This window comes from Eschrichtius robustus, chromosome 14 (assembly GCF_028021215.1).
Source record: "Eschrichtius robustus isolate mEscRob2 chromosome 14, mEscRob2.pri, whole genome shotgun sequence".
Lineage (NCBI taxonomy): Eukaryota > Metazoa > Chordata > Mammalia > Artiodactyla > Eschrichtiidae > Eschrichtius > Eschrichtius robustus.
This window is the reverse complement of record NC_090837.1, coordinates 17,682,225-17,951,896: the sequence shown is the minus strand read 5'-3', so window position 1 is coordinate 17,951,896 and position 269,672 is coordinate 17,682,225. Positions and strand designations below refer to the sequence as shown.

The 269,672-nt window shown below is 43.8% G+C and overlaps 1 protein-coding gene and 1 pseudogene across 1 annotated transcript; both read left to right on the top strand.

The window, feature by feature from the left end:
- Window positions 1-49,221: 49,221 nt before the first annotated feature.
- Window positions 49,222-174,095, top strand: LOC137776429 (G protein-coupled receptor kinase 3). Its single transcript, XM_068562906.1, has 21 exons — window positions 49,222-49,334; window positions 72,329-72,405; window positions 105,418-105,491; window positions 115,312-115,413; window positions 117,093-117,167; window positions 122,411-122,472; window positions 127,325-127,376; window positions 129,209-129,300; window positions 131,454-131,553; window positions 138,029-138,107; window positions 139,818-139,948; window positions 142,562-142,656; window positions 147,068-147,175; window positions 160,876-160,942; window positions 161,385-161,485; window positions 162,174-162,240; window positions 162,993-163,088; window positions 166,036-166,198; window positions 169,693-169,829; window positions 172,205-172,318; window positions 173,270-174,095. Exons 1-21 carry the CDS (start codon window positions 49,222-49,224, stop codon window positions 173,429-173,431), a joined length of 2,067 nt encoding a protein of 688 aa, XP_068419007.1. The 3' UTR covers window positions 173,432-174,095.
- Window positions 166,937-167,345, top strand: LOC137776762 (phosphatidylinositol N-acetylglucosaminyltransferase subunit P pseudogene; annotated as a pseudogene).
- Window positions 174,096-269,672: the final 95,577 nt, after the last annotated feature.

Below are 269,672 nucleotides of genomic sequence, written 5' to 3'. Positions count from 1 at the left end.
GATAGTTTCAGCAGGGGGCCTGGCCAGGCTGGAAGGGCCAACCACATGATTAGAGGGTTGAGGCTTTGAGCCAGGTGAGATCAGACTGATGATTCAATCAATCATGCCTACATAACAAAACCCCAGTGAAAACTCGGGGGGGGGGGGCAGAGGCCGGGGTGAGCTTCCTGGTTGGTGAACCCATCAGTGTGCCCTCAGGCCTCATTTTACCGTAACCAACTCTCCCTAAAGGTCCTGTCTCCAAACACGGTCACATTCTGAGGTTCTGGGGGTTAGGGCTTCAATATATGAATTTGCGGGGGGCACAGTTGGCCCATAACATTGTATATGTGTCTTCATTTCACTGGTCCAGATTTGTATCCTTTATGATAAGACTGTAATCATAAGTATAGCACTTTCCTGAGTTCTAGTGAGTTGTTCTAGTGAATTATTGCATTTGAGGGAGGTAGGGGGGACCCCCACCCTTGTAGTCAGTTGGTCAGAAATGCAGTGGCCTGGGAACCCCTAACTTTGCAGCTGCCATCTGAAGTCAGGATAGTATTGTTGGGGCTGTGACTTTAGTCCGTGGAGTCTGCACTAACTCTGGGCACTGCAATATATATCATCCATTCATCCATCCATCCATCCATCCATCCATCTATCTCATCCACCCATTCATTCATCCATCCCCCCATCCTTCCATCTATCCATCCCATCCACCCATCCATTCCATCATCCTACATCCTTTCCATCATCCTACAAACATTTATTGAACACTTTCTCTATGCTATATCCTAAGCCAGAATAAAAAAAAGTGCTTGCAGTGCTCTCCGCCAAACTAGAGAAGCTGGTCTCCTCACTGTCTTCACCTCCAGACCTCTCTTTACTTCGCTCAGTACCTGGACCATCCTACCCATCCCCTCTGCTTACCTCCTGGCTCCATCCTCTAGAGAGGTTCAGCTTCGGTCTGTTGAGTGAACCTCGCCTGAAGAAAGTCTCACTGTCTTGGTGAAGGCGAGCCTGTGGGAGGATGAACAGACCTGGTCCAAGTGCATCACATGAGTAACACAGGGAGGTGAGTGTAACAAGAGCCAGATGCCTAAGGAAGAGTGGAGCACGCAGGGCTAGGAAGGGTCAGAGAAGGGTTTGCAGAGGAAACCACATGAGGGCTGGGGCTTGGGGGGGTGAATAGACATTCTCCGAATTGATAGGTGAGGGTGGTCTCTCCAGGCAAAAGGAACAGCATGTGCAAAGGCATAAAGCATCATCTTCTGGGTCAGTGTACATGCCCACAGAATCGCAAAATTTTAAAGGGGCAGTTAAGAGACCATTCAGCCCAATGCTTCTATTTTATAGATGCTAAGGCTCAGAGAATGGAAGTTATTTATCTAAGGATGCATAGAAAATTTTCTCAGAGGGATGCCCTGCTCTCCTATTCCCTTGCCGAATCACCTGGGGAGCTTATTATACGTCCCTAAGATCCAAGGCTTAAGCCCAGTGGTGCTGATTGTATTAACTCATCGGGACAGCCACCAAGGTAAGAACTATTATCATGTTTATTTCACATAAGAGGAGACTGAAGCATAGAGACGTTAAGTAACTTGTCCTAGGCTGCACAGCAAGTGAGTGGTATAGCTGGGATTCAAACCCATCCAGAAGCTTCAAAGCCCATGTTCTTAACCACTGCACTGTGCTGCCCAGCTCACCAGCTCATTTAACTGTCAAGGCATATTGTCCTCACTCTGCAACAAGGTTCCAGAAGCACAGAGAGCTTAAGTAATGCCCTATTCTGCACAGCAAATAAGTGGTGTATATCTGGGATCCAAACCCAGGCTATCTGATGGTACTGACAAAGAAAAGATGCACCCAAACCCAAAAGGACAGACAGTACAGCCATTGCTGGGAGGGGGCACTGAGGAGGAGGAGAAGCCCTTCCAATTCCTTCCACACTACCCAAGAAGACCCTTCTCCAATCCCTGTGTAGCCCTGGGTTACGTGGGTTACGGATGCAACTACATCTGCCCTTTCTCACTCCCCTCCCTATCAATTCACAAATCACCATTTGAATTCTGCTCTCCTTGAAAGGAGCAGGTCATCCTGGCAATCAGAAATCCTGCCAGCTGGACTCCGTTCAAGTCCAGTTGCGTCTCCCTGATGGGGCAGAACCCATCCATCTGTGTTGAAATACTCAGCCAATAACAGCCAAGGGGATGCCGCCAGCACGGGAAAATGGATTGTTCCCAGATTGGCTTGTTTGGCCTCCAACTCAGGATAAAATATGAGCAGTGACGTCAAACAAATGAAGTCTCAGCGGGTCATTTCACATCCTCCTCGGGGGCCTTGCCGCCTACCAAGGGTCTTTGGAGCTGTTAGTTCACCACCTCTGGGCCAAAAACAACATAAATTGTGTATTCACAAATTCCTAAAAATATTACCTAATGGTCTTGAAAAAAAATTAATGTTCTGTGACACGTGAATATCATTTTCCTGATTGAGGTGTTGAATATAGATTCTGTGTATTTATTTATATAGACACCAACCCAGCCTGAGGCATACCATTTTTAATTTTTCACATCTGGCCAAAACATCAACTGAGTTGTTTATATCTATTTCACAGAGGTAGAGAAAAATTTCTTTCCACTGGGGTGATAAATGGGTAATTTATAAGCCCCAGTGGAAAGAAATTTTTCCACTGTATGCTATGGGAGTTCCAAGCCCCCTTCTTGGAACTCCCATAGCATACTCAATCTGGACCCCTTAAAGTTTAAGGCTTAAATAAACATTTGCATTCTAAGAGACAGGGAGGGACAGGGGATACTCATTCAGCTGAAGTCCCAGAACCTGAGGTTCCATTGAGAATGGGGAGGATTTTCGAGTACATCTGAGTGTCTCATTATTTTTGGGGTCCCTGGTCTCTTGAGAATTAGCTGAAAGGTATATATACCCTCTCTCAAAAGTGGACACACAGTATAAAGATGGACACACTATTTAGGGTATATAATTTTAGGTGTTTTAGTCAGCTATTGCTGCAGTGTTGCTATGTAACAAATCATCCCTACACTCAATGGCTGACAACAAGCACTTATTTTTCTTGCTCATGTGGTTGGCATGTATACGGGCCGGCTTGGGTGTTTTGGTTTCAGAGTATGGGTTGCCTGTGCTTGGCTCTAGGCCTTGGGAAAGTTCAGCTCTGCTCCGTGTGTCTGATTCTGGAGCTCAGGCTGAAGGGGCAGCTGCTTTGTGAAGCAAGTTCTTTCTTCTTAATTGAAGTATAGTTGATTTATAATGTTGTGTTAGTTTCAGGTGTACAGCAAAGTGATTCAGTTATGTGTACAGCAAAGTGATTCAGTTATATATAGTTTTTCATATTATTTTCCATTAAGGTTTATTACAGGATATTGAATATAGTTCTCTGTGCTATGCAATAGGACATTGTTGATTATCCATCTATATATAATAGTTTGCATCTGCTAATCCCAAACTCCCAGTACTTCCCTCCTGCCCCCCCACCCCCGGCAACCACAAGTCTGTTCTCTATGTCTGTGAAACATGTTCTTTTCATGGTGACGGTATAGAAGCCTGAGAGACAAGCCACACTACACAAACATGGTTCAAGGTTCTATCACCCCATCTGCTCACATTCCATTGGCCAGAATCAAATGGTCTAACTCATAGAGGCAGAAAAGTATACACTGCCCCAAAGGGGAGAGGAAGGGGAGTGAACACATGTTGATCAATACTTCAGTTTATAATATTATCGGCAGGTCATAGACCCTTGGAGAGCTGCTCATGGATCACAGTTTAAGAACTGGATTGCAACTTCAGTCTTGTTTGGTGATTCTCAAGCCTCAGCAAATGTAGAAACCATCTGGTTCAAAATGCAAAAATGTAGAAATCTGGTTCAAAATACAGATCTGAGGCTATCCTCCCCTAAAGATTTTGATTCAGTGAATCCAGGTGGGGCCCAGGAATCTGCATTTTAAATAGTCACTCCTGGGGTGATGTTGATGGTCTAGGGTCCATACTTAGAGAATCACTGGCTAAGTGGGCTCAGGGCTCAGAGAGATGGGTGCCAATCCCAGCTCCACCCTAGCTTTGAGCTTGGGTGAGTGGCTTTGCTTTTTGGGGTCTCTGTTTTCTCCACTGAGAAATGGAGCTAACCTCTCATAGGGTTGTTGGGAGGATTCAGAGATGAGGCTGGTAATAGAACTAGACCAGGCCTGGAACATATTAAACCAAGAAGTGTTAGTTTGCTGCTTCATCATCATCATCATCATCATCATCATCATCATCATCATCATCATCATCATCATCATCATCATCATCATCTGGTTTCTCCCAGCTCTGATAGTCTGTGATTCTACCCCACCTTACACTGTTCTTTGGCTATAAGTCTTATCTCCTCTGACTATTACACTCCTTTAATTCTTTTCCTGAATACCCATGGTGGGAACATTTTTGCTTCTGGGCCAGTTGTATGTCCAAGTTTAATTTTACCCACCCCATCAGGCAAGGTGTTCTGGACTTCCAGTGGCAAGTCAGAGATGATTTCCTCCCCACTCCCCACCCCCATTTAGAACCATGTAGACCATAGCCTCTGAATGCTTAAGATCTGTGAACAATGGCTGGCCAACATGGCAAAGGGAAACAGTGAAAGATCATTATTTACCCTGATGCTCACAGCTCAAACCTTGGTGTATCCTTTTCATTTTCTGACTTGATCTCTTTTTTTTTTTTTTTTAATCAATTTATTTATTTATTCATGGCTGTGTTGGGTCTTCGTTTCTGTGCAAGGGCTTTCTCCAGTTGCAGCGAGCGGGGGCCACTCTTCATCGCGGTGCACGGGCCTCTCACTGTCGCGGCTTCTCTTGTTGCGGAGCACAGGCTCCAGACGCGCAGGCTCAGTAGTTGTGGCTCACAGGCCTAGCCGCTCCGCGGCATGTCGGATCTTCCCGGACCAGGGCACGAACCCGTGTCCCCTGCATTGGCAGGCGGATTCCTAACCACTGCGCCACCAGGGAAGCCCTGACTTGATCTCTTATTTCTAGATGTCTGTTATGTCTCCCTTGCTGCTGGTTTTTCCTTTGCCTCTGCTTGTGTTTCTCTCTCTCTTTCTCATTGCCTTTTCTCTCTTCTATGTGCCCTGCTCTCCTTAACATTCCCTGCCCCCACTTCTTCCCCCATCAGTGGTATGTCTGATGCCTGATCCACAGTGAATGTTTGATAAATGTCCGAAGGAAGGGATGAGTGAATGAAAGAAAAGCCTTCCCCCATCTGAAATCCAGTTTCCCTCCCTTGAACGGCAGCCTGTTCCGCTGCTGGGCTCCTTCGCCCGGTGAATGAAGCATTGATTAGCTGAGTAAGCAGCAACCGCATCCCCTTCAAAATCAGCCCAGGATCTGATCCAATCCCTTGCCTTTTACAAATGCCATCTACTGCCAGAATAACTGTTCCCCAGCTTGCTTTTCCTCCACAGCTGAAGTTTTCTTGCCTGAGCTGAGTCTTTATCCAAAATTTGAACCCCTTTTCCTTTTATCTACCCACCTATCAAAAATGTCACTTGCGGGATTTCCCTGGCGGCCCAGTGGTTGAGACTCTGCGCTTCCACTGCAGGAGGCGCGGGTTTGATCCCCGTCAGGGAACTAAGATCCCACGTGTGGCATGGCCAAACAAACAAAAAAACCCACAAAAATGCCACTCGCCAACCACCCCTGCCCTCCAGTCCGGCTAAAGCCTTCACATGCCCCGCTGTCTCCATTACTTTCCACTGGTTCTTCCTGCTCTCCTGCCCCTTGGCATTTCCTGTCCAGGGGTCAGCAAACCTTTTCCGTAAAGGTTTAAAGATAGTAAAAAGTTCAGGCTTTGCGGGCTTTGGGTCTCTAACTACTCAGTTCTGCTGCTGTGGCAGGAAAATGGCCATAGACGTAAACGATGCCCATGGCTCTGTTCCCATAAAAACTTATTTGCAAAAACAGGAGGTGAGGGCCCAACTTGGCCCATGGGCCATAGCTTGCCAAGCCTGGGTTGGTTGAGTCTATAGCCTATTTAGGCTTGGAGTTAAACTCTAGCTCTTCCACTTTCTAGCTCTGTGACCTTGGTCCAGTCAATCATCTACTGAACCTCAGTTAATCCACTGTGAAACGGGGTTGGGCAGATTCGTGGATGAATACTTGTAGGTGCTTAACATGGAGTCTGGTAAATAATGACTCAGTAAATGCTACTTGTTACCTACAGTTTGACTCCTAGATATTGATCTGACCAATCTGATCAACTACTATATGCAGACGCTGCTTTCCATAGAGATTTAGATGGTTAGGACTGAGAGGATCGTAGAGATCACCTAGTCCAGAGGATGAAAACTGACCATGAGGATTCTTTTTCACTTATCAGCTGTGTGACTCTGGGCAAGTTACTGAACATCTCTGTGCCTCAGTTTCCACATTTGCAAAATGGGGATGGGACTTATAGGAGTGTGATGAGAAATGCATGAGTTAATACATGTAAAGTGTTTAGGATAGTGCCTGGAATAAGAGTTCAATCGTAATAATAATAATAATTATTATTATTTACATTATCATCGATATTGTTTCCAGTTTTCTTTTAGGTGGGGCATGCAGCTGGTTTCCCTGAGTTCTTTTTTTTTTCTTTTAATTTCCAGCCATTATCTTTTTATTTTTTTAATTTCTGGCTGTGTTGGGTCTTCGTTTCTGTGCGAGGGCTTTCTCTAGTTGCGGCGAGCGGGGGCCACTCTTCATCGCAGTGCGCGGGCCTCTCACTGTCGCAGCCTCTCTTGTTGCGGAGGACAGGCTCCAGATGCGCAGGCTCAGTAGTTGTGGCTCACGGGCCTAGTTGCTCCGTGGCATGTGGGATCTTCCCAGACCAGGGCTCGAACCCGTGTCCCTTGCATTGGCAGGCAGATTCTCAACCACTGCGCCACCAGGGAAGCCCCTCCCTGAGTTCTTAGTTCAGCTCTCTGAACTCATTTACTTTACCTGCCTTGCCTCTGAAGTTACTAGATTTTTCCACCCCTGGTTATGCCTGTCCCCCATATTTCATAGGCAGGAAGTCTGAGGTCTAGACTAGAATGGAAGTGACTTGGCTACATCCCCACAGCAAATCCAGGACCAAACTCATGTATACTCCTGATATTTAATCTCTCACTGTAGGCTGCACACAGCTCTTCTCAGGCTCTAGCTACACACCTTTCAAGCTGAAATCCTCCTCTTTGAATATTTCCATGCTGGTTACCAAGGAGCTAGAGACCGCTTCTCTCTGACCCAAAGGCTGAAAGCTGCCAGTGAGGCCTCAAGCCACATTAACTGGGAGAGAATCTAGGTGATGTGGATTTCTACCCACAGGTACTTAATTAGTGCTCACTGAGCTTAATGGCTTATAATTTAAGGGGTGGGAAATCCAGCTAAAGAAAAATTCATGTTGCTCAATTGCATTTCCTGTGAGGGTCCAGAGAGACCCTTCTAGAGAGAGCCTGATTTATTACTGAACTCTTTCCACCAGAAAGTCATTGAATGTCGGCCGTAGATGAAAAGTCAATCAGGTGTGGAGTGAGAAGGGCATCCTTGTGGTTACAGGAAAACCAATAAGCTTGATTCAATCTTGAGCAAGTGGCAGAGGCATGAGTTACCTTAACATTACAGGAACCATTTTTTAAAAATCACTGTTCTGCAAAAAAACCCCAAAGTTAGCAGAAGGAAAGAAATCATAAAGATCAGATCAGAAATAAATGAAAAAGAAATGAAGGAAACGATAGCAAAGATCAATAAAACTAAAGGCTGTTTCTTTGAGAAGATAAACAGAATTGATAAACCATAAGCCAGACTCATCAAGAAAAAAAGGGAGAAGACTCAAATCAATAGAATTAGAAATGAAAAAGAAGTAACAACTGACACTGCAGAAATACAAAGGATCATGAGAGATTACTACAAGCAACTCTATGCCAATAAAATGGACAACCTGGAAGAAATGGACAAATTCTTAGAAATGCACAACCTTCCAAGACTGAACCAGGAAGAAATAGAAAATATGAACAGACCAATCACAAGCACTGAAATTGAGACTGTGATTTAAAATCTTCCACCAAACAAAAGCCCAGGACCAGATGGCTTCACAGGCAAATTCTATCAAACATTTAGAGAAGAGCTGACACCTATCCTTCTCGAACTCTTCCAAAATATAGCAGAGGGAGGAACACTCCCAAACTCATTCTACGAGGCCACCATCACCCTGATACCAAAACCAGACAAAGATGTCACAAAGAAAGAAAACTACAGGCCAATATCACTGATGAACATAGATGCAAAAATCCTCAACAAAATACTAGCAAACAGAATCCAACAGCACATTAAAAGGATCATACACCATGATCAAGTGGGGTTTATCCCAGGAATGCAAGGATTCTTCAATATACTCAATCAATGTGATACACCATATTAACAAATTGAAGGAGAAAAACCATATGATCATCTCAATAGATGCAGAGAAAGCTTTCAACAAAATTCAACACCCATTTATGATAAAAACCCTCCAGAAAGTAGGCATAGAGGGAACTTTCCTCAACATAATAAAGGCCATATATGACAAAGCCACAGCCAACATCGTCCTCGATGGTGAAAAACTGAAACCATTTCCACTAAGATCAGGAAAAAGACAAGGTTGCCCACTCTCACCACTGTTATTCAACATAATTTTGGAAGTTTTAGCCACAGCAATCAGAGAAGAAAAAGAAATAAAAGGAATCCAAATCGGAAAAGAAGAAGTAAAGCTGTCACTGTTTGCAGATGACATGATACTATACATAGAGAATCCTAAAGATGCTACCAGAAAACTACTAGAGCTAATCAGTGAATTTGGTAAAGTGGCAGGATGCAAAATTAATGCACAGAAATCTCTTGCATTCCTATACACTAATGATGAAAAATCTGAAAGTGAAATTAAGAAAACACTCCCATTTACCACTGCAACAAAAAGAATAAAATATCTAGGAATAAACCTACCCAAGGAGACAGAAGACCTGTATGCAGAAAATTATAAGACATTGATAAAAGAAATTAAAGATGATACAAACAGATGGAGAGATGTACCATGTTCTTGGATTGGAAGAATCAACATTGTGAAAATGACTTTACTACCCAAAGCAATCTACAGATTCAGTGCAATCCCTATCAAACTACCGATGGCATTTTTCACAGAACTAGAACAAAAAATTTCACAATTTGTATAGAAACACAAAAGACCCCAAATAGCCAAAGCAATCTTGAAAAAGAAAAACGGAACAGGAGGAATCAGGCTCCCTGACTTCAGACTATACTACAAAGCTACAGTAATCAAGACAGTATGGTACTGGCACAAAAACAGAAACATAGATCAATGGAACAGGATAGAAAGCCCAGAGATAAACCCACACACATATGGTCACCTTATCTTTGATAAAGGAGGCAAGAATATACAGTGGAGAAAAGACAGCCTGTTCAATAAGTGGTGCTGGGAAAACTGGACAGGTACATGTAAAAGAATTAAATTAGAACACTCCCTAACACCATACAGAAAAATAAACTCAAAATGGATTAAAGACCTAAATGTAAGGCCAGACACTATCAAACTCTTAGAGGAAAACATAGGCAGAACACTGTATGACATAAATCACAGCCAGATCCTTTTTGACCCACCTCCTAGAGAAATGGAAATAAAAACAAAAATAAGCAAATGGGACCTAATGAAACTTAAAAGCTTTTGCACAGCCAAGGAAACCATAAACAAGACCAAAAGACAACCCTCAGAATGGGAGAAAATATTTGCAAATGAAGCAGCTGACAAAGGATTAATCTCCAAAACATACAAGCAACTCATGCAGCTCAATATCAAGAAAACAAACAACCCAATCCAAAAATGGGCAGAAGACCTAAATAGACATTTCTCCGAAGAAGATATACAGATTGCCAACAAACACATGAAAGAATGCTCAACATCATTAATCATTAGAGAAATGCAAATCAAAACTACATTGAGATATCACCTCACACCAGTCAGAATGGCCATCATCAAAAAATCTACAAACGATAAATGCTGGAGAGGGTGTGGAGAAAAGGGAACCCTCTTGCACTGTTGGTGGGAATGTAAATTGGTACAGCCACTATGGAGAACAGTATGGAGGTTCCTGAAAAAACTAAAAATAGAACTACCATACAACCTAGCAATCCCGCTACTGGGCATATACCCTGAGAAAACCATAATCAAAAAGATTCATGTACCAAAATGTTCATTGCAGCTCTATTTACAATAGCCAGGACATGGAAGCAACCTAAGTGTCTATCAACAGATGAATGGATAAAGAAGATGTGGCACATATATACAATGGAATATTACTCAGCCATAAAAAGAAACGAAATTGAGTTATTTGTAGTGGGGTGGATGGACCTAGAGTCTGTCATACAGAGTGAAGTAAGTCAGAAAGAGAAAAACAAATACCATATGCTAACACATATATATGGAATCTAAAAAAAAACCCAAAAAAATGGTCATGAAGAACCTAGTGGCAAGACGGGAATAAAGACACAGACCTACTAGAGAATGGACTTGAGGCTATGGGGAGGGGGAAGGGTAAGCTGTGACAAAGTGAGAGAGTGGCATGGACATATATACACTACCAAGCGTAAAATAGATAGCTAGTGGGAAGCAGCCGCATAGCACAGGGAGATCAGCTTGGTGCTTTGTGACCACCTAGAGGGGTGGGATGGGGAGGGTGGGAGGGAGGGAGATGCAAGAGGGAAGAGATATGGGGATATATGTATATGTATAACTGATTCACTTTGTTATAAAGCAGAAAGTAACACACCATTGTAAAGCAATTATACTCCGATAAAGATGTTAAAAAAAAAAATCACTGTTCTGGGCACTCAATTTATCTCAATAAGCGGATGTTGCTTTTATATGAAACATCTTGGATAATGGACCTCATCATTTGTTTCTGCTGGGTTGCTTTCACAGACCCAGTTGAAAGTTATTCCCTCTTGGGGAAGGAGAAAGAAGGAAAGTCTTTGGAGAGATACAGTATTAATGAACGGAGGAGGTGGTGTGTTTGCAGGAAATTGCATATATGCCCCCTGAATTAGCTTATGTAGAACCTTCATCATAGCAATGCCCATGATGGAAAGACAGGGTTACCTTTGGTCAAATAGCATGGAAATGTCCTCCAGTTGGCTCATGACATGTCCATTCCAACACCTTAGCCCAATAGTAAATTTATGATGTTATTGGTCTTCAACACCCAAAGCAAGCCCCTTAAATTGACATTTGGTAAAGGTTCCAAATAATTTGGCTCTAAGTTCACGTAATGCAAAGCCGCCAGGAGAGAGGAATGGAAAAAATGGGGTCCAGGCCAAATCTATATTGACAGTATGAGCTGAAAAACCTTAAGGGGAATTGAGAACATCATAGGATTTTTGTTGGACAGAGGAAGAGCTAGCATCTCTACTAGCCTGAATCCCTCCATCTCCAAAGTACCTTTCAGAGCTGTGACCAGCTATACTTATGGTTTCTTACCATGTTTGGCTTTCCAAACTCAGAGAGGCAAGTGTGGTGACAGGAGTTTGGATTTAGTCAGTCCTGGGTTGGAAAATAAGCTTCATCTCTTAATTGCTGGGTGACATTGAGCAAGTTACTAAATCTCTTTGAGCCTCAGAGTTTGTCACATGGTTGTAAGGACCAGAAAAGATAGTCTACATGAAGTGCCTGGCATACGCTAAGTGCTCAGTAAATGTTGGCCCCCTTCCAGTGGTGTGCTGGTAAGTGTTTAGCAACAAAATTCTGATTTAGCATTTGCCAATTTCCATGGTGTAAATACTTACATCATGGCCCATTCCAGGCTATTGCCATGATGTCAGAGAATTTGGAATTGGGAAGAGGTGAGCACAGATGGTTCCCGGAAGTTGGTACAAGCCGATTCCAGTACACCACTGACTCCTTCTTTCTTCTCTACTGTCTCTCTTTTCCCCTCTTCCATGGAATCCTAGATTCAAATTCAGTGAGGAACTCATTTGTGTTAAACACTCTTATTAAATAGATGGGGAAACGGAGTCCCTGGGTTCAGGGTCACACAGACGATGGGTGGCAAAGCTGGGACTAAGATGGAAGCCTGCCAACTCCCAGTTCTGGGCACTTTCCACACCATACTGCTCTTGGGATTTACCGTGGGGCTGCCATTCCAAGCAAAATGACCTCATAATGAGATTTTTGGGTGATTGCTAAAATCAGATTCTTTGAACCAGGATCTGATAGGGTCAGCCTTTCTTTTTTGTTTGTTTTGTTTTAATTGAAGTATAGTTGATTTACAATGTTGTGTTAATTTCTGCTGTACAGCAAAGTGATTCAGTTATACATATATAGACATTCTTTTTCATATTCTTTTCCATATGGTTTGTTATAGGATATTGAATATAGTTCCCTGTGCTATACAGTAGGTCCTTGTTGCTTATCCATCCTCTATATAATAGTTTGCATCTGCTAACCCTGAAGTCCCAATTCTTCCCTACCCCACCCCCCTACCCCTTGGCAACCACAAGTCTGTTCTCTATGCCTGTGAGTCTGTTTCTGTTTTGTAGATAAGTCCTTTTGTGTTATATTTTAGATTTCACATATAAGTGATATCATATGGTCCACAAATATTAATTGAGCACCTACTGCATGCCAGTCTCTGGGCTGGGCCCCAGAACTGAACTGATACCTTAGGCTTGGGGGGATGCTAATGGTTTCATCTTCTGTCTCATTCAGCATGTGGCTGTGTGGTCCTTAAAAAATGGCCCCAAGTCCTGGCTGGAGCCTTGGTCCTCGTTCCAGCCTTGGTGATGAGTGTTAACTACCTGGCTGGGCCTCCATTTCTTCTTCGGTCATTTGGAGAGACTCATACTTGCTCTGATTACATCAAAGATCAGTCTTGAGGCTCAAATGATTCCCAGAACATAAAATCAGGCTATGGCTGGAATGGACTTTAGTGTCTATCCAACCCAACCTTCATTTGTCAGTCGAGGCCCAGAGAGGGTAAGTGATGAGCACAAGATCACACAGCTAGGACTGGAAGTCAGGCCTGGTGATGCTTTCCAGCATAAGAGGTTGAAGGTTTCTAGAAAGTTAAAAAGGTTGTGTAAGTAGATGCCAGGATAAATTCCTGTTCCTACAATGAGTGGAGTCCCCAAATTGCTAGGTGCAGAAAATTCGGGCTTGTATCTTTAGCAAATTCAGGTAGAATTTGGCTGAGTGAAATTTGGAGATAAAGGTGATAAAGCAGAGGTAGGTGTTCTCAGTCTGTCTCTCTCTCTATATCTGTTTGTTTATTTATTTATTCATTTATATTTAACTTGGTTTTATTTTTGATGCTACTCTATATGATTTGGCCAAATTAATAATCTCTTTATTTCCCCATATTTGAGCAGGTGCAGAGAGAGAAAAAAAGTGCTGCCAGTGGTCCGTCCCCCTCCCCCTCTCCCCAACCCCCCAGTTCTGGGAACCCTGATAGTCTTCACTAGTGGGGCCGCAGGAAAGGAGAGGAGATGAGACAGATATGGCCAGAGGGCTGGCAACGCCTGGCTCAGGGATCTCCAAGGAGGACCTTGTGACCAGCCAGTGGGCAGCTTAGGGTGGTAGTGATGTCCAGAGGGATGAGATTCAGACCCAGAAGTTCAAATTCTAGTACTTCTGTAAAGTGGGGAGCATCCTGTGTTGGCCTCATGGGGGTGTTGAGAGAATTAAATGAGATCATACATGAAACATGCTTAGCACTGGCGGAGCCATATTGTGAGGATTTAAAATGACTGGTTCAGGTCCTTAAGCTAATCCAACCCACTTGGTTTACATGCCCGGAAGCTGCATGGAGAGACAGCAAGACCTCTGGGGGTTGGTGAGCCTGTACCTGTAGAGTCCCTGAATATTCACGGATAATGAAGGGGCTTGAAGAAGGCACTGTGGTCGTTTCATCAGGGCAAGAGGTCCTGCTCTGTGGTCCTCGCGTCCAGCCCCTTACCATCCATCCATCCTTACTAGTTCTGCAACCCCTTTCCCACTACACCAGGGGAATGAGTAAAGGCCCTTAACTGTGAGAGAGGCAGCTTGGAGGAGGCGGCGGCTGGGAATCAGAGGCATAGGGCTTTGGCCGTCACACAGTGAGTGGTATAAAAAAGATGGCAGGCTCCACTTCTGGGTATCTGCCCCAAAGAATTGAATGCAGGGTCTCAAAGAGATATTTGCACATCCATGTTCATAACAGCATTATTCACAACAGCCAAAGTGTGAAAGCATCCCAAGTGTCCATCAACAGATCAATGGATGAGTTAAGTGAGGTATATAACACCATGGAATATTATTCAGCCTTAAAAAGGAAGGAAATTCTGCTGCATGTCACAACACGGATGAACCTCGAGGACATTACATTAAGTGTAATAAGCCAGTCACAAAAAGACAAATACTGCATGATTCCACTTACATGAGGTACCTAGAATATGTAGTCAGATTCATAGAGACAGAAAGTAGAAAGGTGTTGCCAGGGGCTGGGGTGGGGGATGGGGAGTTATTGTTTAGTGGGGACAGAATTTCAGATTTGCAGGATGAGAGTTCTGGAGATTGGTTGCACACCAATGTGAATTCATTTAACACTACTGAAATGATTAAGATGGTAAATTTTATGTTGTATTTTACCACAATTCAAAAAGATGCTCTAGAATGAGAAGGTGACAGATGACTAAGGACACCAGTGCAGAACTGGGGTTTTTTTTTTTTTTTTTTTTAAACATCTTTATTGAAGTATAATTGCCTTACAATGGTGTGTTAGCTTCTGCTTTATAACAAAGTGAATCAGTTATACATATACAATATGTTCCCATATCTCTTCCCTCTTGCATCTCCCTCCCTCCCACCCTCCCCATCCCACCCCTCTAGGTGGTCACAAAGCACCGAGCTGATCTCCCTGTGCTATGTGGCTGCTTCCCACTAGCTATCTATTTTACATTTGGTAGTGTATATATGTCCATGACACTCTCTTACCCTGTCACATCTCACCCCACCCCCTCCCCATATCCTCAAGTCCATTCTCTAGTAGGTCTGTGTCTTTATTCCCGTCTTGCCACTAGGTTCTTCATGGCCTTTTTTTTTTTTTTCCTTAGATTCCGTATATATGTGTTAGCATACTGTATTTGTTTTTCTCTTTCTGACTTACTTCACTCTGTATGACAGACTCTAACTCCATCCACCTCATTACAAATACCTCCATTTCATTTCTTTTTATGGCTGAGTAATATTCCATTGTATATATGTGCCACATCTTCTTTATCCATTCATCTGTCGATGGACATTTAGGTTGCTTCCATGTCCTGGCTATTGTAAATAGAGCTGCAATGAACATTTTGGTACATGACTCTTTTTGACCTATGGTTTTCTCAGGGTATATGCCCAGTAGTGGGATTGCTGGGTCGTATGGTAGAACTGGGGTTTTGAGTGTGGGTCAGACCACCTGGGTTCCTATCCCAGCTCCATCGCCTTCTTGCTGAGTGACCTTGGGCAAGTTGCTTGACCTCTCTGGGCCTGTTTCCTCCTCTGTAAATTACCTAGATAACAATGGCACCTACCTTACAGGGTGGTTGTGAGAATGATATGACATAATCCACGAAACATGCTTAGCACAGAGCCTGAAATATTTATTCTTCATTCAGCAGATATTCACTGAGCTCTTACTATGTGCCAGTGCTGTTTGTTCCAAGTGCTAGGGATCCAACAGGGAACAAAACCACTCAAAAGTCCTTGCCTTTGTAGAGTTTATGCATCCATATGCATTGGCCTGGGTGACCCAGAAAGCTGAGTCCGAGGCAAAACTGTATGTGCTGCTGCTTTATAAGAGGGTGCAATCCCAGAGAAAAGATGAACGAGGCAGGGAAGAAAGGAGAGACAGCACAGGGTGGGTACTTAACTGGGCACCTCTCCGTATCAAGCACTACTGGCTGCTCCATCTCATGGAACCATCTTGGTTGTTTTAGAACCATCCAACTGAGCAGAGGAACGGGGAGAAATTGGTGCATCAACTCGCCACCCAGACTGGTCAAAGTTTCCCAGCAAAGGGCAATAATTAAAAATCCAAATTGGTCATGAACGGCTGCTGAGTGAGTCCACTGCTCTCAAGTCTAAGGTCCAGCAAAGAGGAGAGCCAGGGCTTTGGGGCCATCGCTGTGTGAAGGTGGTCAGAGCCCAGGCACAGCTCGTCACTCCATGGGGGCTAGAATGGAACCAGCAGTCCAGGGTCCCCAAAACAGCAGAGACCAAAGATCTGTGGTGGTGCCTGAGAGGTGTCAGGTGCAAATTATGGAATGCAGGTGCCTAGATCTGTACATGTCTAAGTATATATTATAATTAAAAATCAGGGAATTCCTTGGTGGTCCAGTGGTTAGGACTCCGCCCTTTCACTGCTAAGGGCCTGGGTTCAATCCCTGGTTGGGGAACTAAGAACCCGCAAGCTGCAGGGTGTGGCCAAAAAAAAAAAAAAAAAAGAATCAGATGTCTCCAACATCTTTCAGACAAACAGGCTTCTGTTGATACTTCTACCTAGAAGGATTTTCATATAGAAAATTAAGACCTTTATTAGCGGCATCGGAGCCTGAATATGTTGATCGAAGGAAGCTTTCCTCTATAAAATGCAAAGTATGCCAGCAATTCCAACACAGTAACCTATTCATGGGTTTGAAATTCATGAGTTTTAGAGAGGAGAACATATTTTACTTAACACCAGCAAATGATGATCTCTGACAGTATCAGATGTCCTCAACCTTGATCTTTGCTGGACGATGATCTGAGTCTGTGGCAGGTTTTGTCTGGCTTTGGTTCTTTTTGGATCAGACACCCATGCTCACACACTGGCTTAGTCCACTTGGGGTGCCATAAAAAAAAATACCATAGACAGAGTTTAAGCAATGGGAACTTATTTCTCACAGTTACTGGAGGTTGGGAAGTCCAAGATCAAGGTGCTGGCTGATTTAGTTCCCTGAGGAGGGCTCTCTTCCTGGCTTGAAGGTGACCACCTTCTCTCTGTGTCCTCACATGATGGAGACAGAACTCTGGTCTCTCCTCCCCCTCCTATAAGGCCACTAACCCCATTACAGGGGTCCCACCCTCATGACCTCACCTAAACCAAATAATCACCACCTCCAAATACCACCACATTGGGGTTAGGGCTTCAACAAATGAATTTTGAGAGGATACAAACCTTCAGTCTGTAACACACACCCTGTAGTATATGCCCATGAAATAAATATATTGGGTGTCTGTTGTGTGTGTCTTCAAATATAGGGGTCCAGTCCTCTGAGCATCCAGACCAGTTCTTTGCATGATCCAAGCCATTCCTGCTTCAGAGTTTTTCAAGAAGGCAATGCAAAATGCAGATTCTCAGGCCACACTCCAGGGTTAGGGTCTCTGGGATTGGGCCTAGGAATCTGCATTTTAACCAGTTCTTCCCTCCTCTACCTGCCTGCCCAGAGGATTCCAGTAGCTTTCAAATCTTGAGAATAGCTTCTCTAAGCTTCTGCATCCTCTGGAGATTTTTGGAGCCTGATTTAAAGCTGATGTTTCCATAATGATCATGAAAACTAGAGCTGTGTGATAGGACAAAAGCTGAGTGGGATGTGCTTGCTTTCTTCCTTTTTTTTTAAAACCTGTATTGAATTATAATTGACAAACAAAATTGTAAGATATTTACAGCATACATCATGATTTGATAGGTGTATATACGCATTGTGAACAATTCCTCCCATCTAGTTAATTAACATATCCATCACCTCCCATATTTTTATTTTATTTTATTTTATTTTTTATTTTAGTGAGAACACTGAAGTTCTACTCTCTTAGCAAATTTCAATTACACAATGTAGTATTACCAACTGTAGTCACCATGTTTTACATTAGATCTTCAGACCTTATTCATTTTATAGCTGAAAATTTGTACCCTTTTACCAACCTCTCCCTATTCCACGTCCCCACACCCCAGGCCCTGGCAAACACTTTTCTACTCTCTGTTTCTATGAATTTGACATTTTTTTAGATAAGTGATACCATGCAGTATTTGTCTTTCTCTGTCTGACTTATTTTATAATACTTAGCATAATGCTGTCAAAGTCCATCCATGTTGTCACAAATGGCAGGATTTCCTTCTTTCTCATGGGTGAATAATATTCCATTGTGTATCTATTCCACTGTGTATCTCGTTTCTTTATCCATTCATCCATTGATGGACACTTAGGTTGGTTCCATAGCTTGGCTATTGTGGATAATGCTGCAATTATCATGGGAGAACAGATATCTCTTCAAGATGCTGTTTTCATTTCTGGAATGTGCCTTCTGACAGCAGCAGTAGTTGGAGCACGGATTTAATGAGCTACCATTTCAGGGAGTGGAGGAAGAGTGGGAAACGGGGAAGATAATCCAGGTGGACCAGGATTTTTTGAAAATTGGATTTCTGTTTGAAAAGGGGAGGGAGAGAGACATCGCTTCCCTGAAAACTCAAGTCCGTTTAATCAAATACACGACTCCCAGTGTCCTCATATCTGGCAACAGCTTACTGTCCCTTCTTGTAGATGCTGCTGGCCATTTGTGATATAGGGTTGATCCAACTCTTCTGGACGGAACTGTTTAATAGTTTAATATCACTATTATTCATTATTGTTATTAATAATTTGGTATGAATATTTTAATACCTCAAGTGCCACAACCACTTGTTGAACCCTTTGGCTCCAGGTTCCCTTTGAAAAATTAATTTTTATAATAGTGCTAGGCAGATGCCAACTTCAGATTTGAGTGTCTCTTGGACTTAAATGTCTGTGGTTCTATAAATTCTTGTCAAAGAGTGGATGTGTAGGACACGTGACCCTTAGATTTTCTTATGTGAACTATGGAAAATGGCACATTTTGTGGGATCGGACTCCATTTAGCTGGGAAGGACAGAGCAGGAGTCAAGGCCAATTACTTATCATCATCATCATCATCACTATTGCGTTTATGGGGCATTTACTACGTGCCAGGCACTGAACCAAGCCTTGCCCATCACCGTAGCATTTGGTCCTCACAGCCATTCCGTGGCGTGTGTGTTCATATTACCCCCATCTTGCAGATGAGGAAACCAAGACCCAGGAAGGTCAAGTAAATTACCCAAGGTCTTCAGCTGGTGTGTGGCAGAGCCAGTGTACAGAATCAGGCGGTCCACCCCCAGAGCCCAAATCCCTAACCACTGGGCTTCCTGTCTGAAAAAAGAAGCAGAAGTTACAAGGCGGCTAGATGTATGTTGTTAAGCGTGTGCCCAACACCAAGGCTGTTTGTTTCTAAATCATGTTCAAATCCCCAAACAGCTTTTTGACAGTGTTTGGAGTCTCTGATTAAAAATATTGAGCAAAGTTGTGAATACAACCATGCTCGCGGGAGAAGTAGCAAAGTAGTTTACTATTGCATTGGAGGATGCAAGGCCAAAGCAAAAGGCAATTTTTCTTGTTATTTTTAAAATTATCATTATTATTATTTTTGCGAAGGTGCATGGAGGGACAAGAGCGCTGCTAGGTGTATCCCCGCCACCACCTAGAAAGGCACTTTTTCAATCCCAAAGAAAATCTCCGCTCAGAGAGACGTCTCTTAGCATCCATGCCTCTCCTTCCTGAAGGCACGGGGTGATGTGATTTCAAGGATATTGACTCTACCCCCAGTGCATGGTAGTCATGTCATTCAGGGGACAGTGGCTCCACTCCTAGTTCCAGAGGTAAGCCCCCCACCGCACCCCACCCCAACCAGCCTAAGACAATCAGATAATCCCACTGTCTAGAATGGTGGTTGCTGGGAAGGTGGGGTGTGGGAGATGGGGAGATGTTGGTCCTAGGATACAGACACTCAGTTATAAGGTTAACAAGTTCCAGAGATCTAGGGTCCAGCATGGTGACTATAGCTAACAATAATGTACTTTATACTTGAAAGATGCTCTGAGAGTCCAGCTTTAATGTTCTCACCATGACAAAAACAAAATGGTAATTATACAAGGTGAAGGGTGTGTTAACTAACCTTATTGTGGTAAAACATTTCACAGTATCTATGTATTTCAAATCATCACATTGTATACCTTAAACTTACATGATGTTACATGTCAATTATATCTCCACAAACCTATAAAAAAATTTTAAATATTTAAAAAGAAAATTCTCTTGCACACGCTTGTTCAGAGATGGTCACACAAACCCAGCCTAAGCCAGTGAGAACATAGTAGTTCCGTTGGCCATGGCGATTGGTTCAGAGGTGGGCATGCAACCCAAATGGGTTCAATTAGAGTGAAGCCCAGAATTTTGTTTGGTGCTTGTGATGTAGAAACCCTCTCTACTTCAGGAAGATATGAGGTATGGAACTGTTCGGTTTTGTCACTGTGATAAAAGTGAGTCTGAAAACTAAACCATCAAGTGGAAGAAGGCAGAATCAAGACAATTGCAGAGAAATGGAGTCAGCACCCTGACCAAGCTCTTCCTGAAACCAGTCTTGACCATTTTCATTTATATGAATCAACAACTCTCTTTTGTTCACCACGTCATTTTAAGCTAGGATTCTGTTGCTTGCAACTAAAAGCATGCTAGCTGGTACATCGAGCATCGTGCCTGTGGTTTAAATATAAGCAGGTCCTAATGGGGAGCCCTGCTTTCATTGTGAGCCCATATTTAAGCCAACTCAGCACTTAGGTTCAATATTAAAAAACCAACCAGCCAAGGTCTAACTGCAGACTATGTTAATGAGAAATGAATATTTCATTCAAATTGTTATGGGACTTCTGGGGAAGGAATTTATGTGACGCGTGAAAAAGCAAAACCTGAAGATTCTTCATCATTCATCCCCATAGGACCTCAGTGCTGCAGACCCTTATTTCATCTTTCCTCTTCCTCCTCTCCCTACAGCTCCTCCCGTCTCCTTAGTAATTCCACTCTCATCCTACATGGATGTTCTGCACTCTGAAAAGAAAACAAATAAAACAACAGTAATAAAAAACAGCCATCATCTGCCCCTCCATTCTGTTCCCAACCCCAGCCCAAGGAACTCATTGAAGTATCTGCCTGACAAAACCAAGGCTCTTCCTAGAGGGTAATTCAGCTGTTGAGAAACTGTACTTCTGTATTTTTAGCTACTGTGTTCTAGAAACACACAAGGAATGCTCTTCTGCTGTCCTCTCATCTTTGCAGCCATTCCCACGAGAAAGAGGACAAATTATTACCTCCTTAAGTAAAACCTGAGCTTTGCCAAGCTCCAATTCCCTCCCTTAGGGAGTTTGGAGGAGAGAAATCACAGTGGTGTCTGAACGTGATGGACTTACCTTCTGGGGTGGGGGGGGATGTAAGAATAAGGATCGAGCAGTGATGCTTTTCTATACAACCTCAGCCAGTGAAAAATGAGTCTTTTGCATTCCAGCACCTGATATCAGTGTTTCAAAAATGTCATTTGGGCATAAATCTGTGGACAAGACTATTGCTGTATTTCTGAAGAAATCCTGATATATTTATGGAATCCTGTCAAGGAAGCTCCACTGCACTTCTTTTCTCTAGTTGCTGGATAGAAGATGAAAACATTCTTGACAAAACTGGAAATCACAGTACGTATTGGGGATAAATAATACAGCAGGGTGAGATGCAGAACCCGTGTTGTTTTACACCCAAGGATCATTCTAACTTTCTGTGAAAGAAGCACAAAGGACCAACTTTCTTGCTTGGAAAATAATGGCATGCATTTCATGGTTAAATTGTAATGATGAGGATCGTTGGGAATTCTCGGTAATTAATATAGGAGTTTTACAGCCAGAGTGATGGGCTAAGAAACCATCTTCTTCCTCCCTCCAAGCTTCTCCTCTCTGTCCCCCAAAAGATCTTCCCTGATGGATTTTTATAACCATTTAAAACTATCTCAGGGTTCAGACTCTTTCAAATTGGACAACAGTCTCCGGTACAAACACATTCATGTTTACCCTTTAAGTGATTCATGAATAAAGAAGGTTCTAGTGCTTCTCACCGGGTACCAGGCATAGTGCTAGATGCTGTGGGCATCAAGGTGAGTGAGATGTAGGCGCTCACATCCTATTATAAGAAGTGGATATACAGGTTTCTTTTCTTGTGATGTCTTTGTCTAGCTTTGGTATCTGGGTAACACTGGCCTCATAGAATGAATTAGGAAGCATTCCCTCCTCTTCTGTTTGTTAGAAGAGTTTGAGAAGGTATTAATTCTTCTTTAAATGTTTGCTAGAATTCACCAGTGAAATCATCTGGTCCCTGGCTTTTCTTTGTTGAGAGGTTTTTTGTTTTTTAACTTTTATTGGAGTATAGTTGATTTACACTGTTGTGTGAGTTTCTGCCGTACAGCAAAGTGAATCAGTTATACATATACATATATCTACTCTTTTTTAGATTCTTTTCCCAAATAGGTCATTACAGAGTATTGAGTAGAGTTCCCTGTGCTATACAGTAGGTCCTTATTAGTTATCTATTTTATATACAGTAGTGTGTACATGTCAATCCCAATCTAGAAATTTATCCCTCCCACCCCTTTCCCCCTGGTAACCATAAGTTTGTTTTCTACATCTGTGTGTTGAGAGGGTTTTGATGACTGATTTACTCTCTTACCTTGTTATGGGTCTATTCAAATATTCTGTTTCTTCTTGAGTTAGTTTTGGTAGTTTGTGTGTTTCTAGGAATTTGTCCATTTCATATAGGTTATCTAATTTGTTGGTTTACAGTTGTTCACAGTAAGAGATAAGTATATGACCCCTTCCTCAATATGGAGGATAAATGCTAAAATAAAGCTTGACAACAGTGTAACAGAAGCATGGAGGAGGGATGGATTAGTTTGGATTTGGAGATGGGGAGATGAGAAATATTCACGAGAGAGGTGACTCAGACTAACTGGGTGCTGTAGGATGAATAGGAGTTGGTTAGGTGGAGATGTGGGGAAGGACATTCCAGGTAGGGAAACAGTATGAGCAAAGGTAGAGAGGAGTAAAAATCCATGGGGTAGGAAGAGCATAGAGTGGCTTCCGTGGACCAGCAAAAAATGAGTTTGGGACAAGTTCATGAAAGGTCTTTATACCATGCTAAGGATTTTTGGATTTTGTCCCTTGATTGGTGGGAAGCCATTAACAAATTTTAAGCAGAAGTTTAAGACTATGGGCTTTGTGATTTTTCTGCAAAGATGGTTTTGGTGGCTGTATTGAGGGTGGTTGGAGAGGAGGGGCTGGGGGCCGAGGGACTGGTTTGCTGCTGCCATCTATCCATCATGAAAGCTGCTGGCAGAGGAATGAGGCGAGTTAGGAAGGAGAAGGAGGCTAGATCCCTGAGACCTTGAGCTGTGGAATCAGTAAGACAGAGAGGCAACTAGCGATGGGAGAAGAGAGAGGGATGTGGTCAATGTCAATGATGCGGTAAAGTCTTCCAGCCGGCTTGTGCCAGTCCTACAGGACAACGAGCGTCACTCTTGCGTGCTTCGTACGTTCTGTTTGTGTGTCTATGAAAGGAAGTTACAGACACGGCTGGGTTTGTGTTGTCACATTAATTATAAAAGCTTTAAGGGAAAAAAATCCCAAAGGGAATAAAGGTTTTCTGGAAAGCATTCTTGTCTAAAGGAAGCTGCATGCAAATGGAAAAACCTTGACGTTTAATTGATTTCAGTAATCGTGATGACATGGTGTTTTCATTCAGGCTGTGCAATCGGGCTTTAAAACCGTGGAAAATTGACACACAGGGCCTTGTTAGGGGAAACAAAAATGCTTCCAACTTGCAGGGTTGAATATTTTTCTTTTCATAGGAAAAAAAAATACCCCATCATTTCCAACAGTCTGAATGACACTTAGAATTATTTCTTTCTTTTAGTAGATATAATCTAAGATTTTCCAGATAATAGAAAGCAGTTGGAGAAGAGTGGATGACACATTTAAAATTACTAGTATCACTCAGCCATAAAAAAAGAATGAAATAATGCCATTTCAGCATGGATGACCTAGAGATTATCACACTAAGTGAAGTAAGCCAGAAAGAGAAAGACAGATAACATATCACTTATATGTAGACTCTAAAATATGATACAAATGAACTTATTTACAAAGCAGAAGTAGACTCACAAACATAGAAAACAAACTTATGGTTACCAAAGGGGAAAGGGGGTGGGGGAGGGATAAATTGGGAGTTTGGGATTAGTAGATACAAACTACTCTTACATAAAATAGATAAACAACAAGGTCCTACTGTATATCACAGGGTACTATATTCAATATTCTGTAATAAACCATAGTGGAAAAGAAAAAAAAAGATGTGTACTCAAGGGTTGAGATTTAATGAAGTAATTTTACTGCTTTAAAAAAATAAATAAATAAATAAATAAATAAATAAAATAAAATTACTAGTATCTTGGGCTTCCCTGCTGGTGCAGTGGTTAAGAATCTGCCTGCCAATGCAGGGGACACGGGTTCAAGCCCTAGTCCAGGAAGATTCTACATGCCACCGAGCAACTAAGCCCGTGCGCCACAACCAGTGCGCTAGAGCCCGCAAGCCACAACTACTGTGCCCACGCACCACAACTACTGAAGCCCGTGCGCCTAGAGCCCGTGCTCCGCAACAAGAGAAGCCACCGCAATGAGAAGCCCGCGCACCACAACGGAGAGTAGCCCCTGCTCGCCACAACTAGAGAAAGTCTGTGAGCAGCAACGAAGACCCAGTGCAGCCAAAAATAAATTAAAAAAAAAAAAAGTAGGATTTTCCTGATTTATTTTTCTTACTTGAAGAGGAATAATGATGACCTTAGACATAGTGGATTGTTTGCTGCATCCCCACAGCTTAGGCATGTGACCTTCTTTACATCTTTCCCCCCTCCTGTGGTGATCACATTTGATGAGGATGTTGAAATGCTAGGAAGTTAAATGACTTTCCCAGGGTCACCCAACTATAGTAAATGTGAGGCAAAGTGACTAAGATCTATGCTTATGCTTCCTCCTTTATCCTCCAGGGATGCCCGTGGTTTATTATTTTTTAAATATATTTTTAATTTGAGGATACAATTAGATTTACAAACTGTGAAGACAGTGCACAGAATTCTAATATACCCCTCAGTTTCCCCTATTATTAACATTAATGATATCTTCCGTTAGAATGGTAAATTTGCCCTAAGTAATGAGCCAATACTGATACATTATTATTAACTGAAGTTCATACGTTATTCAGAATCCCTTAATTTTTACCAAATGTCCTTTTCTTCTTCTAGGATCCCATCCAGGATGAATCCTGCATTCTGTTTACTCGTGTCTCCTCAGGCTCTTCTTGGCTGTGCGTTTTTCAGACTTTCTTTGTTTCTGATGACCTCAATGTCGAAGAGTCCTGGTCAGGTGTTTTGTAGAATGCTCCTCAGTTGGGATTTGTCTGTTGTTTTTCTCGCGATGAGCTGGGGTAATTGGTTTTTAGGAGAGAGACCATGGAGATAAAATGTCATTCCCATCACATCCTACCAAGGATACCTACAACATGCCTTAACTTTGGTCACCTGGCTGAGATGGTGTTGGGTAGATTCTCCACGACCAAGTTACTCTCTCCCCCGACCCTGCCCCTTCCTTGGAGGGAAGGCACTCTGCCCAGCCCTCACTTAGGGCGGGTGGGTTATGGTCCGTCTCCTTGAGGGTAGGGTAGCTATATACACTTTGGGGAATTCTTCTGTGGACACATGGATATTTTATACTTTGGATTATAATCCAATATTCCTTTATTTATTTTGTAGCTCAGATTGTTCCAGCGATGGCCTCTGGGAGCTCTTGCAGTTGGCTCCTGTGTTCCTTTGATACGCCCCCATCGTCTAGTGTGTGTTGTTTATGCTTGAGCACTTTCTCACTTTCTGGCACTGTCCGAGCCTCCAGACTTGTCTTATAGATTTCCTACCCCAGTCCGAGAACAGCCATTTCTCCAGAGATCCCTGGTTCCTCTATTGGAGAATGGCATTAGATATTAAGAGCTGAGGGCCAGATGCTGGTTCTGGTATTCTGGTGATAGGTGTCCCCTTTTTACCTGAAAATCAGACCTTTTCTCCAATTATTTTCTTTTGTTCAGAATGGGAGACTTTTGTCGGTAGCTCCTCTCAGCTCTTGGTGTCTGAACGCCTTCCAGCTCCATTTTTACCTTTCTTGGCTCCTCTGTAAGCAAAACGGCTTGGCGACTTCTAGGCATGAATGCTGCATGGTTCTGGGCAGGGGGGAGGCTGCTTTCCGTCTCAAATGCCAGCACCTTCTGGCCAGTGCATGGCTCTGGATTCAGGCCACGAGAGGTGAAGTTAACCATGGCTCCGGAATTCCATCCCCTGGTCATGTGTGATCACTCAGAGCATGTTATCTTCAGCAGAGTCTGGAGCATTTCTCCCGACATGTGCCTGACACCTCTGTGCCTGCTCACAGAATTCTCTTACCATCTTCCTACCTCACGTTGTCTTCAAGGGACCATAACCTAGGAAGCTGCGGTGTCCGCTGCAAGCTAGAGAAACCCTGCCGTATTGGCTTATTGCTGCATGACAAACAAGCACAACAGTTCGGTGGCATGCAAAAAGAAGCACTTCTTTATTTTTATTGAAGTATAGTTAATTTACAATGTTGTGTTAGTTTCAAGTGTACAACAAAGTGATTCATATATATATATATATACACATATATTTTCTTTTTCAGATTCTTTCTCATTATAGGTTATTATAAGATATTGAGTATAGTTCCCTGTGCTATATAGTAGGTCCTTGTTGTTTATTTATTTTATATATAGTAGTGTGTATATGTTAATCCCAAACTCCTAATTTATCTCCCCTAACCCTCTTCCCACTATCCCCTTTGGCAGCCATAAGTTTGTTTTCTATGTCTGTGAGTCTATTTCCACTTTGTAAATAAGTCATTTGTATCACTTGTTTTTAGACAAATAGCTGTTTTTATTGAATACAGAAGCTCCTCGAAAACCCTGTGGACTCCGGGGCTCTCCTGCAAGTCCTTTCATTCCCAACGTGCTGGAGGCAAGCACACGTCCCCCGTAACTCCCTCCCATTTCTTCTTGGGGATTTGGGTAGGAGAGGAGGGAGGAGAGGAGTGGGCATGTGTATCATTTTTTCAGATTCCACATATAAGTGATACCATATAATATTTGCTTTTCTCTGACTTCTCTTAGTATGATAATCTCTAAGTCCATCCACGTTGCTGCAAATGGCATTGTTTCATTCTTTTTTATGGCTGAATAGTATTCCATTGTGTGTGTGTGTGTGTGTGTGTGTGTGTGTGTGTGTGTGTGTATCTCACATCGACTTTATCCATTCATCTGTCAATGGACATTTATGTTGCTTGTATGTCTTGGCTATTATAAATAGTGCTGCTATGAACATTGGGGTGTGTGTATCTTTTCAAATTAGAGTTTTGTCCAGGTATATGCCCAGGAGTGGGATTGCTGGATCATGTGGTAACTCTATTTTTAGTTTTTTAGGGAACCTCTCTACTGTTCTCCATAGTGGCTGCACCAATTTACATTCCCACCAACATTGTAGGAGGGTTTCTTTTTCTCCATACTCTCTCCAGCATTTATTATTTGTAGACTTTTAATGATGGCCATTCTGATTGGTGTGAGGTAGTACCTAGTGGTAGTTTTGATTTGCATTTCTCTAATAACTAGTGATATTGAACATCTTTTCATGTGCCTGTTGGCCATCTGTATGTCTTCTTTGGAGAAATGTCTATTTAGGTCTTCTGCCCATTTTTTGATTGGGTTGTTTGTAAAAAGAAGCACTTCTGTAGCTCATGGGTTTCCAGGTTGGTTGGGGTTGGTTGATGGAGGTGGGCTTGGCTGGTTGGCTCTGCTGATCTCAGCTGGACTTACACTTGGTGGCTGGGCTGGCCATCAAGACTGGGCAATCTAAGGGAGGATCAGCTGGGGTGGTTCTGTTCCATGTATCTCTCATTCTTTCTCTGGTACCAATGCCCTAGCCCACCATGTTCTTCCAGTGGCAATAGCAGAAACACAAAAGGACAGCAAAAACTGAGCGGTCCTTTGAGGTCTAGACTCAGAACCAGCACTCAGTCACCTCTGCCTCATTCTATTGGCCAAAGCAAGTCACTTGGCCTCATTTGATGTCAAAAAGTGGGGAAAAAGTGTCAAAGTCTCCATCCTTTTAGCGGACAGGGGATAGGGAGTGAATATTTCTGAATAGTAATCTACCACATTTCACTATGCACTTCCTCTCATGGATTAGTTATAAAAATATCAAATGAAGGTTATTTCTGAGGTCTCTAAATTTTTTTTACAATGAGCACGTGGAAGAAATGGCAAAGATTCCAGAAGCTGTGATCAATGACATACTGTTGGAAAGGTGCTGTGGTCACTGATATCCATGTTCCCCTCCTCTACCTGAGAACCCAGTAGACTACATTTCCCAGCAATCCTGTATCCAGATAGCACCATGTGACTAGTTCTAGCCAGTGGCATGAGACCAAAACTGTCATGTGTTACTTCTGAGACCAAAACTGTCATGTGTTACTTCTAGGTTAGGTGTGCCTAGCCTTCTCTAGGCTAGAAGACTAAAGACCTTCTCTGTGTGCTCTTTCTTTCCTCATCTGCTCACTGGATATAGGAAATCCAATGAAGGTCTCCAAGGCCCTCAGGCATGGGGGAGCTATCAGATGCAGGAAGCCTGGGTCCCTGAATGACTGTGTGGAGCAGAGTGCCCTCCAGCCCACACTATTTTGGACCATTTTGACACAGTGTCATTATGTTAAGTCACTGAGATTTGGATATGTTTGTTATAGCTGTTAGCATATCATGACTAATAAAATCCCCCTTCCTGATGGCCACTAGAAGTACTTGCTGAAGATGACTCCTTTGAGTTAACTCAGTAAACTATAACTTCTACAATATCAGTATTTATGTGTGTGAGTGTTCATCTTTGATAAGTGATCTGAAGGTCTATCTCAGCCATCCACCACCCAACTTTGGCAACATGACCCTTATTTTTGCCTTAGGGGAATATTCCTTCTCTAATCTTAGCTGGTGTGCTTCTGGAAAAGGTGACTTCAGCCCTTGGGTTCTTCCTGGGTGGAGCACATGACCTGGGCTAAGCCAATGAGGTCTTTGCATTCCCTTAGCTACAGTGATTTGTGCAGGGGTGGGTGCATGACCTAAGCTGGTCTAAATTTAATCTCAGGATCTTAGCAGGGCAAGTGGAAATAAAGACTGCCTCTCTTTCAGCAGGCATTAACAAAAAAGATTATAACCATAGGAGATTCAGGTGGTCATCCTGTGATTAAAAGAGAGCCAACCTTAGCTGAAAGCATACACTATGGATAGTAGAATAGAGCAATAAAAAGGGCAGGTCCTTGGCACCATTGTCAAGCAGCTGGATCCAGCCTTGCTTGTAGCTGACATACTGTTGAACTTTTCAGTCAAACAAAGGTCAATAAGTAGCTTTTATGGGCTTCCCTGGTGGCGCAGTGGTTAAGAATCCGCCTGCCAATGCAGGGGACACGGGTTCGAGCCCTGGTCCGGGAAGATCCCATATGCCGCGGAGCAACTAAGCCCGTGTGCCACAACTGCTGAGCCTGCGCTCTAGGGCCCGTGAACCACAACTACTGAGCCCGCATGCCACAACTACTGAAGCCCGTGTGCCACAACTACTGAAGCCCCCGCACCACAACTACTGAAGCCCCCGCACCTAGAGCCCGTGCTTCGCAACAAGAGAAGCCACTGCAATGAGAAGCCCGCGCACCACAACAAAGAGTAGCCCCCGCTCGTTGCAACCAGAGAAAGCCTGTGCGCAGCAACGAAGACCCAACACAGCCAAAAATAAATAAATTAAATAAATTAAATAAATAAATAAATAAATAGCTTTTATGGTTTAAGCCAGTTGGTTGATTTTCATTCGTCATACCCAACTATTCTCAATGGATTCAGCATTTATCACGTTTATAATCAAATGAAAAATTTTAATTAGAAAATGTAAAATATTAAATGACATTAAAATAGATGATCTCTAGAGACTACTTCTAGTTCTAAAATTCAGAGCTTATGAATCCAAGTATGAATTCCTAGCACTTAAAGTATTTATAGTAATCTATACATAGAAATATCTTGATAACCAAAGGCAGTCTAATTATTTGAAGACTTCAGGCAAAAGGATGATGAACATTCCAAAAAAGAAATAGGGACCTTCTTACACGTGGGCAAAATCCCTCCATGGCTCTCCATCAGTTGAACAGATTCTATAAAACTCTGTATAACCTGGCCCCTGCCTACCTCTCTGATCTTATCAGCTGTGCTCCCACCCATTCCCCTTAGCTCACTGAACTTTAAATTCTCAGAGCTCACTCCTGCCCTAGGACCTTTGCACTTGCTATTCCCTTTGCCTAGAGTGCCCTTCTGGCTTCTCCTTTTTCTGGCATCTACGCAGGTCTCAATTCCTCTTCAGAAAAACCTTTCCTGACCACCCAGCTAAAGGGAGTCTCCCTCTCTGGTGCTCTTTTTCTTTTTTAAATTAATTAATTAATTAATTAATTTTAATTTTTGGCTGTGTTGGGTCTTCATTGCTGCACGCGGGTTTTCTCTAGTTGTGGCAAGCGGGGGCTACTCTTCGTTGTGGTGCACGGGGTACTCATTGCAGTGGCTTCTCTTGCTGTGGAGCACGGGCTCTAGGTGCGTGGGTTTCAGTAGTTATGGCTCGCAGGCTCTAGAGTGAAGGCTCAGTAGTTGTGGTGCATGGGCTTCGTTGCTCCACGGCATGTGGGATCTTCCTGGGCCAGGGCTCGAACCTGTGTCCCCTGCATTGGCAGGCGGATTCTTAACCACTGCGCCACCAGGGAAGTCCCTCCCTCTCTGGCACTCTTTACAAATCACCATCTAGTTCTTTCACATCACTTTTTACAATCTAACAGTACCTGGTTCATCTATTCACCTGTTATCTCTGTCTCCTGATAGAATAAGAATTCTCCAAGGGCAGGGCCCTTGCCTCTTCTGGTGCCCCAGTGACTCCAGCACCTGGCACCATACCTGGCACTGAGTAACAAGTAGTCAGAAGCTTAGGAGCCAAACGGAGGCAACAGTGTCCTTTGGAGCAGGATAGGGAATGGAAGGGACCTGTGATATTGTCGTGGATTTGGGGGTTGAGACGTCACAGGAGGGAGGGCCCTGTGAAAGGAGCAGCGGGAAGGCTGCTGCTTGGTGATGGTTATTCAAGTTTATTCATAGAGTATTTCTAAAAGGAATGGTGTGAGTGTGAACGTGTGTGCGAGAGAGAGAGAGAGAGAGAGACAGAAGAATAGAAGCCTCCTTGTCCAGAATATAATGGAACTGACATTAGAATCATCATTGCATGTATCACTTAATTTCTTTTTTTATTTATTTTTTAACATCTTTATTGGAGTATAATTTCTTTACAATGGTGTGTTAGTTTCTGCTTTATAACAAAGTGAATCAGTTATGCATATACATATGTTCCCATATCTCTTCCCTCTTGCATCTCCCTCCCTCCCACCCTCCCCATCCCACCCCTCTAGGTGGTCACAAAGCACCGAGCTGATCTCCCTGTGCTATGCGGCTGCTTCCCACTAGCTATCTATTGTACGTTTGGTAGTGTATATATGTCCATGCCACTCTCTCACTTTGTCACAGCTTACCCTTCCCCCTCCCCATATCCTCAAGTCCATTCTCTGGTAGGTCTGTGTCTTTATTCCCGTCTTACCCCTAGGTTCTTCATTACCTTTTTTTTTTTCTTAGATTCCGTATATATGTGTTAGCATACGGTATTTGTTTTTCTCTTTCTGACTTACTTCACTGTGTATGACAGACTGTAGGTCCATCCACCTCACTACAAATATCTCAACTTCGTTTCTTTTTATGGCTGAGTAATATTCCATTGTATATATGTGCCACATCTTCTTTATCCATTCATCCGATGACGGACACGTAGGTTGCTTCCATGTCCTGGCTATTGTAAATAGAGCTGCAATGAACATTTTGGTACATGACTCTTTTTGAACTATGGTTTTCTCAGGGTATATGCCCAGTAGTGGGATTGCTGGGTCGTATGGTAGTTCTATTTGTAGTTTTTTAAGGAACCTCCATACTGTTCTCCATAGTGGCTGTATCAATTTACATTCCCACCAACAGTGCAAGAGGGTTCCCTTTCCTCCACACCCTCTCCAGCATTTATCGTTTGTAGATTTTCTGATGATGGCCATTCTGACTGGTGTGAGATGATATCTCATTGTAGTTTTGATTTGCATTTCTCTAATGATTAATGATGTTGAGCATTCTTTCATGTGTTTGTTGGCAATCTGTATATCTTCTTCGGAGAAATGTCTATTTAGGTCTTCTGCCCATTTTTGGATCGGGTTGTTTGTTTTTGTTATTGAGCTGCTCATGCAGCTTGTAAATCTTGGAGATTAATCCTTTGTCAGCTGCTTCATTTGCAAATATTTTCTCCCATTCTGAGGGTAGTCTTTTGGTCTTGTTTATGGTTTCCTTGGCTGTGCAAAAGCTTTTAAGTTTCATTAGGTCCCATTTGTTTATTTTTGTTTTTATTTCCATTTCTCTAGGAGGTGGGCCAAAAAGGATCTTGCTGTGATTTATGTCGTAGAGTGTTCTGCCTATGTTTTCCTCTAAGAGTTTGATAGTGTCTGGCCTTACGTTTAGGTCTTTAATCCATTTTGAGTTTATTTTTGTGTATGGTGTTAGGGAGTGTTCTGATTTCATACTTTTACATGTACCTGTCCAGTTTTCCCAGCACCACTTATTGAAGAGGCTGTCTTTTCTCCCCTGTATATTCTTGCCTCCTTTATCAAAGATAAGGTGACCATATGTATCACTTAATTTCTGCCTGGTGTTTTGGGGTCTTGCTCTCTCCAAGCCCTTATCACCCACAAGAACCTCTCCTCCAAGCTGCAATCTGGGAGGATCCACTTGGGGGAACAAAAGGACACCCCAGGCCATTGCAGTTCAACATTATCATTTCTTTCCACTTCCTTATTATGAGATGGGAATGAAGATAGTTCCCTTAATTTCAGAAGAAATGAAAATGGTTTTCTCTGGGCTGTTGGGTAACTTCCCCCACCTCCTCTCTCTGCTGCCAGCTCAGATTCACACGCCTCTACAGGTTCTCGGGGGGCCCTTCTCCATCAAATATTGTTACCGAATGTAAACCTCAAAGCAGAAATTCCAAAGAATGATGCTCAAGGCAGCTGTATCTTTTTTAAAAAAAAACTGGAAACAGAATATACAGGCGGAACCCACCTTTCTCTTCCTCGTGCCTCATTTTTTTCTCTTTTCCTAGTGGGTAAGGAAAGATGCAGGTGCTTCTTTTGAGGCTTAATTCTCAGAAAGATAATGCCGTATTGAGCTGTAGCCTCAGAAAACTGCTTGGAAAATTGGTGTGCACACAGTCTGCTCTCGAGGAACTGAAAAGAAATATGACTGTTGGAACAGAGCTGAAATGGCAGTGGTTGGATGACAAAGGAGACGAGAATTTTCTTTCTCCTTCATTTTTTTCCCAATGTTCAGCTTTGGAGCATTTTCTTATTGTTGCTGATGACCAGCCTCTGCAAACATGGTCCCTGATGCTGTGACATGGCCAGTGTTTAAACTGTCCCCTCTTGTCTGTCATCTCAGTGTTACTCATCCATCTTTTCTGGTTCGTTTGTTGATCTGATCCATGTTGTCACTATTTCAGGGAGTTCTTATGTTCTAGATCCCCGATGGAAAAAGAGGTGACCGTCCACCTATCACTGAGGCGCCGTAGCCCAGAAATAGTAAATATTTGCTTGGCAAGTGATTGATTCCCTTTCATGCCATGATTAAAGTTTAACTTTCATTGAACAGCTTCTCCATCTATATAGATACAAATAGAAGCTTGGGAACATGTGTGACGGCCCTTTCACTGGTCTCCTGACAGTCTCTCTGGCTCCCCACTAATCCATTCTCCTCAGGGCACTTTGTTTCAAAAACAAAAATATGGTCATGCCACACACCTGTGTATCACATTCTATGGCTCCCTAGTGCCCTCAAGATTCAGTCCACACTCCTTATCCAAACATTAAGATCCTGCTGAGTTTGGCTTTTCATTGAGATTTCCAGCCCCATTTTTATACCTGCTGTCTTTGAGGCTGGGGGGCCAGACCCTGGTGTGTCTTTGAGGCGCCAGTCAGGAAGCAGAACCACAGGGTGCTTTGGACTACAGTCTACATTACAGGAATCAGAACATACAAGGATGTGGAAGAAGCTGGGGGAGAAAAGGTTCATAAATGGGAGCTGAGGATGAAGAGAATTCTGGAAGCTTGGTGTGGGCCAAGCTGATACAGGGGCCCTGTGAAAGGGGCTGATGTAGAAGTCCATGGAAGTCTACAGAAGTCTGTGGCTGTCGCCTGTGTGAATTCAGTTAAGTGTCTAGAGATGGGCTTGACATCACTGTTGGTCAGCAGGGTCGGGAAGAGCTGGATGCAGAGCAGGGAAGAGAAAGGACAAACTGGATGCTGCAGGCACCTCTGCATCTGTCTGCCTTTCCCCTCCCCTAACCAAAGACAACCTTCAGAGCTCGATGGCTGCTGCTTCACTTGGGTCTCCCTGGTCCTGCACAACTTCAGTTTTCAGCAACTCTAACCCAGAACCATATACAGAAGAGGAGGCTGGGAATCGTGGTTCCCAGTGTAACCAAGTTGCTAACAGAATAATCCAGAGGAGTGGGATGGGGGAGAGAATAAAAGAGGCACAGTCTCTTTTGAGTCTCTGTACTCAAGGAGCAGAGAGACAGAGCAGCTAGGCCCCAAGATGGTATCTGGGCAGTTTGGCTGTGTGATGTGTGATGTAATTCCCTCCTCCCCATCTCCACCAAATCTTCAGTAAAATCCACACTCCTTGACCATATGTTCAAGTTGACTTTGCTTTCTCTTCCTTTTCCTTCCTCCTTCCCCCGCTTCCTGCTCTTCTTCCTTATAGGTGACCTGAGTCTGGTCTGAAATGGACATGGGAAAGGACAACATCTGCAGAGTTGGCCCAAGCACATATACTTTCCATTTTATTAAAAGGAAATGTGAGTTTCCAATGTTGAGAAATCACAATCTAGCCCAACTCTCTCCTTTTATGTTAACTTTAAATCTTGTATTTTAAAGTTACAAAAGTAACACCTCCTTATTGGAAATCAAGCAACACAGAAGCATAAAAAGAAAAAAGTAACTTCTGTCTCCCTTGCCCCCTTTCAGCCCCACTTACTCCTTATTTCATCATCAAAAAAGCAGAAGCCCAAAGAGGTTAAGTGCCTTTGCTCTAAGTTGCACAACACTCACTTTGGTCTGTAATGGAGCCTCTTATGAGTGACCCATCTCTCAAAAGGCCAGACTCTGAAAGCCTGTCCTTTTAAGTGTTGATCATCCACCCAAAAGGTCTGAGAGTGTCTTCACCTAAAACAATTTGCATTGATCTCTGTGGTTGCAGTTTCCATTCTACGTTAAAGTGGGCAGAATGAGGGTAATTATCAGAGCCTCCTGTGGGGTGGTTGTATCTTGGTGGGAGCAACCACAAATTGTGTCAGGGACTAGCCCCTGGTTTAGGGACTCAATTCTACAAGTCAGTTGAGTGAGGTCAACTTATTAAATTAATTTATCTTTGCAGTGACCAGGATGCTTGTGGATACATTATCTGGCTCAGGGACTTTCAAAGGCTTTGATCATGGCTCACAGTAAGAAGTACATTTTACAAAGCAGCCCAGTACACACACATCACACACACACATCACACACACACACACACACACACACGCTCACATGCACCTCTAAAAGAAACGTTTCACAAAACAATGCTTAAGACCATGCCACTCACTTTCTGCTGATCTTTATTTCATTCTATTTGACTGCAATATTTGAAAATGCTGTTTGCATCTGTCTAAATGCATTTCATGACCTACGAATTGGGCTTGAGTCGCCTAGATTAAAAAACACTGATCTAGGGCTTCTCGAAATCAAGGAGTCTTGGAAGGAAGCGAAGTTCATCAGAAAGTTGCTTGCTGTCCCTCGAATCGGAGTCGAGGGTGTCAAAGCACCTTGAGGGTGAATTCAGCAAGGCTGCCATAGCTCTGCCTGGGTTATTTCTGCTCCAGTGTGGGGCTCACTTCTCTACTGACTGCAATGCTTGTATTTGCCAAGGAGTGATAATCGCTCCCATTTACTGAGTGCTTACAGCGCGCCAAGTATTGAAGGGTAAAAGAAAATTTTAAAAGAGGTCTAATAATATGGTAGAAATGAGTAGATAGATGTTCAGTGGGGGAAAGCAGCCCTCTGCCAAAGGTCCTGCCCCAAGACGAGTATAATGAAACCAAGTTGTTTTAACACCTGCTGCCGTCAGTGAGACATGGAAGGGGAAACATCTGCCATTAACATCGTTGTGGTCACACAGCATGATACAATTTGCACACCTTTGGAAGAAAACCAGCAATAGGGTTTTTACTAGGAAGGGCTGCTCAGATTCTAAGTATGGAGGCTCAGGACCCCAAATCTCCCCAGTGTTACCGTCACAAGATAATGAGAAAGAAGCAGCTGCGGAGACCTGAGAGGGTCCCAGGTTGGATGCCGTGGGCAAGATCCTCTGTGATGGGAAGAGAGAGAGCAGAGGAAGGAGAGATTTTTGTTTGTTTTGCATTTGAGGACTCTAAGCAGGATGCAGGCTGCACATCGCCATCTGCCTCTGATTGAATCCATGTAGGTAGTAAATAACATAGTCGCACACCCAGGTTGCGTCAGTGGTCAATATCAGCATCTGAAGAGCCCTTGGGCTGGGGAAAGGCGGATGCCCTCTCTCCTGATGCCCAGGGTGGGGCAATCAGGGCAGCCTGCTGCCTAGAAGAGTTAGGAGATCAACACCAAACACTTTATTTTTATTTACTTCGGTCAAATAAATAACAACTAGATTAAGATATAAAACACTTCCAGCCTCCAGAAGGCTCTTTCCTTCCTCTACTAATCAATCCCCACCAAAGGGAACCTTATTCTGATCCCTATCAACATTGATTAGTTTTGTCTATTTTTCAATTTTTTTTTTTTCAATTTTTGGCCACACCCCACAGCATGTGGGATCTTAGTTCCCTGACCAGGGATTGAACCCATACCCCCTGCATTGGAAGGCGAAGTCTTAACCACTGGACCACCGGGGAAGTCCCTCAATTTCTTATAAATGGTCTTATACCATGTGTATCCTTGTGTGTCTGGCTTCTATAACTTGACAGTATGTTTATATGATTTATCCATGTTGCACAGGCAATCATGGTTTGTGCTTTTTTCTTCCTGGCTGTGTAGTATTCCATTGTATGAACATGCTACAGTGTATCGTTTTGATAGTTGATAGATGTCTGAGTGGTTTCCGTTTTGGCTGTGAATAAAGCTGCTGTGAACATTTGTGTACAGGTTTTTTAGGTATACAGAAGCACTCCTTTCTGCAGGATATGTATATCTTGGAGTAAAATTCCTCAGACATGGTAAACATGTATTTAGTTTTAGCAGAAACCACCAAACAATTTTCCAAAATGGTCAATCCAGTTTACACTCATACCAACAGTACGTAAGAGCTCCATATGCTCCACATCCTTGTCGACATTTGGTTTTGTTTGTATTTTTTATTTGAGTCATTCCAACTTAAAACTCTGTTACATACATCATTACATGTTATATTATATGGATTTCCCCAAATCTTTATGACAAGTGTTGTATTGTTCTCACTTTCTGAATAAAGAACCAGAGGCCTTGGGAGGTAGAACACTTGTCTTAGGGCACTTGGCTAGTGTATTATAAAGGTGAGATTCAAACTGTGCACCTAACACCCTGGTCTTGGTTCCTGCTGGTTATCCCATGGTCAACCAATCAAGTTAGTGTTTAGGTTGGGGTACTTTGGGGCACAGTCCCCATGGTGTGATTGTATTATTTCATTACGTATCATCTCTGAGTTTGGGCCTGCACCCTCATTCAATCTTATATTCCCCTGTAGACTATGGTGATATAACTAATTCTTTTTCATCATTCAAAGAATAAAGTTAATTATTTAGTTTAAAAACCACATAATTTTTAAAAAACAAATAGCAGGTTACTTGAACCAGTGACCAAGGATTTTGTGCTCTTCAATGGAGGAAAGATTCCCAAAGTTATAGTAGGCAGACTCTAGGGTGACCCCCTGTGATCCCACCTCCCACACCCTTGTATAGCCCCCTCTCCTGGAGCGTGGGTGAGACATGCAACTGTTGTTTTTGTTTTTGTTTTTTTGTTTTTAAAGTATTTATTTATTTATTTGTGGCTGTGTTGGGTCTTCGTTTCTGTGCAAGGGCTTTCTCCAGTTGCAGCAAGCGGGGGCCACTCTTCATCGCGGTGCGCGGGCCTCTCACTATCGCGGCCTCTCTTGTTGCGGAGCACAGGCTCCAGACGCGCAGGCTCAGTAATTGTGGCTCACGGGCCTAGTTGCTCCGCGGCATGTGGGTTCTTCCCAGACCAGGGCACGAACCCGTGTCCCCTGCATTGGCAGGCAGACTCTCAACCACTGCGCCACCAGGGAAGCCCATGCAGCTGGTTTTTAACCAGCATAATATGAAAAGGGGATGGGAAGTGTAAGGTTATAATGCTCATTTTGAGATGCTTTGATGAAGTATGTGGTCGTGTTGGGGAGACCTGTGTAGCAAGCCTCTGAGTGCAGCTTCCAGGAGCCAAGGGCAGCCTCTGGTCAACAGTCAGCAAGAATCCAAGGTCCTAAATCCAACAGGCCATTAGGAACGAAATATTGGCATCACCCACGTAAACGTGAAGCAGATCCTTCCCCAGTCGAGCCTCAGATGAAATTGCAGCCCTGGCTGACACTTGATTGCATCCCTGTAAGATCCTGAACAGAGGACCCCATTAAGTCATAACCAGAGTCCTGACCTGCCGGGTCTTTGAGATGCTAAACGTGTATATTGCTACACAGTGATAACTAGTACAAAAGCCTTGTCTCTGCATGGAGATACAGAATGCAATAAAGAAATCTAACTTGATCAGCCAACAGATCTTATCCAATGTAAGTGCTGGTAATAGACAACCACATCATTCCTGGATGGGAAAGAAACCTCCTATGGAGATGCTTAAGTCCTATAACTCATGACCAGCTGATGAAGGCTTTTGGAATCAAACATCCCATGATGTCTGGACTGTAATCCCACAGTCTTGGGAAGTCACTTTCTCTCTTGCACATTTGTTGGGTTCTAAGTGTGATCAGGATAGTCGTAATGACTCCCAAGTGGGCTGTCAGTTGTGGCAACATTTCTTGAGCAAGGGCTCCACTGGAGAAGTTTCTTAATCATGTGCTGGGTGTCCACACGCATGGCAACTGAACTGAAGGGGCAACAAAGGTGGGTGAGCATAGGGGAGAGGACAACCTCTGTCAGGTACAGCCCTAGCACCCAGATCCTGCAGTGACCCTGCAGAACTTTGGCCCTAGCTGATTAGCCCCACAAGTTACCATTTACATGTGGCATCTATTTGCATAATGCACACTAGTCCCTGGCACTTCGGAGGAGGAGGCAAAACAGACATTTCTTTGCCCGTCATTCTTATTTGTTTAGAAATATTAAGGCTTGGATGGATGGAGTTATCACTTGTTTGCTTCCTCTCATGCCTATTTAAAGCAGTTTATAAGGAAAGTCCTCCAGAAAAACCCAGCCTCCCCCCCACCCCGACCCCTACACATGACTTTTTGGGGACTATGGTAAAGGAAGGGGAAGGTCATTAACCAGAGAGCTGCCAGAGCTCTCGTTCACATGGTCAACTGGATCATGTCACATCCCTGTTTGACTCTGTGCATGGCTCCCCCTTGCTCCCGGGACGAAGTATGTGCTCCATGGCCCTGCAGGGTCTGACTTCTGCCCTGTCTCAGGGCTCACCTCACAGCCCTTGTTCTCCGTCCATGTTCTTTCTGCTCATGTCCTTTCCCCAGCCTGCATCCTCCACCTGGTAGCCATGCCCTCCCCCTTTCTGCTCATCCTTCAGTTCTCAGGTTACATGTCACCTCCTCAGAGAAGCCCTCCTGGATCCATACCTGATTGGAAGGTCCCTGTTGTAGGCACTCTCATACCCCTGTATCCTTCTGGCACATAACATGATTTCAATGAAACAATCAATGAACTGCCAGTGAAGTCCCCCTGCTAGAAAGTTATTCTGTGAAGGTAGGAGGTACTACCTGCTCCCACTATCATCCCAGGGCCCACAATAAAAATTTGCTAACTAAGTGATTGATGGAGTGAAGAAATCTATGAACAAATGAATGAATGGAGATCAATGTAATTTTTTAAATGTAACTTTTTATTCTGAGACTTTGATTGGCTTCCCAGAGACTAGGAGAGGAGCTTTCCTCATCTTCTGATAATTATCACTTTAGCTCTGGTGTTTATGGTGGCTGGATTATGATTCCCTCTAGGGGACTGATGTCTGCTCTCAGAGGGGTCAGGTTTGGTGATGCTGGCCAAGAAGGTCGTAAGGTTGGCATGTCAGGGGGTGACATTGGCTGGTCACAGTAACAGGAAAGAGAGCTTTGGGGCTGGAGTGGTTCAGATTTTGATTAAGGAGGAGCATGGAGAAGTAGAGAGGGGTATTTGTGCCTGAAGGTCTAAAGGGTCAGGGGGAGACGGGAGGAAGAGGAGAGGAAGAGAGAAAGGGGAAAGAAAGGAGAAAAGGGCTTGGGGAATGGAGGGAGCCCCAGTAAAGACTCCTTGACAGCTTTGCTTATTGCTCAGAAGTGACTAAGCGGAGTCTCTCTCAGAGAGATGCCAGGGTTGGCATTTGAGCAGAGAATTGAGTAATGGGGGGCCCAGAAAAGACCTCAAAGGAGAGGGTTCCAGGCAAAGGGACAAGGAGTAAAAGCCTCCAAAGCTAGACTCGGTTTGGCCAGAGTGATCCGGGCTCAGTGAGTAGCAGGAAGTGAGTTGGAAAGCACATTTTAATGGGATTTTTATAGCTTATTGCACACTTGAACATGTACTACGTTATTTTGTTTGACCCAGCAGCCCCATGACTTAGAGTATAAGTACATTTAGAAGACAGGAATCAGGGGACCAACCTCTGGGCTCAGACTAAGATGGCAGCTAGACTTACCATGTGACCATTTCTTAATGTATATAAATATCCAATCACTATGATGTACACCTGAAACTAATATGACATTGTATATCAATTATACTTCAATTAAAAAAATAAGACATCCTCTCCAGACTTAAATAAGCTATGAACATTTCAAAGCATGTAATTTTTCTTTCACCTTGACTCACAGTACATTCTTTAGTTAATGTAGCAAAACAAAAACAAAACCAAAAAACAAAACAAAACCAAAAAACAAACTCTAGGCTCAGACTGCCTGGGTTCAAATCCTATTAATTTAGTTATTGTACTTATTTTGCAAGTGACTTCAAATTTTTCTTATGTTTAAAATGAGACCAACCATCTGCATCGTGAACATTTGGGGAAGATTTAATGAGATAGTCACACAAAGTGTTCAGTGTGATAGTTGGCACACAGTAAGCTCTTAATAAGTGTTACCCATTATTACTATTTCTATTTTATATAGCCAAAGTGGCTTATTTGGAAGAGCATTTCCAAATGTGTGGCTATAAACCTCCTGGGAGTGATTCTGTGTCTCAGCAGATGCGTGATTTCTTTTTACTGCCTGCCACATTGAAGGTACTCAGTAAATATTTGTTGGATGAATGAAAGCATGAACAAATGTGGCACGGATCAGGCAGAAATAGAAGGCAGAGAGGAGTTTGAAGATAATTTGGTAGGCAGTGGGGAGCTATCAAAGCTTCTTGAGCAGACGCAGGGATGTGTCAGATGGATCGAAGGAGGGAGGGTTTGGAAGCAGGATGAATAGTTGGCAAGCTGTGGGCATCTTCTGGATGAGGAATGAAAGACTTGTTCTAGAGTTTCCAGGGAGGAGGGAAGGAGGACTTTCCTTTTGTTCTTACTACTGCCTCGGGGGCCTGCAAATCACCCTGGATGACTCCCCACCATGTTGTAACACACCTGGTGCACCTCTACATGTGATGTGCTGGTCTGCCTACTGCAGCCACCTTCATCCAGGTCTCCTGGATTGCTACCCTAGATCACTCCAGGGTCCCCTCTCATTCACCTGTCCTGTATCTCCAGCCAGCAGACTCTTATAAAAAGGCACCTCTGATGTTGACACTCTTCTCTTTGAAACCTTCCACTGGCTTCCCACTGCCCCTAAGATAGCTTCAATTTCCCGCTGTGGCTCCCAGGCCATGTATAATCTTGTCCTGCTGACCTCTCCTCTCTAACTTGTTTCTCCTTCTTCTCCTCCTTTCTCTCAGGGCTGTCCATTTGGGCTCAGCTGATCTGACCTTTCTCTACCTAACAGAATGCTCCTGTGTGACGCCTGCTTGAACTATTTCAGGGCCTGAACAAAAGCTTCCAGTGTGATCTAGAGCATGGCTTTTCATCCTTCAATGTGCCCTGGAATCACCTGGGTATCTTGTTATGGGGCTGATCCTGCTTTAGTAGGTTTGGTGTGGGACCCAAGATTCCAACATTTCAGCGGCTTTGACCCCACCCAGGAGCTTGTGGGAAATGCAGAGTCTCAGGCCCTGCCCCGGACCTCTGAATCTGAATTTGTACTTTGGCAATTTCAGTACATAAGTGTCTGAGAGTGCTGGTCTAGAGCACCTCTTAAGAGCAGGAGACCCCCTTTCTGGTGGCTCCCTTGTGGGTCAGGGTTATGCCAGGCCTGGCCCAGGCACCTAGGATTTTGTTACTGAGTCTGGCCTGTTGGAATCTACACCCATGATCTCTGACAGAATGAGACCAGTTCGGGAGCTATTACCTTCAACCAGGAGAGAAGAAACAGAACTGGCTGAGATGGGAGGTTGAGATGGTCACTGAGATGATGGGAGATAAATTCAGTGAAGCCCTGCAGTGGCCTGGCCTCCATGCTCTCCCCCTGGCCCACCTGGCTAGCCCCCAAATGACTTGTAAGGCATGGCATGGGAGAGCTATAGGACTTTTCTTAGCAGAATGGGGTTTGTGGTGGCCTTTCTTTTTTTAAAAAAAATTTATTTTGGGACTTCCCTGGTGGCGCAGTGGTTAAGTATCCGCCTGCCAATGCAGGGGACTTGGGTTCAATCCCTGGTATGGGAAGATCCCACATGCTGCGGAGCAACTAAGCCCGTGCGCCACAACTACTGAGCCTGTGCCCTAGAGCCTGCATGCTGCAACTACTGAAGCCCGCGCACCTAGAGCCCATGCTCCACAACAAGAGAAGCCACCACGGTAAGTCCACACACCGCAACGAAGAATAGCCCCCTCTCACTGCAACTAGAGAAAGCCCGTGCACAGCAACAAAGACCCAATGCAGTCAAAAATAAATACATAAATTTATTTTATTGAAGTATAGTTAATTTACAACGTTGTGTTAATTTCTGCTGTACAGCAAAGTGACTCAGTTATACATATATATATTCTCTTCCATTATGGTTTATCACAGGATATTGAATATAGTTCCCTGTGCTATACAGTAGGACCTTGTTTATCCATTCTGTAAATACTAGTTTGCATCTGCTAATCCCAAACTCCCAATCCTTCCCTGCCCCACCCCGCCTTCCCCTTGAGTGGTAGCCTTTCTTGGATCGATATATAATTTCCCAGCTGAACGGAACATGCCCTGAAAGACAGAATCTTAAAGGGAAGGCCACCAGGTTAAGGGCCAGAAGGGACTTGGCAATGCAGAAAAGTTCTGGCCTCTTGTGATTTACATATCCAGAGGTCATCTTCTCCCAACCTGAGAGGGAGACAAGATGGCCTTTCCAGACCCATGGAAAAGCCAAGGCCTGCCCTGGGTGTCTGAGGAGTCTGGGGAGCCCGGTTTCCCAGCGTCATTGCTGGACCTGATTTCCTGCCTCTGCTGAGTTCTTGTTCTGTTGGCCTTACCACTGTTCCTTTATCTCTGGCATTGATCCCGGTGTGGGCCCTGGCTCCCAACCTCACCTGCAACCCGCCATCAAAGCACCCATAGATACAAGCCATGAAGTTGCAAGGATCACTGGAAAGGCATGACATTGCTGTGCGGAACAGCAAACTTAAAACAGCACAGAAAACAGAACAGACCTCCTATTCCTGAAGTTCTCTGCCCCGCCCCCTACCTCGGGGGGTTTTTCTCTGCCTCCTCACACCATGGAGTGCCTGGCCTTGGGTCATCTCATTGCTTTCTCTCTCTTAGTCCTCTTTCAAGTTCTCCTCCAAGTCCTTCTGTTAGGCAAAGGGATTTAGTTCTCTCCATCCGAGGCCTAAAGTTCTCAGACCCACCTTTGCAAAGTCCAGGGGCACCAAGGCTCTTAGAGGCTGGAGAGGCCTTCTTGGCCATTAGCAGCAGGAAGAACCAGCAGGGACCTGGTGGTTACCTTTACCAGGAAGCACCCTCTTTATTAGGTACTTGTGGTTTTCAACAGCATTTCCCCCCTTCCTTTAGATTATCTCTGATAGAAGTTTCTTTGAGGCAAACAACCTGTAACATTTTATGCCATTCATTAATTCATTCACTTATTCATTCAACACATATTTATTAAGCAAGGTCAGTGTGCTGAGTGCAGATACCGGAGGAAAATACAGATGTGCTTGTTTCTAGAAACCTGCTGATGGATTGATTGCTCACCTCACCCGTGCATTGTAGCACCGGTGATTACTAATGCTCTTGGTGTATCCTGATACAGTCAAACAGAAACTCACAAGATGTTTTTGAGAGGTGTGAGTATTCTTCACCATGCAAAGGGATTCACTGTAGGATTAAATAAATCCAGAGAATTTTACAATTTGAAGGGACCTCAGGGACCAGCTCATTCAATCCCTTCATTAGGCAGCAGTGGAAGGTGAGATTTAAAAAGCTGAAGAGACTCACAGTAATTGAGCAGTGCTAAAGCCAGAGGGTCACATCCAGCGCTGCTTTTACGTTCCTGGGACTGGTCACTTTCCATCATGCTGTGCCCAATGTAGAGATACTCTGATGATGAGGAGGATGATAACGATAACATTTTTTGAGCAGCAGACACTGTTTTAAGTGTTTTTCATGTTACAAAATTGTTCTCACAGCAATCTCATTAATACCACTGAGAGTGCCGAGGCCCAGAGAGGTTAAGCATTTTGTCCAAGGTCACACAACTCAGAAGTACTGGCGTGAGGGTTCTAATCCAGGCCATCTGGCTCCTGAGCCCAGGCTCTGAACTGTATCACTCCAAGGCTTCTCTACAGAGAGGGACTAACCAGAAGCCCCTGAAGAGAAATGCGTTTCCACCCACTTATCTAAAGGAAGGACTTCTGTATTGAATGTAATTTCAGTGCTATGTAAACCAAAGTTTGGTATTAGACCTTCTTGCAGATCTTTTAAGGTATGAAGTGCTAGGTACAGAACCTCCATTAAAATTTGTAAAGCTTTGCTGTTAAAATAGCATGAGAAGCAGTTCCTATGATGCATGTGACAATGAGCGGAATTGTGATCTAAGTAACAGGTGAACCGGGACAGTGGCCCCGGTGTGGCTGCAAACACCTGCAGACTTTACAGAATGAGATGTTTGGAGATAAACCCATTCAAACGCCAAGTGTGTGCATTTTTCTTGCAAAGCGATAATATTTAGGGGACTGCTTACCAAAGAACCAAGTCTCTCTCAGCAGGGATTGAATGAAATACTGTGATATTAATGAATTAAGCGCAGGCACGTTCTGCTGGTCCCCAAAATGTTTTTTTCATTTAATTTTTTATATTACAGTTGATTTACAATGTTGTGTTAGTTTCATGTGTACAGCAAAATGATTCAGTTATACAGATACATACATCCATTCTTTTTGGGATTCTTTTCCCATATAGGTTATTATAGATTATTGAGTAGAGTTCCCTGTGCTATACAGTAGGTCCTTGTTGATTATCTATTTTATATATAGTAGTGTGTGTATGTTAATCCCAAACTCCTGATTTATCCCTCCCCCTCAAAAATCTTCTAATTGGAGTCTTAGAGTTGACTTTTTTTCCCATGTGCTTTATTAAGTAGGAAGCCCCAGTAAAGCCCAGAATCTAAAACAAATATGAGTTAGTTCTGTAGTTAGCTTTCTTCCCTTGGAGCTGGTATCAAAATTAACCCCAGGGAGTATAAACTTTAATGCATCCATCTCAGCAACACCTCCCCTGATCTTGGGAAGCCATAGAAAAGAGGAAAAGAGAACATTATGAACCTTGGGACTCTGAAGTTTTATCAATTATCACAAGCAGCGTGAGCCCAGAGTCATTGAAATCATCTTGGGGAGGGGAGGGTGAGAAACGTACTTACTTGCAACGGAGCATTATTGGCTGAGGACAAATGAGTTGCTATTTGTTTTCTCTGCTCATCCGTAATGATTACAGGCTGGCGTTGGTGTTTAGCGACAGGATCCAGCAGGTCAGTTATGACAACTTCATCACTGTCATTAGCGCCTTTTGTTTGCAGTGAACACGAAAAGCTGTTCAGCATTAAGGGAAAGAAGGGGTGGTGGGGAATGCGTGGAGAAAGTGAGAGGGTAAAGGAGAGAGTCAAGCATCCCAAATTCACACAGTAGGAAGACCAAGGAAGGACACCCTGGGTGCTCTGGTCACACTGACTTCACTGGGGGAGGGGCCTCAGTTAGGGGACCCAATTTTGGACTCTACGTTCTTTTTACTAGAAGAGTCATTTCTTGTGTCTGTAAAGGCTAGTCTTTTTTTTGCAAATTTGGGTTCCTAGAAATGCACTAAGGAGATAACCTTTTGGTAAGGGATCTTTCTGCTTCAAGGGTGGTGTCTGTGAATCAGTATCTTCTCCAGCAGGCGAGGGTAAAATGAAGCAAAATACATAGAGGAAATGCAGTGACCTTTGTTGGAGACCTACTGGGTATCAGGCAAGGTGCATTCTTATGAGTATTATCTCCTTTGTCTTCTCAACAACACTGGGGTCCAGTGGCTTCATTCCCACAGTACTGATGAGAACAATAAAGCACGGAGAGGTAATATGTTACCTCTAAGATCACCCAGCTAGTCAGAGCAGAGCAGGGATTTGAATTCAGGTGTGTCTCTTGTTGCAAACTTAGTACCCCATGCTGCAACCCACCCCCTTCCTCCCGCAAAAAAGAAAGAAAAAAAAACCCACTACCAAACAAATTTCTTAACTGAGTTCAAAGAGGCAAGGTTAAAAATCTCAGTATTCGGAAGACCGTGAAAATATAGGCAGAAGAAGCATGTACTTATTTGACGATCTGATCATGTGAAAGCTCGGATGATAAAAAGACATACTGAAAGAAATTGTACTAATTAAATCATAAAAATGCATTATGCTTTTTTGGGAACTCACCCCTCCTCTTGGGGTGACCCTTGACAAGACTTTCTGTGTTCCTGTATTTGTGGCAAAAAAAAAAGTGAGTGGAAGATGAAAGTTTGATATTTGGCTCATGCAAATCTTTGTCTCATTGGTGAATTTTGTGCCCCCTTGTCATTTTGGCTTTCTGCTGCCTGACCAAGGTCCTTTGACTCACGTGCCTACTTCTTACACCCCTCTTGTTCTTTTCTGGACAACTTCACTGAATATTGTGCCTTAGGTCTTGAGAAGCATCTGGTAAAACTGGCCAATTGTGATGGGAGGCATACAGGGAAAAAGATCGAGGTGGGGCGGGGGTGGCTCTGTGGGAGAGGGAGAGAACAAAAGAGGGCAGGGTTCTTGTGATGACCAAATCAGGCTGCTTCTGCTGTGACATTACATTTAATGTCCAAAATTTGACCTTAACCATTTCTGATGAACTCTGTTGACCATGTAAGCTATTGACAGAACATTCACTCAAATCCTAGTAAAGTTGAGGTTCCTGGTACAATGTGACCCATGTGGATGAATTTAAAGGATTTTTAACCGATTAATTCTCAGCTCAAGTCTTTTTAAGACTTCCTGGATGCCCTTAACATCACTCCGGCTGGAGTGATGCATTCTGAACGTGCACTTGTGTGTACCGCTGTGAAAAAATAAGAAGTAAATGAAAACCCCAGGCCCACGTGGGGAGTGGTGACACCGGACACCGAGACTGAGGATCAGGAAGCTGGAAATTCCCTTCTGCCTTGGTGTTTGGCCTCTGGCTTTTCCACTTCCCTATATCACCCTTGTGGTGGGTCTGTGCTCACAGTAGGGCTCCCGTAATTTGATGGTAAAAACCACAAGAGCCAGAATACTAGTTCTCGTTCTCAGCGACCATTTAAACATCCAAACCCAAACCTTTGCGTGCAAGGGCGCGGTGACCACCTTGGGCAGACAGCTCCTCTACCAGTGGGCTCCTAAGGGCAGGTCCGCTCCCACGAGGGAGCTCTCACCCCCACTTTGCCCTCATCAGCTTGAGACTAGCAACCTTCTCCGGCTGTTAGGTTTCTCTTTGCTGAGTTTACAGGGGGGTGGAGGGGGTGTTCCGGGTCAGGACTGAAGCTTAGGAGCTGGGCCGCGGGGCGCTGTTCACGGGTGACCCGGACCACAGGCTTCAGCATCACCTGGGCAGACAGGTGGGGCACGCGCATTTCTGGGGCCACCCCAGACCTCCTGGAGCATGCTGATGGCCACTGTCCAGTTTGAGACACTGGCACAGAGACCTCCCCGCTGTCCCTTGGGTGGTGGGCGTTGGGTCCAGGGCGTCCCCTGCTCGCAGGGGTCCCGGAGGAGAGGGGGTCGTGAGAGCGCAGGGAGTAGCGGGCGGGAAGTCGGGAGGAGCAGGAGGAGGAGGAGGCGAAGGAGGCGAAGGAGGAGAGGAAGTCCCCCGTGGCCACCCCGAGGGGAGGGCGGGACGGTGCCCGCAGGGGCCGGGTGGGCCGGGCCTGGCCGCTCCGCTCGGGCGCGAAGGGGAACTGGCCGCAGGGCGCGCGCTCCCCGTCGACCCTCGCGGAAGGGGCGGGGGCGGCGGCGCGTGCGCGGGGCCGCGGGCGGCGCGCGGGAGGCGGGGCGGGCGCGAGGCTGAGGCGCGCGGGGCGGTGAGCGGGGCGCGCGGGGTGGGTGCGCGGCGGGCGGGGGCGGGGGCGCGCGGGGGGGGGCTGCCCCGGGGCGGCCCCCCCACGTCGGGGCGCGGCGGGCGGCGGCGGCGGGAGCGCGTCCCGTCCGGGTCCTGAGGAGCCGCCGCCGCCGCCGCCGCCGCCGCTCGTCAACATGGCGGACCTGGAGGCCGTGCTGGCCGATGTCAGCTACCTGATGGCGATGGAGAAGAGCAAGGCGACCCCGGCCGCTCGCGCCAGCAAGAAGATCGTCCTGCCCGAGCCCAGGTACCGGCTCCCCGGGCCCGCGCCGCCCCCCGCGCCGCCGCCCCCCGTGGCCGCCAGCGACACCCTGCGTCCGGGAGGGTCGGGCGCTCAGCCGCCGCTGCCCCCTCGGCCGGCGACCTCGGGGAGCGGGCGCTGCAGGGCCGCCCTCGCCGTTCCCGTCTCTGAAATGGGGCATCGGAGGGCTGTTGGGGGGACTCCGGGAGAGAGCGCCCCGAAGTGCCAAGCGCGGCGCGTGGCGCGTGGCGCGCAGCGAGCGCCCCAGCGAGGTGTGGTGAGGACGTGGTTGTGACTTCGCTGGACCAGCTCCATCCCTGTCGCCCCTTCCTGCCCCATCTCTGCCTCTCGGTCCAGCTCCATCCCTGTTGTCCTCCCTGTTTCATTGCTGTGGCTCCCTCCTGCCCCATCCCTGTCCTTCCAGCCCCATCCCTATCCCTGGCCCCACCTCTGTCGTCCCTGTCCTCTCCTCCGGCCCCAACATACGGTCCCCCGCCTGCCCCATCCCTGGCCCTCCTTCTGCCCCATGCTTGTCTTTCCCTCGTGCTCCATCCCGGTGGTTCCTTCCCTAGTTTTTGCTCCTGTCCCCCATTCCAGCAACGTCCTTTCCTCAGCTCCCTCTGGGCGCCTTAGCTGGGGAGTGCAGGCGAGTTGCCTTTTGCCCCAGGCACTTAAATTGGTGTTTTCAGTTCTTGCTCCCCTTGAGGTCCACCAGTCCAGTCAGCTTCCCGCACCCCTTTTCTCTTTGGTGCCTCCAGGCAGTAAGGAGTGGATTCTGACCCACCCGATTTTCTTTTTGCTACTAAGTGTGTCACCTGGTGACAGATCCACTGGTGGCACTTTATTAAAAGGTTGAAATGGGACTCACTTAAAAACGCATGTTGAATGGGTGATTCCAAGCAGGAATTTGTTGTTTAAATTACCAGCAAAGGGGCCGATTGAATTGACGAGGGTCTTGGTGAGGTCCATACCAAGTTGTAATTTTTGTCTCAAAAATGATTTATTATTGATGAAGTAGTAAACAACTTGATTAGTTCATATCATTGGCACCACCCCAGAAAATATCATGCATCAGATTAATAGTGAGTTTCAAATAGTGTATCAAAGGATTAGGGTTGGATTTTTTTCCCCTTAGCTTTCCTAATTAACAGCATCATGAGTGGTACAGCAGATGTGTCTCCTTGACACTAAATAGCTCTTGGTCGATTGATGATAAAAAGAGGCATCTTCTTTATGGTGAATTTAAGACCATGCATTTTTGTAATGTATTGGAATCTAAAACCAAAGCTATTCTCCATTTGAAAACGTCAGTTCTTCAAGCGTCATATACATCTAAGATTGCTTAAATGTTACCTTGACATAAGAAAAAAAAAAATCTTTCTTGTGATGCTGAGGGATCATCAGATTATTTTTACAAATCCCTGAGTCTGAGCCCCACGATATAGAAAATATCTTTCCCTTTGCGTTATTCGTTGTGAAAAGTCAAATTGTGTAAATGAAGACATACTTCCTGGATGTTTTTGTCTCGCTTGCCCTTCATAGCCCCTGCCTCTTGTACATCTTGTAGGGAAAAACCTACTTTGATGAGCGAAGACAAGCAGGGAAAGTAAGGGAAGAGTGGAGGCCTTTTGGAGTGTTGTGAAAGCAACACGCCTGTTCCAGACTTTAACATATCCGAAGCTCACTGACGATCAGTGCTGTTTAAAATTTCTGGCAAGTGGGAAACTGTAAAACAGTAACCCCCAAATGAAACCTGAATTTCATTAAAAAAAAAAAACCCTCTACATTTCTATAAATGTCATATATAATGCTTAATTTCTTTTCCTCTTTTTCTTCCTTAAGGGCAGGGAGTCCCAAATATATAAAGTGTCTGTATGTAAAATCAACAAATCTTAACTCATGGACAGTGTTTTTGGGGGAGAGTGATATATAATATTACTAAAATTAGGAACTCCTGTTCATTTTTTTTTCTTGGTGTTTTGAACTTAATGTGACTTCTGCTTTTTTTAATGTCCCTCTTAAGAACATACTTATGTGCTTAGGGTATTCACTTACTTGTGTGAAGGCCTTTGTTTTCGGTGGCATTCTTTGGTAGTGCTTTCTTTTACGGCAGAATTAGTGACCTGGGAGCAGATTTCTCATGACATTTTAGAATTGAGACATATCAACAGGAGAGTAATTTTAGGAAGCAGCTCTTTAGTAATTGTTATTCTGTTGCTGTTTTGTTTTTAAATAGACTCTTGAATTAGGCCATTGGAACCTCCTCCAGAGATTCTAATTTGTTTTGAGTTTATCTCAACTGGGTTTAGTTTTGTGCTGTGACCATTTACATAGTAACTGCCACTCCTTGTGCTGTGTTAGGATTCTGGTACATAGAGATTATGAGCTAAAACATCTTGCACATTTTCCTCCACCACTGGATGGCAGTTAGTGGCCTACCTGCTCGATTTTGGGATGGGGGTGAGAGGTTGGGGGATTTCTAGCTCTGGTAAACAAGTTAATTTCATGTTGAACCGCCTCAGCATCGTGACTCAAAAGACTAGTGTGATTTCACTCTTTGGTAAAGGATACACGTAACATGTTTTCTGATAAGAGTTTCTATTTCAGCTTCATGTTGGGGTAAGCCCTGTGATCACCAGCCTTTGGCATTCTTGAAAAAGAGGTTTAGCTTTGTATTTTCAGTATCTAAATGGGAAGCATAAAACTTGCCATTGGTCTATCCCGAGTGACTTTTCTTTCCAGCTAATTATTTGAAGCCACTGAGTATTCTGTGTGCTTCCTTATTTCACTTACTTTGCCTTTCCCCCAGTTTTGCACAGAAAGGCAACAGAATGAAGCAATATCTAGCTAATTTCAATGAAGTGCGGGGTGTGCAGTCCCCTGCCTATTATGGGAGAATCTCAGAAAATGGAACGTTCCGCCCCGGAGAGATTTTGCTTCTCAGAGATGGCAAGAGGCAACCATTTTGTTAGGCTGACACATTATTCAGTTAACGAATCAATGAGTGCAAATTCTGTAAAAGTTGCCTATTTGTTCAAATTATATAGCTGCTGTAGTTTACTGAAACATTTGTCGAGCTAATGTAGCTGATAATGGGATCTATTGGTAATAGTAAACTTGTGACCCATGGACGCACTGCGCAGGCCCAGTTCATTCAGATGTGCATGCCAGTTGTTTTATGCCATGTTAGAGAAGAAACACTTTTATTTAATAGGGTCTAATTCAGAAGCCAAGGCCTACAAAGGGTCAGCATCTTAAGCCCTGGAGGGTTCAAGGCAGCTTTTCCCCTGGGCTCATCGCTCTTGTAGCTTTTTCCGCACAGAGTGAAATTCAGTTGACTTGAGGTCACACACACTTGCAAGAGGTTGAGTCGCATAAAATCCATCTTTCCTCTGGCGTTTCGTTTCTTTTCAGTGGACATTGAAAATGTGGGATCATCCATCACAAAGCTTGTCCTTTCCAAGTTTATTCACACGCTATGATAGGAAGGTCTGAAAACATTTTAAAGAGCCTTTATAAGTTTCCGGGAGCATTTTAGACAGTCCTGAAAAAGGTGTGTGATACTGCTTATTCCATTAATTCAGCACCTGGTTGTAGAGGTGTTTTCCTGAGCCAAGCAGAGGGATACTGTGACCACCCTGGCCACAGCCTCTTCCTTCAAGGGGCTTGCAGTCTAGTGGCAAATACACTGGGAGTTGAGAAAGATGTTTACTTTCATGTGCAATTGCTTGAAGATTCTATTTAACTGTGGACAAATAGCACGGAGTGGCTTTTACTATTCTGTATTCACGGAACACATTATATCTGCTCAGTGTCTTACAGTAATTTGTTAATGATCTCCTTTGAAGAGCTATTTAGCTGTAATATATATAGTAATATGGTAGTGTGCATCTTCCTATTTTTAAAACTATCATAGGTAATTGGTCTTGAAAAATAGCTCTGTTTTCTTCTGATGTGGAAATGGGGTTTATTCTGTAATTTCCCCAACTCCAGTCAGCGAGTAAGTGGTGGGTGACTTGAAAGATTCCCCTCCGTTTGGGTTGGAGGGTATTCTATGCCTGCAAGCCCAACTCTGTACTGAAAAGTCAAGGATGAAAGAAGGAACAGCCTTCAGGAAGAAAGCACTCTTTATCGTCGATAGGAGCATTTCTATGCATAAAACAGTGGTGGTGTTCTTGCTTCTTTTTTTCTATGCGACACTTTCCAAATGTAATTTGTTCTGACCTTTCAGTTATTACTTCATTCTCGGTCAAAGTTAATTTGTGCCAGCGACTTGAAGATGTAAGTGTGGTGTGCCATCGGCAATTCTTAGAAATAGACGTTCCAGTGCAGTCAGTTTGGGACCCAGAATATGCCCAAGTCAAGCGTTGTGAAAGGCTTTGCATCGAGAGCCCAGTAGATGTCTTTGAGCTACAGGCAGTCCCAGATTTTAGAAGCGATGTGTTCTCAGAGACAGCCTCTTAAAAACACCTCCTCAGTACACTGAATCAGGCTTTGCCAAACATCTGTGTGGACGGGGACGGACACTGTTGGATCAGATGTCACAGCTCAAAGAAGGGACGCTTCCGTCTTTATCATGGCAAGCAGAGTAAGAGATGCCACGGAGTAGAGAGGGCACCCGGGGTCCCTGCAACCCCGACAAGCGAGAGAGAAGTTTAAATTCCATGAGGTAGTGATATGATAACTACCATTTGCCGAGAGCTCGCCCTCTGCCAGGCAGTTTGCATTGTGAGTGCATCTGTTCCCCACAACGGTCCTATCAGGTCGTTAGCATCAGCTCCGTTTTCCCAACGGAGCAGGTGCTCAGGGAGGTTTAGGAACTCAGTCCAGGTGACAGCTGAATGTGGCCGAGGCAGGTGCAGGATTCAAGCCCAAGTTTCCCAGAATCTGGGTCCTTTCTACCTTGCTATGTCGTCTCACCAGAAGGAATAGCGAACACCCTCACGTCTCATTTTGCAGGGAATGGCTGAAATAGCGAAAGTTTTTTTTTTTTGGTTGGGGAAAAATCATTCTGCGTGCCGATTCAATCAGCTGCCAGGGCGGCATTGGGAAAGTCAGGACTGACCTCAGAGACTGATCGAGAACAGCTATTCCTCTGGGACCTGCGAAAACGGTAATTATGACTAAGTGAATAAGCAGTTTCTGCCTTTTTCCCAGGAGGAGCTCGGGGGTTAAATGCCTGTTCTGTTTAACACGAGAAGTGCAATCTCACTGCTGTTAATGAGAAATTGTATAATAATAGACCGCCTCACCCCCTGGCCACCCAACAGGATTTCTCTCTCTTACCATTTAGAAAAAAAGGGCAGCTCAGGCTGCTTACCTCCCACCCGCCCCCCCACCCCCAATTTTCCATATCTGAGAAAAGGGTAAAAGGGACAAAACAATATTTTTGGCTTTATTTGCAATAAAAATCACTTTCTCATTCAAATAATCTTCCTCTGTTAATAAAACTGTGTATTTGAAGATGGCTGTAGGTGAAAATGCATTCTGTGTGCCTGATGGTCTGTCCTTATTCTCTGGACTTGAGCGGTGGGGAAATGGAAATGATGTACTTGGCAACTTTTGCTTTCTGGTTGTTGAATCATTTGTCAGCTAAGTCATTTGCATGCTAATGAGGTGGTTCTGGACTGCCTCTGCTTCTCCTCTTTTTCACTTCTTTAGCCTTCTCTGTTTTTATCACTGATTAGAAGTTAGGCCCCCTGGGCCTTTTTGGATTGCTGTATGGGTCTGAAACGCAGCAGGCTCCCCATATCCTGGAAATATTTCTCCTAATTGTGGAAGTCTTCTTTTGGGTCACCTGTGCTTTGGCTTCAGTGTGAAGCAAAAGCACATTGTAATACTTTATAGGACCATAAAGAAAAAGCCTCTTAGAGAATACAGTGAAAATATTTTTGCAGCTCATATATTTTGTGACTGATTGTTTGTAAGGGTCAGCTTTGACCCAGCCTTGGACTTGTACTCTTGTTTGCTCTCATTTCCTTCTTCCAGGGTTTCAGGAGCAGGAAAAAGTGATTATATGAAAGTAGCCCATATGAAAGTAGCCCGGCCAGACCTTCATCCGTAGTGAACTTGAAGGCCAGTTGTCATCCCTGGCCCCTCATATTCCTGTGCCCTCCCTCCTATCTGGCATACTGTACTAAAAGAGAAAGTTCTAGAGTAGGAAGTATGGCCCTGATTCCACTGGCAATTTGCCATGGGCCGTTGGTAAGTCACTTAAATTCAGTTCAGTGTTAAATTCAGTGTATTCAGTTTCCCCAGCTGTACAATATGATGTCTATTCCTTTTTGATCACAAAATGTCCAAATAAAAGTCTGTCTCTTGAGAGCATTTTCTATCCATACAGTACATTTGTGAGCAGGAGAGAACATTCATTTCAAACACAGAAAACTCAAAAGAGAAAAAAGATTGGAAGCAGTGTGAAAAGATAATTTTACTTTAATTTACACCATAGGTGGTGGTGGTTGTGATTTATATGCAGTATGAGACATAACACCTTAAAAAATGTACAAAACAGTAGGAGATAAAAGCAGTATTGCACGGAGACCCTCGTGCCACGTGCTCAGAGGGGGCGGGCTCAGGAGGCAGGACTTCTGAAAAGTTAGAATGTTGACCCCTAGACCCATAAGTAGGTGAATTTCCCAGATTTCTCCTCAGTGTTCTTCCTCTAGCTGTTTGTTGTAGTACTGTTTGTCTAGAACCTTCTGCATGTGGTGCTTTGCGTGGTTCTTTTCCTTTCTTTCCTCCCTTTTTTCTTCCCTTCTTCTTTCCCTCCCTTTTTCCCTCCCTTTACTTCCTTCCATCCATCCATCCATCATCCAGTAGGCTCTGGGCTATATTGGCTTCAGTACCTAAGAGTTCACAAGCGTGCCACTTTTAAATATAGATAACTAAGCAATTAAGAGAGTTGACATCTTCAAAAGGTCTTTGCTTCAGTAAAATGCACCAAAAATCATAATCTAAAAGCAGCTGGCTTCAGCGTATTGAGCATAAGGTGATGCATTCTAGTCTTCCTCAGACATTCAAAGATCGCATCTTAATAACATAGCATTGTCACATCTCATGTTTGAAAAGATCTTGGAGGGCATCCAGTCTAGTCCTGCATTGGGTGGGTGACCTCCCTCTCCGGCATCCAGCCAGGGTCATCTTTGGGGAGCATCTCTGGAAGCTCCGTGGTGTTGGAAAGCTCTCTTGTAATTCATTCTGCGCACAGGTCCCTTGCTCTCCTTTAGTGGTCTTGCAAAACGAGTTTAATCCCGCCCCAAAGTAATGGATCTACAGACATTTGAAGGCAGCTACCACAGCCCAGAGTGGCTGCCATGGGAAGCTGTCCCCTGTTCCTTTAGTTGTTCCTCATATCATGCTGAAGTCTGCACACTGCTCTGTAATCCACGCTCATCAGTATGAACATTACCTAGCTGAGTAAGAATATTAAAATTTATGAAGACTAAAAAGGTATCTGCGGAGTTACTGTAATGAATTTAGTGATGGCAAAACTGTTAAATCCAAAGTCAAGTGTATGGTCAAGTCCCTCTAAAAGTTCCATTATAGGGAGAACCTTTTTGGTTCCTTGAATGATTTTAAAATTCATTATACCGGTTTGATTAGGGGATTGTTTCCATTAGTAAAAGTTTGGAAGCTAGGCATGGGTTACATGTGTTTTGTGACAGTGACTGCCCTTTGCCAAGTGCTAAGTGAGTGCTAGGCACTGTGTATTTCTTAGATAATCATGGGCTAAACTATTTCAGGAAGAAAGCGAACTTCAATTAAGTTGAAAAGATCATCTTCTGAGGGTTAGAGAGCGTATGTTTCATATATTCCAAAACTTACAACTCTGGTAGCTGTGGAAAGCAGCAAGTTTCTTCATTTTCAGCAAGAAAACTTTCTTGAATAACACCTCCTTGGTATTTGTATTTTGTGTCATTAAGTCAGTCCGTTGCTCTTTATTATCTAGAAAGGTAACTGGTTATATTTTCAGGTCATTTCTTCTAAATTTTCTATATCTGTATTGCTTTCAATAAGGATTTAAGTTAAAAATGAACTGAGATGGGAAGGCATTTACACAGCTGTTAAATACTGCAGGCTTTCATTTTGCATCATGAAAATGTCTAAGGCTTTGATGACATTTTCGATGTATCTTCTTTGAAAAGTACAAGGCTTTTGCTGTTGGGTGTAAGGGTGGGGGGCATCTATACGCCATGTAGAAATGGAACTAACCCTAATAGAAAAGGTCAAGGGACTTTCATATTCATCTTTTTTTTTTTAACATCTTTATTGGAGTGTAATTGCTTTACAGTGGTGTGTTAGTTTCTGCTGTACAACAAAGTGAATCAGCTATACATATACATATATCCCCACATCTCCTCCCTCTTGCGTCTCCCTCCCACCCTCCCTATCCCACCCCTCTAGGTGGTCACAAAGCACCGAGCTGATCTCCCTGTGCCATGCAGCTGCTTCCCACTAGCTATCTGTTTTACATTTGGTAGTATATCATATTCATCTTTAAAAGGCCCTGCTTTTTTCACCTACATGTACTGTTTCTTTTCTCATAATGACACCCTAACTGGGAAAGGGATTACGCAATGAATCTAATCATCACAACATTAAGTGTAGAGTAGAGTGTAAAGTTTTCCTGCTCTCTTTTTGTGTTCCATTTTGGAACCGCTTCCTTCTGTTTTGTTTCCAGTGGCCGTGGAGGAAAACTTATTATTTTATGCAAAACATCCCAAGTAGAATTGGGCTAGGAGGGGAAGGTGTTCTCAGCACAGTAGTAGTTTGTAAGTAAGGGATGAGAGGATGCTTATGTTAATAACATCCCCCCCCCCCCCCCCCCCCCGCCCCTCCAAAGAGAAAACTGTAAGAGTTTTGTGTTCAGGGATTTCTTAGGGTTTAATCATTTGGTTGTTTTTTTTTTTTTTTAATTCCACGTGGAAAATCAGCCAGCATCTTTATGTTTCAGTCCTTTAAATAAAGTGCCCTGCTTGAGAGGGGATTGGTATTTCAAAATTTTTTTTTTTTTTAATTCAGGTTACTCTGTAAGAGAAGCTTATTTTCTCTGGCCATGTCATGCTGGAACAGTTTGATGAACTAGAGGCTGGACGCTCCTTCCTGTAAGATCAGAATTTGAAGTTAAACATTATGGCCTGTGGGTGTCTCACAAGTCTCTGGTATAGGATAGATGGTGGCAGAACAGTAGAAAAAGCCAGACTCCAGTTTTGAAGGGCCTCCTCAGTGGTGTTCTAACCTGATAAAATTCTTTCCCTGCTCTTAAGAAACATTCTCCAGACCTGGGGTGTGAATTGGATCAGTATTAAAATGATCATGATGGGAGATCTACTTGCTGAGCTTAACACTTAGGTCTGACAATGTTAACTTATTAAACCCAATGACATCTGATGGTCATCTGTTTCATATTTATGCAAGAGATTTGAATTCAGAGTACAAAAAACCCCACTAATACTTGTATACAGTGCCTTGTAGTTTTACACATATTGACTCTTTCTTGTTAGTTTTTATGGTTATTCTCTGTAGTTGGTAGACATTTGAAAAAGAAAAAAGAAAATTACTCCAGACATGTCCACGTGGAGACATCGAGAGGGGTATTTTGTCTACTTGGGGGAAAGCTGGTACTCTCCTCGGACACCAGTGTCTTTCCTGTGGTCCTGGGGGCTTCCCCCTGCCCTTCAGACTCAGAAACTGGATTCTGTCATGGCACTGGGTCTCTCTCTGCCTCTTACTGTGAAGTTCACATCAATCAGCTGAGTCGGCCCGACTAGCGCCTTCTCTTCTCTTATCTTCTTCGAGCCCGGTGGTTCTTATTTAAAGACCCCTTTGAGAATCCGATGAGGTAGAGGCTCCCACCCCTCAAAGTGCACTAACTCACATGGTCGATTTACCTGAAAAGCCAGACTGTAGGTGGAGTGTCAGATTTGCTGCTTTACACTCAGCACTCATTCTCAGGAGCCTTGATGCCTGAAGTCCCCATGACCTGAGAGTTCTCCCCTGCAGGCGGCCCTCGTGGAAGTGACGCTGTCCTCAGAAGGTGACACAGGTGGCACAGGCCTGTGGCTGGAGGGGTTAGAAGGCCTAGCCCCCTGGCTCGGCAGCTGCAGTAGCTGGGACCAGGTCATTTCTCCACGGGGTGGCTTTACCCTGGGTGTGGAATCCTGGAATTCCCTGACAGTGAGAGGCCCGTGTCCACATTTTCATGTTTCCTGCTCTAACTGGTGCCAGGCGCCCCCTGGATTCGATAACACGGTCACTGAAGCCACAGCTTGTTAGCCGAGGAGCCTTTGGCATTTCTCTGCCCTTTGCGTTATGCGTTGATTTAAAATTTTCATTCTCCGAGGGCAAGCTTTTTCCCTTATTTTCAGATTCTTGGAAACGGCTCCACAATACTCATCATCCCCATTTTAGGAGGAAGTTCAGGTTCAGAGAGAAGCTAATTGCTCAAGATCACCTTGATAGCAAACGGCACAGTTGAGCCTCAGTTCAAATTCTGTGCATTTTAATAGACAACCTCAGACTACCTTCTGCCACATGAATCTTCTAAACAAAGAAGTTTCTTGGATTTGGGTAGAGGAACATTGTCAATTTCGGATGTTAGTGACACAGTTTGAAAATGCATTGTCTTCATTCAGTTGGGTGATCTACTACAGGGATCTGATGAGGTGATCCAGTAGCTTACATATATTGATACTTTCATTATTTTCCTACCTCAGACACACTTGTAATTTCAGATGCACCCTTATTTCAAAAGCAAAATTAAAATTCACGTCTCTCCCTGTCTGTAGGTAAATGGGGATCTTTGGCTTGAACATACTTGTCAGTTACTCTAGATGCATTAAGGATTTTTTTATGTTACATTTATTAATCTTGTTAGTAGTACCTTCTAAATTGTGGTAGAAAATTAATGAAGCAGTTTGCCTATTAAACCTTCATACAGAAAGGTCGTTGAGCTCGTATTGGGATGGAGTTCTGTTTGTCAGAGACACTTCAGTGACTCCATCCACAACTCAACTTCTTCACCTGCTATCCCCGAAAAAGAGATTCCCCAAGTAAAACGCCTTATTGATCACTACTGGCAGTGAAAATAGAGCACCAACTCTGTCTCTGGAAAGCGGCAATGAAAAAGGTAAAGAATTAAGCATTTATCTTACCTTTCAGTACGAACTACATTTTAAGGTAACCGTAACTCCCTAGTTGGTCATGGGAGATTAATCTTTACAGAAGAAGAGCAGCAAAATCAGGAGGAAATTGCAGCAAATCAGAAGGAATGATGGAATTTGAAAAAAAAAATCATCATTTTGCAACTTTTACTGAAAGTATTGATGTAGGCAGAGATCATCAGTGTATGAAACCACTAAATGAAAGGTAGATGGGGGAATTTTAAATGGAGAGGTCAAACTTTCACCATCTGAATTTTCACATCACTGACGTTGGGGCTCAGGACAGGCCGACCCCAAAATAGGCTAAAGTGGCGTACTGATTATTTTGAATTAAGGTTACTTAAGAAACAACCAATGGAAGAACACTTTGACCCTCCTTTGTCTCCAGAAAGCAGGAAATAAATCTCCCATGTGAAAGGTACCCTCCCGGCCCCAGGAGGTAGAGAGACATCCTTATCACCAGAGATGGCGAATTCAGGGCCGAAAAGGCTGTGTAAACAAACCTTGTTATTACTTCTTCACTAATTTAGGACCCCAAGCCCAAATGTCTTTGTCTTGTCAGTTCTTCACAGATTTATTGTTTCTTTGTCTAAGAAGTATAAAAGCCACCTGCTTTGGTCATTTCTTTAGGTCCTATTTCTGTGAGACTTCTGTACGTATGAATTAAATTTGTTCTTTTCTCCTGTTACTCTGTCTTGTGTCCATTTAATTATTAGACCGGCCAAAGGAACTCAAGAAGGGGAGGGGGGAACTTCCCCCTCCCCAACACTGAGGAGAAATAAATGCATCTACTTGTATGAGGCAATATGAAGACTATGTAGTGAGTATTCCTGCCCCCAAAGGTGGACTTGAACGTACTCAAGTTCAGAGCTGACTTTTAGCTTACAGGACACACGGAGGTAGAAGAACAGATTGAGTGACCTTATGAGGAAGCAAACAGGCAAATCCAGAATGGGGGCCATCCTCCAGGACTGCTGTCCTGTTTTCCTCAGTAAGTCACTGGCACGAAGATAAAAAGTGGGTGGTGGGGTTGGAGGGGTGCTCGAGAGTAAAACAGATTTCAGAGATATAATAATCAAATGAATGTGTGGATCTTGATTTGATCTTGATTCAAACCCAACTATATGAAAGACACCTCTGAGAGAATCCTGGAAATTTGATTTAGGAAATGGGTATTAGATCTTCAGGATTTATTGTTATTTCCAGGGTGGGGTTGGGAAGTGATAACGGATCATGTTTATTGGAAGGAAAATGTCCATAGTTTTTAGAAATGCAGATAGAAGTAGTAAAGGTAAAACAATACGTAGTCTGAGATTTGCTTTAAAATGCTTTTAAAAAAACGGAGGAAAAGTGAGGGGGAGGATGAAAGTAGCAGACTAAAATCTTGATAACTTCCTGAGGTGTTGATTGACGGGTTATGTGTGTTCACTCTACCATTCTGTACTTTTTGCATGTTTGAAAAATTTTACAAGAATTTTTAAAACCAGTAGAGAAGATTGCTTTGTGTGTGGATCAAGACTATCTTCGGGTAGGGCTGACGATAACCTCGTTGTTGTCCCAGTGTCACGTGTAACCAGCACTGGTGACTTCGGATATAAATTCCTGTGACACATCGTATGGAGATACAGAACGTCCAGCATCTCAAATAACTGAGACTGAAGGAAGGCTGATGTGCTTTTTGGAAACTGCATTAGATGACTGAAAAAGAGCCTCGTGACACTGATGGCAAAGATATGGATAGAGTTGTAATAAATGCATTTGCAACCAGAGTTCTGACTCATCCAAGTCGTGTGGACAGATTTACAACCTTTTGACTGGAAGACTTCTCATCGAAGGATGAGAAAAAAAAAAAAAGATGGAAAAAGATTATCCAAGAGAGGAAGCATATTAAGACGTGAAACTTTAGAAAACTGTATCCATTTACTCACTGAGTATGGAAGACTTCACTGAACCTCATTCAGTCATGAATATCTATTAAATCATAGCTCTGATGTTTACATTTAGCAGGAAAAAAATAATAACCCATGCTATTTAAGATGATCTATCCTGTAAGCATACTTTCCATGCCTAAGGAGACTCTGCAAAGTAATTCTCTCTCACTGAGGTTACTTTGACAACTTTCTATTTTTAAGTTATGTGACTATTAACTTGTCAAAACATTTCAAAATAATTTCTTTAAAAGAAGTGTTTTCTAATGTGTTGCTCTAAACCAGACCTCACCAACTAATTACCAATATGACTGGTATGAAGAAAAACAAAACTTTAAGAGAAGTCAAAACAAATCTGGATAAATGGGAGAGTTACAAGATATTTCTAGACAGGAAGACTCAGTATTGAAAAGATGTCAGTTCTCTTCAAATTAACCTATCCCAATCAAAATCCACATGAGAATTTTAAAGAATGTGATAAGCTGATCCTCATTCATCTAGAAGAGAAAAATGGGCAAAAATAACCAATAAAATTTTGAAAAAGTTAAACAGCAGGGGTCTGCTCTACCGAATATAAAACATTGCTATAGGAATGAAAACAGTGTGGTCTTGTTTCAGGCACAGACACATAAGTCTTGTTTCAGGCACATAAGACACACAAGTGACAGAGCATGCAAAATCTCCTGTATATGCATATTTATATTCATCTATATAGTAAAATTTGAATTTGGCTTATGAGCAAAGGTAGCATTTTGAGTCTGTTGGGGAAGGGATTGTGCATGATAGCTGGCCATCAGGTAAAGTCATAACCCCTCCACACTGTAAAAAAATAAATTCCCGAATGTTTAATGAGGTAATCATCAAAATATTAAAAATAGAAAAACATGAGAGTATATATTTTTATTACTCTGGGATATCAAGGGCTGTCCCAGGTGAACCCCAAACCTGGAAACCATAAAGGAGAAAATGAATGAATACATGACACAGATGAAGAGTTCTCGTGTGATAAGTAGTATCATGTACCAAATTAAAAGATGAGTAGTTGAAAAATTCCACTGGATGATCTTATATGGAGCATATTTTACTTTGTAAATCTGTTTGCCTAGAGAGTGCTTGTTCTCTGAGGTTCTGGCCTGGTTCACATTGTCTTAGGGAAGAACTGTGGGAGGCGGACAAGGAAGCTCAGCAATTGTATCCAAGTCAGCATTTTTGCCAGTTGTAGAAACAAAATGTCATCTGTCAGTCCTTGGAAAGGAAGTGTTTGCTTTATGTATTTGTTTTTTGGCCGTGCTGCAAGGCACGCGGGATCTTAGTTCCCCGACCAGGGATCGAACCCAAGCCCCCTGCAGTAAAAGCGCAGAGTCTTAACCACTGGACCGCCAGGGAAGTCCTGAAGTGTTTGCTTTAAAAAAAAAAAAGCCATGGGGGCTTCCCTGGTGGTGCAGTGGTTGAGAATCTGCCTGCCAATGCAGGGGACACGGGTTCGAGCCCTGGTCTGGGAGGATCCCACGTGCCGCGGAGCAACTGGGCCCGTGAGCCACAGCTGCTGAGCCTGCGCGTCTGGAGCCTGTGCTCCACAACGAGAGAGGCCGCGATAGTGAGAGCCCCGCGCACCGCGATGAAGAGTGGCCCCCGCTTGCCGCAACTAGAGAAAGCCCTAGCACAGAAACGAAGACCCAACATAGCAATCAATCAATCAATCAATCAAGAAAAAAAAAAAAGCCATGAAAAGCTGGACATTAATCTCAAGGGTGGTAATTTAGGTATTCTCGCATAGTTAGAAAAATAAGTGAGTCCAAAAGTGGAGGCTGTATGTTGTCTGGCAATTTTCTCTGTGTTTTTTTCTTTTAACCTGCTGCTATCCTTTGTCCGTTTACTTCAATTATTCGGTGCAGGCTGGCATGGCTTATCAGATGCTGCACGAGTGGTCCCGTTGCTTTCTCTGTCAGGGGCCCCTTGGGATCTGGAGTTCAGCCGTGTTGCACTAGACTCTGTAGGCCCCTGTGATTGCCCCTGTTGACGCGTACCTGTGACACTGCGTTGGGACTCCCTGCTTACCCCACTGTCACCCCTCTAGACGTGGCCCCCTTCAGGGCAGAGACCGGGTGGGACCCACTGTGTATTCTGAGTGTCATGCACAGTGCCTGGCTCGTGGAAAGGAGACACTTCCTATCTTGAATGAATGAGTGATTAAGTGAACAGGGGATGGGTACGGAGGTGTGTATGTTTACAATACATTGTGGGAAATGATACAATGGTGCCACCTGACATGCAGTGGAAACCGAAGTAAGAGGGCTTGCCTCTGCAGGGGTTGGCGAAGGCCAGTGACCCTGACCTGGATCCTGGAGGCTGAGCAGGAGGTTTTCACATGAGGAGAGGCATTAGCGGGAATGGCATTTACAGAATTACAGAGCAGTGAAGAAATCCTGCGTGGCTACTGTGTGAGGACAGAGGGAAGATATGGTTGATGAGGTAGCCTGGGGCGTCTTTGAAAATGCTCCCCATAACGTGCCAGGGAGCTTGGATATTGGGCAAAATGTGAGGCCCTTGGGATCTTTTTTTTAAAATTTATTTTATTGAAGTATAGTTGATTTACAATGTTGTGTTAATTTCTGCTGTACAGAAAAGTGATTCAGTTATACATATATATGCATTCTTTTTCATATTCTTTTCCATTATGGTTTATCGCAGTATATTGAGTCTAGTTCCCTGTGCTATACGGTAGGACCTTGTTGTTTATCCATTCTCTATATAATAGCTTGCATCTGCTAACCCCAAACTTCCAATCCATCCCTCCCCCTCTCCCCTTCCCCTTCCCCCTTGGCAACCGCAAGTCTGTTCTCTGTGTCTGTGAGTCTGTTTCTGTTTTGTAGATAAGTTCATTTGTGTCATATTTTAGATTCCACATATAAGTGATATCATATGGTATTTGCCTTTCTCTGTCTGACTTACTTCTCTTAGTATGATAATCTCTAGGTCCATCCATGTTTCTGCAAATGGCATTATTTCATTCTTTTTTATGGCTGAGTGATATTCCATTATATATGTATATATACCACATCTTCTTTACCCATTCATCTTTTGATGGAAATTTAGGTTGTTTCCGTGTCTTGGCTATTGTAAATAGTGCTGCTATGCCTTGGGATTTTTTAAATGACATAATTCCATGAAAAATGGCTCTTAGGAACAAGGAGGATGCTCCCGGCCCTCCTACAGACTCTCCTTGGCTCCAGTTTTCCCCTCCTCTGATGCTTATTCCACACAGACAGCAAGGTAGCCATCAAATGAAGCTGCTTCTATATTGTTGCTGATGCAAACGTATTTTGAGAGAAAGATAAACGGGTTCAAAAATGATTATTGTAACCAATTTGAAGGGACGGTTTAGATCACAAAGTTTTAGTAACTGATTAGGTAAATTTGATGAACCCATAACTTTGTTCATCTTTCATATTGTATCTGTTCAGGGGTAACTTTTGTATTGATGGTGTGGTTTTTTTTGTTTGCTTTTTGTTTTTTGCTTTTGCCAGTGAAATTCAATTATGTTTAGTGTCACTTTAATATCAGGTAATATATTGCAAAAGAAAAGGCATTTAAAAACAGGATGTGGATTGTCAAAATGTTGGAGGAAAAAACACAAAGGAATTCACATTTAGCTTAATTGGGTTGTGGTCACCTGAATATAGATCATCTCATGCGCTGTTGTTTAATGCTATGCAAATTACATACAAGACTTTTCTGCCAAAGATCTGGTGAACCGAGGAACCTTGGGAAGAGCTGACAGTATGAAAGAAAGCAGTTTCCTTTTGGGAGAGTTGAATCTTGGTATGATTGCTTAGTTATCCTATCTTAAAAAAAGCCTGCCTTTTGGGTTTCTTGATGGTCATAATGATAACAGCTCTTATTTGGGCAGTGCTTCTAACAAAGCCATCTTGCTTGATCTTCACAACTACCTTATGCATGACTAGTTTTTTTTTTAGGTGATGTGTCACATATGATTTGAAATATTTGTTTAGATGCATTTTACTTTGGACATCAGAATAGAACAGAATTAAACTTCACATAGAATATAGAAACTTTTAATAATGGGAGGTATCCATAGTCATCCTTTGGCCAGTAGAGAGCAGATATCTGCTCTTTAAACTACTTTAGTAGTAGAAAAATTCTTTAAGTTATGATACAATATTTATTATACTTACCTTGCATTTATGTAGCAGAACCCCAGTAGGTCATGACAGGTAGGGTTGGTATATCACCAACCAGTTGGTATTAAATTTAAAAAAACCATTATGCCTCCAATCGGTATAGTATTACACATAGTAAGTATATATGCTTATTTTGTTGAAGAGGTGTGTAAAGTAATGGTCCAGAAATCTGGAGGCCATATTTTGATTGTTTTAAACTTTCTGTAATGAAAATTTCAAACATGTACAGGAGAGAATCATACAATAAATTTGTCGCCACCACTCAGCTTTATCAATAATCAACACATAACCAATCTTGTTTCATCCATACATTGTTTCCTTTAGGTTATTTTGAAGCATACCTAGACATGATATATATCATTTCATCTGTAAATATTTCTGTATTTCTAAAAGATAAGAGCTCCAAAAATACCCAACATAAGCATAACACATTGCTACTGCTAAAAAAGTGATACTTGCTTAATATCATAAAATATTCAGTCTGTATTCACATATCTTCAGATTTTTTACAAGAAATTTGTTTTACTTGAATTGAGTTTTAAATAAGGTTCATATGTTACACCTGATTGTTATTTCTTTTAAGTCTTTTTTGAACTATAGGTTCCCTATCATTTTTCCTCTTGAAATTTTTTGTTGAAGAAACTGGGTCATCTGTTGTGTAGAGTTTCCCACACCCAAAATTTTGCTGATTGCATCCTTGTGGTATGATGATGATAATAATAAAATCTCTAGCTTTATTGATGTAATTCATGTAAAATAAAGTACACATATTTCAAGACTGCCCCCAGATGCCAGCTGCAATATGTGTCTAAGGTCTACCTGCATTTCTACCTAACTGACTACATGTTTTGGGGTTCCCACGACCTTCTTCGTAGGTTTGAGATTTCACTAGAACAACTCACAGAACTCAAGAAAGTCCTACGCCTATGATTGGTTTTACTGTAAAGGGTTCAACTCAGGAACTGCAAAGTGGTTGTTACGTAGGGCAGGGTCTCATGGGAAGGAGTGGAGTACAGAGCTTCCACACCCTCTCCAGGAGTGCCACCCTCCCAGCACATTGACGGGTTCATCAGCCTGGAAGCTCTCCAGACCTCATCGTTCTAGAGTTCTTATTCAAGTTTCATTACACAGCCCCCATTGATTAAATCATTGGCTATTAGTAATTGAACTCAGTTCTAGCCTCCTGGAAATCAAGTGGTAGGGCTGAAAGTTCCAATCCTCTAATCACATGGTTGGTTCCTCTGGCAACCAGTCCTATCCTGAAGTTATCTAGGGGTTTTCCAAGTCACCTCATTAGCATAAACTCAGGTATGGGTGAAAAGGGCTCCTTATGAATAAGACATTCCTATCACTCAGGAAATTCCACCGGTTTTAGGAGCTCTGTGCCAAGAAGCAGGACAGAGACCAAATATCAATACATACATTTTTAATTTTACTGTATATATCATTTCCAAAAGTTTGCTCCTGCCTCTTTGTTATCAAACAATATGTACTCTTTTTTTTTTTTGTAATCTGGCTCCTTTTACTCAGAATAATTTTTTTGAGATCCACCCATGTTATATCAATAATTTATTCCTTTTCATTGTTGAATATTATTACCTTACATGGATATCCACTCGTATTTATCCATTTGTTCACCTATTGGGGGCACTTGGGTTGTTTCCAGTTTTTGATCATCACGAATAAAGCTGCTGAGAACATTCATGTACAAGTCTTTGTATGGGTGTATGCTTTCATTTCCCTGGGGTAAATACCTAGAAGTGGAATTGATGGGATTTTATAGTGGTTTGTGTTTAACTTATTACGAAACTGCCCAATTGTTTTCCAAAGTGTTTGTTTCGTTTTACGTTCCCACTTGCAGTGTATGAGAATTCTGGTTATTCCACGTCTTTGCCAATGTGTGATACAGTCAGTCTTTTCAAAATTTAGCTGCTCTAATAGGTGTGTAGTAATATCTCATTGTGATTTTAATTTGCCTTTTCCTAATGACTAATGTTGAGAATCTCTTCATAATGCTTCTTTGCCATCCACATATCTTCTTTGGTGAAGTGTCTGTATGCATCATTTGCCCATTTTTTTAAGAGGGTTTTTTGTTTTGTTATTCTTGAGCTTTGAAAATCCTTTATATGTGCTGGATACAATTCCTCAATCAGATATATGATCTGCCAGCATTTCCTCTCAGCCTGTGGTTTGCCTTTTAATTCTCTCCATTGTTTTTTGAAGAGCAGAATTAAACCAAAATTCAATAACAGAAGGATATCTGGAAATCTCCAAATATCTGGAAATGAATCACCTCAGTAATAAATAACTTACAGTTCAAGGAAAAAAATATCAAGAGAAATTAGACAATAATTTGAATTGAATGAACATGAAAACAGACTATTAATATCTGTGAGGTACAGTTAAGTCAGTGCCCAGAGGAAATTTTATAACTTTAAATGATTATATTAGAAATGTTTAAATTCAGTGGTGAGACCTTTTAAGAAATTAGAAAAGTAGCAAATTAATCCCACAGTAAATTGTAAGCATTTAAATAACAAAGAGTGGAAATCAGTGAAATATAAAAAATATAAATAATAGAAGAAAATGAATGAAACAAAAACTAAACATCAGTACAGTTGATAAACGTCTGCCTAGATTGATCAAGGAAAATCAAAAGGAAAATACAGTTTAACAGTATAAAGAATGAATGAAGAACTGTCACTAAATCTTACGGACATTAAAAGGGCAATAAAGAAATATCAAATTTCAGTAATTCGACAAATTGGATGAATTGGACAAATTCCTTAAAAGATACAAGTTACCAGTATAAGAAGGAATAGAAAATATGAATAGCCCTATATCTATGAAAGAAATGGAATTTGTAATTTAAAACCTTCCCACAAAGAAAATTCCAGGCTCAGATGGCTTCACTGATGAGTTCTATCAAACATTTGAAGAATTAATACTGTCTTATACCAACTCTTTCAGAAAAATTAAATAAAGGAATAATTCTCCTCTCATTTTATGAGTCATATTATCTTGATACCAAAACCAGAGAAAGCTATTATAAGAAAAGAACAAGACTTCTACACTGAAAGCTATGAAATAGTAATAAGAGAAATTATAGAAGCTTAGATAAATGGAGAAATATGTCATATTTATGCATAGTACACTTAGTATTATTGAGGTTAATTTCCCCCATATTGATCTGTAGATTCAACAAAATCCCCATCAAAGCCTCAGCAGGCTTTTTCTGGGAGGAAATTTCCATGTTGATTTAAAAAACTTATATACAGTGAACCTAGGATAGCCAAAAAACAAACAAAAAACAAAACCAAAAGCAATAAAACAAAGTTGGAATGCTTAGGTTACTAAACCTCCTGATTTCAAGACTTACTAAGCCTAAAGCAATCAAGATAATACAGTATTTTTGTAAGGGTAGACATATAGATCAATGCAACAGGATAGTCCAAAGACAGACATACACATATTTAGTGTTGAATCAACAAAGATGCCAAGAAAATTCAATGGAGAAGGGATAGTTTTTTCAACAAATGATACCAGAACGATTAGGTATTATAAAGAAAAAAAGAACCTTGGTTCTTACCTTGCATCGTACACAAAAATAACAAATGGATCTTAGACCTAAACATAAAATCTAAACTTTAAAATTTCTAAGGGAAAGTATAGGTTAAAATCTTCATGACCTTGGGATGTGAGAGATTTCTTAGCACAGACTGTCTACCAAAGAAGTAGTCAGCACATTGGAACTCATTAACTAAACACTTGTTCTTTTAGAAGGACTTCATGAAGGAAATGAAGAGGCAAGGTGCAGAGTGGGAGAAAATATTATTCATCAGGGAAATGCAAATTATAGTACAAATCAAAATGAAATACTATTACACACCCAACAGAGTGGCTAGAAGTAAAAATATTGACAACCGAAGTATTGTCAACTGGAACTATCATATATTGTTGGTGGGAATGTAAAATCCTACACCCAGTTTGGAATATGGTTCAGCAGTTTCTCATAGTGTTCAATATAACTCACCATATGACCAGCAGTTTCACCTCTAGATATTTACCCATGAAAAATGAAAACACATGCCCATAAAAAGACGTATACACAGATGTTTAAAGCAGCTTTATTTGTAATAACCCCAAACTGGAAACAACCCAAATGTCTATCAACAGATGAACAAATAAACAAATGGTAGAATATTCATACAATGACATACTACTTGGCAATAAGAAGGAACTGGATACTTATGCACACAACAATATGGATGAAGCTTGTTTATGCCGAGGGAAAGAAGCCAGACACAAAAGACAACATATTGTATTATTTATATAAAATTCTAGAACTACAGCAAGTCATCTTTATTAACAGTAAGGAGATCAGTAGTTGCTCAGATCCTAGAAATTGGGAGCTTGATTGCAAAGGAGCATCTTTTGGGGTGATAGAAATATTTGATATCTTGATTAGAAGAGTATGATATGTGAAAAACTCATTTAACAGTACACTTAAATGTGCATTTAATTACATGTAAATTATACCTCAATTAGTTTCAAAAAGGAAGGGATAATGCCAAATTGTTGCCCATCAGTGGATGATAGAGATTTAATTTCTACTTTTTCCATTTGGATAATCGCTTTGGGGGTTCACTTATTGAATAGTCCCTCCTTTCCCCATTTTTCTGCCTTGCCACTTCTATTATGTATCAAGGTTCCATGTATGTGTGGATCAGTTTATATGCTTTCTGTTCCATTTCATTGGTCAATTTGTTTATCCTGTCTTAATTATTTTAGCTTCATAATAAGCCCTTTTATCATCATTCTTTTTCTTCAGAAATGTCTTGGCTATTCTTGAGCCTGTGTTGTTTTGCATACACTTTATAAAGAGCTTATCTGTTTCCGTGTTCTATGAAAAATCCTGTTGGAATATTGACGGGAATTGTATTGAGTTTATAGATGAATCTGGGTAGACTTTGGGTTTCTGCAGTATTAAATCTTTCCATTCCTAACTGTGGTCTATCTTTCCACGTATTAAGATCTTTACTGTCTCTCAGTACAATTTGTAATTTTTCCCTGTAACATTCCTGCACATATTTTAAAAGATTTATTTCAAGGCATTTGATGTTTCTTATTCTGGCGTAAGTGAAATCTTCCTTCTAATTATGTTTTATCGTGGTTTATCATTGATGTATAGAAGTGTGATTTTTTGAATATTAATATATCCAGGGAACATTTGCTTTTGCTTTAGAAAGAAACTCATTCATCGATTAGCAGAATTTGTCATGTGTGTGTACGCTTTTAATATTTTTGTAAAGTGGTGGTGTTGAGGGAAAGCCTCCCCAAAGTCCTTAAGTTATTGTTCATAGTCAAGTCTCTACATGTAAGGTTGGCCCTGAGTCATGGGAAGAGGGTACTAGCTGGAGCTGTGGTGTTTCCAGCTTTAAATTTAGTCAGCTGTTTATGCAATCATGGGTGTCAATAAGAGGCATCTCTCGTCAAGCCAGTATCCTTTTTTTGGGCATATTTTTTATTGAGGTATAACTGACAAATGAAATTATTTATATTTAATGTGATATACACATACATTGTGAAATGAATACCAAAATCAAGTTCATCAAGCCAATATCCTTGAATGAAGACATCCATGTATCTTCCATTCTAGGGATGGAGGCTGTCATTGTTAAAAACATGTCACTCTTCTCTTTTAGTATCCGGAGCGTGATGCAGAAGTATCTCGAGGAGAGACATGAAATCACTTTCAACAAGATTTTTAATCAGAAAATTGGTAAGCCTGCTTGTTTGTTTGGCAAACTGTAATTCCAGTCGTGGTATCGGGTGGTGCCACAATAATGTATAAATGCAGCCCCTAATGCTGTTACATGCTTTATAGCTCAAGCTGGGGATGAAAGAAATTGCATGTAATTAATAACATACTAAATGATTACTTATGTTCCTAGTAATATCTCTTGTAAGTAAGCTATTGGAAAACAGACTAGTTTGGCTGTAGGTTTTAAGACAGTTTAGGAGGTTCCCCAAATCAAAGGATTGGGTACTTGGAAACCAGAAAGAAGCTCTCTCTGGACCCGCGTCTGAGGTCCTCAGCTTCTCTCACTGATCTTGTACGTTCCGTGATCACAGGGGGTTGGCATGTGTCTTCGTAAACCTCACCCTGCTCTTGTGTCTGCTTCCAAAGTGTGGGACTGGCTTACTTGATCAGTTCTCATGGGTTTATGGGTTTTGTTTGCTGCTCACTATTGTCAGTTCCACATCAATTTCCCTTATTCCTGTGGCTCCATTTGGAATCTCTACTTAGCCGGTGACCAGGACTCCCCCTGTTGTGTACACAGATCTCATGGACCCATGCCCACCTCTGGCCAGCGCTGGTCTCAGCCTATGCAGATGTGTGGTTGTGTAGGAGTGCTCTGTGGTGACCGCAGTTAGTGCCCTAGAGAAATTAGGACTGGACAGGAATTGCTGTAGTGGGAATTTCAAGACCCACAAAGAAATGAGACACTGTATTCTCACCTGCCTTCTGAAAGACTGGCAGTTTGTTTAAAGGTGACTGTCGGCCAGGTTAGATGAGAGCTGTTGTCCACCTGTTTGTTTTTTTTCCCATTCCCCAAAATCAGTTCCCACTGTCCAGAAATTTCCTAAACAATCTTTTGTTCTCGAGGCTAGGATTCATCATTTGGCCTGTCATCTGGCTCTACTGTTAACTTGCCCACAGTGATGTAATAAGCAGATCATGCTAGAGTTTTTCCATGAAATCAGCATAGCTGAATACAAGAGACCAGGAAGCTCTTTTCGTCTCTTTGCATCTTGTTTGCCTCCCACAACTGCTCAGAGAAGGTTTGCGGAGGAACTGTGTCTGAGTTTTTTAATTAACTTAATACTAGAGGATTACTCTGTTAAAATTTCAAGAAATTAAAGTCTTCCTAAAGTTTCCTGGAACTCTGCTTCTGCATGTAGTTCTGTTTCCATGATTCATAGACACAGGCTGGGACTTTCCTGGTGGTCCAGTTGTTAAGACTCTGCGCTTCCACTGCAAGGGGCATGGGTTTGCTCCCTGGTTGGGGAACTAAGATTCCCGCATGCTACACAGCACAGCAAAAAAAGAAAAAAAAAATTTCCATAGATACAGGCTGACTGATCCCTTTGAGACTGAATATTCTTAGAGATAATTCTGGGTCACCCTTCCATGTACAGGTAAGGAGGTGTAGACCCAGGTTGATGAAGTGACTTGTTCTGATCTGACGTTCTCCTTCTCTGATAATTCTTTAAAGGCTCTTGGAAAGAAAACCATGACTGTAACATACTGTAGAAAGTCACCCAGTAAAAACTGGAGAGATTTTTTGTTTTTTTAGAAAGAATTACAGTGATCTCCTTTGTTCAAGGAAAGCAGAAACCAGTGCGGAAAGTCTTTGGAAGTTTGTGAACCACTTTTTGTCACAAAGTAGCTGTCTATGAAGGCAGTCTTCTGTAGATGTGGCTTCTGTGATAACCCACAAAATACAGTGGTCAAAAGGCGGCTGGCGTGCTCTGGAGAAGCAGATGAAGAGTAGCCCGTCCGTTCTGAGGACGACCTGGGGAGAGCCCTTAGCCACATGGAAACGTTTCATCCTGAGCATCAGGATTTGGTGGGGGAACAGATTTGGCTTTCATCTCATCCTTTATTGCTGCTTCTCGCTGCTTCCATGGTGTTTGGTTACCTGCCATCTATATAGATGCTCTCCTTTGCTTCTGATTTTGTACTGAAAAGCAGAAAATAAAACTAGCCTGATAACAAGATTGAGAAACTCCGTATCTTTGAGAGGGAAGGCAGAAAAGGAATTCTTTATTGGTTACTCAGATTTTTAAAAATGTTTTACAGCTTTGTTGAGATATATTTGAGATCGCATAAAATTCACCCATTTCGAATATACAGTTCAGTGGGTTCTCGTGCATTCAGAGTTGTGTGACCGTCAACAACTCTTGTCACAGAACGTTTTCAACACCCCAGAAAGAAACTCCACGCCCATCAGCAGTCCCTTTCCATTCTCCCTCTCCCCCCAACCCCTAAGTACCACTAATCTAATTTCTGCCTCTGTGGATTTGCCTGTGTTGGACACGCCACATAAACGGCATCGTAAGAAGAGCTAACACCTATCCTTCTCAAACTCTTCCAAAATATAGCAGAGGGACTCATTCTACAAGACCACCATCACCCTGATACCAAAACCAGACAAAGATGTCACAAAGAAAGAAAACTACAGGCCAATATCACTGATGAACATAGATGCAAAAATCCTCAACAAAATACTAGCAAACAGAATCCAACAGCACATTAAAAGGATCATACACCATGATCAAGTGGGGTATATCCCAGGAATGCAAGGATTCTTCAACATACGCAAATCAATCAATGTGATACACCATATTAACAAATTGAAGGAGAAAAACCATACGATCATCTCAATAGATGCAGAGAAAGCTTTCGACAAAATTCAACACCCATTTATGATAAAAACCCTCCAGAAAGTAGGCATAGAGGGAACTTTCCTCAACATAATAAAGGCCATATATGACAAACCCACAGCCAACATCGTCCTCAATGGCGAAAAACTGAAACCATTTCCTCTAAGATCAGGAACAAGATAAGGTTGCCCACTCTCACCACTATTATTCAACATAGTTTTGGAAGTTTTAGCCACAGCAATCAGAGAAGAAAAAGAAATAAAAGGAATCCAAATCGGAAAAGAAGAAGTAAAGCTGTCACTGTTTGCAGATGACATGATACTATACATAGAGAGTCCTGAAGATGCTACCAGAAAACTACTAGAGCTAATCAATGAATTTGGTAAAGTAGCAGGATACAAAATTAATGCACAGAAATCTCTTGCATTCCTATACACTAATGATGAAAAATCTGAAAGTGAAATTAAGAAAACACTCCCATTTACCACTGCAACAGAAAGAATAAAATATCTAGGAATAAACCTACCTAAGGAGACAGAAGACCTGTATGCAGAAAATTATAAGACACTGATGAAAGAAATTAAAGATGATACAAACAGATGGAGAGATGTACCATGTTCTTGGATTGGAAGAATCAACATTGTGAAAATGACTCTACTACCCAAAGCAATCTACAGATTCAGTGCAATCCCTATCAAACTACCACTGGCATTTGTCACAGAACTAGAACAAAAAATTTCACAATTTATATGGAAACACAAAAGACCCTGAATAGCCAAAGCAATCTTGAGAAAGAAAAACGGAGCTGGAGGAATCAGGCTCTCTGACTTCAGACTATACTACAAAGCTACAGTAATCAAGACAGTATGGTACTGGCACAAAAACAGAAATATAGATCAATGGAACAGGATAGAAAGCCCACAGATAAACCCACACACATATGGTCACCTTATCTTTGATAAAGGAGACAAGAATATACAATGGAGAAAAGACAGCCTCTTCAATAAGTGGTGCTGGGAAAACTGGACAGCTACATGTAAAAGAATGAAATTAGAACGCTCCCTAACACCATACACAAAAATAAACTCAAAATGGATTAAAGACCTAAATGTAAGGCCAGACACCATCAAACTCTTAGAGGAAAACATAGGCAGAACACTGTATGACATAAATCACAGCAAGATCCTTTTTGACCCACCTCCTAGAGAAATGGAAATAAAAACAAAAATAAACAAATGGGACCTAATGAAACTTAAAAGCTTTTGCACAGCCAAGGAAACCATAAACAAGACGAAAAGACAACCCTCAGAATGGGAGAATATATTTGCAAATGAAGCGACTGACAAAGGATTAATCTCCAAAACATACAAGCAACTCATGAAGCTCAATATCAAAAAAACAAACACCCCAATCCAAAAATGGGCAGAAGACCTAAATAGACATTTCTCCGAAGAAGATATACAGATTGCCAACAAACACATGAAAGAATGCTCAGCATCATTAATCATTAGAGAAATGCAAATCAAAACTACAATGAGATATCATCTCACACCGGTCAGAATGGCCATCATCAAAAAATCTACAAACAATAAATGCTGGAGAGGGTGTGTAGAAAAGGGAACCCTCTTGCACTCTTGGTGGGAATGTAAATTGGTACAGCCACTGTGGAGAACAGTATGGAGGTTCCTTAAAAAACTAAAAATAGAACTACCATACGACCCAGCAATCCCACTACTGGGCATGTACCCTGAGAAAACCGTAATTCAAAAAGAGTCATGTACCAAAATGTTCATTGCAGCTCTATTTACAATAGCCAGGACATGGAAGCAACCTAAGTGTCCATCAACAGATGAATGGATAAAGAAGATATGGCACATATATACAATGGAATATTACTCAGGCATAAAAAGGAACAAAAGTGAGTTATTTGTAGTGAGGTGGATGGACCTAGAGACTGTCATACAGAGTGAAGTAGGTCAGAAAGAGAAAAACAAATACCATATGCTAACACATATATATGGAATCTAAAAAAAAAAAAAGAAAAAGGACAGAAGAGCCTAGGGGCAAGACAGGAATAAAGATGCAGACCTACTAGAGAATGGACTTGAGGATACGGGGAGGGGGAAGGGTAAGCTGGGACAAAGTGAGAGAGTGGCATGGACATATATACACTACGAAACGTAAAATAGATAGCTAGTGGGAAGCAGCCGCATAGCGCAGGGAGATCAGCTCGGTGCTTTGTGACCACCTAGAGGGGTGGGATAGGGAGGGTGGGAGGGAGGGAGACGCAAGAGGGAAGAGATATGGGGACATATGTATATGTATAACTGATTCACTTTGTTATAAAGCAGAAACTAACACACCATTGTAAAGCAATTATACTCCAATAAAGATGTTAAAAAAAAAAACGACATCATATAACACGTGGCCTTTTGCATCTGGCTTCTCTCAACATAATGTTTTCAGGGTTCATCTACGTTGTAGCGTGTGTATCAGTACTGCCTGCCTTTCTGTATCTGATAATATTCCCACGTATGGCTATGCCACGTTTCGTTTATCCATTCATCCGCCGACTGTTCCCAGTTTTTGGCTCTCATGAATAACGCCACTAGGAGAAGAAGGTGTTTTTTAACGTGTAATTTGAGCAAGTGGTTCCGTGTTATTAACATGCCCTAGGGGGGTGTGTGTGACAGGCCTGCCCTCCCCTGCAGCTCTAGTTCCAGTCTCTGAAATGCATTGAGGATTCTGTTTGAGGATTCTGTCTTCCTTTGTGTTTTCTGCTCCCCACTCTCCCTCCTGTAACCCCTTTCTGCCATCCCCACTCCTCCCACCCCCCCAGTCACACGTTGCAAGCCCCAGAGCTGTTTTTTCCGTTGTGATTAAACCGTCACCTGAAGCCGCCTCCAGGAGCCTCTGATCTGAGCCCCCTAGTGGCATTAACGTGGCCCTCGTGCTATTAACTTCAGCCTCACAGATTTTCCCCCACTGAGAACAGCTTTGCTGGGCACTGAGGGTCTGTGACTTTTATCTCAATTAGGCCGTTAAAAAACTGAAACATGGTTTAGATAAATAAATAACTCCTCCTTCCCTTCCTCCTGACTCTGAGCTTGGAGCTGGTGAGCTGGCTGGGGAGAAGGTCACAGGATGGGGGCTGGGGGATGGGGAGAGAGGACAGGGTAATCGTGCCTGACACGGATCTGTAACTACACGTGGACAGAGCTCTATACTGAACGTGTGTGGTCCCTCCTTTGCTCCTAGGGGTTCCCGTTTTCTGGCTGGTGTGAGGGGTGGGGCAGAGTGGAAGGTGGACCAAGGTTGCAGTAGCTTTGTCTGACTCTCTAGGTCTGTGACATCCCCCTTCAAGCACATCCCTCTTCCCCACTGTCTCCCCATCTCTTCCCTCTGCCCCTTTCCGTGACTGTCTCCCTGTGTTTCCACCTTGTTGCTTTTCTGTGGTCCCTCTGTTTCTCTTTCACCCTCTACCTGTCTCCTCCTTTTGTCTCCTTCCGAACCTTCCGGCATCCCCTGTGCTGCGGTTGGCGCGTGGTTTGGGGGATCGCCCTCCAACGCGGGCTGCAGCCGACTTGTCAAACTGCTTTGTGAAACAAAAAATGTAGAAATCTTTCATTTACTTGGCCTCTGAGGCTTCGCTGGGGTGGCAGGCAATTGGCAGGCCTGTCGGCTACACCCCACACTGGTCGTTGTTTCATATTCTTAGCTATAAAAGTGGGGATACAAATGGTACCTGCTTCGTGAGGCCGTAGTGAGGATCCAGCAGGAAATGGATGCGAAGCCCTGAACGCAGTGATTGATTCTCAGCAGATGCTCAATGAATGAAATCTCTTAAATGAAATCGTTTATTATAAAAATTTTTAGTCCTGGGTGAAAATGGACCAGAACAATGAGCCCCCATGCATATACATCACCCAGATTCGATATGTTTCAACATTTTGTGTACCTGCTTTGTCCATCCCCTCTCTTTGTGGTTGCCGGAATATTTTAAAGCAATTAGCAAACCCCTCGTAGCATTTCAGCCCTATGTGCATCTCTAAAAAATCTGAATGTTTTCTCATACAACCTTAAGACCTTTATGCCAACCAATGAAAATGATGATTCTTAACTTTAATACTGAGTCCATATTCAGTTTTTTCTGATTAACTTTAAAATGTCCTTTTACTCTTGTGTTTTTTGAATCAGGATCCAAATATTGTTCTTGTATTGTAATTGGTAATAACATCCCATTAATCCAGAACAGTCCCCCACCCCACCCCCACCCCCAGGTAAATGACGTATTGAAGAAACTGGGCCGGCTGTAGAGTGTTCCACATTCTGGATTTCTCTGTTTGCTTTTTCGTGGTGTCATTTAAATTGCACTTCTGCTTCCTAAATTTCCTGTGAACTGAAAGCCAGCTCCAACAGCTGGATTAGCGTGTTAGGTTCGGACTTTGTAGCAAGAGGCACGTGACACGTAGGTGCCGCTCTGCCGTCACTTCTGTAAAGTGGGCTCAGGTGCGGTCAGCTCTCCGGCTCCTCATTCAGCTGTCATCTGCCATTCGTTTCATTTTCACTGACGATCTCTGCATAAATCGATTATTTTATTAGGAAGTTAGGAAGCGGTGAGTTTGCTAATCATGCCATTCCTTCCACGTTGACTGCTTTTACTCATCCACTTGAGCTATATATTTGCCTGTAAAGACAGTCAGGTGCGGTTGGGAGAAATTCTCCCGTGACTTTTAAAAGCCTCCAGGTGTTACTCCCAGGGGTAACCCGCTGAAAGAGATTTTGCAGATATAATTAAGGTTGTGTTCTGGGTGGGTTGAATTTGCTCACACCAGCCCTTTAAAAGCAGAGAATGTCCTCAGGCCAGCAGCAGAAGTCAGAGAGATTGAAGCAGGAGAAAGGTGGGATGCACCCTTGCCGACTTTGCAGGTGGAGGGGGCCCCATGAGAAGGATTATGAGTGTTGTCGAGGAGCTGAGGGTGACCCCTCCTCCTTGGCAGGCAGCAAGGGAACAGGGACCTCAGTCCTACAGCCCTCGGAACTGCATTCTGCCAACAGCATGAATGAGTTTGGGAGCAGATTCCTCCCTGGAGCCTCTAGATAAGAACCCAGGTTGCCAGCACCTTGATTCTGGCTTTGTGAGCCCCTAAGCAGAAAACCCAGCAGAGCCAGCCAGGACTTCTGACCTCCAGAACTAGGAGGTATTTATTAGTGGTGTTTTTAAGTCACTGAGTTTGTGGATATTTGTTACACAGCAATAGAAGACTAATAGAGCAGGATCAATGCTTAACTTCTTTGTTTTTAATTGCCGGTTTCCAGAATAAAAAAGGTTAAGTAACTGACAGCTGCCTTTATCTTCCTCATCCTTACATAGAAATCATACGTCTTAACGGACATCAATGAAGTTGATTCCTAATTTGCTGTCAGTAAAACTTACTCATTTAGATATTGACAAATGTCCTGGGTTTGGCTCATTGAAAGAATGGTTTTAAAGGGATACTGGTTATCAAATAGACAGTAAAATCAATTTGTCAGTTAAAATCAATTTGTATGGTTAAGATGTTTTGCTACCATTTTCTTCTGTGATATACTGAAATAATTTCATCATATGCAAGTGGGGCACATAACATTTGATAAATTCCATCTGTCTGTTGACAATCTACTCACTTCTCTGACTGCATACCCTCTCCTGTTAGAGAAGGATGTTTCCGATTATAAGGAGACTCCAAAATAGATGCTTAATTCATAAAGTATGCAAATGTTCCTCTCATATATAAAGAATATCATGGTTAAAGTACTATGACGTCACATCATTATTGCCACGGAAGACATTTCATTTTCTCACACTGACTTCAGAGCTTAATCCAGAGTCTGAATATTAATCTTTTTGAATTCGTGTGAGAATTGGTGTCTTTGAAACATGGTTTTGGTCAAAAGAAAATTTTGCAACTTTTACTCTTTTAAAAACAGCTTTATCGAGGCATGATATTACATGTTATAAAATTCACTCATTGTGAGTGTATAATTTGATGAGTTTTAGTAAACTCTGAGTTGTGCAGCCAGCACCACAGTCTAATTTTAAAACATTTCCATGTCTCAAAGAGACACCCTTGTAGACACCCTTGTGCCCACTTGTAGTCACTTCCTGCTCCCATCCCCAGGCAACCAATAATCTGCTTTCTGTCTCTATAGTAATTTTCCTTTTCTGAACATTTCATATGAGTGGAATCTTACAGGCTGTAGACTGTTAGTCTTTTGCATATGGCTTCTTTCATTTAACACCAGGTTTTGGAGGTTGATCCACGTTGTGTGTTCCGGTCTCTCGTTCCCTTTTGTTGCTGAATAATATTCCATTACATGGATAGACCACATTTTGTTTATCCCTTCGCCAGTTGATGGGCATTTGAATTATTCCCACTTTTGCTCTATTACAAACGATGCTGCTGTGTTCACATTCACGTACAAGTGTGGATGTATGTTTTCATTTCTCCTGGGTGTGTAACTAGGAGTGAAATTGCTGGGCTGTATGGTGAATTCGTGTTTAACTTTCTAAGGAATCACTAATTGCTTTCTAAATTATACTATATTTCATAGAAATATTGCTAAGCGATACTATATACATTCTCACCATCATTTTATGAGAGCTCCAGCTTTGCCATAGCCTCATCAACACTTGCTGTTGTCTTTGATTCTGGCCTTCCTAGTGGGTGTGAAGTGGTGCTTCATTGGGGTCTTGATTTGCATTTCCCTAACAGTTAGTGATATTGGACATGTTTGTGGTGATTAGCCATTCTTATATCTTCTTTGGTGAAATGTCTATTTAAATCTTATGCCCATTTAAAAAATTGATTATCTTTATTTATGTTATTTATCATATGTATAATTCACAAATACTTCCTCCCAGTCAGTGGCTTCTTTTTCATTTTCTTCATAGTGACTTTTGAAGTACAGAAGGTTTTAATTTTGAAGTCCAGTTTACAGATTTTTAGAATGAATTTTGGTGTCTTATCTAAGAACTTTTTGGCTAACTGAATTCCCCAAAGATTTTTTTCTCTTTTTCTTCTAGAAGTGTTTTAGCATTTTAGCTCTTAGGTCTTTGTTTGATTTTTGACTTGTCATGTATAATGTGAGGTAAGGGTCTAAATTCATCTTTTTTTGCATGTGGCTATCTATTTGTCTGAAAAAAGTTTGTTTTCTTGTTTGAAGAAAAAAACGTTTTCTTCCCCCATTGGATTGTCTTGGCACCTTTGTTGAAAATTAATTGACCATAAATTTAAGGACTTATTTCTGGACTCTTAGTTTTGTTCTGTTGATGTATATGTCTGTCCTTATGCTGGTTCCACACTGTCTTGATTACTGTAGCTTTATAGTAAGTTTTGAAATAAGGAAATAAAAATCTTCTCACTTTATTCTTTTTTTTTTTTTTTTTTTTCAAAATTGTTTTTGGCTCTTCTGGATCCTTTGCATTTCCATGTGAATTTTAGCATCAGTTTTTCAATTTCTGCCAAAAAAAAAAAAAAAAAAACCTACTCAGATTTTGGTAGGGATTTTGTTGAATGTATAGATTCGGACACAACTGTCATTTTAACAACATTAAGTCTTCCAATCCATGAATGAAATGTCTCTACAGTTGTTTACGTCGTCCCTAATTTCTCTCAGCAGTGCTTTGTAGTTTTCAGTCTTACGTATCTTCTTAAATTTATTCACAATTATTTTAATGTTTTTGATGCTATTATGGATGAGATTGTTTCTTTAATTTCATTTTTGGTTGTTCATTGCTAGTATATGGAAATAGAATTGGTTTTTGTATGGTGATCTTGTATCCTCCAATCTTGCTGAACTAATTTATTAGTTCTAGTAGATTTGTGTATGTGTGTATGTGTGTGAGTTCTTTAGGATTTTCTACATGTAAGATCCTGTCTCTGAATAAAAACAAATTTACTCCTTTCTTTCCAGTCTGGTGCCTTTTCTTTTCAATTTTTACTTTTCACTTTGATTTCTTAAATATTTATTAACGTTGGTCTCAGATATATTTAGCATAATTTCAAAGAACATTCGGGTTGAAAGAATGCATAAATTATATTTGGCATTTGGGGGCTAAGGCATAAGAAATATACTTGCCATGGACTTTGAAAAAAAAAGTATGTTTCATTATAAAAAGGATACATTGGAAAGACAAATTGCTAGCTTACAAAGTTCTTTTTTTTAAAAAAATTATTATTTATTTATTTATTTTTGGCTGTGTTGGGTCTTCGTTTCTGTGCAAGGGCTTCCTCTAGCTGCGGCAAGTGGGGGCCACTCTTCATCGCGGTGCGCAGGCCTCACTATCGTGGCCTCTTGTTGCGGAGCACAGGCTCCAGATGCGCAGGCTCAGTAGTTGTGGCTCACGGGCCTAGTTGCTCTGCAGCATGTGGGATCTTCCCAGACCAGGGCTCGAACCCATGTCCCCTGCATTAGCAGGCACATTCTCAACCACTGCGCCACCAGGGAAGCCCCAAAGTTCTTTTTAAAAGGATTTTCTGAGCAGGCCTGTAGAAAGAAAGATGGACACAGACATGACATAGAGACCTCTTTTTTTAATTTGGTAATTAATTTTTTTAATTTGGTAATTTGGTAATTATGTGCAAAATACAGGACCACAGAAGTAGTGAAAAAAAAATAAGCGACCCAGAAGAAAACATTTTAGGATTACTTTTCTGTCAGTTTCAAGGAACAAAGTTACCAGCCTATTTTATGATTATAAAATTATTGCTCGAAGTGCTTTGTGCTTCAAAACATGGTAGATGGCTAAAATCTGCAAATACTTACCTCTGTGCAACTTCTGACTTGAAGACCAGAGTTAAAAGGGAACCCCCCTTCAGGCTTTGTTTTCTCTTTTGTTTCCACCTTTGTTTGGAAGAGTTTGTTTGTGTCCCTGTGCAGGGCCTTCCCCAGACAAACAGCCTCCCTGATTGACAGTCGCAGACGGCCGCCGTCCCACCCTGTCTGATGTGTAAAACTTCCTCCAGCTGAGAGCCACCAGCCCCAAAAGAGAAGAAAACCTGAGGCCCCATTCGACCCCGCATCAATTATCCATGCCTTTGTGGAGACATCTAGTGAGGGAAAGAGTTAAAGATCTATTTAAACTTTCAAACAGCAGAGGTAAACACTTGACTAAGCACAGCTAATTGGATTTTCAATTGGAGAGGCCAGGCAGCCACAGGCAACGGGTGGTGAGGAACCCACAGAAATGATGGACACAGATTCTGCACTTTCAACTTGCATCTCTAGACAGAAATGCCGCCTAGAGAGGAAAGACCCTGAAGAAGAGGGAAAGGCTGTTAGTCCAAACCCCACTGGTAGGCAGTCCTTTGGGCTGACTCCTTATCTGTGTTGGCTCCCACAAGCCTGGGTATTGGCGCCCCGGGTTGGAGACGCCACCTGCCCTGCCACGCAGCCTCTGCGGCTCTGAAAACTGGGGACATCTGAGAAAATTGTGGCAGCTTTCAAAGAGAGTAAAAAGGCTTAAACCAGTCCTATGAGAAATTTAGTTGTCTTTTTTGTTTGTTTGTTTATTTTAAACCAGTTTATTTGGGCTGGTTTTCCTTTTACAAGACATCATTCAGGTTCTAAGATCAGCCATGATTATCTCTTCCCAGAAAAATTCAGAAGAGCTACACTTTTACTGGAATGGCACAGTCCTTTAACATCTGCTAATCACTAGAACTATAGGAACCCTGGCATGTGACCACCAGACCCCTGATCTGCAGGCTGGCAACTCTCTCTCTGATCTTTTAGGTGGTTGCTATTTAATTTTCCCTGAGCTCTTCTGAGCCCGTGGTTGATGGGAATTACTGTTGGTTTAAGACAGTGATGGCCACCTGTGTACTAAACACAGCACTAGTGTTTTCTATGCTAGTTAAAATAATGTGACCAAGTTTGCCCATCCCCCCAAAAGCAGAGCCTGAATAGGAGGTAGGCACTTCACAACTGCTATTTTCTGTCTGTCACCAGGAAAAGTTAGTGGGGAAATGAGCACGCATCGGGTTGGTTTTTTTTTAATTTTTTTTTTAAAATTTATTTATTTATATGTATTTTTGGCATGTGTTGGGTCTTTGTTTCTATGCGAGGGCTTTTCTCTAGTTGCGGCAAGCAGGGGCCACTCTTCATCGCGGTGCGCGGGCCTCTCACCGTCGCGGCCTCTCTTGTTGCGGAGCACAGGCTCCAGACGCGCAGGCTCAGTAGTTGTGGCTCACGGGCCTAGTTGCTCTGCGGCATGTGGGATCTTCCCAGACCAGGGCTCGAACCCGTGTCCCCTGCATTGACAGGCAGATTCTCAACCACTGCGCCACCAGGGAAGCCCTGGGTTTTTTTTTAATGGAAGTATAGTTGATAGAATGTTGTGTTAGTTTCAGGTGTACAGCAAAGTGATTCAGTTATATGTATATATATTCTTTTTCAGATTCTTTTCCATTATAGGTTATTACAAGATATTGAATGTAGTTCCCTGTGCCATACAGTAGGTCCTTGTGTTTATCTATTTTATATATAATGGTGTGTATCTGTTAATCCCAAACTCCTAATTTATCCCTCCCCACCTTTCTCCTTCGGTAGCCATAAGTTTGTTTTCTATGTCTGTGAGTCTATTTCTGTTTTGTAAATCAGTTCATTTGTATCATTTTTTTAGATTCCACGTATAAGTGATACCATGTAATATTTGTCTTTCTCTGTCTGACTCACTTCACTTAGTATGATAATCTCTAGGTCCGTCCATGTTGCTGCAAATGGCATTATTTCATTCTTTTTTATGGCTGCATAATATACCATTGTGTATATATTGATATGTACCGCATCATCTTTATCCATTCATCTGTGGACGGACATTTAGGCTGCTTCCATGTCTTGGCTATTGTAAATAGTGCTGGAGTTTGTTTTTAAAAAAACATATAAACTATACAATTCCTAGTTAATATATCATGATACTAAAATCCAGAATTTGGGGGCAGTACACAGGTCTCTGCTTATGTGCTTTGTTGAATGAGACATTGAGAATCTAATATATTTTAAGTGCTCCATTGGAAATGTCTTATTAAGCAAAAAGGCACATAGGGGAGACTAGAACAGCGTCAGGCCACAGAGGACTTTGCACCTGCCACCAGCTCACTCTGCAAAAGGATGGATGTGAAACCCACAGACCTCTGGCATGCCAGTATCAGACAGCTGTAAGGAGTGTTTACTACTGCCCAGAAGTCTCCGAAGTTCTTGGAAGGGGCTACTGGTGATGTTTCAGAGCCATGAGTTTAGATCCCACGGCAAGTGTGGGGAAACCACTCTTAGCCAAAAGGAAAGTCTAGCCAATCAGCCAACATCTGCAACTGACTCAACTTTGTAGCTGTCTCGTTGCCTGAGTCCACATAATTAAGGGAAAATACTACATGCTGTAGCAATATTAGCAAAGCTGGGGTCTTAATATATATTCCTGGAGAGTTCTAAGGACCTAGGAAACATCACCTGTACTGGAAAAGTTGACCGTCAGCTTTTTGAACTGACAGTAGAGGGGTGATTGGGCGGTTTTAGGACTTCAGGAGCCCCAAACGCCTGAAATTCCAGGTGGCAGTGCACTGTCATAATATCCCCTGGTTTTAGCTCTTTTGGAAATACCTTTTCTGAGGGTTTTATACATTATCTTTGGTTTATTTTAGTATTCCTACTTCTAGTCAAAGTCAAGACCAGGAAATGTAGAGATATGCTATGAGGTGGTTCTCGGGCTTTGTTTGAAATCTACTAAAAATTCAGTCACTCATTCAGTAAATTTCACTGTGTACCATGCATCCGTGAATAGTACTGCTATGGGTGCCACTATGGAGCTAACATTCTTTGTTTAATATATTTATTTAATTATTTATTTGGCTGCGCTGGGTCTTAGTTGTGGCACGCGGGATCTTTTAGTTGCAGCATGCGAACTCTTAGTTGTGGCCTGTGGAATCTAGTTCCCTGACCAGGGATCGAACCCGGGCCCCCCTGCACTTAGCCACTGGACCACCAGGGAAGTCCCTGGATCTAACATTCTACCGGGGGGTGGGGGTGGGGCGGGAGACAGACCAACGAATACACACTGTCCGCACAGTAGTAAATGTTGCGGAGAACTGTAGAGGCCAGAGGGGGGCAGGGCTTGCCGGTGTGGGCGGCAGTTTCAAATAGGGTGTTTGGAGAAGGCACCACTTATAAAGGGACGGTTGAACAGCGTCCTGGGGAGGTGTGAGGGCTGAGCCCCTGTGTACTGGGGGGAAGTGGGTCCAGGCAGAGGGCTCAGCAGGGCAGAGACCCTAAGACTGGAACCACGTGGTGGAGGAACAGCAAGGAGGCTGCAGCCAAGGGGCTGAGTGCGAGGGACCGCGAGACAGGTGGGGGGTGGTTGGCGAGGCTTTTTAGGCAATCACGAGGATCTCCACTTTTACTGGTCCTGGGATGGGACACAGGAAAGTTTGAGCACTGGGGCGGCACACCCTGACTCAAGTGCTCACGCAGCATCGTCTAGGTGCTGTAGAAGCCAGAAGCAGGAGATGCTGCAGCGCCCAGCAAGAGATGATCCCGACTTTGGGACCAGCGGCCAGCAGTGGAGGTGGTGAGAAGTCATCTGAAGATGGGAGGATAGATTTGCAGTGAATTGTGTTGTGGTACAAAAGCGGATGGAAAAAAAAAAAAGCGGATGGGAGGCACAGGGGCTTGCAGGGTACCATGTGCTGGGGTTCAGTTGGGGCCAGAAGGTGAAAGAAAGGCTCAGGCAAGAGCCTGAGGGTGTAGGGCGATGACTGTGTTCATGCATCTCGGAACTAAGGTGACTTGCTTGCTTTGCACAGTGGGCCGTCTGCTGAAGAGTATTGTCACACCCGCTCTGTGTTCTGCATGATGCTTTTAGGTTAGCCTTAGAGTTCAGAGCTTTGTCCCAGCTCTGCTCGCTGATGAACAGAGAAGATTCTTGTGATTTGGTTTCCAAGAGAAATCCCAGCAAAGTGTGGATGGAGTTGGGGGCAGAGAGAATTGCTTTAGTCCCTCAAAGAGACTGTTCATAACAGTAGAACACAATGAGAGCAACTATGACAGCTTCTTCAAGAAGCACATATTCTTTCTTCCCTTGTAAGATGCACTTACTCTCCAAAGAAATCTTTTTTTCTTTTTTCTTACTGGAAATATTTCACTGCTTTGATTTTTTTTTTTAACTCATTGTCTTCAAAGTTTGCTCTTTCAGAATTCATTTGCTTACCATATAATCTATGACTATTTCAGCAGATTGAAATTAGGTTTGTTTTGTGGCTTCTACTTTTAAACCAAGAAGTGGGTTCAGAATTGGTGATGGAAAAGAACTTGAAATAGGATAGCTTATTGGGATCATTGATTTGGGCCCTTTTCTTCTATTGTTACTTTTTAGCTTATCTCTTTCAGAATATGCCTGATTTCCTTCTCGTGAGATACCACATATCTAAGGATCCAGTTGTTACTTAATTTTTCTTTGTTTACTGATAAATATGCTGTATGCTTTTGTTCTTTTAAAAAGCAATTTTATTGAGGTATAAAACACTCACAATAAAATACATCCAATTTAAGTATAGAGTTTGAGTTTTGACAAAAGTGTGCACCCGTGTACCTGTTACCACAATCCATATATGGACCATTTCCATCACTTTAAAAAGTACACTCTTGCCCGTTTCTAAATAGCTCATCCCAGCCCCAGGCAACCACTGATCTGCTTCTGCGTCCAGTCACAATAGATTATATTTGCCTTTTCTAGAACATCCTATCAATAGAATCAAATCCTATGCACTCTTTTGGGTCTGGCCCCTTTGCTTCAGCACCATGTTCTTCCTTGAGGTTCATTATCATGTTGCTTGTGTCGGGATTTTTGTTTCTTTTATTGCTGAATAGTATTCCAGTGTATGGACTTATTAACACACTTCACTTTTCATGGACATCGGGTTGTGTCCAGTTCAGGGAAATTATGAGTAAAGGTGCTATGGATATTTTTCATCAGGTCTTGTTGTGAACAAATGCTGTCATTTCTCTTTGGTAAGCGCCTAGGAGAGGCATTGTTGCATCTCCTGTGATAGGTACACACAGTTTTTTTTTGTTTTTTGGTCGTACCATGCAGCTTGCGGGATCTTAGTCCCCCGGCCAGAGATCGAACCTGTGCCCCCTGCAGTGGAAGCATGGACCCCTAACCACTTACCGCCAGGGAATTCCCAGTACACACACATTATGATTGTTATGTCATCTTGATGAATCTACCACTTTTATCATGATGAGAAGTCTGTCCTGGTAATAATATATTTGTTCTGATGTCTACTTTGTCTAATATTGTTATAATCACTCGAGCTTTCTTGATATTAGTGTTTGCATGGTATGTCTATTCTCTGATCTCTGCCTTGTAATTAGACTATTTAGACCGTTTACACTTAAATAATTACCAATTTAGTTGGATTTAAATCTCGCATGTATTATTTGTTTCCTTGTTGCTTTTTTCTTTTCCAGTCTTCTTCTGGATTGAGTATATCCTAGTAAGTTGTCATCGCCACTGGCTTATAATAGCTATATAGCTCTTCATTTCATTTATTTTTCTGGTGTTTCCAGGCACCTCGTCTTCCGTGAACTCCTGGTGCCTTTGCCTCGGCAGGACCACCATGGTCTGCTTGGGTCCCCCTCCCAGCACCACATTTCAGAAAGTGCCTCCAGGCCAAGAGCTGACCCAGCCTGGGGTCCTCCTAGTTTGCTTCCCTTCTTTCAGGGACTATAGCCCCTTCTGTGTCTGAAAACAGTTACTTCATATATTTTGTCCAGTTTTCTGGTTGTTATTGTGGGAGCTTAGGTCCGGCTCTGGTTACCATATTACGTTCTGAAGTGTAATTTTATTTTTGAAATAAAGTATTTGGTTCTTGGCAGGAGAATGTGTTAAATATGTGAAATTGGGACTACTTGTAAAACCCTAGATGCATAACACCATTGTTATAACTTCACAAAGTGATGTAAAGATGGTGATGATCAGTTTCTGGCTTACACGTAGCAGCACGTGTAAACCTCAGAAGCAGAAGCTTTGAAAAGTTCTGTATCAGTACTGTTTGAATGATAACAGCCCATAATCAAGCCCTTAGGTGCTCAGTGTTCTACATACAGATCTTTTTTTAAAAAAATCATCTTACGTGTGTGTTTTTAAATTTATTTATTTATTTATTTATTTTTGGCTGCGTTGAGTCTTCGTTGCTGTGCACGGGTTTTCTCTAGTTGCGGCGAGCGGGGGCTGCTCTTTGTTGTGGTGTGAGGGCTTCTCGCTGTGGTAGCTTCTTTTGTTGCAGAGCACGGGCTGTAGGCACGCGGGCTTCAGTAGTTGTGGTGCGTGGGCTTCAGTAGTTGTGGCTCGCGGGCTCTAGAGCACAGGCTCAGTAGTTGTGGCGCATGGGCTTAGTTGTTCTGCTGCATGTGGGATCTTCCCGGACCAGGGCTCGAACCCGTGTCCCCTGCATTGGCAGGCGGATTCTTAAGCACTCCACCACCAGGGAAGTCCCCTACAGACCTTATTTAGTCTTCAAAATGACCCCATGCCGAGATTGGCATCAGCCCCATTTTACAGGTGAGAGGACCTGCCCTCAGAAGTGAAGCTGCTTCTCACCTGCCTGGCATCTTGTAAACAGTGATGGCTGAACTGAAATTGACCTTACAGAGTTGGGGTCTGCCACTCTCCAGAGCTCAGGCCCTCGGTCACTATCTGAGCTGATGATGTAAACAGATGAAACACCTTAGGAGACAGCAGTAGAGTTCAGGTTAACTAGTGCTGAAACCTCCATTTATGAAGTGGTTATTTTCTTCCTGAAATAGCTACTTCTTGCCAGGACAAAGCAGCACGATTTATTTCCCCCAAGAAGTGGTTTCCAAAAAGCCCTCGCCCTCTCTCCACCTTCTCTTTCTCCTTTGTTGCCTCCCACCTTTCTTCCTTTACTCTTTTTTTCTTTTCTTTATGTGTTTTCCCCCGTCTCCCTCTGTCAAAATAGCAATAAGGGCAACAGCAAAAAAGAATGAAATAAAACCAACCCCAGTTTAATTCATGAAACCACAGAGTGCTAGGCTTAAATGAAACATTAGATTTGTATCTATCCCAGTCCTTTTGTTTTGTCAATCAGGAAACCAAGGAACATTAGCACAAAGAGTTGGTGAAAACCACCCAGCTTGTTGGCTACCATAGGAGCCAGAGTCTAGGGCGTACTGACCATGGGTGGGGTGTGGGGACCATCTGACTCCGGGGTGTCATGAATATGAATCGGGTCTAAGCATCTTATCAGGGATAAGTGGGTAATGAAAGCAGGTGACAGGAAAGAGACTGACTGGGTTATTGCTTAAATTAGTTATTTAGGGAATGTTTCTTTGAGGAAGTGATTTGAAGAAGTGATTGGTTTTGAGAAAGAAAGAGCCCCCGTGAGGATCAGGTGGAAGAGCGTTCTCAGCCGAGAAGGAACAGCATTCTTGGCAGAGGGAACAGCATGGTAATCAGCAGGGGCGGGAAAGAACACAGCAGGTTCCAGAATCAGCCAGAGGCCAAGGTAGGCAGAGAGAGAGGTGGGTAGGAATCAGCATTTTATTTTATATGTAATGGGAAGCTCTGGTAGGTTTTGACCACGTCCGATTTGTTTTAAGATCATTCCAGCCTCTTTATGGCGAATGAATTACCCAAGTCAAAAGTGGGAGAGTGGAAGCAGGGAGATGAATTTGGAGGCTGCCGCCGTCCAGGCGGTGCTGGCTTACATCAGACGAGGACAGTGGAGATGCAAGAACGGGGGGGGGGGGGGTGGGGGTGGATTGAGATTTATTCTGAAGATAAAACCTAACAGGTCAGCTAGTGAACGTGGGGAGTGAGGGAAAAGAAGACTCAAGGAGAACTCAAAGGCCATTTAGGGGATAGTATAATTAGTTTCTATAATGTAGGACAGCGGTCCCCAACCTTTTTGGTACCAGGGACCGGTTTCATGGAGGACAGTTTTCCCATGGACTGGGGCAGTGTGGGAGGGGGATGGTTTTGGGATGATTCAAGCGCATTACATTTATTGTGCACTTTATTTCTATTATTATTACAGTGTAATATATAATGAAATAATTATACAACTCACTATAATGCAGAATCAGTGGGAGCCCTGAGCTTGTTTTCGCTTGTCGCTCACTGATAGGGTTTTGATATGAGTCTGAAAGCAGTTGATTTATTATGGTCCCTGTGCAGTCAAACCTCTCTGCTAATGATAATCTGTATTTGCGGCCACTCCCCACTGCTAGCATCACCGCCTCAGCTCCACCTCAGGTCATCAGGCATTAGATTCTCATTAGGAGAGCGCAACCTAGAATCCCTCACGTGCGCAGTTCACAGTAGGGTTCACGCTCCTATGAGAATCTGATGCCACCACTGATCTGACAGGAGGCGGAGCTCAGGTGGTAATGCAGGTGATGGGGAGCGACTGTAAACACAGATGAAGCCTCGCTCGCTCGCCCGCCACTGCTCACCTCCTGCTGTGTGGCCCAGTTCCTAACTGGCCATGGACCGGTACTGGTCCGTGGCCTGGGGGTTGGGACCCCTGACTTAGGGGAATGAATACATTCTATAAAGTATATTTCCTTAAATTATTCAAAACTATGAAAGGAAAGGAACTAGTTAATGCACAGAAAGATGAAGTGACGGGGGTAATTGAAACCATCATGTCATCACGTCACCTTCATGCTCTAAACCTGTCCTAAACCCCCACTGCAGGACAAAGTCCCTCTTGTTACTGTCATTCAAGTCACCCAAACTGGCCTCAGTCTTTTTTTTCTTTGTCTTTTTCTTCTAGCGTCTACTCCACCGATGAGTCTTACGCTCTGTCTCCCTCTGTGGGACGCCGCCTTCTGGCCTGTGCTTTTCTCAAAGATCCAGCCATTTGGGAATTCCCTGGTGGTCTAGTGGTTAAGACACTGTGCTTCCATTGCCGGGGAGAGGTGCGAGTTTGACACCTGGTTGGGGAACTAAGATCCCACATGCCGTGCGTCACGGCCAAAAAAACCCGAAAAAACAACAACAACAAAAGATCCAGCCATTCAGGGATTAGCTGAACCATGAACAGTCCATTTTCTGATGTTCCTTATGTGCCATTTACTTGGCACTTTCTGTGGCAAATGTAGGATTTCCAGGTGCCTCTTCCGTGCGGTTTCTCTAACTGGAATCCAGATTCCTTGAGACTAAAGATAACCTCTGATGCTGTTTTCCTCTTTGTGACTAGAAAGCATCTAGTTCAGTATTTTATACAGCAGAGGAATTGACTCTTTTTTTTTTTTGTCTTTTTGCTTTAGCGTGAAATCCTTTCAACTGCCGTTACTGTAAAACTCTTATTTGTAGCATTTTGTGTAAACAGTAGGAGTATAGCTATATGCTCTGTGATTATTTTCTCAGCGTGAGGAGAGCATTCCAGGGGTGAAGTCATGGCCCACCAGTGATACACCCAGTGTCCCGTCCATCACCTTCGTCGTGGCCCTCGTGGGCATCTGTGCGCGGCTGGGACGAGTGTTAGCATGAGCACCCACAGAAATAGAGGGCTCAGGTGGGCAGCCGTGTTGAGTAGACGGTTCGCGGGAGAGCAGCGGGGTACTGATCCCCACCACGCACAAAGGGGGGAAGGGACTTCCCACCGCCACATCCCCACTCCTGGCAGAAGGTATAAGGCCCCGAGCGTACAAAATTACAACACGTAAATGCACCATCTAACTTTTAAACATACCTATGTCATTTAATTAACAAATTACTAGAGTCAGCTGGCTACAAGTTAAAATGGATTTGGACTAAATAATCAGAAACCATCTCATTGCTCTAGTAAGAAATCATTTCATAGTCATGAGATTTCACGTCAAGATATGGCAAGCAACTCCAGCCACCAGTCACTGGAGGTGCCGCAACAGCGGCCTGTGGGCCTTCTTGCCCCAGAGGGTTGGCCGTGGCACTGTCATCACCTGGTGTTCCGCTATCAAGGTTCTACTTTTTTGAGCCTTGAAGGCTTTTGCCGACATCTTCACATTCTGGTAGAAATATTCAGAGCCAGGTGGTAGGCAGGCACCGTTAACACATAGGGGTCAACACTTTGTACCTGTTATGGGTCGGCTTCAGGGATGGGATGAGGATGAAAGGGTCATCTGGGCACAGATGCGGTGGCAGATGAGCATCCTAAGGAAGAGGAAGGAAGGATTCAGCTTTGCCGTGTTGAGAAGAGGCCCGGCTCTAAAAACTTCCGCCCTGGATTTGAGAGCTGAGTTTAATTTTTCATGAAACAATTGCCCACTTATATTAAAAACGATTCCCCAGCAGGCTCTTTGGCATTCCGAAGCTCTCAGCACACGCGAAGCATTGTGTAACTGAGAAATACCTAGCACTGGGATTCTTCTAGACGGATCCCCTCAGCCTGCCGGATGAAGCCCATCTCCCCCCGCCCCTTCAAGCCTCGGTGGTGGGATAAAGCATTCCTTCCACCTTTTCCCCATAGGAACGTGCTCTGTCCAGATTCTTCAATTTCTTTCTTCTCACTCCTTCCTTATCTCCATGGAGATTTCCTGTCTCTGACCACTTGTTCTTTCTCTCGACTCTGTAGCCCATTAATCTCTCCACACCTGGCCTGTACTTCACTTCTTCCCGGAACCATCTGTGGCTACAGCGCGAGCCATACTGATCTTCCCTTAGTAAATTTATCAAATGTTTATTGAGACGATTAAGTCCTGGCCATTGTGCTGAGGATTAGAGAGAAAACCACACAAGAGCAGGCCATTTCCCTCCCAGAGCCCCTGACTAAACAACTCCTTGGTGACATCGTTAGAGGTGCATCCTTTCTTAACACTATGCCGCTGTGTATTCCCAAGGCCGGCGTCACGTTTAATGGGGAGATACTAGAAGTATTGCCATTGAACGCCAGGAACAGACAAGGAACAAGAAATGGACACATTGATCATGCCGACAGGACCAGTACCCAAGAGGTGGAGGGCCCGAAGGATTCCTTGAGCAGCGGTGCTGAGTAGCAAACCTCAATACAGAGAGCCCTGGACATGCTCGTGAGCAAAGACCTGTAACCCAGGGTAAAAATGGAACCTAAACATGTGAAAAGATTTTCGACTTGATTAAAAATTGGCAAAGCGCAAATTACTCTGAACTATTATTATTTTTCTTAATCTTTCAAATTGTCACAAGATCCAGAAGTTTAATAACACACTTTTGGTATGGCCGTGGGTTTAAAAACAGGAGCTGATGCATTGCCGGTGGGTGTACGAACAGGTACTGCTCGGATGGGGCTAATTTGGCTGGGTCTATTAAAATAACAGAATGTCTATATAACCTTTGGCTCAGGAGTTTCGCTCGGAGGAATGTGTCCTACAAATAGGCTTGAACACATGAGAAATGATGTACGGAGAGGGTTATTTATTGCAGCAATTTTGTAAAAGCAAAATATTTCCTGCAACCCAAATGTTCACCATTAGGAAACAAGTTATGTAACTTCTGACATTCCATCTGCTGGAATAACGCAGCTGTAAGGAGCGGCCAGGTAGCTCTTCGTGACTAGTATAGAAAGATCTCCAAGGTCTCGAGTTATGAAAAAAAGGCTGACGGAGACAGTATGGTAGGAAATAAGAGTTCGTCTTTGCGCCTGCCTTTGTGCTGTGTTAGGAGGTGACACAGCGCCTATAACAGAGACCCACACATGGGAGTGTCTCTCTCATCCGTAGCAGTGCAGTGTTAGCAGGAGGCCCCCCTCCACGTGCCGAGCTCTTGCCATGTTGTGGCGCTGGTGTCCCTAGGACTGCAGAGTTTCCTGCATCGAGCTGGGTGAAGGAGTCACATGGATTTCTTAGCACCTGGCCAAGAAGTAACACACATCACTTCCCTGAAAAGATACAAGGAACCAGTAATAGCCATTACCTTGGAGGTGATGGTGGTGGGTGCGCTACTGGGAAGATGAAGGACATGGACCAGAAGGAAACTTTTCATTTTATACCTTTTTAATTTATTTTTACAACTTTGAGCCATTTTGTCCATTCATAAGATAAAAAGAGATAGTTGCGAGTTAGTGGCCTTGAAAGCACTAAGGACCCAGGGCCGTGGGAGCACAGAAGAGGGATAGCTCCTCCACCTGGCTGGGCTGGGGAGTCCTTCGAAGTTTACTGCATTACGTGATGCTCAGTTGAGGTCCTGAAGGTAAAGTGGCTGTTAACCAGGTCAAGTCTGGAGGGAATGAGAAGGGTGGGGGTGGGGAAGCGGGTGGAGAGATGGTTGGCAGGAAGGGAGCGGGCGCTGAGAAGGGGAGTCTGTTTCAGGTGGAGTGAGGAGCGTCTGTGAAGGCACAGAGGCGTGTTGAGCGACCCGCGCTTGCATCCGGCCATGCTATGCGGGTGGGCGCTGTAGCTCTGGGGAGGTGTGGGGCAGAGCGGGGCGTGCATTGCAGTGCAGATGTTAGAGGCTGGGTCTTATCTAGCGTTCTGTGCAATGATGAGTTCAAAAGCAAGGGAACGGCATGGTCAGATCTAGGCAGCAGCACGCAGGACGAATGGGAAAGGAGACTGGACGAATGTTGAGGTGGCCGTGCCATGATCTAGGAAGCAATGCATCTCTCCCTGCAAAGCGAGTATGGCACTTAACTAATGCAACGCAGTTAGGTATTATCTTTTATGTATGTCTATCAGTACCTCCAATCAGATTGCAATTGCTCTGAGAACCCCTTTATTTACACTTATAGCACCATGACATAAATGCTTATTGGTTGGGCTTCCCTGATGGCGCAGTGGTTAAGAATCCGTCTACCGATGCAGGGGACACGGGTTCGATCCCTGGTCTGGGAAGACCCCACATGCCAAGAAGCAGCTAAGCCCGTGCACCACAAGTACTGAGCCTGCACTCTAGAGCCCTCGAGCCACAACTACTGAAGCCCGTGTGCCTCGAGCCTGTGCTCCACAACAAAAGAAGCCACCGCAATGAGAAGCCCGTGCACCGCAACGAGGAGTAGCCCCCGCTCACTGCAACTAGAGAAAGCCCACGCGCAGCAACGAAGACCCAATGCAGCCAAAAAAAAACCAAAACCAAACAAACAAAAAACTTATTGGTTGATTTTTTTTTGCTTTAAATAAACCTTTAATGGAATATATGTATAGAAAAGTGCTCAAGTCCAAGTGCACAGCCTCATGAATTATCACCAAGTGAACACACATGCATTAATTGGTTGATTATTATTCTGTTTGTTCCTTGTTAAAATTATGGTTAGACCCAGTGTGTGTGTGTGTGTTTTTTTTTAATATCTTTATTGGAGTATAATTGCTTTACAATGGTGTGTTAGTTTCTGCTTTATAACAAAGTGAATCAGTTATACATATACATATGTCCCCATGTCTCTTCCCTCTTGCGTCTCCCTCCCTCCCACCCTCCCTATCCCACCCCTCTAGGTGGTCACAAAGCACCGAGCTGATCTCCCTGTGCTATGCGGCTGCTTCCCACTAGCTATCTGTTTTACGTTTGGTAGTGTATATATGTCCATGCCACTCTCTCACTTTGTCACATCTTACCCTTCCCCCTCCCCGTATCCTCAGGTCCATTCTCTAGTAGGTCTGTGTCTTTATTCCCATCTTGCCCCTAGGTTCTTCATGACCTTTTTTTTTTTTTTTTTTTCTTAGATTCCATATATATGTGTTAGCCTACGGTATTTGTTTTTCTCTTTGTGACTTACTTCACTCTGTATGACAGTCTCTAGGTCCATCCACCTCACTACAAATAACTCAATTTCGTTTCTTTTTATGGCTGAGTAATATTCCATTGTATATATGTGCCACATCTTCTTTATCCATTCATCTGTTGATGGGCACTTAGGTTGCTTCCATGTCCTGGCTATTGTAAATAGAGCTGCAGTGAACATTTTGGTACATGACTCTTTGAATTCTGGTTTTCTCAGGGTATATGCCCAGTAGTGGGATTGCTGAGACCCAGTGTGTTTTACACACCCTCCCCACTTTGTCCTGGCCATGTTTAATCTGTGATGTACACACATACCCTAATTTCCATACTGCCAGCTTTAATCATTGTTCTTTGAGACGTCTTTGGGAAATATAAATCAGGTGGATTGTTGGAATAATATTTCTATTTTAAGTTATTTTAAATCTCACTTTATTTTGTCAGTTTGTTTGTTTACTATTAGATGTGCATTAAATGGTTATAAGTGAAAAAAATTGACCCCAGTCTGGAAAGAGTATTGGCATGGTGCATAGCCAGAAATTTTTTTCTTTTCCATCATTTCATAATGTTGGTAAAGGCTGAAAGTAATCCCAACTATTGCAAGGGTTTAGATATACTTTTCTTGCCACTGAATTTTCACATTTTCCTCCCAGTCCCAATTTCCTTTGTTCCCTTTTGAAGTAAGAGCCAATTGCTCGGAACATTCTTTGAATTTTTCTTTGGCCACATTCATTACCATTTGTGCTTTTGTCTACTAGACTGTTAATACTCAGGGCCCCAAATCTCTCCATTATCTAAATGAGTGATCTCATTAATTAATCTAAGACTATTTTGTTGAGCACGTATGTGCTGAATTTAAATTGGAGGTGGGGTAGATAATTTGGATATTTAGAAGACCTATTTACAATTTTGTTACTAATTTTCTTCTGTAAAGTTTTAAGTCAGGAAGTGAAAGTTCTAGTTTGATAAGCAGAGTCAAATAAAAAAATATATTTAAGGTTTGCATGAAGTAGATAAAAATAATTAACTAAATATTCATTTTGATTTATATTTATTTATTCCTCTTGGGACTTGGAAGAAATGAAAGGGAGAATTATTCATTGGGAATTTAAGTTAGTATTATTCATCTAGGAGGGGCATGGTGCCCTGTGGGAGTTTTCCGTTTTTACATGTGTATGCTTTTTTTCTGTATTTTTGAGTTTGCTTTTCTAGTTATCATTTAAGATTTCCTTTCTTTTCACTTGTAAAGACTATTGTGTATCCTGAATGTGTCAGAGTAGTTGTTTCCAGCCTCTGCATTACCCAGAACCTTTGTAATTACTTATTTTAGTCCCATGCCTCTGTGTGTGAGTGAGTTTATCTTCCATACAAACTTGTGCTTTATGAAAAACATCCTGTAGAGATTGACAACGATGTAAGTGATCATGCATTAGCTTCTGGAAATTTTAGATCCCAATTTGTGATTGACTTAAAGCCAGTATTCAGGAACATTTTTTGAGCCTTATGCCTGGCTTAGCTGTATGTACCCAATCTTATTTTTCTTTCTTCTTTAGCACCAGTTTTTTGTTTGTTTGTTTGTTTGTTTTTGGTGGGGTGGCAGGAAGAGTCAGGTTTATTGAGGTATAATTTAAGTAAAACTCACCATCTACAATGTACAATTCTATGAGTTTTGACAAATGCATAAAGTTGTATAACGACTACCAAAGTCAAGACACAGAGTAATTCATCACCTCCGCAAATGTTCTAGTGCCCTTTATGGTTGACCGCCACACCCCACCCCAACCCCGGGCAACCACTGATCTCGTTGTTCCTATGGTTCCTCCTTTTCCAGAATGACACATAAGTGGACTCATTCAGCATGTAGCCTTTGGGTCTGGTTTCTTTCACTTAGCACAGTGCATTGGAGATTCACTTATAGTGGATGTATCAGTAGTTCATGCCTTTGTCTTGTTGAGTAGTGTTCCATTGTGTGGATACATCACAGTTTATCCAGCCATCAGTTGAAGAACATTTGGGTTATACCCAGTTTTTTGATATTATATATGAAGCTACTACAAGTATCTGTGTTCAGATTTTTGTGTGAACATAAATTTTCATTCCTATTGGGTAAAATACCTAGGAGTGTGATTATTTGGGTTGAATGGTAAATGGATATTTTAACTTTAAAGAAATGTTTTTGAATGAGGCTGCATTCCTACTAGCAGTCTATGAGAGTTCCAGTTACTCCACATCCTCTCCTCGTCAGCAATGGCATTGTCTCTCTCTCTCTCTTTTTTTTTTGTGCTATTCTAAGAAGTATATAATGATATCTCACTGTGTTTTTAATTTGCATTTTCCTAATGACTAACAATGTTGGACATCTTTTCACGTGCTTATTTTACATTTATATATCATCTTTGGTGAAAGTATTCAAATCTTCTGCTCAATTTTTAAAAATACTGGATTGTTTATATTCTCATCATTGGGTTTGAGAATTCTTTGTATACTTTGGATACAGGTTCTCTATCAGATATGTATATTGCAAATATTTTCTCCAAATCTGTGGCCTGTCTTTACTTTCCCTTTGTAAATAATAAGTAATTTATGGGAAATTACTCTTGAGACTGTGTAAATATTTTGTTCCTTATCAAACTTTTGCCCCCTGGTTTTGGCACCTATTGATTTTCTAACTCCATCATTCCTTCTATAGTTTTTGGTTGGTATTTGATGCTAAGGAAGAGCTTCCCCTTCTTTCCTTTATTCTTCTCCTCCTTTCTTCCTTCTTTCCCCTTCCCTCCATTGTGGAGTCACAGCCCATCAATCATCCCAGCCAGCACAGTAATTCCCCTCTTTGCCTGTTGATTCAGAGGCACGAGGAGTCCAAAACATTATATATGCTTCTCAGCGAACAAAGCTTCTGGTTGCCAAAATTTGATATTATCAGTCTTCTTAACTCTGCCCTTCTAGTGGTTATGAAGTGGTATCTCAAAGTGATTTAATTTATATTTGCATGATGACCAACGGTATTGAGCCCTTTTAATGTGCTTATTGGCTAGTCATATTGCTTCCTTTGTGAAGTGTTCACATTTTTTGCCCATTCTTTTTTTTTTTTTTTAATTATTTATTTTTATTTATTTATTTATATATGGCTGTGCTGGGTCTTCGTTTCTGTGCGAGGGCTTTCTCTAGTTGTGGCGAGCGGGGGCCACTCCTCATCACGGTGCGCGGGCCTCTCACTGTCGCGGCCTCTCGTTGCGGAGCACAGGCTCCAGACGCGCAGGCTCAGTAATTGTGGCTCATGGGCCTAGCTGCTCCGCGGCATGTGGGATCCTCCCAGACCAGGGCTCGAACCCGTGTCCCCTGCACTGGCAGGCAGACTCCCAACCACTGCGCCACCAGGGAAGCCCTGCCCATTCTTTTATTGGGTTGTTTCCTTTTAAAAATTGATTTGTAAGAGGTTTTTTGTTTTTTTTAATGTATACATAAACGAGATATAGGCCTTTTTCAAATTTGTTTCTTTTTTTCTTTTCCCATTTGGATATAAGTTTTTTCTAGCATTTGTTGAAAAGACTTCCTTTTCCTAATAAATTGCTTTGCTATCTTTGTAGAAAATAAGTTGAACACATATAAATGTATTTGTGGATCCTCTATTCTGTTTCATGGATTTAGTCTTATGCCAGTACCACACTGTGTTGATTACCATGGCTGTATAATGAGTCTTGAAATTAAGCAGTGTAAGTCCTTGAACTTTTTTGCTTCTTTCTCAAGATGTTTTGGGTATTCCAGTTTTTTCGCATTTCCATATACATTTTAGAATCAGCTTGTCAGTTTCTTTAAAAAGCCGATGGGGATTATTATTAGGATTGCATTGACTCCATAGATCAATTTGGGGAGAATTAACCTCTGCAATACTGAGTCTTCCAATCCATGAACTGACTGTATCTTTCCATTTATTTAGATCTTCTTTAATATCTTTCAGTCATATTATATAGTTTTCCACTTAGTGGCCTTGTATATCTCTTATTTATTTATTCTTAAGTACTGGTTCTTTTTTGACGTTATTCCAAATGGACTCGTTTCAGAATTCCACCTTAAAACTGTGTGATGTGAGTGTATCTAATGTCATTGATTCTTTTAGCTAAATGACCTTGTATTTTATGGTCATTCATGGATCTTCCTGAATTCACTTATATATTCTAGTAGTTACTTTGTAGATAGGATTTGTTATATAGTTAATCACGTTGTCTAGGAAGAAAATTAATTGTAACTCTTCCTTTTCAATTTTAGTAAGTTTTATTTCCTTTTCTTATTGCACTGGCTAAGACCTCACAATATTGAATAGAAGGTGTGAGATTAGGCATCCTGGCCTTTTCTAATCTGAAATGCTTTGTACTTTGTTTATCCCACAGCTCAGAGAGGTCTTATTGACATTCTGTTTTATCATTGATCTCAGCATCATATTTAATTCCTTTATATCATTTACAATAAATTACAGTTATCTCATTTGTTTACTACTTTGTTGTCTGCCCCTTACACAAACCCACAAGTCTCTTATGGAAAAACTCTGTCTTCACCAACATATAGCACGGTGACTCTTAGTAGACACTCAGTAAATGCTTTGTCAAATGAGTAAATTTTGGTAGGAACTTTTTGCAGGTATGCAGTCTATCCTCCTTCCCAGTGTTTGAATCTCCTTGGTAAAACCTAGGACAGGTATTATTTCTTACAAGATTTTTTTCATATTTTTCTTTCCCTCTTTTTAATTTTTTAGGTGGTTATATTTCAATTTCCTATAGAAACCACGCATATTTAATGCTTTCAAAAGTTCTTAATTGATCTTTTATAAAAGATAATACAGGGCTTCCCTGGTGGCGCGGTGGTTGGGAACCTGCCTGCCAATTCAGGGGACATGGGTTCGAGCCCTGGTCTGGGAGGATCCCACATGCCACAGAGCAACTGGGCCCTTGAGCCGCAACTGCTGAGCCTGTGCGTCTGGAGCCTGTGCTCCGCAACAAGAGAGGCCGCGATAGTGAGAGGCCCGCGCACCGCAATGAAGAGTGGCCCCCGCTTGCCACAACTGGAGACAGCCCTCGCGCAGAAATGAAGACCCAACACAGCCAGAAATAAATAATAAATAAATAATAAATTAATTTAAAAAAAAAAGATAATACAATTCTTTCTACTAATTTTTGCAAAATATTTTAGTGGCAAATTGGGATAGTTTGCCTTTCCTGGATATTACATACACTCGGAAGTTAATCAGTATTCAGGCAGTTTGCAGTGGTTCAAATATAGAAACAAGGGTAAACACATTCCACAGTTACCTAGTAAGCAGGTGTTGGGTCACTACTTTTTATTCTTTGAAATCTGGAGAAATCGCACGAATGAAGTGAACCAGTTAGGCAAATTATTTCCTTATTTTTGCCCTTTAGCTTTTGTTCTAATCTGAGTAATGCTTCATTTTTTTTTTTTTAATGTAATTTAAGTCTAATGAAGGTAAATTGCATTCAGCCTGGAACACAATGATCTAGGATGTATCCAAAAGGCAAAATATCTTTCTTCTGGCTGCTCCATTTTAACAGCTGCTGTGATAGAAAGTAATGCTTCAGTTTATGTACAGACAGGAGGAAAATACTGTTTTTTTCCCCCTATACGATGTTCCAAATAATTCTTTGGCTTATCTTACACATTGATGATGGAAATTGCATTAAAGAAGTAGGTAACAACATATTAAGTTGGATGTGTATTCATTCAACTCCCTTTCTTCATCCTCCTCCTTCTTTCTTTCCCCTCCCTTCCAATTTACAGGTGGAGATTTCAACAGTCCTCCACCGATAATGGAGAGAATAAATAGACATTCAGTAAGATTTAGAGGATCAGGACAACCCTATCAACCAACTTGGCCTAATTGCCTTTTTACTTTATTTAATGAAACACTCCACCCTATATACTGTTTTTCTTTTTTTTTTCAAGTACCCTTGGAACATTCACCTAGAGGGACCAAGTTTGGGACCAAAACCAAGTTTCAATAAATTTAAAAGCATTGGAAGTCCTACTGAATGTGTTCTCTGACCACAACAGAATTAAACAGAAATCAATATCCCAAAAATACGTGAAAAAAAACCTCCCAAATATCTGGAAATTAAACTACACATTCCTGAATGACTCATGAGCCAAAGAAGAAATGACAAGGGAAATCGGAAATTACTCTGAAATGAATGAGAACAAAAAGTCAACCTTTCTCTTATTTAAAATAAAAATATTAACATGCAAATCGGTAGAGATTCACATCTTCAGTTCTTCCTACTCATCTGCTTCTTGAATTCCCTACTCCCTCCATATGTTGGCCTCGCTGCAGTTCCTTGACAATATGAGCACGGCCGTGCTCCTGCTGGAGCTGTGCACCCAGCCCCTGTTAGTCTGGTCTTGCCTATTTAACCAAGTAGTCCAAATACCTTTCTTCTAGTTCCACTGAACAAACATTTACCGTTTTCAAAGGTCATGTTCCTGGAAGCATGGAGGGGAATTTATGGGGCAACAACAGACAAGCTCAAGTTATATAACTCTTACGTTAACTTGAATGAAAATCTTGTCAAAGCTGCTTCCTTCCTGTCCTACCTGGGGAGTTCTGATCTACCTTTGCCCAACATTTTAGACTTTTTGTGAGTCTTTCTTCACTTTTTTTTTCTGTGACTTCTGTCTCTCCTAACAATCCTTTAATTGTTTGGACCTTCTCATTGCTTTTGACTTTTCGTAGTCTTCCAGTATCTCTGCCCTCAGTCTGGTGTCAGCTTGTCCTCTCCAGCTTCATTCATTCACTGAGGCTTGACTAGGTGCGTGGCATTGAGCTGGCCACTGGGTTTGGTACTGGGGTGGGAGACTTGTAAATCAGATAATTAACCAGGGTGAGCACTTTGGCAGAGGCATGTTGGAAGGGCCATGCAAACAAACATTCTTTCAACACATATTTATTGGCCTCCCACTGTGTAACAGGCACTGTGCAATGGGGGTGGTATCCCGGGCAGAAGGTACTGATTGCTTGAAGATGAGGCGTGGAGTTGTGAAGGAGAAAAGCACCATCTGGGAATGGGTGATCTGCTCTGGCACGAGGTATTTGGTAGGGACTTGGAGGGACTTGAGCTAATAAGTGGTGAGAGAAAAGGCTAGAAAGGTTAGGAAAGTACTTCTTTTTTTTTTTCTTAAGGGAGTTTTAGTTCTGTTTCTGTGGGCGTAGCATTTATTAGCTCCATGGTGACTCTTACCAACTTCTGTATTACCTGTATCTCTGATTTCTTTGGTTAATCTTCCACTTGTTCTGGTGACCAGTAGCACTAAGTGGTGGTAACCACTAGCACTGTTAATTGTGCATTTTTTAAAAGTGGGAGGGGGGTTGCCAAGAGAGAAGGAACCTCAAAGCAAGGAACTAGGTGTGTGATCCTCTTACTTTACCTGGATTATTTCCTTTTAGGCATACCTGGATTATTTCCTTTTAGGCATTAAGTAGCCTCTTGAAACCCCCTTTTGTATTTTAAGGGGAGGGGAGGAAGAGGTTGAAACAAATGAATTTGAAAACACCCTGTGGGATAAAATTTACATTCATCGCCCACCCTGAAATTTTTTATTCTTTTTCTTTAGGTTTCTTGCTATTTAAAGATTTTTGTTTGAATGAAATTAATGAAGCTGTACCTCAGGTGAAGTTTTATGAAGAGGTAAGAAGTGACTGTTTTATCAATGCTTTTATTTCAAAAGCATATTTAAACTGTACTTTGGGAAATATTAAGACTACTAGATATCTTAGAAATTCGTCAAAAGTAATTAGTACTACAAGATATAGTTTATTAGAGATGCTGACAACAACTATAAAAATCATATTTTTAAAGCTCTGTAGTGTTCTGGAATCAGTGAGGAAGAGTTGGACTAAAATTCCAGAGGAGGAAGAATCATTCAGAGGTGCACTCAGCATTACCAGCCATTTTATCTTCTGCAGAAGCTTGCTGATTCTGGACACAGAAGCCGAGGCAGGGAGCTGCTACTGGGTGAAAGAGAAACTAGCAAAGTTTTATGGTCACACATTACTAGAGTGACAAATTGGAGACTTGGTGGGAAAGGGTGGCCTCAAACCCACAGCTGGTTCTCCCAGCAAGACATTGGGCGGGGATCTGAAGAGGCAGGCCAAGAGCTTCTGGAAGACACATTGAAACCTCCCACAGCCTTGCGGTATTAAACGGTATTGAAATGTACACCTGTTGTGGCAGGAATCCAAAAACAGAACAGGCAAGAGATGAAAACCCCACTGAAGAGCCATAACCACTTATCACCTGGGGCGGCGGCTGGTCCAGGTGTGGTGGGCAGATGAGAATCCAGCTTTGGCCCCTGGCAGGAGGCTGCTTCTGGGAGACAGAAAAACCAGAAGAGGTTTCTGGATCTGGAGTAAACCGATGAAGCTGGGAATTCCCTGGCGGTCCAGTGGTTAGGACTGCGTGCTCTCACTGCCAAGGGCCTGGGTTCAGTCCCTGGTCAGGGAACTAGGGTCCCATAGCCGTGCGGTGCAGACAAACCCTCACCCTCCCATCCCCCAAAAACCCCCAAAACCAATAAAATTATAACATCAAACATATTAAAAAAAAAAAACAAACGATGAAGCTGGAGGAACCCCCAAAACATGATGAGTCCCCTGCTCAAGACACACGCCAAGTTTTGAAGCTCGAGTGGGCCGGGGGCCAAAGAGCTATCCTGAAGACTTCTTAAGGGCAGAACTGAATCCAGTGCTGAGGAGACAGAGATCTCATTGAACTCCATGGAGAGCCAGGCCTTGGGAACAGGGACCAACCAGAGGCAGACTGAGTCCTACACAAATGGCAGACCAGACCAGCCCAGCTCAACCCCCTGTTGGGTGATGAACTCCCACTCTACCTGTGCAGCAGAGAATAAGGGGAGCCCTCTGTCTCTTTTGCAGGTAGAAAATAACAGTATATAGAGACTCTCCAATCTTCACCATACAGTAAAAAATGATTTTCCATCTAAGAAGCAAGATCACGTGACTTATAAACAAGGCAATAGAAGCAGACCTGCAGATGAATCAGATATTGGAGTTAGCTGACAAGTACCTGAAAATAACTGTAAATAATATGTTCCAGACAATAGAGGAAAAGATGGACAAAATAATTAGATGGAGGAATAGAGAGTTTCAGCATAATTTGAATGTATTGTGGAAAACCAAACAGATATTCTAGAACATAAAGTATTTGAAATTAGAACCTAGTGGTTAGAACCAGTAGCAGATTGTCACAATGTGAGACATGATTAATGAATAGGGAAGCAGGTCAGAAGGTCATCTCAAACCGAAATACAGAGAAAAAAGAATATAAAAAAGAAATACGGGCGTTAGAGACACGTGAGGCATGCCTAAAAGGTCTAACGCATGTAAAGTTGGACTCCCAGAAAGGAAGAGAGAGAATGGGAAAGAAGCAGTATTTGAGGATATAATACTAAGAATATTACAAAATGATGAAATTCAGCAGCTTACAGATTCAAACAACTTAGCAGGATGTGTACAGAGGAAACGTATCTTTGCACATCAGTATAAGACTGTGGACACCTGTGACAGAGAGAAAATTTTAAAAGCAACCAGAGGTTAGAAAAAGGCACCACATTTTTAAAGGGGCAGTAATATGAACGAAACGACTGTGACATATTAAAATAAATGATTAAGAAAAAAGAAAGACAGACAATGAAATGTCCATCTTTAAAGTAATGAGAGAAAAAAGCTGCCAACCTAGAATTCTTTCCTCAGCCAAAACTTCCTTCAAAAATGAAGGTGATGGAGAAATGCAAATCAAAACTACAATGAGATATCATCTCACACCGGTCAGAATGGCCATCATCAAAAAATCTACAAACAATAAATGCTGGAGAGGGTGTGGAGGAAAGGGAACACTCTTGCACTGTTGGTGGGAATGTAAATTGATACAGCCACTATGGAGAACAGTATGGAGGTTCCTTAAAAAACTACAAATAGAACTACCATACGACCCAGCAATCCCACTACTGGGCATATACCCTGAGAAAACCATAGTTCAAAAAGAGTCATGTACCAAAATGTTCATTGCAGCTCTATTTACAATAGCCAGGACATGGAAGCAACCTAAGTGTCCATCATCGGATGAATGGATAAAGAAGATGTGGCACATATATACAATGGAATATTACTCAGCCATAAAAAGAAATGAAATGGAGGTATTTGTAATGAGGTGGATGGAGTTAGAGTCTGTCATACAGAGTGAAATAAGTCAGAAAGAGAAAAACAAATACAGTATGCTAACACATATATATGGAATCTAAGGGAAAAAAAAAAAAAGCCATGAAGAACCTAGTGGCAAGACGGGAATAAAGACACAGACCTACTAGAGAATGGACTTGAGGATATGGGGAGGGGGAGGGGTGAGATGTGACAGGGTGAGAGAGTGTCATGGACATATATACACTACCAAATGTAAAATAGATAGCTAGTGGGAAGCAGCCGCATAGCACGGGGAGATCAGCTCGGTGCTCTGTGACCACCTGGAGGGGTGGGATGGGGAGGGTGGGAGGGAGGGAGATGCAGGAGGGAGGAGATATGGGGACATATGTATATGTATAACTGATTCACTTTGTTATAAAGCAGAAACTAACACACCATTGTAAAGCAATTATACTTCAATAAAGATGTTTAAAAAAATAAAAAATAAAAAAAATTTAAAAAATAAAATTTAAAAAAATGAAGGTGAAATAAAGATATTTTCAGACGAAAACTGAGAGAATTTGTCAGTAGTGGAACTGCATTACCATAAATACTAAAGGGAGCTACTGTAAGCAGAAGGGAAATTACCCCAGATGGAAATGCAGGAAGGAATGAAAGACATCATAAAGGGTAAATGTGTATGTGAAATACACGAATGTTGACCATAAAAAACTATAATATGTTTTTAGAGTTTAAAGTGTGTGTAAAACTAAAATGTATGAGAGTAGCACAAAAGGAAGGAGAGGGGTTAATAAAGTTAAAATATTTTAAGATTCTAGGATTATTGGGGATAGTAAAAATAATAATTTGCATTGACTTGTAAAGGATGCATATTGTAATCTCTAAGGTAACTTTTAAAAGAATAAAATGTGTATGTTAAAAGAGAGGAGATATGGAATAAAACAACATTGTATTAATCCAAAAAAAAAAAAAAAGAATAAAAGGTGGACATAAAGTAGGAGGTCAAATTGAAAATAAAGAGTAAGGTGGTAGCTATAAATTCATCTATATAAATATTGATGATTACATTTAATATAAATGGACTAAATACTCCCAGTAAAAGACCAAGTTTGTCAGACTGGATAAATAACCAAAACCATGTTATATACTGCTTACAAGTGAGATGCTTTATTTATGTATTTTAAGATAATTTTATTTTTTGATTAACCTATAGTTGCTGTACAATATTATATAAGTTACAGGTGTACAGTATAGTGATTCAATTTTTTTTTTAATTTTTAAAGAAGTGATATACTTTAAACAGAAGTATGGAAAAGAATATAGAATATACACACTAAATGAAGCAAAGCTGGTATAGCTATACTAATATCAGACACAGTACATGGCAATGCTACTTTGAGATAAAGAGAGATTATTTCATAATGATTGAGGAGTCAGCATCTGTATCTTACAAATAACAGAACTTTAAAATATTTAAAGCAAAAATTAGCAGGAAGATCCAAAACAAAATAATTCTACAACCCTAGTGGGATACCCACATACTTCAAGAGCTTGTAGAACAAACAGGCAAAAAATTAGTAAGGATATAGAAGATCTTAATAAAGTGATGAATAAACTTGACCTAACTGACCCAGCAAAAACAGAGTTTTGCATTATTTAAACTACATATGAAACATTTACCAAAATAGATCATATGCTGGACCCTAAAGAAAACTTTCTACAAATTTCAAGATTGAAATTGTTCAGAGTATGTTCTCTGACCACAGTGGACTTAAGCTCAAATTTAATAACAGTGTTAAGTAAGAAACCCTTAGCTGCCTGGAAACAAATAACTTCTAAATAATGTATGGGTCAAAGAGGAAATTAAAATTGAAATTAGAGAATATATTAATTGAAATATATTTAAGAAATGACATATGCTAATATTATTAGCATGATCTGTCTTTACCCTAAAACATTTGAAATGGTCCAAAGAAAGCATGGCATAATTAGGGCTGATATTAGTAATCTTTGTATCTTTGAAAATTGGAAGAATATTCCCTTTTTTCCTGGTTTATTGATATACATGAAAATGACATTTTTCTACATTTTTAAAATTATATGAATGTATTTCCAGGAAGAATGATCAAATGATGATGCGCATTTAGCATCATGTGAAAAAAAAGTAAGCTAAATCCAAAAGGATTCCACTGAGTATGAAGTGACTTTATTATTTCAGTCTGAATCAGGCGTTTTATCTGGATGAGACTCACAGCTTGATGTGTCAAAAATTTTTTTTCTTTCCTGTGTTCTTAAAAGCTTCACCTCTCCAATTTCAGCATGTACTCAGCTGCTTTGTCAAATGGAAAGCAATCTCCTTTAGTAGATGAAACAGATGGGCAACCTACATAGTTATTTCTTAAGCACTTCTGGCCAGTATGGTGGTGACTACTGCTGATGTGTTTCCATTTGAACTTTAGGCATCGGAGTTTCTCTTCATTGGCTTGTTCTGCAGCTCTCCTCTCCTCTCTCCTGGCCTGGTGTGATGGATCTGGCCTATCAGGTTATCCCCTTGGAGGAAAATGCTTCAGGGCTCCTCAGCAACTTGCTTTGTGTTCTTTAATTGACAATAACCATCCACCTTGGAGTTTCAAATACAGTTGTGTAAGTCAGTACAGCCTCCAAGATTGAAGTTATCAGTAATTCTGACTCCTTGGTTTCACCAGCCTAGTGGATTCTTTAATTTCTAGTTTTATGATCCTGATCCCTAGAAAACTCTGTTGTCAGATATCTGGCAATGTGTATGTTGTCCGTTGTATTTCCATTTTTCTGTGTCCGCAGACTTTTAGTGGTTACCCATTTTCCTGTGGTCTGAAGTCCTAATTGCTTCTTCCAACACTCACATATCTCTGCGTTACTTATCGCTTACCTTTCCCTCTTTATCTTTCACTACCTTCTCACGTAGACCTTCCAGTAACCAATATTACCTGAACCCACCGAGCCCAATTCTTCTTTTTATTACTTTCCTTATGTCCTTCCCCCAGCCTAGGATGCAGTTTCCCCTTCTCGGCTTGTGGAAAGCCTTGCTTCGTTTAAGGCCAAGGTCAGTTTCTGTATTCTCCAGTGAAGCCTGTCTGTACAGTCATCCCAGTCTTCCGTGACTGCTTTGCTTCTCTGATTCTTAACACTGTCTGTCGCCTGTAATGCCCATGGAATACTTAATATATGCTTGCTGCTGGGGTTTGTGTGTGTCATCAGTATTTTCACTTGACCATTGTTTGACTCCTAGACAGCAGGCCCAGCTAGGATCTAGGTGCAGCTGTGCCCCTCTCACTTGCTGTGGGATATGGTGCTGGTCATTGAGCAAACCCTGAAGCATCTACCTTGTGTCAGACCCAGAGCTTACAAATGTGAACCAAGACACTGTCCTGTACTTGAGCTCATAGAATGGGGACTTAATATTTGAGCATCTCTTACTTTATCTATGAAATGAGGTTAGTAATCATCTCCTGCTATTTCACAGGCTAATTGAGAGTCTCAAATGGGATGCCAGATGGACAGTTGCTTTCTAAACTGTAATATCTATAATATGCTGATTAGGTATATGCTGTAACATGGTGGTAAAGAGTTCCAGCTCTAAACTGAGAACGTCTGGATTTGGATTTGGACACTGGTAGTGACTAGCTGCCTGAAGCTGGGCAAGGAGTCTTGCTTCACTCTATCTGGGTTTCCTCAGCTAAAAATTAGGGTGATAGCAGTGTCTGTCCTTAGGGTTGTCATGTGTGTATGCAACACACCAGAACAGCACCTGACACGTAGCTAATGCTCGGTGTGTTGGTTTATACACTTCCTTGTTCCAGTTAGATTTAGAGGCAGCTTATAAAAATATTTATATTACACCTAGATTTAATAATAAATCACGGAAAACAGAAAATATAAGATCAGAGGTAAAGTTACTACGCAGACTTTTCTTCACTCATGCAACCAGTATTTATCAAACACTAATGCTGGGAAGCATTGTTTGGATGAACAAGATGGACAAAGTCTGTGCTCTCTTTGAGCTCCTATTTTTGTTGAAACAGACAATAAACCAGTAATAAATGAATAGGAAATATATCAGGAAATGATAACTGCTATGCAGTGATTCAAAACAGACTCACAACTCAATGTGATGTATTGTGATTTGGTGGCCACCTTAAATTGCTGGGTCAAAGACTGACTTCTGAGGAGGTGCATTTTAGTGGAGTAATTTCAGATATTGTGTTTATCCTTTGTGGCTTTCACTTAGTTTCTTGACTCTGTCAATTTATATGTTTCACCAAATCTGCTAAAATTTGAGCCATTATAAAACATTATTTCTACCCCAGTCTCTTTTTTTTCCTCTCTCTAGAATTCCAATCATAAGTATGTTTGATCTTTCGATATTATCCTAGATATCACTGATTCCCTGTTCCATTTCCCCCCCCCCAATTTTTTTTCTTTCTTTTCTTCAGATTAGATAATTTTTATGGAGCTGTCTTCAAATTCATTGATTCTTTTGCCAACTCTAGCCTGTGATTATGTCCATCCATTGAATTTTTTTTCAGATAAGATTTCCATGTGGTTATTTTCTTAGTTACTATTTTTCTGCTGCTATTTCCTATCTTCTTATTCATTACATGCATATTTTCTGTACATCTTTTAGTATAGTTTTAACGACTCCTTTAAAATCCTTGTCTGATAATTCCATCAGAATCATCTTGGATTGGTCTTCACTGATGGTCTGTTCTCTTACGTGTGAGCTACATTTCTCTGTTTCTTCATAGATAGAGTAATTTTAGATTGTATCTTGTCCATTGATATTGTAGATACTCTAAACTCTGCTTCTCCAAAGGGTATTGATTTTTTTTGTCTCAGCAGTTAATTTGGCTTACTCAGACTTGATGCTCTGTCTTCTCATACAGTGGGTAGCAACTGAATCTTGTTCAGTTCTTTTAATCTTGTTCAGTTCTTGTCCAGTTCTTAGCTGGACTGCTTTGGGTCTGTCATGCTCACCTGTCATTATGGGGTCCAGCAGAGATTTTGAGAGTTTGTACGTAAAATTTTGGAGCTCTGCTCTGGCTCTTCATTTTCAGGAGTATCCTCTCTTACTTTCCAGCTTCTGTTTGATGCCCCTTTTCCATTATCTGTGTACTTCTGGTCACTCTCCAGTGGTCCAGTGTAGTTGGGTTTTATATATGTCCAGAATTGTTGTTAGAGTTTAGTTCACTGTTACCTGAAGGAGGGCCCTGGTTTGTGATATATTTTGAATATAAAGCCAACATGACTGGCTGATGAATTGGATGTAGGGGGTGGTGGGGACAGGGGTGTGAGCAAAAGAGCAGAATCAATGATGATTATTGCATTTTTTTGGCTACATGTTCAGCTGTGAGCTTTGTAACCACCAAAGCAGAAAGGGAGGACTACACGGTTAGTGAATGTTCATCGTTGATGGCGAAGCTTCTGTTCTGCTGTAGTAGAGACTTTTCACCTTGAACTCGGGCCTCTGCCTGCTCAGGTTCCCTGGACAACCTGACTGCCAGAATTAGGGGTGGCATTTGCTCTGCACATCAGGACATCCTGTCTAGAGCCAATTGATACTTGACTGCATGTTCTTTAACTAGTGGTCTTACTGATAATAGAAAGTGAATTACAGCCAGGGATGCTTTAGGCTGTTTCTTTGCTTACTAAGAATTAACCTTTTCTGTTGTTCAAGTTGGAGTTTATGAGATACGAGGCACTTACTAAAGCCAGAATTGTGGTTCAGATCATCATTTGTGCAAGAAACTAGAATTTTCTGTATTGTCAGATTATTACAGTTCATAGAAAACTCCCATAGAATCAGCATTTGCTTAACCAGGTGTCAGCTTGCTTTATAGGTCCCCAGAACATAGACTTAGGTTTCATTACACTTGTTTTCAAGGATAATGCTTCCATGAAGGTTTAGTTTTCCTAGAGTTTGTATGTTTAGGCAGAAACGTTTGCCTTTGGTTCACTAACAGTCCACCTGTTCTATCCTAGCATTCTGGCATTAATTTCTGGAACTTACTAAAACAAAACATCAAAAGAAATCTACCAAACTAGAGTCCTTTGTTTGTTTTCTGACTCTGCCTCAGATTTCTGTGTCTGGCTTCTGTTTCCTTGCAGCTACCATACTTGCATCTGGCATGGTATTTGAACCTTTAGACATGTTCTCCTGAATTAACCTTGGATGATTAAGCCGAGGTCCTTTGGTTATGCCAACATTGCTGAATTGCTCCTTCATTAAAAAAGTGTTTTCCTTCTGGAGAAAAATATAATTTGAAAAGATACATGCACCCCAGTATTCATAGCAGCACTATTTACAGTAGCCAAGACATGGAAGCAACCTAAATGTCCATCGAAAGATGAATGGATTAAGAAGATGTGGTGTGTGTGTGTGTGTGTGTACACACACACACACACACACACACACACACACAATGGAATATTACTCAGCCATACAAAAGAATGAAATAATGCCATTTGCAGCAACATGGGTGGACCTAGAGATTATCATAGTAAGTGAAGTAAACCAGACAGAGAAAGACAAATATATGATATTGCTTATATGTGGAATCTAAAAAAATGATACAAACGAACTTATTTACAAAACAGAAATAGACTCATAGACAGAAAACAAACTTATGGTTACCAAAAGATGGGGGGGGAGGGATCAATTAGCAGTTTGGGGTTAAAATATACATACTACTCTATATAAAACAGGTAACCAACAAGGACCTCCTGTATAGCACAGGGAACTATACTCAATACCTTATAATAACTTATAGTGGAAGAGAATGTAAAAAAAGAATATATGTGTGTGTGTGTGTGTATGTGTGTGTATATATATACACAGTGAGGGGTGAGGGGAGTGAGAACGAGCCCCATCATAACTCTTAGAACTGGATTACAGACAAATTTAAATTATTTGTGCTTTGGAAAGGAGAATTGGCAAGGATGAATGGTCCATGGCTGGTGCATCGTAAGTTAATTGTAACCATGGCAGTATTTGTTTCCTAATATTGTGTTTCTAAATTTAAGCGACAAGGTTCATCATAGGAAAAAATCCATTCATATGTTCCAAGTTGAATTTAAATTATTCCAACTTCATTATTACAACATTAGAAGTAGTTGTTTCCTGTGGAATGGCCGATTCAAGTAATTTGCTTGGTCTCATGTGGAAGTGGTTTCTGCCAAGACTAGTAATATCCTTCAATAAAGGAAGTTTCTAGGAAGACAATACCTAACAACGGTAACTTTTAACCATCCAGATAAAAGAATATGAAAAGCTTGAGAATGAGGAAGATCGCCTTTGTAGAAGTCGACAAATTTATGATACTTACATCATGAAGGAGCTGCTGTCTTGTTCACATGTAAGTATCTCTTTTTGTTTTATTACTTTAGTATGGGTAAATATGAGACAGCCTTCAAACATTTCCAGAATGAAAGTTAAAGTAGGAGGAAGAGGTTTAAAAATTAAATGATATTCATCCAGGATGGAACCCATTTCTTCGGTTTTTGTCATTTGTTTCCTGATAATACTGATCCGGTATCTGTTGCTCCATATACTCTTGGTATGTTTCCAAAAGTGGATACTTTCACTGCAAACATGGATAAAATGGCTAATGCAGATCAATGGAAGAAAAAGCCAACCTCAATGCTAGACTTCCTAAAGGAAATTAAGCTTTATTGTTTTTCATTTAGCTCTCCTTTAACAGTTAGGCTAGTCATATATTGATCAGTAAAAATCTTAAATGCTTTCCTTGAATTAATAAGGAGGATTGTAATTATTATGTTAATGTAATTCATTAATAGTTGAAGGATGGTTGAAACCATTTTTTTTCCTTGTATTGATAAATCAGAGAAACAATCTAATTCAGTCATTAGGATAAACTAGGTTCCTAGGAAATTATTCCATCAGGAGTGAGTGGAATAATTAATAATGAAAATTTACCATGTAATCTCTCTACATGAAGACTGTTTTCCAAAGGATTATCCTCAGAGCCCTGGGCTGCTGTGTCCAGTGCAGTAGCCACTAGCCACATGTGGGTATTTAAATTGTTTAAGTTAATTAAAACGAAATGGAATTAAAAGTTTAATTCCTCATGAGCCACATTTCAAGGGCTCAGTACCCACGTGTGGCTGGTAACTCCCGCGTCAGCCCAGGTTCACCGCACTTCCAGCATCGCAGAGAGCCTGACTGGACAGCACTGCTCACGACAGTGATATATGTTCGTGCCTTTGTGTTTACTGTGTTGTCTACAGTGCTTACCGAACTTCTGAGCTAGAGTTAATCGTAATGCTCTGTGCCTTGCTACCGTGCTGGGGAAAGGTTGAACCTTGGTAAATGCCAGGTGTTCACTGTGAAAGCCTCTGTAAACATAGTTTTCGTATAGGTCAACAATTTAGAGGGTTTTTAGCAGTGTGATATGCTTTTTAAGCTCTTCTTCTTGTGCATTGCTGCAGACGTAATTTGAAGTTTTGGGGGAGGACAGTGCATAATTTTTGTCAGTGTGAGTTTCATTCTTTTAGAACCAATTCCTCTCCCCTGTGGTTACAGCAAGACTTTCCTTACCCTAGAGTCTTTTCAACACTGTGATATAGCTTTGCAGTCCTGACGTTTAATTCTTAGGTATATTTTCATGCATTCACTTTCTCTCATATAATAGAAATTTTACATTTTTAGGACCCCAGTATCAGCCAGTTGAGGGATGATGCCTTTAGTAAGGTGATAATACGATTCCTTACACCTTTTTTTAATCGAAGTCATCTTGATCTCCTGTGGGATTAGATATGTCAGTTGGATGCCGCCGTGCTCAGCATCTTTCTCGACATGGTGTCTAAGAACTCTGGAAGCTCAGAGGAGCAGTCGTCTGTTTGGCTTGCCCGCAGAATCCAACAGATTTTTTAAAGAATGCATGTTGATGGAATCCCTATAGGTTACTGCTTAGTAATTTTTGTGTTAAATTATATGTTTGACATTGTAAAACATACAGAGGTTTGCTCTGTTTTATATTTGTGGAAAAAACATTGTTTTTTTGATTTTTAAAAGCCATTCTCAAAGCAAGCTGTAGAACACGTGCAAAGTCATCTATCCAAGAAACAAGTGACATCAACTCTTTTTCAGGTAAGATAAAATGCTTTCCCAATAAATGTTTCTAATTTGCTTAACAATTGGATTTGGGGACATACTTTGCATGTGTGAAAGTGCTGGGGGAATTGACATATGAGGCTGTATTTCTTACGTGGAGGTTTATCTGGAAGAACTGAAGTTTAATATTGTCTGTCTTCTCATTGAAATGTGCTGTTCTGCTGACATCCTTCGTGAAGGCTTTCCTGAAAAAGGCCACTGGAGCGTTCTTGTAATGTTGTTTTCTATAAATCAATCAAGACAAGACATTGGAGGAAAAAGCCTTTTCCTATTTGACATCCCAGGCACCTGTGATGAGCAGGGACTTGACAAGATTTACTTTCTAGTGGTACAGGTGTTGACCCCCACGGTGATTATCCCCCAGATGAAATAGATCCATTTTCAAGAGTCAAGAGGGAATGTTTGAACGGCCTTGGGGTCGTGACTGAGGAACTGGACTTTGCCTTGGCTCCTCGTATCTTGAACACAACACAGTCATGCAGATTTAAATGACAGGCCTCAGAAAACTTGGTCCACAACTGATGGGCTGATGTATTTGCTGATCTTCAGATGTCATGGTTTCTCCTCCCCAAAGCCTTTTCTCTCATCCTGTGGGTTTTCTACAGAGGTGGCAGCTTGCAAGGACATGGTCAAATTTTCAAGTGGATCATGTACTTTTCATGTTTCTATGAGTCACAAGAAATAGGAAAGAATGCCATTCATTAATGTAGTGATTTTCATAAATGAAAAAAATTAATTTATCCATTTCCTGGATTATTCAGTAATTTACAGAGAAGTAAGTTGATTTTTACCTAGGTGCCTTATGATAGGTTTTATTTACATACAAAATGAATCTGATGATTTTATAGAGAAAATATTGATTTGGCTCCGAGAACATTTGGGTACAGTAACAAACTGCGTGCTGCCTTTCTGCCAAAATAATTAGATGGACTTTTCTTAAAATGTAGTACCTTTTATAGTCTAGTTGGTTATAAGCCTGGGCTCTGAAATTAAGTGCCCTGGATTTCGAGACCCTGGGCAAGCTACCATACCTCTCCTCCCTTCAGTTTTCCCATCTGTGAAGTGGAAGTGACAGCGGGCTCTCCCGCAAACGGGGGTCTTGAGGATTCAGTGCATGTGAGTTGCTTTGCACTAGGCCTGTCTGTTGCCATACTCCACAAATGTCAGCTCTTATCAAACATTGTACATTCAAAAAGTGCAACGTGAATGTCTGCTGTTTGTTGCCTTCGTGATATTTTCATGTCAGAACTTCAGTTGTCTGACTTTGATGCTGTTCAGAGACAGTCTTGTAGTCAATTACATCTAACGTTGCTAAATTATACCTCACAGTACGTGGATTTTACAACTCTGATGCTAGCTTTTCCTGCAGCATAAATAACATTTAAAAAGATAGTTCCAGATGAGATACAAAGACCACCAAAATTCTCTCTGTGCCTTCAAGGAACAGTCATTTAGGAGCTTCTCCAATATCTTTCAAAACCACTTTACTGATTTGTTCACAAGAAAATAATTAAATAATGTTCTGGTAAAATAGATATAGAATGGCTGGTGTTCTTATTTCAAAGGTGAAGGAAATAGTCCCTATTAAGTTGATTTAAATAAGAAGGTGTATTAGTGCAATTCAGTGTGACATGTACCATCAGAACATAGTGATCAAAGTATAAATAGAAGTTATATGTTTGGATGTCCTGTTTATAGAGGGTCATTAACCATAGAGTTAGTTGATATTCTTTGAGTTGGAATTTCTTTCTTTCCCCTGACTTTCTGAGTTATAATTGACAAATAAAAATTGTATATAATTGTAGGTGTACAGTGTGATGTATTGATATACGTATTCGTTGTGAAGTGATGGTCATAATCAAACTAATTAACATATCCATCACCTCACCTAGTTACATTTGTGTGTGTGTATGTGTGTGTTTGTGTGTATGTGTGGGGGTGAGAACACTTACGATCAACTCTGTTAGCAAATTTCAAGTGTACAATACAGTATTATTAACCGTAGTCCCCATGCTGTACCTTAGCTCTCCAGAACTTATTTATCCTGCATAACTGAAACTTTGTACCCTTTGACCACCATCTCCCCATTTCCCCCACTTCCCAGCCCTTGGCAACCACCATTCTACTCTGCTTTTATGAGTTAGACTTTTTTTAGATTCCACGTATGGACGAGATCATACCATATTTGTCTTTCTGTGTCTGGCTTATCTCACTTACCATAATGTTCTCCAGATTCACCCATGGTGTCACAAATAGCAGGATTTCCTTCTTTTTAAAGACTGAATATTATACCATTGTGTGTTTTTATATATATATATATATATATATATGTATCCATACCACATTTTCTTTATCCATTCATCCATTGATAGACACTTAGTTTGTTTCCGTATCTTTACTGTTGTGAATAATGCTGCAGTGAACATGGGCATGCAGATATCTCTTCAAGATACTGATTTCATTTCCTTTGGATATATACTAGAAGGGGGATCGCTGGATAATATGGTAGTTCTGTTTTTAATTTTTTGAGGAATCCTTATACTGTTTTCCATAATGGCTGCACCAATTTACATTCCCACCAACAGTGCACAAGGGTTCCCTTTACATCCTTACCAACAACTTACCTCTTGACTTCCTGATAATAGCCATCCTAACAGATGTGAGGTGATATCTCATTGTGGCTTTGATTTGCATTTCCTTGATGATTAGTGTTGTTGAGCACCTTTTCATATGCCTGTTGGTCATTTGTATGTCTTTCAAAAAATGTCTGTTCAGGTCCTCAGTCCCCTTTTGAATCGGGTTATTTGGTTTTTGGCTATTGAGTCGAGTTCCTCGCATATTTTGAATATTAACCCCTTATCAGATATATGGTTTGCAAATATCTTCTTTCATTCTACAGGTTGCCTTTTCACTCTGGTAATTGTTTCCTTTGCTCTGCAGAAGCTGTTTAGTTTGATGCAATCCCACTTGTCTGTTTTTGCTTTTGTTGCCTGAATTTTTGATGTCACATCCAAAAAATCATCACCCAGGCAAATGTGAAGACGTTTTTTCCCCTGTGTATTCTTCTAGTGGTTGTACACTTTCAGGTCTTATATTTAAGTCCTTAATTCATCTTGAGTTGATTTTTGTATATGTGTGAGATAAGGGTCCAGTCTCATTCTCCATTTATTGGAGAGACTATCCTTTCCGCATTGTGTGCTTGACGCCCTTGTCAAAGATTAGTTGACCATAGGTGTGTGGATTTATTTCTGGACTCTCTATTCTGTTCCATTGGTCCATAATGTCTGTTTTTATGTCAGTACGATACTATTTTGATTACTATAGGTTTATCATATATTTAGACATCAGGAAGTGTGATGCCTGAGTTGAAATTTCTTATCAAGGAGAAGAAGGTAGTAAAAAAAAAATGCTCTGAAAGTAAATACAAAATGCTTTTTATTCTTTTTGTTTGCAAAATTGACTTTAGAAATAAATAATTGCACAGGTACATTTGGTGGCAAGAGTCGGGAGGGGTCCTGGCTTACATTTAGGTTCTTAGAACATGCCAGGCCCTGTGCTTGGCTCTCAACATTCTTAATCTTATTAAATTCTCACAATGGCCTTGAAAATTAGATGTGACTCTCCCATTTTACAGACTAAGGAGACTGAGAATCAGGTGAGGTTGTTTGCTCATGACCCCACTATTGAACTCTCGCTTTTGCACTGCTTACCCGACACATTTTGTAGTTCTTTGTGTTGAAAGTGGCAGTGTAGTATATCATATCCAGTCTTAAGAATTTCTGGTGAACTTTTATTTTATTAGCAGAAGTACAGGCTGTTTTATAAAATGTGAAAAAATATTAACGTAACAGTTTTTGTAAATACAAAATCTGTGATATACAAATTTAGGCTTTTCATATATCTTTCAACACTTGATCTCTTTTGTCTTTTGATGTCTTTTGAACCTCTTGAGACTTGTGGCCCTTGGTCTCTGGCATCTAGAAGAGTTAGTGAAGATTGCTATTATATGTCATCACAGAAACACAGGACTTCAGAGCTGGAAAGGGCTTCAGAGAGAGAGTTCAGCTTCCCCTGTTACTAAGGAGGGAACAAAGTCCATTTGGTTTTAGTGACCAGTTCCAGTGCCCCGCCCAGGACAGCAGTAGCCCTGCCAGGGGGTGGAGGTGGCTTAGCCCCGTGGCAGGAAGTGAGGCTCCCAGGCGAGCTGCAGTGGTCTCACTGCCTGTGTTGGTGACTGTGGCTTCTGCAGACTTCCTAGTTTGATCACTTGCCTTGGACGGTTCCTGATCTGGTCCTTCTTTTTTACACATTTTCTGGATGATCTACAAAGACACAGAAAACATTAAATTTGCATCATTCAGTGAGTGTAGGGTATGAAGATATTTTCCAAGACTATCTAAGTGGCTCCAGACTGAGCTGTGAAATGTTGGCATTTGATATTTTTATAGTTCTTGATTTGAAGTCCATCCCATGGAAAATAAGTTTATGCAGTTTATTTGGTAATGTGTAAAGTGGCATGATATTGAAGTAGATTGTTCTCCACAGGGAAAGGGCACTGCACATGTGAGCAAGGAGCCCTTGCCTTAATCCCCGCTTAGCCATGAACTTGCTCAAAGACCTTGGGAATAGCTGATTTAAAAAAAATTTACTCCATGGGTCCCTTGGCTTTTAGTCTTTAAAAGTCAATATTAATGCTGATCATTTATGATAATCATAATTAATAGCAATTATATAATTAATAGTAATTTATAGGATGCACTACATAACTTACAAGGCTCAGTACGCAATGAAAACCTGGGGGCCCTTGTTCAGAAATTATTAAGAATTTCAAGATGAGAACAGCAGGGCACCAGACCGAGCCCTGGGCTCTTCTGTGGGACTGCATGGGTCACATGCCCATGAAGCTAATTCCAGCCATTTAAGATGTGTCTGTGACTTGCCAGGAGCCGTGCTAGGCAGGAGGGATGCAGTGGCACACAGGACAGACCTGTCCTTGCCTTCATGGAACATCCCGTTGAGTGGTGTAGATTACTACAAGTAAATAAGCGTGACCATGAGTCCATTGGTGAAAATTGGACAAGGCTGAGAAGGGCGAGTACAAGGTGCTGTGGGAGCACGTGATTTGGAGCCTCACCTCGTCTGAGTCTCATCCTTTACTGCTTTTCACTTTATTATGTTCTTATTGATGCACTGTGGAATTTCTTTTCCATCCTTTCCAGCCATACATAGAAGAAATTTGTGAAAGTCTTCGAGGCAGCATTTTTCAAAAATTCATGGAAAGGTATGAAACTTTATGTATAAAATCTTTTTTTTAATAGAGATATATTTGACATGTAACATTTTCTTAGTTATATATCAGTGTCTTTATACTGATAAGATCTTGTACTGTGTAGGTGTACCTCATTTTACCCAATAAGTGCTGTCCTTAAAATGTGTTAATTTATTCATTCAACAAGCATTTATTGACCATGTGCTATGTGCCAGGCTTTGCATTAGATTGTTTCCTCTGTACTTTATAATTTAGGATTTGTATATCTTAACATCCCATTGACCTTTAGTTCTTTAGCTTCCAAATGGTCCAAAATTTAAATAGGCTAAGGAAGCTCACAATTAAAAGTATCTTATTGGGACACCTTTGCTAATGCAAGCACGAGTCTATATCTAATTCATTTGTTTATATGTTGAAATCATATCCTTCAAAGTGAGACAAGCCTTCTCTTGATTCTTTACGTAGTAGAATTTAAGTATCGGCAAATGTCTGTAGTCATATACATCATTAATGTACCCGATAAATATGTTCCCCTGGGTTACTCAAGCTATAGGGTATGTCTGTCGTATAAAATTCTGAAAATTTTCGGTAATGCCTATAAAAGTGTTCACATGCTTCTCAGGCACCCAAGAGTCAATCCTTCAGTATTTTGAGTGTTCCTCTATGATAATGCACCTTTGGAATTGGACTTTCTAACACTGAATCTGCATTCACACTGACTGTACTCTTCTCCATAAACTCGGCTAATTTCTAGACAGTTGTCGTAATGACCGTGCCGCATCGATGGAGCAGCCCGCAGCTGTTCAGTAGTTGCCCTTTAAGAGCAAATACTTCAGTGCAGTTTTTTTTTTTCTCCACATGTTCATAGAACTAAAATAATTAAAATAAAATTTAAAAAGTGCGTCATGATTCTACCAGAGTTCAAGAGATAATTTTATCTTGGAGTAGAGTCAATACTTCAGGAAGTGAATCTGCATACAAATGATTACATTTTTCTGAGCAGGAGCAGAGGCTTTGCCAAAAAGCCGTGGAATCAAACTGAGAGGATAGGATGCCAGCTCAGGGGTGAGACTCAACCAAGTCCTGGGCTGTCTCCACTGCTGTTGATTCTAAATCTGACTTTTCCCAAACTCCTGGGTCAACCTTGCTGTTATATGATCCTTGGTGGAGAGGGGAGAAATGGGGATGGTAATTAAAATTGGGGAAGAGGTCTTGTTAACTCCATCGTGTATCCACCAGGTAAACCTGCACAGTCATTTTCTCCCACTGAGTTAACCATTCACTGTGGTTTTTTTTTTTTTTTAGTTTTATTGAAGTATAGTTGATTTACAATGTTAATTTCTGCTGTACAGCAAAGTGATTCAATTATATATATATATATATACACACACACACACACACACACACACACACACATTCTTTTTCATATTCTTTTCCATTATGGTTTATACCAGGATGTTGAATATAGTTCCCTGTGCTATATAGTAGGACCTTGTTATTTATCAATTCTCTATGTAATAGTTTACATCTGTTAAACCCAGACTCCTAATCCATCCCTCTCCCAACCTCCTCCCCCTAACCATTCACTCTTATCACCACAGGAAATACAAGTGAAGCTGTTTGCATTTTAGGCAGGCATGCACATTGGATTTTCTGAAACTGTTACCATTTTATATAAATGAATTATTTTTAAAGTCAGTTCATTTATATATATATTTTTTGGTTCTTTTTATGTTAATACATTATCAAATTAACAGTAAAAAAATCCATTGTCAGGCCAAGAGTTCAGAGTTTGGGTTTTTTTGTTGTTAATTAATTAATTTATTATTTATTTTTGCCTGCGTTGGGTTTTCATTGCTGCGCGTGGGCTTTCTCTAGTTGCGGTGAGCGGGGGCTACTCTTCATTGCGGTGCACGGGCTTCTCATTGCGGTGGCTTCCCTTTGTTGCGGAGCTTGGGCTCTAGGTGTGCGGGCTTCAGTAGTTGTGGCTCGCGGGCTAGAGCGCAGGCTCAGTAGTTGTGGTGCACGGGTTTAGTTGCTCCGCGGCATGTGGGATCGTCCCGGACCAGGGCTCGAACCCGTGTCCCCTGCATTGGCAGGTGGATTCTTAACCACTGCGCCACCAGGGAAGTCCAGAGTTTGGGTTTTGAAAAGCACAGGCGCTCCATAAATAGAACCTTGTAGATTTCAGCATCGTCAGGACTAGCCGTGCTCTCTGAGGGCCTCACGGTTCAGGCGACTTTTCTCGGTGGCCACGCTGCAGTTTGATAGTAGAGAAGTAAAGAGGAAGTCTTCATGTAGAGAACAAACTTATGGTTGCCAAGGGGGAGGCGGGGTGGGGCAGGGGTTGGGCTGGGAGTTTGGGGTTAGCAGATGCAAACTATTATATAGAGAATGGATAAACAACAAGGTCCTACTGTATAGCAGGGAACTAGATAAACCATAATGAATAATGAACTAGATAAACCATAATGAATATATAATGAATGTATATCGCATATATCCTGTGATAAACCATAATGAAAAAGAATATATATGTGTATAACTGAATCACTTTGCTGTTCAGAAATTAACACATTGTAAATCAATTATACTTCAATTAAATTAAAAAAAAAAAAAGAGGACGTCTTCAGCAGTGCTGAGCCTGCCTCTCCACCTTCTCCTGAGGCCCAGCAGGGACACGGGGTTAAGTTCCCTGTGGGGCTGAATCCCGGAGGGAGGCTTTCCCTCTTCTGGATGAGGCTGGTGAGCCTCGCTTCAGCAGTGAACGTCAGATTGCTCAGTGATCTAAAGCCCACGTCAGGGGTTAGAGTTAAAAACACTTGTTCTTCTCACCCTCGCTGCGCCCCAGTCGTCTTTGTATCTTTCACCCCTGCTCTTCCCTCCGAGGCAGCGGTTAAGTCACCTGCAAGGGCTCTCGCTCTGAAGCCCTGTGCTGCCCAGGCTCTGCCCTATTCTCAGCCCCGGTTCCTCCTCCCCATCCAGAAGTGCCCATTCTAGTGACTAGATATTGCCTAGGAATGGAGCTCAAGGAACCCCGTGGGCACACGACAGCCAGGACACCCAGGAGCCGTCTGTACTTGCTAAAGAAGAACTTGTTATCGTACTTAACGGGCAAAATGTCTGTTCTTATTTTTTGATGGAGTGTGTGTTCTTTTGGCGCAGGGTATGGGTTGGGAGTTGATTCTCCTCGACTCTTCTCTTGGCCAGCAGGGCACTTCTCTCTCCCTGGTTGTTTACCCTCCCCAGCTAGTTTGCAAGTTCATAAAATGTGCCAGATCACACCCCCCCCACACCCCCACCTCCATTGCCATCTCTGAACTCCAGAATCCGTGAGAAGGCAGGGTGTGAGCTAGCCTCACACGCCAAGCGATTTCAAAGTCATGGATTTATTCACCCCAGTGTGGTTTCACCTTTTGCACTCACCATGCTTTAAAAAAAACTCTTTGAAATAACTCTCAGAAACTCAAAATTCATTTTACCAACCTCATAGAGATGTTAGGAGGATCAGTGAAACACTCTTTAAAAGTCATTTCAGAGTCATTGAAAAAAGATGCTATGTAATTACAAGAGTGCTTCTGCTTTTAATTCTTAATTTGATTATTAGCCTCAGAAATATTTTTAAAAGATCCTTAGAAGGCATATTAGATGAAACCCCCAGGGACCTGGGATATTTGGATGCCTTAAGGCATCGTATTATAGTGCTGATAATACCTGTAACTTGCACTTCATAGAACTCCCTCTCTTCCCGCCTTTCTCTCTCCCTCCCTTTCTTCCTTTTTTAATTCATTCATTCCTTCGTAGAACCCTGAATACCATTCCTGTGTAGGGAATCAGCCAGGGGCTAGATGAAGTCCAACAATCACCAAAAATGTTCTTTGCTTTTAAGGAGTATTCAATCCAGAATGCATTTCTTCTGAAAAAAAATTTAAAAGCAGACATTTTATAGATATGTTGCTCGTTAATAAAAAATAATCCCAATAATGCCTTTATTAATGGGGTAGATATGTTTCTTACTTCATGGATGAAAAAAACACTTCTCCAGCAGTTGAGTAAACTGGGAGCTTATCAGTGCAGTATGACTTACTCCATCTTCCGATTCTCGTCTGAGGGTTCCTCTCCTGCACTGTTTGCATCTTTGTGAGGCAGACATTGGTTTGGGTTCCAATCCGGCTCCACCCCTTCTCTCTCCGTGTGGCCTTGGGCAAGCTCAGGCCTTCTTGGCTGTAAGCTGGGCATCATCACGGTACCTGATCATGGAGTTGTTGAAGGAGTAGATGAACAGGGCCTGGAGCATGATAAGCACTATTTAGGTATTATATTTGCTACCCCTCTAATTATTTGTAAACAGCAGTTTTTTTGTCATTGAGAGCTGCACTGTCCAGTATGGTAGCCACTAACCACGTGTAGCTGTGGAACTCTTGAAATATGATTAGTCTGAATTAAGATGGGCAAATACCCACCAGATTTCAAAGACTTAATACAAAAGCAAGAATGTAGACTATCTCATTAAAATTGTATATTGATTTGATTTAATTTTATGTTGAAATGATAATTTTTTGATATATTGGTTTAAATAAAATATATTATTAAAATTAAATTACATACGCAGCTTCTGTTACCCGTCTCTTGGACAGTGCTGACTCAGATAAAGATGTTACCACAGCATAATGACAATTAAAGGAGAAACACAAAGTCTTCAATTTGAATCATAAAATAAAGCCTTAAATACCAGGTGAATCCTTTGTGAAAAAATGTTTATGAAAACTTACTCCATTTGAGAAGCAACACCAGCAGTACAATTCTAGTTTCTCAGTTAACTTGATATTTAACTTTTCAGTAATTCCTTAACATTCTTTTTCAGTGACAAGTTCACTAGATTTTGTCAGTGGAAAAACGTGGAATTAAATATCCATGTGAGTATCATCTTTGCCTTTCTTTTTTTAAATAAAAACTTCCTCTGGCTCAACTTCGTGAGAAAATATTTTATTCGGCAGCATACTCCCAAGGGTGACACACTGCCCAAACAGATGTCGTGCTTATGGCTTTATGCATGAAAACTCCATCCTCCTATACCCAATTGTAAACACTTTGAATTTTAATTCTCTTTTCTCATATTCATGTAAGAATGTGTTTATTTGTTTAAGAATGGTTATTTTAAGCGGTAATTGACCTTTTAACAGAAGTAGTTGTAAAAATACAAGTCTTCCACATAATGTAATTCCCGTATGCCCGTGCCTTATGCCATCTTGGTAAAGTTCCTTTTTTTCTTATTCTTAGGTGCAATGATGTAATAAACATGATGACATCTTTTACTAGACCACGGTTTCATCTTTTTTATTATTTTGAGAATGATAAAAGCAGTCCTCAAAGACAGGCTACTTTCTGACATTAACCCCTTAGCATTGTATTTTCTTTTAGCTCTTCACTGTCAGTAATTCTAGGGCATGTTCTTTACTTCGCTTTTAGAGTGTACGTTTCTCTTCCCCTTTCCTTCATGCTCTCCCTTCACACAGGTTTGCAATTGAGAAAAAGAAATAACTGGATTTTTTTTTTTTTTCAGTTTTTTACTTGAGCAGTGCTATTGGAAGAAGTGGGGTTTTTTTCTTCTTCTTCTTCTTCTTTTTAACCTCCTCTCTCCACCCCATTTCCTGGCAGGATTGAGAAGCAAGAGGAAGTGACACATTTTTAAAAATAATCCCTTATTGGGACTTCCCTGGCGGTCCAGTGGTTAGGACTCCATGCTTCCACTGCAGGGAGCACGGGTCCGATCCCTGCTCTGTTGCTGTGGCATGCCGCAGCATGGCCAAAAAAAAAAATCCCTCATATCTGCTGTGGAGCTTCCTTGTGCTTGTGTTGCTTTAGCAGACATGGTATCCTCATGTCTTCACGTCCTCATGTCCTCTGTGCACCAAACATGAAGCTAGTGGGCCAGATGCCCCTCCCTGGCTGCAGACATGATATTTGAAGGGTTGTCTGGGGAAACCCTTCAAGCATCTGACCCTTCATTTGCCGGGATACATAAACTAGTAGGCATTTGCTGTTATCTGATGGCCTCTTACCACGAACATAAGACTATCTATCTGCCTTTGTACCGTCTAATGCCATGAAAACTGCTTAGGAAGCAGGGCATTGCTGGGATGATATTGACAAGGTGCTTATGAATAAAGCCTCTTCATAGAGTTACTCACACTTGGTCTGGTTTCATGCTCACATGCCCAGCATGAGTCCTCTCTACTCACTGACGTTATTGATAAAACATCCACACGACCAGCATCTGTTGGGCTTTCTGATCATATGGCCCACAGTTAGGAAAACATAGATGCCCTTGATGTGGACCTATTTTTCTACCATGACGTTCCTGGCCTTGCTGAACTGTTCCCAAACTTTAGGCTTCAGAGTAGCTGATGTTGCTTTGTGTTTTGAGTGGAAATTTCACATTCACTTGTCTTCAAAGCGTACATCTTCCAGTATAAGATTTATGAGATCAGAAAACCAATCTAACTCGGCTACCACTGTGTCATCTTTCCATTTGCCTCCGTGGTGTGCATTCTGTGCAGTTTGCATAGAAGGTGGTTCTAGAATGTGCTGCCATCTTGTGCTTCTCACCTCTCAGTTTGAGGGACCAGTCACGGAAAGAGCAGGTGTATCTGAATCGCTATTTTAATAACTGTATATGTTTTACATGAAAACAACAGCATAATTTTTATGCAGTTTTACATTTCCATGTCGCATTTTGAATTCACAGTTGACCATGAATGATTTCAGCGTACATAGGATTATCGGACGAGGAGGATTCGGTGAAGTATATGGTTGCAGGAAAGCAGACACTGGAAAAATGTAAGCTTTCTAGGCTCATATATTTTGCTGGGAATTCTAAGAGAATTTTATGCTCGCATCAAAAGTAAACCCCTATGTAGATTTATGGAAGCCCGTGATCTCACTCCTGCAGTAATTTACCTCAGAAGGAAATAGGCTGTATTTTGTAAAGCATAGCAAACGAGATGATCTGGAACTTCTACCTCTTAGGGCTAAATGGGAAGGTAACCAGAAACTGTGTATCGGGAGCCTGCAGTGGTTCAGGCCGTGGGTGAAGAGCCAGGAATCCAGAGGTGGCCAAGAAGGGGTGTTATGTACGGCCTCCCAGTCCGATCAGACTGCAGAGAATTCTCTGCTTTGCAAGGGAGAGACATTCTCTTCTGATCCCCCTGTGATTTAGCATGTGCAGTTTGGGGTGATAGAAAACATACCTTCCAGTTCTGTGCTGCGCGGTGGGCTTTTTGATCCTAATATGCACTTTACTTGTCGTTCGTTACCTTTCACTAAATTTTAGTTTTACTTCATCATAACTGCTTGTCGAGGTGTTGAGGATGCCCAGTCTGACACGTGTTGTTGTTAGAAGTAAATAATATCAATTTGTCTCTTCATACACATTTACGATTTCACCCGACTCTTGGAAACCGCCAGGGCGTGGTAAATAGTCTTCTATTTTATAGGTTAAGGGTAGACGCTTCTCAGGAGTCACACAGCTAGGAAGTGGCCAAGCTCAGCTCCCATGAATCCTCGAGCACGTCGTTTGCAGCCTCCAGGCTGCCAGTGACAGTGACCTGCCACCTGCCCTTGGGGGGGGTGCCCTCAGCTTGCTTACTCTGAGGGGCTCAAGACCTGTGGGTGCCACCTTCTCTGTGGTCTGCAATCCAAAGGTCTTATTAAACATTGTCACAGCAGGGTGGTGATAGAAGTAGTATGAGGCATTTTGAAAATTCTTTATCATAAAAAATAAATATTTCAAGAACGCGTCACTTCATGTGTTCTCAATATTTGATCCCATAATTAAGCCAATCAGTGTCTCGCAAATGGATTTGTCATATAGAACTCCTGGAAGAGTGGATAAAAATATCAAATTTGAACATCTGTCTCTGTCTTGCTGTAACTCATAACATTATAAGTTATAAGTAAGTTAGGAATAAGTGGATTTTGTGTGGCCTACCACAGCCAGACAACTGGTATACCTGGGTATCGTGAAGTAGTATATCAGTGGGAATTTACAATCATGCATGCAGAACTCTCAAGCCCCCAAAACCCTTGTAAAAATTTCCTTTCAGCTTTCCCTTGTCCTGCTGAAAAAGCATCTGCTTTCTTTAACCTGTGATTACAGAGTGTGCTGAGTAACATGTCTGTATTTCCTTAATGTGAGTTTGTTCCAAATCTTCAAAAATCTTAAGCTGTAAAAGGTTTCTTCTCAACTAACTTTAATATAACTTGAATATAAAAATCTTACTGATTCTTTTTATTATTTGAAATATGATAACTTAAGTATAGATTTAAAACAAATCAATAAAGTGCCATTTTAGAACACGGGGTTTTGGACACATGCTTTCCCTTCCCATTTGGTCAGTCATCAACATTTTAGAGTCTTGCACTGTACGCGCTTATTAAATCTTGACCAGTGCTGAATTCACAATTCCTAAATGCTAAATATGACATGTACAGCACCTCCACAAAACACACACACACACACACACACACACACACACACACACACAGTGGTACTAGGCAGTGGCAATACATACAAAATTTATTTCCCTGAATTTTATATCCATCTACTTTATGCTCTTATTTAACTGAAACATCAATTCATATAATAATAGAAATATCTTGATTATTGCTTGATTTTTTAAAATAGCCTTTTTATTTTACAGTTATTTTAGGTTTACAGAAAAAGTGCAGAAATAGTACAGGGAGTTCCCATGTACCCCATACCCAGTACCCTTATCTTACTTAGTGTGGGACACTCGTCACAATGAACCAACAAATATGTTATTATTGACTGAAGTCTCCACTTGATTCAGATTTCCTTAGTTTCTTAGAAGTATTTGCTTCTTTAAAACACTTCCCACATCTTTAGAAACTTCCCCCAGTATGATGCGTATCGTTTAATCCGTTTAGATGTATTCTCAGTGCAGATTTTTCAATAATATTTATGTTTCTAGGTATGCGATGAAATGCTTGGATAAGAAGAGGATCAAGATGAAACAAGGAGAAACCTTAGCCTTAAATGAAAGGATCATGTTGTCCCTGGTGAGCACAGGAGTAAGTATTCAATTTTGAACACTGTTAGGGTTTTTTGTTTTGTTTTGTTTTTTTGTTTTGTTTTTTTTTCGGTTTTTGTATCAGGACAATTTATTTAAAATACAGGCATTTTTTTTTCTTTCTGGTGAATTATGCGGCTAGCCAGTTCTTGGGGGGATTAGAATTTATAGCAGGGAGCAGCAGCACTAAGTTAGTGTAAATAATAATTCAGATATTACCTCTGTCTAATTTGGGAATTAGGAACGTACTAGCCACCATCGCTGTGCACACTGACAACTTGTCCCTTTAGTGAGTATTTATGACTTCCTTCTTTGTGGAATATAGTTGCAGAGATGGCAGAAAATAATCATATCAACGACAAAAAAAAATCACTTGAATATAGTTAAGAATTGGCTGTGTGACTGAGAAGGACTAACCCAGAGAAGAAAAAGTAAGAGAAACGTAGCTCCTGTCCCTCACAAACTGATAGAGAGGAAGTGACTTGGCTTAGTCAAACCCCAGTTGTCCCTTCGGGGTGCTCCCCAGTCCGTGTTTCATTTGGAGGGAACCTTATCTTTTCAGCGCTTGCTACTTTTACCTGCTGTGGACGCTGGCCTTTTCCATTTCCAGCACTACGTTTCTGCCTGTTGGATGTTTTATTTGTATGTCAGGCTGTCATTTTTAGCTCGGCACGTGTAAAAGCAAGCTTTTACACTGTGTCATCTTGACTTGCAAAGCAGTGTCCCGTTCTGATTTCTTTTCCTTTAATAGTATCACCCAGGATCAAAACCTCGGCTTTTATTTACCTGTCCAGATGTATATAAAGACACCCAGAAAAACCCACCATCCCAGGAACCTGGGCAGTGCCCATGTGTCCTGGCAAGTGAGACATGGGGCCCTGGGGGAGGCGGGATGGTGCTTCCAACTATCATAGCTGTGTTCTAAATAAGGTCATCTTCATACAAAGGTTTTGAAAAACTCAGATCTTAATGGTGACTCAAAGAATTCCTTTCAGCTAGTAAGCAAGAAACCTGAGACCCAGAGACATCATTTCTTTGCCCAAAGTCCCCAGACTCCCTGGACAGGCCCAGTGTTCTTTTCTCATCCCTTTGTAGGCTCCATGTTTTATTGTTTGTCACCTGTATTCATTGTGTTGGGGTTTATATTATTCTAGCATTAGTTTTAAGTGGTTCTGGAAAGTCTATTTGCTATCGAAACCAATGAATATCATAATTTAGCTCAACTGTAACAGATGAAAATGCCATTGCTATAAATAATAATGTCTAATTATGTGCCTCTACCTGCCAACGTATGGACATTAAGCATTTCAAATAAGAGTTACCCTGTGTGCATGACCAAGATTTTAACTGATTGGAATGGAATCTGAGTAGCCTGCACACTGTATTGGAATCAATGTGAATAGCATTGGCTTCTAGTATCTATTGAAATGTCTGTGTCTTCATTTCAGACATGGATGTGTGTTTACTGCAGACTTTAAGTGCTTTATTAAAATATTAATTTTCAATGAGTTATCTCAAAGCCTTGGATATTTATTCACAGGAAAGCCTATGGAAAAAAATTTTGGGTGTTGGAAAAATATACGTACAATTTTAATTTTCATGTAGCATTTCTGTTTTATTCAGGTGAGGGAGAGTGGTTAAGTAGTTGTAGAGTTCCTCACTGGTCTACTCATAAGGGAATAAATAAAAAATTGGGGTTATATTGGGCTACTGGTTTGAGCTAATGTAAAAGACTTGTTTATATTTTTTATTCAAATATCAAAACTGTTTAGCATTTTAAACATGTATAAGTACATAATTTAAAGAATTATAGTAAAGAATTGAAAGAATTGTAATAAAGTTATTTGGAATTGCTTTTGCTAATGAAAGGCCACGGTTTATAGGATTTAAGTAATCTTTAGTTTAAAATTGCCTCCTTAGGTGATGCTTTAGATCGGCCTGTATCAATATGATTTCCTAAGATGTTGGCATGAAAATGAGCCAGAGTCACCCATCAGAGTTTTCTATTTACTAGAAGGTTGTTTTTCTCTTTCAGTCTCAAATTGAGGATTCCTACTTCTCATCCCCCAAAGAGATAGTAGAAAGTACTGTTTGCAGTTTTATTCTGTAACTTTTGGATAGTAAAAAGGGAATCAAGGACATGTATGTCCATGACTGGGGGGAGCCGTCAGCATCTTCATTAATTAAGTCAGTTGTTGTTCGTGAGAAGCATTGCTCATTCATTCCTTGATCCATACTTGAGGCCTAGATTGTGCCGGGCCCTCCACTGCGAGACGGGGGTCCTGAAACCCTAGTTTGGTCCTTGTTCTTATAGAGCTGCATAGAGTGAGAGCAGCTGGTGTTTATTGAGTCTCACAAATGCGTTGATCATTGGAACACGTGGCAAGAGGTAGGAAAGACAGGTCCACGGTGCTCGGAAGGCATTTAGCAGGGCGGAAGTATTGTCCACAAACGCTCCTCTGAAGTCAGAGGAGATGCCGGGGTACATGTGGGTCCTGAGCACAGAAGTTCTGGGGACTCACAGAAGGTCGGCAGAGGTGGGGTCAGAAATGATAGGGTAGGACCACAAGATGAAGTTGTAGGGGAGAGAGGCAAACAGAGGCCAGACCAGACCAGAAAGAGCTTTCTGGGCCAGTACTGAGGATTTTTAAAAATCTTAAGAGCCGTTGGAAACAAAGTGTTTGAAGTAGGAAGATAACATGATAAGCCTTGCAAGTCTGAAAAGGTTCCTCTGACTGCAGTGTAGAGAAATGTTCTGAAGGATTACTTTACGGTCTATTTTATCACAGTTTTAAGTTCCTGCAAAATGCAGGCTATTTTGCTCACTAGGTAGGAAATCAGAGAAGACAGTTCCTTGCTGAAGAGCTTTTATTTAAGTATCCACCTGTAAAAACTCCCTAGTTCTTATTTACCTTGAATTTGTAATCAAGGCAGAACATCTTAACCATAGTTATCTTTGAAACCGCACCGACACCATCATTAAACCGCTGCCTGTTTGTCCACTTGGGTCAGTATTCAGTTCTTTGTGTCTCGGACCCCACCTGAGACTCAAGATGGCATCTGCTCAGGGCCTGAGAGATGAGGGACCGTGGTCAGCAAATTCTGTAGAGGTAACCAAGTCAAATCCCTTCAGTGGAGCTTTTATTTCACGTTGCTATGGAAACTTTGCCTTCGTAAGTAGGGTAACATAGGACAGCTCTGCCAAGAGTCCAGGGTCAGAGAGCTGGGGATTGAATCTTGGCTGGCTACCAAATTTCTTTGTGACCTCAGGCAAGACATTTCCCTTTTAGGGGGTGGGGAGTTTAGTTTCCTTGTCTTTAAAATAAAGAAATCGGACCACGTGATTATTATTTTTTTTTCTTTCTTAAGAGCCCTTTCTACTCCGGTGCCCTGTGATTCTGAATTTCCAATTCATGTCCCATCTTAATAACGTAGTATCTTAACTATACTTTGACCTTTTGCAGTTTTCTCAGGGCCGTCATTAGAATGATCATACACCATCATGTTCAGAAATACCCCCCTTTCCAGGCTCTATTTGTCCTCTGGGTGAAGTGAGTGGAGTTGCTCTCTCAGGCTGGGAAAGACCCAGGCTTTACTAAGTTCCTGGTCCACCCGCTTCTCTGCTCTAGAGATGAATTGTTCATCAGATCAGGAACCAAGAGTATGTGGGGAACCCCGTTAAGGAAGAAGCATGATATTTGGAGCAGAATGAGCCATCGCCAGCAGACTGTGGAAAGGTCTGGTGAAACACTGGTGGGATTGCAAGTAGGAGGGTACCCGCCCACCGAGAACCACGTGGCTTTTAACAGATAAAGGGTAACACCCTTATTTTACCTATTTAATGCAAAATAAATCTTAACATTAGTAAACACTAACACCTCTCAACAGACCTCTAAGGAAAACTAGGTAACCACAAAATGAATTTTATAATTCATTCTGGAGTAACTTCCTCCAGAAGCTTTGTGGACATTGAGTTCAAGTTCATGAATCTTGAGCACATAGGAATGTGTTAACACAAATTTATCTGTATGCCCTTAATCGACAGGTGTGAACAATGTGACTTCTGTTTCAGATTATTCTGTTGAAATTTGAATATTTTCTGTGGAATTTAATAATTCTTTGCTTCTGTTAAGAAAGTGGATATAGATATTTCATGCCATTTTTTATTTGAATCAGTTGAGTGGCAGGTGTACACTGTATGTTTATCTCAGTGGACCTAGTTCTAGATCTAGTGGGGCACTGATGGATTTTCACCAGGGAACACATGTGTGTATCCAGCACCCACGTCAAGAGATAAAAAGTTACCGGTGTTCCAGAAGTCTCCCTGTGTCCCTTCCAGCCACTGACCCCACGCCCAAGCTAACTACTACCCAGATGTCTAAAACCGTAATTTAGCTTTGCCCGTGTTGAAACTTTATATAAATGTACTCTTTTTGTGTCTGGCTTCTCTCACTCAGTGTTGCTTGCGAGATGCATCTAAGTCGTTGCTCTTAGCAACAGCGCCTTCTGTAGCTAAATAGCAGGGGTCACCAGGCTATGTGTGTGGCCCAGGGACCAAATCTGGCTTGTGTTCACAGCCCGTGAACTAAGAATGGTGTTTCCCTTTTTAAAGCATTGTAAAGAAAAGAAACAAAGAAGAATATGTGATAGAGACTGGATGAGGCCTGCAAAGCTTAAAATATTTACTGTCTAGCCCTTTGCAGAAAAAGTTTGGTGGCCCCTGTTCTATAGTATTCCGTCATATAAATGTGCCACAATTCGTGTATCCATCCTCCTGTTGGTAGACATTGGGGTTATTTCCTGGTTTGGGCTAGTTTGAATAGTGCCATGAGGACCATTCTCATGTCCTTGGTGCACATGAGTACAGATTCTCGTGCACATGAGTACAGATTGCTGTTAGGTAAATACCCCGGGGTAGAAATGCCGGCTCATAGGCTTTGCAGGTGGTGATCAGCTTTAGCAGATCCCACTGAACATCTTGTGAAAGTGGTAGTACCATTCCGCCCTCCCAGCGCCATATTGGAAGTTCCATTAAACTCCATACCTTTGCAACACTTGGCATGGTCAGTCTTTTTAATGTTAGCCATTCTCATCAGTTTTAGTGATGAGGCATTGTGATTTTCAATTTGCATTTCTTTAGGGAAAACTGAGGCCTAGCATCTGTTTATAGGCTTGCGGGCCGTTTGATACTCCCTTGTGTGAAGTGCCTACATTATTATTATTGTTGTTGTTGTTGTTGCTCTTTTGCCATTTTTCTACTGGGTTGTTTGCTTTTTCTTTATTGATTGTTGAGAGTTCTTTATATATTCAAGATATATATGGATTGCAAATATCTTCTGCCATTCTGTGACTCACCTTTTTACTCTCTTAATGGTGTCTTCTGAAGAACAGAAGTTCTTACTTTTATTTTAGTCCAGCTTATCAATATTTTTATTGTTAGTGCTTTTTGTGGCCTGTTTAAGAAGTCTTTACTTCACCCTAAGATCCTGAAGTTGTTCTCTTTGGTTTTCTTCTAGAAGCTTTATTGTTTTACCTTGAGGTCTATATCCACCTGGGGTTGACGTTAGTGTGTGGTGTGAGGTAGGGGTGAACGTCCACAGCTGATTGTACAGATAGCCTGTTGCTCCGGCACCACTGACTGAAAAGGCCATGCTTTACCCCCACCCTGCTGGGTCACTTTATTACAAATCAAATGAGCATTTACATGTGGGTCTACTTCAGGATTCTGTTCTGTTCTACTGGTCGATTTGTCTGTCCTTGGGCTAGTTCCATACCGAATTACTGTTGCTTTACCATAAGTCTTGATATCTAGCACAATGAGTTTTCCAGCTTTATTTTTCTTCAAGTGTATCTGAACTTTTCTTGGCCATTTCCATTTCCATATAGATTTTGGGATCAGTTTGTCAATTTTCATTTTAATTAAGAGTGCATGGAATCTAGAGATTAATCTGGGGGAAAATTGACATCTTTACAATTGAGTTTTTCTGTCCTCGGCTCTGGTACATTTTTCCACTTTCAAAAGCTAATTTAATTCCATTTTTATTCTCAGTGTTTCAGAACAGTAATACAGATAACATTTCCCCCCATGGTATGGTTCTTCCAACCTCAGAATCAGAGATTGAAATGGATACTTGACTAGCCAGAACCGAAACGTAGACCAACAGAAAAACTAGCAAGGCAGTAATATTTTTCTGTAGAATCTGAGTCTTTTGAAGATGTAGATAGAGGAGTCATGATTGAATCAGAGTGACAGAGCACCTTTGAATTCATCTCTGATTAGCAGTGTTGTGTCTCTGTGCATTTTTCCACAGAACCAGACCCACTTTCCTGGGTCTGTTAAAGTTACCAGGTAGGTGTCTGTGTTTCATGCACGGGGCAGTGGCATGGATAAAAAAAAATGTGTAGATACTGTTTGGCAGCAGATGCGCTTTCCAGGGCAGCTTTTGCTTTTCTTATATATATATTTTTCACTCTAGGATTGTCCTTTCATTGTCTGTATGACCTACGCCTTCCATACGCCAGATAAACTCTGCTTCATCTTGGATCTGATGAACGGTAAGCAAGACTTGGGAAGTCTGAATACACTGCAAGACTTTGCCATGATGTTGTTTGTTTGTGTTTTCATGATGTTTTATCTTAGCTTGCATTGCTTCAGACAGACTGGCCATTTGGGTCTTTCAGGGAACTAAATTCCTCCTGAAGTTTAAGGAAACCTTTTATTCTTCAATTTTCAGTTAAACTTCATTTAAAAATGTTGACTGCCATTTCCCTCTGGCTCTCCCAGTCTCTCCCCAGGAAGTTGCATTTTCTAGAAAAGATTTTCATAAAATAGTTAAAATACAGTAAAACTTGATTTTCTGGAATGCAACTGGCCTGGATGTTTAGTTTGCTTGTTCCTGGCCCTCAACTTTTAGGAATGAAATGCCTCCTAAAGATACATAGGCTGAAGATAGAAATGTATTTAAAAACCAACTTTGAAGGAGTGACTTTGGGCCAGGACAGATTTTAGCCCAGTCTTCTATGCCTTTAGCCCAGTTCCACTGTACATTGATCTTTTAAACTGTGACTGATGACCCAGAGAATGATGAAAGAGTTTTAGCTAGAAAAGTAGTTTTTTAATACTAGAAAGTGACATGATATATACTCAAAGCATTTTTAGTAACGAGAGCTGAAATTAAAAGGTGTACAGTTCAACAAATCAAATACCTTTTTTGAAATTCACTTGAAGTTTTATTACATTTTGAGTGTTTGATTTAAAATCGGACCTACCCAACAGCATGAAGGAATTTCACACACATTATAATGAGGAGACACAGCCAGACACAGCGGCATGTACCCTGTGTGAGTCTATTTATGTGACAGTTAGAACTGGCAAAACTAATCTGTGGGGGGAGAGGTTACAATAGAGTCCGATTGGCTTTAATTAGGGGCTATGAGCTGATATACTGCCTGGGGTGGGCATGGGAAGCCTTCAACAATGTTGGAAATCTTCTACACCTTGATCTGGTAGTGGTTATACAGGAATATGTGTGTGTGAACAGGAAGATGCTTATAAAATCAAGGGCAATAAAGTTGGACACACATGAACTTTCGTAGATCAATTGAGGCTCTTCTTTTATAGTTTATAAGAACATTCCCTTACCCTGTTTGTGGCCTTCTGTGTCTCTGTAACTTGAGGCCATGTGACGATTTACCTTTTCCAACATTTTATTGTGAAAACTTCAAACATATGGCAAAATTGAAAGAATTTTACTGGGGACACCCGAATACACACCACCTGGGTTTTACCAGTTAAAATTTTACTGTATTTGCTTTCTCATACATCTATCAATATGATCAATGTGTTTGTTTTGTCTCCTTACTATTTATTGTCCACAGAATGAGTTGCTAAGCCACCTACTGGATCATTACATGGGTTGATTCAGTTATTAGACAGAACTCAAGTAATCAAAGCAGATTAGCTAACCCTCCCTCCCCCTTGATGGTACATCTGGGAACTGTGATACCTGTCAGAGAATGGTGGCTTTGTTTCATATCGTCCTGGCTATTGTCACATCTAAGTCTTCTCAATGTTTTAGTTTTCTCTAGAATTTTTAAAGCATTTGGTCAAATTACAGAAATCAATGACACATACGTATATATATATAGACAAAGCAGAAGCATAGTTTACCTTTTTCGACTGTATCGTAACTATGCAGGATGACAGTGATTTTTGTTCCCTTTAAATTGATGCACTGAATTTAAATTCCGCGTCTCTGATTCCAGGGGGCGATTTGCACTATCACCTTTCACAGCACGGGGTGTTTTCTGAGAAGGAGATGCAGTTTTACGCCACAGAAGTCATCCTGGGGCTGGAACACATGCACAATCGGTTTGTCGTTTACAGAGATTTGAAGGTAAGGCCATTGGACAGACTCCTTCCGTTTATCGGACCTGTGCAGTAGGTGTTGTATTGCAGTTGTGGTCTTCCAGGTGTTGCCACCTCTTTCATGGTATCCTGTCATTTTCCTCGTCTCAGCCCCGATAAAGGCATCACCTTTGTGATGTCGGTCTCCTCCAGACTCTGAACTCTGTTCTAAGGACTCCATCCTACTTGTCCCTATTACCTCCGTGTCTGGTGCAGCACATATGCCAACTCAAAAACTTTAATTGGTTAATTAGTGAAAAGCAGGGTAGGGGTGTTTTGTCGTCACCCATTTTACAATTGATTGTAATTCCATTAATGTTCACTAAGCAACTGATTTGGCCCTGGCTTGGTGTGAGACCAGGAGGTGTACAAAGGTGAACTAGCAGAGAACATATATGTCTTACGGGAAGTATCTACTTGTGAACTAACACGTAGAAGGGCTGAGTCATAACTCATTTGAGGCAAGCCTGATCCGATCAGGGCAGAGTGGCTGACAGCCTGGAGAATTTCCCCCGAAGGGCACTCTCTGAGGCTCAGATTGTTTTGAATTTGCCTTAAAAAATCACTAACGGATTTTCAGGGCTTCCCTGGTGGCGCAGTGGTTGAGAATCTGCCTGCCAATGCAGGGGACATGGGTTCGAGCCCTGGTCTGGGAGGATCTCACATGCCGCGGAGCAACTGGGCCCTTGAACCACAACTACTGAGCCTGCGCGTCTGGAGCCTGTGCTCCGCAACAAGAGAGGCCGCGAGAATGAGAGGCCCGCACACCGCGATGAAGAGTGGCCCCCACTTGCCGCAACTAGAGAAAGCCCTCGCACAGAAACGAAGACACAACACAGCCATAAATAAATAAATAAATAAATAAACCCAAAGTTTAAAAAAAGAAAAAGAAATAGTAGAGTTGAACTATACGAAATGGCTGTTTTTGTAAGGAAATGATTAAACATCAGCAATTTCAAATTGTTCAACCTATTATTGTTAAAAAAAAAAAATCACTAACGGATTTTCAGATCTCTGAACTACATAGCCCCAGTCTTCCATGCTTGGGCTTCTTCACTGTGGTTCTCTTTAAAATCTTACTAGACTTGAAAAAAAGGAAATAAGTGCGTTCTGAGTTTTTCCATTCCAGACCATGATGCTTGGTCCCAGGTTCTGCATTAAGGAGGGAGTTGGGAGTTTGCTTGGTACATCCGCGGCGATATTCATCTAGCCAGCCACATGAAGATGGGGGAGGAGATAAACGGGACCTTGACAAACTATAGAAATGATCACGCAGATATATAAAGGTGTAAATAATGGTGAGAAGAAAAATGATAGCCGTGGCAACTTCCCAAGGAGGTTGGGAGGAGAGTGGGTTTGCCTCCTCTCTGCTTCCTTTTTAACCTGAACCCAGGTTAACCAGCTAAAATGTACAGATGATGTTCCTTTGCTCATGTGTTGTGATTAGCTTTTAAAGGTTACCTTCTAAGAATCTAAAGTGGTGTATTTTAGTGTTGAGCATATTATGTTTTTCACAAGGGACTTTGTAACTTTTAAAGCCTCCTGCAAGGTTAAAGAATTACTCCCTTAGCCTTCATACGAACATAAAGAAGAAAAAAAGTATTTTCGCCACATTAGAAATAATTAGACACTGGTTGGCACATGACATTTTATTTCCTCATGGTGAGTTTTGCAGAAGAATAAAATACACGCCGAAGGCCCATGAAGCGCCATTGTAATACATTTTAATTTAAATCTATAACTGGTTTCTAATCATCTTGATGCAGTATTTTTGTCTTCTAAGCTATTTAGTAGACAATGGTATTATCTAATTTCTATTCAGACTTAATTCTAGTCATTCATGATTATTCATGCTTCAGGTTTATAATGGCATGCCATTATTTTTATTTCAAGCAAAACAATAGCTGATCTCCAGCAGAAAAATATCAAGATGACTGTAATTGAATGTATATTAGGGAGAGGAGCTTTGTTTTCCATGATTATGCTGACTAAATCTAATCTTAATGGATACATTTCATCAGAGTTGTGGTCAAAATCATATTTGGTCATTTGGTAGGGCCCTCTGTTGATTCTGTACTAATAAACAGAAATGACATTTATCGGGATTAATGTGGCACCGTGGAATATTTTGATTTCTTTGGTCACTATTTGTATATTTTTACAAGGTTCCTTTCTGTGCTGTGCTTCGTGGCTTCATTCTCCGAAGTCCTAGTAGTTACAGAGGCCAAGGAGCCTGTGGACTCACTCCCTTTGTGGAGAGACTCACCGTTCTGGCTGGATTGCACTTCTTGCTGTGAAAAAGAAATACTTTACCTCCGATGGACTGTGGTTGTAACCCTCCCGTGTTACCTGCCCTGTGTTCCATCATCAAATGAGTAGAATCCTTCCCATCTGTCATTACCACTTTCCTGCTGAAAGTAACATGAAACATGTCATTGTCGGTATCATGGTCCACTTGGATGTGATGATATGATTAATGCTAGGATTCATGTGTAGGAATGAACTGTAATAAAATAATGAGATATCAAGTGCCAATAGTTTTAGAAGTTAGCCCCTGGGACATCTTGGGGACTCCTGAAGATCACCTTCTCTTTCATTTTAGCCCGCAAATATCCTCTTGGATGAACACGGACACATTAGGATATCAGACCTTGGTCTTGCCTGCGATTTTTCCAAGAAGAAGCCGCACGCGAGTGTGTGAGTAGTATAGCACCTCTGTCACTGTCGTTTCCTAACTCAACTCGCCTATTCACTCAGACCCCGACGTGGTCATTTGTTCCCCCATTTTTTTCTTGCCAATAGCGATTTTCAGCATGTGGCAGTGCCGGGTCAGGGGAAGGTCCCGTATCCCAGGCTGTGGGAGAGGAGATAAGGGTGGTGGTGTGCTCGCTCTCACCATTTGGGGGAACACGCAGGGACCCACAGTGTAGCTGCCCGGGGGCAGGGTGGTCTAAGGGAAAGATAGGGGCCTCAGCAGCAGACCCAAATCCGTGCTGGCTGTGTGACCCTGAGGCAGTCAGCTCACCTGCTTGACCCTCAGTCTCTTTATCTATAGGGTAGAGGTAGTAGTAGACCCCTGAAAGCTTATATGCCAAAGAAGGTGCACAGGCAATTGCATAGAACTTTCCAAGGAAGGCCAGAGGTCAGGTTTCTCTCTCCATCTACTTTTTCCTTCTTTTTCAAAACAGTTTGGTTTTTTTTTGCTAAAAAGAAATTAGAGTTCTTTTTTTAATTTAAAAAATCATCTCCTTGCAGTTCAAGCTTTTAATGCAGGTCATATTGTTAGATCTGAATATTACATCCGTCCTCTAAACAACCATGCAGAGGAAGCTCCCTGACGCCCTGGCCGTTGGCCAGCACCTGTCCCCTCTCAGGGGACCCTAAGCTGCTTCCAGCAGTGGCCGTGCTTGTTCTGCAAGTGTTGACACTGGCCCAAGGACTTCCCTGAACCTGAGATTGTTAAAATGACAACAGAAGTATGAGGTAGCTGCCCCGGGGCTCAGCAGAAGCAGAACGGAGTACGTACTGGGTTTTATTCCTATTTCTTTAGTATCAGTTTATCTGGGTGGAAGATGTGGACATATGTACAGTTTGTGGAAAAACAGGTGACTTTTGCTTGATTTTCCTTTTTCAATATATCAGTCTTAGCAATGGAGCTCTTAAAATTCCATTTTATTGTGCATCATTGCTGTGTTGAATGGTCTTGAAGTAACTCCCAGGAGTCTTATTTCATGCATCCGTGCAGAAAATAAACTATAAATCCTTTTTTTTTTTTTTTTTGTGGGACTAGAAATAAAGTAGTTCTAAAACTGCAGTACTTTATGAGGGGCTGCGTTAAATCAGAATTGCCATTTAAAGCTCTGATCAGATGTTAATAGCGATTAGCACCGTTTCTGTAAACATGTTTCTCTCTTCCTACAGAATCTGGGATATGGTGATAAAAGCCTTAGCATTTTGCCAGCACTTGACAATTATGAGGCCAGAACCTGGGGTTGTATAAGCCTCTCCCAGGGAGTTCATCAGACATTTTTAAGAGAGTCATTTGAATTTTTAATGCCACGGCTATTTGGTATGCTAGTTTCTTCAATTTAGTATAGTCACAACTGAATATGAATCCGAGAGCTCAGAAGAGTTAATCTCCCAAAGGAATTAACTTTCAGATGCAGAGTTACTTATTCCCTTATAGGGCCTCCCCCTCTTCTTAGTGTAATTCACATGTCAGCTCTGAAAGACGGACTCTTGTCCATAGCTGAACAGCAGCTGTAAAGGGATGGGATGGGGAAGGTTGATTTCCATGTTTAAACGATGATAGTGAGGCCACTACTTAAAAAGGATAAACGCACAACAAAATTCTGTATTTTTAAGTAGAGGAGGCATGTCATGGCTGAGAACAAAGGCTTTCGAGTCAGCAGATGTGGGTTTGAATCCTCCTTCCACGTGGCACCAGCCTCATTTTTCTCCTCTATAAAGAGGTAGTAACAATGCTGCTTACTTCACGTGACAGTTGTGAGGGTGAAGTCAACTCCTTCACATAATAAGTATTTACTTCACATTGGCTGTGTGCCAGGTGCTAGCGATGCAGCGGGGACCGAGGCAGAAGAGCTCCCTGACCTCCTGGAATCAGCAGCCCTGGGGCTGTCCAGGAAGTGACCGGTGTGGGGGACAGCACTCATGCCATGAGTTGAACATCAGCTGTCCCAGGCCTGGGTGGCTGGCTGCTCTGAATATGTTGTTATCTTCACAGAAGACCCACAGGGCATGGGTATAATCATGTACTTTTACGGGATGGAAACTGAGGTTCAGAGAAACTAAGGAACTTGAACAAAGTCACATGCCTGGCACATCGTGGGGCTAGAATTAAGATCCAGTTCTGTCCGACTCCAAAGCTTGTGTTCCTTACACTCTGTCTGAACTCCCTGAGGCTTTGAGAGGATCGACTTGGTACGAGATTAAGATTTGTGGCCAGAATTTCACCCTAGACTGGGCTTCTCTGGTCTTTTCAAAGCCGTAGGTATGATGCCAGGACTTTGTCAGACACTGGCCCATCTGCACAGCAGCGTTGTGGTTGGTTCTCCATCTAGGTTTAGACTCAGTCCATCTAACGATGGAATCCAATTCTGACAAACTGGGGCTTCCCTGGTGGCACAGTGTTTGAGAATCTGCCTGCCAATGCAGGGGACACGGGTTCGAGCCCTGGTCTGGGAAGATCCCACATGCCGCGGAGCAGCTGGGCCCGTGAGCCACAATTACCGAGCCTGCGCGTCTGGAACCTGTGCTCCGCAACGAGAGAGGCCGCGATAGTGAGAGGCCCGCACACCGCGATGAAGAGTGGCCCCCGCTTGCCACAACTAGAGAAAGCCCTCGCACAGAAACGAAGACCCAACACAGCCATAGACAAATAAATAAATAAATAAAAATTAAAAAAAAAAAATTCTGACAAACTGAAAGTGAACCATGGAGCAGGCACCAAATGACACAGAAAAACTTTGTTTTTGGAATCAAACAGATCATCAGTGACTCATTGAGTCCCAGCTTATTTTATCCAGGAACACAAAGCTCAGTCCCCTGTCACCATGTCTTCAAATGCTCAAGTGTTCTTTCAACATGAACAGCACAGATCGTCAGTGGGAAGCGGCAGGAAGCGCTAGGTGCTGCCGTGTGGGCAGAAGCTGAAAACCATGGAGGTGGGCTCTGTGTCCAGTGTCCACTCAGAGATGTGATCTGCGTTAACCCCATGCATTTATCCTTGTTGAGATCTTCCCGTCCCAGAACTGGGTTTTGATCCCGAGAATCGCAGGTTAAAAAGGTCACCACAAAGGTTTTCCCAGCAACACCAAAGTTAAACCTCCCTAGAAAACGGCTTGGATGCCCCTTGAGGAAATCTCTGACTCTCTCCCAGTGTGCCTTGCTGACCTCACGCTGTCAGACTTTGGATTCTGGATGGTGGAGCTTTTCTGAGGGATGGACCAGTGCCCGTTTTCACTGTTTAAGAAAGTCTTTCAAGGTAGAACTCTGAGGCAGAGAGGGTATCGGGCCCAGTGCTGATCCAGGATCACTTGTCGGAGCAGATTCTCACTGTTTCTGAGCATAAGTTAAAAAGGATTATAATAACATAAGGATAGAGAATAAAATCCCTAACATAGGTTGGGTTCTTTTTAAGAGCCAGCACTATCCTAACTAGGCCCATTACATACGTGTGATCCTCACGGCACCCCTGTGGGATGAAGGCGTCATTTTATCACCCATTCTATCAGTGAAGAAAATCAATGAAGGATGGGAACAGAGCTACAGTCAAAGGCTTTTTCGGGGCCCTTTCAGGCCACGTCTTTGAAAGTTCCCCACGAGCCCTCTCTTGCGCGCTTGGAACAGTGAGTGCTCAGATCTTTAAGGAGGGGTGGGGAGTCGCAGAATGGGAAAGGATTTTGAGGTGCAGATAACACATATTATATATAAATGGTTGTCCTCCCAAGTGATTTTTCTCAGCTTCCTGCAAGTCGCCTGCACATTTGTTTGGCTGAGTCCTTTGAGCTGTCAGCAGCTCTTTAAACCGGATACGTGATTTCTCCGTCTCCGTGCCTGTCGGCTTGTCCCCCGACGCCCGCCCTGCCTTGGAGACCATCGTGACCGTGGAAGGGTGGGAGATACGACGGGCATATGTGTGAGCCCCGGTCCTCAGCACGGGAGGGTGGCGCCACACAGGGACGCCCGTGCCCATCCCTTCCAGGTCACTGTTCATCACCCCCTCCCCCCGCTCCCTCCCCCAGCCCCACACATCTCCTCAGGGGCCTGCCCTTGACTCCTCCTGGCTGGAGTGAGGAAGGACTCCCGAGACTCACATTTCACGTCCGAGACCGTGGAGTGCGCGCATCGTTCATATTTATTTCATATGGTAATTTATTTATATTCAGTCCTATCCTAATGAAGACAGGAAAGGTCGTTTTCCCACTGGGTGTTTGCTGAATCATATTTGGTGGAAGCACTGTCGTCCCCGCCGCCTTGTTCATGGTTGCCGACGTGGATGCATGATGCTCAGACCTCTTGGTGAGCTGGGAATGTTTTATAAGGTCTGCAAGCACTGGTAACCGCACATACCCTTTCTTCTCCCCAGGGGCACCCACGGGTACATGGCTCCCGAGGTCCTGCAGAAAGGGACTGCGTACGACAGCAGTGCCGACTGGTTCTCCCTGGGTTGTATGCTTTTCAAACTTCTGAGAGGGTGAGTGAAATGCGTCCTTTTAGTACCATCACCATGGCATGCACTTGGATCAAAATCAAAAATATTTACATGTTATTAGGTGCTAATATCGTTTTAGATCACACAGTGATCTTTAAGACACACACTGATCCAGGCGATGCCCACAGCTCTTTCTGCCCGTAAAAGTGAGAGTTTCTTTCCCATAAGCTTTTGGTATTTTTGTTCCATGCCAGGAAGGTATGCCAACACATTTAGACCTAAAACAAGACTTTGTTGGAATATTTCCATTGATAAGCCTTATTTTGGGAATAAGTGTTATTTTTAAAGGTAGATAATCGAAGAGGGTAGGAGAATTTCTTTTCCCTAGGAATTAATGACTCATGATCGTCTTGTGAGGTTAAAGCATTTTTTACACAAAAGGATGAACACCCAAAGAGAATCTGTTTTTTTTTTGTTTGTTTGTTTTTTTCACACACACACACACTGTATTTTATTTTTACAAGAGATAAATAGACTGACACCAAGCATTGTACATGGATGACCACAACAAAAGCAACAATGATTGCAATTACGAAACATGAAACACACTCATACTGTGTCATAATATTGACATTCAGTCCAGGAATCCTCCACTGTAACAGCTCCTTTACTTTGCAGTGAAAATTGATTTGTATATTCTTTGCCTCTGAGTCCTTGTGGGATTTTTTTTTTTTTTTAATTCAGACAGAAAGTCACAAAAATTATACTCATCCTCATCAGTTCACTCAGTCCCATGTAATTAATTTTTTTTTTTCATCTTGATCTTTTGTTAGCACTTTTATGAGTTCATCAGTTTTTCATTAGAGTTCTGAAAATGCTTATTCATTCAGTTCAGCAGTACAGTCAGTTACCAGAAACCTGTACTTGTCAGAGTCTTTTCCATGAATTTCTTGAAGATGAAAGCCTTTTATAGGAACGTATTTGCAAAAGCATCAGAGTACACCCAGAACTGTCTGTAAATGACAAAAGACTTAAAAATGACCACTGTTAAAGATTTGATGAAAGTTCATAATAATGCAGTTGACAAGAAAATTAGTTATTTCTGAGATATACATTTTAAAGTAATAACTAGGATTATTACTTATAACATTATACCAGAACATATAAGATTTTTAGAAATTTCATGTAATGTCTGAAACATTTATATTAACATATTTCCATACATATTTCCATACAAATACAAATATAAGATTTTTAGAAATTTCATATGTCTGAAACATTTATATTAACATATTTCCATACATATTTCCATACAAATACAAATATAAGATTTTTAGAAATTTCATGTAATGTCTGAAACATTTATATTAACATATTTCCATACAAATAACCCAATGAAAGTTTAGTATTAGTTGTTTTGTTTGTTTGTTGTTTTATACTGCAGGTTCTTATTAGGCATCAATTTTATACACATCAGTGTATACATGTCAATCCCAATCGCCCAATTCAGCACACCACCATCCCCACCCCACCGCAGTTTTCCCCCCTTGGTGTCCATATGTCCATTCTCTACATCTGTGTCTCAACTTCTGCCCTGCAAACCGGCTCATCTGTACCATTTTTCTAGGTTCCACATACATGCATTAATATACGATATTTGTTTTTCTCTTTCTGACTTACTTCACTCTGTATGACAGTCTCTAGATCCATCCACTTCTCAACAAATGACTCAATTTCGTTCCTTTTTATGGCTGAGTAATATTCCATTGTATATATGTACCACAACTTCCTCATCCATTCGTCTGTCGATGGGCATTTAGGTTGCTTCCATGACCTGGCTATTGTAAATAGTGCTACAGTGAACATTGGGGTGCATGTGTCTTTTTGAATTACGGTTTTCTCTGGGTATATGCCCAGTAGTGGGATTGCAGGGTCGTATGGTAATTCTATTTTTAGTTTTTTAAGGAACCTTCATATTGTTCTCCATAGTGGCTTTATCAATTTACATTCCCACCAACAGTGCAAGAGGGTTCCCTTTTCTCCACACCCTCTCCAGCATTTGTTGTTTGTAGATTTTCTGATGATGCCCATTCTAAGTGGTGTGAGGTGATACCTCATTGTAGTTTTGATTTGCATTTCTCTAATAATTAGTGATGTTGAGCATCTTTTCATGTGCTTCGTGGCCGTCTGTGTGTCTTCTTTGGAGAAATGTCTATTTAGGTCTTCTGCCCATTTTTGGATTGGGGTGTTTGTTTCTTTAATATTGAGCTGAATGAGCTGTTTATATATTTTGGAGATTAATCCTTTGTCCGTTGATTCGTTTGCAAATATTTTCTCCCATTCTGAGGGTTGTCTTTTCGTCTTGTTTATGGTTTCCTTTGCTGTGCAAAAGCTTTGAAGTTTCATTAGGTCCCACTTGTTTATTTTTGTTTTTATTTCCATTACTCTAGGAGGTGGATCAAAAAAGATCTTGCTGTGATTTATGTCAAAGAGTGTTCTTCCTATGTTTTCCTCTAAGAGTTTTATAGTGTCCAGTCTTATATTTAGGTCTCTAATCCATTTTGAGTTTACTTTTGTGTATGGTGTTAGGGAGTATTCTAATTTCATTCTTTTACATGTAGCTGTCCAGTTTTCCCAGCACCGCTTATTGAAGAGACTGTCTTTTCTCCATTGTATATCTTTGCCTCCTTTGTCATAGATTAGTTGACCATAGGTGCGTGGGTTAATCTCTGGGCTTTCTATCTTGTTCCATTGATCTATGTTTCTGTTTTTGTGCCAGTACCATATTGTCTTGATTACTGTAGCTTTGTAGTATAGTCTAAAGTCAGGGAGTCTGATTCCTCCAGCTCCATTTTTTTGCCTCAAGACTGCTTTGGCTATTCGGGGTCTTTTGTGTCTCCATACAAATTTTAAGATGATTTGTTCTAGCTCCGTAAAAAATGCCATTGGTAATTTGATAGGGATTGCATTGAATCTGTAGATTGCTTTGGGTAGTATATTCATTTTCACAATGTTGATTCTTCCAATCCAAGAACATGATATATCTCTCCATCTGTTGGTATCATCTTTAATTTCTTTCATCAGTGTCTTATAGTTTTCTGCAAACAGGTCTTTTGTCTCCCTAGGTAGGTTTATTCCTAGGTATTTTATTCTTTTTGTTGCAATGGTAAATGGGAGTGTTTCCATAATTTCTCTTTCAGATTTTTCATCATTAGTGTATAGGAATGCAAGAGATTTCTGTGCATTAATTTTGTATCCTGCAACTTTACCATATTCATTAATTAGCTTTAGCAGTTTTCTGGTGGCAGTTTTAGGATTCTCTTTGTATAGTATCATGTCATCCGCAAACAGTGACAGTTTTACTTCTTCTTTTCCAATTTGTATTCCTTTTATTTCTTTTTCTTCTCTGATTGCCGTGGCTAGGACTTCCAGAACTATGTTGAATAATAGTGGTGAGAGTGGACATCCTTGTCTCGTTCCTGATCTTAGAGGAAATGCTTTCAGTTTTTCACCATTGAGAATGATGTTTGCTGTGGGTTTGTCATATATGGCCTTTATTATGTTGAGTTAGGTTCCCTCTATGCCCACTTCTGGAGAGTTTTTATCATAAATGGGTGTTGAATTTTGTCAAAAGCTTTTTCTGCATCTATTGAGATGATCATATGGTTTTTCTTCTTCAGTTTGTTAATATGGTGTATCACATTGATTGATTTGCGTATATTGAAGAATCCTTGCATCCCTGGGATAAATCCCACTTGATCGTGGTGTATGATCCTTTTAATGTGTTGTTGGATTCTGTTTGCTAGTATTTTGTTGAGGATTTTTGCATCTATATTCATCAGTGATATTGGTCTGTAATTTTCTTTTTTTGTAGTGTCTTTGTCTGGTTTTGGTATCAGGGTGATGGTGGCCTCATAGAATGAGTTTGGGAGTGTTCCTTCCTCTGCAATTTTTTGGAAGAGTTTGAGAAGGATAGGTGTTAGCTCTTCTCTAAATGTTTGATAGAATTCACCTGTGAAGCCATCTGGTCCTGGACTTTTGTTTGTTGGAAGATTTTTAATCACAGTTTCAATTTCATTGCTTGTGATTGGTCTGTTCATATTTTCTGTTTCTTCCTGGTTCAGTCTTGGAAGGTTATACTTTTCTAAAAATTTGTCCATTTCTTCCAGGTTGTCCATTTTATTGGCATAAAGTTGCTTGTAGTAGTCTCTTAGGATGCTTTGTATTTCTGCAGTGTCTGTTGTAACTTCTCCTTTTTCATTTCTGATTTTATTGATTTGAGTCCTCTCCCTCTTTTTCTTGATGAGTCTGGCTAATGGCTTATCAATTTTGTTTATCTTCTCAAAGAACCAACTTTTAGTTTTATTGATCTTTGTTATTGTTTTCTTTGTTTCTATTTCATTTATTTCTGCTCTGATCTTTATGATTTCTTTCCTTCTGCTAACTTTGGGTTTTGTTTGTTCTTCTTTCTCTAGTTTCTTTAGGTGTAAGGTTAGATTGTTTACTTGAGATTTTTCTTGTTTCTTTAGGTAGGCTTGTATAGCTATAAACTTCCCTCTTAGAACCGCTTTCGCTGCATCCCATAGGTTTTGGGTCGTCGTGTTTTCATTGTCATTTGTCTCTAGGTATTTTTTGATTTCCTCTTTGATTTCTTCAGTGATCTCTTGGTTATTTAGTAACGTATTGTTTAGCCTCCATGTGTTTTGTCTTTTTTACGTTTTTTTCCCTGTAATTCATTTCTAATCTCATAGCGTTGTGGTCAGAAAAGATGCTTGATATGATTTCAATTTTCTTAAATTTACTGAGGCTTGATTTGTGACCCAAGATGTGATCTATCCTGGAGAATGTTCCGTGCGCACTTGAGAAGAACGTGTAATCTGCTGTTTTTGGATGGAATGTCCTATATATATCAATTAAATCTATCTGGTCTATTGTGTCATTTAAAGCTTCTGTTTCCTTATTTATTTTCATTTTGGATGATCTGTCCATTGGTGTAAGTGAGGTGTTAAAGTCCCCCACTATGATTGTGTTACTGTCAATTTCCTCTTTTATAGCTGTTAGCAGTTGCCTTATGTATTGAGGTGCTCCTATGTTGGGTGCGTATATATTTATAATTGTTATATCTTCTTCTTGCATTGATCCCTTGATCATTATGTAGTGTCCTTCCTTGTTTCTTGTAACATTCTTTATTTTAAAGTCTATTTTATCTGATATGAGTATAGCTACTCCAGCTTTCTTTTGATTTCCATTTGCATGGAATATCTTTTTCCATCCCCTCACTTTCAGTCTGTATGTGTCCCTAGGTCTAAAGTGGGTCTCTTGTAGACAGCATATATATGGGTCTTGTTTTTGTAGCCATTCAGCCAGTCTGTGTCTTTTGGTTGGGGCATTTAATCCATTCACGTTTAAGGTAATTATCGATATGTATGTTCCTATGACCATTTTCTTAATTGTTTTGGGTTTGTTTTTGTAGGTCCTTTTCTTCTCTTGTGTTTCCCACTTAGAGAAGTTCCTTTAGCATTTGTTGTAGAGCTGGTTTGGTGGTGCTGAATTCTCTTAGCTTTTGCTTGTCTGTAAAGCTTTTGATTTCTCCATCAAATCTGAATGAGATCCTTGCCGGGTAGAGTAATCTTGGTTGTAGGTTCTTCCCTTTCATCACTTTAAGTATATCATGCCACTCCCTTCTGGCTTGTAGAGTTTCTGCTGAGAAATCAGCTGTTAACCTTATGGGAGTTCCCTTGTATGTTATTTGTCGTTTTTCCCTTGCTGCTTTCAATAATTTTTCTTTGTCTTTAATTTTTGCCACTTTGATTACTGTGTGTCTCGGCGTGTTTCTCCTTGGGTTTATCCTGTATGGGACTCTCTGCGCTTCCTGGACTTGGGTGGCTATTTCCTTTCCCATGTTAGGGAAGTTTTCGACTATAATCTCTTCAAATATTTTCTCTGGTCCTTTCTCTCTCTCTTCACCTTCTGGGACCCCTATAATGCGAATGTTGTTGCGTTTAATGTTGTCCCAGAGGTCTCTTAGGCTGCCTTCATTTCTTTTCATTCTTTTTTCTTTATTCTGTTCCACAGCAGTGAATTCCAGCATTCTGTCTTCCAGGTCACTTATCCGTTCTTCTGCCTCAGTTATTCTGTTATTGATTCCTTCTAGTGTATTTTTCATTTCAGTTATTGTGTTGTTCATCTGTTTGTTGGTTCTTTAATTCTTCTAGATCTTTGTTAAACATTTCTTGCATCTTCTCAATCTTTGCCTCCATTCTTATTCCGAGGTCCTGGATCATCTTCACTATCATTATTCTGAATTCTTTTTCTGGAAGGTTGCCTATCTCCACTTCATTTAGTTGTTTTTCTGGGGTTTTTTCTTGTTCCTTCATCTGGTACATAGCCCTCTGCCTTTTCATCTTGTCTATCTTTCTGTAACTGTGGTTTTTGGTTCACAGGCTGCAGGATTGTAGTTTTTCTTGCTTCTGCTGTCTGCCCTCTGGTGGTTGAGGCTATCTAAGAGGCTTGATGGGAGGCTCTGGTCGAGAATCTGTTTTAAAAGTGTGCATCTGTTTGTGAACATGCTGAAATTTGTAGGTTTTAAAAACACACAAATGAAATTGTGTAATTCTGTGTTTTTCATTTGGTATACTTGACCCTTAGTTCTAATCTACCAGAGATGATGAAATACAAGCGGAAAGAGGATGGAATGAAAGCGCTCTCCAAATATGTTCTCATATTGAATGTTTACAAATTATGTTAATATTTCCATTAATTTTAAGAGTCTTTAGCCAATTTTAACAGAGAGCTGAATTGTTTAAGATATGTTTTTGATTATTCTCCATTCACAGAGATACAAAAAGCAGTTTACATTAAAATTTCCTAGTCAGGATTCTCCCTGTAACGTTGCTTCTAGGAACACACAGGACTGGTAGTTTGCTAAACTTTCCATGTTTCCCTCGGAAAGCCTTATTGAGCATCGCTGCATCCTCTTATTACATTTAGCACAATCTGAAAAGAGGCTGGATTCCCTGTCTTCCCCCCAAACTAGGTTCCAAGCACCCCGGCTGCTTCCCCAGGACCTGGATAATCTAGTTGTTCTCTGCTCACCGCATTCACTTGGGAACTAAAATTGTATTATTGCTCAGAGAGTCAGGTCCTGTTGGTCCTTAATTGAATTATCATGTTTGTGGAGCCTGGATGGCCTTAATTCATGTCATCAGACCAGCTGACCTAATTAGAGTTTCTGCAAAGCAAACCAGAGAAAACCACTTCCCGCCCGAGATGCTTCTCCAGCCGGCGGGAGTCCCTGCATGCATGGTAAGTGCATCCAGACACACCATCTTCACTGAGGTCTCCGCTGGAGAAGGGGTTGGAGATTAGAATCCACACTTACAGAGTCACGAGATGATTTAAGAAAAACTCTGCACAACAGCAAAAGCTGAATGCATTAACTCAAGATTCAGAAGTCAGTTGTAAAATGTGGCAGGGAAACTTGCAAAGTCTTACATTTAGGGCTTTGTTTGTTTATTGATTTTTGTTTAATATTGTTATTCTGTCTGTTTATAATAATGTCCATCTGTGTAGTCTAGGGATGATCTGGCATATACCACTATTTTTAAAAGATCTGAAAATTGGTTTGATCGGTATCTCTATGCCAGCAGTGTGATTTGTAGCTGATAAAGCCAGTTCCGTCTTACTTGGTCATGGTTCAGGTTTGGAGGATTGCATTGGAAGGTGGTAATTCCTTTATGACATCCTTGATCAGGCTTGACTGAAGCATTATGTTTGATGTGACCCCTATTGAGAGGAATCTTGGCCAACAGGAAGACATCCAGAGGATGGTCATGAGGATGGGATGGGGTGGATGGATAAGAAGAGATGAGAATGGTGACAGCTAGAAATCGTGGCTCCTATGGACAGGTTCAGAGAGCTGGGTACAGTGCTTCAGATGGCCATCCTGTTGGCTCCAGCTGTCGGAAGGCCCATCTCATTGAAGGAGGCATACTCATCTGTACAGCTCTAGACAGTGAGCATTTTCAGGAGAGAAAAGACTTCAATTTGACACGAGAATGTCCATTCAGCATTTGAGCTGCCCTGTGAAGGCATGTCCTGCCTCACAGATAGCCAGCTCCCCGTCACTGCCTGGTGACCATCCACTGAGCCTGAAATGGCAAGAATCCTTCCAATGCCTAACAAAGAGAATAGACGAATCTTCCCTACAAAGATGTATGATCGTCTGCCATTCTTTCTAATACTTGTTCAAAAGGCAATCCCAGGAATGGAGAGAGCACTGAAACCAAAGAGCAGGGAAACATTTTTTGACTTAAGTGATTTAAATACAATTCGGTGAGCATTTATTGAGTACCTGCAGTATGCAAGAGCCTGTGCTTGATGCTGTGGGGGAGGGAAGGAGGGAGGGAGGGAGCCACACACAGTCCTGGAGGAACTCAGAGGAGAGTAGATAGGTACACACACATACAAAATTGTGAGCTGGATGGGCTGTGCTGGGAGAGCAGAAATGGGATCACCAGGTCTAACCTGGAAGCATAGGGCTGACTTGACAACTTCACGTAGGAGGTGGTATGGGAAGTGTTCTCTCACAGACAGGATGGCAGGATGAAGACCTGGAGCGTAAGTAGACGACGGGGAGGGCACAATACGGAGCAGGTGCAGGTGGTCTTTCCCCATCAACGACCTGTGAGTGGGGGTGGTCAGCTGTTGGTCACGGGGAAGGTGTGCTGAGAGAGAAGATGGAGAAAATTGGGGCAGGGCCGGGGGCCACCTAGAATTCCATGCTGTGCAGGTGGGGCTTTGTTCTTAAGGCCCCAGAGACTGAGGGCTTTTAAGCAAACGAGGGACAGAGAAAGGAAGCATCTTTTAAGCAAAGGTTGGGTTGCTCTCCAGTAAGAGGATGCTGGTGGGAGGCATGTCGAAGAACCCAGGCAAAGGCTTGAGTAGCGCTGTGGTACTGGGATCAGAAAGGCCACAAATGACTTAACAGTATCGTTCTTACAGTCCATAGCGGTTTTTGTTTTTTCAGTGGATGCTTGGCTATGGACAGATAGGAGTTTAGATTCAAGGTGATTGGGAGGATGGTCGTATCACTACCAATGTCAATGGGTATAAAGTATCAGTGGTTCATATTAAGCTGATGTTTACTGAGGGCCCTTCAGGAGCAAAGCATCACGGTGAGATCTGGAGGCGATGGAGCCTTCGTCCCCTCAGCTTAAACAAGGGGAAAGAAGGTTCCATCCGGGCGTACAGAAGCATCCTATTCAGTTCTTACACACTGTACAGAGGGAGCCCGAGTAGCTGTCTTTTCTCAGACACAAGGGGCCTAAGGAACTGAAACAGGTAACTCAGGAGGGGGTGGGAGGAGAGCGCGGCCAATGTGGCGCGGGCTTCACAGGCAGTCTGTCCCCCGGTATCCTGGTGCTCTTACAGGGCGGCCGCGGCATCAGTCCTCATGGGGTGAACCAGACTCCATGCCAGCCACTCCCCAGCGCTCGTCCTCAACCCCAGGCATGCTTGGCAACGCCCAGGGACATTTTTGGTTGTCACAACTTGGCATCTAGCGGGTCGAGGCCAGGGTTGCTGCTAAGCATCGTACAGTGCACAGGGCGGCCCCCGCTGCTCCAACAAAGGATCGCACAGCTGAGGATGAGAAACTCTGCTCCAGAGCAAGTCTCTTCCCCTCCTCCCCACATCTGCGCAGTGAGGGTGACCAGTGGTCACCAAGGGTCTTTTTCTCGCTTCTGTTTTCTCTGATCAGATACTTCTCGCACTGACCAGTGTGCCCCATTGCTTCTGCTGAAACACTTGTCTGAACCCCTAGTTCTGTTGTGACACCCTAGAAGGATCCCACAGGGTGCAAGGCACAGGAACCTGGATGTAAGGAAGCTGTCGAGGCCCGAGAACGTGTTTGCATCCCTGGGCTCAGTGATGGACCCGTCCGCTCAGGGCCGTATGTTGGGTGGGGGTCACTGCTTCCACTTCAGCTGACTGTCAGACACTGAAGAGCGCCTGTGTATAAAGAGGTGTCCACGTTGCAAATGTGCGGAATCGCCGTCATGGTCCTCAGTCTAGAGTTCAGCTCTCTGTGAAGGGAAAGAATTGACGTGACAGTAGCCTTGATCTTAAACTTGTCACCATTGATTGTCAGACACGAGGAGAGAGCCCAGGTGGTGGTCTGGGGAGAACTGAGCTCTGCCTGAGTTTGCCGAGTTGGTTCCCATAGGGAAAAAAAGGAATGTTTATAAGTACTTTGGTAGCTATTGGCTTAGGTTCAAAACTCACATTTGATGTAGCATGCAATCTTTTTGGTATTCTAAAATTAATTTTTGACCTAAGGATTTGTAGTCACTTGTATTTATAAATGGATTGTTTTTGAGCTCATCTTTTCACTGTGAATGATGTATCGTGCGTGTGTGTGTGTGTGTGTGTGTGTTTCCCCATCATTTAGCATGCCTTGAACATTTTCCCAACTCGTTTGGGGGAAATTTGCGACTCTCCCACTCTCTCTGTTATTCAAAAGCCACATCAGACCACTGTACATGTGAATTCTATTCCCATAACGTCCCCTGACGCAGCCGGAGTGTTGCATGTGCTGTTGGAAGAGCTTGGCCCACGTCATAAGCTGTTGACAGGCCCGTGTTACTGTCTCCTATTTAAAGCGGCTGCGTCGGGGAGCAGCTGTGATCACACAGGATCTGCGAGCACCACGTGCCTCCCTCAGAATGGAGATCATTACTATAGGAGGTTTTCTTTACCATTTTCCAAAATAGAAACAGAATCTTGGGTTTTGTTCACAAAGAATAATCAAGAAGACATTGGAAACAGATGCGCCTCAGGACTTGAACTTGAAAGACCAGACTTTCTCAGCACAACAGCCCAGAACCGAAGAACCGAAGAACCGAAAAGCATTTCCGATTGTTTCTTATTGAGTCAGACGTGGCAGAGCTATGTTTATCAAATGGGATTTGTAGCGATCGGGCCTGTGTGCCGGGAATGTTTTAATGTTGAACTTTAACTCCCGTCCCCTCGCAAAGCCCTCCCTCTGGTCACACGAAAGAGTTTTTAAATTTAGCACAGAGCATCTCTGCCAGAACACAGTCGTCCTTCTCTCCAAGTGTCCGGGCACAGCCCTCTGCTTCCAGCGTCAGATGCAGGCAGGCACATGAGGGTCGAGAGCAGGAAGGGGTCCTCCGGCTTTGCACACAGGAGCCAAAGCAGATGGATTTGCCAAAACACAGGAGACCTTCACACAATCCCCTTTTATACGTTAAGGATCTCTGTGGGGTAGGAGCAGTTGTGTCATGAAGAGAGACTGAAGTTGTAGTAAGATTTAATAAACCTATATTCCTTTTCTCTTGAACCATGAACATGTTAATATCTCTGTGTATTTTGCATACAAGAATGATACAAGTCAAGTTTTTAAAAATTATAGTATCTCATAAACAACAGATATCATTTGTTATTCTATCCCATTTGCTTTTTAAATGCAGTAATTTTACATTTTTCTCCTTGGAAACAATTAGGATGCAAAGAATATTTCCAATCAAAATCTGTTTTAAAGATTGGCGTATGTTTGCTTGGTACTAATTTACCTTGTTTAGATTTTTTTTTTTCCATATTAATGCTTTCAAGAGATGGAAATTACTGTGTTTTTCACTGCATACGAAAGAAAGCAAGCGTTAGAGTGCCCTCTCTTGTACAAAGTGAAAATTGAAATATTTAAATAATAAATACTCTGAAGTGGAATCATCATCATAGTTTAACTTATTCAGTAGCAAGAGTAGGTGGACGTTTTAGTTCTTTTTTCTAAATCACATTGATCTATGTGCTCAACATCCGTATCCATTTTATAGAGTTAACTATATAATATCTTGCCTCAGATTATGTTATATATGCCTTATAAATAAGTCTACAGGGTTGATCATTTTACAGGCATGTCTTACTATCAGAAATCTCAATCATTTCCCTTCTTTAATTTTCAAGTGAATAAATAAGGCCAGGGTTTTCTAGTTTGCATGTTTACTAGTCTCTTTTAATGCTAAGAGTATCTTTGGTTTTTTAAATTTATTTTATTGAAATATAGTTGATTTACAATGTTGTGTTAGTTTTTAGTGTACAGCCAAGTGATTCAGTTATATAGATATATATATATATATATACACACACACATTCTCCTTCACACTCTATTCCATTATGGTTTATCATAGGATATTGACTATAGTTCCCTGTGCTGTACACTAGGAACTTGTTGTTTATCCATCCTGTATATAATAGTTTGCATCTGCAAATCCCAAACTCCCAATCCATTCCTCCCCCCTGCCCCCACCACCATTGACAACCACTAATCTGTTCTCTATGTCTGTAAGTCTGTTTTTGTTTTGTAGATAAGTTCATTTGTGTCATATTTTAGATTCCATATATAAGTGATATCTAAGGTTAACTTTAAAAGCCAGTTTATTCAGCATTTTAAAAATGTAATCAAGAGTAAGAATAGGGCTTCCCTGGTGGCGCAGTGGTTGAGAGTCTGCCTGCCAATGCAGGGGATACGGGTTCGAGCCCTGGTCTGGGAAGATCCCACATGCCGCAGAGCAGCTAGGCCCATGAGCCACAGTTACTGAGCCTGTGCATCTGGAGCCTGTGCTCCGCAACAGGAGAGGCCGTGATAGTGAGAGGCCCGCGCATCGCGATGAAGAGTGGCCCCCGCTTGCCGCAACTAGAGAAAGCCCTCGCACAGAAACGAAGACCCAACACAGCCATAAATAAATAAATAAATAAAAGTAAAAAATTAAAAAAGACATCAAAATTGATGAATTTTTAAAAAAAAAAAAAGAGTAAGAATAATTTCTTTACACAGTTGATCAAGCAGACATTCATTTTGTAAAGTTAGACTCATCCTTATTAATTTCACAGATGTGTATCAGATGCCCACTGTATACTGCCATTGTCTCGGCTACTAGCATGTACATTATTTTATTCGTTCCCGTCACCGTTTTGGTGACGGATATTGCGTTATGCCGTTTACAGATGAAGAGACTGAGACTGGAGGTTTCCATGACTGGCTCACAGCCGGCAAACAGCCAAGTCACAGCGTGAACCCAGGGTTTCTGACTCTTAAGTCTGGGGCTGTTTGTAAGTAGGACATGAGGGAGCAGTTCTCAGAACTCTGGAGGGTCTGGGAGCACAGGGTTAGTTTATATCTCTTATCCTCAAAGGAATGTAGTGCTTAAAATTACTGGATTCTAGGGGGGGAAGTGTGTTCATCTTGGACGTGTTTTGATTTGACTGCAGTTCTTTGTATTGTTCGAGGAACTAATACCCATTTTTCTAAAAAAAAAAAAAAAAATTTGAAAGTTACCATTATCTCAAACACTAATGTGACAAACGCCATGTGTATGACTTTCATTTCCATAAATACCTGTTTGCTAATGTTTTTTCCAAGTGATGGTTTAAATTATCACTTGGAATATATTTGCTAAAGTATATTTTGGTACCATGACTTCGTTGACGTGAAGATCAGGAGTTCAAGTAAACATAAGCCTTGCTCCTTCAGGACCTAATATATCTGATCGTCAATCTGATCATCAGTTTTTCTCTAGAAATGCTTATATGTTTATGGCTTTTGTATTTCTGCAGTTTCATATGAGCAGTGACAGAACGTAATACCTTGCCCAAATATTAGTCAACAATGTTTGCTGTTACCTGAAACCATCTAGTGATGGAATTTTCTTTTATTTCTACAGTCACAGCCCTTTCAGACAACATAAAACCAAAGATAAGCATGAGATAGACCGAATGACACTCACCATGGTAAGGAGGTCAAAAACTTTTTTTGTTTTGCATTATAATTTTCATGTTTCATTCCATCACAACCAGTATAAAAAAAAAAAAAGCTTTCTTAAAACAGTGGAAATAGATGCCAAGGCAAATATCAGGGTTTGCTAACAATCAGTAAGAGAAAGATGTAGAAAATCAAGAACAAAACTAAAGAAGTCAAATAAAAGGAAAAATGACTGGGATGCAGAAGAGCGAGGAGACCTGATTCTTCTGGCTCCAGCCTGTCGATTGACTCTGAAAATGAGTAACCGTTCTCTGTTTCTTAGAGTCAATGTTAATTGGCAGTGAATCTGCAATTTTTTTTTAACACTATCCTTATTGCAAGAAATGGCCTTTAAATCTGGTCAGGGGTGAGGGCACTGTTTCCCTGGATGCATTTTTGAGATCGTATTCTCCCCCCGTCCCCCACCCCTAGAATGTGGAACTTCCAGACATCTTCTCCCCTGAGCTGCAGTCCCTTCTGGAAGGCTTGCTCCAGCGAGACGTTAGTAAGCGACTCGGCTGCCACGGACGCGGGTAGGCCGTTGCTTCTGCCTTTCAGCGTCTTCACCTGGAAAGCAGAACAGTTCCTTTCAATACATTGAGAATCTCCCATTTCAATTAGAGGGGGTCGGAGGGAATCACAGGGGAACTCTGTATATTGGCCCACGTGTTTTCTTCAGAGTCTGCAACTTCTTCTGTTCCATGTGAACTGAACTTCAGCGACGATCTTTGGGAAAAACTGTTTCTTCGGTTTATGAAGGGGTTTGGCATGCACTATTCTACTAGATTTCTAGTTTGCTTCGAAATTAATATTTGGTGCTTCATATCCCTGCCATCTGATCTATGAGGACTTGTAGACATTTGCTGTAAATCTCTTTAATGTGTAGATCTCTAACTTAATTCTTAGTTAAATTTGTTCTCATGATTACAGAATCAGATATAGATATAATCTGTGAAAACCCCTAGGTTATCTCAGTCTGGGATAAGCATCCCCAGTAAAGTATCACATGGGATTATATTCCTAGGCTCAGCGTGCAGTATTTCTAAACATCACAGTGTTTCTTGGATTGCTTCGAAAGAAGCATATTTTACTTGCTGTCTTAAAGAGCTGGAAATAGTTGTCCCTGTGTGTTCTGTAATAGGAGATAATTTTTGCAAACCGTTTCTTAGATTTCCGAATGCATATTTACTTACCACTGCTGTGACTCCCTCTCTCCCGCAGTGCACAGGAGCTAAAAACGCACGACTTCTTCAGAGGCATCGACTGGCAGCAAGTCTACCTGCAGAAGGTACTCCTGCTGGGACCCCACCCCGGGTACCACCCCCACTGTGCTCTCCATCTGCATCTCTGTATGCATCTCTACGTCCTGGCTCTGTCTCCAGGGTCCACCCCAGCTCTCCATCCACAGCCCTGCTTCTTGTTCTCCTATCCACGTGCTGCCGTATGGCTCATTCCCTTTGGAACAACTTCTCCCTCTTTGTTTATATGTAAAAATGTACGAGAAACGTTTGTCATACACTTAGATACTTTTGAGCCCAGCACCCCATAATTTAAGAATTAGCATGATTGTATAGTGGCATAATCCCCTTGGCTTATTTTAAGCTACTTTTTAATATTCTCATTGATTCAGGAAAACACCCCAGATTAAAGTTGTTGTTTTTTTCTCAGTGTTGATGATCATCTTTGGACTCACCTTTGCGTGAACTCAGACCGTTGAGGAATGATGCTCTGTTAGTCCTGCCTAATTAAGAGTAGAGTTGGGTTCTGGTTCAGCCAGCATTGGCCTCGGGACGTTTGTGGGTGTGGGGCGCCCCACCCTGCCCCATTGCAGGCGTTAAGCTTCTAGCAAACTGGGTCGTGGGGCTGTATCTCCTTTGGGGGCATTGTGAACTGTGCACTGTGATTTGTGTGAGCTTGAATGAGCCCTGCACAGACTGTGACACCTTGATGTGTTGCACTGAGATCTCTTTATAGAATAGCAGGTTGGGACCGGGCCCTGAGTCACCTAGTAACTGAACCTTTCTTCTCTGGCTCTTCCAGTACCCTCCGCCCTTGATCCCTCCCCGGGGGGAAGTCAATGCGGCCGACGCCTTTGACATCGGCTCATTTGATGAAGAGGATACCAAAGGCATCAAGGTACACTGGCAATGCTTGCTTTCAGGTTTTTTTGGTTTTTTTTTTGGAGGGTGGGGGATTTTTTAATTGGAAATCAGGCTTCATGATTGACTTAGTACTGGCCTGTTTATGGACTGTAGCTTACAGATGAATATCCATATATTTGGCGAATGTAGAAGAGGTCAAGACCTGAATTAGAGACTACGACAGCTTTCTTTGGGCTACCTATTTTACGTTTGATGAACTGCAAAGTGGTCACATTCTTATTGATTTGGATAGATTGATGGTTGATAGAAAACTCAGACGTGTTATGAAGCAGGGAAAAACAGCCGGGTGATGGCAAACGTACTTGGCCTCATGCCAGACAGCCAGTCATCTTAGTTCTCCCAAATATCCCGGTTTCTCTGTGTCAGGATGAAAAGAGCAAACAGCGTGAATCCTTTTGCATTTGTCAATCAAAAGTGAAATAATCACGGTTTTGTTTTTTTCAATATGTGTAGCATCTTCCGCATTTTTCAAACTGGTTCCTATCGTTATTTTCCAAGTAGACAGGGCATAATTAGAGGCGGTGAGCCATGGGAGAAAGTCACCCTCTTTTGGATGCCGAGTCAGAGCGTGTCACTACACGTCAAGTTCTCACTGCCCCCACTTTCTCAGCTTCTCCCAGCGTCTCCCCTCTCCCTCCGAGAGGCCCCCCTGCCCGTGTCTTCTCAGCTGCCTGCATTTATGGCCTTGTGTCAGCCCCCCTGGGCTTTCCTGCCAGGCAGCTGTACAGGTGACTGGGGTGGTCACGTGGCCAGTTTCCCAGGATGGCAGGATGGGGGGTGGCGGGGAAGGTCAGGTGAAACACAGCGGAGAGGGCCTGGTCTGAGCCGTGGCTCCCCTGGGGACAGCAGCGTGACCACTGTGCCGACGCTCGGCATCTTCTGTGGCCTGGACAGACAGGACCACCCTATAGCTTCGGGAACAGTCCCTTTACAGAGTTATCTAAAAGGATCACTGCTGTCACAGTAGAATTTTGTCATCAGACATACTTCTCTCCAGCAAAGGGCACTAAAAGGAAAACGAATATCACGTGGGAGCCTGTGAAAATTTTGTTGTTCAAAAGAGAGTCTCATGCTTTCAATTTTGTCAACTGTACTCTGGGCTTTGGAGTCAGACGCACTGGCCTCAGATCTGCACTTACTACCTAAGGGAATCAGGGCCATTTAGGGAACCTCGGGAGCACTGGTTTTCTTGCCTGTGAAGTGAGTGGTTTCATTGCCAGGCCTTCTCCGTGGGTGGGTCACCTGTGTCAGCCTCCTGGCATGTACACTAGGAGTTTCTGTTGTGGTGGTTTTGCTTCTTGTGGAACCAGAGCTGAGAAGGCTGTGTCTCTTAAAATGTAGCCAAAATAATGCATTGTTCTTTAAGGAGAAAAAAAAAGCTCACTTCATGTAGAGCTTTGTTTTATTCATTTTTCACATAGGCCGAGTCATAAAGACCAAGGCTCTCTGACCTTACAGGAGATGGAACCGTTTGTATATAAAGCAGAGTTGTCCATTTCAGAGCAACTACTTTGGAAAGGAGGGTGTTTTCACTTTTGCCAAACTCTGCAGAATCTGCCCCAGTGTCCCTCATCACAGGGTGCTCTCCTGGCCTGGATGCTCTAACACTGCACTGCACACACACATACACACACACGCATGAGCGTGTTCACACTCAGGACACACAAAGGTTTCAGCGCCAGGCTTGGTTTGGGCGTCTGAAGAAAGCTGAAAGGGGAAAAACTGTACACATTTTGATCTCAGAATCAGCATGTTAGGATGACAAGTCAGTAAGGGTGGGTGGAGAGCATCCTGATTGGGACCAGGATGCAGGTTCCTCCAGTGGTTCAGTGATTCACTAAAGGCCTGTGGGCAAGAGCCTCACCCTTGGTCTTTCTCCCTTTTCCTTCTAAATAACTTGCCTCTCTCCCGTACTTATCTCTCAGGCAAGGGGGTAAAACAAGTCAAGCTTCTAGGGAGATCCCTGCTTTTGAAAGACAGGGCTATTTTTTCCTTTCAGTAGGATCGCTTGTCTTTCTGCCACAAAACTGTAACTCAAATCTGTAAAACCATTTTCTTAGCTTGCTTTCAGAGTACAGGGTCACTTGGAGAAGAATGAAGAATTTTGAGTAATAGTTCGGAAGAGAAATGCTATCGTTAAGTGTAATTTTTCTTATAGCACCTCTGAAAGGCCACATTGCCTAAAGTCTCCACGTATCTCAAGACTTATGATCATACTGTTCAACTTGGATTCATTGGAAGGCTCATGGGCTAAATGGTAAATTTGGCCTAGTGGACCTTTTAGTTTTTCTCACTTTACAGAATAATGGTAGGGTGGTTAGAAAGCCCTCCTGGCTTCTCCCTTGTAACTGTATCTAAAACCATAGGGATCTGTTTTCACAAATAAAATATCCTCACTATAATTGAAATTATTTTGTTGCCAGATTCTTGTCATCCTTTAAAGAAAACCCTATATATGTTAGTTTTCATTGGCAAAAATGCTATGAAGATGCTGTAGAAGATTGGGCTGTATCTGACTGACCCAGGGATGGAAGTGAAGTGCCCATAATATATCACCCTGTGTGGATCCCGGTTGTTGGATTGTCTTTCTTTTTTTTTCTTTTTAAAAGATTTTATTGAAGTATAGTTGATGTACAATATTATATAACGTACAGGTGTACAGTATAGTGATGAACAACTTTTAAAGGTTATACTCCATTTACAGTCATTATAAAATACTGGCTATCTTCCCCGTGTTGTACAGTATATTCCTTGGTCGCTCGATTGTCATTGGCAGAGGTTTATGACAAGTAATAAATTGTCTCTTAATGGTTATAGGCTGTTGTCTAGTTATCTTCCTACACGCAGTTATGGTACTTTTGAATCTGTTGCCTTTGTAAGCATGTTAAATCATACATATCTTGATTTCTTAAAATAATAAGCTTCTTGATTGCGACCAAGAACTCTACAAGAACTTCCCATTGGTGATCTCTGAGCGCTGGCAGCAGGAAGTGGTGGAAACTGTTTATGAAGCAGTAAATGCAGACACGGATAAAATCGAGGCCAGGAAGAGAGCTAAAAATAAGCAGCTTGGCCACGAAGAAGGTAAAATAGCTGGTGTGTCTGAAGATATTTCTAAAGCAATGAATTTTCAAGATCTCTTGTAAAGCTGAAAATAGTATCTGGGTCATAAAGTACTTTCCAATAGAGTGGGGGAAATGCCATAAATTGTTTTCGTTTTACCTGGCTTGGAAAAGATCAGTGTGAAATGATATTTCAAAGTCTTTAATTTTTTAAAAGTTTTTATTGAAATATAGTTGATTTACAATGTTGTGTTTCAAGTGTACAGCAAAGTGATTCAGTTATACATATATATATAAATATATACTTGATATTTCAAAGTCTTTAGTCCACATATAAATAATATGTATGGAGGTCGTCAGCAGTATTTTGTCAATACACCTTCTTATCTTGGAGTTTTGGGGCCAATTTGGAAGTTTTCTTCCTTGAAGATTAAGTATCACGGTGTCAGCAACAGGGCCAGCTTCCTGGGTGTCTGGCCTGTGTGGTCTCATCAGGCCGCCGACCCAGGTTAATGCTCCACTGGCACCATCTTGACATTCTTAATAATTTTTTAACAAGCGGCCTGCATTTTCGTTTTCCACAGGGCCCCGCAAAGTATGGTGAGGAACTTAGTATTACATGTTTACTTGTCAAGAGACATAAGTGTATATACATACATTTATGTTATAAACAGCATGAAAGAGTCACCAGGGCCGAACTGTGGGGAGGGGCCGGAGTGGGCGCGTGGCGGACCCGAGATTATCTAAAGCCACGGGGAAAATGGTGGAAAATTCACTGTCACCATTGCCAGAAAGAGCGACTTATGGCTTTATTCTTTTCTTAAGCTCCCAATTTGGCTTCATACTATATCTTGTGTGGGCTTTTATTCCTGAATCTTGGCTAAACTCCTTAGGCTTGACCTATTGGCCTCAAAAATACTGGGCAGTTAGTTGCACTGCCTGTGTACCTCCTCATTACTGTAGTGATTGGTTACGTGCTCTTATTTGGAATAAACATGACGAGTACCTCTCCACTCAACTCCATTCATACAATCACAGATAACTATGCCAAAAACCAGCAGCAGAAGAAATACCAAGAAGAAGCCATCCCAGCATTAAGAGATATTCCTAATAGTGAAGTAAACCAAATGTTCTTTCTTGCAGCCAAAGAACTTTACACCAAAAACTGAATTGTATGTAGACTAATACCAAACACTTATTACAAATTTTTGATGTAAAAATTTTGACCGTAGTAATTTTGACTATCTTTCTGATTAATATCCAGTATTGAAATGTAAAAAAAAAAAAAAGAAGTAAGTTGAACTTCTCTTAGATTAAGTTCTATTAATATTATAAATGTTATCAAATAGTAGTTACTAATGGACAGAATAAGTAAAATCCTGCATTACCATATAGCAAGTATCCCTCCCCAAACAAAGAAAAAGAAAAAAGAGTCACCAAGCCTTTTTTTTTTTTTAATTAATTTATTTATTTATTTTTGTCTGTGTTGGGTCTTCGTTTCTGTGCGAGGGCTTTCTCTAGTTGCGGCAAGCGGGGGCCACTCTTCATCGCGGTGCGTGGGCCTTGCACTGTCGCGGCCTCTCTTGTTGCGGAGCACAGGCTCCAGACACGCAGGCTCAGTAGTTGTGGCTCACGGGCCTAGTTGCTCCGCGGCATGTGGGATCTTCCCAGACCAGGGCTCGAACCCGTGTCCCCTGCATTGGCAGGCAGATTCTCAACCACTGCGCCACGAGGGAAGCCCGAAGCCGTATTTTTATTTACCGTATTTGAGTGCCCTATTAGGATTTCCAAAGGAGAATACATAACATCCAGTATTAAATAAATCAGTCATCTTTGATTCACCAAATATTGCCACTCTTGATTTTTCTAAGACTTTATGGATTTTGGATATTTAAACTTGTTGTGGTTAGTGATGAAGATAGCTTTTTGTTTTACTTCTAAGCAAAGACCTTTCTGAGGTTAACGTATAATAAGAATGACCGGAAACAATTTCAGTCTGTGAACAATTTGCTTTGGTGGGGGTGTCTTGGTGCAGGATTCCTGGGTCTTGTCGACCATTCCCCAGTAGCATTTATCATCTGTTTAGGTAAGTGTCCACCATCCTGGATGAATGACTCCTTACCTAAAAGTCGCCTGAGTGCACCAAGGGAACATGACAGCCCTTTAACTGTGTTCACCTCCATTCTGCAGGGAAAGGGGCTTTATTTCTAAGCCATTCTTGAGAGAACGGGTCCACTGAGATCACTCTGGACCACGTTTGCTGTTACGGACTTTACACAGGAAATTATAGCCTCAGTAGTTTGCTCAAGGGAGAGCCACGATGTCACTAGAATCTTGACAAATTGGACCCAGAAAAAAATATGTATGTTAATGACCTTGTTGAAGTGTAGCCTTTTAATTAGAGCTGTAATTAGAACGTCTAGCAAATTAATGAATTATTCTCACATGTAATTAAGTAATTTAGGAATAACTAGATCTTGGTTGAAGATCTCAGAAGTCACCCTTAAAGTAAAATATAGTCTAGGATTAGATACCTGAAGTAAAAATATAAGACATATACTTTAAATGTACTTGACAAATGCAGACACCTTTTCCATTAAAATGGCAACTCCGTGAACCACACCCCATCACCATGGACCCTCCCGAGGCCCCCCCCTCCTTCATTCTTTTCCTTCCTGCTTGTGTCCAAGTGACACAACATGGGTTTTGCTTATTTGTTTATTACCTGAATCTCCCACTAGAATGTAAGCTCCCTGAAGGCGAGGACTTTTGTCTCTTTTATCCACTGCTGTGTCCAGAATGCCTAGCACATGCCCAGCACCTAGGCATTCATTCCCGTCATAGTTGAACAAATGAGTGAGTGAGTGAATGAATGATTTTAGCACAATCACCAAAGCCTCTAAGGAAGGCAAAGTAAGCCACTTAAAATTGACCGTTTCTTTTTGTTTGAGACGATACTTTGCTGTAAAAATGTAATCAGAACTCAACATGCATGTGAATTAGCTTGGCCTCCCTACATAACCATATATATGAAGGATAATTATAACCTTAAGTGGAGGAAAGACCAGTTTTTGACCCTTGTGTTACTTTGGCTTCTTTGGACAAGAAAATCCCCTCTCTGTTATTTTTTTAAATAACATTAAAGGGAAAAGCCCAATTCCATATAAAGGCAAAGGTACTTTGGGCATAGCTTGAGTTTAATCACTCTCTATTCCCCAATTATCACCCTACATAATGAAAAAATATTTATCAAACAAACTTTGACCCTCTCAGAGCAATAGAGGAACATCATGAATTTATCAGAATATTGAGAAACAGCCGTTTAGTATGTTAGTAGAGAGCTGAAGAGACCTGTTCTTTAATGTGTTTAAAACTAAAATAATGATTTCTATAGTGTGTTCTCTTTATAGAAACTTGCTCTTTTTCTAAAAAGTGTGTCATTCTTTTTTTCTGAGAAGCATATAGACATTCTGTTTCAGACCCTGCTAAATTTCATCGTTGTGTTGCGTGCCTCAGATTACGCTCTGGGAAGAGACTGCATCATGCACGGGTACATGCTGAAGCTGGGAAACCCATTCCTGACTCAGTGGCAGCGGCGATATTTTTACCTCTTTCCAAACAGACTTGAATGGAGAGGAGAGGGCGAGTCACGAGTAAGTCTGTAGCATCTTCCCGAGCACTCGTTTCCGTGGTGATTTCACATCGCCGGCATGTTTTCTCAAATCTCCCTCTAGCTCCCATATCTCTTTTAACATGTATACATGAGATTTTCATGTTCAGACATTAACTTTTAAACTTCTGAGTCAAGGAAGGATTTGGCGCTACCTGAAAATAGAAGGTGCCTTCCAGGGAGGTCAAAGCAGACAGGTTTGAGGAGGGCTGGAGAGCGCTTAGGTGGATCAAAAAAGGGGGAAAAACTGGGACTTTGGAGTCAGAGGTGTTTAAATCCACTGCTCCGTGTCTCTGGGACTTGGAGCACATTATGTCGACTGAGCCTCAGTTTCCTCATCTGTAAAACGGGAGAAGTAGAAATGGTAACGACTACTACAATTGTTGCAGATTTATCTTGGGCCTGGTGCTATAGACACACAGACACAAACACACACAGACACGCACACACACACTTTTAATTTGTTTAGCAACCTTTGAGGTCCAACCCTTATAAAGAGAGAACCAGGGCTTAGAGAGGGAAGGTCTGGCACCAGTGACAGGTGTGGGTGAGGAGTGATTCTGACCAGGGTCTGCCTGTGCCCCATGTCTCCATTACGAGGCCTCCCTGAGTCGGGGTTGAGTAAGACAAGGTCTGCGGTGCAGGCCGAGAAGCTTGGCACCGAGGCCAGGGCACCTGACCCCCCTCCTGTTGTCTCCACCTTGCTGGAAAATCGGAAGTGGGTTTTATCCTATTAGATGGGAAGATACAGCCACCCTGTAAGGTCCTGTCGAGAGCTAATGTTAGTGAACAAGAAAAGAGAAATTTCCCATCTACACCGTCCCTCGTAGCAAGTGGGGCAGCATTTATTAAGCGTCTGCTGTGTGAAGCGCCCAGGGCTTGTCTCCATGGAAGGTGGCAACCCATGTGGAAGGAGTTCTGCTCTTGAGGAGGGAATGGTTGTCATCATAAGCAGGACAGTGGTCCCAACTGTGAAAAACATAGTTGGTGTATTGGAATATGGCTCCTGTATCAGAATATAGCTCTCTGCTGGCCAGAGCACGGAAAATGGTGAGCCCAAATCTGGTGTGTTTGACTTTGGAATGTGTTTTGCAAATCCTTGTTGGTGAAGATGCCATTTAATTACAAGTGATTGCTACTGTGTATGACCACATTCTTCATAAATGACCATGATCTTCTCACTATTACTAGTGCCGTAGAAGTCATTTTCTAAAAATTCATACATCTAGGATCTGAGTTATGATTAATAAGACTCTATGGGGGTCCTGAATTATAACTCAGGTACTGGTAAGTATTGTATAATATAAAATATACATATTACATAGAACATGTGTATATGATTATACATAAATACAAGATAATTATATTTTGTATAATATTACATATGTATTTTTTACATTATAGAATACTTACTGGCACCTGAGTTATAATTCATACATATATCATTATATAATGTTTTATTTCCAGATAATGAGTGGCCCTGGGCATAGTATGCGTTTACTATGGTATCTACTGGTCAGTCACTGTTGTACACTTTGAAAGGAAATTGCCTCGCTTTTCAGGATATTCGAAAACTAAAACAAAAATCTTCTTTTGCTTACCACTGGATATGATAAATTATCTTGGTTTTAAAAGAGTCAGCATTTAGCGTTGATTCACGAAGCTACGTAACGTGCCTGGGTAGATTCGTAAGTTTAAGTAAGGGAAAAAGAAAACGTGGGTTTATGATGGTGTTGTTTTTCATCTAGGATTCCTGGAGTATTTATCCCAAAAAACATAAAATGGTAAGGTGCTCAGAGACACGGTAGCATTCACCGGGAGCGGTGATGCTGTAGACCCAGCGGGACAGTCGTTTAAGGACGTCACCTGTGTTTATAACATCATTTCGACGTGATCAAAATATCAGTCGCTTACAGGCTAGCGTGACCGAGCTTCTACTGGGCTGCTGGGTTCAAAGCCAGCGACACACCTCTCGCTCACGCAGATTGTAGGTAGCGACGTCATTGTTCCCTCATAGCAGGATTGATCGTGTCTAGGCAAGTGTGTGATGCAGGAGAGGTACGTGTGATTCACACTCATCCCCACATCAGTACTGTGCTGAGGGAACAGCTTTGCTTTCTGCCTTACAGAGATGTTCCTTTCTTTGCAGCTTTCTTTGAGATGTTATATTTTGAATTTTCGTACAATTTTTTTGTAGTCATTTCCCCCCACTTCTAGAATATCATCAAAGAAAGAAAGATGCTGATTTTTTTTCTTTACTTTTTCTAAGCTGGTAGTTTTCAGTATTATTTATTAACTTAATTTAAGAAGTCATGCCATAATGTGAAGTAACTTATCATCTTTTATTTTTACGGTCAGCAAAATTTACTGACAATGGAACAGATTGTGTCTGTGGAAGAAACTCAGATTAAAGACAAAAAGTGCATTTTGTTGAGGATAAAAGGAGGGAAGCAATTTGTCTTGCAGTGTGAGGTGAGTGTTTATTTGTATTTTTTTCCAGAGGTGAAAGTTAGAGCAATTATATAAACATGCACCAAAGGTGCCTGCTGGTTATCAAACATTTTCTTACTCCATGCTTTATCACTCACGAACTTAGCAAGAATGTTGGAAGATACAAGGATCTCAGCAAATTAACAGTTATTTTAGAAGAAGTGTTTCTTAGAAAATGGCAGGAGGAAGGACAGGAAATAAAGTGATTACCCTATCTGGAAACCATCCAGTATTTAATAGGAGCCTTGAATTTTATTTGTTCACAGTTTTCCAGATCTGATCTGATCTTTCAGCATGTTTGAAGTTGAGGTTTGTGTGTTGAAATAAACATAAGATCCCCAAGTAACTCTTAACAGGGGAAATGCCATCTTTCTCTCCCCAAAGTTCTACTGTAGCCTGAACTTAATTCCTGAACACTTCTCTTGGGGTGTGGGGGGATGTTTGGGGGGGTGGTGAGAAAAGAGCGTATTTAGAGAGATAAAGCAGTAGTAGATACAAAGACGTGTTTGCTTCACGACTTCAACACTTTTCTACTGGGTGTGTGTGTATGTGTATACATGCTTGTAAAGAGCATATTTAGAGAAATAAACTAGTAGTTGAAATTTGTCAAAACTCCTCGTGCATTATTTTCTAGACTCAAGTTATTTTAGACATCAGAGATCAAAGGTGATCTTTCAACAAAGTCAAGGCAGCAAGTCTCCTGTGGGGTTGTAGGAGGCTTTTCTGAAGGGCTTAGTCCCTCTTCTGGGCAAGGGGCCCCTGGAGGAAGTTCCTGCGTGACCCCCCCCCATTACTCACCGGCCGCGGGGTGGGACATGGGGTGTGCTTTCCCTGGGGGGAAGGGGGTTCCAAGGACTGTCCAGAGGCATCCATGTGTGTCGGCGAAGCCAGTGACACTGTCCCAACTCCTCCACCTCTTGTGTTTGCCTTCAGAGTGACCCGGAGTTTCTGCAGTGGAAGAAAGAGCTGACGGAGACGTTCACCGAGGCCCAGCGGCTGTTACGTCGAGCCCCCAAGTTCCTCAACAAATCCCGCTCGGCCGTCGTGGAGCTCTCGAAGCCGCCCCTCTGCCACAGGAACAGCAATGGCCTCTGACCCCTGGCACGGGGAGCGTCCCACGAGACGGCACCTCCTCCGGGAAGTCCGCATGGGCTACTCGACCCGCGAAGTGGAGCCTTTGGGAGAAGTGTGAGGATGAGAGATGGAGTCGCTCACCTCCAGGGTGCTCCGTGGCTGGGGGGACCCAGGACTCTGAGATGCTCCTACTAGGAGTGGCGACCACCCTCAGGCTTGGGGGCGCCTCCTCCCCTCCTGAGGGCCTCCCGCCACGATCGCATCCATCCGCCCTCGAAACTACTGAAGAAACGAAGTTCTCTTTCTTTGCCACACGCTTCTTTTGGTTATAGATGAACCTAGAACTTGAAATGATTCCTACTGATTGTGTCACTTTTTGCATCCGATATCCAGTGTATCTCAGGCTTGCCAAGATGGGATCAAACAGTCTGCTGTTCAGGTTGCCCCAGCGTTGCCACGCTCTGTCCATAATCGGCCCCGGCTGGGTTTAGATGTCTTTGCTCCATAGTCCTGGCAGGATGGCAGACCAGCTGGGTGTCTTCTGTGCCCTTGAGAACCAGCATCTCGTTGTCTCGGGGCTTGAAAGCTGCAGAGGTTTTCTGAAAGGGCTGCACCTGGGCCCTCCCCGCGGGTGCCGCACCCACGGGTACCAGCCTGCCTCTGACCGGGAGCTTAGGCAGCTGGGACCAAGGGCGTGGGAGCCACTCAACATCGAAGGCGTCAGATGGTAGATGGTTGGAGGCTCACCGTGGCTCTGCAGGAGAGGCAGTGGCGTTTGCATCTCACGGTGACACAGCCATTTTCAAACCATCAAGTCGGTGCCCTTCCCCTGGGTGCACAGGACCGCCTGCGGGCGCCCGTCTCAGGCTTGGATGGAAGCCGTCGTGAGACACAGCAACTCTGGTTCCCTCTGGCTGACCTCAGGAAGCATCTGCGTAACGGATGTGTCAAGGAAGGAAACTCCGTTTTACCTTTTAGTATTAATTTAAAAATGAATTTTATTGAAAAAAGAATGCTGAAGACGAAAATGTGTCAGAATGGGTTAACTGTGTATATTGACTTGCATTGTCGTTCAACTGTCATTAGCGAATAATTCTCTGCCCTGGCGGGTTGTTCTGTGACAGCGACGGCCTGATCCCAGTGGCCTTCTCTCCCCGTGGTTCGTTTCATGTCCCAAATAAGTGCTGGTTTATAAGAACCAGTGTGTTCCCCAGCCAAGTCCTCCGTGTCATCAGACTAAAAATAATAACAATAATTTTCAGAGTCCACATATTTGTCCTTTCTTAGTGCAATTTTATTGTCTGTTTCTGAGTCGACTACTAACAATATAAATAACTTGACATCGTAATTATCTGCATCCTGTCCTCGATATTTTTAGTGGTTCCAAATCTTTGTGTTTATATTTGTGTGCCGCACTCACTGGGAAAGTAAGTCCTTTTTAATGAAACGATATCTTGAGAGTTTGGAAGATAATTACCGAAAGAGCCTTTTATTTCATAGGAGTTACCTTGGAAAAGAAACTTTGAGGTTCACTATTTATCTCAACTACTAGTTGGAATTTAGCATACATGTTCTACTATCTGCTGTTTCCAGTATAGAAGTTGGGGGCTACTATTTACATGGATTCCCCTGATTTAAAAGGGAAGAATAGTATTCAAATTGTGTTTTTAAAAAAAAATTAAAAAAATTAAAAACCACCAGAGATAGAAAAGCTGTTCATGACAAGTGAGCATCTCCCCAGGCATGGTTGATTGTCACTGTCACCGCTGTAGTTAGTTACTGGCTCCATCACAAGGTCACATGTGCTCAGCACCTATGGTTCAGAGATGGGTAATTACAGTTTAGAAATCGCTGAGCCTCCTGCCTCTGCTGGACAGAGTAGAGATGCAGCCTCACGTGGAGAAGGTGCATGAACTCCTTGAGGGTCTGGGCTTAGCGTCTCACGTTCCATACCCAGGGCACCAGCTACGCCGATTCGCATCTCTGAAAAATATCATTTAAGCTCTGGAGTAGAACATAAGGTTGTCTTTCCTTTGCAAAAGAAAAATGAATTGGAAATATTCCGAGAGCCCTTTCGCCTCGCCTCAGATTTATTCCAAGTGAACTTTTACACTCCCTCAAGTTTGATGGGTAACGACAGGGCTGAGAAGTGCATTACGTGGATGTGATTTATTAAAAGTGCCCTGTGAGGTTAGGATGAGTGGCTTTTTAGGGGGAGGTCCATGTTTGTGTTTGGGGTTTGGCAGCCTGGAGAGGCCAGTCTTCCTCCTGAACTCGTGCCTGCAGCCCTTCTGAGGGGGTAAGTGTTTCTGCTGCCAGATGGAAGGCGCTTCCAGGACCCTTCTGTGCCAGCACCTGGTGCCCCCATGGCCAAAGAAGTCGGTTGGTTTAGGAGTCTTGGTATACGTGGCTGTTTTAGGTCTTAATGTTTGACCCTACCTACGTTTGGAGTGTTAAAAAGGGCAAAATTGAGCACACGTGTTATCATTATTTTAGATTTATTTGGTTGGGATATTTTCACATTGTCAGAAAAAATCATTGAAGTTGATATTTTTGTAAAATTATGTTAGTAGTGTCTTGAGTTCATAATTCAAAGGAATCATTAAAGCAAAGCCTAAAAATAATAGATTAAGCTGCTCTACTCTACACCATATATGGAATGAATTAAAAACTTTTGGGAATCCAAGGTTTTTTTTTTTAACCTAAAACATTCTCTTTGGTGCATTTATTCCCTTATGTCATTGGGGCTCATGGTTTTTCCTTCTCTATCATGTTTAAGTACAATTTTTCAGCAAAACTGCTAGAAATCAGCTGTTGTTTCACTTGCTAATGTGAATGTTTCACTTCCTGTGCCTCTGATTGGTCAATTCACGGACATGACAATTTCAAATTCTATATGTAAAGAGAAGGGGCAAATGTCCAGGCTCGCTGAAGAAAGGAAGCGTTCTGCTCAAGAAAGACAGCAACAAAGCTGGAAAAGCAAATAGAGCAACGACCACAAACAACCATCTGTTCAAAGCAAGAGTTAGCTTTGATTTGCGCTTTGAAATATGCTGTACAGATACTAAAGACAATTGTTTGAAGGCTCACACTGGCCATTAAAAAATATCATTGACCAATTGACAATGTGGTTTAACTCTCAAGAAGATCAAAGTGTGTTTTTTTCTGATGATTTTTTATTTCATTCAGAATTTATAGTTGGGCCAGTCGAATACAACATTTGACTTTTCAGCGGAATTGATTTTTCTGATGTTTCAAAATTTTAACCTATCAAGAAGAAAAGAAAATTCTCAAAGTTGGACTTTTTTTGCTTGATGTAAATATGTTAAAAAATTTGCAGTGTGCTGGTGTAAGATAAGGCTTATCTTGTATGATTTAATTTATATGTAATTTTTCTCAGTTTCATTCAGGGACTCATATCTGTGTCATTCAGAGATGCTTGGGGAAGGAACTCCTCCCCTCCCAGGGGATGGATGTGTTCTTTGTACCCAGAGAGGAGTTGGGCTTCATTGGGATCTGTGACACACGCTGGGACGTGGATGGAGTGGGGGTCACAGAAGGCAGGATCCTGGTAGAGATGGGGCAAAGGACAAAAGGAGTTAATTCGCTGGGAAAAGCCAATCTCCTTACACCATAAAGCACCAGGGAAGTTACAGTTGAACTTGGTGCTTTGGGGTGGTTTTCCCCTTATAACAAGAAGAGTTGAATAGTAACTATTTTAAGACTCGGTCGCTTTAGTTTTGAATATGGAGCTGCTGGACTTACAAGAGGCTGTTTGCTTTCCAGCAGGACTTTCTGTAGAAATGAGGTTGCCGGTTGCCCCTGCTTGTCATCCAGCACCCTTGGGGAAGGCACACGGGACCCAGAGCTGATGCCCCATCTTGGCGTGTGCGCCTTGCAGCCAATCAGGGGAGGGGGAGAAGGCCAGAGGTGGGGTGTGGGCTGCTGTCACCCTGTCAGTCAGGTGGGGACATTGCTGCACACCCACTGAAGGTACTGTAATTCCCCTACAGTGACAAGACTGGGCTTGCTGCTTGAGCCAAGCAGAGTGAGCTTTACTTTTCAAAACATTTTTTCTTCCTAAAGCTCTAACATGATTTCCCTCCCACATCAGGTTAACTTGAGAAGCTTTCATTAATTAATCACTTAAATTCATGTTAATATGAATTTTTTGTATCCAGGCCACATTTTTAAAAATTTACTGTAGAAAGAATGAAAGTTGAAGTCTAAGATGATACTTCTTGGCGTCCTCGAGTCATAATGGCCTTTAGATTTCCTTCATCCTCAAAGACTAAGAGAGCTGTTCTTTGACAGCCGAGTAACAGGGATGCCCAACTCTGGCAGCGTCCAAAGGCCTGGGGGCATGAGTGACCGGCCACTTCACTGGCCTGGCCGGGTTAGCACTTACTGATAAATGTAGCACCCCAAATTTTAAATTGCCTTTATTTAAAAAAAAACACGCACACACTACAGAAAATGGATTAACGTGTATCATTCCATCAAAACCATATAGGAAAAACCTGCATTTTAGAGTTAAATGACTCACGTTCTTATAGTAAACTCTCTTATATCTAACAAATCTCAAAATCATCTCTGAAAAACTGGTAACTATGCTTCCAATTTTAATTTTGTCCTAATATAAAATGTCTCTCATGTAAGGGGTAGGGAATGGGGAAATATTTCTAATCGTGTATTCATATTCCAAAGGACTTGAAATTCAACTTCTTGTTTCTTAGTTGATTATATTCCATGATGTACATATTTATGTGGTTTATAAGCTAAGCACTGGCCTTTTTTTTTTTTTTTAGTTCTATTGTTAAATTGTATTTTTCTATGTTTTAACAAATTATAATAGATTTGGCTTTTTTCTGGGTAGCATAAAGATTGCCAAACTACATATATATATATAAAAACAAGAGTTCTATTTTAGCACAAAAGCATTTTATATTATTTATTGAATCCTTCAGTTCTCATCAAAAACATTGCTTACCGCTTCTGCCCCTTTTTATTTGTATAGTTTGTTATTTAAGGAAATGCAGTCCTTTCTGTTTCTGGTTTTTTTTTTTTTTCCCACAAAATAAAATTGAAACAAAGCGTATAGCAATGTGGGGTGGACATCCCTTCTCACGGTCATGGACTGTTTTCAACAATAGCTGAACCCTCTGATCTGTGCTGAGAGGCAAGCGCACTTCTTGGGGTAACGTGACAGTGAACTTGTGGTGAAATAACTGCTTTCGTCTACCTCTTCCGAAGGCCCCCTGTTTGTTGACAGGTTCCTCGAATGCTTGATTCTACACTGGCTCCATCGTAAAAGAATTTCAGGAAAGTGTATAGCCGTCCTTCCCTCGTGATGTAGATTTCACCGTGTCGTGTAGGGGCCCCAGCGAGCGGGGCAGGTAGGTACCATCCCTTCTGTGTGGTCAGCCTTCAGGAGCTGCAGTTCACCTACAGAGCATCATTTCTGATTCTTCTTGTGCCAAGTCCCCCCAGTCGGTCTCGCCATTGCCTCTAGATTTGACTGTTGCACCTGATTCATCAACTACTAAATGGAAGCTGCTTCTTCCACATTCTTTAGAAACGGCCCTGCTGGGTTTTAAAACAGCACTTCTGGGAGCAGCACATTCGAACGTGACTCTTCCCCCCTTGCCATTTCAAAATGGTTTGGGAAATGGGCTCCTCTGTGGTTAAAAGGGTCCACGTGAAATAGAGTGAAGATCGGTCCCTGTGAGACGGGGTCCCTCCTCACATGCTGATGTTTTTCTCTCCCTGTTGCCCTAGCTGCACAGCCATCCACGTGGTCACATATTTGCTCTGTTCATGGCCAAGTGTAATGCCCTTTAAGAAATAAATCTGTTTTCTCTCGTGCATTGCTATACCAAGTGAAGCCAGTGAATTCTATATTGTAAGTCTAGATATTGTACCTATTAAATTACCATCTGTTTTTATCTCTTTTCCCATGGATTGTGCCAGTGGAGGTTTACGGTTGCCTCTTAGTATGTGGTTACTAGTGCACGTTTGAAATCGTATCCCACGTAAGATGCTGGTTCAAGTCCGCGGTCACCTGCCCTGTGTGTGGTGTGTCACCGTCGGTTAGTTTCACCATCTTTCACGGTTATTTGGGGGCAGTCGGGCTGGTTTTCTGTGTTGATAAATTGCTTATGTAAACCTCAATAAAAAGGATCTGTACAAAGGGACTTACTTCGGTGTGCTATCCACCCCCCCCCCAACTAAAAACTACATTTCTTTATCAAGCTGTTAGGTCATCAGGAGGTGACTCATTTGTAAGAATCCTAACTTCGGAGGAAATTCATGCAGAGGCTGATTTTATTTTTTAAAAAAAGGAAGGGAACTGCCAACAAGCATTTCTGCTGATTTCATGGATTCTTGGAGCACAGCCAACTTCAGCATCAAGGTTTGGGAGACTACCTGCTTGTGGAAGACATGGTGCCAGAAAAGAGTCTGGGAAAGCCAGGAGGTCCATCTCGTCTCCAGTTTTTCTAGGACCTATGCCAGGCTCCCCCATGTACTCCCGGGGTGACCTTGGCATCCCTCCCAGAAGTTAAGGCCTCTCACTCTCCATCCCTACTCTCATGAAGACTTCAGGAGAGACCCCGTGGTACATGTCACTTTAAAACAGAAATCCAAGGAAGTGGTGGCCCCAGAGCCACAGCTGCCTGGGCAGAACTGTCTGCTTGTAGGTCCACAGGTCGAGGGTAGGGTAGGTACCTCTGTCCTTGAGGTGGAAACACCTCCTGTCCCTTGCTGGTTCAAGAAAGAAGGACATCACGATTGGTCCATGGAGCCATCCAGTTTCCCTGGAATGTATGTGTGTTTGCCGACTTGAAAACCTCTTAACAAAATAGTTGACAGGAGCCCCAGCTATGGAGCACGTAGTCAGCATCGTAGGCAGAGGTCAGCCGCGTGATAGGGCCTTTGGTCTGATGCCATACGTAACCAAGGATTGCTCCTGAGAGCTGCAGAAATCCAGTCACCCCTTGGCGCCCAGGAGGAGAGAGAGCAGCCTGGGGACCCTGCTCTGAGCAAGGTCACTGGGCAACCTCTTTGGTCTTCTGTTTTCTCATCCCTAAATTAAGAGAGTTGAATTAGATGATCTTGAAGGACCATTCTAGCCAAAAACACCCAAGTTTCCTACGAAGGGTAAATGTGAGGGACTTTGGCTGTACTTGTAGAGCGAAAAGGAAATGCTCTCCCGCACATCCCAGGGCTCCTCCCACGTCGCCTTAAGGATCACTGCTGTGTCACGCTCCCCCTTAAACCGTGCCTTCCTGAACCCTGGAGCCCCTGCTGGTTTACCTGGGCGGAAACCAGGTGTTGAACTGAAGGGGAGGCTTTCTTTTCCTGGCCACTTTCTAACCATGTTGGGTACTGGAGATTGAAAAAAGGTTTTCAGTCCAAATTGTTCAGGCTGGTTATCTCCCGGGATCGGATTAACCAGATAAAATACTGAAGCTTCACTCTGTGCTCATGTACGCAGCTGTGGACACGCACGTAATCAAAAAAGCCCATGAGGGGAAATTTACTTAGTGGCTCATATTAATGGATCCCTAACAGGCAAAATGGGAGACAGAGCAGATAATCATGGCAAGGAGACATTTTGCCTAACTTATGGATATCCCAAATGAATGTTTTTTACATTTTTATTCTTATTCTTTAACTGGTATGTGGGTAAAATGCCCAGGTCTTCAGGTGTAGAAACAGTGCTGATTTAATAGCCAGTAAAATATGTCTCTACCTGACTGTCAGTCATAGTTTTCTGCATTGGAATTTTCCAAATTTTCTGCCTTTTATGTGTATATTAGTGAAAGATGGAAGAAGATGCATCAGGGGCTACTAGCTTGATCCTGTTTTAAACCTAACTTCTGCCTCATTGTTTCTGTGTGACAGATTTGATGGTTTCACTTCTCTGTCTTGAAATGACCAAGGAGGAATGGAAAAAGAAAGGAACAGAATTATGAACATTCTATTTGTTTGTGTAAATTTTGGTCCCTCAATGTAAAATAAGGTCATACGTCAGAGGCTTAGCTACATAAGCTTAACAAATACATTTGCCCTTTGTAGTTGCCATCGAAAAAGCTTACCTTTTGCATTATAACTTTAAATGGAGTATAATCTATAAAAATTTAGAATTACTATGTTGTACACTTGAAACTAAGATACTATTGTAAATCAACAATACTTCAATAAAAAACAAGTGCCACTTTAGTTAGGCTCAGTGATTAAGTTTATATGTATGGGTTACATGTAATATATATTTGATACAGTCACATTAAAAACAAAAACAAAAAAACACAAAAAATAAAACAAACAAAATAAAAAACCCAAATAAACCACAGTTACATGCACCAATGTCAAAAGGTAACACTGAGTGAAAGAAGAGTGCTCTATCCTTCCATAGGTGTTGATGCCAAGGGCACTCCTTAATTTAAAACATCTGTTCACTAAACTCTGGATACCTACTGGGTATAATCCCTTTCCTCCCATATCAGGCCCACTGAGAAGCTCAGTGGCAGCTCTTCTCTGCTGGCAGCTCCGATGGTATGAAAAACTTTTACAGATCTCCATTCGGTCATTTAGTCACTCAACAAACATCCACTGAGTATCTAGCATGGGCCACACACTCTGGAATTGTCAGTGGGATCAGGATCCCCATTTTACAGAGGGGAGTCTGGAGGCCCAATGAGGCGAGGCCATCTTCCCGGGGTCAGGATTGAGCCAGGCTCTGTGCAGACATGTCATCTCTGTACCTCAGTCAGAGGGCAGGTGTGGGGGGGTTTCCTCTACAGGAGTCTCTCCCATTTCTGCACCCCAGGCTAGTCTTTTATTCATCGGTTACTTTGTTCTCCAGAGATCCCATGAGCACCTACTCAGTGCCTGGCCCTGTGCTGGGTGAATGGGAGACCACAGACTGGTGGGAGATGGACAGACATCTAGAGAAAGCATGATGTGGGACCAGACCCTGGGACACCTGCTCCAGCTCAGTTTCCATACATTTGATTATTCATTTTGTATGTATTTTTTGAGCACTTACTGTGTACCAGACGCTTAAAGAGACAGAGACAGTTCCCCTTTATCCTTAAGGGGATCATGACGTACAACACCAGGCCCCGCAGTGGTCACGTGAGAGGATTCTCATGATTGTCAAACGGACAGGCACACACGAGACTGTTCTCCAGTTTATCATCACACACACACGCATACACACACACACAGCTCTCTGATGGCAGTGAGGATGGTAGGAGCCTCAAAATGAAAGAGGCCGATGACAGCACTTAACCATCAGACGCTGGGTGGAAGCAATCATCCTAGTGTGTGATGAGGTCCGGGGAGCAGCGGGGGGGCTCCTAGCTCAAAGGACAGATGGAGATGATGAATAGCACCCCAAGGGGCAAAAGACATTGAGCTGCCAACAAGGGTTCCACTCAGAAAAGAAAATAAAGGATAATCAAGCGACTGAAGTCAATTGTCCCAATAAATCGTCACAATCCCTTGGCCATTTTGTGGACCCAGAACTCACTACCTGAGGAAGAAGAGGTCAGGTGTCCAGGATGAAGGACCAGCAACCCCAGGGCAGGTGTGATCAGTAACGATTCCCTGAGTCTTTGCCCAAGATGACCTACAGCCACTTAGACCACCTGGACACCCTGAAGAATAGCACCAGTGATGCCATGCTAATTGCACCGGAAGCACCAGAAGGGCCAGTTCATTTTCTAGTCCTTTCCTCCCACACCTAGGGAACAGAACCTCAAGACAGAAAGATAAATGCTCAACCAGGTGACAAAATGTTGCTTACGAGGCTTCCCTAAATCATAGCACAGTCAGAGCAACACTTGAAAATCTACCACCACGGGTACCAGGGGAAAAAAGCAGACTTGCCAGGGGCCCTCAGGGCAGACAGATCCAAGTTAACTTAACCGTCCCTGTAGGTCTCAGCTTATGAAGACCCCCAGCCCCTGGCCCAGAGATCCACCCCACCATTTAAGACCAACAGCCATGAAAAGATACAAGAGGCAGAAAAACACCATGAAATGAGTTTCAGGACGTGGCACGAGGTGGGTTCATGTTTCAATGTTAGATAATCCAGCACGACATGGAGAAAATAGGTCGAGGGGACTTGTCATCTTCAACCTCTTTGTGTGGAGCAGCCTAAGACGTCCCACACCACCCTCCGTGGGACCGCTGGGGACCCTCCTCAATCTCATGTTGATTGTATAGATAGCCATTTCCAAAGCTGGCGTTACTTTGTGTTTCTATGAACTTCTGTCAAACGCTAATTGTCAACAGCCAGAAGAAAATAATAGTTTCCTTTGGAAAACTATTGCTCAATCAGCCATGCGAACAGCAGAGTTACAACATGTACTGATGGTTGAAATGATTCTTCAGAGAAGCAGCATGTCATGTTCCAATGACCGTGGGCTTCAGAGTCAGGAGGACCTGGATTTGAGTCCTGACTCTACCCCTTGCTAGCTGTGTGGACCTGCACGATATACTTAATCTATGGAAGCCCCTACTTCTCTCCTTCCAGGTGAGATAGGCCGAGACCTGGGGCCCTTTACCAGAGTGTCTGCACCTGGACAAACGTCTTCTGGAGCAACAGAATACAGAGGAACTCTAAGGGACTAACATTAACTGCAAGCATGCGCAGCTGGGGTAATTAGGAACAATAAGATACAGAAAGGCGGCAAACCAACCGCCATTTCTAAGGTGCGGGGAGCAAAAGCCGGCACTGCGCACGGCTCGGCACCACGAGCGGGTGGGCAGACCACCTAGGCTACGCCTCCTGCCCGACCCACTGATCTGCCCCTACCCTCACCTCATTTAAGGAATCAGCTCGCCCTCCTTGGGGAGCGAGTAAGGGCACCTGTTCCTTGTTCGTGCTGCAGCATGAGCCCCAGTAAAGCCTCGCCTGAATCTCTCATCTGGCCTCTTACCAGTTCCTACTGGTTAGAGTCCAAGGAGCCGACTCGGTCACGCAGGCAGTGGACAGAGCACTCTTTTAGAGCATCCTGTTTGCTGTTTAAGACTGTGCCCTCTGGGGTCAGAACTACGTGGGTTCAATTCCTGGCTCTCCACTGCTTTGGGTAAGTCGGTTCATTTTTCTGTGCCTCCGTCACCCCATCTGCGACATGGGAATGGGGAAAACCCTATCTCCTAGGGTTGTCGAGAATAGGACGTGAGTTCATTAAAGACCTCAGGCTGCTGTCCGGGTGAGTGAGAGCGGCTGCATCTTCCTTACACCGAGAGACACCGGCATTCGGTCGAGCTATTTCCTTCCCAGGACCAGCCGGGACATGGAGCCGGGCGCTCCTCCTCACCCAGCTGCTGTGGCCTCCGGTTATCTGCCTGGAGCAGGGGCAGGAGTATGGCTGTGCCGCTGGCCGGGGCCGGGGCAGGGGGTGGTGGGGGGTGGTGGGGGGGCGTGGGGGGGCGTGGGGGTGGGGTGGGGGCGGGGGGCGGGGGGGTGGGGTGGGGGCGAAGGCGCTGGCGTCGGGAGCTGTCCCCGCCCCTGTTCCGCACCACCAAATACGTCCATGCGCTCCGACTGCCTGGTCAGCGGCCACCCCGGGCTGCTGCCTCCTGTCCAGACCTGGAGCTCAGCGGCTAATTTTAGAAATGACTTGTCCACTCAGCTGCTGCTATCACATTGGCGTGGGGGAGGACGGGGAGGAGCAGTCAGGGAAGGGGATGTGAGTGCCGGCGCCGGGCGGGGAGCTGCTGCCATTTCTTCTCTGTCCCTGCTCTCCTGGCCTGGTGGGTCTCTGCGCTGGGACCTGGGGAGACCCCTCGGGCGGGAGTGGATCCTGTGACCTCAGCCCCGGCTGGAGAAGGTACCGTCGGGCTGGGTTTGACGGTGCGCGCCTTGTGAGCGGATAGGCCTAATTTTCCAGAATGTGCTTTGGGGGCTGCGGTGGCCTCTGGTCTTGCCATCTATTTCAGGCCTTTCGGCCTCTGAGCCCTCTTCCCTTTGGCTGGTTGCCTGCTTAGAAAACAAGAGTGTTTCATGAAAGGATTTTATGACCAAACGCTGGGGTGAGGGGATACTTTTAAAGATCACCCTGGTCAGGCCCCAGCTGTTTGCTAATTATTAAATATATTTAGAGTCATGAGATAACCTTCACTTTGGAATCTCAGCCGCCGGACGCAGGGGTTCGTATTTTCCTTCAGCTACCAGTGGTTTCTGCTTAACTGGGTGTCAGTTGATGGTCAGGAAGCCAAACGCTTCCCCTTTCACGTTTCCAACACTGTTGAGTCTAAGCCTTGATTGTAATGGTTTTTTATTCCATTTCTTCCAAATAAGCATGGGGCGGGAAGGGGGACGGTGGACGGAGGTTTGAGTTTCATGTGGCCCTGACTTGATCCTCTGTCCGAGAGGAGGGGTTTTCTCTGGCTCGCCCATTGTGGGCATTTCTTTGAATGGAGAAGTGGCACAGGCCTCGGTGGGTGGTGTGGGCAGTGGGCACAGTGGGGAGGGGCTGTGTCTTCACATGGAGCTCCCTCCCTGGAGTTAGGCCTCAGGGCCATGGCCTTGGGAAGGCTTTTCCGTAGAGGTGGCGGGAAGGGAAAGTCCAGTCGGTTCCAGTCTGGCCTCGACCCACCGGGCCAGGAGAACTGGGCTGCCGCTTTCACTGTGCGACCGGCCGAGCAGATGCCTGGCCCGCTCAGTGCACCGGCTCAGGGGGGCCGAGGGGCCCGCTGGAGCTTCCTGTGTCTGACAGGACCGTGGTTCCCTCAGGGTTGTCTTTGCTACTGACTCAGGCTCTACTGTATCTGGGTGATACGTCCAGGGGGGGCTGTGTAGTTTAGGCTGTGGATGAGTTCTAGAAAATAATGACACAGAGCGAGAGATGGAGGAGGAGGAGAGGGAGGGTCTCCTGACTTTGGAGGGGCTGCATGTCACCAGTGCAGATGTCTGGTGGCACCTGCACATAGGCCCGGTGACCTTGAATAGCCAAGTTTGGGCTCTGCTGACTCTGCGACCTCGGAGCAGTCCCTTCCGGGATCTGAGCTTTAGTTTCGCCTTCTAAACCCTGAGGGCCTTGGCAAGACCATCCTGGAGATGGCAACCAGGATTCAACATCCAGGGCAGCGTTTCTCCAAGGATGGGTCGTTGATTATCTCCACCGGCCTCACGGGGCGGGGGTGGGGTGGGGGGATGTTAAACATGCAGATTCCCGGGACCATCTCAGAACTACTGAGCGGTCCTGGGGGGAAGGGGCCCGGAAATTCACAGGTTTCAGACCTGATGGGCGCGTCTGGTGCCCACCAAAGCTGGAGAAACGCCTTTCCTCTGTGGGAGCCGACAAAACCCCAGGGGGCTGCTGCTTAGCACCCACCTTGTCAAAACTCATGGTATCACAGACATGGAAAACACGCACTGTCCTCTGTCTGATTGGGTCTGATTATTGCAAAATTTCATAAGGCCCGTGTTCAGCCAGGGGCAAGACCAAGCGCTTCTGGGGGCTTTGTGAGATGAGATGAGAAGGCCCCAACGCCGGACAGAACCTCCCGGCACAGCCAAAAGGATGGGAACTCTGGCTAGGTTCCTTCTAGGCCTTGACGACACAGCCCTTCAGCGGCTCCCGGTTTACCTAGGAGATACAAACGACTGTCTGAATGGGCTGGTTTAAGCAGGTGGTTAGTCGCTGTATGGTGACTGTGGTATATGGCATATCCTTAAATGTTTTTAACTAATAACTTTTATTTTTTAGAGCAGTTTTAGATTCACAGCAAAATTGAGGGGAAGGTACAGAGATTCCCATACACCCCCGTCCCCACGTTCACAGCCTCCCCCGTGGTAACATTCCCCACCAGCGTGGGATGTTTATTGCAACTGATGAACCTTTACTGACACGTAATTATCACCAAATCCATAGTGCCTGTGATGGTTCACTCTTGGTGGTGTATATTCTATGGATTTGGAAAATGCATAATGATATGTATCCATCATTATGGTATCCTATAGAGTAGTTTCACTGCTCTAAAAATCCTCTGTGCTCTGCCTGTTCATCCCCCTCTCCCTCCAACCCCTGGCAATCACTGATCATTTTACTGTCTCCACAGTATTGCCTTTTCCAGAATGCTGTATAGTTGGAGTCTACAGTACATACTCTTTACAGATGGGTCCTTTCATTTAGTAACATGCATTTAAGTTTCCTCCATGTCTTTTCACGGTATCCTTAATATTTAAGCTATGTGAAATTGAATTATTTGAGAAATGGAGAAAGTCGGCAAGTGGAGGGCCCCCTGGGTGCTGTCAAATCCAGCTCACCTGTTCACAGATCGGGCAGCCGAGGCACAGAGAGGGTTAGCGACTTGCCCAAGGACACACAGCTTTGCAGTGACGGCATTGGGCTTAGAACAGCCCCTGCCTTCAAGTTTGGCATTCAGGGAACAGCCTGGGGCTCCCCATTTTAGGAATAATAAACCAATTTTTCCTATTACCCCCACCCCCAAAACCTTCTCCACCATCATCCTCCAAGCCTCAAACGAAAGGATTAAATCTCAGCTCTAGTTTCAACAAAAATGAACTTTATTACACAAACAAGCTCATTGGGATGAGAGCTGCTAGGATATCTCATAACCATCAAGGCAGAAGTCAGTCTCTCCAATTCCCTTCCCTTCCCTTCCCTTCCCTTCCCTTCCCTTCCCTTCCCTTCCCTTCCCTTCCCTTCCCTTCCCTTCCCTTCCCTTCCCTTCCCTTCCCTTCCCTTCCCTTCCCTTCCCTTCCCTTCTCTCTCTCTCTCTCTCTCTCTCTCTCTCTCTCTCACACACACACACACACGCACACACACACACGCACACGCACACGCACACGTACACGTACACGTACACCATTCATTCTGAAGGACCCAGAGCCAACATCAGCTTCACCTGAATCACCTCCCCTGGCCCCGGCATGACTCACCCAGCTCCGTAATTTTCCTTTCCTGCTCTACACTGTGCTTCTCCCTGCTACTTAATTACTTTGAAGAAGTACAGTTTCTGGCAATAAAGGAAAGATCTTCGAGTATCGGTGAGGTGGATTTACCAAATACTCGGCCAGTACTCACGCTCAGGGAGTCAGGGATATCAAGGTCCGGGGTCCCAAGGGAATTCATCTCTGCCCATAAAAGATTGCCTGCGTGCATTTTCAGCTGTTTCTTGGGTACCAGCTGGGGTTTGAATTTCAGTTTCATGGACGGCAACCAGATTAGCTGTCGAGTTGAGAGAGAGAGATGGTTGCTTACTGGGATTAAATGTCTCCTTCACACTGGATATTGCTGTGAGTTTGGGCATGAGTGATTAGCCCCATTTTACAGATCAGGAAGTGAGATTTAGAGGCTTAAGTGACTCAAGGTCATGTAGAGTGAAATGAAAGTGGGACTTGGTGCCTTGCTGCCAGAGACTTGTTTATTTAGTCTAGTCTAATAAACAACGTGAGCTAAGATAACCAATTATGCAACACTGTTCCACAGGGACAGATAACAAAGCCTATTCAAACTCATTATCTCATTTAATCCATTGACAGTCCAGGAGGGGGCATCATACTGTTCCAGTTTTATCGAGGAGAAAACTGAGAATCAGAGAGGGTTAGTGACTTGCCTGGGGTCACAGAGCCACTGAGTGGCGATGGGTCCAGGAATGACTTCTCCTCTTATTCTTCTGTCAACAGTGGGTTGACTCATTTTCTCACTTCTTTCTGTATCACATCTATTTATTGTTTGAAGCAAGATTATTTTGCCCTTTCTTCCCCTTAACGCTCCTCTCCACTTGACATGATTCTTCTAGACCAGGGTTTCTTGACCTCAGCACTACTGACATTTGGGACTGAATAATTCCTTGTGGTGGGAGGACTGTCCTGAGCATTGTGGGATGTTTAGCAGCATCCCTGGCCTCTACCTGGTCGGTACCAGTAGCACCCCGTCTCCAGCTGTGACAACCAAAAATGCCTTCAGGCATTGCCCAATGTCCATGGGTGAGCACAATCACCACCTATTGAAAACCCTGATCTAGCCTAGTTCTGTCCAACAGAACTTTCTTCGATAATAGAAATATTCTGTATCTCTGCTGTCCAATATGGTAGCCACTAGCCACGTGTGGAACATGTGAAAGTGCCTGGTGCAACTGAAAAGCTGAAGCTTTTTTTGTTTGGCTTGGTTTTTAATAAATTTATTTATTTTTTAATTTTTGGCCACATTGGGTCTTTGTTGCTGCATGTGGGCTTTCTCTAGTTGCGGCGAGCAGGGGCTACTCTTCATTGCGGTGCGCGGGCTTCTCATTGCGGTGGCTTCTCTTGTTGGGAGCACCGGCTCTAGGCATGCGGGCTTCAGTAGTTGTGGCTCACCGGCTCTAGAGCGCAGGCTCAGTAGTTGTAGTGCACGGGCTTAGTTGCTCCGAGGCATGTGGGATCTTCCCGGACCAGGGCTTAACCCCGTGTCCCCTGCATTGACAGGCAGATTCTTAACCACTGTGCCACCAGGGAAGCCCCTGAGGTTTTAATTTAATTTTAATTAATTTAAATTTAAATAGCCCTATGTGGCTAGTGGCTGCTGTATTAGACAGCAAAACTCCAGGTAGCAAGGGAGCAGGGGTAGAAAGACAGCCCTGTGATGGAGCAATCAGGGGAGCCTCCCAGCAAAAGACTGACCAGCCTCTTGCCTCACTGTGGCAGGGGAAGCACCAGTCTGGAAATGGCAAATACTTGGCACAGGCACCACTCCTAACCATTCCTGCGCCCATGGCAGACATTGCTAGTTGATCACCACACACTTTCTTGCTAGTTCAGCCATAGCTCAGGATCCTTCTCAATACAGCACTCCAGGCAGTCCCCAACTACACATCAGTAGATGCTAGCATTTGAGAGAAATATTACTGCTCATTCCTAGGCCAGGAGGCCCATCTGGGAGGTCCAGGATCTCACCAGGCTGTAAGGTGGCTGGCAAGGGACGTGTGGCCAACCTGGGTCAGTGAGGCAACCACAAATATGGAGAGTGGAGAGGCAGTGTGCTGGAGGAGCCAAGATTTTTCTATTTCTTCAAGAAACACTCAGAGCATGATTTAGGGAGAGAGGAAGGGGGTGGGGGGAGAGGTGAAGACTTGTCAAAGCCAGCTGATGTGCAAAGCATTTGGAGATTTTTATTGAGCTGGGTGCAATATTGTGATTTATGAAGAAAAATACATATTTGGTCATTCAGACCAAAAATTTATATATTTGGTCATCTCCCACATGGCCCAAAGCTTAAAATATTTACATTTTTGCCCTTTTTGGGGAAAAAAAAAAAAAAGTTTGCTGACCCTTATTCTAGAGAGGGTTCTGAATTGCCCACAAAAGTGGACTTGCTGGATTAAAGGAAATATACATTGAAAATTTCAGTAGGTGCTGCCCTTCATACTTGCACTAGCAGTGTATGAGATTGCCTGTTCCCCAGTGTCCTCACCAACACAGGGTAATATCAAACTTTTCCATGTGGCCAATTTGATAGGTGAAAATGGTATTTCACTATAGTTTTAATTGTACTTACCTTATTAGCAGTAAGATTTAGTATTAGGGAGTAGGTATAATAAAATATATATTTGGTCTTTGTCCCTCGTTCCTGGCACAAAACTTCTAAAACCCGTGGAATTTCCAGATAGGAGTGTCTTTTGATATTCCTAACAAAACCCTTTCAACCACACCTGAGTTTGTGTTAATGAGGTGACTTTTGGAAAGCCCCTAAGGAAGGGGCTGGTTGCCAGGGGAACCAACCAGAATTAGAGGATTGGAACTTTCAGTCTCTTCCACCCTCCCCCCACCCCCTTGAAGGGGAGAGGGCCTTGAGGTTGAATCAGTTAATCCTGTCTACATAACGAAGCTTCAGTGAAATTAAAAGAATGGGGTTTGGAGAGCTTCTGGATTGGTGTACACAGGGAGGTGCCGGGTGGGACAGCATGGAAGCTTTGCACCCCTTTCCCCATACCTTGCCCTGTGCGTCTCTTCCATATGGCTGTTCCTGAGTTAGATCCTTTTATAATAAACTGGTAATCTAGGAAGGAAAAAATAAATAAAAAATATATATATGTGTGTGTGTGTATATATATATATATATATATATATATATATATATTTGGTCATCTCATATATATTTGGCTTTCCAAAAGTCACCTCATTAACATAACAAAAGGCACCTTTTTTAAAAAAAATAATTTTTATTCGAGCATAGTTCTGCTGTACAGCAAAGTGAATCAGCTATACATATACATATATCCCCTCTTTTTTGGATTTCCTTCCCATTTAGGTCACCACAGAGCACTGAGTAGAGTTCCCTGTGCTATACAGTAGGTTCTCATTAGCCTGGAAGGGCGACGCTGCACTCTCCCCTCCCTTGCCAGGCAGGCTGTGCTTCTGTTACTGCAGCCCAAGGCCCCCGAGAGCCTGCTCTGGTTCCTTAGGGGCCCCTGGGAGGGGTGTTTGTCACAGGTGTCTCCGCAAGCCCAGTTCTCTCGACCGTGACTGTCCTCGATTGCGGCGTCTGCTACACGGCCTGGGTCAAAGAGCCTAAAAGTGCGGGGATTGGGACCCAACCTGGTAGGAGGAACTTGAGTCCCGTGATCCCCCTAAGCCCCTGTAACCCTGCGGTGGGCGTGGGTCCCCCTCAAGTCACGCTGCCTCCCACACCCACAGCTGCCTTCTGTCTTTGGCTGAGTCCCCTCTGGTTCCTCAAATGGCCACCAGGTGGGAGCAGAGACCTGCGGTGAGGCTGGGACTGAGGCCTCCTTGAAGATGGGCTAGGAGGGGTCCAGGCAGGGCTGGGGGCCTCTCTCACTGGGGGTCTGGGCCTGCCGGGGGGCTGGGAGCTGGGTGCGTGCCTGGGGGTGCAGGCCTTTTTTGGGGTGAGTGTGCTGTGACTGCGTGGTGTAGATGGGCACACCTGTGTGCAGAGGCCTCTGCAGCTGTTGGGTGCATGTGCCCTTGAGCGTGCCCGTGTGCAAGCATGCAGGGGTACCTGTGTGTGACTGCGGGGCCTGGGTCTGCAGAATCCTCCCTGTTCCCCTGCAGGCCTGAGAAGGCTGACGATTGGGATAGCCTGGCCCTTGAACTTTATGTTTCCAAAGCGGGAGGTGGCTCCGAGGCTCGGACCTCAGGACCCCCTGCCCGCTGCGTTCCCTTAGGCTGTGTCCAGCCAGTGTGGCGGCTTGTCCTACTTTGCCAGCTTTGGGGTCCTGCTGAGCCTTTTTTACTTATTTATTTTTTTAACACCTTTATTGGAGTATAATTGCTTTACAATGGTGTGTTAGTTTCTGCTGTATAGCAAAGTGAATCAGTTATACATATACATATGTTCCCATATCTCTTCCCTCTTGCATCTCCCTCCCTCCCACCCTCCCTATCCCACCCCTCTCGGTGGTCACAAAGCACCGAGCTGATCTCCCTGTGCTCTGCGGCTGCTTCCCACTAGCTATCTATTTTACGTTTGGTAGTGTATATATGTCCATGCCACTCTCTCACTTTGTCACATCTTACCCTTCCCCCTCCCCATATCCTCAGGTCCATTCTCTAGTAGGTCTGTGAGCCTTTTGATTTGTGTCAGGATGGGGACTCATTGCTGTTCCTGGGGGCCTCGGGGTAGGAAAGGCCAACAGTGCACTGGGGGTGCTCCTTAGCCCCAGGCTGGGGGTTCGGGGAGGGGGAGGGCCGCCACACCGGAGTTTGTGCCCCTGGTCCTGCCAAGCCACTGGGAGGGTGGATGCTAGTCCACCTGTCACCCGCTTAGCATCCTGGGCTTCCAAGGTCCTCCTCCAGCCAGGCCCGTTTCCCTGCTCCCTTTGGTGCCTTTCTACTGCCCTCACTACCTCCACCGCCCTCTTCCGTTCTCCCTGAAAACCACCAGGCTAAGCAGACATTTGTCAAGGTCACAGTGACCTCCATGCTGCCAAGCCCAGCGGACAATTCTCCGGCCTCCTCTGACTTGACCCTCAGCAGCACTTCAGGGGCTGGTCCTTCCCTCCTCCTGCCATCACTCCCTTCCGTAGCTCAGGAATTCCGCTCTCCTGGTTTTCCTTCTGTCCCGCTGGCCCTCCCTCTCAGCCTCCTTTGCTGGTCCCTGATCTCTCCAAGTCCGGGTGCCCCATCCCTACACCTCTTCTCTCTCCCTCTTTAACCGCCCACTTCCTTGGTGATCTCATCCAAGCTCATGGCTTTAAAATGACTCCCGTTCAGTATAATTTAATTAGTTGGTTTTTTATCATCTGTCTTCTCCCAAATGAAAGCAAGCTCTACAGACAGGGCTTTTTTTGTCTTAAGTCAGGTTTATTAAAGTATAATTTACATACAGTTAATTTCACCTTTTTTAGCGTTCACTTCTGTAAGTTTTTGACAAACACGTATAGTTGTGAAACTGTCTCCGCCATCAATTACAGGACAGTTCCCATCACCCCCAAAAGTTCTCCATACCCTTGTGGTCATCCCCTCCCCCATGTCCCGCCCTTGGCAGCCACTAATCTGTTCTTTTGTCCCTTTTCCCTAGTTGTGCCTTTTCTGAAAAGTCATATAAATGGAATTGTACTGCGTGTAACCTTTGGAATCGGCTTCTTCCACTTATCACAATGCACAGCGCCTTTGAGATTCACCCATATTGTTGCAGCTGTGAGCCGTTAGTTCTTTTATTCTATTGTATTTTATTGCACAGCTTTGTTTATCTGTTCAGAGGGGGACCAGTTGTCCTGGTTTCCGTGGGAGGGAATGGTTTTTCTGGGACATGGGACTTTCAGTGCTAAAACCAGGGTGGTTGGTTATCTTAGTTCTTTAGTTGAGGGACGTTTGGGTTGTTTCTAGTTTGTTGATGATTTTGAATACCTACTCAATATAACCAGTGACAGAGGGTTTTTTGGTGAACACAAATGTTCATTTCTCTTGGGTAAATACCTAGGAGTGGGATTGCTCAGTTGTATGAGTGTACATATCACTGTAAAAGAGGCTGCCAAGCTGTTCTCCAGAGTGGCTGTATTGTGTAGCATTGTGGGAGAATTCCACTTGCTCTGCATCTCAACCAGAACTTGGTAGTGTGTCAAAAAAATTAAAAACAGGTTTTTTAGCCATCTTAATAGGTGTATAATGATACCTCCTCACGGTTGGCAGAGATTTCCTTTATTTGCCTTGAGTAGTGTTGTGCCCCCAGTGCCTGGGTTAGTGCCTGCTATGTAGTAGACACTCGATGAATATTTTTTTTTTTTAACTGAGTGAATGAATGTATGGATGGATGAATGAATGAAGTCAAAGGGGCTTCCGGTATCTAAATCTGTTATAGCAAATACATAGCACACGTACCGCCAATTCCCCCATGCCCCATTCTGTTTCCATGGCAGACGTCACTCATCAATTGAGCTATTTTATCCACCTGCTTCATTTCAGACAGGTACGATCCGGTCCTTTGTGTAGCAAGTGAGATGAGCCCCATGAGCTAATGCAGCTCTAGTTCAAGCCTCTCATTGGCTGAAGAAGAGGCCAGGCTCAGAGCAGGGTCCAAGGCTGCCCAAGGACTCACAGCGAGCCAGTGGCAGGACTAGATCTCCAGGCTGGGCTCTCCCCAGAAAAATGCACGACGTCTCTGACAAGGCTGGAGTAGGATGGGAGGCATGGACGTGGATCTGGGCTTGAGGCCGGGTTGGAGCATTGTGGAGTGCTCCCTGGGCCCCGGCTGGGTGGGAAGGCTGATGCCGGTGATCTTCCTGCAGGTGCCCAGGAGCTGCCGGGATGGCCTACCCGCCCACGTTGGCTCCCTGGCCCAGCGGGCGTACTGGGCTCTGCTGAGCCAGCAGAGGGCCCAGAGCATCATGGCCCTGGGCCGGAGCGGTGCTGGCAAGACCACCTGCTGCGAGCAGGTCCTGGAGCACCTGGTGGGGATGGCAGGCGGTGTGGATGGCAGGGTCTCGGGTACAGTGGTCTCCAGGTGACGTGCAGCTGGGACGTGGTGGGGGCGGTGGCGTGGGGGAAGGGAAGGGAGAGTCGGAGGGGGTGCTGGGCGGCTCTTTCTTCTATCTGCTCAGCTAGCGTTCACTGAGCACCTAGCTGTGTGCAGACCCTGTGCTGGCTTCTGGGCAGGGCCACCCCGAGTCTGTTGGGTACTTTTGTGTGAATTAGAAACAGGTACTCCTTGCCTAAGACACTCACTGCCACATGTGGAACAGTCGTCACACATTGACATTGTTAGGACCAAACACTTGACCACCGCGTTCTGGGCCATCATCCTAATACGTATACAGGCCTATGGCTATCTGATATAAATGCTGTGCCCTTAGGTGTGGTGTCCTTGTGCAGCGCACAGCCCACTGGACTGTGCAGAGGACCCGATAAGTAAAAACAAAGACAAGGGGGCACCGACAGCCGGAAGGGAGACTCAGCTGCACATCTGTGCCAGACTCCAATGCTCTGCACCGCTTGCTGGCCGAGCTGGGGAGGGAAGAGGCGGAGGGAGCACAGAGAAGGGGCCTGGGGGCTTCCTTGAGGAAATGATGTTTGAGCTGGGCATTAAAGGAAGAGTGTCAACATTGTAAATCAACTATACTTCAATAAAAAAATAGTGTCAATTGGTGATAATAATTACAATATTGATGGTGATCGTGGTAAATGCTTGCTGAGGACTTAACGCGCCAGGCTGTATTCCAAGCAGGTTAACTTATTTATTATTTAAAACATCCCTGTAAGGTAGACATTATTATTATTTTAATTTTATAGATGAGGCCATTAAAACGCAGGGAGGTTAACCAGCTTGCCCAAGGCCACACAGCTCATACATCCTGGCACCGAGATTCAAACACGGACAGTTTGGCTCCAGAGCTATTACCGCTGGGCCAGTGTTCTCAATGTATTGTTGCCCCTCTGAGGAGCCTTTTTAGTTGTTCTTTCTCCTAATCGTCTCCCACCATGAAAAGTTAATGCCATAGATTCACCATATATTTGTTTAGGCAGTGTGTGTGTATGTGTGTGTATATATATAAAGACACACACAGACATATATATATATGTATCTGTGCTCTATTCTATACGTAAGAAAGGAAAACTGCCCCCATCCTCAAGAATCAGTTTCTGCCCTCTTGGGGGCAGTATTCCCCCTGCTGAGAATATATGGCCCAGGCAGTATTGCTTTTCTAATAATAACAAACAATACTAACACCACCACATTTGGAGCATGTTCTGAGCACTTTCCATTATTAAATCTTTTAGTCTTTGTGGCAACCACATGAGGTAAGTAAGTACTATTATTACCCCCATCTTATAGATGGGGTATCTGAGGCACAGCGAGGTTAATTTATTCGCTCCAAATCAGGTGACTAACAACGGGGAGAGGCCATATTCAAGCTTGTTTAACCATTGTACTATCCTGCTTCTCCACTGGGGTTATTCCAATGCTTTATTGATCACTTGTTCTGCACCTGGCCCAGGTTAGAGCCCTGTTAGGAGCTGGGGATACAGCAAGGAGAGGCCCTCCCAGAATGTAGTTCTGCTGAAAGTGTGTGTTGGGGGAGTGGGAGTCAGGCTAGGCTGTATCCAGGTGCCTAGCACATAGTGGGTGCTCGTTAAATAGTTATGTTAAAAAGCCTGGGACTGCAGGGCTTTTTGAGCTGGCTGTGATGGGCGTTCCCCGAGAGCAGGTCCAAGAATGTGAATGCCCTGCTCTGCTCCTAGACTCCACCAGGCCCAGGAGGCCCCAGGGCAGCCCTTGTCACTCAGATCGTACCAATCCTAGGTGCGTGTATCTCCCCTTCTGGGCTCACTCTTGCTCCCCCCCCGTGCCCCTGCTTGCAGCACAGGGCCAGCCCAGCAGCGGAAGAGGTGTGGCTTAGAGCTGAGTTGGGGGAGTGGAGGGGGCCCTGCTGGGGCCTGGGGCCAGAATGGGGTCCTGTGAGAGGTGGGGGTGGCAGCACCCGGGCCACGGGTGATGCCCTGTCTGTGCCTCACCAGTGGAGAAGATTCGAGCCACCTTCACTGTCCTCCGGGCCTTTGGCTCCGTGTTCACCGGCCACAGCCGCCGTGCCACCCGGTTCTCCATGGTGATGTCACTGGACTTCAACGCCACAGGCCGAGTCATGGCCGCCCAGCTCCAGGTGAGGCCTCTGGGTGGGAGGGAGAGGGGGCTCTTTGGGGCTGCAGTAGCCTCAGCCCCCCTCAGCAGGGCCCACGCCTCTGGGACCCTGGAATGTGTCTAAATGGTCATCACTCCCCAGGCCAAGGCCAGCTCCTTCCCACCTCGCTCAGTGCCCAGACATCTCCTCCCCGAGCACGGGCGGCTCGTCTGTGCCTCGGAGTATCACAGGGATGAAATATTCATGAGTAGATACATAATTCAGCCGCTCATTAGCTGGGTCTTAAAAGTGGAAGCTGAAATTAAACAGGCGCTCGCTGGCCTTCTGCGGCAGCCCGTGTGCGACAGGCACATGGCCTGTTTGTTCCTCTCTCTGAAATCACCCGGCTCGTCCCCTCCCCCCGCCCCGCAAACATTCTGTTTGAACAGAAAACAGGATTAGGTTATTAGAAGGGTTGTTTGTATGTGGAGCTAGGAGAATACCCAGACTCGCTGGTGCACGATAAATCCCTTTCTGTCCCGGCCCTGAAAGTCTACCGTGCATCACCATGTGGGTCAAGTTATTAAGGGCTTCGGTTGCATAAGAGTGTGTTGGAGGGCGGCTCTGGGTTAATTGTTAGTACCCTTGGATTCCTTCATCGGAATGAGCCCGTTGCATTCGTTGATTGCCTGCGTGGACTCTGAATCAGTGAGACAAAGGCCTGGCACGTTTTGATTTGGAGGCATCCAGCCAAGTTGGGGCCTGAGGTGCTGCCTCGAAGAGTGGGCCTGGGGGTTGGTGGGGGTGTGCGGGCAGCCTAGCGGGGCCTCGTGCTGACCGGCGCCTGTCCTCTCCCCTGGCAGACGATGCTGTTGGAGAAGAGCCACGTGGCCCGGCAGCTGGAAGAAGGCAATTTCGAGGTTTTCTCCCAGATGCTAGCCGGATTGGACCTGGATCTCAGGTGAGCGACTGGGCTGAGCAGGGACGGCCGCGGACAGTGAGACAAAGGGCCTCCGCTCTCCAGGGCCCCAGCCCTGCCTCTGCCCAGAGGTGAGAGGCAGTGGATCCCAGTGGTTAGGAATCTGGCCTCTGATTCCTGCTGCCTGGTACTGCTCCTGGGCTGGGTGAACCTGGCCAGGTGTCACCTGCTCTGAACCTCCGTTTCTTCCTCTGTAAAGGGGAAATAGTACCTTGACTGACCTTACAGGATTAAGTGAGATAATTCACATATGGCTCTTTATACACGCTGGGGGGTGGTGGTGGATGTCTGCTGTGACGGTGACATTTTGGTACAGGTTCTGACAGCAGCGTGGGAGGTGGGCAAGGAACAGCAGACCCCAAATCTTCCAGAAGCTCCTAAACTCTGTGAGAGCCTTGGGTGCACCTGAGGTAGCTCAGGGCGAGGAGGCACCAGGTGGAACAGCAGAGAAGCCAGAAGACTCATCTGGGAGGGCCTTCTGGGGGAGGTGGCCCAGGGAGTCATCTCTGCCCCTCACTGACTCCTGGGAATTCTTGGACATGTGGCTCCCTGTCTGTGAGCCTTGGTTTCCTCATCTGTTGAACGAATGAGTAAGGTTCTATCTAGTGAAGCTCCAGGGAGTGCTCACCCCAGGCAAGGGGTGATAATTTTCAATTTGCCTCTGCGTCCCCCATCATTTGTCTCCTGCCTTCCACCCCCGTCTGAAGGGCAGGCCCAACCTGTCCTGAGCCTCCTGGCTAAGGCCAGAGGGGCACCTTACCCTTTGGAGAGAGGGCAGATTAGAGAGGAAACTCCCAGTTTTCAGAGCAGGGTAACTGAGGAGTAAGGAAGCTTCTGGAAGGCCTTCACTTAAGAAGGGCCCATCGAGGGCAGCAAGTGAGGAATATTCAGGAGGCAGGGCCAGGGCCTGAGGCAGACCCCGGGGCCACCTGGGGCACTGTGTGGAGCCCCGTGCCGTGATGCCCACCTGCCCTGCCAGGCCACTGGTGTGGGTGGGTCCTCCCTTACTTCTGGTCCCTTCTCTGTTTCTAGGACAGAACTGTACCTGCACCAGCTGGCAGACAGCAGCTCCTTCAGCATGGGCGTGTGGCCTAAGGTAAAGAGGAGGTCCTTCTGGGTGTGAGTGGGTGTCTGTGTCCCCATGGCCAAGATGGGAGGGTCCCCTGTGTGGCTCGTCCCTCTGCCACTGGGGTGAGTAGTTGGCAAGGGCTGGTCACGTGGGGGAGGCAGGGTTGCCTTTATGGGGCCTGGGCTTGTCAGGGAAATGAGTCTTGTGCTAATAAAGGGAACCAGGAGGTGGTTTGTGTAGAGGTAAGGGCGCAGTCTCCGGGACAGGCTGTCTGGGTTCAAACCCCGGCTCTGACACTTACTGGATATGTGACCTCAGGCATGGACCCTAGCCTCTCTGAAGGTCTGTGTCCTCCTCGGTAAAATAACAACAGTAGCTAGCGGTATCTGCCTCATGGACCTGTTGTCAGGATTAAATGAAACAATGTGCAGAAAGCAGCTAGCACTGGTCTTGGATTACATCAGTCAGTGGCAGTTTTCTTAGGAAATATTGTTGATGATTAATGTGGCTTCCTGGAAGATGGGGCCTGTGAGTAGGGCCTTGAGAGATGGTATTCGGTTGTTTAAAAAAGCACATTGTTCACTTGTTTATTCTTTTATTTATTTTTTTATATTTTAAAAATTGTTTTGAGTCACCCACCCCCACCCCCACTCCTACCATCACCCCCTGTGCCAGGCCTGTGCTGAGTGCTGGGATTATGGTCCTCATCCCTGAATTTTCACCCTATCAAGAGAGAAAGACTTGGGAATTAATGCAATCGTGTGGGATAAGAAAAATGGCAGAGTTTGTACAACATTCTGTACACCAGAGGATAGATGAAAGCTACTTGGCCTCAGTCAGGGAAGGCTTCTTAGCCAAGGGGACATCTAACCTGGGTTTTGAAGGATGAGTAGGAGCTTACCAGGCAGAGGGGAGTGAATCATTTCTACTCTGAAGCCCTTTTCCAAACATACGTGTCAGGGAAACAAATGGCGCTGGAATAACTTGGTATCGTCATGCAAAACAAAAAAAAAAGAATTTCAGTCCACAAATTCACACCATGTACAAAAATCGACCAAAAAAAATGGATCATAGACCCTAATGTAAGACTTAAAATCATAAAATTTCCAGAAGAAAACAGGAGGAAAATTTCTGTAACTTTGGATCGGGCAAAGGCTTCATAGATATGACCCCAAAAGCACAGTCCATGAGAGAACAAATTGATGAATTGCACTTTGTTGAAATTAAGAACTTCTGCTCTTTGAGTGTCACTGTTAATATGAAAATACAAGCCACAGACTGGGAGAAAATACTTGCAAATCACGTATCTGAAAAAGTCTTTGAATCCAGAATTTATAAATGACTCTCAGAACTCATAAATAACCCAACAGAAAAGATGGGCCAAAGATTTCAACATAGACTTCCCCAGAGAAGATACTTAGATGGCATGTGAAAGTATATTAAACATCCTTAGTCATTAAAGAAATTGAAACTCGAACCACGATGAAATAACTACTACACAATTACTAGAGTGTCTACACTTGAAAAGATTGATCGTACCAATGCTGGTGAGAATCTGGGGTAACTGGAGCCTCTCATACCCTGCTGGTGGGAGTGGAAAATAGTGCACCATCTCGGAAAACGGGCTCTTACAAAGTTAAACATACACCTCCCACGTGGCACGCTAGTCTACTCCTAGGTATTTATGCAGGAGGATGGAAGTGTACATCCGTGCAAAATTTATTTTACATGAAAATTCATTAGCAGTTTTATGTGTACTAGCCAAAACCTAGAAACTACCCAAAATGTCTATTAACAGGTTAATGGATGAATTCATTGTAGAAAACCGTAAAGGCAGGATACTACTCAGTAATAACAATGAACTGCTGATACATCCAAGAACATGATGGCTCTCAAAGTAATTGTGCTGAGTGAGAAATCTCAGATGAAAGAGTACAACCATATAATCCCATGTATTTGAAACGCTAGAAAATGCAAACGAATCTGCTGTGACAGCAAACAGGTCAATGGTTGCCTGGGGTTTTGGTTGCAGGAGGAGGGGAGAGAGGATTATGAAAGGGAATTTTTGCGGGTGATGGATGTGTCCATTGTCTTGAGTGCCGACGCTTTCACGGGTGTAGATGTCAAAGCTTATCACACTGTACTTGTTAAAGATGGGTGGTTTATTTTTGCCAGTTACACCTCAGTAAGGCTGTCTCACACTCTCTCTCTCTGCTGGGTACTATCCACAGAGTTACTGATTAAGTAGGTCTGGGCTAGGGCCTGAGGATCTGCATTTCTCACAAGTCCCCAGTGGATGCTGAAGCTGTGGGTCCAGGGACCCCGCTTTGAGAACCACTGTAGGTGAGTCTGTTTCGACAGTGAGTGGAGTGGGATGGAGTGGGGTGGTGCGGCTCCCCCAGCTTCACCTGCCTGACACCCCCCTCCACGGGGGGGGGGACTTGCAGTATGTTCTTCTTTCATGCCTCTTCTCCCCCTGGTTTCCGCGGCGCTAGGAGCCCAGACTGGCCCCAGCACGGCAGGGGATGCGAGGCTATGCCAGTGCTGGGTTTTCTTTAATGAGGTTGGGCCACATGTATCCATTTGAATCAGCAAGAGCGTTGTTGTTTGTTTTCTTGGTTTTGATGGGGAGAAGGGCTCAAGCCAGGCCCTCGTGAGCATCCCAGCCTGACCTGTTTGTTCACAGTCTGCATACAGGAATGGGGCACAGTGTGAACCCAATCGAGGAGGTGTTTGAAGTGGCTTTCTTTTTCTGTGTGTTTCTGGGGGTTGTTTTTTTAGACCAGTTGATCTGTGGGAACTGGTAGGGTATTTCTTTGTTCTCACCCTGCTACCTGGCAGGTATGGAGAGTGTTTTCTTTGTTCTCTAAGAGCAAAAATACAAGCTGGAAATTCATCGGTCTTTGATAGAAGCCTGGGCTAGTTTTCTGGGATTGGGCCATCAGGTACTGACTCAGTGAAGGAATTCGGTGGTCAGGAAATCACCCCAAGAATGAGAGTTGCTAAGTACAAGCCCCCGAAGTCGCCAGAGTCAGCAAATAAAAATACAGGATACCTAGACCATATTCATCTTGTAACTGATCTAACAGCATGGTGACTGTAGTTAATAATACTGGACTTACGGTACATTTGAAATATCCTGTGAGAGTAGAACTTATGTGTTCTTACCACACACCAAGAAACGGTAACTATGTGAGGTGATGGCTGTATTAATTAACTTCATTGCGGTAATCATTTTACGATGTTTATGTATATCAAATCCTCACATTGCACACGTGAAAATATACAATTTTTATTTGTCAGTTATAATTCAGTAAAACTGGAAAAAATACACGATGCCCGGTTAAATTCGAGTTTCACATAAACATCGAATACTTTTTTTTAACTTAAGTGTGTCCCAAATATTACATGGGCAGGCCTGGAGGCTTGAAGTTGTATCAGAGAGGGCTACCTGGAGGCGGTGAGTACAAGCTGGTCTTGGACTGTGAGAGAAGTTAGGCAGGTGCAGTGAGGCCACCCTTCCTGCTGCACCGAGCTCCCGATGCAGAGGCAACGGCGGGGGAGAGCCAGCAGTGCAGTGGTTGCAGAGCACAGGGTGAGGGTGTGGGCCCAGGGGGCTGTCAGCTGGAGCGGCGGGGCCAGGTTGTGGGGAAGCCGGCCCTCGGGGTGGTGCTGGCCCTCCGTGGCCACCTTCGCTCGCTGATGGCCAGCTTCCCCTCCTTGTCCCTGCGCTGCGTCCTCCCTGCCTGCCACATTTCAGCTTTTACTTACTTACTTATTTATAAAATTTATTAATTTTATTTTTGGCTGCATTGGGTCTTCATTGCAGTGCGCGGGCTTCTCACTGCGGTGGCTTCTCTTGCTGCGGAGCACGGGCTCTAGAGCACAGGCTCAGCAGTTGTGGCGCACGGGCTTAGTTGCTCCACGGCACGTGGGATCTTCCCTTCCCGGACCAGGGCTCGAACCTGTGTCCCCTGCGTTGGCAGGCGGATCCTTAACCACTGCGCCACCAGGGAAGCCCCACATTTCAGCTTTAAATGGAACTTATTTGAGATCTGTTAGGGCACCAGGACACATTTGAAATCACAAAGCTTTCATATTATCTTCTCCTCTATAATTTATTTTTCCTCAACCTAGACTGATGTTTTAAAAAAGTACCAGCAGCAGTGGTCATAATAATAACAATAATCCTTGCCTCCCAGCCGTTTGCTTCTGGCTGGCAGCAGCCAGGCTTTGGCCCGAGGCACATTTATTTTTTATGACCCGGGCATCAACTGTGGAGGAATGGGCTCCAGACAGAAGGATGGGGGATCAGGCACTCTTGCCAGGGGCTCTGCCAGGAGCTTTCTCTTACTTGATTCTCCTAAGGACCCTTTGACAGAAGGGATTATTATCACATGTGTTGGTTGGGAGGAGTAATCAGGCTCAGAGAGGTGAAACTACTTGCTTAAGGGCACACAGCTTTGAAGTGGCAGAAGCAGGGCATCCAGGTTGGCCTGACTCCACATTGTCTCTCTTGTTCGCCCCTCGCTGTCATCTCAGGTCTGTGCCCTGGCTGCAGACCGCGTGCTCTGGGATGTGCCCCAGTGTGCAGCCTTGGGTCACTTCTCCTCTCTCAGCTTCAGTTTCTCCCCCTGTGGAGTGGGTGGAGCAACGCCCTGACCCTCGGTCTGCCCGTAGGGTGGGCGCTCAGTAGAGAATCTGGCGTATAGTGGCTCCGTCCCTCCCCAGCTGCGTGGCCTTGGACAAGTGCCTTAGCCTCTCTGAGCCTCAGTTTCTCCTCTGACAATTGGAGAGACTCACAGCTGCCTTACAAGGTAAAAGCACCTAGTGCAGCATTGTAGGTGCTCAGTTAACCCTTCTCTTCTCCCTCCTTAAATGGACTTGCAGTGCCCGGAGAGAACGTGGACCCGTCAGTGTTGAGGTAAAGGGAGCCCTTGGCTCTGGCTGGACACTTGTCCTGCCCTCCCCGTGGTCTCCGTCAAGTTCACCCACCTGTGCAGGCACCCACGTTTCTTCTGCAAATGAATAGAGTCAGTGTTCTGCATTTCCCTCCCAGATCCGGCTCCAGATCCAGGGGCTGGAACCGTGGGAATCCTTCCAGGCCTGGGTTGGTTGGTTGGTTGGTTGGTTGTAGAGACACAGGGGTGCCCACCCTGGCCTTGGAGGAGGGGGTGTGGTTAACATCCCCGTGAAGCAGAGTGCGACCCCAGGTCCGGACTGTGCTTATAACCAGGGGCAGAACTCCAGGGGCCGGTTCCCTCGGCCAGGGAGGCCCCCGGTGCCGCGCCCTCCACCGGAGAGCAGCGCCCAGCTGCAGACCGTGGCTCCCTGCGGCCCTGCACCCTGTGAGAGAGGCCTGCACGTGCCCCCTCAGGGGGCTTGGCACCTAACGCACCATGCCTTCCAGCCCCTTGCCCTTCTGCTAGGAGACGCTGCCTGCCTGCCTGCCCGCCCAGCACCCGCTTCTCCTGCTCGTGCTGGTGGCTTCATTCAGTGCTTCTTCCCAGAAGTCGGCTCCTTACCGCTCCCTGGAGCCCCCCAGGCCCAGCACTCACCCTGTGCTGTCAGTGTCTGTCTGCACATCTGTCCCCCTTATTGGACTGGGAGACCCTCAAGGACGGGCCACGCCTGATTCACTTGCCAGGGACTGCTGTGCAGCAGCAGGGAAGGTGTCCCTGGAAGGCTTGACAGCCTGGGCAGAGGCATGGGGTCGAGCCCAGCATTAATTGAGTGCCACTGTGTGCCGGGCACTGTGCTGGTGCTTTACGCACTTCAACTCATTTAATCCTCACAGTGGCCTGGGAGGAGGTTTGGCTGTTATTTTCATTCTACAGTGGTGGAAACTGAGCCTCCAGCGGAAGGGCAAGAGATTTGTGCAGTCACACCGCAGGGACGCAGAGCCGAGAGAACACGCGGTTCTGTCTGCCTCCAAATCCAAACCTGGCCTCTCTCTGCATTGTCGGAATCTCCTGGGTGCTCTAAATGCAGCCCGGTTGAATGTGGAGAGAACATTTTGGATTTTATTTTTTGCACTAAATTACCTGCCATCTTGGGTTAACCTTGCGTCTTTAATTGCATCAGACAAAGCCTGGGTATCTTCTGAGTCAGCTTTTACTTTTTCACTTTCTTTTTTTCAATTCAGTTGAGACATACAGTCAGGTGTTTATGAAAGCACTAATTTTAAGTGTACAACTCAGTGATGATTATATTCTCACACGCACCTGCAGCCCCACACCAGCTCAACATCTAGAACATTCCTCGTTCCAGTAAAGGCTCCCTTGAGTCCCCACCCCATCAGAGGCATCCCTCCCACCTGAGTCATCATCCTAACTTCTCTTCCCATAGGGGAGTTTTGCCCACATCTGGACTTCATGTAACCAGAATCCACAGTGCGTGGTCTTTTGTACAGGGCTCCTCTGTCTCACGTGGAATCTGTGGGGTTCATACATGTGCTTGCATGATCAGTGACGTGATCTTTTTCATTGCTGCATGGTACCCCATCACTGTGCCCTGGCTGGACCACCCAGTGTTTATCCAGTCTCCTCTTGGTAGACATTTCGGCCGTGAGTTGATTTATCCCACTGATCTGATTTCTATTTTCGTGATTTTGAGGCAAGGACTGGCTTTTGTCAGGGCATTATGCAGAGGTGTCTGGCTCCCTAGAAGTTTAGGGAACTGTAAACATCCTCGTGATTCTAATTGCTTTAGATCAGAAGCATATATATTCATCCCTCCGTGTCTTCTGTTGCAGCAGAGACCGGGGGAGGCGGGGAGGAGAGAAAAAGAAGCAAACAAGCTTTAGTGGAAGTTTTCTAATTCTTCTGTTCGTATGAGCTAAGTGGCAGATGATGGGGTCTGCCTGTAATTTAAAGTCAAATGCTCATGGCTGACAGTGGGAGCCATAATAAATGTGTTGCCACTGTCCTTTTGGTGCCCTTTCTCTGCTACTTTGAAATCTCATAAATAACCAAGAGCATGTTGGTAAGATGCCTTCCTCTCCTCCGTTTGCTCCAGCGGAGCAGCTGCAGTTGCTAGGTTGAGCTCCTGGTTGCTAGGGGTTTTGTGGTCCTGTGGTGCCCGAGAAATATGATGGATCAGTGAAACATGCTTCTGCTATTAATTGAAATGTTCCCACAGCGAATCTCTCAATGTCACTGCATGCGTTGACGTTGTCCCAATAGGTCGATGATCCTTGCAGGTTTCTTTCCCAGTTAGAAGAACTGGCTTGAGTGGAGGGGACAAGTGGCCTGGACGGGGAGTCAGAAAGCCTGATTCTAATCCTGTATCTGATACTAACTTGCTGTGTGACCTTGGGCAAGCGTTGTCCCCTCTCTAAGCATTGGACTCCATAAAATTCAAGAACCTGCCAGCTTTGACAGCTTACAGTTCATCACCCAAGCTCTGTAAACAGGCCAAGTGCAAATCAGGTCCTCATTATCTGTTGGAGGATTATTGACAGAAGAATTCTCATCCCCAGCTCACTTCCTCTCAACCCAGCAGGCTTCTGGGTCGCATCTCCTTGGCCAGATGGCGTGTGTGGAGTTAGGAGTTTCAGACTAATTTTAATATTCAATCAGACATAATTGGGGGGACTACCCTGGTGGCACAGTGGTTGAGAATCCGCCTGCCAGTGCAGGGGACACGGATTCGAGCCCTGGTCCAGGAAGATCCCACATGTCGCAGAGCAGCTAAGCCCGTGCGCCATAACTACTGAGCCTGTGCTCTAGAGCCCGTGCTCTGCAACAAGAGAGGCCACCGCAATGAGAAACCCGCGCACCACAACGAAGAGTAGCCCCCGCTCGCGACAACTAGAGGAGGCCCGTGCACAGCAACGAAGACCCAAGGCAGCCAGAAATAGATAAATATATAAATTTATTAAAAAAAACAAACATAATTGGGATCATAAATCTGAAAAAGGAAAAGTGACACCCTACAACCCATAAACATCTGGTCATACTATTTTCTCTTTCCTCCTGCTTAAAAATCTTTGGCAGTTTCCCTCTGTGTGCCCTGGGGATGGCAGACAGGGTCTCTTTCAGTTGCTGAGGCAGATCATTGGGTGGGGCTGCAAGGGGGGACATCCTGAAAAGAATCTGGACTCGCTGGTTTGCTGTGGGATCTTCATCGATCGGTGTTGTCTGCCACGGGTCCAGGAGTGTAAATAGGGATGCGTGTTTGTCCATCGTGGCTGGAGTTTTAAGCCTGTTCCCTTTAATATTGTGTTTGAGGCCTCCTCCATGGCACCGGCCAGCTTCTCGTGCTTATTTCCTCCCCCACCTCTGTCTGCACCACCTCCAAAAATACCTGCTTCTCTGTCCACGTTCAGTTGAGCACCTGTTGTCTCCAAAGATGTCCTTTGTTCCCGTTGTTCCCTCTGCCCGTCAGGCCTCTATTCCATCCAGTTGGTGAGCTCTGCCTATTTGTCTTTCAGACTTCAATCACAATCTTGTCTCATCTCCTGCGACATTCTCTTTGACTCTCTCGAGTGGGATTAATCGGCCAGGCCCTCCTCTGAGATCCCACAGTCCCCCACTTAGCCAGTTTCGCACTTAGTTGTTTTTACGTCTTTTTCCACTTCTAGCTTGAGAGGTCCTCAAAGTCAAGTTCTGGATTTCGCTCATCTCTGTCTCTCCAGAGCCCAGCACAGTGCAGAGCCTCAATAAATCTATTGAATGAACACACGAATGAATAAAAATCGTGTCGCCTTCCAAAGTCAGATAGACATGATTTTTATAACTTTCCCAGCAGCCTGAGTTCTGTGTGTCAGTACTCCCCAGCTTAATCGTGGGTAATTGACCATGGTCATAAAATGACCACCCATTCCCCCCAGACCGAGCCCTGCTTCCACTTGCAAGTTTGCATTTCCTCCACCGTGACGGCCTGTTTGCCTTCCTCTCTCCCCTTGCTCTCAGCCTGAAGACAAGCAGAGGGCGGCGGCTGCCTTCGCCCAGCTCCAGGGCGCCATGGAGACGCTGGGCGTTTTGGAGAGCGAGCAGAGGGCCATTTGGCGGGTGTTGGCAGCCATCTACCACCTGGGTGCGGCGGGGGCCTGCAAAGGTACGTGCCTGCCGCTGGGCTCACCTGAGCTGCCGGCTGTCTCCGCCAGCAGGTGCCTGACAAGGCCCTTCTTTCCGTGAGGTGGGACAGGGTCAGCCTGTCATCTTCCACATCTCTGGGACTGCTCTCGGGGGGGCTGCCGAGCCAGGCGTGCCGAGAAGGAAGCGGGCTGGATGTTTCAAGCAAACCGCGTCACCCAGCGCTGTCCAGTGGAGCTTTCTGTGATGATAGGGGGAGGTTCTCTGTCCAGCAGGATGGCCGCTAGCTGTACGTGGCTGTCGAGCTTTTGACATGCAGCTGGTGCAACCGAGGCGTTGACTTTTTCATTGCATTAAATTCTAAGTAACGTACATTTAAATAGCCACATGTAGCTAGCTTGTGGTTACTGTGCTGAGAAGAGACACCCTGAAACGGGTGAGAGAAGGCTGGGTCCACGCACTAAAGGTGATGTTTTCTGTCTGGACATCTTGGCGATGCTCACGCCATATGCGCTGGAGCTGACCCAGCTCTCCTTCTCCTCCCAACCCTGCTCGCCATCCTTAACTGTCTGTTTGCTTATTGTCCCTGCTTCAAGTTGGTCTCCCCAAGTGGTTCTCATCGTCCCTCTCCCTCCCCCATCCCTATCCAGTCGTTGACCTTGCCCCTTAGATACTTTCTGTGACGGCATTTCTGTCCTGACTTCTCTATTCTTACTATTATCACCTTAGACTAAGTATTTGCTAATCCTTTTTTTGCTTGGACTGTTGCGGTAGCGTCACTGCCGATGGCTTGGCTCCACCCTCACTGTGACCACTGGGCTCCTTTCTAAAACGTAGACCTGTAGTGCCATTCCCTGCTTAGACTCCTCCTGAGGCGCTCTCCTGTCTGCTACGTCAAGTAAAATTCCTTGGATTGGCATTCAAGGCTCCTCGCTTCCCTAACCAGACACTTGTGCCATTGCTTTTGGCACTGCGAAAGGTCCCGGGGAGACGGTCAATATCGAGAGCAGTGTGGCTCCTGCCTTCATGGGGCTTATGGTACCTTATACTGTCATTGTGTCCTTGTCTAGCTGTTTCCTGTAGAGAGTGGCTTCCTTTGGGCCCAGAACATAGAGTTGGAACTTACTTTTTGAATGGACACACGTGTTCATGAAGGTCTGTCCTCTGGAGCTATGTGTTGACTCTGGCTGACATTCTGGGCCATTCCTCTGTGGGGCAGCAGACTTCTTTGGAATATGCTGGCATGTTATTCCTGCCATTCCCATACCCGTGGGCCTTGTGGCCTGTTCTTTTGATTTTCATACACTTGAGCTGCATTGGTCCACTGATTTGATTTTGGACATTTCTAGAAGTTATGCTGAGTCAGAAATAGGGAAGGTAGGGAGTCCACAGTTGGTCCAAGCCAAGGGCAGACATGCTGAACTGAGCAAACATGGAAAAATCAAATGCCACTTGCCTTTTCCAAAAATCAGCCGTGGGCCATGCTCGACGCCCTGACCATTTGGAAATCAGCCAGCTTTGTAAATGGACTGGGATTGGGGATGTCATTGCACAGTTCAGATCAGAAAAGCTGTTGAAGGTTTAGAGTTGGGGCACAGGCATCTATAGATTGGGGATGTGTGGACGGAAGCAAACGTATTTTACCGAATAGAAAACTGAGGCTCAGAAGGTCTAGGTGCAGTAAACTCCAGGCTGGGGCTTCCCTGGTGGTGCAGTGATTAAGAATCTGCCTGCCAATGCAGGGGACACAGGTTCGAGCCCTGGTCCGGGAAGATTCCACATGCCACGGAGCAACTAAGCCTGTGCACCACAACTACTGAGCCCATGCTCTAGAGCCTGTGCTCCGCAACAAGAGAAGCCACCACAGTGAGAAGCCTGCGCACCGCAACGAAGAGTAGCCCCTGCTCCCCGCAACTGGAGGAAAGCCCACGCAGCGACGAAGACCCAACGCAGCCCCCCAGAAAAAACTCCAGACTATGGGCGCTTGAGGGAGGCAGATTTGAGTTCAAAACCAAACTTCTCTGAGCTTCAGAGAGGCCTCCTCTTTCATTGGGCCAAGACTGGGGTTGGTGTGAGGATTAAATGGAATAAAGAAGAGAAAGCTGAATTAAGCTGCTTTCCCCGGAGGCAGACCCTGAGACAAAAATTGCATGTAGGCTTTGGGGGAGGGGGTATCATGAGGAAACAGTAGGGAAGTGAGGGAAGAAAGGCAGGTGATGCTGGAGCCTTAAGGAGTGGATTAGCTCTGGGAAGTGGGGGGCCAGTATCTCTGGGGACCTCTGGGAGACTCTGAAGAACATGTCTCCTCATCGTGTATTACCCGAGGGACGAGGGAGCCGGGATATTGATCTACCGCCTCCTGCTTCTCCCTGGTTGAAGGTTGCTCCTGGGGAGCATTCCCCCCTGCCCTTCCAGCCTGCCCCATGCATGAGCTGAGCATGTCCGGCAGCCAGGGAAGCAGAGAGGCGCAGACAGGTACCTGTAGTGACAGGCCAGGGACACGTGTGGGGTGGTATGTACAGAATGGCCAGGGCGAGGGGTGGTGGACAGGTCATCCATGCTTCTAGCTCAAGGCAGTCCCTCGGTAGATTGTGCTGTTGAGCCTGGGTTAGGTGACTCTCCCAGGGTGTCACAGCCACATGCCTCTCTGCTTTGCTCAACTCGAATAGTCTTGTTCCCTCCCGGCACTCAGCAAAGCCTAGGGAGAGGACAGGGCGGTTGGGGCCTACCTTCCGATTTCCATTGTCACGCTTGAACCCTCTCTGCCTCGGATGCGACAAAACAGAGGCTAAGGGAGCCCCCAGTCTATTGACCTGTCACCAGAGAAGTTCGATACCTGACTTTCTTCTCCTGAGGCTCCTGGGGCACCCCCTCTGATGGGGGCTCGGGACTCATACCTGTAGCTGCCTGTAACGATAAAAGAGAAAGGCACATTTATAAATATTTTATTAGTACATGATTATGGCAATAATTCCTCCCAGCCTCCCCCTACACCACCTTATAAATTATTTTAAGAGGAGCTGCTGTCAGTCTGCCTGAGAGGCCTGCTTGATGATTTACTTACTATATATTCTGCTTTGGAACATTTCATGATAGGTTGCTCTAAAATCAGCTATTAAGAATTTCAAAGTCATATATAAATGTCTTTGCTTTGTGTCATAACAGATCATTTCGAAATATATTAAGAATCATTTCCGTTAATCAGGGTTTTTTGTTTTTTTGTTTTTTTCCCATTAAAACGATGCTCTCCTCCCAGCGCACCCAGCTTCCTTAACTTATTTTGAAAGTCCTGATCCTATTTTTAAAGACCAATATCAGTCCCTGTGGGGAGATTTCAGACCTTATAACTGGACTTAGGATTTTTGAACTGTTTCAGCAGTAACGACAACCACCACTAATATTGGTTTCGCGTTTGATGGTTTCAAAAGCACTTGTACCTCCCTTGTGCCTTTTGATCTGATTGGATTCATACAATAACCTGGTGAGGAGGGATAGCGCCATGGGCAAGAGTCAGCCTCCTGGCTTGGCTTCTCTGATCCTCAGTTTCCTCCTCTCTAAAATGGGGCTAATGATGGCACCCACTTTGTAGGCTTGTCATGAGGATTAAATGAGTCAGTGCCAAACGTGTGAGCACAGGACTTGGCTCACGGCTTTATAAGAGGAGGAATGCGGTTTACCTGATGTCACACAGCTAGTATGTTCCAGAGTGCAGTTTGGAACCACGGCCGGTCTCCCTGCAAAGATCACTCCCCTGCCCTAGACTTTGCAGAGGGCTGTTAGGGCCATTCCTTGCTGGAGAATTGACCTGTTTTCCTGGGCCCTGTGCTGAGTGCTTACAGACGTGATGTCACTGCACAGCCTTAGACTAGCCCAAGAGGAGCGAGAACTATTAGATGCCCATTTTACAGATGAGGAGACTGAGGCCTGCCAGAGCGGTTCATCCTCATCCCCAAGGGCACACAGCTAAAGCCAGAGGTGGGATCTGGACCCAGGTCTGCCCAGGCACTGAGCCTAACCTCTGAGACGACACCTCTGGCCTCCCTGGCCCTGTGTGCCGCTGCTTCTGGCCTCACAGGCTCCAAGGGCTGGTGATGTCACTTTTTCACTGGGGTGCCCTGTTTTTACTCATGACACTTCTGGCACCAAATGTGTGGGGTTTTCCTTACACCAACCAGTCCTCTGATTCTCCAGACACCAACTGGGTGTCCTACAGTTTAGTCCACTCCTGATACTACTTGGAGTTAGTGCAGGTTACGGGCTCGGTCCCACAAGACTGTACCACTTCAGACATTGTTCATAAGTTTGGGCCACCTGTACTTCTGATGGACCAGCTATAAAGTTGGGCTCCCACAGACCCCTCCTTGGTTTGATAATTTGCTAGAATGACTGACAGAACTTAGGAGGGCTTTTACTTACCAGTACCTGTTTATCGTAAAGCATACAACTCAGGAACAGCCAAACGGAAGAGATGCGCAGGGCAAGTTATAGAGCAAGGGGCTTCCCTGCCTTCACTGTGCGACCCTCCCGGCACCTCAGTGTGTTCAGTGACCCGGAAGCTCTCTGAGCCCCATCGTTCGGGGTTTTTGGAGGTTTCATTACACAGGCGTGATTGATTAAATCATTGTAATCAGTCACGGCCCCAGCACACTCCTGGGGGCCCCTGAGTCTCCTCTCTTGGGGGAGTGGCATTAGGCCCCCACTGACCCCTGAGTTCCTGCAGGGCGCTGCCACCGTGACCTTCCCCCACCACCTTCTGGGTCCCTCCAGCCCGTATGACTTGGTGTTCTTGACCCCAGGAGGCTGGCTGGCTGCCTGTGGGGCTCTGGATCACCCTGTCATCAGCAGTGCCCTGGGCAGCGTCAGAGTCAGAGAGGGCACCCCCCTAGAATGTGGCAGAGCAGCGACACGGGCGTCTCGAAGTCAGCTAGTCCTGGGTTCAGGTCTCAGCTTGGCCTCTTACTTAGCTGTGTGTGACCTCCGCCAAGTTCCGGGGCTCGCCGGAGCCTCCTCTGGAAGAGGGAGAAAGGGCGGCGGAGAGCCGACTGGGGTCTCACGCACGGCTGCGGTGCTAGTAATGCTTTCGCTCTGGGCTGCGTCCCATGGGCAGGCCCGGTGGCTCGTGGCTCGGCCGGCCGGCCGGTCATAAAGAGGCCGCATTCTTCCCTCTGTCTGCACTGTCTCCACCTCCTTTCTGTTTCTCAGGCTCACTGTCCCTGCTGGGTCCCTTGGGAAGGCCGTGGGAGGGGGCCCTGGGGGCTGCCTCGGTATGGCAGGCAGAAAACCCTGGGTGATTTGACGCGGGATGGTTTGCTGTGAACCAAGACTCATGGCCTGGGCCGTCCCTCAGGAGCCAACAGGGAACCATTTATCCAGCCTCGTGTTTCTTTCCTTTGGCAAAATGTGGCCCGTGGAACAGTCAGCTGGCACCCATGGGTTTTGAATGGCAGCAAACAGTTGTTCTCTGGAGCTCACTTGACAAGGAGAGGGCGGGGGAGGAGGGACACGCTGGGCCCTGCAGTGGGCAGAGCCGGCCTTGACTTCAGGCTCCTCCACCTCCTGGCTGTGTGATTTAACCTGTGCAAGAGATTTCACCTCTCTGGACCGCAGCTTCCGTGCCTGTAAAATGGTAAAACCCTGTCTACCTTCTACATCGTTAGTCAGGTAATGGCTGCATCCCACCCACCTGGCACATGGGCGGGGTTCAGCAAGCCCTGACTCTCTTTACTTTGCAAAGTGCTTTTTGTTATCTGTTGGCTCTGTTGGCATCAAAGCCTGCCCTGACATGGGCCGGGTCGGGGTGGAGAACTCAAGCCTCCAGGGAATGCAGCTCATTGCTGAAGGGCACGTGGTGAAACCTCTGTGCTAGTGAACGGCAGCTTCAGAACTGGGGGCCAGTTCCGGACTCTCAGTCCAGTGCTCTTTCCACAGCTTCGAGGAAGGTTCTGAGGGCCAGGGAGAGTGTGGGGTAGTGGTCAGAGCAGTCAGGAGTGACACGGTCTTGTGCTCAAGTGGAAGTGAGGATTCCAGCACTTGCTGGCTTTGTGACTGGTCATGTGACCTTGCTGCCATGACCTGGCAGCCCCATGTTGTTCCGTGGCTTGAACGATGATCATTTTATTATCTCCCCAAGCTCCTGGGAGTCTGCAGTTTGGAAGGGCTCGGCTGGGCTGCGGTCAGAGGGTGGCTGACCCAGAAACAGTGGGGCTGGAGTCGCCGGGACTAGCCGGGCACCTCCGTCTCTCCGAGTCTCAGATCTCGGGTCCCAGCGTGGGCCTGATCGGGCTTCCTTGTGGCCTGGCGGCTTCGGGGCTCCAAGGAAGCTTCCAGAGAGCAGCATGGAAGCTGCATCACCTCTTCTGAGCTGGCCTCAGCTATCATGCAGTGTCACTGCTGCCATGCTCTATGTCACAGCTTCAAGGGCCAGGCAGTCTAGACTCCAACCCTGGATGGGGGAGTGACGAGGTTCGAGAACATGTCGGGTGAGAGATACTGGTGTGGCCATATGTTGGTCTTGAGCAAGGAACTTAAGCTTTCTGAGGCTCAGTTTTCCGACCTATACAATGGGATTGAAAACAGTAGTGACTTCACAGGTCTGCTAAGCAGATGCAGTGAAATGTATGTCAAGGGCTAAGCTCAGTGCCAGGCACTTGTCAGAGCTGCTGTTGTGAATTAGGGCGTCGCAAAGCTTGGAGATACTTGCTGGCTCCCTGCTGGGATGGCAGGAGGATGCTCCTGGGATTTCTGCTCCCTACTTTTATTACCAGTGCCCCCCAGTATCCTCTGATGCCCCTAAAGACCCTTTTCCCACAGGAGAGTAAATCAAGGAGGAACTCGGAGCCCTTTTTGCAGCAAGAAACAATTCTCTTGTCTCGGGACCTCTTGGCTGCGTGAGATTAAAACCAGTCATGACCCTCTTCTCAGGAATGTTCCCTGAACAAAATCCTCCCGGGGTCTTGCTGTCCTGCATGTCAGCCCAAGGCTGGGAGTCACTTACCTGTGTTCTCTCCTCTAAGTCCCACGGCAACCGTGACAGGTAGGGAGGGAAGTCCCACTTGGCAGTTCAGGCTGCTGACGCTCAGAGAGGTTATGTAACTTTGCCGAGGCCAAACGGCACCACGTGGTGGAGCCAAGGTTAGAATCAGTGCCTGTCTGCCTCCAAAGCTAGTGTCCTTCTCCTCTGTGAGGCCGCTCATCTGGCCCAGTCCTTGGGTGCATTTTGGGTGCTCGGACCTCCACCTCCCCTCTAAGAGCAGCTTCTCAGCTCCGTCCCCAGTCTCCAATCTCCGTTCCTTCATCTGGAAGGGCATCCGCTAAGCAGAACCGAGGCAGGAGAGCTCGGAATCGAGGCTCACAGCATGGGCTCTGGGGCCAGGCAGCCCTGTGTTTCACCCCAGTTCTCCTGTGTGATCTGTGACTCTCTTCACCTCTGAGGCGCAGTGTCCTCATCTGTAGACTGGGAATAACAGTCCTTGGGAGGCTTAAGTTATTCAGTTTGAATGTGTAAAGCTCGGCCACCCTTGTTGTTATTGCTATTATTATTGTTAATGGAAAACCTGCCCACCATCCAGGCATTTCCCCGGCAAAGCTTTGAGTCTACAAAGATGACTCGGGCTGGTCTTTAATCCTCTCCAATCCCCGTGGTCCCGTAGCTGTAAGAGACGTACACCCTCCCTAGAAAGTCTGAGACTCTTTGTCACTCTGCCCGCTGTCCCTCATTACTCCATAAAAATGACAGTACTGTTCAGAATCCAAAATAACAAGGGTGCGGTATCTGCCTTGATGGCCGAGTTGCTTTGCTTTCCTTTGGCTCTGAAGGCTGATGGGAGGTTTAATTTATTTGTCTTCTACTAAATTTGCCAGTCTACTTGTTGCTGACCCCAATGCCTAATATATGATGCAGTCGGGCCCATGTATAACCCGGGGGGGGCCTGTAATGGAGTGATGGAGGGAGGCTGCCAGTCGGCCACCACTCCACGCCTGTTCTAATGGAGACATCAGTCCCTGAATGGATGGGGCCGTAACTCGGGGAGCCCGGAGGGGCCCGCAGGAAGAAGAGACGATTGTCATGATGACGGGAACCCAGCCCCCTACCTTCTGCTGGGAACCCCCCCCCCACCCCCGACACCTAGCAGCCAGGGGAGTCCATCCAAGGATAGGAGGAGGTGGCCTGATGCTCCCCAAGCCCGGATAAGACCCTGAGCACAGAAGGCCCCGGGGAGTAGCAACAGGGATGCCGTCAACGCAAAGCAATCACCATGTATTCACGCACTTTACTCTTTTTATTGTTCTAAAATAACTGCACAAATGATACTGTAAGGTTGTCTTCCTATGAAAAATGGAAACAATACAGACGAACACAGAATGTCGAAAGCAGGTCCCCCCCACTCCCTTGATCCTCCTGACCTCAAAGGTGACCGTTGTTAAGGTGCAAAGGTGACATTTATTACAACTGATGAGCCAATAGTGATACACAGTTATTAACCGAAGTCCCCAGTTTACCTTGGGGTTCGCCCTTGGTGTTGTACATTCTCTGGGATTTGACAAGTGTGTCATGTCATGTCGTGTGTCCACCATGACCGTGTGATCCAGGCTAGTTCCACTGCCCTAACAGGCTGGCTTTTTTTTTTTTTTCTCTTAAACTTTTTGATTTGAAATCATCATAGATTCATAAGTAGCTGGAACAGTAACACATCGAGTCCCTGACCCCTTCCCCCAGTTGTGGCTGCGGACGTGGCTGCAGTCCCTCTCAAAAGCAGAGAGTGGCCGTGGCTGTGTCACTGTGTCCCCAGTGTAGGCCTCACCCTCAGGCCTTTTAGACTGAGCACGAGCTACACCTGTGCACGTGACAACTACGGGGGTGGCTGGCTGGCGCTGTTACAATATAAACAAGTTCACACCGGCTCCACTTCCACGTGCTCTGCTTCTCCCCGTGCCGGCGCGGCGTGGGCCTCTCTGCCCGTGGCTCACAGCAGCGCCCCTTGTTCTCTCCCTTAACTGCATGCAGGGCTTGCCCGGCGAGGGGGCCTCAGTCGATGTCGCACGTCTCCAGCTGATGAGCGTTTGGGCAGTCTCCTGCCTTGGGGGGTTCTAAACAGCGCCACGTGGGCATACATCCGTGTATGTGGAGGCGGTGCAGGGGTGGGCGTTCTGGAGCCATGGTGGCCTGGGCCTGGGCCTGCTGGACCAGGGGGCGTGTTTGAGGCTGAACATTTCCATGGACACGGCTCGATTCCCCTGCCTGTATTCACAAGGGTCGGCTCACTGCAGCCTCACAAGCCTGGGGGGGATGTGAGACTGGAGTCTGGCTCTCTGAACACCTGGGCCGTGGCTGCGTTCACGCTGCTTCATCCTCCCCCCCCCCCGCCCCCACCCCCGCGGCCTCCTTTTCTTCATCCTCCTCCTCCTCCCCCACTCGCCCTCTTCCCCCTCCGCTCCCCCCTTACTGCTCTCCTTCCTCTCTCTCCTCTCCCTCCTTCTCTCCTCCTTTTCTTCTTCTCCTCTATGCCTATTGGATGGTAGGCCCTCGGCAACGCCCTTCTTACATTCCAAGACAAAACTTCCCTCTGATCAAGGGAGGGAGACCCAGACAGGCACGTTGGAGACGCCAGGAGAAAATTCTCGGCAGGAGACACCCAAAGTTCAGAGGGGTCAGGCGGGGCGCCCAAGGGGTCCTAGGGCCGGGGACCCTTGAACCGAATCCCCCAGACAGAGCGGAAGTCAGGAAGGATGCTCCAGACCGAAGAGCCTCGGTGAGCAGAGGTGTGGTGGCCCGAGCAAGGCCTGGGGCCTCCGTGTCCCCGTCTGCGAGGCGCCAACCTCAGACCCCGGCACCGGTGCTGCGGGACTGAGAGAGGATTACCACGTGGCCCTGGAGCAGGCCCCGCACCCCCGAGGCTGGTCCCTGCCTGGGCCCTGTCCTCCGCCTGCCTTCCCGCGCCCACGGGCCCCCAGCTGGTGGCTTGGCTCCCTGCCCGACAGCTGCCGCAGCCGGGCCTCTTCTGGGCCACCGGCAAGGATTGATTCTGCATTTTCTAAGCATATTGGATTCATTTGTTAAGCTGGAATGGCGGCTGTGGGATGTAAACAGTTATATTATAAAAGCCACAAACCCCTGAAGTGGCTGATGCTAGAAGGCTTCCCTGCCGGCAGCCCCGGGCTTCAGGAGGGCAGGGGGAGGAGGATGGAACCCCCGAGAGACCCGACTTCAGGTTGGCTTAGCCACTCTTGCTGGGTGGCCCCTGCAAAAGCCCCTCCCCTCTTCCTGGCCTCTGTTTCCCATAAGTAATAACAGCAGCTGACATTTATCCAGTGCTTACAAGGTGCAGGTACTATTCTAAGAGCTTTGGCCATCTCAGTGATCCCCTGGAGTAGGCACCATTACCCCACTTTACAGATGAGGAAACTGAGGCTCAGAGAGGGGAAAGGACTTGCCCAATGGGGATGATGGACACTCTCTGGCGTCTCTTTTAGCCTTGCTCATCAGAGACTCCAGGAGGCTGTGACTCAGTGAGGACCTCACCGTACATGCATGTCTCACCCTTCAGTGACAGAGCGTAACAATACTGCTGACAGCAATGATGATGCTAGTGATGGGATTAGTAACTGTTACTGTTTACTGAGACTCTGCTCTCTGCCAGGCTTCATTCAAGTGCTGTGCATGGTTATTCCATTTAATCCTTGTTAACTCTATATGGTGGGTTATACCCATCTTATGGGTGAGTCAGTGGAGGCTCAGAGAGATAAAGGCAGTTATCTAAGGTCCTGGACTCAGGAAGGGGAGGAGCTCAATTTGGGACCGAGGAGTTCTGTCTTTGAAGCCTTTCTCCCTATTCTTCATGCCACGTTCTGCTGGATGGTCCACAGTGGTCATCAGTAAATGGGGAATTAGTCATCATACCTTTTCATATGGTTCTTACACTGATGAGATTAAGTGCTTAGCACAGGGCCAGGCATGTGGTGAGTACTCGGGAAACACCAGCTGTTGTTCCTGGGCTTCCCTTGGGCCCCAGCTTCAAAGGAGACAGTGTGATAAGTTGAGGGACCCCTGCTCAGTCTACCTTGGTGAGGGACCCTTGAATATGGAAAGAATGTTAGACTGGGGGCCAGCCAGAGCCGGGTTTGATCCTGGCTTCTGCCTCACTAGCTGTGTGACCTCACACAGGTCACTCACTGGCTGTTGGTCCCACCCCTGAGCCTTTGCTCCTGCAGTTCCCCCAAGGTGATGAGTGACGCCTTCGACTGAGGTCTCCCTGGTGACTCTGCTTCTCAGGTCGGATTACCTGCTCTGGGGACACTCCCAGGCAGTTTCACACCCAGTGTCTTGTTTCATCCTTATAATGACCCATTGGGAGAGGAACCATCCCATTGTACAGATGTGGAAACTGAGGCTCAGAGAGGTGAGATTTCCTGTTTGAGATCTCGCAGCCAGGCGGAAACTGCCTTTGGATGCCCAGCCTCTGGTCCTTTCCACAACTGCCCACCATCCCAAAGATGCCACGCCTTTCTCCTTCAGCCTCTTGATCAAATTAGTCCAGGAGACCCCTACCCATGCTCCCCTTCTCCTGTCAACTCCCGATGCACATTGGCATACTCAAGGTTAGAGCAGTCCTGCAGGGAAGCAGCCCATTTTGGTTGGTTTAATTGGGTGCTGCCCCAGCTGATTTGTCCAGCAAGCCCTCTTTGTCCAGAACGCTAGAGCATCAGGGGTGGTCCAAGTGTTGTCTTTCCAGTTGATAGGGCGTGAGCAGTGATTTATGTTTGATTGTGAGTGACTCAGCAGCGATTTATTGACGGCTTGTTGGCCAGGCCTTACGGGGTGCGCTGACCGCAGGTGGACAGGTGACTTTCTCTAAGGTCTGTCCAGGTTTGCAGGGCTGCGTGGCACCCGGGGGCAGCAGGAACAGGTGGGAGCCCTAAGATGCAGGAAGAGACTCAAAGTTTTGGCCTTTAAGACGGTCCCATTTTCCAGGATCCCAGCAATTGAACTTGACCTGACGCCCCTGGGCAGAATTCTCAGAGTGTGATCATAATCCTAGACATTTATCCAGCAGATCCTGTGCTAAGCGATCTGCACCTGGAACCACGCTGACGCTTCACGAGGACTCCATGGGGTAGAGTCCCATTTTACAGGGGAGGAAACTGAGGCTCAAAGAGGTGACACGGTTTCCCCAACATCACGTGGCTTTTGGCAGCGGAGGTGGGATTTGAACCTGCGCAGTCTGTTTCTGGAGCGCTGCCTTTTCTCGTAGCACCCACAGCCTTTTAGGCTTGTCTGTTCCCTGCAGGTGGCCTCCTCCTTCATAGGCCTCCGAACTGTAAACCTCTGTGTGAGGAAACGTGAACCGGGAGCGCCGGCGTTATAAATAAGTCACATCACGTTCAGTAGTTCAGCAGCAGCATGGCTACTGTCGGAAGGAGAAATAACTTGGTTATTAATAAATGCAGGAGGTCACAGTAATTGATAGCAATTGAACTCACGGTGCACGAGGGGAGAACAGTCATGTTATTTTTTCCTCTTTCTCTCTTTCTCGGTTTTTTTTTTTTTGTATTGAGCATAAAGGGAAAAACCTGCCTTTGCAGGTGGATCTGAGCAGCTCAGAAACTACAGTTCCATAACTTTCCCTTACTCCTTCCTTTTTTTCTTTTTTCTTTTTCTCGTTCCTCCTTTATTCATTCTTCTATTCAAATCCCCGCCTGCCTCTTACCGGCAGAGTGATCTTGGGCAAGTGACTCAGGTAAAGCAGTTTGCCTGCGGTCACCTGCGGCAATCGAGGCAATCGAGGGCTCTCTCAGCTAAGCCAGTATTTCCTAAACCGGTGTCTCCTGGGACATTAGATCAAGATCCTCTATAAAAGCATTCCAAGGCCAAGTAAGTCTGAACAGAACATCCCCTTCTTGGAGTTTCATATGATATACTTTAAAGGCTCTGAGATGGCCCAAAGTTAAGAAACTTGTTTCACCAAAGCAATGCCCACATTGGTATAATGCAGAATTCATTTTTCCCCCGTGACGCTGATGAACGTTCCATGGAACAACCGCTATGAGGATCCCCTTTGGGAAACTCTGAGCCCCAGCCGTGTGGCTTCTGTGCCCCGCTGCATATCCCTTTGGCCACCCGGGGAGTTTCTGACTCAGCCCTGCCCTTGGTAGCACATTGGCTGGGGCCAGGCCTCACCTCAGATGTGCAGATGGCTTCTGAATGATAGACAAAGGCGCACACACAACAGAGCAGCGTGCCAAGAACTTGGCTCCCTTTCAGAGAACCTTCTGAGGCCCTCTCTGAGCCTTGGCACTTTAAATGGGTGCAGCTGCTGAGACAAGGGTTCAAGGGATAGACTTTCATGTGGGAGGTGATCCCAGGAAGTCCTGGGAGGGGCGTGAGGAAGGGAAGTAGGGAAGGAAGGCAGCCAAAAAGAGTGTCACCAAAACCAGCTGCCGCCGTGGGCAACTGGGGCTCCATCCCACTAGGGACCTCTGGGGGGCAGCATAGAGCACGCACCCGAGTTATGGCACTCAGAGGGCCTTACCTTCGTCGCTGCTTGAAGGCCAGGAATGTTAATCCGTGCCACATCCTCCCATGCCCTGTTCTTCAGCAAATGCCAGTACGAGAGAAGGCCCTCAGCTGTAGAGCGCACAGTGAGCGCCAGGGGGTACTGTGGAGAAGCAACAGCCCTGCTCTGGTCCGCCCACCCTGTTGCCTTCTGAAGTCTGCCCCTGTTTCCTTTTGACCTGACCTACAGCCCACGTGTGTGCTCAAGCTAGGTCTAACGTGGGATATTGGCAGTAGCAGAGCCGCCCTTAACCCCATGCCATGACCTGGGGGTCCGGGGACCTAGACTCAAGTTCTAGCTCAGCCGTTTACCAGTTGTGTGACTCGAGGCAGGGCGGTGTCCCTTTCTGGGTCTTGGTGGCCTCTACTATAAATCAGGCCTAACAGTATTCAGCCTGCAGACCTCGCAAGGCAGTTGGGAGATGAGCCAAGGTCATACAAGTGTCCTCCCGCTCTGCATAGACATGTCCAGGTGTGTATCCTCCAGGCCATGGCGAGGTGCATGGGCCATTTGCTACTGAGCATAGTAATAGAACTGGTATTTGCAAGTAGTTCTTTAATATAGAACTGTTTCAAGGGTGGGCGGTCTTATCAGACATGCATTGTATTTATGTAAATCCAGCCATGCAAAGGCAAATGTGAGGCCAGTGGTTACAGATACATATTTTTTCATATGTCATGGGCCCTAAAGGCAAGCCACCCATTTCCTTTGGTGTTCCACTGGAGGGGAAGCTGGCAGTGTTGGACTTAGGGAAATATGCTACGGTACTGTACAATTTAAGAGATCCTCAAGGGTAATTTTAAGGGTACTTGGTATTTCACCTCAGACTCTGGTTTCAGAACAATACCCCCTTATGAGAGAAAGCTCCTCTGCATGGGCCCGTGGTTAGCATATTGAGAGCTGGAGTGAGAAGGCTTGAGTTCAGATCCTGCCTCTGCCACTTACCAGCTGCATGACCTTGGAAGGTCACCCTCTCTGCGGCTCAGTGTTCTCATAAGTCAAGGGGCGATATTAGCATTGACCTCGTAGGGCTGCAGGGAGGGTTAAATGAGGCAGTGGTGTCCAGTGCCCAAGCTCAGTGCCTGGCCCTGGGAAGGGGTACCGTAGGTGCTGCTGTCTGATGCCGTGATGTTAAGGTCGCCTCTGTAATACTGTTGGGCGTTTGCGTTCTGATTCTTTTTTCTTGGATGGGTGAGACAGAGGATAGGTGATGGGTGGGGCACCAGGGAGCATTTCCTGTGGGTCACCATCACATGTCCTTGTGTGATGTTTGCAGAAGAAGAGGCAGAGGATTCCTAGATGGTGTGCATGAGAAAGCCCATCGCAGAGCCGAACCCTGGGCCCGCCTGCCACGGGGTCCTGTTTCCCACCAGTGACCAGCAGAATGGCTGCAGCCAAACGCACATGCCTGAAATGATCTCTGCACTTGGCGCTGGGATCATTCTGGGCACAGCCTCCTCGCCTCCTGCTATATGGCAAGAAAGCATCCTGATAGAGTGTGTGATCCCCTATGGGGTGGGCTACGAGGCTGGGAAAAATCCACAGACCCTCCCCTCCAAGATTTTTTTGGTCCTGTCTCTCTGTTTCCATCTCTGGCTCGTTGCCTCTCCCTCTCTGTGTCTGTGTCTCTCTGCCTCTCTCCCTTTTGTTTTATCTTCTGTTTGACCTTTCCTGTTAGAGAAGGCGGCTCTAAGGTTCAGATGGGCTGGTTTGTGGGGGAGAGGGAAACACAGTGTTTCTCTCTCCCAAATCTTGGAGATCTGCCACTTTGGGCAGAGCTGGCCATCAGTGAGAAATGTTAATTTTGTCGTTGACTCCTTGTTTCATTTCATCACTCACCATATTAATGTTTATTGCACGCTTCCTGGTGCCAGCTCTCTTAGGCCAGAGCAGTGATCACACAGACCTCTGCTGGCACAGAACAGCGGGCGGCTGCACACGGTGTGACATCAGCACGGGAGGGTGGGACTCCCCCTCTGCCCCTCACTCCTGGAACCATCTTGGACAGGAGATGAGACCTTACCTACTCCGTTCCATATCTGAATGATCTCAGGGGCTTAGAAGAGGAAAGCAATGAGGCGGGGGAAGTGCTGGCACAGTGCCTGGCACACGGCACACGCTCCCTGCTTGGTGGCTGTCCTCGTTCGTTTGGTGGTGGCTTCACGGGGGCTGGAGCCCTCTGCGTACTGGCATCTCCGACCTCGGTGGCGTTCCGAGGATAGCTCTGTCCCCGGCTTTGGGTAGGTTGGTGGGGAGTGCTGAGCCCAGCGTGTGTCCACCTTTCCTTGGAGGAGAAACGACCTCGGTGGGCTCAGAGTCAGTCCCTGGGCGTGACCGGCATCCGGAGTTCGCCAGTTCGCTGTCCCTTCCACACATGCTCTCCGTGAAGCAACAGACAGATCTGCTGGAGGAGTCCCTGCAGCCCCAGGACGGGGCAAGCCGGGTTGGGGTGAATGGTGCCCTCTTTGGTTTTGCAGGTGGAGAAGGGAATTCAGATTTGTTCAGCACCTTCTCTGGGCCAGGTGCTCTGCTGAGAACCTCACGTGCCACCATCTCGCCCAGTCCTTGCAGCCCAGCGAAGAGGTGTTTGAGGTTTTATGACTCCATTTTGCAGATGAAGAAACTGAGGCTCAAAAAGGCTGTGAGACTGGTCCAAGGGCTGACAGCTGGGAATGACGGGAACGGGACGCAGACCCTGCCTGTCTGCTCCGGTGCCTGTGTTCCTGTCCAGTCCCCTTTCTCCTCACGGCAGGTGCTGCCCCAGGGTTCTCAGCCTCCACTGAGAAGGCGTGGCCTCCACCCAGGTCTGGACGAAGACGGAGGGGCCCATGGGGTTGGATTTGGTGCCTGGCCAGCCTTCGGGAGCTGGAAGCAGAAATACATTTTCCCGGCAGAGCTCCCATGTGCCTCCTGGGTTTCACCAGCGGGCTGCTGCTCAGCGCATTTGGAAATATGCCCCTTGAGTCAGGCGGGACCTAGAGAGTCCTGCCCCGTCCATCTCCTGCTCCTCTTTTCAGAAACAACCATTGCCGAGCCCCTTCATGAGCTCTCCCCCAGCTCAGCAAGGCTATAGGTCACTGTGGGCAGAGTGTGGGAGACTGTTTCAGAGGGTGGCAGTGGAGGTGATGGGGCAGGAGAGGGGCAGGACGTTGCCCACCTAGACAGTCATCGCCTGTTTAATTCACTTTCAGCCCCATCACAGGAAGAAGGAAATCTCATTCAGGGCTAGTAGCCTTTAACTCCTCTCTGTAATACTTGGTAATCTCCGTTTTTCAACAAAGAGAAAGCAGACCTCAGACTCCCAGGTAACTGTATCTAATTAGAATCTAATGGTATTTCTGTACGCATATTGTTATTTGTTTCTACTTTCTATTTGTGACAAGTGATAACAGTGTTGGTTCAGAAACTGGCCCCCACTGTGGTGGAGAGCAGGGAGAGACTGAAGAAAGAGGCAGCCACTCCAGATTGGTGGGTGGCAGGTGTAATATGCAAGGGAACTGACATACAGGGCTTGTCTTGGATGCTGCAAGAAGGGTAGGTCTCCACCCCCGCCCGCCAGAGTCTTAAAGTTTATAGAGGCCGGAACTGGGCTCAGTCACGGAGACCTTCTGGATGGTCTCAGTAACACCCCGCTCTCTCAAGGCTGTGTCCTTGTAACAGCTCCCACTGTGGGAGTGGGGGAGGGGCTGGATGTATATTCCAAGGGCAGGGGAGGGGGTGAGGAGTTTCTAATTGCCCAGGGCCAGCTCGCAGGTCACCTGGTGGTCATATCCTCTCAAGGACCTCCTTCAACAAATGGGTTCGTGTTTAAGTTAGTGCTATAACATTTCCTTTCACAAGGTATTTATGTACGTGAAAAAGATTAGTGATTCCATTTAAAAGAAAGTCCTATCTAGGACTATCTAGGGACACAAGGATTTGACAAATTTCCTAAAGGTGACATTGGAAGGATTGATTCTGGGGAGATAGTTCTTCCACTTAGTCTGATTTCTGGTGACTTTTCCGAATCAGTTTTCTCATCTGTAAAATGGGAATAATACTGCTTTCGAGGACTTTTGTGAAGATTCAATAATAGTAATAATAATAATAAGTAATTACAACTTGCACGTATTGAGTTTTTTTCTGTGTCACACCTGGAACTCCAAGACAGGCTTTCTGACTCCAAAGCCCATGAGCTGAACAAAGATGGCATGTTGAATAAAATGGGGTCACTGAGTGGTAACTGCTATCATCACCATCACCACCGTCGTCATCACCATCATCTCATCATCTCCACCATCACCTCCACCATCATCACCACGTCATCACCACCATCATTGTTACCTTCTTCACTGTTTTTTAAAGTAGCAGGGGACTTTCCTGGTGGCTCAGTGGTTAAGAATCCGCCTGCCAATGCAGGGGACATGGGTTCGATCCCTGGTCCGGGAAGATCGCACATGCCACAGAGCAACTAAGCCCATGCGCCACAACTACTGAGCATGCGCTCTAGAGCCCGTTAGCCACAACTACTGAAGCCCACGCACTCTAGGGCTCACGTGCCGCAACTACTGAGCACACGTGCCGCAACTACTGAAGCCTGCACGCTCTAGTGCCCACGTGCCGCAACTACTGAACCCACACGCTGCAACTGCTGAAGCCCATGCACCTAGAGCCCATGCTCTGCAACAAGAGAAGCCACTGCACTGAGAAGTCCGAGCACCACAATGAAGAGTAGGCCCCGCTCACCGCAACTAGAGAAAGCCTGCGAGCAGCAATGAAGACCCAATGCAGCCAAAAAAAAAAAAAAAATTTAATTAATTAATTAAAAAAAAATAAAGTGGCAGGACTTTTTTACTAGCCATGTAACCTCTCTGATAAAGCTGAGATTCAGTCTCTAAAATGGAGGTAATAAAATGCTGTTCTTGAGATAATCAGTGCTGAATAACTGGCATGTAGGAGGACCTCGATAAGCAGTGGCCAGAGCTCCTTCTTCCTGGGTATTGTCAAGGCCCCAGATAAAGTCTTTTTCCAAATTTCCAAATTTATCGTAAACCAGGCAGATTCTTTAAGATGTCTGTTCGAAGAATTGGGCCCTTATGATCTCTTTCTTTTTTTTTGGTTGCCACTGGAATTCATTATTTATTGTTTTTTTTTTTTTCTCACACACACACACACACACACTGTATTTTATTTTTACAAGAGATAAATAGACTGACACCAAGCATTGTACATGGATGACCACAACAAAAGCAACAATGATTGCAATTACCAAACATGAAACACACTCATACTATGTCCTAATATTGACATTCAGTCCAGTAATCCTCCACTGTAACAGCTCCTTTACTTTGCAGTGAAAATTGATTTGTATATTCTTTGCCTCTGAGTCCTTGTGGGATTTTTTTTTTTAATTCAAACAGAAAGTCACAAAAATTATACTCATCCTCATCAGTTCACTCAGTCCCATGTAATTAATTTTTTTTTCATCTTGATCTTTTGTTAGCACTTTTATGAGTTCATCAGTTTTTCATTAGAGTTCTGAAAATGCTTATTCATTCATTTCAGCAGTACAGTCAGTTACCAGAAACCTGTACTTGTCAGGGTCTTTTCCATGAATTTCTTGAAGATGAAACCCTTTTATAGGAACATATTTGCAAAAGCATCAGAGTACACCCAGAACTGTCTGTAAATGACAAAAGACTTAAAAATGACCACGGTTAAAGATTTGATGAAAGTTCATAATAATGCAGTTGACAAGAAAATTAGTTATTTCTGAGATATACATTTTAAAGTAATAACTAGGATTATGACTTATAACATTATACCAGAACATATAAGATTTTTAGAAATTTCATGTAATGTCTGAAACATTTATATTAACATATTTCCATACAAATAACCCAATGAAAGTTTAGTATTAGTTGTTTTGTTTGTTTTTTTATACTGCAGGTTCTTATTAGTCATCAATTTCATACACATCAGTGTATACATGTCAGTCCCAATCGCCCGATTCAGCACACCACCATCCCCACCCCACCGCAGTTTTCCCCCCTTGGTGTCCATATGTCTGTTCTCTACATCTGTGTCTCAACTTCTGCCCTGCAAACTGGCTCATCTGTACCATTTTTCTAGGTTCCACATACATGCGTTAATATACGATATTTGTTTTTCTCTTTCTGACTTACTTCACTCTGTATGACAGTCTCTAGATCCATCCACGTCTCAACAAATGACTCAATTTCGTTCCTTTTTATGGCTGAGTAATATTCCATTGTATATATGTACCACAACTTCCTCATCCATTCGTCTGTTGATGGGCATTTAGGTTGCTTCCATGACCTGGCTATTGTAAATAGTGCTGCAATGAACATTGGGGTGCATGTGTCTTTTTGAATTATGGTTTCCTCTGGGTATATGCCCGGTAGTGGGATTGCTGGGTCATATGGTAATTCTATTTTTAGTTTTTTAAGGAACCTCCATATTGTTCTCCATAGTGGCTGTATCAATTTACATTCCCACCAACAGTGCAAGAGGGTTCCCTTTTTTTCCACACCCTCTCCAGCATTTGTTTGTAGATTTTCTGATGATGCCCATTCTAACTGGTGTGAGGTGATACCTCATTGTAGTTTCGATTTGCATTTCTCTAACAATTAGTGGTGTTGAGCATCTTTTCATGTGCTTCGTGGCCGTCTGTATGTCTTCTTTGGAGAAATGTCTATTTAGGTCTTCTGCCCATTTTTGGATTGGGGTGTTTGTTTCTTTAATATTGAGCTGAATGAGCTGTTTATATATTTTGGAGATTAATCCTTTGTCCGTTGATTCGTTTGCAAATATTTTCTTCCATTCTGAGGGTTGTCTTTTCGTCTTGTTTATGGTTTCCTTTGCTGTGCAAAAGCTTTGAAGTTTCATTAGGTCTCATTTGTTTATTTTTGTTTTTATTTCCATTACTCTAGGAGGTGGATCAAAAAAGATCTTGCTGTGATTTATGCCAAAGAGTGTTCTTCCTATATTTTCCTCTAAGAGTTTTATAGTGTCCAGTCTTACATTTAGGTCTCTAATCCATTTTGAGTTTATTTTTGTGTATGGTGTTAGGGAGTATTCTAATTTCATTCTTTTACATGTAGCTGTCCACTTTTCCCAGCACCACTTATTGAAAAGACTGTCTTTTCTCCATTGTATATCTTTGCCTCCTTTGTCATAGATTAGTTGACCGTAGGTGCGTGGGTTAATCTCTGGGCTTTCTATCTTGTTCCATTGATCTATGTTTCTGTTTTTGTGCCAGTACCATATTGTCTTGATTACTGTAGCTTTGTAGTATAGTCTGAAGTCAGGGAGTCTGATTCCTCTAGCTCCATTTTTTTCCCTCAAGACTGCTTTGGCTATTTGGGGTCTTTTGTGTCTCCATACAAATTTTAAGATGATTTGTTCTAAGCTCCGTTAAAAATGCCATTGGTAATTTGATAGGGAGTGCATTGAATCTGTAGATTGCTTTGGGTAGTATAGTCATTTTCACAATGTTGATTCTTCCAATCCAGGAACATGGTATATCTCTCCATCTGTTGGTATCATCTTTAATTTCTTTCATCAGTGTCTTATAGTTTTCTGCATACAGGTCTTTTGTCTCCCTAGGTAGGTTTATTCCTAGGTATTTTATTCTTTTTGTTGCAATGGTAAATGGGAGTGTTTCCATAATTTCTCTTTCAGATTTTTCATCATTAGTGTATAGGAATGCAAGAGATTTCTGTGCATTCATTTTGTATCCTGCAACTTTACCATATTCATTAATTAGCTCTAGCAGTTTTCTGGTGGCAGTTTTAGGATTCTCTATGTATAGTATCATGTCATCCGCAAACAGTGACAGTTTTACTTCTTCTTTTCCAATTTGTATTCCTTTTATTTCTTTTTCTTCTCTGATTGCCGTGGCTAGGACTTCCAGAACTATGTTGAATAATGGTGGTGAGAGTGGACATCCTTGTCTTGTCCTGATCTTAGAGGAAATGCTTTCAGTTTTTCACCATTGAGAATGATGTTTGCTGTGGGTTTGTCATATATGGCCTTTATTATGTTGAGGTAGGTTCCCTCTATGCCCACTTTCTGGAGAGTTTTTGTCATAAATGGGTGTTGAATTTTGTCAAAAGCTTTTTCTGCATCTACTGAGATGATCATATGGTTTTTCTTCTTCAGTTTGTTAATATGGTGTATCACATTGATTGATTTGCATATATTGAAGAATCTTTGCATCCCTGGGATAAATCCCACTTGATCGTGGTGTATGATCCTTTTAATGTGTTGTTGGATTCTGTTTGCTAGTATTTTGTTGAGGATTTTTGCATCTATATTCATCAGTGATATTGGTCTGTAATTTTCTTTTTTTTGTAGTGTCTTTGTCTGGTTTTGGTATCAGGGTGATGGTGGCCTCATAGAATGAGTTTGGGAGTGTTCCTTCCTCTGCAATTTTTTGGAAGAGTTTGAGAAAGATAGGTGTTAGTTCTTCTCTAAACATTTGATAGAATTCACCTGTGAAGCCATCTGGTCCTGGACTTTTGTTTGTTAGAAGATTTTTAATCACAGTTTCAATTTCATTGCTTGTGATTGGTCTGTTCATATTTTCTGTTTCTTCCTGGTTCAGTCTTGGAAGGTTATATACCTTTCTAAGAATTTGTCCATTTCTTCCAGGTTGTCCATTTTATTGGCATAAAGTTGCTTGTAGTAGTCTCTTAGGATGCTTTGTATTTCTGCGGTGTCTGTTGGAACTTCTCCTTTTTCATTTCTGATTTTATTGATTTGAGTCCTCTCCCTTTTTTTCTTGATGAGTCTGGCTAATGGCTTATCAATTTTGTTTATCTTCTCAAAGAACCAGCTTTTAGTTTTATTGATCTTTGCTATTGTTTTCTTTGTTTCTATTTCATTTATTTCTGCTCTGATCTTTATGATTTCCTTCCTTCTGCTAACTTTGGGTTTTGTTTGTTGTTGTTTCTCTAGTTCCTTTAGGTGTAAGGTTAGATTATTTATTTGAGATTTTTCTTGTTTCTTGAGGTAGGCTTGTATAGCTATAAACTTCCCTCTTAGAACTGCTTTTTCTGCATCCCATAGGTTTTGAATTGTCGTGTTTTCATTGTCATTTGTCTCTAGGTATTTCTTGATTTCCTCTTTGATTTCTTCAGTGATCTCTTCGTTATTTAGTAATGTAGTGTTTAGCCTCCATGTGTTTGTGTTTTTTACGTGTTTTCCCCTATGATTCATTTCTAATCTCATAGCATTGTCGTCAGAAAAGATGCTTGATATGATACCAATTTTCTTAAATTTACTGAGGCTTGATTTGTGACCCAAGATGTGATCTATCCTGGAGAATGTTCCATGTGCACTTGAGAAGAAAGTGTAATCTGCTGTTTTTAGATGGAATGTCCTATAAATATCAATTAAATCTATCTGGTCTATTCTATCATTTAAAGCTTCTGTTTCCTTATTTATTTTCATTTTGGATGATCTGTCCATTGGTGTAAGTGAGGTGTTAAAGTCCCCCACTATTATTGTGTTACTGTCGATTTCCTCTTTTACAGCAGTTAGCAGTTGCCTTATGTATTGAGGTGCTCCTATGTTGGGTGCATATATATTTATAATTGTTATATCTTCTTCTTGGATTGATCCCTTGATCATTATGTAGTGTCCTTCCTTGTTTCTTGTAACATTCTTTATTTTAAAGTCTATTTTATCTGATATGAGTATTGCTACGCCAGCTTTCTTTTGATTTCCATTTGCATGGAATATCTTTTTCCATCCCCTCACTTTCAGTCTGTATGTGTCCCTAGGTCTGAAGTGGGTCTCTTGTAGACAGCATATATATGGGTCTTGTTTTTGTATCCATTCAGCAAGCCTGTGTCTTTTGGTTGGAGCCTTTAATCCATTCATGTTTAAGGTAATCATCTATATGTATGTTCCTATGACCATTTTCTTGTTTTGGGTTTGTTGTTGTAGGTCCTTTTCTTCTCTTGTGTTTCCCACTTAGAGAAGTTCCTTTAGCATTTGTTGTAGAGCTGGTTTGGTTGTGCTGAATTCTCTTGGCTTTTGCTTGTCTGTAAAGCTTTTGATATCTCCATCAAATCTGAATGAGATCCTTGCCGGGTAGAGTAATCTTGGTAATAGGCTCTTCCCTTTCATCACTTTAAGTACATCATGCCACTCCCTTCTGGCTTGTAGAGTTTCTGCTGAGAAATCAGCTGTTAACCTTATGGGAGTTCCCTTGTATGTTACTTGCCGTTTTTCCCTTGCTGCTTTCAATAATTTTTCTTTAATTTTTGCCAATTTGATTACTATGTGTCTTGGCGTGTTTCTCCTTGGGTTTATCCTGTATGGGACTCACTGCACTTCCTGGACTTGGGTGGCTATTTCCTTTCCCATGTTAGGGAAGTTTTTGACTATAATCTCTTCAAATATTTTCTCAGGTCCTTTCTCTCTCTCTTCTCCTTCTGGGACCCCTGTAATGCGAATGTTGTTGCGTTTAATGTTGTCCCAGAGGTCTCTTAGGCTGTCTTCATTTCTTTTCATTCTTTTTTCTTTATTCTGTTCTGCAGCAGTGAATTCCACCATTCTGTCTTCCAGGTCACGTATCCGTTCTTCTGCCTCAGTTATTCTGCTATTGATTCCTTCTAGTGTAGTTTTCATTTCAGTTATTGTATTGGTCATCTCTGTTTGTTTGTTCTTTAATTCTTCTAGGTCTTTGTTAAACATTTCTTGCATCTTCTCGATCTTTGCCTCCATTCTTTTTCCGAGGTCCTGGATCATCTTCACTGTCATTATTCTGAATTCTTTTTCTGGAAGGTTGCCTATCTCCACTTCATTTAGTTGTTTTTCTGGGGTTTTTTCTTGTTCCTTCATCTGGTACATAGCCCTCTGCCTTTTCATCTTGTCTATCTTTCTGTGAATGTGGTTTTTGTTCCACAGGCTGCAGGATTGTAGTTCTTCTTGCTTCTGCTGTCTGCCCTCTGGTGGCTGAGGCTATCTAAGAGGCTTGTGCAGGTTTCCTGATGGGAGGGACTGGTGGTGGGTAGAGCTGGCTGTTGCTGTGGTGGGCAGAGCTCAGTAAAACTTTAATCCGCTTGACTGCTGATGGATGGGGCTGGGTTCCCTCCCTGTTGGTTGTTTGGCCTGAGGCGACCCAACACTGGAGCCTACCCGGGCTCTTTGGTGGGGCTAATGACAGACTCTGGGAGGGCTTACGCCAAGGAGTACTTCCCAGAACTTCTGCTACCAATGTGCTTGTCCCCACGGTGAAACAGAGCCACCCCCCGCCTCTGCAGGAGACCCTCCAACACTAGCAGGTAGGTCTGGTTCAGTCTCCCCTGGGTTCACTGCTCCTTCCCCTCGGTCCCTATGCACACTCTACTTTGTGTGTGCCCTCCAAGAGTGGAGTCTCTGTTTCCCCCAGTCCTGTCGAAGTCCTGCAATCAAATCCCACTAGCCTTCAAAGTCTGATTCTCTAGGAATTCCTCCTCCCGTTGCCAGACCCCCAGGTTAGGAAGCCTGACGTGGGCTCAGAACTTTCACTCCAGCGGGTGGACTTTTGTGGTATAAGTGTTCTCCAGTCTGTGAGTCACCCACCCAACAGTTATGGGATTTGATTTTACTGTGATTGAGCCCCTCCTACCATCTCATTGTGGCTTCTCCTTTGTATTTGGATGTGGGGTATCTTTTTTGGTGAGTTCCAGTGTCTTCCTGTCGATGATTGTCCAGCAGCTAGCTGTGATTTTGGTGTTCTCACAAGAGGGAGTGAGAGCACGTCCTTCTACTCCGCCATCTTGACTGCTCTCTCCCATTTTATTCTTTTTAAAAAAAATTTTTTTAAGAATTTTTAAAAATATTAATTTTATTTATTTATTTATTAATTTTTGGCTGCATCGGGTCTTAGTTGCGGCATGCAGAATCTTTCATTGCGGCACGGGCTCTTCATTGCGGTGCACGGGCTTCTCTTTAGTTGTGGCCCACGGGCTCCAGAGTACGTGGGCTCTGTAGTTGCGGCACATGGACTTAGTTGCCCCGAGGCATGTGGAACCTTAGTTCCCCGACCAGGATCGAACCCACATCCCCAGAATTGGAAGGAGGATTCTTAACCACTGGACCACCAGGGAAGTCCCTGTTTCATTTTATTCTTAAAGTCCCCACCCCCAAAAAAATAAACAAATAAATAAATAAAGTCCCCCGTGACATATACATTAGCCAATCTTACAGGCAGAAAAGCTGGGGCTTAAAGATACTAAAATAATCTGCCTCTAAATCCAGGATAACAATGATATCCAGCCAAATGAGGGATCTTCAGACTAAAGGTATCTCGTGATGCAGCTTCTACAGCAGGGGGTCCTGGTGCAAGTTCCTGAGATGGTCCTCAGCGCATTCATGACCTTTTTTTATGCACAACACGGTATGCATGTGCACATGAGGATATTTTCTAAGGAAAGCCTCATAGCTCTGATAAGACATTGGAGGGGGTTCTAAACCCAAAATAGATAAAGAGATACTGGTCTAGAAGACAGCTTATAAATCCTTGTTGACTTCAGGCAATCAGCCGTCAACACACATATTTTCAGCACGTACTCTGCATGGAATACTAGAAAAATATAAAGATTGATATCCACCCATGTCTTCAAGGAGACAAATAACAGGAGGAACAAGATCAGGTCTTATCATTTCCCTGCTTAAGCCCTTCTATTGGTTTTCCAGCCCACTGAGAATAAAATCCAGACATTTCACTGTGACCTACCAACAAGGCTCAATAGGACTCCTACCTTCCCAACTCTTCACATATCGGGTTTCTTCTTATCCTCCGGACTCAGAACAAAGGTCATTTCGGAAAGACCCTCCTTGAACTCACGTTGAGTCTAGCATATGCTGGGTTTCCCCTTAGCTGTTATCGCAATCTCTGATCATTGTGTCTGTGCGCTTACTTACTCAATGTCCATCTCCCCAGCTAGAATAAAAGCTCATGAGGGCACACTAGTCCATCCTGGTCACCATTCCCAACACCTGACACTGTGCCTGGCACAGACTTGGTGATCAACAATACTGAGTGGATGAAAGGGCATGTCACTTACCCCCTCTGAGCCTCAGTTTCCTCATCTATAAAGTACAGGTTTGGACGATGAATGGTTTCCAAATTATGCTCCCCAGGTCCCAAGTGCCTCCCCAAAGTGCCTCAAGACCCCATAGGGAAAAAGAGGTACAAATAGTGATGTTCTTGGCCTCCTAGCCCCACCCCAGCTATGTATTCTAAACAATGCCACTTGGAAGAGGCTTTCATCTGAATGCAAAAGAATTCTTCAGCTTAAAGCTGAAGTTTTAAACTGTTGGACTCTGAGCACCTTTGCAGCTCTAAAATCTATGACCTGTAACTAAAAACCACGAAGGGTGGTACAGAGGGGAAGGAGCCCCCAGGAGTTCTGGGGTTCGGGGAGAGATACCACGCAGATGGGCTAGTCCCAAAGACCTAATGGAGGGAGAAAGGACTTGAAGGACAAGTTAGGAAAACAAGAACGAGGAGGCGTGGAGTTCTGAATCATGGCAGTGAAGAGCATCTAGAGGGGACATTCAGAGGGCAAGAAGAGTCCTAAGACAGTGGTCCTGAAGGACGGTCCCCGGATCGGCAGCATCAGCATTGCCTAGAACTTGTTAGAAATGCAAATTCTCAGGCTCCATTCCAGATCTACTAAATCACAAACTATGGAGGGGGTGGAGCCCAGAAATCTGTGTTTTAACAAGCCCGCCACATGATTGGATGCACGTTTAAGTTCTAAGGTTAAGGGTAAGGCAAGAAGGGTGAGATATCTGCCCAAATCCAACTAGAAGGCAGTCATGGAAGAATCCTGGGGCATGACTTAGTGGTTCTAAGTGGTTCTAACCACCTTAGTGATTTTCAACCCTGGCTGCACATTAGAATCACCTGGAGAGCTTTTCTGACTCCTAATGCCCAGGCCACATGCAGAGCAATTAAACTGGAATCACTAGGGATGGGAGCAAGGAGTCTGCATTCTTTTAAACCTCCCCATACAGCTGCACTGTACAGACATGGCTGAACAGCATAGTGTCTGTGCTTTCTTGCAGGACAGGTAGCAAGGGGAGCCAGGACCCAGTACACCTGGAAATCCTGCTTGATAATGTAACCTGCTGGGGTTCACCCAGCTGCTACAGAGAGGTTGATGGTGGTACTGCTCAGGAGGGGGAATTAATTTATTACAAAGGGGAGAATGCATTTAGTTAATTAAGGATGGTAAATGTGCCTCATAAGTAGTTCTGTGAGAAAGAGGGTGGAGGGAGAAGGACAGGAGAGGTATAATCATGTGGTTGTTTAAGTTATCTCTTGCTGCTAGAAATAGAATGTACTGAATCAGTAGAATTAGATGAAAAGGCTTAATAATGAAAAAGAAGAGAACACCGAGGACATCTCAAGAGGAAGATTTTAGAGTGGAGTTTGAGAGGATGTTATGCAGAAGACAAGGAAAGATCATGCCTGTGTCATAGTGGTCAGGACTACGAGAGCTGGAGTTGCACTGCCTGGGTTCAAATCCCATCTTGGCCATTTCATAGCTCTGTGACCTCAGGCGTGTTGCTCAACCTCTCTGGACCAGTCTCTTCATTTGTAAAATGGGTGGGGGGGGTAATAAAAATTTCTATCTCATTGGGTTTTTGTGATGATTAAATGGGTTAATCTACGCAATGTGTTTTTTACAGCAGCTCCTGGCACTCTACAGTGGGTTGCTATATTAATTGTTTTTGTTTATAAGGCTGTGGATAACAAGGGATGCACTGAACCAGGAGCTCAAGGATTTCTTGGCATGGGGCATGCTTCTTTTCTTCCCCCAATAACACGGCTGTGACTCTTGAAATAAGCCATGTGTTCATGAATCCATGTAGTCTCAAGAGTTCTACCTGTGTTGACTTCTTAACAATTGCAGAGATTGTTGCTTCAACTGCTCTCCTGCCTCTGGCCACCATCAAAGAGTGTCAAATCAGCCCTAAGGGCATACGAAGAGCTCAGAGACCTCCAACCAATACGGTAGCTGAGCTGATATCAGAGCCCTCTCAACACTCCAAATCCATAGGAATGCTGGATAAAATATAACATCAAAACTTCACATACATAGCTCAGATCAAAAATAAAGGAAAAGAGAATCCCAGGTGCCAGAAAGGACAAGCAAACTAAATGAGCCCAAAGGTCCATGTGATATCAGAACTGCATATACCTAGAGAGTCATAATACCAATGCCTGGAGAGCAGAGCTGCAGCCACAGGATGGGAGCTGATAAGGCCCAAAGCAGGGAACCATAAAGGGCTTTCTATCCATGAAAGGGGCACTATAAAGCTCTACCTAGTGGCTTAGGCACATAGCTTTCAGGTGAATTGGCCACCCCCAACCACAGGTGGTAAGAGACGCACTGAGAGAAATTTAAATATCAAGGCTGTGCCATGAGGTTCCCCAATCTTGGCTCCCTGGGAATCCCAAAGAAAAAAATTCCCACTGAAGATGAGCTCACAGGTAAAAATTATAAAGTATGTAAAGAAACCAAGCCCCCACAAGAGTCAGAAGATGCAACTAATGAAGGAATTCAAACCATAGAAACTAAATTCACAAGACCTCTTTAAAAGTCTCTTTGAATTTATTTGAGTAATAAAAAAACAAAGGAAAGAAAATAGAGTCAATAGTAGCTACAGATCATTAACCATAGACACAAAGCCTGCATGAAGGAGACTGTTGCCTGTTCAGTTTCTGCCTGCTGATTTTAAGGATGTGATGCAGGAGAGTGAAAAAAGGATACTCATACATGTGTAGGCTGATATGGTCTTTCTAGTCTTTCTAGAAAAGTCAAGTTATCAACATGGATCAGAAGCCTTAATTATTTTTGCACACACTTTGGAGAAACCCACTTTTAGGGATTTATTCTAAAGAAATAATGATGGATATGAGCAAGATTAGCTACCAGGATTTTTTTTTCTTTAGTGTTGAACAATTGGAAACATCCTAAATGTCCAGCAGCAGGGATTTATCAAATAAATGAGGATATATCCAGATGTTGGGGTTCTAGGCAGGCATTGAAATGGATGCTGTAGAAGAATGTTGAATGACATGGAAAGATGTTCATAACATTGTAAGTAAAAAGAAAACAGACTTTTTTGTAATTGCATGGGCCATATAATTCCATTTTTATAAATGTAGGATAAATACTGTGGTTTAATATTTAACTGTGGAAACTCAATTATGAAAAATAGATGTAATACTGGAAACAAAAGTCACAGGATTAACTGTGAACGGTAATACACTATGTCATTGATGGAAATACACCACTGGCCCAGTTGAAAAATGAAAATTGTCTTTAATGGGAAAGGATATGAAAACTTTTGGAGAGCATTGCGTGAAGCAGAAAACAACACAGCTCCTCCCAGACAGACACAGATTTCCAGTTCTCCTGGAGCTCAGCATGAGGATGACAGCTGTCAATAATGTGATTGTGTGGAATGAAGGCTCTCCCCATGCATTGCCCTCCAAGCTTCTCCTCTCATCTCACCATTCTGGAGCTCCTGGCTACCTGTCTGCTTGAATTCAGGTGAAGGTCACTGATGCAAAAGAGCCTAGAACACTCCTGAGAGTTCACTGCAAGACTGAGTTAAGAGGTGGTGTCTTCTCCAGGACCATCTCATGGAGAATCATGGCCATCTGAATTCTAATAATGCAGGGATTACAGGAGATTTTCTTTTCTGTCCTTTTTTTTTGCTTGTTTATATTTTCCAAATATATTATTCTGTGTATTAGTCACCACAAGCTGTAGGGTAACAAAATAACCCCTAAATCAGTAGCTTAGCACAAGAACTGTTTTTCTTCAGACTAAAAGCCTGATACTATAACTATACCATACGGGATACACAGCTATGAAGGTTGAGGCAGCAGGGGAAGAGGGAGCATAGAGGTGGCACAACAGCTCCTAAATACCTTAGGACAGGATAGACACATCATTTCTGCTTACACTTCACTGGCTAGAATCCATTGGATAGAATTCCCAGTGCCCACATGGCAAGTTACTGGAAAGTATATTCCTCACTTGTACTAGAAAGTCTACTACACTATGTATAGAGAACACTGGTAATCCTGACCACCTCTTTAATAAATACTATTTTTAACACACTTTCTAAGGTGGGGAACATTGTCCCATTAGACTTAATATAAGAAGTAAATCCGGTACGGACACCAGGGCGGGAAAAGGGGGGTGGGATGAATTGGGAGATAGGGAATGACATATATACACCGATATGTATAAAATAGATAACTAATGAGAACCTTCTGTATAGCACAGGGAACTCTACTCAAAGCTCTGTGGTGACTTAAATGGGAAGGAAATCCAAAAAAGAGGGGATATATATATACATATAGCTGATTCACTTAGCTGTACAGTAGAAACTAACACAACATTGTAAAACAACTATACCCTAATTCAAAAAAAAAAGTAAATCTGTATGTTGTCTCTACAGGAAACCCATTCACATAGGTCGCTGACTTTTATAAAATAAGTGGATGAATTTCCAGGTCTTGAGAAGCTCTAAACAACCCATTATTCAGCCCCCTCCCACGGATACCTAAACCTCCCCCTCCTAGGGAGAGACCAAAATCAGAGAACAATTCTCTGTATTACAATGGGTCCAGGCTGGTCACCGGGGAACAACAGTGTTGTCACAGCCGCAGTTGTTTTTCATTCTTTTACACTGCTACCTTCTGCAGGGCCTCAGGATGGCTGGTTCTGCTTGAGACATCCTGGCCTCCCCAAATTTCATCCAAAGAGGAAAAAGAGAGTCTCCTGGTACAACAACTTTTATCAAGAAAGGAACCTTTTACACCAGTCAGGATGGCCATCATCAAAAAGACTGTAAATAATAAATGCTGGAGAGGGTGTGGAGAAAAGGGAACCCTCCTACACTGTTGGTGGGTATGTAAATTGGTGCAGCCACTATGGAGAACAGTATGGAGGTTCCTTAAAAAACTAAAAATAGGGTTACCATAAGATCCTGCAATCCTACTCTTGGGCATATATCTGGAGGAAACCATAATTCTAAAAGATACACGCATCCCAATGTTCACTGCAGCACTATTTACAATTGGCAAGACATGGAAGCAACTTATATGTCCATTGACAATTGAATGGATAAAGAAGATGTGGTATGTATATATACAATGGAATATTACTCAGCCATCAAAAAGAATGAAATAACGCTCTTTGCGGCAACATGGATGGACATAGAGATTATCATACTAAGTAAAGTAAGTCAGACAAAGACAAATATCATATGATATCACTTTTATGTGGAATCTAAAAAAGTGATACAAATGAACTTCTATACAAAACAAATATAGACCCACAGACATAGAAAACAAACACGGTTACCAAAGGGGAAAGGGGGAGGAGGGATAAATTAGGAGTTTGGGATTAACATATATACACTACTACATATAAAATAGATAACCAACAAGGACCTACTGTATAGCACAGGGAACTATACTCAATATTTTGTAATAACCTATAAGGTCAAAGAATCTGAAAAAGAATAGATACGTATATATGTATAACTGAATCACTTTGCTGTACACCAGAAACTAACACAACACTGTAAATCAACTATACTTCAATTTTTTTAAAAAAAGAAAGGAACCTTTTCCCAGAATCCCCCCACCAGGCACACTTGCCTTACATCTCATTGGCCAGGGTTGCACACACTCACACATCTAAACCAATCACTGGCTAGAGTTGTGAAATGACCATAATTGTATTTAAATAACTAACATACACCACCCTGGAATTGGGAAAGGGGCCATGAGGCACATGAAAGCCTACTACTTAGTCCAAATTGAGGTTCTATTAGCAAGAGAGAAGAGAAGTGGGAAATCAATAGTATTCTACAGATGTAATAGGCAGTACTTGTAGGTCAGGATCCATCTATATATTCCCTCAATAAATGTTCCTTTAGTGACTACTCTGTGCCAAGTGTCATGGTGGGCATTGTGGAACCAGAGAGGGACTAGACACATTCCCTACCCTCAGTGAATTTTCAGTCCAGTAGAAATGGTTAGGCATTAATTACATAACCACAACAGATTGTGATAGATGGCCAGATTGATGTTTATGCTATATATGGAAGCATGGAACAGAGACTTGAAGGCAATCATGGAAGGCTTCTCAGAGGAGGTGACATTTAAGCTGGACCTCAAAGGCTGAGGAGGAGTTCACCAGTTAGTATAGAGAGAGCAGTCCAGGGAAAGGCAGAAGTGAATGAATACATGATTGAATGAATGAATGAAAAAGACAACATGAAATGATACTTCAAAGAAAAACACACTTGGTAGGAGAAGGCAGTGTGAGCTTTGTGAAGGCCTAACCAGTAAGGCCTTTCAGAATGTCAAGAGGAGTCTGTGGGTTGTAGTACCTGTGATTATATGCACTACTGACTATGTAACTTCAGAGTAATTGCAGGGAAAGAAAATGAAGTGCATTCAAGTACAGGAAGACACCTTCACCAGAAGTAAAAAATCTGAAAACCCTTCCAGACACAGACCTTTATGGGTGTGTAGTTTCTTAGGGACAGTCAAAATCACGTACAATGGAGCAGTGCATCCTAATGCAGTGGAACCTAGGAACCACTTTCCCTCCTGCCTTGAATCTTTCCAAAAAGTTAACTCTTTGGTGGCCAGTCCTCTTTCTGGCTATGGGGGAGGTTTAAGCAGTCTTGTCAAAGCAAATGGGGGGGACCTAGAGGAGAAAGGTGGCCAGGTCCCACTGCTGTGTCTCCCTGGGAATCTGGAGATGCCCAGCCACATGGACTGACTGGAGACTCTGCCAGCCTGTGTAATTTTGTTGTTGTCATTTTTTTCTGAAAATGATAATCAGCTGTCTTCAATGATTAAAATACAGGCTCACCTGGAGGCAGAAGGATGGACAGTTTGACCTCTCAAGATCTTCCTTCAGCCTTATATTTCAGGAGAGAGCATGGCAGAGGGAATGTGATACAATAAAGAATGTATCTGCTTTGTTCTGGGTTCCTGCCACAGTGTTTCAAAATCCTTGGAATTTCTTAGTGATAGTAGTAGCTTTTGTTATTCATAATGAGCCCCTTTTGGCAGGGGGGTGGGGGGGTGGGGGTGGGGGGGCGGGGGGGGGTCTGGTGGCCAGGGGAACCAACAATGTGATGGGAGGGTTGAACCTTTCAGCCACCGTTGGAGAGGGGAGGGGAGCTGGAGATTGCATTCAATCACATGGTTTAAATTAAATCAATGATTTAATCAATCATGCTGACATAGTGAAACCTGGTAAAAACTCTTAAGACACCAAGGCTTAGGGGAACTTTCCGGTTGGTGAACACATCAGTGTGCTGGGAGGGTGGTACACCCTGATCCCATGCAGAAGGAGTATGGAAGCTCTGAGCCCCCTCCCCTACCTTGCCTTATGCATCTCTTCCAATCAGCTGTTCTTGAGTTGTATCCTTTATAATAAAACTGTAGTTTTGAGTATAGTGCATGCAGTGAATTCCTTGAGTTGTTCTAGTGAATTACCAAACCTCAAAGGGAATTATGGGAAACCCCCAATTTGTAGCAGAAGCATGAGTGGCTAGGGGACACCTGGGACTTGTGGTTGGTGTCTGAAGTAGGGGCAGTCTAGTGGAGCTAAGCCCCTTAGTCTGTAGGGTCTGCACTAATTCCAGGGAGTTAGTGTCTGAACTGAATTGAATTGAATTGGACTGAAGTGAATGACACCCAGCTGGTATTGGAGCTTAGGGAATGAAGATGATGGTTGACACTTACTGAGTACTTATTATGAGCCATGTGCATACAAAATCTTTCATGTGCATTTTCTTAAATAAGAATCCAGACTCCGCCCTGCTCCCAATATTGATGGTTGCAGTTTACATCGTAGATTCCTCAATATGTTATATATAGCTTTAAATCAGGTCGTACATTCCTTAGAATGGCCTTCAACTGGCCAGGGATTTTACACCTTTAGTTTTAGGTATCCCTCCCCATCTTCGGCCTTTCCAGCGAGCAGTTACAGATTTGTAAACACTCCAAGGGATGCTATTTAAAGACAGCCCTTTGTAAATCAGAGTGCTTCTGAAACACAAATGGATGTAATCACTCCCTAATTTGCCTGGTTTGTGGGTTTGAATTTGCTTGCTTGCTTTATTTAGACTGTTCTGAATCGTGTTGTGGGCTGAGAATCAACAGCTTCAGCCATAAGTGCTCTGGCTCTGTTTTGTTTTGTGCAACACCAGGTGTGATGTCAGACGAATAATGTTATTTTTTTCCCCAATGCTATACATTACACATCCAAGTGAGCCTTGTCTTTCAAAGTTCTCACCTCGAGGAGGCAAATGCTTTCCCCACCACTCTGTCTTGAGTACCTGGAGCACCCCTGGAGCACCCCTTCCCCCACTCCCTTCCCTAGAGCCTGAGGGTTCTGCCCGCACAGGAACTGTACTGTCTGATTTCATATCAAATGTAGCACATGACTGGATTCTACACACCCCCCACTCTCTTCTCCATGGGTCTCGACATTCCAGTTATGGGAAAGAATGGAAGCAAAGAGAAGAGGGTTGCGAGGGTTCAGGCGCAAGAGGGTTCCGGGGTTCAGGGCTCAGACTAGGGTGGTGGCAGTGAGGATCAGAAGAGGTGAACTATTTTTGGAGTCCACCACTCAATGGATGTATGGGATGTGGCAGTGAAGAAAAAAATGGGTCACTTCTGATCTCTCACCAAAATTCTCAGTGACCCTCACAGCCCTTGTCATATTTGGTAATCAGAATTATTTGTGACTGTTTTTCTATTGTCTATCTCCTAGACTGTGAGCTCCAGGAGGTCAGTGAGTAGCAGAGGGCTTAGCACCCCAGAGGACTCTAAATATTTGTGGAATGAAAAAAATGAATGAACATCTTATCCCCCTGATAGAAGCCCTTGCACAAACACAGACTTGCTGCATCCAGTGATTGAGCTTCCTAATTTGGCTCCAAAGCTTGAAAGATCAGAGGTCATGGACACTTTTGAGAATGTGATGGAAGCTATAGAGCCTCTCCCCTTTACCAAATGTGAACAGAATTTTGCACAGTACTTCAGAGATTTCACTGACCACACATGGACCACCCAGAGTTCTTGGTTAAGAATTTCTGATCTCGGGCTTCCCTGGTGGTGCAGTGGTTAAGAATCCGCCTGCCAATGCAGGGGACACGGGTTCAAGCCCTGGTCTGGGAAGATCCCACATGCCGCGGAGCAACTAAGCCCGTGACCCATAACTACTGAGCCTGCGCTCTAGAGCCTGCGAGCCACGACTACTGAAGCCCACGTGCCTAGAGCCCCTGCTCCGCAACAAGAGAAGCCACCGCAATGAGAAGCCCGCGCACTGCAAGGAAGAGTAGCCCCTGCTCGCCGCAACTAGAGAAAGCCCGTGTGCAGCAACGAAGACCCAACACAGCCAAAAATAATAAATAAAAATAAATTTATTTTTTAAAAAAAGGAATTTCTGATCTCTAATCCAAAGCTCTAGTTTTATAAATGTGCCCAGAGAGGGGAACTGACTTGCCCAAGATCACATAACTAGAAAGAAAGAAGGGGAAGGAAACGCTTTTTGAGCTATAAATGATCAGGGCTTTCTCATTTTTCCAGATCCCTCACTTCCTCTGGGCAGAGACAGCCATCATATTCATCCAGAGCTGGACTTTTCTGCTTAAAAGTCCTTTTTTTTGGGCATGGAAATGTATTTTCAGGAATTTTTTTTGGACCAAAATCTCCCCAGACTAGGTTTGAGGCTTTTGGGAAGAGAAGAGCCACATACTGATATGCATGTGTGTTGGGAGAGTTTGGAGAGAGTGGTTTCTGTTGTTAGTTAGGGAAAGTACTTTTCTTTTTGATTCTCTTTTTACTGTTTTCCCAAGTGTTTTTCTGACTCAGAGGTGAACCAGAGCTCAGTTCTGCTCCATAGGATTAGTTAACAATCTTTGACAGTGCTGCATTCTCAGTGGAAGTCAGAACCCCTGCAAAACACTGAATTATTCACACCAAACAGGTCACATTTGCTAATGGAGCAAGTAGAATTTTGTGTCATGGAAAGACTCATTAAACTGAGTGCTTCGGTAAAGCAAGCCCCACTAGGGTCTAATTTGTTGGTATTGCTTGACATCTGCCTCCCAAAAGTGATGGGGGCTGCATCTACCTAATGGGCAGAGAGAGTGAGCCCATTTCTGTCTGTGGCCAGAACACATGTCTCATGGACCTGCCCCAAGCCCTGTCCTTCATCCATGCTATCAGCATTTGGATCTTGGAGTTTTGCATGCTCAAAGCTCTGTGGAAGGCAGAAAGACAAGACTGGTCACTTTTTGGATGAGGATCACTAATCCAATGATGCTATCTTTATCAAGAATCATTTGGTTGCAGGGAACGAAAACCTCCTTAGACTGACTCAAGTAAAAGGAGATTGATTTAGTGGATAAAGGGTAATCTTGTGGATCTCAATGATGGAGAAAACCTTTTTTTAAATTTTATACAGCAGGTCCTTATTAGTTATCTATTTTATACAAATTAATGTATATATGTCAATCCCAGTCTCCCAATTCATGCCCCCCCACCCCCAATGGACCTTTTGAGAATCAAAACTCATTAGATAAACTATGTGTTTTCTCTCCTCTCTCTCTCTCACCATACGACAAGATGCATGAATAAATCCAGTAAATGGATACACAGGAATCCAAGTGCATCAGTCATGGCACTGTTTACAAACAGCCCCTGATAACTTGGATGTAGCCTTACCTCAGTTGCTGGGGGCAGATGCAAACGCATGTTGCTGTCCATGGTCCTAAACAACCAGTGAACACAATTTTCTTTTTCCCTAACACTGGGACCCAGATAACCTCATCCAAGCTGGCTCAGGACAATCTTAATCAAATTTTGAAAGAGGTGTGAGGGTAGAGAATTAAAAAAAAGGAAGACTGGGAAAAAAGACGGGCCATCAGAGGCAAGCATGCAGGACCACAGTCCGCTAAAGATGATAGGAACTAAGCATGACCAGTGGCTAGGTTATACCAATGCACTCATGGGTTGTTTTGTTGTTTTATCTTCTATATCGATGAATAATCAGGTATTCTTCACACTTGCAGGACAAATAGAATTACCAGTCTTGCTTCATTTTTTTTTTTTTTTTTTTTTTTTGCCACACTTTGAGGCTTGTGGGATCTTAGTTCCCCAACCAGGGATTGAACCAGTGCCCTCGCTGTGGAAGCATGAAGCCCTAACCACTGGACCGCCAGGGAAGTCCCCAGTCTCGCTCCATTCTGATGCCATACTCAGAAGTGTCAGGGAGCTCACCATTTTGTAATATCATCTAATCCCAGAGGTATAAGAATCTCGGTTTTTGAAAACATTTCTTGTGTCAGACTTAACCTGCTCTCTTGTAACCATCACCCTCTGTTCGCAGTTCTGCTGCCTCTTCCACATGACAGGCCTTCAGACAATTGAAGCCCACCCTCACCTGCCCCCAGGTCATCCTTCCCCAGTTGACCCTAGGACTCATGTGCTATATATCAGCTCATCCTGACTGAGCATCACGTGGAACCCAGAGATTAAAGTGAAACTTCTGAGATGAGAGTCTGTGCTAAAGACAGCATCTGAATGTTCAGTTTCAAGCAGTCCCAAGTCCTTCCCAGGTACTGATCAAAGATCCCCACACTCTCTGCAGAGAGCAGCGTTTCATCTGGATCTGCTCCTGGATGTGGGCCATGGCGTTAAGACATCAGCCTGGCCTCCTCTTTCTCCCTAACATTAGACAAAGCGGGAAATGCTGTCATTACAGCAGAAAGGAGGCTAAACTGATGGTCTTCATCTCAGTTCTCCTTGCTGCGTCCCACATTCTACCCCATTGTTTCCATGAATTAGAAAATACAACCATCTGGGTGATATCCACTGATCTGTGGTCCCAATCATAATATGTAGCCTTTTGTTCATGCAGTGAACATTCATTGAGCTGCTATTGTGGGCCAGGCACAGATGGTTCAAAGATTCCTAACATCCAGACCCTGCTCCAAAGAAGCCCATGATCTGGTGAAGGAGACAAAAACATGTCAAAAACAAGTGATTACAATAAAATAGTCCTTTGAGATAAGGAGCAAATTTGACACATAAGCAAGTTGCTTAGAGGAATTATGGAAAGAGGATAAGTTCTACTCAGCAGATCAGAAAAGGCTTTGCAGAAGAAATGACATATGGTCTGGCTATTGATGGGTGAATCAGAGTTTTCTAGGGTGCAAAAGGGTGAGAAAAGATTCCAGACGGTATTTGTCAAAGCACACAGGTGTGAGAATGCAGGGACAGTTTGGAGAAGGACTGATGGCACCATGGGGTGAGAATGTCGGATTCACACCACTAGGTCAACCAACAGATAGGAATGAGCCCCCACTAAGGGCCAGGCACCAAGGATATAGTACTGAATATGCCAGGCTTGACCCGTAATTTCCTGGAGCCTCTACTGCTTAAGAGAAGAACTTCAGGAGATGATGTTCCCATGGAGATGCTTCCATAACACCTTGCACGTCCTGGGGTAGCACGCATCACTCTCTAGAGCTACTGTCTGTTGACCTGTGATTAGACGGTGACTTCCTTAAGAACAGAATGTTGTGCCATTTACCACTTCTGCATCCCCTATGCCCAGCAGTTTCTGGCACATAGTGGCCACTCAATAGACGTGCGATGAAAGAATAAATGAAAAGCCGATAAGGCCAGTTTCTGACTGGCCTGTCTTTCCTCCTAAGCCTCTTGAGGGAGAACTATTACTGGTACCTGTATTCAATGCAACAAGGCAGGAATTTTTTTTAAAGCAGCAATAATTGCATTTCCCTAACCCAGGACTGAATTAAACACTACCTTTAACATGCGTTGTTAAAAATGTTTTCCTTCTCCTGCTGGCACTTAGAAGTCAGCTCTTTCTCAGCCATTCTCTTCCTTCATTTACTTCTTATCAGGGACATCAAGACCATTGGCATTTAAAAAGCACATTATGTTGGCTCTTTTCTTTCCAAGCACTGCAAAAGAAACGATTTGACCTTTCATAAGGAAAATGGAACCCTGAGCTTCCCCTACATGGCAGTGATGTCCGGGATTTCTTATCTCCATGTCAGGAGACCTTCTCTCCAGCCTGGCGGGAGTGAGCCTGGGAGATAGATGGAGCCTATCTGATACGGTCCCTCAAGAGAAAACGCTGAGGGGAAGGTTTATTAATAGTGCAGACCAGCCCTGCCGTAGGCAACTGTGAGGAGGAGGTGGGAGAACACTGGCTCCAGGGTCACAGTGAACTCTGCTGACATTTCATTTCTTTGACATCTATGCAGAGAATCCCAGGCTGTTGTCCTGGGGGGATGAAAAGGAGAGGATGGCCACAGTCAGAAAACTAAAATGGAAAAAACTGACTGACCCAGGAGCCCAAACAGATAGACTGAATTCCCTCATGGGAAAGGGCAGGTCTCAATAAGTCTCCTGTTTGGCTTGGAAATATAAGAAATAGATCTATTGCCGTCCTCTGCTCATGAGAGCTCCCTTTTGTGATCACTTTTACATGTAGCAAGAATTAGGAGTGTGTGAGTCCTTGGAGTATATTGCTAAAATTATGGCAATTCTTCCTCTCACTGTGCCCATGCTCTTTGCAATGAGGCTCTGCTGCTTCTCCCATCAAGGTGTGGAGCCTCTTCCCCACTCCTGGAACCTGCACTGGACCCTGTGACTAGCGTTGGCCAATAGAACATGGTGGAGGTGTTACTGTGTCAGTTCTAAGCCTGGGCCTCTAGAGACTGTGCTTACTTCCATTCTCTCTGGGAAACTTTCCTGGCCACCACATGAACAGCCTGGGCTAGCCTATGGGAAGATGAGAGATCGGAGCCATTGAAGAACATTTACCCCAGCTGAGATCTCAAACGTGTGAGAGTCCAGCCAGGATCACTAAAACTGCCTACCCAACCTGTAGCTTGAATGTGGATGCAAGGATGTATCCAGGTAAGATCAGAAGAAACACCCAGCTGAGTCCACCCTAAATTGCCAATGGCAGAATTTTAAGCTAAATAAATTGTTGCTATTTTAAGCCACTGGGTTTTGAGGGCATTTTGTTATACAGCAATAGCTAACTGATACATTTGTATTCTTATTCGAGCACCCCTAGAGGACAGGAGAATTTAGCACTTAGATGAGAAGATACACGAACTCTAAGCTGGAATGTAAATCCCATGAAGGCAGGAACCATGTTTTCCTGGTTCAACCCAATGGGCACAGCAAGTGACACAGAGCAGATGACAAACAAATCTTGTTGTATTGAGTTTGAAAATTGTGCAGAAAATTGGGTATCTTCAAGAGGATGCCCTCGTGAGAATTCTCCCAACTTGCCTCCTGGAGTAATTATCACCCTGGTTAAAGCTTCAGTAAGAATGGCTGGCAAGATCAATTGAGCTTCTTGAATTTAATCTGAAGAATTGTGTGTCCTGGTTAAGAAGAGCCAGCAAAGAGTTAAACATCTCTACCACATACACTCCCTGCCCCATCCATTACTTCCCCAGTTATCTAAACCTGTAGTCGTTCTTGACATCCCACCCCCTCCTCTCCTTCATTCAGTCTCCATGTCCTGTTGCTTATGTCTCTTACATACATCTCAATCTATTCGCTTCTTGCCACCACCGTAGTTTAGGCTTGAACGATCATATCAGCTCTTAAACTCGTCTCTTAATTAGTTGCTTGACCCCTTCTCCCCAGAACAGCAATTATGATCTTTCCAAAGCACCGGTCTGATCATCCCTCCCCTGCTAGCCTTCAGTGGCTCCCCATTTCCCCCAACAGGGTTTCTTAGTCTGCCTGCGCCCACTGCTGACTTTCCTCTCTCCCTTCTCCTTGTTCTCTGTTTCCACCAAAACACAGGCCTTTCCTGTGATACTGAACTATTTGTAGTTCTGTGACATTCTTGAGCTGGGACAGTCTCCCCACTCCCTATCCTCCTGCCCAGCTATTTCCTTTCTTCTTTCAAGGACTTTCCTTAGATGCCATAGTTTCCTTCCCTGATCCTCAGGCTGAGCAAGATGGAAGGCTCTCCTCTGCTGTCCTTCAGCTTCCGGTCCACTGCCCAGACCTCACTGAAGCTCCAGTGCCTGTTCTTCTCTTCCCTCCCCCTGCCGCTAGCCTATGAGCTCTGTGAGGCTGGGGCTATTTCTTTCATCTCTGTGTCTAGCAAAGAACCTGACTTACAGTAAGTGGTTGATTGAATGAGTGAATGAATGAACCTAAAACAAGAGGGACAGGGACTGCCCTGGTGACGCAGTGGTTAAGGATCCACCTGCCAACGCAGGGGACACGGGTTCGAGCCCTGGTGAGGAAGATCCCACATGCCGCGGAGCAACTAAGCCCGTGCGCCACAACTACTGAGCCTGCGCTCTAGAGGCCGCACGCCACAACTACTGAGCCTGCACTCTAGAGCCCGCACGCCACAACTACTGAAGCCCGCGTGCCTAGAGCCCGTGCTCCGCAACAAGAGAAGCCACCGCAATGAGAAGCCCGCGCACCGCAACGAACTGTAGCCCCCGCTCTCCGCAACTAGAGAAAGCCCGCGCACAGCAACGAAGACCCAATGCAGCCAAAAATAAATTAACTAATTAATTTAAAAAAAAAAAAAAGACAAGAGGGACTTTTGGCAGCCCCTCCTGAGAATGAATCAGACTTGAGGGAATCTTCTAGAGAGAACTAGGAGAACCAGTTCCCACTTCCAGGTTACATGATCTTCTGGGAAGTGGATTAGAAGGAAGGATGAGCAGTAACGAATGTCTGAATCAGGCACAAACGTGGAGCAAATTCACGAGTTGGTAGCTCTCATTAGACTTCAGTTGTCAAAGGTGAGATTTGCTAACAATCAATAAGGGTTGGTGTTGATCAACAACTTGTATCAGTCGCTGTGCTAAGAGCTTTACAAGTCTCATCGCATTTACTCATCTCAGCCACGCCGTGAAGTATGTTTTATCACCATCCCCCCCTTTTCAAGTGAGACTCCAGAAGCACAGAGAGGTTAAGTAACTTGCCCAGGGTCACTCAGTCAATGGATTAGGTTAAGCAAAGTCATTTTGCTTGAGTGCAGGTTATACAGTCTTTATCTGATCATCTGCTATGAAATGTATGATGTGGGAAATTCAATACAATTATACCATTTAAACATACTTTGCTTGCTTATGGATACAGATCAAAATAAAGCATCACATTTAAATAATTAACCTAGTCAATATAAGAGTAAACAGGATGCCAATCAATATACAGAGTTTTTTTTTTCTTTCTGAGATTATCAATGCACTTTTAAAACTGAAGTATAGTTGATTTACAGTGTTGTGTTAGTTTCAGGTGTATATCAGTGTACATTTTTTGCCAAGACATAAGCATTCTCTTTCTGGCCACCAGACTCCTAAGAGTGAAGAAGTGAAAATTATATATGCATTTAATGTGCCCAATTCGAGTACTGCGTGTCTATTAGTTTCTACACGTAACATCAATGTTGTTTCCCCATTTTCCCTCATATTAACTGGCCCCCACTATAAACTAGTCACTTTCCCTGCAGTTCTACAAACCTTGCCACCTCCTGGGCCCTTATCCATGTGGCTTCCCTAGCCTGAAAGCCACCCCCATCTAAATCTGTCTTTTAAGGTCAAGTTCATGACCACCACCTTCTGTCTTGCCACACCTTCTCATTCTAGGAAATATGATATGGGGCTCAGTGCTCTTTCCATTCCATCTTGGGCTGATCAAGCAGCATCCTCCCCACCCACATGTGTTTTTATTTGGCCTGCATGATTTGGCTGCACAGAATGTTTTTAAAATTTGAATTAGTTGTCCACTTCCAAAAATCAAGAAAGTTTACATAAAGATCCAGCCTTCTGATTTTCTTGAGAGGTCACAAGATTTGATAACTCTGTAACCATATACCTTCATGGCTATAAATATCCAGAACTGAGTAGCTGCTTCCTTCGACAGGGTACCACAGATGCTGGTGTGCCCCCCACCCCTCCTACTCCCTCATCACATACCATTTATGGGCACCCAGCAGGCTGACTGACTTCCTGCTTGTCCACTCATGCAACTCTTTGGGTGAAGATTCCCTCTGTCTATGGAGGCTGCTCTGTCTCATTGCAGGACAGACCAGAAGTGCCAGGGAATAACTGTCTTCTCATCTCCTCCCAAGAGCAGCTCTCAACCAATGATGGCAAGACGTTGGTGAGCTTCCCTCATCATCCAAATGTTCCTGAGTTCCAACATCCTGGTGGTCTGCTTATTATCCAGTGATGCATAATAATAACCTCCAAACATAGTAGCTTAAAACAATGTATTGACTCTCACTGTCCTGTAGGTCCCCTGGGCAGTTCTGCTCCACCTGGCGTCAGCTGGCCACTGGGTGGCTGCACTCATGTGTAGGTTCGTTTAGGCTGTACCGACCAAGACGGCTGGAGTTAGCACCGGCAGGGAGCTAGTGCTGGAAGTCAGCTAGGGGTGCAGCTGGGGATGACTAGTGGCGTGCGTATACGTGACCTCTCCATGTGGCTTAGGCTTCTCGCAACATGGCTGCTGGTTCCCAAGAGGGGGTGATCTAAGAGTGAGCATTTCCAAGAGACCCACGCAGAAGTGAAAGGTGTCTCATGAACTGACCTCAGAAACTACATAGCATCCTTCCACCACCATCTCTCCACTGCTTCCTCAGCCTCTCCTTCCTATCTTTTGAAAGCTGCTGTGTGAGGCCATGAGGTTTGGCACTGCTGCAGCCAGTTCACAACCATGAGGTGGGGTGCTGCCAAGTGGTCAGGGAATTGTAGAGCCATTCGGGAGCTCGGAGCCCGGCATGAAATCTTGGAACTAACTCTCTTCAGGCCTCTTCATGATGGTGGTAACTGTGCTTAGAATTTGAACCACAGTTAGGCTTTCTATTACTCATGGCCAAATGTGTCCAAACCGATGAACCAACTGATTTCAAATATGGGACCCAGGTGGGTGTCACTTTTCTATGTTCCCCAGATTCTGATTTATAGCTCCTGATGTAGTCGTTTGGAGATGTCAGGAATTGGGAGAAAAGTTGCGAGAAAAGGCTTGGAGGAATGTTTTCTTGCAAAATACCTAAAGGACCCTGATGGAGAAATAACGCACTCTGCTGAGTGCCTCTCCGGAAGTTTCCCCTGGAGACTAAAACCTCGAATGATCCAGTTTAAACAGTTTATTCTGGCTGCAGAGTTAAGAGCAGTGTATCTCAGTAACCCAGCACCCTTAGAATACTGCCTAGCCTTGCGTAAGAGCGCTCTTCAATGCCACTTAGTATTGAAACCACCTTGGGGCCTTGCTAGAATTCAGATTCTTGGGCTCCCTCTCCTCAAATATTTGGATTCATAGGTCTAGGGTAGGGAGAAAGAATCTACATTTTTATTAAGGATTTCAGGTGACTCTGATGTGAATGGTCGATGGATCTCATCTTGTGCTTTTCAAACTGTATTTTAAAGGAAGTAATTTGTTGGGTTGTGTGTGTGTGTGTGTGTGTGTGTGTGTGTGTGTGTGTGATCTATATAAACACCTGAGATCAGCTGAATTTAATTGGACCACAGCTGGTGTCGATTGCATATTTTTTAATGTGGCTTTTGAATACTCTCTCCCCTAGAATGGCCTTTATGACTGAACCTCGGCATAGATCCAACCTTGGCTGTCAATTTTAAGGTTTATTTAAAGGCACATGACAGCCAGAGCTTTTTATTCTTTACCTAAGTGACACTACATATGGACTTGGGAGTTTTAAGTGCAGCATGTTGAAAGGAGAATTTCTACCATGATTGGGCAGCTGTCAGTTAGTTTTTTGTTTTTGTTTTTGTTTAATTTTATTTATTTATTTATTGCTGCTTTGGGTCTTTGTTGCTGCCGTGGGCTTTCTCTAGTTGCAGCTAGCGGGGGCTACTGTTCGTTGTGGTGCGTGGGCTTCTCATTGCGGTGGCCTCTCCTGTTGTGGATCATGGGCTCTACGCACGCAGGCTTCAGTAGTTGCAGCACATGGGCTCAGTAGTTGTGGCGCACAGGCTTAGTTGCTCTGCGGCATGTGGGATCTTCCCAGACCGGGGATCAAACCCATGTCCCCTGCATTGGCAGGCGGACTCTCAACTACTGTGCACCACGGAAGTCCTGCTGCCGGTTGGTTTTAAAAACTGTGAGTTGCTTGCTCTCAGAGTCAGCTTGGGCAGATTATGTCACGACCCCAGGTCAGCAGAAGGTTGTCTACCCTGAAAATAGTCATCAAGGCTGCTGCAAGCCTAGATGAGTCTCTGTATGTGAATCAGAAAAAGGTGCCTCTTTCCTCAGGCAGAAAGGACTTCTCCTGGCTTAGTGAGTGGTATGAAGGCTGAAGAGTGAAGGAAGGAGGCTCCTAAAACAAAACAAAACAAAACAAGAGGCAACCGAGGTATTGTTACAATGAAGGGGAAGGGACGTTGGATGTGTTCCCTGCCACTGGAAAAGAGATCTCAGTGTGCTGACTTTGTATATGATCCAGGTATCCTTATGCAGTGCACAACCCATACAACTACACGTGACAGCCATGCAGGAGTTAACACAAGTCTTGTTCAGAATTGAAGAACTGGAAGGGCTCCAAACATCAAATTGGAGGCCGTGCATGTTGGTGGAAAAAATAAAAACACAGCAGCAATACCATTCAATAAGCCAGATGGTAGAGGCCTCTTCTGTGAAGGGTGACCATAGGGAGAGAGACCTGCGATGGCATTAACCTCTGAGCAGCCATGTGAGTTTCTCCCCAAGGCCACAGTGGATCATGGTCACTTGGGATCCATCTGAGAATGTGCTCTCCATCAGAGAACAGCCCATGGGGGTCTGGGTCCAGCAGGAGTGAACACACCCAGGATCCCTTCCCCACTTGGGGTACTAGTACCCTACAAAGTCGTCCTTTGAAGAACCGCCTCACTTCCACTCCAGTTTTAGTGATTTGGGTGCTGAAACTCACAGCAGCTCCCGCGATGAACAAATGACCCAGGCTTCAGCCGTCAGGATAAATCTCCCGGGAAGAGCTTTACTTTGGATTTCACAGACTGTGCAATCAGCTGCAGGGGCAGCATAATGTTAAAAGTGTGGGCTGTGAAGTCAGATTTCAACCCCGCGAACATCTAGTTGTGTGACCTTGAGTGTCTTAACCCTTCTGGGGCAGACAGACTCTGAAGTGGCCATGATCCCCACCTCCCAGTTACACCCTGTGTAGCCCACTCCCCTTGAGCGTGGGCAGGACTTTGGTCTGGCTTCTAACCAATAAATACGAAAAAGATGATAAAATGATGTCACTCCTGTGATCATATTATATAAGACTGTAACATCTCTCTTGCTTGAAGTCCCTCTCTCTGTGACTTGGAAGAAGTAAGTGGCTATGTTGGGAAGGAACTGGGGGTGGGTGTCTCTGGCCAATAGGCAACAATAAATAGAGATCCTCAGCTCTATAGCCCATGAGTAAAGGGCTGCTGCCAACAACTGTGTGAGCTTGGAAGCAAATCCTTCCCCAGTTGAGCCCCAGATGAGACCACACCCTGACCAACACTTCATTACAACCTTGTAAGACCCCAAGCAGAGAACTCTGTTAAGCTGTGTCCAGAGTCTTGACCCACAGAAACAGTAATATAATAAATGTGGTTGTTATAAGCTGCAAAGTGTGTGGTAATTTGTTCTGCAGCAACAGATGACTAATACACCCTCTCAGGAAGAGAATGGAGAGATAGTCACATGGTTGAGAGTAAGGCTTTCAGTATGATGTCAAGTACCCAGCAGATTGTTGTGAGACTGTAGGATACTGCAGGGGTGTGCCTGGCACACAGTAGACACTCAATAAATTGCACTTCCCTTCCTCCCCTCAGTAAGACCAGTGTCATAAGTTGGCAACCTTGGAATAAGTTGGCAAACTCTGTATCGGCAGTTTCCAGGGTCACCCTAGGAGAACACCAGCAGAAGTTAAAAAGCCAGGCTTCTTTTGTGGAAGGTAAAATCATTTTACATCGTCCAAGAGGTTGCACACAAGGCAAAAACTGTTTCATAATCCTGCCATGTAAACCAGCTGGGATTTTCCTTCACATAAATTGGATTTTGATTTATATGTCAACAAATGCCCCCAGAAACCTCATCATTTGAAAGTTCATCAATCTCAGCTAGAACTGCAGATATGGCCCTAGAGGTACCTCCCTGGGAAATACGGCCCTCGTTTACTAGCCCCACACGCTGACGGGGGCATGAAAGAGGGAGCGGGAGGCAGGAGAGATAGGATCACCTACCGGGGCTTTGCAGTGTCAGGCTGAGGACTTGAGTCCCCAGAAGAGTGTGAGAGAGCCTGGTGATTTGGGGGACCTGCCTGAAGGTGTGGCACGGCTGGAGCATGCAAGGAGTGGCAGCTTGAGATCAGGGAGCTAGGGAGGGGCCAGGTTATGACTAGCACTGAATGCCAGGACATGGGGTTTGGGTTTTGAAACAAGAAACTGGCATAGCAGATATGAATCTTCAAAACAGCGTTCTAGCTGCAGTGTGAAGGACAGGATGGAGAGACAAGCCTGGGGACAGAGAGACCAGCTGGGATGCCACTGCCATCCTTTATATGAGCAATAATGGCGTCCTGGATGGTGGTGGCAGTCAGGGTGAAGAGAAGGGGATGGATGGAAGGACTCTTGGGGGATTCATTTTGGCAAACCTGGTGACTGATAGGACTGGACAGAGAGGTCTGGTAGGATGACACTGATTTCTGACTTAAGTCAGAGGACGGTGGCAGCATTTAGAACCGGAATTGTGGAAGAAAAGTAACATAGTCAATGACCAACCGAAAGTCTTAGAATAGTCCCAGAAGAGGTTTTCATGGAAGAGAAAAGGAAATCTCAAGTTAGGAGAGTAGAGCCTCCAGCTAAGAGAAAATTGCCCCAAATCAGCTACTTCATGCATTACACCATGCAAAGCCCCCATAACAGACACTTTGTAGAATGTCCTCTCTGGGGACATTATGGCCCAGCTACAAATGAGTCACAACCTCCCTTTTAAAGCTAATAAGGCTCTTCCTATAGAGTAGTGGAGCCATGACTACTTTGGCAGCTCTGACATAAGGGATTATATTGATGTGGTTGAACATTTTACTGAACAAGGGAGGTGTTTGGCTGGCCAGTAAAACTGACAAATATGTGCTGTGGGCTTGGGGGCTTGTCAATTCCATTTCCATTGTCCTTTCTTAAGTGAAGACTATACCAAGTCTCAAAAGACTCCAGTCGTTCTGCCCTTCAATCCACCCGGCACATGGCCAATTATCCAGTATCCAAGCTCAGAGGGTCTTTGTGAGGACTAGAGGCCATGATGGGTGTAAAGGACTTGGCACAGTTTCTGGTACGAAGGATGAGCTTAGATCTCCCCGTCATCAGCACCGTCCTTACTGATGTCACTAACATCATCATTGTTATCATATAGTATGGGGCTGATCAGACCACTCCCCGGCTCAGAAGCCCTCTCTGGCTCCCCACCACACATAGGAGAGAGTCCACACTCAGCCTGGCCATCACTACGCGACATCATCATACCAGTCCAGGTTTAACTTCTTCAGCTCCTTAACACCTGTCCTACATTTTAACTATACCACCATGTAGGCATTTGCAACAATTTGCCAAACAATAGGGAAGGGAAGAATTAGACATGAATTAGACTTTCACTGGTCTCATGAAACTCATGCTCTATCTATAGATTAAGACACGCCTAATGAGAGTCCAGAGAAAGCTAAATGTTGGGCAAGGGACTTTATGTCTAACTGGGGATTTAGTGCCTGAGCCAGGTGGTCCCTGATGAGCAGGAAAGAAGTCTGTGGAAAATCCCCTTGCCTAGACCCAGTGCAGGGCATGATACCAGGCATTTCACACAATCACTCAGTTTGGGGCCAGGCACTATTCTAGGCATTTGGCATATATTATCTCATTAAATGAATCACAATGCTATGAAGTATACAATCTCATCCCCATTCTACAGAAGAGGAGCCTGAGGCTCAGGGAGATAAAGTAACTTGCCTAAAGTTTCCCAGTGGATAAATGACAATGTCAAACAGAGTCTAGATATTTTTAACTGCAAATCTCTTAATACTTTCAAGACCACTGGAGTGGCTTTCAGGTTTGGATTGTCATTGGAATTCACAAGACACATGATAGGCTCCCCAGGCATGAGACTTCTTTCACCTTAAGAAGGGATACAGAATAAGGAGCACAGCAGCATCTTAGGCTAGCAGCATCACAAAGGCCTTGGACATCCAGAGCCAATGTCCAATGTCCTAATCACCATTCTGGTCTAAAGCATGAGAGCTGGTGTGACTGTGGGTCACATCGGCATAGGGAAGCTTCAGGATCTTGGAGCCTTGAATACCTTGCTAGTGATGTAGTGCCCTGAGGGGCACATGTTTCTCATTCTTCAGCAGCTGCACTCCATAAACTACAGGTCATGTAATAAGGAAACCCAACAACCAAGTACAGTGGGCTCCGAGACATCATTGGATCAGTGATGGGCATATAGCCACCCCAGGAACAGCATCATTTGTCTCTAGTGGATACATTCCTTCCGTCATTATCAGAAAGAGTCCAACTTTCCTCAAGCATCCCTGAGGACGGAAGAAAGATTTACAGTTCACCTGTGAGCCCCAGCCGCTTCCTTCTCATCATGACGATGATGACCAACACTTATGAAGAAGTCACTATGTGCCAGCTCTGTGCCAAACTTTTTATCTGCATTATTTCAACTAATCTCCATAAGCCAATAAAATAGGTCCAGTAAACACTGTTCCCATTCTATAGATGAGGAAACTGAGACTTAAATAAAGAGATTCTGTAACATTCCCAAAGTCACACCTCTAGGAACTGAAGGTGCCAGAATTTAACCCTGGAGCACTTGACTCCCTAACTGGTGTACCTAATCAGTCTGTGAAACTGGATAATGGAGTCAAAACCAAGTTCATCCCTCCCAGTTAAACTGGATACGTGCCTGAGTCCTAAATCAAACAATAAACCAAGTCAACTGGAAAAAAACATCTGTTAAACTAGTAGATTGTCTAATTTGGTCAGTTCCTGAACCAAATTGACAAGTCATTTCATTCAAAATAAGTGAGCTAATAGTCGTGTGTAGAGATGCCATCATGGCTTAGTTACAATGATTAACAGCTTTGCCCAGTTTTATCGCATAAAAGCTGTATTCCTGAAAGCATTCTCTAAGGCACTAGAGCTTTTGCAGGGGCTGTGCTGTGGTCAGAGTCTGGGAAAAGTGGAATTAAGCCTTGTTAAGGGGATCACTTTAATCTCAAGAACCTTGAACAGGATGCTTCCTATACGTTGTGAATCTCTCTTCTTGTCAGAAGTGCAAGGATTCCCCCAAATCCTGTTCCCACGGGCCCCTCTTTGGGTGAGAACATATTCCCAACACACACTGGGAAACGCTGCCTATCCTTCTCATCTCCCTGCTCCTCTTGATTTTTCTCTTCTCAGAACTGCAGTCTTTCTTCTACTCCCATCAGTCCTCAGATCAGCTCCCAGCTTCCCAGAGCCCCATCTGCAGCGCAGCAGACATCACGAAGAGTACAATTACCCAGGGAACAGAGGCGTGGACTTCACGTTGCATTATGTAGACCCTGCCTAGCCACTGTTGAGTACATCAGCTCAAAGAAATGATTTACAAAGGTTACTAGAACAAAAGAAATGCGAGTACACATAGGCACGCACACACACGCGCACACACACCCCCTATAAATGTTATTGGGTTTCATCCATCAGGATGCCTTTGAACAGATCTCATAAACATTAAAAAAATGTTTATTACTAAGGTGAACAATGTACTTTAATATTTCCTGAATAATCTGTGTTGTCAGGAGCACCCACTGCAGTATTTTCTAGTTTTTGTCCTCTCCGGCAGCTGCTGACCACTCCGAAAGAAATGAGCTTCCAACTGTATTAATAGCTTTTTCATCCTCCTGCCACTGCTCCCTCTAAATGGCTTGCCGTTATCTATTCATGAAATAAATAACTGCTGCCTTTCATGTCTCCCAAACCTTCCTTGTGCCTGGTGAGATTAGGGAAGTCAAAATCTTTCCAAGGAGCTCTCCAAATGCCTGTGTTGCAGGAGAACCTGGGAAGGCTGGCTCTGTGTGAAGTCAGTGGAAACTAGGTAAGTCTGGACATCGTTTTGTCACAGGGAAGTTCCCACAGGGTCTCGGTAAAATGTGCTTCAGTGTGCGGGTATGTTGGATGAAGCCTTCACCAGGTCTGTTATCCTTTCCACCCATTCCCTGTGAGTTTTATAGCCACCCCTCTCTCTGTGGGAAGCCACAACACGTGGCAGGCGAACATTCCATCCTCAGAGTCTAAAAGACGTGAATCCAAATCCCAGCTCTGACACTCACTAGCTGTGTGACCTTAGGAAAGTTGCTTTGCCTCTCTGAGCCTCAATCTCTTCTAGTTGATACAAACAACAACAAAGCTATAATACTGCTTTTGTTGTTAATTTTATTATCCTCACATTGGAGCAAATGGATCCAGAGAAGTTCAGTAGCTTGGTCATGTGCACACCTGAGTGTGAGTGGCAAAGGCGGGAGTTTAATCCAGTTTTATCTGATGCCAAAATCTGTGCTCATTCCAACTACATGGTCAGCACCAGGAAGGCAAGGCCTTGTCTGCTTCTGCTATGTCCCTAATTACCAGTCACAGGAGGTGCCCAAGTCTTAATCACCTCTTACAACTTACTTGGTAGGCAATGTTCTAATCATTTCCTAATATGCCCTTATTTAATCCTTACAACAACCATATAAGCTGGGTACTGGTATTACCCCCACTTTAAAGATGAGGAAATGGGTGGATAGATGGATGCATGAATTCCATTACTGTTTTCCAGATTAGCCTGATCATAGAAATCACCTAGGTTCTTATTAAAAATCAGATTCCTGGACTCCCCATCACTTCCTCTAACCCCAGGGATTCTGTTTCAGTAGGTTTCGGTGGGCTCCAATCCTGGGATATGTATACAACAGAGCCCACCCATGAGGTCTGATGAGTTTTTTAAACTGAACGAGGGTCTGGTTCTCAAACAAAAATTTTGGTCCAAGGATGATACTCATAAGCACCTGCTGAGAAGGAGGCCAGTTCTTATAATTCAACACAGGCTGGGGAAGGAGAGCAGGTCTTGGAGCCCAGCTGACCTAGATATGACTCCCCACTTGCCCCTTAATAGATGTCTGATGAGAACCAAGTCACATAACCTTGCTGAGCGTCAGTTTCCTGAACTGCAAAGCCTGGATAATCGACCCTTCCATGAATGGTTATGGTCACATTTAGCAACAATGTATTTACGATGTCTCCATGATGCCTAGAACATGGTCGGCGTTCAACAACTAAGAACTGATTACAAATCGTGTAGGACACAGCGTGATCCAACAAGGAAGCTTCTGAGCCAGGTAGACTTCATGTGCTTATTCAGCAAATATTTAGTGAACATTTAGTGCTTACTGTTTGTCAGGCACTGTGCTCAGAGCAGTGAATACAGCAGTTAACAAAATAAATTAAATCCCCTGCCCTGGGGGATAGTCAAGTAGGAGTGAGACAGGCAATTAAATATATGCAAGATAAATAAGCAAATTATATAGTAAGAGATTGTGTCTTAGAAGGCAAAAAGTGCTTTGGAGAGAACAAAGGAGGGTGAGGAGAAACAGACATGGGGGCAGAGAGAGAAATTTTAAAAGGATGGTCATGATATGTTGCATTGAGCGAGGGATATCTGGATAAGATTTTAAGGAAGTAAGGACTCGTGCTTTGCCATATCTGGCATTCGAATTCTAGCTTTTCTATTTACTTTCTGTGTGATTTTGGGAAAGCCATCTTATTTCTCTAAGTCTGCGTTTCAAGATCTGTAAAATGGGAATAGTGGCACCCAGAGTCATCAGATTTCCTAACAATGTATACTGGTTTTTGTGCATAAGATATTTTTAAGAAAACTGGACAAATAATGGCTAACATTTATCAGTCACTTCCTCTACCTACCAGGTCCTTTCCTAGGCATTTCATATGCAGTATCTCATTTTAATCCTCACCATAGCTCACTGAGGTAGCATTCTAGTCCCATTTTACTGATGAGGAAACTTAGGCTCAGATATTTGAAGTGACTTGCCCAACTTCGCTAAATGAGGAAATGGTACAGCCAAGACAGGGACCTGGATCTGACTCACAAATCTACTTAACCCTCTCCCTCACTTACTGACTGTGTGACCTTCAACAAATCACCCCCTAAGCCTTCATTTCTCATTATTTAAGAATCAGAGCACTATTTGTTTTCACATCAAATGATGTGAAATCAAATCATCATCAAATCTTCATCATCAAATGATGAAGCCTTGATTAGCATCTTAATTCAATCTGTGTATCTGAGGCTGTCTGATAGGAAAAGACAGATGCCTAAACTCAAAGAGGACATAAAACAGCATCCAGACACACTTGGCAAATTGATTTCACCTCTAACCCAATTTTGATCAGTGGCAGAAGGTGCCTGGTTCCCTCTACTGGGAAGGATTTTAAGATCACAACTAGTCTGAGCAGGCTGTACTGCCATGATCTATTAGTGATGTCTGGCACGGATGAAGAAGTGGAGAGCAGAGGTCTGTGTGATGCAAAAGTCACTTCTGTTGGTCCTAAATGGAAAATCCAAGTACCCTTGCAAAATTAAAACCTGCCCTCTTATTTTCTTTGATCCAGGTAGAGAGAAACTTAACTTACTTGAAGCCAGTTACCAACTTTGACAAAGTGAACATGAACTTAGGAGTCATCCTCTCCTCTCCATAATTCTCTGGACATTATCTAGTTCTTGACGTTTGTCCATCAGTTAAAACATTTTTGGCAACATGGTAAAGACACGAAAATGGTTTTCAACTACTTTTGAATTGAACATAGAGGGAAACCAAAGACATTTCCTTGGTTAGAAAGGAATCTAGTTCTCTCTAGGATTACTTAATGAATGGCAGCCCAAGAAAGGCAGAGAAGAGGGCGTTTCCCAAGCTGCTGATTCAGGAACCCGTGTCCATCTCAACGAGGTCAGAGGGTCTCCCCATTTACAACTCACAGCACACCAAGGAGACCTTAAACCAATATGCCAACCAGGGAATGCGCCAAGGCAAGCAGACTCCTTCCTACCTTCTGAGAAGAAGGATTTATATAGAACCGTGCTAAAAATAACTCCCAGGTGAGACAGGCTGCGTTGGGTCAGGCAGCTCTCAATTATCTGGGATGGAGGCAGCCTGGGATGCTGGTAAAGTGAAGTAAAGGAAAACCCAGCTATCGTGTCTATCTAGCCTTAGGGTTCAGCGCAAAGGCTTGGGAGTTTCAGACAGAGCTGGGTCTGGATCTTGTTTGAACCACTTCCTGCTGTGTGACCTTGGGCAAGTCATTTCACCTCTCAGAGCCTCAGATTCCTTATCTAGAAAGCAGAGAGCGTTACATAGAGTTGTCCCTCAGTATCTGCGGAAGATTGGTCCCAGGACCACGCCCCCTGCAGATACCAAAATCCCCAGGTGTTCAAGTCCCAAAGGCGGCCCTTGGTACTGGGGACGCAGAACCCACTGAAACAAAGGGCCAACTGTACCTTCTTCCCAGCATGTATTTTGAAGATTAAACGAAATAAAGAACACAGCACTCAGCAGAGTGCCTGCAACACGGTAAACCCTCCATCAATGTGAGTTTGCTTATTATTTTCCGGATGAGGGAGGGGAGCATATTTCTATTTCTTAATGAGTGTGATGCAGGCTAATAGTAAAGTGAGTCAGAATCCCCATATTAAATTCAAGAGATGCAGTGGGGAAAGCCGCTAGGTAAGAAAGCTAGTTCTCACTCTGTCCGCACCTGCTGTTCAGGCTTGGAATTTTCCCCCACATCTCTAAGACGCAGATGGCCCATTTGTCACAAAGAAAAGGGTAGCACACGGTTCAAGACACGGACATAGGTTTCAATTCCCAGCTCTGCCTGTTCTGAGTGACTGAGTCTTGGTTTACTGATCTGTGAAATGGGGATGATGAGCCTCCCAGTGAAATTAACAAAATAAGCACCACAAAATTTTAGCAATACTAATCCTTAGCTTCTTTAACAATAATATTATTATTATTATTATTTAAGTGATTATAGCTCAGGTACTACCTTGCTTCAAGAAGCCAGTGGTGGCAGCAGGATGGAAAGCAATCAAATTGCAGTGGACAATTTGCCCCAGATATGCTGCATGTAGGGAGCTGGGAATTGCACAGGGGCCTCCAACGCCCCAAGGCTCTCCCTCCCTCAAACACCCCATTCTCCCCTCCCCTCCAAAAGCAACCAAGATTATTCAGAGAAACTTTGAAAAATGTAAATGCCCACTTCTCACTGCTCTGTAGTCCAAATTCCAAGAAAAAGCAAAGCTCCTATATCAGCATTAATTAAACTGCCAGCTAGTAACAGTCCCATTACTCAACCAGTAAATCTAATTCCTATCTGTTCGGCAGGAATCCCTGAACCACATAAACCCACGCTGGAGTTTTATGTAACCTTAAAGGACTCTTGATAGCTTCTGGAGTCTTTCTCCTCCCCACACATCTTGCAGCATCGAGAAGGTCTACTCCGTGAGTTAATGGGAGAAATAGCTTCCCTTGGCAGTTTCCACATCTGTCTTAATTTTTTAAATTATATTTGTATTAAACCCTTAAGGAAAATGGACTTGCAGAGTTCTCATTAAACAGGGAACTATGCACTGCATAAAACAGAGAGACGAAAATTTTTTTTGAAAGCAACCCTCACAGTTTGCCTTAATGAATTCTCCCTCCACTGCTGTATTACAGAGTGTGTGCAAATAAATAGAGCACTTTGTGAGTGGTGGATGGGCAAATGGACATGTAAGCAGCCGATAACAGTTCTGGCAGCCTCCAATTGGGATCTTTCTTCCTAGGAACTTAAAGCATTGGGTGCATTACGCCACAGTCTTTTCTCCCTGGCTTAATGCTGGGGTGGAAAGACAACTCATCCCTGGAACCTCTCATGGAGGGAGAGTCACTCCCACACAACAGTTTCAGAGGAAGCTGCGGGAGTCTGCTTCCTAGGAGAATACACAGTGTTTATCAAGCACCTACTCTGGCCAGGCTTGTTGCTAAGTGCTTTTCCTGGCATTCGTGGTTATCAGCTGGTAAACTGATTATGGCTCCCAATGCCAATTAAACTGGTTAATCCAGCTGGTAAACTGGATTACGGCTCCCAATGCCACATCCTCCCTTAAACACAATTATACCCCCATGCTCTTTGCCATGTGACTTGTGGGTGGAGTCTACTACCTTGCCGCATTAGCGCTTAGTCATGTGACTTGTCTTGGCCAATGAAGTATGGGAGGAAGTCTTAGTGTTACAGTTCCAAGCATCAAGAGGCATCACGTTTACAATCTCTTGCACTCTTGCCATCACCATAATAAGGGACCTGCCATCCCCCAAATGAGACACACAGCCTAGAGTTATAACCAACTGAAATTGGCCAAATATTAGCCCATCGGCACACACAGAAGTGAGAAAAACAAAGAAGGCATACAGATGGCCAACAGGCACATGAAAAGATGGTCAACATCACAAATTATTAGAGAAATGCAAATCAAAACTACATTGAGGTATCACGTCACACCAGTCAGAATGGCCATCATCAAAAAGTCTACAAATAATAAATGTGGGAGAGGGTGTGGATAAAAAGGAACCCTCCTACACTGTTGGTGGGAATGTAACCTGGCTCAGTCACTATGGAGAACAGTATGGAGGTTCCTTAAAAAACTAAAAATAGAGTTACCATATGATCCAGCAATCCCACTCCTGGGCATATATCCAGAAAAGACAAATGCACCCCAATGTTCATTTCATTATTCAAAAAGACACATGCACCCCAGTGTTCACTGTAGCACTATTTACAATAGCCAAGACATGGAAGCAACCTAAGTGTTCATTGACAGATGAATGGATAAAGATGTGGTGTATATATATACAAAAGAATATTACTCAACCATAAAAAAGAATGAAACAATGCCATTTGCAACAACATGGGTGGACCTAGAGATGATTATACTAACTGAAGTCACAAAGAGAAAGACAAATATCATATGATATGATATCACTTACATGTGGAATATAAAAAGACAGATACAAATGAACTTATTTACAAATAAGAAACAGACTCACAGACATAGAAAACAAACTTATGGTTACCAAAGGGGAACAGGGTGGTGGAGGAGGGATAAATTAAGAGCTTGGGATTAACAGATACACACTACTATGTATAAAACAGATAAACAACAAGGTCCTGCTATATAGCACAGGGAACTATATTCAATATCTTGTAATAACCAATAACGGAAAAAATTCTGAAAGAGTATATATATATATATACACATTTTTTTTAAGATTTTTTTTTTGATGTGGACCATTTTTAAAGTCTTTATTGAATTTGTTAACAATATTGCTTCGTTTTATGTTTTGGTTTTTTGACCCAGAGGCATGTGGGAGCTTAGCTCCCCGACCAGGGATCGAACCCGCATCCCCTGCGCTGGAAGGCAAAGTCTTAACCACTGGACCACCAGGGAAGTCCTGACACATATATATATACACACACAAATATATATATATAACTGAATCACTTTGCTGTACACCAGAAACTAACACAACATTGTAAATCAACTATACTTCAATACAAAAAAAAGAAAGAAACTAAACCAGACCTCAAACAAATCATCAGTAGGTTAGGTTTGGGTTTTTGTTGTTGTTGTTAATGTTGTCTTGGTTTGAGGTTTACTTGTTTGTGAAATGAAATGCTGATGACAGGGTGTTTTGAAAACAGCAATGTCCCTAATAAGGCTTAGACCAGTGCATGTCAACCTGTCTGCAATGAAGGGCCAGCTTTGTTTTTTCCCAGTACATCACAGACTAGTCCTAGTCGTGCATGGAGCTGCTACCCGTCACTCGATCCTACTCTGCGTTAGTACCCACTAACGCCACAGGCAGCTCACCACTGAATTTCAACAACACTCTGACCGGGCTACACCTGGTTCAACAAGGCAAGTGCACTCGGCCCCTGTGCAGGGCTAGGTTGCTATAGAAGTTTCTACATGCCAGTTCTTGGTGTCTTACTGATCTTGTCCCAGAGTTGACAAAGCTCAGAGGCACAGCTCAGAGACTACACTTTGAGTAGCACTGGATTGGAGTCAAGCAGGGCTCTCACCCCTTCCCAGTCCTGGGAAGAGCCCAAAGATGACACTGACAAGCTGAAAACCCCTAAATCAGCCACATCATGCTTCTTTCCAGCTCAGATTTCCCAAAATGCCAACTGAGGCAGGAAAAGGCTTTTCATTGTTGGAGATTTAGTGTCCAAGGTGGGATCCCACAGGAGCTTGGGGACCAGAGTGGACTGACCTTGACATTCACGAAGTATAAGTTTCAGGACTGTCATCTGAATGCACCTGCCAAATAAATAGGTACTCCCATACCTAAGTTTCATTACTAATTTTCTTAAGAGGGTCGTTCACATTGTATCAACCTCAGTTCCTCAAACCCGATCTGACCCTGTTGGGGACTTGGGCTGAAGTTCACCAAGCCATTAGGTCCACAAGGTGAACCAGCACATATGCTGCAAGTCTGCAGGCAGTGATGTTTTACCTGTACTCTAGCTGTCTTCTCAAGGAGGAAGTTTTCGGTGTGTGGCCAAAGACCCCTGGAGTGGAATTTTGGCAATGCCATCTACTTGCTGAACTTGGATGAGCAGCTGTACACTTCTCAGAGCCTCAGTTTCTTCACCTGTACAATGGAACGAGAACAGCATGCATCAAAGTTTAATGGGGATACAAGCTCACGGGCTCAGTGCAGGGCTGGATGTTTAACAGAGGCAGCGCATAGTGATTTAGCACTTGGCCTCTGGAGGCGGAACACTCAAGTTCAAGTCCTGGCTCTGCCATTGACCAGCTGTGTGACTTTGCAAGTTTTCCCACATCTCTGAGCCTCAGTTTCCTCAGCTGTGAAATAGGGCTAACATTATAATTCCCTCCTGGTGTCACTCTGAAGATTAATAAGATGATGCCTGAAAAGGATTAGCAGACTCCGTAGGGCAGAGTGGGTGCTTATAAATGGCAACTATTATTACTGTGCAAACGCAGGTGATGGCTTTGGTCTGAAGGATGTAGGGAAGACGTCAGAAGGCCAAGATTAGGGTTTAGGGATCCCATGACCCTGGAGCTGAGTTATGCCAACAGGCTACCCAGACCCACAACCTTGGGCTGTCGTGCCGACAGAGCCCGCGCCCCACAAAGCCAGCCTGCCATAGGCCACCAAGCCTGTTTCCCTCTGCAGAGAGCTGGCAGCCATGTGCACCTGTTCTCAATTCACTCCTGTATCATTCCCCTTAATATCTCCCTGGGAGCTGATTGATGGCGACAGGCGACAATCTATAGCTATGTGACAGAATGTTTACTACCAGCCCTCTAGGAAATGATTACTTCGAGGTAATTTTGAACCTCCAGACTATGATGCAGTGTCTCATATATTAAACTGAAGCGAGCAGTGTATAAAAGTATTACAAGGAGACCTTGTATTTCACAGTTTACTGGGGAAGGAGCACACAGGGGCTCCTTGGTCTGAAATTGGTTTCAGGGGAAGGCGAGCATGGAGGATTCAAATTCTTTGCATCCAGCCTTATGGAAGGAACAGAGAATTCAGCTTCGAGTCTACAAGACCAAGGTCAATGCCCATTTTATCCCCCTGGACTGCTCCAGGGGAGACCCTACAGCCAGTGCCACTGAGGACCCGCACACTATAATCCATACTACCAAGGCTCTAGGACCCTGCCACGGCTGCTTTCAGAAGCTGGATGGATTTCTTCCTGCCCCTTGCACAACCATTACCAAAAATGGGTCCCTTGGGAGTACCTCCTTCTTCACAAACCTCTCTTTCATATGAAGTTTTCTAAAGGTTAGACATATAGACCAATGGAACAAAGTAGGGTCCAGAAATCGACTCACTCATAGTCACCTGACTTATAACAAAATTCCCTGGAAGCAGAGGGAGAAGGATGTTGTTTTCAATTACTGGTGCTGGGTCAATCCATGCTGGAAAACAAAAATTCAGCTTGAACCCTACCTCACACCACACAAAGAAATCAGTATCGGATGGATTGTACAGCTAAATGTGAAAAGGAAAACAATAGAACATTTAGGCAAAAACACAGGAGAGCGTCTTCATGACCTTGGGGTAGGCAAAAATGTCTTAAATAGGTCACAAAAGTGCTACCTGAAGGGGAATACTGATAAATTGGACTACAGCCACAACTGTTGATAGTAATCAAAAGATACCATGGAGGGAATGAAAACACACCCAGGAAAGTGGGAATGGATATTTGCAAATTCAAAAAGGACTTTTAACCAAAGTATTAAAAAGAACTACAAATTAGTAAGAAAAAGGCAGACAACCCAAAGAGAAAAATGGGCAGAAGACATGAACAGGAAGTGCACAAAAGATGGTCA

Excerpts from the sequence above, each read along its gene's own strand:
- LOC137776429 (XM_068562906.1), top strand. The coding sequence starts at position 49,222 with ATGGCGGACCTGGAGGCCGTGCTGGCCGATGTCAGCTACCTGATGGCG. Across the intron at positions 138,108-139,817 it reads CATCTTGGATCTGATGAACG|GGGGCGATTTGCACTATCAC; the intron begins GTAAGCAAGACT and ends CTCTGATTCCAG. Across the intron at positions 142,657-147,067 it reads AAGAAGCCGCACGCGAGTGT|GGGCACCCACGGGTACATGG; the intron begins GTGAGTAGTATA and ends TCTTCTCCCCAG.